The 288,358-nt window shown below is 40.7% G+C and overlaps 8 protein-coding genes across 24 annotated transcripts; 6 read left to right on the top strand and 2 right to left on the bottom strand.

Annotated features, from left to right (window-relative positions):
* Positions 1-22,358: 22,358 nt before the first annotated feature.
* Positions 22,359-32,131, top strand: PRDX4 (peroxiredoxin 4). 3 transcript variants are annotated; one of them, XM_064498331.1, is made up of 8 exons: positions 22,740-23,001; positions 25,471-25,588; positions 26,705-26,821; positions 27,311-27,433; positions 28,431-28,561; positions 30,299-30,333; positions 31,629-31,675; positions 32,008-32,131. In XM_064498331.1, exons 1-8 carry the CDS (start codon positions 22,755-22,757, stop codon positions 32,009-32,011), a joined length of 822 nt encoding a protein of 273 aa, XP_064354401.1. In that variant the 5' UTR covers positions 22,740-22,754; the 3' UTR covers positions 32,012-32,131. The 3 variants fall into 3 exon arrangements, with proteins under 3 accessions (XP_025959191.2, XP_064354401.1, XP_064354400.1); XM_026103406.2 differs by lacking the exons at positions 22,740-23,001; positions 31,629-31,675 and adding an exon at positions 22,359-22,633; XM_064498330.1 differs by lacking the exon at positions 31,629-31,675.
* Positions 32,132-40,907: 8,776 nt separating this feature from the next.
* Positions 40,908-65,163, bottom strand: ACOT9 (acyl-CoA thioesterase 9). 5 transcript variants are annotated; one of them, XM_026103392.2, is made up of 16 exons: positions 64,903-65,163; positions 62,637-62,728; positions 60,879-60,905; positions 57,837-57,882; positions 53,793-53,963; positions 53,662-53,699; positions 51,557-51,640; positions 50,885-50,988; positions 50,024-50,097; positions 47,659-47,726; positions 46,612-46,723; positions 45,418-45,508; positions 44,823-44,908; positions 43,939-44,026; positions 43,603-43,753; positions 40,908-43,328 (listed from the first exon to the last, which is right to left on the bottom strand). In XM_026103392.2, the coding sequence occupies exons 1-16, from the start codon at positions 64,914-64,916 to the stop codon at positions 43,270-43,272; spliced, it is 1,305 nt and encodes a 434-aa protein (XP_025959177.1). In that variant the 5' UTR covers positions 64,917-65,163; the 3' UTR covers positions 40,908-43,269. The 5 variants fall into 5 exon arrangements, with proteins under 5 accessions (XP_025959177.1, XP_025959178.1, XP_025959179.1 ...); XM_026103393.2 differs by lacking the exon at positions 60,879-60,905; XM_026103394.2 differs by lacking the exons at positions 62,637-62,728; positions 64,903-65,163 and adding an exon at positions 55,652-55,731.
* Positions 65,164-71,074: 5,911 nt separating this feature from the next.
* Positions 71,075-74,146, top strand: SAT1 (spermidine/spermine N1-acetyltransferase 1). Of its 2 annotated transcripts, none has more exons than XM_026103408.2 (6): positions 71,075-71,356; positions 71,676-71,727; positions 71,812-71,895; positions 73,102-73,203; positions 73,281-73,321; positions 73,676-74,146. In XM_026103408.2, exons 1-6 carry the CDS (start codon positions 71,291-71,293, stop codon positions 73,778-73,780), a joined length of 450 nt encoding a protein of 149 aa, XP_025959193.1. In that variant the 5' UTR covers positions 71,075-71,290; the 3' UTR covers positions 73,781-74,146. The 2 variants fall into 2 exon arrangements, with proteins under 2 accessions (XP_025959193.1, XP_025959192.1); XM_026103407.2 differs by having other exon boundaries at positions 73,630-74,146.
* Positions 74,147-94,596: 20,450 nt separating this feature from the next.
* Positions 94,597-169,904, bottom strand: KLHL15 (kelch like family member 15). Of its 8 annotated transcripts, XR_010385293.1 has the most exons (12): positions 165,583-165,705; positions 165,256-165,362; positions 156,573-157,284; positions 122,695-122,805; positions 120,135-120,254; positions 116,230-116,284; positions 115,064-115,159; positions 113,267-113,358; positions 108,714-108,821; positions 97,884-97,980; positions 94,995-97,520; positions 94,597-94,802 (listed from the first exon to the last, which is right to left on the bottom strand). XR_010385293.1 is itself a non-coding variant. In XM_064498245.1 (11 exons), exons 3-10 carry the CDS (start codon positions 157,275-157,277, stop codon positions 97,924-97,926), a joined length of 1,344 nt encoding a protein of 447 aa, XP_064354315.1. In that variant the 5' UTR covers positions 157,278-157,284; positions 165,256-165,362; positions 165,583-165,704; the 3' UTR covers positions 94,597-94,802; positions 97,884-97,923. The 8 variants fall into 8 exon arrangements, 7 of the variants coding, with proteins under 7 accessions (XP_064354315.1, XP_064354305.1, XP_025959175.2 ...); XM_064498245.1 differs by lacking the exon at positions 94,995-97,520 and having other exon boundaries at positions 165,583-165,704; XM_064498235.1 differs by lacking the exon at positions 94,995-97,520 and having other exon boundaries at positions 94,597-94,905; positions 165,583-165,703.
* C1HXorf58 (chromosome 1 CXorf58 homolog) lies at positions 128,102-137,784 on the top strand. Its single transcript, XM_026103389.2, has 7 exons — positions 128,102-128,248; positions 128,466-128,560; positions 130,550-130,661; positions 131,799-131,930; positions 132,738-132,967; positions 135,962-136,112; positions 136,939-137,784. The coding sequence occupies exons 1-7, from the start codon at positions 128,135-128,137 to the stop codon at positions 137,107-137,109; spliced, it is 1,005 nt and encodes a 334-aa protein (XP_025959174.1). The 5' UTR covers positions 128,102-128,134; the 3' UTR covers positions 137,110-137,784.
* Positions 169,905-170,116: 212 nt separating the features above from the next.
* On the top strand, positions 170,117-186,265 carry EIF2S3 (eukaryotic translation initiation factor 2 subunit gamma). The gene is made up of 12 exons (XM_064498269.1): positions 170,117-170,269; positions 172,345-172,408; positions 172,934-173,061; positions 173,187-173,308; positions 174,727-174,821; positions 176,998-177,156; positions 178,766-178,900; positions 179,839-179,933; positions 180,756-180,900; positions 181,065-181,234; positions 182,293-182,465; positions 185,544-186,265. Exons 1-12 carry the CDS (start codon positions 170,201-170,203, stop codon positions 185,605-185,607), a joined length of 1,419 nt encoding a protein of 472 aa, XP_064354339.1. The 5' UTR covers positions 170,117-170,200; the 3' UTR covers positions 185,608-186,265.
* Positions 186,266-205,007: 18,742 nt separating this feature from the next.
* On the top strand, positions 205,008-230,452 carry ZFX (zinc finger protein X-linked). Its single transcript, XM_064498206.1, has 8 exons — positions 205,008-205,306; positions 211,264-211,352; positions 211,748-212,314; positions 221,327-221,476; positions 221,676-221,819; positions 221,912-222,046; positions 224,555-224,695; positions 226,626-230,452. The coding sequence occupies exons 2-8, from the start codon at positions 211,292-211,294 to the stop codon at positions 227,810-227,812; spliced, it is 2,385 nt and encodes a 794-aa protein (XP_064354276.1). The 5' UTR covers positions 205,008-205,306; positions 211,264-211,291; the 3' UTR covers positions 227,813-230,452.
* A 22,291-nt stretch (positions 230,453-252,743) lies between these two features.
* On the top strand, positions 252,744-287,881 carry LOC112985054 (organic solute transporter subunit alpha-like). 3 transcript variants are annotated; one of them, XM_026103400.2, is made up of 9 exons: positions 252,747-253,388; positions 255,153-255,304; positions 255,430-255,503; positions 257,036-257,194; positions 259,878-259,989; positions 261,221-261,367; positions 262,783-262,888; positions 263,328-263,480; positions 278,466-280,825. In XM_026103400.2, the coding sequence occupies exons 1-9, from the start codon at positions 253,310-253,312 to the stop codon at positions 278,561-278,563; spliced, it is 1,080 nt and encodes a 359-aa protein (XP_025959185.2). In that variant the 5' UTR covers positions 252,747-253,309; the 3' UTR covers positions 278,564-280,825. The 3 variants fall into 3 exon arrangements, with proteins under 3 accessions (XP_064354274.1, XP_025959185.2, XP_025959184.1); XM_026103399.2 differs by lacking the exon at positions 278,466-280,825 and adding an exon at positions 281,770-287,881 and having other exon boundaries at positions 252,749-253,388; XM_064498204.1 differs by lacking the exon at positions 257,036-257,194 and having other exon boundaries at positions 252,744-253,388.
* The last annotated feature ends 477 nt before the right edge of the window (positions 287,882-288,358 follow it).

Genomic DNA, 288,358 nt, shown 5'->3' with positions numbered 1-288,358 from the left:
GGCCAGGCTTGCACAACGGAGCCCTTCACGCTCCCGTGACGTCATTGTAGGAGTCGGGGGACACACAAGCCGAAACATGAGTAAAGACAGAAATGCCGTTTGCAGAAAGCTGCCTCCCTGCCTGTGCACGTTCTTCTGGGCCACCGACTCTTTCCTCGCAGACCTTTCCTGCCTCCCCTGCACCCAAGCTTTTGCAATTCGGAAATCAATCAATGGAAATGGAATCCATGGACTTGGAACAGAAGAGCTCGTGCTTAAGACACAGGGTCAGTGCTTCTGCTGGGAAACCCAGCGGGAGGCGGCTGGGCACACTCAGCTCTGCTGCTCCACCACAGCCCACGAATCCCAAACCTACCAGAAGACAGGAAAGATGGAGGAAACTCCCTGCCCTTCCCTTCTCTTTCCTGCCCTTCCCAAAGGTGATGTTGCCCTCATCACCAGGGCCGCCAACACTCACCCCTCTCTCAGAGAGACACGTCCAGGCCAATACCTTCTTGCCAAGACTACGAGCCACCACTTGACTAAACCACGACTGTCCCAGCTCTTCAAAGCACACACTGCTATGGAAAATTACGCTCGCCAGCCACCATAACAGAGTCCGACCCTAGGTTCCCGCTGAGAAGTTTGGAGCCAAATCAAAGCAAATTCAATAAAATGTAATGATGCACGGGCAGGAATTACAGGTTGAGCTGGCTGCCTCCCAAGAGGCACCCCGAACAAAGAAATCCCTGGGCAATTATACCTTCACAATCTAAGATCCCCACACCCCATGCAAAGCTTCAGACCAATCATCCTATTTGGCTCTGGGGGCTTCCTGTTCTTCACTGGGTCCCACTGCTGTCTCTAGGCAGCCTGGTTTTCCTTATCTTTACGGTGGCGGCTTCTGCTGATGGCCTTACCTTCCTCGTAAGCTTCCTTATCTTTCCACCTTGAACCGGTCCTGGGGCCCTTTCTTACTGGACTAGCTGAAAGTTCCTCACATTATCTGAGTGTGGCCTAAGGCTTCAGCAAATTTAGCTACTCATGCTAAGCAAGGTTTGCATAAGTTGTGCTAAGTGGTTACCTCTAGATGGTTCCAGTTCAATATTCTTTAACAGTCCTCCCTTTGTTTCTATTAAGCATCCCTGCTAATACTTTAGACAGAGTTCTCAAAGGCTTTCAAGGCATGCTATCACTTTCCATAATCTTATGTATAATATGATCGTAAGTAATAGGCATAACACGGTTAAACTTAACACAACTACTACTGGGCGCAACACGTGAGTATGAATCCCTGTTGCAGTTGGTGACCATCCCAGAAGAGTTTCCCACCCATGATGTTCCCTGTCCTGCTTCACCCTTTCCAAGATGTCCTGTATCTCTTCCGTATCATGATGAGCGGTGATTAGAGCTTTTTGTCCATTGTTTCAGATGCGTTCTAGCAGTTGACGCAGCTCATCATGTTGCAGTAGTTTCTCCACCAATGTAAGATTCATTCCGATGGGGGTAGGCAGTCAGTCTTGACTCAATGTGTAATTAGACTGTAATAATGGATAAGACATACCAGGAGCTGAACAACTAGAGTCGCATCGCATAATCTTGGTAAAGTTACCAGCACAAATATTTGAGCGATTACTTGTATTTACAGCAATGTCCTCTACGAATATAAGACTACAAAGGGTTCTCATACACACACAGCCTTTCCGAATATATACAAGTACAGTTTAACTTTAACAGCAAAATTGGAACATAGTAGGACAGTATATGGCCGTTCCCATTTAGGTTTTAACTTGGATTTTCCTAAAAATACTTTAACTAAAACTTCAGCCCCAGGCTGTATACCAGGCACTTGTATTTCAGGTGGTGTGGATTGATAGCACTGAGCATATTTTTTAAGCTTTTCAAACCTTTTTTGCATACTTAGAACACACTGGCTTTGTCATTCATCTCCGTCTAACAGGCTGCTCTTAGCTGGAATCGAAGTCCCTCGTATAGCTAAAGGTCTCCCAAAGAGAATTTCGGCTGGTGGTAGTCCTACGGGTTGTTGTGGCGCATTTTGTATGTCCCACAGAGCTAAGTTTAGGGCTTCTGGCCATTTTAGGCCAGTGTGTGGGCATACCTTTGTGATTTTATCTTCTAATGTCCTGTTCATTCTTTTGACCTGTTCTTAAAGACTGTGGGTGGTAGGGAGAAGGTGGGTTTCTCTCTGTTCCTAGGGATTTATATAACTGATTGACTATGTCTGCCATAAAATGAGCGCCCTGTCTGAATGAATGGCTTCTGGAACACCATACCTGCATATGATTTCTTTCAGTAAGGCTTTTACTACCCCTCCTGTGTCAGCCTTTCTTGTTGGGAAAGCTTCTACCCAGCCTGATAACTGATCTACTATCACTAACAAGTGTTTGTACCTGTCGGTGGAGGGCATATGCACATAATCTATTGGTAGCCTTTGAAAAGGGAAGCAGGCCCACAGTCTTCCCCCTAACTCTGAGCTTGGTTTGTTGCTCGAGAACTTTTGGCAGGCTGGGCAGCTATTGGTTCTTCTTTTTGCAGCCACATAAATTCCTGCACTGGCCCATGCTTTCTGTACTTGCTTAGCTACCGCCTCTGCTCCCCCATGAGCTTTCTCGTGATACCACCTAGCTATAGGAATTACATATTTTTTGGTAGAATTGGTTTTCCTCCAATTGTCCATATTCCATCATCATTTTGTTCTGCTTCCCTCTCTTCCCATTGTTTTTTCTTCTCTTCCACAGAGCAGGCCTTTTCATACATGGTTCTGGGGTCTATTCAATTTGGCCATTCACTTTGGTTCATCATTGGAACTGCCACCATACGTCCTCTCAGAGGTTGTCGGGCTGCAGCCTTCGCAGCGGCGTCCGCTAAAGCATTTCCTTTACTGATTTCTCTAGTGTCTCTAGTATGGGCTGGGCAGTGTATTACGGCAATTTCTTTGGGCCTTTGGACTGCTTCCAGACAATAACATATTTCTTCTCCACTAGCTGTTTTCTTTCCTGATGATGTAAAAAATCCTCGTTTTTTTCCATAACATCCCAGTTGCCTGACATACCCCAAAAGGCATAGCGAGAGTTGGTGAAGATGTTAACTCACTTTCCTTTTCCTAGGAGTGCTGCACGTGTCAAGGCTACTAGTTCTGCTCCTTGCGCACTCCTTCGTGTGGGAAGCGGTTCGGCCTCTGTTCCTCATTCCTCGCTGACTACAACATGCCCAGTTTGTCATTGTCCATGCAGGTAGCAGGATGAGCTGTCTACAGATAGAACTAGGTCTGGGTTTGGCAAAGGAACATCAGTTAAATCACTTCTCAGCTTACTGGAAGTGTGCATTACCTGCTCACGTTGGTGATGTTTTTCTCCATCATCAGGCAGAGCTATTAGGGTTGCTGGATTCAAGGCATTGCATCTTCTTAGGACTACATTATCTGCCATGAGGAGGATCAGTTCGCATCTGTGTGCCCGTTGTGGCCATAATGCCTGGGTGGTATATTGTTTTAGTAGCATCTCCACTTTGTGCCGCACATAAGCTGTGACAGGGTGCCCCAGAATGAGAGGGCAGCTTCTCTCAACTATTGCTGCTGCTGCCGCCACCGATTTGATGCAGGCTGGTGCCCCTGCTGCAACCGAATCTAGCTGAGCAGAATATGCTACTGGTCTCTGGGGGGGTCCTAATTTTTGCCTCATTACTCTGCTGGCAATCCCCTTACATTCATGTACCTATAAATTGAAGGACTTTGTATAATCTGGGAGCCCGAGAGCAGGCACGGATGCCAAAGCTCCTTTCATAGTTCTAAAAGCTTGCTCTCCTTCGGGGCCCCACGCAATGGGTTCTGCTTTTTCCTTTCCAGCAGCCTCTGTCAGGGGTTTTGCTAATTCTCCCAACCCAGGAATCCATGGTCTGCAACATCCCACAGCTCCAAAAGATCCTCCTAACTGTTTCTGTGTTACTGCACGGGGCAGTTTTATGACAGCATCTACTCTCTCTGGATCTACTAGTCGTTGCCCTTCTCTGAGAATGAACCCCAAGTATTTTGCCTCTTTTTGACACGGCTGGACTTTAAACGGAGCTGCCCAGGGACCTTTTTCTGTTGAAGTAGGACACAGATATGCAGAGTCTATTCTACAGGTATCTTCATCCTTACTTGCTCTCAGTAAATCGTCTACATATTGCCTGAGAGTTGACCCACCCGGGAATTCTACATCTTTTAAATCATTCCTTAATATTTGTGAGGAAATGGTGGGAGACCCAGTGAACCCTTGTGGGAGGTGCGTCCATGTCCGTTGTTGCCCTTTCCATGGAAAGGCGAACAAGGGTTGACTACTTTCCTCAAGTGGGATCCTAAGGAAAGCGGCAGTTAGGTCAATTACAGGGAAACTTTTTGCCCAATGTGGCATTTGTGAAAGCATTGTGGAAGGATCAGGCGCTACTGGGGGAGGGGTCACCACACGTGGATTGATTGCTCGCAAATCTTGCACAAATTGGTATTCAGGATCGCCCTCAGAATCCTGCCTATGCTTTTTAACTGGCACAATCGGAGTGTTGTATGGGCATTCACAGACTCTAAGGAGACCCAGTTTTACATAGTGATCGATTTGCTTTCGGATACTCTTCTCGGCTTCTTTTGGGATAGGGTATTCTTTAACTGCGTGAGGGAATCCCCACTTTGCTTTTATCGAGACTCAACTAGCTGATTTCAACAGTCCAACATCCATTCCTCAAGAGCTCCATAACTTTCCAGGAACTGATTCTAATCAGTCTAATTTGCAGATTAGTTGACTCTGGCTCTGGTGTCTCAGCCACAGCACATGAGCCCATTATTATTAATTTTATCCCTCTCAGCTGTAAGCAGATCTGAGTATCCAAGGCTTGCAGGAGATCTCTCCCTAAAAGGCAAGAGGGTGAATCTGTGGAAATCATGAAATGTCCCCACACTCCTTTACCTCCAACAGTGAGCAATAAGGGCTTAGTTAACGCTCGTTCACCTTTTCCCATCACTCCTTGTACAATTATTTCATCTGACGATTTGCATCCTTTAGGCTCAAAATTCAAAAGGGAAAGGGTAGCTCTGGGATCCACTAGATAGGGCACTTCTAGACCTTCTATACTTGCCACTATCTGCCCCCTGAAATCCAAATCTATATCCCAGGAACTTACCCCAATTTCCACAGTATTTTCCGAGTCTCCTATCTCCTGTCATTGTGGACTGCCTGGGAATTGCCTGGTGTCATTCTCGGTACCTGACTGCCTCATGCTGTCCCCTCTACTCCTAGGCATGCGGGGCCTCACAGTGCATGCCCGCTTCCAGCGCCCTTGTCCCCCACAATAACGGCAATAACCATCAACTTCTAGTCGTACAACACGTTCGCTCTGATTCCATCCACCTCCTCTGGCTCTTCCCTGCCCCCTTCCCTTCGCTCCTTTAAACCCGTCTCTTAACACAGCCGCTAACGCACTCACTTCCTCTTCCTTTTGTCATCGCTTTTCTTTTGCCTTCTCTTCATATGGACCGTTATATGCAAATGCGGCTCAACGTACTGTTTTGTCCACAGACTTCCCTGGCCAGGAAGCAACATGTTTAGAAAAATACTTTTCAGTGTCCGGGGCTGTTTGACCCACAACTGCGGAAACCATCGGAGGCCTGTCAGCCTCGGCTTCTGGGTCTGTTCCTCCCCCAAACATTCCGACTCGCTTAAACAGTCTAGAGAGGGAAGCTGAGGGGTGTTCCTCGGGTTGTTGCTCACACTCCCTTATTTTAGATCAATGTGCAGCCTTCTGTCCGGCCAAGCGTATAGCTTCTCCCAAGCCTCGTCTGGCTAATTGCAACTGCCTCTCATCTGCCTCCACATTATAATCCCACCTGGGGTCCTCAGCCAGTCAGGCCAGTCAAGAGGCCACAACACCCCCCCGTGCTGCCCAATGACGGTTCGCATCCAGAGTTGAGTGCTTTTCATCTGGAATGAACACGGCCTCAAGGAGCATTTGTACAGCCCCCCAAGTAGGATCCTACGCCCGCACTATTTCTCTTACAATTTGTAACGCTTTCTCTGGATCTTCCCTAAGCCTGGGAGCTTTTTGACTCCCTGCAATCACATCTTGGGGCCCCCAGGGCTGCTAAACTCGCACAGGAGCTACCCGAGGTGCCCCATCCAGACTTGGTGGGGTGCTCCTAGCACAGCAACGACTTGCAAAGGGGCTTGAAAGGCGGGGCTGGAAGGCAAGGGTGGGAGAGAGAAGTTGAAGCAGAGGGTAGCGCATAGGGTGGAGCAGTTTCCACAAGCGTTTTAGCAGCTGCACTACTCACGGCATTCAGAAAAAAATTCTTCCCTTCTTTTCGAGGTGCCTCTTTTTGCCTAGCAAATGCCCAAGTGTCCCCTACATACCAATAGTCCATTTGTCTGGGGAACCTGTCCTCCACATGGCGACACAGGAAAGTTCACTCCTGAGGAGCAAAGGTTCCCTGCGGCGGCCATCCTTCCGCCGGGTTACCCGCCTTAGTCACGAACGGCCAATCCTCCTGACGTAGCTGGATCAACCTTTTTTTCCTTAGATTCTTGGCACCATCATTCTTACTCCAGTTCTGCAAAATTTCGGCTAAGGGCGACCCCTTCTCTAGGCCAAAATTATTTCCCATATTGAGTTCCTGAAAAGTGCATCTTATGGTGATCAGGTATACCTTTTGGTTTTCCCCCTCTTCTCCCCGTAATACCAGCCTGCAGCTGCTGTGATCACCCTCTCTCTCTCTCTCTCCCTGTGAACCGCACTCACACCACCCGAGGCTTTGACTGCTAGGACTGCTGTCCCGTTGCAGCGGGCAGCTTTAGCAGCCGACGGGTGCCCCCTTCGGTACCCAGGTTATACGCACTCACACACTCACAGGACTGTTCGCACTCACACCAGTCACAGCGACTCCCCATTTCCGTTTTTACAGTCTGGCGGTGCGCCTTACGCTGATCCGGCTGCGCACTCCCCGTTCCGGCTGGATCGAGACGGGACTCGAACCCGCTCAAGAAGCGGCAGTTAGGTCAATTACAGTGAAACATTTTGCCCAGTGTGGTTCATCATGTTATCTGAGTGCGGTCTAAGGCTTCAGCACATTTAGCTACTCGCACTAAGCAAGGTTCATGTAAGTTGTGCTAAGTGGTTTCCTCTAGACACTTTCAGTTCAATAGTCTCTAACTACAGCACAAAGGGGAGTGTTTCGCCTGCACTAGCATTTGACACCCCCGTGCTCGTAGCCCAAACAACTAAGGAAGAAGTCGAAGACTTGCTGACACTACTCGAGGGAAAGGCAAGCAAAGAGCTGGGGTATTAGCCACTGCCATCAGGAACAGATGAGCAAGGGATGGAGAAGAGAAGCTCTCAAGCCAGGCTAGGAGCTCCTGCTGGAGGAGTTCTCTGAAGAGGCACATGGGCGAAAACACCCAGAATGCAGCCTCTAGTAGCTGTGCTCCTGTAACACCAAAGCTCTGCAAAGCTCATGCAAGCAACACTAAACATGGACACTGGCACTTCCGCTTTATCCCTCTACTCCCACCAGCCAAAAAGGTCCTCACTCTAAACACCTAGATACACCTTGCTAAACATAACCATGCCACAAAGAAGTGCATCCCTCTGGAGCTAGAGTTGTTGTCCGAAAAGCATATTCATTGCACGGTGTGCGCAAGCCTGGGTGCTCGGTGGTTTCCCACAAATCAAGCACACACCCCCGCCTTTTCAAGTAGCAGTTATACAAACACATTGCAAGGTTTCCCTTTTACACTGATTGGGTAGTAATTTACAGACAATTATAATATTCCTTACACACCATTTTCCTACTATGCATGCTCAGGGCAGGGGTCTTCACCTGGGCGCGGGGCTTTTTGACCCGTGGACGTGGTTTTTTGTATTATATGGAGGACAGGTCAGTTAGGGATACATGAACTCTTTTGCCAAACTGGCAACACATACCTAGAAGCAAAACATTTTGATGTAATGTTTCTTTAGGGCTTTAGCAGTTCTAGGATGTCCTTGGTTAAAAAAGGCTTCTTCTCCGAAAACAGAGAGCGAGCTTCTCCTAATCTGCCTCCTTTCAACAGCAGGAACCTTCTTCCTGAGCTTCCAAGGCTGTCTTTTAACAGTTCCCCCCTTTGAGACTTATATGACCATTTTCACATTAGTCTCGCCCCTTTTAAAGTTTTTCCCTTATTAACTTTGTACAACAGCTAGAAATGCATTGAATCACTACATAAACACATGCAAAAACTAATAACACCATTCCCAAAATTGCTCAACGCTTCTAAACCCATGAGCTTATGTCAGGGAACCAGGAAGTCAATCACTTCCATGTTTCTTCAAATCCAAAAGAGGTATCATCTTTCTGAACCCCATGTAAGATTTCAGTTTGCTTCCAGATTTCATGTAGATCGGTAGAAAGTCTCCCGCTGTGATCCACATATACACAGCAACCAGTATGTATTACTCTACATACTCCTCCCTGAGATGCTAATAACATATCTAGAGCCATTCTCTTTTGGGTGGTTATTTTAGCAATTTCGGACACCTCCTCTTGTCAAGCTGTAATGGCATCAGAGGTTTTATTCCCTATTTTCTCAATAACTGCGGAAATATTTACTGTTGCTTTTTCGAAGTTCACTCACTCCCAACTGGGGAAACAGCCACCTTGCGAATGAAAGAAACCTAGGAGGTCGATCTATTAAAGGATTATTGACCCTCTCTTGTCTCCTCATGAATGTTCTTAGCCATGGTCTTTGTTCCTCAAATCTTTTGTTACAGTAATATTAGGGACTATTGCCCCTAGAGTACATGTCCCTGACCAATTAGGAGGCAGCACTTTTCGTGCCTTGTTCCCGCACAACCAGTACCATCCCTACCTTTTGGAACACGCCGCCCATTTAGTTCCTTGCTTGGCCACTTATAACCTATTTCAGGCATCCGAGAGCAATCTTCATAACTTCCTACCTTAATTGCTCCAGTACAGTTGATTGGCTGTTTTCCATAAAGCACAGTTTTCTCCCACCATTTATTACTATTATTACATCTTCGGATACGTTGATAATAATCTCCTGTCACACGCTGGACTTCCCATTCCTGTTCTGTTGTTTCACCATATTTCGTTTGATCACTGTCATTTCTTATCTGTTTTATAAATTCCGTAAGAGAAAAATTAAGAGACACACTCAACAATCATCTCTCCGGTTAACTATCTTCATAGATTTCATCATTACTTCCAAATGAAGATTTTGACCCCCAAATCCTTCCTGATTCCCTTCAATTGCTTGGCTCAGGTAACCTGCAAAAACTAACCACCACATTGCTCCCCTGTTGTTTGTTAAGGAGAACGTCATTTTCACATAGTTACCATAGCAACAATATGAACCCTATTCCTAAGAAACAAAGTAAAACAATTTTTCCCTGAATACAATCTAAATTTAAAACTGATTCACTTCTAATACCACTCATATATCTTTATATATCTTTAACTTTAAAGGTTGAACTTGTTCAGCTTTCCATGTCTCTCGAGGAACTGCTTTCACTCGGGGTGGAGTGGATCCAGAATCAATTCCCTGCAGTTTCACAGCAGTATTTGTTGTTAGTAGCACAAGATACGGTCCTCTCCATTTTTCCCTCAGTGGCTCATCCTTCCAGGTTCAAAGATACACTTGATCTCCCGGCTGCAATGAATGTACAGGTGAAGCTAAAAGTATGGGAGATCTTAACTGGATGTACCTACGGAGAGAAGTAAGAACTTTGGCCATAGGCAAGAGAGAATCGCTTACAATTTGATCGCCCTTAATGTGCATCTGAATGTCATTTCCAGTTAAATTTACAGTATAAGGTTTACCATACAGAATCTCGAATGGACTAATTTTCTCCCTAACCCTTGGGGTTATTCTGATTCTTAATAATGCCAGAGGTAAAACATCAGTCCATTTCATCTGAGTCTCCTGACACAATTTCCCTATCTGTCTCTTCATTGTTTGAGTCATGCTTTCCACTTTTCCACTGCACCGTGGCCTCCAGGGGGTATGTAAATCCCAGTTAATTTGTAGTATTTTAGAGATTTCCCATACTACTTCCATTTTTAATGTTCTCTCTGGAGCCAACGCTGCCACCAACATGGAAAATGCTACCCTTTCTGCAGCCTCATCGGCCCTTTTGTTCCCCTTAACTGTGTCAGTCTGTCCAGATTGGTGCGCTTTGCAATGCATGACTGCTATTTCTGTGGGTTTATTAACTGCTTCAAGTAGCTCCATAATCTCCTTACTCCATTTTATAGGATTCCCTTGAGAAGATAGCAATCGTCTTTCCTTCCAAATTGTGCCATGAGCATGTATAGCCCCAAAGGCATATTTTGACTCTGTAAACACGTTAGTCCCTTTTCCTTCCGATAATTCCAGAGCCCGGCTTAAAGCAATCGGTTCTGCTTTCTGGGCAGATGTATTTGCTGGTAGCCATCTTGCTTCCATTTCTTCTTCCGAAGTGACAACAGCATACCCAGCCCTTCCTTCTCCCTTCATGACAAAACTGCTTCCATCGGTAAATAATTCCCAGTCTGGATTCTGCAATGGAATATCTTTCAAATCCGGACAGCTGGAATATACTCGCTCAATAGTCTGCAGGCAGTCATGAGCCAACTTCCCCTTTTCATGACGTGGTAATAAAGATGCCGGATTAAGGGTATTAGACACTTTCGTGCTTACCTCTTCTTGCTCAAGTATTACTGCTTGGTATTGCACCATCCTACTCGGGGATAACCAGTGATGCCCTTTCTGTCCTAAAACTGCTGCAACAGCATGTGGCACATAAACAATCACCTCTTGTCCCAGCGTCCATTTTCCTGCTTCCTGTATTAACAACACAGCAGCCGCAACTGCTCTCAGGCATCCTGGCCACCCTGCACTCACTTTATCCAATCGTTTTGAAAAGTAAGCCACAGGTCTTGTCCAATTTCCTAAAGTCTGTACAAGCACTCCCAACGCCTGGTGCCCTTTCTCATGTACACAAAGCGCAAATGCCTTTGTTAGGTTTGGAAGTCCTAATGCGGGAGCACTCATGAGAGCAATCTGGATTTCATCAAATCCTTTTCTGCACTCTGGAGTCCACTCCCGCAAGTCTCCCGGCCCCTTAAGAGCTTCACAGAAAGGCTTTGTCATTAATCCAAAATTAGGTATCCACAGGCAACACCACCCGGCCATTCCTAAAAAGCCCCTAAGGTCTCTTCTTGATTTGGGGGCGGGGGGCATTTGACAAATCACTGCTTTCCTTTGGATTCCTAATTTTCTTTCCCCCTGGGATATTTCAAAGCCTAGATAGATTATGCTTTCCTTCATGATCTGCACTTTTTTCTGAGACACCCTCTATCCCGCTGTTCCCCCCAAATTTAATAAACTGATGGTTGTTTCTCTACATTTTTCAATCACGTCTGCCCCCAACAAGATATCGTCCACATACTGTAATAAGGTAGTGGTGTCTTTTTTTACCTTGCCATAATTCTAATTCTTTTGTGAGGATATTACCAAAAATTGTAGGGCTGTTCTTGAATCCTTCTGGGAGTACTGTCCAGCACAACTGCTTTTTGTGTCTCGTTGTAGGACTTTCCCACTCAAAGGCGAATAGTTGTTGACTTTGTTCCTCCAAAGGGATACAGAAGAAAGCATCTTTCAAATCCAATAGTGTAAAATAGACATTCGAATCACCTATCGTCATTAACAAAGTGTGTGGATTGAGTACCACCGGGTGTACAACAGTCACTCCCTGGTTAAGAGCTGGCAAATCCTGTACTAGACAGTATTCTTGTGAATGTGGTTTTTTAACAGGCAGGATTGGAGTATTGTACTCGGACCGACATTCTTGCAACAGTCTATACTTTAAGCAATTAGTAATGATAGGCTCCAGTCCAACACGGGCCTCTAGCTTCATGAGATGCTGTTTTCGCCTTACCGATTTAGCTCCTTGTTTTAATTCCACCTGTACCGGTTCTACATATCTGGCTCTTCCAGGTTTCTCCAGTGCCCACACAAAAGGGACTACTGCGTCTATTCGTTTGGAGGGAATGCCGCTTGGGCTGCTCTCCACCTGTTCAGAATCCAGTGCTTTCTGTAACATATATGCTTGTGCCTTCCAGACGCTATTTTGTGGAATGTGCACCTGAACCTTGTTTTCATCAAAGGTTATCTGTACCCCTAGTTCATCTAGTAAATCCTTCCCCATTAGGGATAATGGGCATTTTGGCATATATAAGAATGCCTGCGTTAACACCATTTCCTACTTTACCTTTAATTGGTTGAAAGAAAGGTTCGACCTCTCTCTTTCCCATGGCCCCAATTACTGGCATAGAGAATTTACTCATTGGTCCCTTATAGCTATCTAATACCAAATACGTTGCTCCAGTGTCTACTAAAAATTTAACTATTTCATTCCCCAGCTTTACTGAAACCAGGGGTTCGGCTGGGGAATCCAATTTCTCAACCCCCGGTCCCCATCGGTCTGAATCTTCTGTACCAATCATGAGCAAATCTGCCTCTGGAACAGATACAGACTGAGGTTTCCAATTATCTGATTGTTTCTTCGGGCACTCATTTTTCCCAGTGCCCCTTTTCCCTACAAATCGCACATCGATCTCTCCTCAGTGAAATTCTGTTTGCCTAATTCCCTCCTACTCTATGTCCTCTGCCATGTCCTCGTCCTTTCAGAAAGCCCCTCCCCCAAGAGCAAGTTTGTGCCTGGGCAAATGCAGCTGCCAAAATTGCAGCATTTTGCCTCTTACCTTTCAATTTCTCCTTTGGTTTTTCCTTTCTCTCTACTTCTTTCCTGTTATTGTACACCTTAGATGCAATTTCTATTAACTGCCATATTGACATCCCCAACATACCACCTACTTTCTGAAGCTTTCTCCTTATAGTTGGTGCCGATTGCCCTACAAATAATGTAGTAGAAGTTATCTTGTTCGCTTTGTCCTCAGGATCCAAGTCTGCCCATTTTCGGGCGGTCTCACATAACTGCTCATAAAATGCAGAGGGATCCTCATTCTTACCCTGCGTGACTGGATAGAGTTCTGCAATATTGGGGGGCCTAGGTACTCCATGCTTTACTCCATATACTATTAACTGTTGGTATGGTTTAGTCATTAACCTACCCGTTCCCGCAGTTTGATCCCAATCCACTTCTTGGGCCGGCATAAAATGCTTCGCTCCATATCTAGCATTTTCTCTTTCATTTTCCTCTCGAGCTTTGTCCAATACCATTCTCTTCTCCTCAGGGGCAAGTAAAGTGTTTAAAAGCGCCTGTAAATCCTGCCAGGCTGGGTTATGATTCGCAATTATCATTTTAAAGGATCCATACATCCTTTCGGGATTTTTCTCGGTATGACCCGGCAGACTCCTTCCAATTCATTAAATCTGGAGTTGAAAAAGGCACCTTCACATCTACAGGCAGTCCGTCTGGTCCCACTGCTTGACTCAGCGGGGCCTGAATCACAGCATTTTGTTGAGCCCGAGTAGCCCGAGTTCTGCCTGCAGCCAGGCTAAATGCCTCACTTCCCTTATCTCTGCCATCGACACTACCTTGATCTCTTTCCAGAGAGACCAATAACTGTACATCCTCTTCCTCATCACCCACTTTTAAACATCTTTTCCCAATACTACCAGCAGAGCAACACCGAGGCATTTTCTCTTTGTCTTCCACCATCATTAACACATTTCAGTCAGAGACCAACAGCTTACTTTTTTTTCTTGTTTCATGATCGCTTCTCAAAGAGAAACACAAATCTTCCTGTGGGACCTCATCCCATTTCTTCCGTCTTCTGCAAAACAACGTAAGTTGCAAGATTGTATTATAGTTTAGCATTCCCTTTTCTGGCCATTTTTTTCTCATCCTCCAGTTTATACACTGGCCACCACTGAGTACAACAGTCCTCTACTTTTCTCGTTGTTAAAGGATCCCCACCAAACTTATCCCAATGTTTCAGGATGCATCCTAAGGGAGATACCTCCGCAGATTGTCCTCTTCCCATACTATTACCCTTAAAAGAATGTTCTTACCAATTACGCTTTCGTACACTCCAGTCATCACTGTCCCAACGTGTACAAAGCTTACATTTGGTACCAATCATACCTTTTTTACCCCTATATCAGACCCTCTACGCAACGTCTCTTCATAATTACTGCATTGCACCTTTGAGTCACTTACCCGCTCCGACTGGGGAGGGTGCTCACGGAGTCCCCAAACAAAACGGTCAGTGCGCGCTGGAGTCCGAAGAGCAGTGTCTCCCTGCCAGGAACTGGCAAGACGATCTGGGCAAGGCTTCACAGCAAGGGTCTCATCTGGGTCGCCAGAAAACTGCTGTCCGAAAAGTGGATTTGTTGCCCAGTGTGCAATAAGCCGGTAATTACACACTCAGGAGAGACATTGGCTTATTTAGTTCAGAATTGCGCAAGCCTGTGTGCTTGGTGGTTTCCCACACATCAAGCACACCCCCCTGGCTTTTCAAGTAGCATTTATACAAGCAATTTTACACTGATTGGTTAGTATTTTACAGACAACTATGATATTGCTTGCACACCATTTTACTACTACGTGTTCTCAGGGGAGGGGTCTTCACCCAGGCACGGGTCTTTTTGGCCTCAAGAGAGGTAGAATTCTATGCACCCAAACCATTAGTAATTGCTGAGCAGAAAAATAGAAACCTACACTTGCAGCTCGATTGTCCATCGCAGCACGTATGGCTATTCACACCTTTGGTATCCGTTCAAATAACCCCACTTCTGTTAACTTCCTCTCAAGAGTTATCATTCCAGGTATCCGCATCTGCGCCAGTAAATATTTCACAAGGAGAACCGATACTGCGAGGAGTTTTAGTCCGTAATGCTGGAGTGCCTCAAATTCAGCAAACACCTTCGACACATTCCTTAGCTACTCTGTGGATATTAACTCCTCACAAGGAAAAACCACCTGGTACCATCCTGGCAGACGGGCCAGGAGCAGCAGTCCTAGTGCTCCCTGATGGCGATACAATACCTTTTTATCTCTCTACTAACAGGGAGATAATCCCGTCAGCATTTGTGAAGCATTGCTAGTATACTGCATCCTGTGGTCCCTAACAAATGCAATCGACTTACAGGATCATCCCGCACCACATAGAAATACAGGGATCTGGCTAGCTCAGCGCTCGGCTAACTTATCTGCCTTTTGTCTTGCGGGTGGACGGTCTATCGATGATGTACTAACCACATGTTATATAGGAATACTACCCCCCCCTTCAAATATTATACATTCTTCAGCAATTTTGATATCCAACTCGCCCCCTTGAATTTAGACAATCTGGGAAAAGCCTCTACTAAATCAACACCTTGTACGTACTCATTTCGGATTGCCAATGTGTCCAAAGCAGATTCATGTTTTCCCTTTGTCAATGCTACCATACCATGGTATGATATGACCAATACGCAATTGAAATGTAATAGTACTATGAATATAACCTGTGCCTCAGCCCATCTCAGATTGCCTCTAGGTGGTTCCTGTTATGCGGCACCACTGCTTACACCTATGTGCCAGCCAATACCACCAGTGGCCCTTGTGCCACAGGTCGTGTTACGCTAAATATCCTCCCTTTCCTAACAAAACAAAAGAGAAAACCACGGCATGTTCTGCATGCCACATGTGACCCCCACATTAGTCTGTTTTCTCATGGAGAGGCTCTAGGATTGTTACTAAGCCTAACTGGTATCCCCGAGGTGGTAACCCATAATTATAAACAATTAGAACATGTCGCTTGTGCTTCAGCCCAAGGACTAAATTAAACATCTAAAGCCACTGCCTCTTTAAACAGAGTTAAGCGCAGTACGACAAAGCACGTTGCAAAATCCATTAGCAATTAACTACCTTCTGCTCCGACATAACCATGGATGCCATGATTTCCCTAACATATGTTGCTTCAACACAACTGACAAATCAGCATCTATTGAGACTGACATCAGTCATCTGCAAGATGTTATTCAACCCATTCGCCAAAATGATGGCAAAGCACGGCTAGCCAGCTGGTTTGGTTCTCTAACCAGGTGGTTAGGCCACCTAAGCCAAGGAGGGCTTCAGCTTCTTTTTGGCCTTGTTTCATGCTATGTTATAGTATCACTGCTCTGCAAAAGCCCTTGTCCACACCCATCACACCCTCATAAAGATTGGGACAGCCTGTGACTAGCACCCCGTCGTGGGGGTGGAATGTATGGACTAATGCGGAAGAGTGTTGAGGAGATAGGTGATGGGAACTAGCCAGACTGTCCCAGGAGGGAAAAGAAACAGCGTAAACTGTCCTGCACATCTCATCCGTTACAACCCCTAGCTTGGCATGCTTTAGCGGCTATAATATCACATGACCATTTCATGATCACAACGCAATTCTGCTTATTGGGCATGTGCCTGTTGCATAAAAACCTATTAGTCCCCCTCCCTGGGTTCCTCGTCATGGACCAACGCTCGGCAGTGCCAGGGCTTCTCCCATCTTCTCATTGCCTGGATCGGGATAACACTGGGGAACCCCCACATAGACACAGAGGTAATAAACGCCTTCTAACGATCGTTGTGTGCGTTGTATTTGTGTATCCGTCCCTGCCTGGGGCTAGGGCGGCGCCCCCACCTTGCACCCACCGTTGGCATAGTTGGCAGGATACACAAATAGCAATGCCGTGGTCTAAGAAGGCGAAGGCGGAAGGCGAGAGCCAGAGGAAAGTTGCTCGCCCTCGACTACCTGGATGGCCCCAGACTGAGCAGTGGGGGCCAGTAGCCGCATTACTTGCCACGTTGGCGGTCCCAGAGGACTGGCCGGAGCTGGCAAAAGGGGAAGACGTCACCCCGAAGGCAGCTGAATCTGCTTTGCGAGCTATACCCTTTCGGGCTGCCTCAGAAGCCTCTCAGAAGTTAGCAGCACGGCTTGGCTGGGCGTTGCTAACGGGTATTAGAGCCCTAGATAATGACGTAGTATCCTTGCAGCAGCAAGTGAAAGAGTTGGAAAAGGAGGTAGGGGATTGGCAAGATGCAAAAGCGATAGCCCAAGAAGTGATTACAGCACAAGCTGAGAAAAGCCAAGATTTAGCCCATAAGATGGAGCGGCTAGCTTTGTGGATGGCTAATAAGCGCCGCGGGCGTTATGGGAAGGTACCCGCTACTGTTTCTCAGGTGCGGGCGATCATAACTCGACCTTCCAGGGATGCAGAGGAGTGGGATGGTAATATTTGGAGTACCTCATCTGACTCGGAAATTCAGTCTGATATCGAGCAAGAACCCACTAACGCTCAGGTGTGGCCGCTTGTTCAGATGTGGGGGGGAGCAACAAATCAATAGGGATACCGTAGAGCAGTCAAGGACCGATATGCCAAAGGAATTACGTGAGCTTTTGAGTACATTTCAACAACAACCGGGGAGTTATTACTAGCGTGGATGGTGTATGGGAAAGTGTGGAAGAATGTCGAGGAGAGAGACAATGGAAGCTAGCCAGACTGTTCCGTGGGAAAAGGAGCATCAACAGGGCATGTTGACCCATAGTCACGTAGTTGAGCCTGTGCCAGGGTGGCGTTGCACCTGGGCTTTGAATCGAGAATAACAATGAGCTCAACATGCTTACTGCACATGTGTATAGCACATAAAAACTTCATCTAGTGCCCCCCCGCTCCGTGTTCCTTACCCTGGACTGACGCTCAGCGGTGCCAAGGATCCCCCGCTCCATTATTGCCTCGATTGGGAAAACGCCAGGGAACCCCCGCTCAGATGCAGAGGTAATAAATGCTCCATATCGACCATCGTATGCCTTGTGTTTGTGTATCCATCCCTGCTGGGAGTCCAGGCAGTGCCCCCGCCTCACCCTTACACACGTTTTTCCAGAAACTTAGCTAGAGATTTAGATAAGAATGAGTTAGCCTACATTCAAACCTAGAAGGCAAAATCAAAGGTAAGACCCCAAAGGTAAAAGTTTATGGAGCACTATGAATGACACTGACAGCGATCTCTAAAGCTTGACCTATCTGGGGTTTTTCCTGTGTGGGTGACGGCTGCTCTTTTGCCCAGTCAGCAACACCAGATGAAGCTATCAAAGTTATTTTTGCCAGCAAGCAAATCCTAGCTGTGATGGTCTCAGGGCATGCAAGCAGCACGTCACTGAAGGTAGGTCTAGATGCCCAGCAGTCTCTCTCAGGTGCAGCACCTCCACAAAACTTTCTAGTTCACTAACTTTTAGAGCACAGCGTATGTCCAACGGGAATTGTTCAGTGCTGGCTTTCTTTGTCCTCACTGGTCAATGCAACTGGCTAAAAATCATGTTAAGGTTGAAAGAAATTTTGTGCTTGAGCACTTCTTTTAATACATACCTTTTAATGCAACAAAAATTGGAATACAGCGTAAACACAGTTGTATCCCTCAGCTGACAGCCAAAGGATAACTGACAGGACCCTGCAAAGGACTGTGTTATTTATTAGGTTAAGAAGATGGTTTTACAAGACTCATTTATATTTTTGATTTTGTAAAACTGGACTCTCAGCACTTACAGAGGCAAAAGAAAGCTTTAAATGGATGGTGCTTTCTGAATTGCATTTTTACAACTCACAATGGCTAGAAGTATCAATCACTCTTTTATGTCATGCTCAGCCAAACACATTAATAGCATGCTCAGTTCTGTTACTATCACACAAGTCCCTTGGGGTTTTGGACACTGATACAATGAGGAAACAAAACTGTCTGGGCTTCAGTTGCAAGTAGGAGAAAGGGGGAAAAAATAAATGGAACTTTTCTGCAGCAGGTGTATTTGCAGAGGAAAAACATAAATTCACCTCCAAACACGAGAGTATTCCCCAAAGATAGGTTGCAGGAATAAATACATCTATTATACCTCTACACTATCAAGTGCCAGATTTTAAGAACTTTCTGTTTATATTTAATGAGCCATATTGCTTCAGCTGGCTGACAATACTAGCAGCAGTTAGAAGTTCGGATGAACTTCCTATAAAAACAAATGACACCACAAAGCAATTCTCAGCCTGATAAATTTTTTCTTTAGGGACACTTTGCAGTCAGTACAAACACAGCACATTCCAACAGTCCAGCCTTACCAAGAGCCAAAAAGGAAAACACTTCTCTAATTGGTAATCTTAATTATGGTCATTCTAACCCAGGCCTATAACACTTTCAAAACAGATGTTTTCTACCACCCCCTCTTCAGCAAAGTTTTCTACCTAATAGATTTTCTCTCATGCATGACAAGCAATGCAATGTATTAGTTAAAAAGCCCTTGTAAGACATGAGGAGGATAAAACCAACTGCAAGTTTCACCAGCATAATATTGAACATCTGTTCTGTCTGTTCCAGGAAATGGTGATAGGCATCTTGCTACAATATACTATGCTAATTTTTCCAAAATATTTTTACATTAGGTCATTTAAATGTTAGTAAGGTGTTTTATTACTATAAGCCAGAGTAGACGGAACCTCTATAACCATTTCTAAACTACTTTAGTATCCTAAATGACCCTCTGCTTCGGTAACCGAAGTGCCGTTGTGGCAAAGACAACGATTCTTGCCAGAATCAAGCACTTTGCAAAAACTATATCAAATTTGAGGGTCTGAACATGGCATGACATAGAGTAAAATAACCTTTAATGCAACTGATGAAGGGAATGATATATGAGCTTTTACTTTGCACTTGGTAAACCCCAGTAACTTCAGAAGACCTGGGAAGATGGAACCATGATTGATTTAGCAGTTTTTCTATTATTACATATCAACGGCATAAATTAATTATGTCAATGTAAACACAAAAATCAGTCTTCAGTTCAAGCATTTCATCACTGGGTGAAGAAAGAAAGATGCCTGTGTTCTCCATTGTACACTGGAGAACGATATATATTTGGATTTCATCTTGGATTTAATTTACAAAATTTTTCATTCTTAAACACTTCCAGAAGAAAAGTCTTGATAGTACAGTAGTAGCCAGAAAGTCTTTCTCATTGCTCTTTTTAAGTATCTCTTCAATGTCTATATATCTAATCACCTAGGAAACTCAAATTAGTGCTCTTTAACTAACATTATATTCTGCAGATAAAAGCAACTTTTGCCCCTCAGCATTTTCTCCACTCACAAGACGCCTGATCCTTCTCTATTTTTGCTACATTGATTTTGTTGGTTTTCTCTCTCATTTATTGGTAATTGAGAGGAAAGTAGATCACATGCCCCAGAATTCATCTTTCAGTTGGGGGATGTTAACATTATGCAAAGTGCATACCTCTTAACCCCTCATTTTTTTTCCACTTAACTGTATGACTACTCTCCAAATCACTACTCTTTACTATGCTTCAAAACATCAGTAGAAACAGAGAAGAGGGACAACTAACATATTTTCTACTAATTCATGGAGGCCATGGCCGTCACTTTCCCACCAAGCAGTGAGATTTAGGAAACCTTTGTATTAAGTTCACTACTGCTAGGTTTGATCATATAAGACACATTTTACCGAGTTTAAATGTAAGGTGTACCTATGGGTGAAATCAGTGCGAGTACAAGTGTTTTTAAGCACTTTTTTCCACCAGGGCCAGAGTGCTTAACAATTTGCATGAGCAAATGCATAAAGTACATCTTCTTTTTATTCACATGTCCTTGGTAGAGGAGGAAAGTCAAACTTCAACAGCAGCACTGAAAAGGAGATCAGATTTTATCCAGCTTCCAACATTTTAAGAGGTATAAGAGATATATTTTCTCACTTTGAAAAAACAGAACAAGAAGGGGTGGGGGGGCTCATGAGCCATCTTCCCTTGTAGGCAGACACTTCATACATGGATTTTTTTAATTTGTTCACACACACTGATCAAGCCCCATAGCTATGGGACTATTTTGCTCCCATTTCTGTTGGAAGGCTGTTCCGGAGCCTTACCCTTCTGATCCTCGCTAACCTTCAGCCCCCTAAGGCTGGCATATACGCCTGAATAAGTTTATTACTGTGACGCTGTAGGTATGAATGACATTGTACAGAGACATTTTACAAACATTGTCCCTACCTTGTAGAACCTATAGTGTAACTTCAATGCAAACATGGCAAGAGGTGGGAACCGAAATGAACTCCCTCTGCAGTGGAGTAAGAGCATAGGCGAAAAGATAGACTAAGATCACAGTGTAGTCTTCAAGGTCTTGTTTCTCCTGGTTCTTTGAATTTATTCTTACAAAATATTGTCTTAAAAAGTGGACTCTGGTGTAGGAAAGCCAGAAAAATAACAAGATTTATCCAAGACACAGTATAGAATGATAGGTGACTTGTTAATCCTTTGTTTCTGTTATGGTGGCCTATATTCTTTGATAATGGCCCTCAGCATTTTCTTTTGGCTCTGTCCTTCGTATGCCTGTTGTGTATCATTTTGTAAAAGAGAGAAATCGTACTGTCCATTCTGGTGCAGGTACTTTACCATCCTGAAGGTACATTTATTACAAATCATCTGCAAACGGAGAGGGGATGTGACGCAGAGGCCTCTCAGCAAGAGCCTGACATAGTGAGGGTGGAATAACGTTTTTCCTGACCCACCAGCGTCCCCAGGGGACATAGTCCCCGCACGCTCCCTGGGCAGGAGGCTCGCGGCGTCCTTCTTTCCCTGCGGCACAGCTCCCTCTTTCTCACATCTTGATTTTCAACGATCCTGATTACAACTTAACTGAGACACTCGACAGTCAGCCTGAGCTGTCTCAGCCAAATGCATCTGCCTAGCATAATCCAGTTCAGCTACACACTGTACTGCTATAAAGCTTTACATGCTGCTTGCTCCAGTGTGCTGCTTTTCCTCAAAATCTTCCTCAGTGCCTCTTGGCTTGCCTGCTACTGAACACACACTGAATTACCTTCTAGCTATGTGTAAGTGCAATAAATACATAACTGCTTTGTGATATGAACCACCTCAGCACTGAGGAAAACGACCTCTCACGAGCCAACCTTGAGCCAAGACATCCGGAATAAAAAAGGCACTTTGTAGCCTCAATTCCATTTAACCACATTTTTAATGCAGCCACCAGGCACACCACGTGGAGCTCATTCACCAACGGCTGCCTCTGTGGCAGCGATGCAAGATGCCAGGCCTAAAGCAGCACGCTTTCTCTTTAATGTCTGTATTAAGCTAGACCACCATCAGGGCTCCGGTCAGCTTAGACGCTGTGCAACCCCGTATTAGGCAATATCCGCAGAACCCACACTGCCGCAGATGAGAGATACCAGATGGGAAATCTCTCGGGTCAGTGCATGGCTCCCTTCTGCAATCATGCACCAAAGCACACACACTACAGATGTGCATATATATATAATATATAGATATTTGTTTGTGTGTGCGTGTGTGCATGTGATGGCAGCCAGGCTCCTCCCCCGCTGCCGCCCGGGGCCGCGCCGCGAGGCCGCGCATTCTCTTTGCGGGCCATGGAGGCGGCGCGGCGGCTGCGGGCCGGGCGGTGGGCGCTGCTGGCGCTGCTGGCGGCGGCAGCGCTTCGCGGGGCGGCGGCAGAGCCCGAGGAGCCACGACGGGCGCGGGGCGAGGAGCAGTGCCACTACTATGCGGGAGGGCAGGTCTACCCGGGGGAGGCGGCTCGCCTGCCCGTGTCCGACCACTCGCTGCATCTCAGCCAGGCCAAGAGTATGTGCGGGGCGGGAGCGGGGCGAGCTCCTTCGGGGAGCGGGAAGGAGGCCCCGGGCTGGGAGAGCGCCGCGCCGCGGGGGGGGCGACCGGGCGCCGCGGGGGAGCGGGCGAACGCCCCATGGCGGCACGCGGGGCGTGGCGGCGGGCCGTTAACGGCCGCGGGGCCCGGGCTGGGGCCGTTAACGGCCGCGGGGGAGGGCGCGCTCCTGGGGCGGGGCGCGTGCCTGCGCGGCAGCGAGGCTCATGGGGGGAGAGCCACGTCAGGCGCCGTGCAGCGGTCAGCGGCGCGGGGAGGGGGGGCCTGGCACCGGCACCGGCGGCGGCGGGAGGATCCCGCTCGGCGGAGCCAAACCCGCCCCTGGGCGGTGAGTGCCGCGGGCGGGGGCGGCGCCGGCTGCCCGCCGCGATCCGGGAGGGCATCGCGGCGCCCAGGGAGGCAGCTGCCGCCGGGGGTGCGCGGGAAGGGGGCGGCCCTGGGTGGAGGCGGCCGGGCGGGCACCGACCCTTGCCAGCCGCCTGTGCAGGATCAGCGCCGAAAGCGAGCTGAGGTACTCGGTCTGCCCGTGGGCCTTAACGCTTTTCGAGCTTTGCGGTTTGCTCCCTGCAAAAGTGCCATCTCTTGAACGAGCCGGCGGCTTCTGAATTTCTGCCCCGTTTCCAGCTAAACTTGTGGCCATGGTAGTTTGCATGCTGCATCCATTTTGTGCTCTGGGGGAGGCCTTAGGAAGGACAGAAGGACTGCTCAAGGCCCTTTCCAGACTTACATTTTTATTGTGATAGAGTGACAGCTAATTCAACGAGGTCTGTGTTCCCAGAAGTAGGGAACAAATTAGGAGAAGCTCTGTAAACAACATGTAGAAGTAGTTGGTGCTCTCACTGCGATTAGAAGTACTAATTCTTTGCATAAAGGTCACTTGGGTTGTTCCACACCATATCACACATTTAATGCACCACATCACAAACTACAGTACAAAATGTCTGATACTTAGATGCCAGTACTGCTTTCAGTTGTTACTGGACTTAGTTTGACAGTAGTTTTTGTATCTGTACTGTCTTGTCATTTAATTACACGGCAGATCTAGGCGCAAGCATCTTTAATGGAGTTCAGTTAAATGTTCAGTGGTGCCTGTTCAAATGGTCACCTGCTCTTAGACTTTTCAGTTTTGTAGAACTGCAAATAGAAAAAAGTACAGTGGCAGTAATCTTTGCTGAGAGAATTTACAGTTTTAAATCCGTTTCCTGTACTGAGCCAAGACAGAACTTCCATTTTAAACCTTTGAAACAGATGGTATGAAAAATACTGGAAGCCAGCCAAGATACCCATGAAACCGACTTGGGGTTTTTTTTCTCTGTTTGTAATATATATTACAGCATTTCAGACAAGTTTTTTAAATGAAAAATAATACTCATTTAAAAATGGCCAGAACAGAACATATTTTACTTAATTCCTCTTCCTTCTCCCTCCTATTTTGGAGATCAGTTCAAGAGAATTTTTTCCTACAGATTTGACTAGGGGTATCAGTTTTTTCTAATGAAACAACATATTTGGAAAAACTGTGGGCAGCTCTAAATAAGTGGGACATGAGTCCTTGCCCTCACTTGAATATAGTCCCTTACCTTCAGAGATTGAGTAAAAAAGCATTAGAGGGAAGTCCAGAGCTTGAAATCTGATCATCAAGAATTTTACAAGAGACTTAAGAGGAAGAAGAGCATTTCTTCAACATATTTAAAACTAAACTGATTTTGTCAATCATATCTGCTGATTTTGTGTACTCATATTAATACATCATTTGTGGGTTGTATAAAGTGAAACCAAAGAAGACTGCATGCCCACTTTCAGACACAATGTGTCTGATGTTTTAGGGTATTTTTTGCAATCCTTGTTCTATATCTTCCCTGACTGTATTCTACAGCTATGGGTTGTCCTAAGAAAAGCTAGAAAAGACTAACAATGTAATCATCATCCAGATAATAAAGACTCCATAGATTTTTCTCAGCAGCATAATAATTTCCTGGGGCTATATGGTGATGTCCTTTACATCACAAGTGTATTCAGATGAGTTTTACCTCATATCTCCAGCATACCCTGACCATTGTCAGAGAATTCACGTTATTATGGGCTTTAATACTGAAAATAGTACTTGGCAGAATCAGTCTTTTTTTTTTTCTAATTCAAGATTGAGCCCTTAAAATAGGTATGGTAAATATTACATTTCATCCATTTCTAATTGGATTTTTTAATACAACTATATCCAAATTACAATTTGCTTAGGAGTTGTAATTCAACTAATATACAATGCATTTTTAGGCATTTGTCTCTAAACGTTACAGCATGTTTTTCTTCTGGTCTTCAATTCCAGGTAGTTTTTCTTGGCCAAAGAGTAACAATATGAATTTGAACCATCCTGTGTTGATGATTCACAGCAGTTATTCATAACAAAATAGTATGATTTTCTGAAATCTAAAACAGTTTCTTCTTCAGTCTAAATAGATGTTCTGTCATCAGCTAGTGGTGGACATGTGATGTATTAAATATGTCAGATAACATACATGCAGCCTTTATCATCAGTGAATCAGGTGGCTCATGTGTAAGCACAGCTTTGTCAAATTATATATTTTCCATGTATACTGAAATGCATATTGCTTCAGCATTCTGTAACCTGGGCCAGCTGTGAACTTTCTAAAGAAAGTTTGACTTTTTTTAATTGTGTGCAGTATGTTATTTTTCAAACATAAGTAAGAATAGTTATCCATGTACATGAGCTAGTTGGTGAAGAACTTTGAACATGTGCTTCATGTAGTCTCTTACTTTAATTTGACTCTTCATATTTCAGTCTCCAAGCCTGCACCTTACTGGGAAGGAACAGCAGTCATAAGTGGAGAATTTAAAGAGCTGAAATTAACAGATTATGAAGGAAAATACCTTATCTTCTTTTTCTATCCTCTTGACTTGTAAGTAAAACCATTGTAGACATACCAAACTGAGTGCAGCTACACTTGACTCGTAATTCACTTATTATTCTCTCTCTCTCTCTCTCTCTCTCTTTTTTTTTTTTTTTTTTTTTTTTTGTTAGGTTAGGGTTTGGTAGAAGAGAGGGGGGAGATGGGAGAAAAGGCATTCTTTGCATTTGTACTTTGATCATGCAGTGGTAAGATTATAACAAAGTATTTGTCCACATAAATTCTCCAGAAACAACAGTAACCTTCCCTCTGTAGCATCTAGTCAGGCAACCTTTACATTATGTATTATGCTGTAAATCACTGATGCAAACAGAAGATAGCATCTCATCTATTTTTTTCAGACTGTATGAAGGGACATTAAGAGATGGTGTTTTCCCACATCCTAAAAATATTTAACATTACCGTCCTTTATTTGGAATGCAGTAAGTTCACTGATTCACTGAAGACGCTCCTGCTTTCTACCAAGCAATCCCATTGTTTTCCTCAAAATGAGGAGCAGAATAAGCAGTACAGTGACAGTTTATCAGTTTAGAGACAGTTTATCTATCAGTTTAGAGATGCATAACTACCTTAATGTTATTAAGGGAATGACTTGACTCTTGGATTCTTACTTTGTCTATAATTTCAAAGACCAAGGAATTGTGATCTTTTTTACCATTATCTCTCTTCTATAGCAAAAGAAGTTCAAGTTAAAATACTTAAAATAAGTAGACATGCACTGCACCAAGAAGTTACAGTATGTTCCACTGACTTGGCATATCATGCTTAAATTTAGCCATTTCATATTTGGAAAGTCCGGGAGAAAATAATTATAAATACACTTGCATCCAGATCATAAGCTAAGTGTAGGCTTATAATCTTCTTCAGTAATAAACTGTAATTAAGCTAGAATCTGAGATTGGAAAACTTATCAATCAGCATTTTGGTGTGTATTTGAAGAGGCAATAAAAAACAAATAAAAGCTGAAATAATTTCTGATAAATCCACAAGTTATTTTCCATGTTTTACTTCAAAAAATCTAACTGCTTTGAAGAAGCTAGTTACTAATAAGTAAAACAGTGAACTTTCTGGATAGTTGAAGAAATTTTGACTTTGTCTTTTATCTAGTACGTTTGTATGTCCAACTGAGATAATCGCCTTCAGTGACAGAATTGAAGAATTCAGAGCAATAAATACCGAAGTAGTAGCATGTTCAGTGGACTCAAAGTTCACTCACTTAGCATGGTATGTATCTTGTCTTTTATGAAAAATTATTCATGGGTCCCTCTTAGCTGAAGAATGGTATCCCCAGATTTATAGCATTTGTAGGTATATCATAATGTGTAAAAGCATGATGCCATGGATAAAACTTTTAAAATATTTTTTGATGGTAAAAGTTTTAAACCCTAGTATATGAAAGTACCTTTATCTTTGAAGGTTGCTTAATATGTATTGCTTGAAATATATAATGTTCCAGTCCAAAATATTTCAAATACAAAAAAAAAATAAGGATGCAGCTATATGGATGTAAATATCTGTAAAAATGTATTACACTGTCCCAGTTTATGAGTTTACTGGTGTGCCATGGATGGCATTCTTCTACCCTGTGTGCAGAACAAAAAAAATCACCTCCAGTAAATCCTTTTGTCTGTGCTGTTCTGGTTTGTGGCATAATTTTCTGTAGAGGTTATAAAACTTATGCAAAAGAATAGCTACATCTCATTTCTTTCAAAGGATCAATACTCCTCGAAAACAAGGAGGACTTGGACCAATGAAGATTCCACTTCTTTCAGATTTGACACACCAAATTTCAAAGGACTATGGCGTATATCTGGAAGATCAAGGGCATACGCTTAGGTATTTCACTTTGTTACAGTTCATTTTGCCTTCTTGGAGTAGAACGTCTTACTATATAGTTAAAGAAGCATTTGAAATTTTTCTTTTATGCTACCCATTAAGCTATATACATTATTACCAGAGTGGCTGGTACTTTTTCATATGAGATAGAGGGCATGTCCCATGATCTTGTTTTATGGTGTATTAGCAACTCTGCAGCGTGTACCTACAAGAGATCTTTCCTTCTCATTTGCACAATTCAAAACGTTTTAACAACGTGTCATGCCAATTATTTGTTACTATTGCACAAAATAATTTGCATTAAATAACTTTCATATGAAGCCTTCCTTTAGTACTTGAAAATACATGAGGAGTCATTAGTGTGATTGGGATCACGGTACCCCCACACAGATGCAGACATACTCCTTTGTTAATGATCTAAGCAACACCAGAAGGTGGTATTTTTGTAAAGCAAGAACAGTTTTTACTTGGGCATTCATGCCCAGGGACAAGACAAATGCTGAAGAACACAAAAGAATAACTATAATGAGCCTGAACAGGGGTCTAAGTTGGCATCATGTTTGACAGCACTCAGCAGCAGATGCCTACAGCAGGGCAACACAACAGTGAGAATTCCCCAGAATTGCTGTGATTCAGGGACCTCCCAAGTCCAAGTGAAGACAAGACTGAGGGTAACGAATGGCCTATTTCTTTCATAAATTTTACCGGTTGCTTTTTGGATCTCTGTAATATCTTAGCATCTGCCACATCCCAAAATTTAGTTTTATGTTCTGCAAAGACATATCTCCTCTTCTGTTTTTAACTTGCCCTCGGCTCATTTCATTTGATACCCCCAGATAAAAAATACTAGGTAAGTAGTGTTCTAAGGTGGTGTGTATTGTATGGTGTTTGCAGAGATCAAATTCCTCCCATCCAGCAGACGTAAAATAGTGCGTGAACACAAATAGTGTAATTAGTTCTGTTTTCTAAAAAGAGAAAATTGTATGTGTTTTCACAGAGGCCTTTTCATTATTGACAATAAGAGAATCCTTCGACAGATCACAATGAACGACCTTCCTGTTGGGAGATCAGTGGATGAAACGCTTCGTTTAGTACAAGCATTTCAATACACAGACAAACATGGAGAAGGTGCTCTTTAAAATATTTTTGTATTGGAAATTGCTTTACTCAGACTGGAAGGTGTATTTGTAGCTTTTTGGAAGCAAGGTACTCAGTATCTTCAGAGAGTAGAATGATGAAGTATCTGTGAAGTGTTTTGATTGTCCTGCTTCAAGATTTTGTGGGCCTGGTTCCTCCCTGGATTGCCTCTGGCATAGTAGTTTATATTTTGCTCTACACCTGTGTAAGACTGCAGAGCATAAAGCATTTCTCAGTCTGAATTGAGGCATATATACATATATGTATATAAAATCTTTCTACAAGCATAAATCTGCACAATATATGAGGCACTGAATAATCAAGCCGAATATTTCAGTATATTTTGGCAGACTAGGATTGAGATGCACAACATGGCAGTGCTTGTCCCATGTCATTTGTTGATGATGATCTGTAACAAGCAGTTGAGAGTGCTTCATGTCAAGAAACATGTTGATACTGTGAAAGTTAGACCACTAGTTTTCTTTACAGGGTGATCTTCCCCTGACAAGGCATTTCCCACTGACTTCAGGTCATTATTTTGTCTCAAATAGGGCTGTATTCCTCCCTGCAGTTCAGCCACAGGGTGAACTTTTTACATATCTTTAAATAATGAATTTAAACAAACATATTAATTATTTAAATGTAGTTATTTAAATATTAATACAAATGTTCAGCAGCTTAACTTTCATTTCAACTCAATTTCACTTAGCATTTAAAAGTATCTTTATCTGAAGAAAGAGATACAGCTGCAGTTTACTAATGAACAGAAATGGTACAAATCATCATGCTTTGCTGTACAGAATTAGAAAAGATAAATGCTGATACTTAGGCTACAAATGTAGTAGTTTCCCAGTAAGGAAAATGAGTCTCTCTTAATTTAGTTACAAATTAATCTTGATCTATGCAATGTGTTTCCAAAGTACTAGATCTTTTTCAGTCGTACTTGCTATCTCATCAGCTTTTGCATGAATGCTGAGGCAAGCCTCCTGAGACATTTTGTTGGATTCTTTGCACAGAGCAGGAGGAAAAAGTCATTCACAATTCCTGAATCGCATTTGCAGTATTTTGTATGGCAGGGAGCTTTAAAGCAGTGTAATATGGTGTAACTCAGGGGCTAAAGCCTCACAGAGAGAGTTGTGAACGGATGTGAGCTTCACTCAGGAACATGTGACTGCACAGGTGGTCTCAGGGCTCTCTGAAGCAGCTCAGCCACACTGCATGCTGACTGCACGCTATAATCCTTGTCTTGTGAGCAAGGCTTCAAATAAAATCACTCAGTCTCTAGTGGAGTCTTTGAACTGATTTTCTTGCTTAACAGATTTTCCCTAGCATTGGTTTTGAAACAAGCTAGGTCTCTATGTTGTTCACCGGCATTTTATAATGCAAATTCAGTGTCCAACAAGAATAGGTGTTAATTCTCAGATATTATTTTGCCAATACTTTGTCTAGAAGAGCATGAGAATTAAACCAAGATACAAACATCCGTCCAGAGATTATCAGTTTTCAGTTAATGGAAGTGGTAGGTGGTATCAGTTACAAATGTGTTACTGACACTATCACACGTATAAAGAAAACTGCATATTTAATAGTTGCAGGTATTTACATATTACGTTTCTGTGCTGTTTTACTTCAGGTTCAGAGGGTAATATTAAAGATTTCCAAAAAAGCAAGTGTGTGTGAAAATATTTACTTTTACTAGCTTCTTTATCTCTTTTTTTTATTTTTCAGTTTGCCCTGCTGGTTGGAAACCTGGCAGTGAAACAGTAAGTCACTATTTATACTTAAATCCCCCTACTATTAGAAAACATCCAGTTATTATTTCCATTAAAGTGAAACACAAAATTGTTGCAACTTTCAGTGATGAGATAGCATCAAGAAGGTTGAGTGATGTTAGTTTTTATAAGGAATGTTTCAGGTATTAGTAAACTCATAGTTACAGCTTTTGGATTACTGCCTATTTCATACAGCAAAGCTCATTTTTCTCGCAAATAACTGAGGCAATAGGTCAAACTCAGAGTTTTCAAGTTCCTCTAATCAGGCATGAACAGTTCTTGATCACTAATTGATCACTGCTCAAGAGAGTTTTGGTTGTATGCATGGAAGTTGAAAGAACAGGAGAATGTCCAGAGTCTGACCTATCACCTCAGTTATTTGTCCATGCAAGTATTAAGTACCGTGGAGTCTTGACTGTGGATCCTAGGCACTACCCAAGTATAAGTGATGTTCAGAGGCTGCTGCAGGATTTTTCACAGAGGCAGTGTGACATGGTCAGATCTCTAACAGAGCGCACTGTCTTGCTGCACAGTAGCTCTTGTTACTATTCCCCTACATGTGACTACAAGCAGAAGAGGAGGCAGGGTTCAGATAAACACTCATTGACATCATTTATGCTCTGTGGGCTTGAATCGAGCCTCAGGAGAATAATGGAACTTTTACTACAGGTCCGAGCTGCCTGGTTTAGATGAGATCGCTGTCATTTATGTGGCTTTCACAGAGATGTGGCTTTCTCTGAGCCATCTGGTGATGACAAAGTATTGTTGTTTCTTTTAGAGTTGTCTTAACAAAAAAGTAGGTCCCGGCAGCCTCTTAGCAGAGTAGTATACATTTTAATTGACAGTAAAAACAGTAGAATGTTAAATTAGTTTTACTTCCTGGCTGTGAAACTTTTACAGGATGACTGGAGGCTAGGAGTCACATCCTTTGAGCTAGCAGAGGTTTGTCTCAGGGAGAAAAGTTGGATATTAAGAGTTTAAGATGAAAGAGGGCTGGCTGGCCTAATAGATATATATTTTGGCACTGGAAGTTCTGCTCTCCATAATCTAAATAATACTGTAACTTCATATTATTTACTACATTTCTCCTGAAAACCAGTCTTACAGTGCTGAGATTAACAGGCCCAATACTGTCAATTTAAAGCACCGAAGTAAATGCCTAAGTTATTCTCTTTCTTCTCTATGGAGAAAATGCAAATAATTTAAATAGAGTAGTTCAAACACACTTGCTTGAAGATACTGTAACCTCTGTAGCCATGCCTTCTAAACGTGTTTGATTTGATTAGATCAAACCAGAGGAAGCCATGAGAGTGTGGTGGCCAAGGGAAGAACTGTAAGTAAATCCTAAGGCACTTGATTATAGATGTTAATTTATTAAAATACCTTGCTTTTGGGGCAAGCAACATTGATGTATGTGCTTTCAGCTGTCCAGACTCTTCCTTTGGTAGGCTGCACTCTCTCTTCCACCAATTAAACCTTTCTGCTCTTAGGCATCTGTAAACAGTAATCTAGTATGAGGCCAACTGACAAGTAACTTTCAGATGTTGTTTGTGGGTTGGCCTTAACATCATATTGTGAAGTACTGTGTTGTTTTGGTTTTATAGTACATCATATTTGTGTGATACTGTTTTTAGACTAACATTTTCTTTTTTCTTTCTTGCACAGATAATTCCTGATCCCGCTGGGAAACTGAAGTATTTTGACAAACTAAACTGAGGCTCACTTCTTTTGAATAACATAGGTCACATTCAACTTGATTTTTGCCAATAAAATTTCATTAATTTTGTTACTTTCTTGAATTTGGCTAATACATAGCCACAGTAGACCACTATCACTCTAGTTGCTTAAATAGGAGCTTGGCTAGCCCATTAGTTATCAGAGGGTATTCTTGTGAAATACAGTTATAGTGTGTTTACCCTGCCAGGATTATTTAGATGCTTGCTTTTCCCAAAATACACTTTCCTTAGCATCTCAGGCTTAGATTCATGAGTTTCACTACTGATAATTAATTTTTGCAAAATCTTGTCTGCTTGGTCATGCTCTAGGAGCTACAACTAGCAAACAGCAACTTGGTTATGGTTCATTAGACCAAGTTCCAGAGGCAATAGTCGCCTGAAGCCAAAAATACAGTTACAGCTGCTGAATTAAGTTTCTAGTTTGTGTGAAGTTGGGAAACGTTTTCTTTAAGCTATTAACATATTCTGTGCTATATTAATCAGTACAACTGCACTGAAAAAAAATCAGCTATGTCAGCTCATGTAATTCAAGAGCTGGACCAGTAATTTTTCTCTCACACAGTTATAGTTAATATGCTGGTAAGATCGATTCTGTTTCCCATGGGCTGTATTTTCCCTGGTCTTACACTGTTACAGATATACATACTAGTTATTGTTCTGTGCTGCTCCACATATTACCATGGCTCCTAGTTTTAAGGGAGTAATTGTCTTTCCCAAGATTATTATTGATGTGTCCAATGGCCATCAGAAACTTCTGTGGCTCATGTACCTGAATTTCTTCTTTCAAGGGATAACCACTTTCTAAGACATACCTAATCCTTACCTTTACTGGAATTCCTTTTTATGAGTGCCTTTTTCTTGCCCTTCCCACCTCTCCCTCTTTTTAACATAATATTCTACAGTTTATGCAATTGAAAAAACAGTGCCTGATACCAGAAATCAGTGTCAGCCCTTCACCAGGATTGCTGTGCCCTGGTCCATGAAAAGGCCACAGAGGACACATCTTCCCTGTTCCAATCCAGTATCACTAGTTACCATACCTGGACACCGTGTTCCGGAGAACTCAGTTCCCCCTTCCCTTGCCAGTTCATATAGTACCTTCCCTGTACATAGATGCTTCAGTACAGTTCTGCAGAACCAGACCAACAGATGCATTTTTCACTGTAAAGTTACTTGTTTGTGTAAACTTCAGTGAGTAATGAGTAGCTCTTCAGATTAGTAGCTGCAGGTTGAGGGTAGAGGCTGCTGCTTGATTTTTGCTTCAACTCATGTAATTCAAGAGCTCAACTCATGTAATTCAAGAACACAAATGAGACCTCAGGGCATGCATATGGCAGGCAGAACTACTGCCAGAGCAAGCATAACTCCACCAACCCCAGATATAAGAGCCTTGATGATAATTCAGCTCCCCCTCAGAGATGTGGGAGAGCAACGCCTGATGATGGCCAGAGCACAACAGAGGCAAAACAGGTACCTGGAAGACATGAATGCCAGAGGCCGGTAATGTGTTGCTCCAACCCCTGCAAACTCAAATACCAGAAAGCAGCATGTAAGAGAGCCAGTTTCTCACGTAACTGGGCTGTAAATCAGCAGCTCAGGATTTTGTCTACAGCTTTTATCAACCCTGAAACACCAAAAAATCATCAAAAAAGAACATTCAAATAAACAACTCCAAACAACTCTAGCGAGACTGATGCAGGCCCAGCTACTCCATGGATATTCATAAGCAGCCCAGGGCACAAAACAAACCTAACGTGTGCCTCTTACAAATAGCTCTGTGCTTGTGTTTAGCAATGCAGTACAAGTACTTACTCTGCCTGCCTTTTCAGCTGGGTAACTCATTTACACGTAGTGCTCTCCTAGCAGCAAGAACATTTGTTCTACTAAGCCAGCAAATGAGACATTGTGCCACTGCAGCAGGTACAGCAACGGCATCAAACGAAAGGGGGCACTGAAAGCTGTATGAATCCCAAGCTGAGAAAGGAAAATTGGACTGAGAACACTTACTGACCAAAAACACTGACGCAGTCTGCACATCTCTGAAAATAGCAGATTTAGGTGCACAGCTGTATAGCTGTGCCCATTTTAAAGGGCTTAGCCCTCTAAATGCATACAATAAGGAATGGCTAAGGAATTATTTTTTTAAAAGCAATTCAACAGGAATAAAAAGTCTTAAGGAAACAGTCCTTAAGCGAAGACCTGAGTCTCCATGTCACTGTATGCATTCGAAAGGAAAGATTATTTCTATGGAAAGGCAGAATGGGGTTTTATAGAGATTTGGATATGCTGGTAGGGAAGTTTAGGAAGGAAAAGACTGGATGAAAAATACAAAAGTACTGGTGTTTGAGGAGAGAGATGTAAGAGCTGGGGAGTGGTGGAAACAAAGGCAGAAGCTCAGTTATACACTGCCTCCAGGAAAGAGTGGAGAACCAAAAGAGTGAAGATGAGAACCTTGAATAAAACATGAGATTGGAAACTTCAAAAAAACAAAAGGTTGAAGTCTGTGGTGTTGAGATCATCACTAGGGTCTGTGGAAGTTGGAGGGGAAAAAAAAAAAAAAGAAGCCAAGCTGAGGATCTGGCCTGCTATCACCTTCACCTTGCTAAAGCTACTGCCCTTCCCTTGCTCTAGAGCTTCCTGCGCAGACTTGGTTTCAGAGTACCCCGGGATACCATGTATCATTTAATGGTATCAGCTGACTTTTATAATACCCTCCATCATGTAGCAGCTTGATTAGCAGATCTAAACAGTACAGAGCTTCCTTGGGTTTTTGTTTCCCCCTACTCTAGGAAAAGTCGAGGAAGGAATGACAGAAAGCAGGACTAGAAACTAACTACAGTCATACTTTGGAAATACTGTGGGTTTGGTTCCAGACCACCGCAATAAAGTGAGTATCGCAATAAAGGGAGTCACACAATTTTTTTTGTTTCCCAGTACATATAAAAGTTATGCTTACACTATACTGTAGTCTATTAAGTCTGCAGAAGCACTATGTCTAAAAAAAGTGTACATACCTTAATTAAAAAAATACTTTATTGCTAAAAAATGCTAACCATCATCTGAGCCTTCAGCGAGTCCTAATCTTTTTGCTGATGGAGGGTTTTGCCTTGATGTTGATGGCTGCTGACTGATCGGGGTGGTGGTTGCTGAAGGTTGGGGTGGCTGTGGCAATTTCTTAAAATAAGGCAACAATGAAGTTTGCCACATCAATTGACTCTTCCTTCCATGAAGGATTTCTCTGTAGCATGCGATGCTGTTTGATAGCATTTTACCCACAATAGAACTTCTTTCAAAATTGGAGTCAATCCTCTCAAACCCTGCCGCTGCTTTATCAACTAAGTTTATGTACTATGCTAAATCCTTTGTTGTCATTTCAACAATGTTCACAGTGTCTTCACCAGGAGTAGATTCCATCTCAAGAAACCACTTTCTTTGCTCATCCCTAAGAAGCAACTCCTCTTCTGCTAAAGTTTTATCATGAGATTGCAGCAGTTCAGTCACATCTTCAGGCTCCACTTCTAATTCTAGTTCTCTTGCTGTTTCCACCACATCTGCAGTTACTTCCTCCACTGAAGTCTCAAACCCTTCAAAGTCATCCATGAGGGTTGGAATCAACTTCTTCCAAACTCTTGTTGATATTTTGACCGCCTCCCATGAATCACAGATGTTCTTAATGGCATCTAGAATGGTGAATCTGTTCCAGAAGGTCTTCAATTTACTTTGCCTAGATCCATCAGAGGAATCACTATCTATGGCACCTACAGCCTTAAAAAATGTATTTCTTAAATAATAAGACTGGAAAATCGAAATTACTCCTTGATCCATGGGCTGCAGAATGGATGTTGTGTTAACAGGCATGAAAACAACATTAATTTCATCGTACATCTCCATCAGAGCTCTTGGGTGACCAGGTGCATTGTCAATGAGCAGTAATACTTTGAAAGGAATCTTTTTTTCTGAGCAGTAGGTCTCAACAGTGGGCTTAAAATATTCAGCACACCATGCTGTAAACAGATGTGCTGTCATCCAGGCTTTGTTGTTCCATTTACAGAGCACAGGCAGAGTAGATTTAGCATCATTCTTAAGGGCCCTAGGATTTTCAGAAGGGCAAACAAGCAAGTCACCAGCTGCATTAGCCCCTAACAAGAGAGTCAGCCTGTCCTTTGGAGCTTTGAAGCCAGGCATTGACTTCTCCTCTCTAGCTACGAAGGTCCTAGAGGGCATCTTCTTCCAATATGAGGCTGTTTCATCTATATTGGGAATCTGTTGTTTAATGTAGCCACCTCCATCAACTATCCTAGCTAGATCTTCTGGATAACTTGCTGCAGCTTCTACATCAGCACTTGCTGCTTCACCTTGCACTTTTATGTTATGGAGATGGCTTCTTTCCTTAAACCTCATGAAGCCCCCTCTGCTAACTTCAAACTTTTCTTCTGCAGCTTCCTCACCTCTCTCAGCCTTCACAGAATTGAAGAGAGTTCGGGCCTTGCTCTGGATTAGGCTTTGGCTTAAGGGAATGTTGTGGCTGGTTTGATCTTTTATCCAGACCACTAAAACTTTCTCCCTATCAGCAATAAGGCTGTTTCGCTTTCTTATCATTCATGCGTTCACTGGAGTAGCACTTTTAATTTCCTTCAAGAACTTTTTCTTTGCATTCACAACTTGGCTAACTGTTTGGCACAAGAGGCCTGGCTTTCGGCCTCTCTCAGCTTTCAACATGCCTTCCTCACCAAGCTTAATCATTTCTGGCTTTTGATTTAAAGTGAGAGACGTGCGACTCTTCCTTTCACTTGAACACTTACAGGCCATTGTAGGGTTATTAATTGGCCTAATTTCAATATTGTTGCATCTCAGGGAATAGGGAGGCCCAAGGAGAGGGAGCGAGACGGGGGAGCAGCCAGTCAGTGGAGGAGTCAGGACACATACAACATTTATCGATTCAGGTCACAGTCTTATATGGGCACGGTTTGTGGTGCCCCGAAACAACTGCAATAGTAACATCAAAGATCAGTGACCACAGATCACCATAACAGATATAATAATAATGAAAAAGTTTGAAATATTGCAAGAATTACCAAAATGTGACACAGAGACACCAAGTGAGCACATGCTGTCAGAAAAATGGCGCCGATAGACTTGCTCGATGCAGGGTTGCCACAAACCTTCAGTTTGTAAAGACCACAATATCTGCAAAGTGCAATAAAGTGAAGCGCAATAAAATGAGATATGCCTGTATACACAAACAGAGCAAATAAAGCTCTTGAAAGTATAGAGCCCTATTCTGATCTGACTTTTGCTGGAAGGATCATATTCTCTGCCCTTCATTGACATGTATATACCCGATAAACACAATAAAATAGTAATAAATTGATAATGTAGCTTTTGTGATGACGGTGATAGCTACTTCAGAGGCTTAGATGGCAGTTTAATTATTTTACATAATCAGCACATCAGGTTTGAGATCTTCCAGCAAAACCAGCAAGAACAAATTAATTCCAAGATCAGAGTCTAACAGTAACCACAATCTTGAATAGGATCATACAGCAAGCATAGGAGTTTCAGGATTTGCTTTGCCCTTCTGTGTTTTAATTAACAGATCATTGCAATTTTCGTTCTAGTTCCTATCTCAAATTCTGCCTCTTATATTACGCCCATATAAAATATGTCTGAGCTGAAGGAGAGCCACTGGGAGACAAGATGAATACTTTAGTAACACATACTGTCCACAGTTGACAAAGACAAATACTAGTTTCAATTAACCAGCTGAAATTAATTCAGATTCGTAGTGATAATGAAACACTGAGGCACGAACAGAAACACCTCTTCTATGTGCACATTACTAGTGCTTGCCTATTGCTTGAATTGGGGGTTTCCATGGTCTCGTTAACATACCTGGATATGTTTTATGCACAGGTGTAGGATCAACATGTCCAAATAAGCACCAGCAGGACAAAAATTAAAATCCTAAAAAACTTCTAGGCAACAAGTAAAAGTGGCACTATCTCCTAAAGGAAGGAAGACCCACCAACAAACCTCACTGAAGTTTACATTGCACTGGACATCCATAGCACTGCCAGAAATATGACCCTTAAATTTTGGTGCACAGAGTTGAATCTAAGAACCTGATTTCCAACAGCTGATTCGAAAGTACTGATCCACATCACAACAACTGCGGATGAACTCAGACTGGGCAACGCCATCTGCAATGGTCACTTACAAAATGGTAACTGAACAAAAGATATAATGGTCTGTTCTTCAAGTTCTTCAGCTCTTCATCTGAGATTTGAAATAGTGGAAGAATTAAACCTCAAAACTCTTCCCAAACCCTGGGAAGTATTTACAAGCCTCTCTTGGAAGTGCATGAAACACAGATGCATGAAACTGCCATTTTGAACTTGTCTTTTCAAAAGACAAAAAAGAAAACATTTCCAGGGCTCCAACATAATAAAAGCTCTCTTCTGAGCCCACGCTACCAGGCAAAAGGCTTTTCCGTTCCATGGTGACCACTTAGATCTGACAAACTCTTCAACAAAGAGGCTCCTTAGTATGTATTGTGGAAGGCATGTTTGAGATGAACAAAGAACTCCTGGAAAGCAAATAATTACTAGCAATGAGACTGTCTGCCTTCAACTTCCACTGCCGTTTTAAGCAAACTGCTCACACTCTTGGACTGCTGTCTCAGCTGTAAAAGAAAAGCTTTATAAAGTGGTGATATCTGGAGGTGAAAAGCCACCTCTCCAAGTACAGAGGTTCTACCTTTTGGAAGAAGTGAACCCCCTCTGGGGCTGGTACTCCAGCAAAGCTATCTTACCAAAAAACACCAGCAGATGGTGCCCAAATTGCACGCTGATGCACTGAGAAACTTCTGCCTCCAGCTCCCCAGCCAGCCAGCTCTACCACAGGCTGGGGTTTGACTTTCCGGAAATGCAGAGCCCCGATGCCGATTTACTTGTGTTGCTGTAATAAGAAGCTCACTTTAAGCAGCATTTAATTCTTGAGGCAACCTGCCAGAGGCCCCTCCACCATTCCGGAGAACACAAAAAGCATATGGCCCGGGGGGCAGGGGGGTCTGGTCCCTGCTCCAGGACTACATTTTCCTACTGAACAGTTACCAGATAAAATAAAGGAACTATCATGTAAGGAGGGACCAGAACATATAACTCTGTCCTTACTGAGTGCCCCGAGCACCAGCCCCCAGAGCCCCGCTCCATTGCTCCAAGAGTCTCCCATTTCTGCTATGTAGCAGAAGATACAGAGTAAAGCACCAGCCTCTGCCCAGAAGAGCTTCCTGGTTAGGACATCCTGCTGGAATATGGGGCGCCCTGTGGTCAGAGCAAGCACTAGAATATTTTATATGCAGATATCCTCCTTATGCCCTCCTCCAACTATGCCTTCAACAACGGCAATCACCAGCCCTGTGCAGAGACCCTGTGCTCAGCCTGCCCCCACCCTGGGCCAGCTGAGACAGCAAGGACTGCCCAAGTCCTGCGTCCCCACTGGGGCTCAGGCCAGGCCATCCCTGGGCACATGCTCCTGGCTCTCTGAGCCCCCAGTGACCATCAAGGACAAAGGAACCCAAGGAGTTTTCCAACCACAACTGCAAACACTCAATTCCTACTGCAGACACTAGGAACACTTACTGGTTTCAGGCCCAAGCAACTTGCCTAAGGTTATGCACAAAGTCAGTGTCAGGGCAAGAAATAGAAGCCAAATGCACACTGTTCCCCACCAAACTTCGGTTAACTACTTACTTAAATCACAAACCACCCTTCTTCACAGTTAGAAAATATCAACATGTAAATTGGAGCAAGCTGGTGCTGGGAAAAACCTAATATATTCCTTCTACTCTGAACTAAAGCAACTATATTAACTACAATCCAAAGCTTCACAGTTCATCACATCACTAACTCTGGAGCAAAGCTTTGTGTTACTTCACTGCTAACCCCTTCATGAAATCTGAATATTTATTCTTTTCCTGTTAGCTAGTCCCTAGCCCAAGATGAAATAGTATCTCACGCACCTAGTTTAAAATCTGTTCAGAGAAGGACCAGAAATCAAAGTCTGTCACCAATAGATAGTGACAAAGAATGAAGAGAACAACATACAGTAAAACCAATGAAACATGCAGTAATTTCACAGTTTCTGAACTAAAATCCTCACTCCCTGGCCAATGCTGTCACAGCTTTAGCAACTTTCTTCCTACAGTGCTAAACATCACTACTAAGCTGCAGAAGAATCATGAAAATTTAAGGAGGGATTACGAAAAGTTATTACAGTATTTTTTATTAACTCATTCTTTACCATTTATTTTTGACACAAAAAAATAAAGACATCTAAAACAAAGCACTATGGGGGGCACTTATCTTACCTAATCTCACAGAATTCTCCTTACACATCATGTAAACTGAGGGGGTCAAGGGTGGCAATCCAGCTGCTAGAATTCCCCCTTCCTTGCTGTATTCCAAGACATGATGGGCACAGAAACATTTACTTTCCACTACAGAGCCATAGCCAGTTACGCAGATAGGTGAGCTATAAACAAAAAGATTTTCTATTAATACAGTTAGCCTTGTGTGCTAATGGTGAGTTACTTTATAGCAGTGAGGGGTTGGTCATTAAGTTGCAATATAAACCTAATAATAATTACTATGTTAAAATAGTTTAATTCTGAATGTGAGATTTAAGAAAAACTAATTTTGTCTCACCCATGAAAGCACACAGAGATGTACATAAACAATATTCCTCAAACACAGATATCCTTAGCTTATATTCAAAAAGAGGGAGACAGCTTGGAGTTACCTTCCAAGATTAAAAATACATGAGCACATATTCTGTCTTTCTTTTTATTACTATACATAGTTTACATAGGGTTTTAATATATATATATGTATATAAACACATACACACACATATTCCGTATGGCTGTACGTACATTTCTATAGTTAACTGTGATTGTTGTACATTCTTAAGATATCATGAACTTTGAAAATATATATCCTTTTAAGCATCTTCATTTGCTGGATTCATTTTCTTCACTGTGTCCAGGGAGTTTTATGTCATGCTTTCCTCCCCACTGTATTATCTCTTTTCCTCCTCGCCAACTGCTTTCCAAAGGGTAACTTTAGAAATTATGATAAATTCATATTTAAATATAACTGAAAAGGCAGAAGAAAATGAATTTGGTACTTGCTTAACTTATAAGCGTTATGCAAAAGTGACTCATGTAGGATCACTGGGCCAATGCTAAAAAGCTATATAGTCAGAAGTAATAGGTAGTTCTGAAACAGATCTCTCAAATTCCTGCTTCGCTGCTTACTTTGAGCACCCCACAGTGATGCATACAGCAAGGGAAGAAGAAGCTGGGATAGAATTTCAGTTCTTTATTTGTGTGATCGGTCAAATACTCAGCTTCCAAAGAGGAGGAAAACAGAAAAAATATACCCACAGTTTCATAACCATTAAAGAAAAGGATTATAAGATCATACAGCTGCATCAGGAACAGAGTGTGGCTGAAGAGTGAAATTCAATATAAGGAACAGGGAGCATGCTATCACTGCAATGCATCAATCCAATCTGTGTCAAGTAACATTGTTTCTCCACTGGAAAGCTACCTAACACATGCAGCAAAATCTAAGGGAAAGGCCAATGCATAACATGCCAGCTGATAGAACGCTCATTCCCCTTCCATGTATAGCCATCAGCTTTTACAAGCCATGAATTTCACACTATCATTCCAGCACCACAGGAAGCTGGTCCTAATCATGAATTTCTCAAACTTTCCTACTTTGAAATAAAATCTCATCACATTACTTTGTTTTATCAACCTGTTTCATGCATCTTTGCTGAGTCGCACCAAATCTACCTGCTTCTTCCCCATTTTGGAGTTTTTAAGCCTGCAAGGGACAGCCGAGTCTATTCTCTTGCACTGTAAGACATGATAGTTCTCCCATTTAACCTACCGCTGAGCCCTGCTACTCTTGTTTGTGTGTCTTGATCACACAGGACATCAGTCTTGATTTGAAGGTATCAGAGATCCAATTTTGTGACTGTGACTGTCCTTCACAGATAAGCTTGACAACCTTTAAAGCAGTGCAATACTCATATTCCATTACAGTCTACCCCTACACAGCAGTGGTGTAGCTATTCCCCCATAGGGGAGTAACAATTCTCTCACCATTCAGCAGCTGACCTGGGAGCTGCTCAACACAGATTCTCTGGAGCCCTGACTCCTGCATCTATCAAATACAAGTATTGCCATTTTAGCAGCATTTTCCTTTCTCTGCTCCCAACCCCAAATAAACCAAAATGTTTTGCTTCACAATGCCCTTTCCCAGTTTCAGTCAGATCTCTACTCCACAGACCATCATGAATAATTCATTCAGGAACACACTTGCAGTTATAGCAACAAACAAACAAACAAAAAGATTTTACAAGAGGCTAGCGGGACTGGCTATGCAAACAGAATGACAGAACAGCCCATCTGGCCATTTTATTTCATTACAAAAACCAGTCACCTCCCAAGGGAACAGGCAACCATCCGAAAGAGAAGCTGCAACAACCCTGTAAAATCCCAGATGATGGAAAATGCCTGCTTGCATATGCACACACTAATATTGTGTGCACACTCTATTAATTTGTGAGCTTCTGCAGCTGTCCAGATGCTTGTGTCTTTGTTTAAAAAGAAAAAAAAAAAAAAAAAAAAAAAACAAGATCCTGAACCTAATTTACGCATTAATGTAGGTCAACTGGCTTCATCTGTGTTTATCTACCTATTGCCCATATTTTTCTGATAGAACTTCTAACTCTTATCAGAGAAACAACAAAGGGGAACTATCAAGGGAAATAAGGCAGATGGTGACAAGACAGCAAAGGTGGTAACGAGATCTCTCAATGCAGACAGACAGAAGCTTTCTAAAGATTAAGATGGGGTTTTTTTCAGCCTTTTTTCCTAAAAGAATCAGTGTGTCAAAGTAGATTTCTAAAAAAATGCTAGTAGCAGAGACTAAGAAATCCACTTATAGGCAAATACATATTAGGCTAATACATAGGCTAAAAAGGAACTTTTTTTTTTTTTTTTTTTTTTTTTTTTTTTTTTAAGTACTGCAGGCACCTGTCTGGTAGTCATCTCTGGTGACAGCTCTCTTTCAAGGACAGCATGCTGCTACACTGTTGATGCAGCATTCAGTGCCTCTCAGATTTCTTTTATGGTTGCAGTGAAGTGTCGCTTCCCATCTAAATACAACATAGACTCTGAAATAATGTGAAGAAAAGAGATAATACGTTATTAGCTTAGTATCAATAATGGGCAACCACACGGAGTGGCAATATTAAAGAGCAACCCAAAATGCATTTGTTCTGTCACCAAAGTATACAATACATGTGCTTTGCCATGAAATGCTGTTAAATTATTCAAATGTCAATAGTTCATCTATTAAAATGAACAGCATTTCATTATATTCGAACAAAAAGAAAGTAAGTCTTCTTTTCCAGAGTTATAATGAAAACGCATTAATTGGATACTTGCCTCCATACGTTTTGGGGACAACCCGTGGGACCTCCTTTCCTGATATAAATGTAAAATGGAAGATATTGGTTGTCTGGTGTTCTCTGGTATCTGCATCATAAACCTCACTGTGTACTCGAACCTGGATATAGTTTTTTTCTGTATAGCAAACCTACATGGTTAAGACAGGAGGAACAATTAGTAATTCCTCATTGGCACTGGAAAACTGAAATAGGCTTTGTTTTACTACTTAATAAGAAAAGCCACACACTCTCATAATGCACTGTTCATTATCAGTGATTAACAGGGATATGAAGGGTAAGTTTTTCTGCTCTTCAAGAAGAAATCAACTCCTACCTGTGCAGAAAGCAGTAGTAAGGATCCAACCTCAACTGGCCTCTGAAACATGATATCATCAACAGATACGATAAAAGGTCTGGAACCCCTGAGCAAGAAAAAGAGAAATTTGCTCTCAAGAATAACTAGGGTGCTTGGAGAAACTGAAGCTATTTCACTGTCGGCCTTTTAATGAGGGGTTTTTTTTAGAAAATAAGTCTCAATTGAACACAGGCCACAGGAATTGCTGAAGAATTATGCCATCACCCTAGACAAAAATAACTAGAGGAAACCTCTCTTATATGCATACAAGTACACACTCCTTCAGGGCACACTACAGCAACACTGTCTTACGACTTATGCTTGCCAGGCAATCTTCATGCCATCATTGCTTAGGCCTCAGTTGTCCAAGCACTGACAAAAAACACTCATCTTTCTATCAGACTACGCACATGCTCACCATTAAAGTCATACACAGATCTCTGCTGGGTGATGACCTCAGTCACTTTTTCTAAGAAGAAGCACTTTTTAGAAGTTCAGAAACCATTACTCTTTTGTATGTAATGAGAAGATGCAGTATCTGTTACAATGCTAATTTTGTATGTTTAGAAAGAAAATGCATCTTTATAAGTCAATCTCAATAGCTTGGAAAGACAAAACAAAAACGATATATTTTCTATCTTTACACGTGATGTTTAAAAACCAAGCTCCAAGGAGCAAGATACAAATCTCTTTGTAAAAATGACAGGTGCACTATCTAAGCAAAATATTGGTGTGTCCTGCCACATTCAGTCAGACATCTAGGTCCTTTCTATTCAGACTTACATTGGTTAGCTTGATTCTCTGACCTATGAATGCATGCACCATGTTCTGGATTACATAAATGTTGCAAGTCTGCAACTCACCCACAGCTGCAAGCAGTTGCCCATCCCAGTTCAAATGCTTTCCTCATGAGAAAACCCCCAAAGATCCTATTGAAGATGTTCCGTTCCTATATACAGAAACACCATCAGCAAATTGCCATGTAACATATATTCTTCCCAAAATATTGTGTTGAATTCTGCCTAGTAATCTGCACTTTTGTTCACAGGATTTAACAGAACACCCAGCATCTGAATATATAAAGAGCGCTACTGAAAAATACATACAAAAGGCCAAACGGCTGTAGCAAGTTCACTTAATAGGAGCTCATCTGACTCATCTGACAATGTAAGATCAAAACGCAAAATTGTGCCATCAACCAAAAGCCCAATTTAAACACTTTGCAAAGGAATTTGTTTACACAAAATGAGTACTCTAATAATAAAAGAAAGCAGTGAAAAATCTTCCATTTTTCAGTGTTAATCCATACAGATAATAAAAAAATGGCAACACAAACTCAGATCTAAATAGGTAAGGAGGATGAAAAGGACCTAAACAGAATAAAAGATTTGCTAGTCTTAAAAGATAATTCTTAATTCAATAGCTGTTTTTGTAATTCATTAATATACTTCAAAATACCTGAGGGTGGCAAATCTGTAGGCTCTTCAGCTTTGCATCTTCCATCCACATTGAATTGGGTGGTAACACACGACTCCGGAAACTTACCATCCTACAGAAGAGGCAATAAACTTAATAACCCACATCAGCAGAATTCAGCAAGTCAAAAACACACAAACAGGAAATGTGGGCACTAAAAAAAAAAAAAAAAAAAGCTACCACTGAAAGGTATTCCAACAGACCTTGAAGCCTTATCTAAAGAGGTATTTGGATTTGTTACTGTAATCATATCGCCTGCGCTCCTGATCTTTCAAATACTTTTTCTAATGTTCAAGCTTAAGTGAACAGTCTCAACTTATGAAAGGTGCATGAAAGAAAAGATAAACTACATCCACAAAGCATGTGCTTACTTTTCCAGAAAAGCCTTGCACTGTTTATAAATATGAATTAGAAGAACACAATAAACTAAGAGAGTAACTCAACATCAAACAGACAGACAGTTTGAGATTTTCAAACCCAGGCAGAGCGTGAACAAAATACATTTGCTGATTCTAATGGAAGGCATGTCTAACTTTGGTAAACAGCTTTGAAATATCAACTACATAATGTTAGTAAGTTAAAGAAATTATAAATTATCCACAAATGCAACAGTATGCCAATGTCATTAGGCATTGTTCTACGACCACTGGCACTGGAAGATTTCACAGAAATTTCAACTGGAGAAGTATGTCAACACTAGTCTCCCTCAGAAAATGTTTTCAGGTGTTATATTTAAAACACATTGCAAGGTTACCTGGTCAATACATGGCCAATTCCTGCCCTCACAGGTTTTTCTAGATATCACGGCAGAAAACTCTTATATGGTTGCAAGTCACAAGGCTGCAAAAGAGTTCCATTCCCTTGTTCAGTTAAACATCATTAACCTTCTTTCTAAAGATTATTCCAAACAGCTTGCTCAGAACTTGCTGTGCTGACACTGTTACTTTCATCATCCTTGCACAGCTAACACCCTGGGATATTGGAAGATACTTTGGAGAGGCATAAATGTCACATTAAACTTTGTATCTGCGTTTCAAGCAGAGTACCCAAGAATTTAAATGTTGAAATGGGAAAACAAAATGTCTACGTATCTTCCACTCTGCTCTCCAACTCAAAAGGCACGTTACTTTTCCCTCTCACAAGACTTCAGTTCTCCTCCACCCCTCCCTTTCTTGCCTTGTGTCCAATGTATTAAGGAATATGTCATGAACAATGTTTCTTTCTTCTGCAGTGGGAGCCATTTTCAGTAAGGAAGCAGTGCTGAAATCAATCCTCTTTGTCTTGTTAACTAAACATAAAAAAAAAATCTTATCAGAATTCAAAGAGAAATCCATTTCACTTGGCTCTGAGATTTTAACCTGGAATCACCTGTCTCTTTCTTTTTACCTCAAGTTAAAAGATAAGATTCACAGTCCCACAGTGCTAGACTGGGATTCAAACAGGAATCTGGCTTTTAGAATTGATGGCATCAAAGAAAAAATAAGGCAGAAGTCCACCATTACCCCCCAATGTGATGAAGACCATATACTGTGATATCCACCCACTCCTCCGACAGAGCACTTAAATACCCCCCTCCCAAAGTACAAAAAACATACCAAACAAAAAACCCTACGGAACAAACACCTGCAAGTTTTCCAATGGTACAAGAATGCAAATTTATGATAAAACTCATTACCCTAGGCCACACTGATTGAGACTTTAAAAGATCTGTTGTTCAGTTTATACAATCTTTTATTTTTCTATTTAATTTAATTCCCTGCTTTAAAATTCCAGCTTGGAACAAAAGAAGATGGTGCTACATGCTTTTCCCCCACACCTGAGTTCCTTTCCAAGGGAAACACAGCCACCCAGATAGGGAAGGAGCTGTGATACACTCCAGCAGGCCCACCATGGGGCCGATCCATCAACCAGAACATCAGGACAGCCCATGCCCCAGTCAGGACTGAAGTGGAGCAAGCATCCTGAAAACAGAAGTCTGGAGTGCAGAGTACATCAAAAGTGCCCTTGCCTGTCAGCTCAGCCAGAGAGTTTCCAAGAATGTGCTATCGAGCTTTTAAACTCTCTTTCTTCCACCTCTAGCCATATTGACATGTGAGACACAACAAAAATCTGATTTTAAACAAATTAGGAGCATCTATTAGTAGCAGAACTTCTGAAGTCTACTTTCCAGCTACTAAGTTGAAGCTGAGTCAGATTTTCATACTGCCAGGAAATATGACATACATTCCCCTTGCTTGAAGATTTCTTCCTCCTCAGGGCTCTCAGGAATTAGTGGATTAACAAATGCTGGCCTATGGATAGGAATTTTTTTAAGTTACAAACTTTACAAGAATTTGTCCTGTAAATATTACATTATAACATTTTTACTTATATACACATTACAAGATGAAAAGAGAGACTTCAAATTATATCTTAGAAACAAATATGTTATTTCATAATGTGGCTGCTGCCAAATGAATATCATATTAATTTTAATTCTGAAGTCGGGTAAGAGATCCAACCACTATCTAGTATCATTAAGAAAGAGCAACCAATGCATCTGTGCTTCTTAAAGAGCCAAAACTGTACCTATAGATTATACTGAACATCACTCAAGCAGAAAGCTATTTAGAAACATTTGAACATTTAGAAAACAAAATTCCTTCTGGAACAGAAAGAGCACAGTGCTTTAGGTAGCAAGGGTTCTTATAATCTATACATTCCCATGACAGCCTTATCAACAGGCAAAAGCTGTTTACCACACGTAACACTTCTCAAAGAAGATGATATGAGGCTGCCTGGAGTCCCAATTCATATGCTTATATTGCTGCACAAATAAATCCACTGTAGCATAATTATATAAAATTTGATTTTTTCTGTTCACAAGGAAAGGCAACTGCTTATTTTCAAGAGCCCTTCTTCCCCATAATTTCCACGTATTATTTTTGTATCTTAACCATTTATAGGAATGCTCAGAACAAAAATGTACATATATCTCCTCAGCAGATTTGCATGTTTGTGTGTGTATATACCTACATATATATATAGGTGTAAGTGTATATACCTATATACATATGTATATGTGCATATGTATATACATACATACACAAACATGCAAATCTGCTGAGCAATTCACATCTAGCCCTGAATCTTTATTTGGGTCACTGACAAGCAGCACGCAGAGACACCGATTGCTGGGAACAGTCTGCTCTTTTTCCTGCTTTGCCAGAACTTTGGTTGAGGAATGTTTGAGACCCACTGGCTCCTGCTCCATCACACGGCTCATATTCCTTCTCCCCAGCTCAGGACATGTCAGCATCAGCTCTTCTGCCCATGCCCCAAGCTGCTGGGATGCACATTTGCTATGGCTCAAAGCCGTACACTCACATTTCCGTGGTGCTGCACGCAATCTAATTTATCTTGTACCTCTCTGCAAGGTCTTTACCTAATACAGAATACCCTTCTTATATGGACAGAAGTCTTCCAAAACACAGCTGGCTTTTGTCCATCCGGCTTGGAGAAACAGCAGTGAAGTTTGTATCTATGACATACCTCCATACAGACATGCCCTCAGCTGCCCATTTGTAAAGTAGAATAAGAACACTACCTTGGAGAGTTGCTTGGATTTATCATCATTTGTTTTGCTGCATTAGTCAGTCTGCTAGCATATACCAATTTGATATTATTTTTTGCAAAACAAGTCTGCTTCCTCAAAATATGTATAGGAAAGATACATTTCTTTTAAAGTATATTGTGCATAAATACTATGTTAACAGGACCTAAACATATCTCATAAAGCTGAAGGAAACCAAACTAATAACTACTTTTATTATTATCAGGAGTAAATAATTATGTCAAGCAAAAACATCTTCATTAAACATACCTCTCTTCATTAAATACAAACAATTATTTAAACTAGTTAGAAAATGGTTTATGACTTTTGGAAGCTATTTGCAGGAAGGTAACAAATACAGATGATTTTGAATCGTGCTTGAGTCATGCAAACCAAAACTGAAACTAAGCAGCTTGTTTGTTTGATGACTAGGCATTAAAGAAAGAGTGGAACCAGAAAAATATGGTAATTATTTCTTGTAATTCTGTGAAAATACTTACAAACCCATGCTATTTACATAGCAAGCTTCAGGCTGACAAGAGTCATTCTGAAAACACCTACTCTTTTCTATTAAGGAATTAAAGGCATTTTTCACTCAAAGATTACTGAACCATTCAGGCTTAATCTTTCCATTCCTTAAGACATTAGACCAATTAACTCTAACTAGTACTACAGAATGCAGGTGAGGTTCTAGCTAACTCATTCAATTCCATGTTCATCAGGCCAGTCATTCAAGCACAGGGATAAATCTATCAAAGGAAAGGGTCAAATCCCAAGACTTCCTTGTGTCATTTAACTGCTGAATGCAATGCTCTAAAGCCTGCCCCAGAAAAGTAACAAGAAATTAGAGGGACGTTTGGCCAAGAGAAAACATTAAGTGTGTCATTTATCTGTAACCGATGCTATATAGTTTCTATACATACATAGCAAGCTACAATGTTTGCCATTTTCACTATAGCAGGAGTCTGAAGAGTATTCCTCTGTCCTACAAATTACCGTTTGTTTTCTGGATCCCGGGCCACCATGACAAAGGTTGCATCTAACACAGGGCTGTAGTCACCATCATGTAGCTAAAAGAGACAGGAAACAATTATATTCTTAAACTCTAAAACTATATTAGTGCTTAGTAAGCTAGTTAGTGGACATCAACCATGCAATCATACTGCAAACCTGTTCACTTTCTCATTGTCACCCCTTCTGAGTTCTCTCACAATAGATCCAAGGCAAGGAAAGAACAAAACTTAAAACACTAGTTTCCAGAATTCTGCAAGGTAAATACTAACCAAAGGAATGCTAATTATTTACTAGTTTCCAGCTAGAAAAATTATCATACTCATTCTAAAATGATCCACTTATCCTTTTTTCTGAGAAATACCACAAAAAGTATTTTGTTGTTAATATCAAATTGCCACTAATGCCAGCACTGGGAGGAGTTCAGACAACAAAGATGTAACCTTATCTTCTACATTAGAGACGTCACTCAAGGCAACACACTGAATTATAAAACATTTAGCTGAGTGTTTATCTAAATTGTAGCCAGTAATACTTAAGTAATTAAGTATACTTACTTAAGTAAGTATATACTAAGTAATACAGTATAAACAATTAATTTTTATACTGTATCTGCATTACTCTAAATAAATGACAGAAAAAATAGCAACAAAGGATCTTGCTGATCCTAAACCATCAGCACTCACGTTGGTCTTGAAACGCTAGAGCTGTTTCAAGCACTTCAAGACAGTTATCCTAGAAAATTTAGTTTAGGCTGCTAAATGTCATCATTCAGAATCTTTTCTGAAGCACCTCAGAATATAAAGTGTGACCGTCATAGGACAGACAGAAGTCACAGGCACTAACCTGCAGCATGTGCATCTTCACTTCCATTGAGGTCCTCCCAACCCAGGAAACATTGCCAGTGAATTTGATGTCACAGTCCGGATATATGATCTTTTTGCACAAATCTAAAAGACAAACATTAGAGGTTACTGAAGATAGAGAATCCAGTCCTTCTGTATTAAATCTGAGTGATCTAAGGTTCTTTGTTTTCTGTAAGTGACAATACACATAAAGAGAACCCAGAAAAAGACAGTCATTGCAAGGGACCACACTTGAGAACAGGAGGAAGAAGCAGGCATACAGGTGGCCGACGGATGACAGACCCACAGAGATGCTCAGCAGAACATGTGACATAAGCAAGGCCTAACTCCATCACAAGAAACACTGTTCAATAATGAAGGTAAGAGACTCACTTGCTAATACAACACTGAACACTGAAATGCAGAAAGCATAAAAACTCATGTTTTGAAAGGAAGGGAAACCTGAAATGCTAGGAAAGCATCTACAAAGCCCTCTTCCCCCCTCACACACTTCCAAAAAAGCCAGAGTACTTATAAGTCAAAACAATATAAAGTGAACTAAACAGGAGAGGGAAGAAGAAATCCTCAATAAGAACCATGCAAGAGCTGCGGAAAGACCAGGGGGTTCGGGCCAACAGATGAAATCATTTCTACCGATCAAATTGCCACTTACTGATTTTATCCACCAGGGCTGTAACTATTGATAAGGGAGACCTTGGCTGCGCTTCCTGCTTCGTGTGAGTGTAGCAAATGAGAACTGTGGAGAGATGACAAACAGAGTCAGATTTCAGTTCTCCTGTATCTTAGCAAAACATTAGTAAAGCATTATCAAAGCCATCTCTGTGAAACAAGAGGTACCTGCAAAACACAAACTCAAACAATGTCCTGCAGGGGTACAGATGAATTCCACATTTTCATGTGTGTAATTCATGGGATTGCTATAAAGAAAACTGATTCAGCAGCTGTCTAGGCCATGTGCATACAAAAGGAAACTGAGCTTAGTACCTTACCGCAACCCATTGCTCCTCTACTCCCTAACCCATACAATTTCTTCCCTTTATCCCTGTAGCCCACTTGTCTCAGAAATTTCATTCTCTTCCTACCTCCTACCCTGATTTTATGCAGGTTGTCCAAGGATACATTTTATCTGAGGACTTATTTTCAAATACCGACCCCTTTAAAGAGGTGCAGATCAGGTAAGATGTGGCTTATAGGCATGAAAGCATTGTCAGGTATTTATCACATTTTAATTACTACTAGCCAAACCATTATTTTAATTAATTAGCTCTGCTCACAAGAGTACATCCAAGTAAACAAACTCCTTAAAGTACTTTGCTGCAAAGATACTGTCTACTATTCATGTGATTTTCACTTGATAGAGATTCCTGTAATCAAAAGTATTTGTTTGCAGAGAGGAGAGAAATCCTTCCAACAAATGTGAGATACTTTTTCCCTCCAATTGCTAAAGTCAGCATTCTAAAAATTGTTATACCTATCAACACGATTTAGTAAGAGTCGGAGTTGGATTTATCAGACTTCTAATTGCCATGGGCAACTAATTAGAAGTCAATCACATCTTGATGTAGAACGTCTGTCGAGATCACAGTTACGATTAACCCAAACTGATACATCCCCAACAGAACTGACTGAAGTCAAATATGATTAAAAACAAAAACATTCCATGCTGCATCAGGAAAATCTAAGATTTTCACAGAACTACAAGGAAGATAACCGAGGTAGAGAAAGAAAAACAGGCTCATCTCATTTACCAACAGAGGGGAGCCAATAGTTTCTCCTTTTCCAATTCAGGAGAGGAACTGAAAGGCAGTATCTTTCACATACCAGAAAGAAATGGAAATAACCTAGATATTTCATCTATCCCTGATGACACAGGTGACATGCATTCACTTGTTTCTCTGCCTTCCTCAATTTTGGCCATCCAGACTCCTAAAAGGTCTTTCTTTTCTGTCAAAGAAACCAATATGCACTTTCCATGCAGAGCTTCCCTTTAATAAGCGTTTAATTTTTTGTCAAAAACCTCCACCAAAATGTTCCCAACCAGCTACAGAACTTTGATCAAAACGGAAATCATCTTGTGACATTTTAAGATAAAAACATCCCCAGGTTATATTAACAACCTAGCACTTATTTTAGCCAGAAAACAAAAGACAAAGATCTTGAACTTTTAAACATCGTAAATAAATGGACCAGGGAGAAAAGAATCAAGAAAGCTAACTTGCAAAACAACTGAGTAGTTTCTACTTCTACCCTTAACACAAATTCCAAAACAGAACCCAAGGACCTATACCAGGTGGTTTTTACTTGATCACAGTGGATACATTCTCTCCACACTATACTCTTATTTCTCCCCCAAAGGAAATATTAAAATAAATAACCTTCCCCTCGCTATCATCTGTTTTCCTTTTTTAAGAGAAAAATCATCTGATTTAATTTGAAATAGCTCTCCATGCAATTTTCTCTGACTTAGAACTCATTACAGACTCACAGTTTAGGTGCATTTCTCAATAAACTATTCTTGTAGGTTGTCCTTTACAAAACTGGACAGAGGCAAGAAGGTGAAGCTATAAGGAGCCATTTTGCTTCTGGTTATTCTTTATCACCCTTCCTCTTCTTTCAGCACCAGTATCTTCCCCTCTCCCCTTAGGGACAGCACTTTGATGTGATCCTCTCTCTGAGGATATCATATCATCCCAAATACTATTCAAACTCACTTTGTCTGCATTATTCATGCATTCATTTCAAGAGACAGATACTGACCTCCTAAGCTGTCAAGATCTTCAAGAATTCTTCCAAACCTGCAAGATATGTTTTTTGGCAATTAAATATCTACATTGATAATACATGAAAGTTATCACTTTTCTGTACATATAACATACTTGCTTTGTTACCTGACACTGTTGTGTACGTTCAGATACTTTTCTCTTATTTCAGGTTGACTTCCTAGAGGCAGGATAACTTCCAAGTAGCTATCTTTCATTCTCTTAGGAGGCAGATCTTCCTGCCGTTTTGCCAGTAAAGTATGAAGAGCTTTTCTTTCTTGCATTGCTTGCACATGATCCCTAGTAAGAGAAGAAAAACGCCATTTGAGGTATGACAACAGAACTGAAGCCCTACCTAAAAGATGCCACAGTGAAGATTATTACAATGAAAGGAAGAAAGATATAAAAATAGCAAAACACAGCAAGTGTGCCTTGAAAAGAAAGAGAAAAGCACATAATTAGCTTTGTTATGCAAGACTACTGCAGAGAAGTTTTTAATAAAATAGTTTTATTGTATGAGTGGTAAGCACACACTTTGCACTAAAGAGATAAAATTTATCCAATCCTGAATGATAGCAAAATGTCTTCCCTTGAAAACAAAATAGTTTAAAAATTTTAATTACATACAATTTAACCTACGTATTTTTGTGCATACTCATGTCTTCTGTAGCTTCTATATCCCTATTCTTGCCAGTTTGATAGGTCTGATTTCCAGCTTACAGTCTCTCCCAAGTAAACAAAGGAGACATACAATGCCGGCTAGTACTGACCAGAGAGATATCTCATCTGCTAAGACTTGATACGACCTACAGATGACGTTTCCCTTTACAGCATCAGTTCATACAGCATACAGTTGACCAGCAAGCTAAAAGAAAGGGAAAATGAACCCACCTATTTCCCTCTCTTTCTGCCCAGTCCTCTTACTACTGTGCAGTTATGGAAAGTAACAGAAAAGGGAACTCTGCCCTTTCAGAGGGTGCTTTTCCAGCACTACTGAGTCCGGAGCAGTTGCAGCCTGAACAAAGGAAAGAGGGCCAATTTATCCTCACTTCTTTCCAACCCACCAGTTTGGTTCTCTGCATGGATATCTGTGCCATGTAACAACCCTGCCCACCATTCTCCTACCTGTTCCTTGAAACTTCCCTCCCTTAAAAGCGCAACCTGACTGAAGAAAGCAAATATTTGATAACATCCCTAGAATCAACAACAAAGCATTGATAATCTGAGAGTTAGACATGCAAGAGTTCAGGTATAAAGCAAGAGAGTACACAAGATGATTAATCAATTTCATAGAGCAAGAGAAGGCATTAAACACTAAGTAACCAAACTTCATTTTAAACTTGTAGTGGATATGAACCATTCATTCAGTGGTGCATGCTGCATTACTGTGATTTGCATGCCACTGTTTAACAGAGCCACTCAAAAAACAGTCTATAAGAAAATAACAGAAAAGAAACTTTTCACCAAAAAGGAAATTTGTCTTAAAGTTTTTATTTTGGCTGCATTCTGGATATTAGCCACATTTTAATACAAAAAATGTTTTTGGCTTGGGTTTTATTTCAGCAGAAGAGAGGTACAAAGGAGTCACACTTCCACATATTTATACTTCCTCTTTTCTGTTTAATAATTTTGAGGGGAATGTGAATAATCCATGATCAAAGAACACAGAGGTTTAGCAGAAAATTTCAAGAGTATTTTATTGTTTAAAAAATATCATCTGAGCAACATGAATTCATAAATTCAATTCAGAGAAGATGAAATGATAGCTTCCTACTGCAGAGGGATTTTTTTTGAAGGTGAGACGCTGTATAGACATGGAATATACTAGATGACTAAGGAAAAAATGCAGTCAAAGGTGATGCACCTCTACGCTTTCTTAAAGGTTTGTTTCTAAGGTCTTTCAGTGAAAGGTTTAAGAGAAATTAGTCAGAAATTAAATCAAAATTTTGGCTAAAAACATAAAAAAGAAACAATAAAAATCCAACTACGTTCTGTTTTCACCAGTCCCATCCTGGCTCCTCTGAGGTCAACAGCAGAGCTCTTCTTCACTTCAGCTTCAGAATGCACTCTTTAATATAGAGAAATATCGGGCTCAAGGCAGTTATGTTTTTCAACAGATAAATACTTTTCCACACTGCAATACCAGTCAACACTTCACCTAGGTATTCACCTACTAACTGCTCTAAGTATTTTGAGAAATGACATTATTTGTTTCTGAAATGGCCAAAACTCTTCCTGGACTATGGCGAGGTCTAGTATAAATCACCCTATGAATCTGTCATCAGACTGTACTTGCAAAAAAAATTTAGAGGTCTTCTTACGCAGACTTCTATGGGTATTATTCCCAATGATTTCAGCACAGGCCAAACTACTCCATAACCTAGATCGAACAGCTTTATTTAGAAATATCTCATATCCATAGCAAGAATCACTGTGCTATATTAGTAAAGGGGAATGGATTCATTCTTAACTATGTAAGTACAGAAAAAGAGAATGCACAAGCAAAATCGTTCTTTTTAATGCAAAATGCCACCAACCCTTATAAGAGAAATCACAAACCAAAATTTCGTTTTAGCAAACCTAATGGTCCAAGATGTTCCTCCAACCTGCATCTTTCCTACTCTCACAGTAGTCCAGATGTCTGTGCATCAGGCCTTTGCAGCCCACACCAAGTTCCCATTTCCAGACCTCTATCAAGCTGCTCTGTTGGGTCCTCTTAGTCATCCTGTGGTCTAAACTCATTAAAGCCCTAGCTGTTCTGTCCATGCATATCAGTTCTTTGTCACTCCATCCTACAAGCGGGATCTCAACATCTACATGACTGATGTCTTCCAAACTTCCCCACAGATTAAGCTTGTCATTCTCAAGCATGCCCAGCTATGGGCTCCTCAGCTTTACTTCTTCATGGTAGTTGAAGCACACAATCCTCTGCAAACAACTTCCAACACAATTATTCTGCATTTTTACAGCAAAAGCGATATACCTATCTAAGGAAAACACTGCTCTGGTAATCCTGGCTTCACTCTCCCCTCCTATCACGGTGGGAGCAGTGGGGAAAAAGAAATGGATGGAAAGACTGTATTTGACCAGAGCCTTCTATGAGTTTCCTGTCTTCAGATGGTATTTCCATTTAGTGTGGTTCCTCCCCAGCTATTCTTGGATGCAGGAAAGGCTTTTTTTTTTTTTTTTTTTTTTAAATCAGCTTTAGATTGCTTGTCAGCCGACCTGTTGAAAATTTCAAATCCCCCCTGCTTTGTTACGAGGCAAAAATCAGCTTCCCAGATTCAGGCACTTTCTTTAGCATGCCTATAGTACTGTTCAGATAGACCTAGTCAGAAGGCCAGGACACATTAGACACTCAATCCAGGCATGCAGATACCTCTCCTCATTTCTTATCGGTGCACAAAGTGTGAAATAATAGCTCAGCAAAGACACTCATAAGAATATCAACAGTCACTAAAATAGCTATGGAACCAATCAATCTGCAATACATAATTTCCCCAGACTGTTATACTGACTTACTCAGAACCCTTAACAGCCAGAGAACTACAGTCAGCTCTGGCTTATCCAACATAATGGAGGGGGAGCAAAATAATAGAAATAGGCGATAATAGACGACAGAAATTATATGTAAATTAAGCCACAACTAGGTTACTGTGAAGAAAAGAAATGCCCAAGATACTCCTGACTAGAGAACAGAGACTCAAACTCAACAATTTTACAAAGCGACATGGGTGCTGCCAGGCCATTCATAATGCAGCCTGCTTCATGCAGACCCAGTTCCATTGCCTTTGAATCCAGGGGAGGATAAATCCGCCACATGGATAATCCCCCAACAGATAAACCAAGAGATGACTGCAGTGTAACATTTTCGGTCAGACTCTATGGCTCTTAAACTTCCATCAGTTTCAAAGCTAACAAGAAAGTCTTGTAAGGATCAAGAACATACACTTTGTTCCTTTGGTGTTAAAGAAAAATCTTCTGCTAGAGAAATCTCAGAAGTCTGTGGTACAGTAAGAATTCAAAAACCTTTGGTTTGCATTACTTTTTAGCATTGGCCAGATGTTTTTTTTCCCCAGCTAGCTAGCGAACATTGTCAATCTCCACTACCACAACCCTGAGCTCCCTCTGGGTTTCACAGACAAAGTAAAATACATTTAATGTACACTGTACCTCCAGTTGGTAGATGCTCCCACTATATCCCTCAATCTGCTTCGCACTGAAACAAAAAATCAAAGCAAATCAAGCTTAGTTCTCCAAGTGATAAATGTGAGGTTGCCTGGTGCAAATAAACACAATCCTCATCCCAGAACAGGAAAATTAAGCAGTCATGCAAATAGTAGGTTGAAAACAAAAGTTTGGCCAAATTCATTGATGTTGTTAGTAGGCATATCACAGTAATGGGTTGAGTAACATGATTCTGTAGCTTATTGTGTACAGCCAAGATCAACAAAGAATGCATTTAGAGTGTTTGTTAATGCGATCAAATGCCTGCGGTGCTAATTAACAACAGAAGAAGATAGCAGATCAAGATCAGATTGAGGAATTTTGATGTGAAAATATTTCAGGCTAAACACAAACTGTGGAGATAACACAGATCATAAAGTCATAAAAGGAACATAAAAGGGAATAGCACAGCTGGGAGACAGGGAATGCTGAGAGCACTTTCTAATTAGTCCCATCCATGAAGGGCAGGTAATATCAGTAGTCTGGCTCTTGCCAGCATGGCTTCATATGCCTTCATTCAGGAAATACATTTTTAGCAGCCTCAGACGTCACAGTGTTAGGACAGATCTGTACAACTGCTTCCAGCACTGTTTTGCACTATCACAATTAATCCTAGCCCTGCACAAGGTCTTCTTAAATTTCAAGAACCTGCAGAAGCAATTATTTGACTCTTTCCTTGGATGGGGCTATTAAGTGTGCTAAGATCTAGTCAAGTCTGTCAGCCCACTCCATCACTATCAGGCAGGTGAACACATGCCGTTTGCAAACATCTGAAAACACACAGCAACAATAAACTCTTAAGTTCAAAACAGAAGAAAGCTGAGAAGGGGATACCTTGCTTACTTACAAGATTTTTATGGAGAGGGCTCAAATATTAGAGGAAAATAATTAGGCACACATCAAGGAAGGGCTGTCACAAAAATTCACAATGAAACAGAAGGGGGGCTGCTGGAGACCCATCAGCTGATCCTTTATATGTTTAGGTTATTAGATACAATCAGGCTTTGCCAACTCCAAACTTAATGCCAGGTCAGAGTATTCCCTATGGTCAGCAAGTTGTCCTGCGAGTGCTGGAGTCAACAAAGTCTGACTTCCTATGGATTAAAAACAGGTACCATCTCTCAGCCAGATCCACTCTGTCCCCCAGCACAGTCACTTCAGTTGCTGCTCCTTTCCGGCCCAAGTCCCCCACACCTCCGTGGCTGCAATACCCCTGACCTCCCCTTTACTTATTCCTTTACCCCAGCACCCTCAGCTCCTGTCCATACACTCCTAGGCTACTTCTGTTTTGTCTGCCCTCTGGTCGAGCACCAGCATGAGCTGTGGCCAGTCAAGAGCTACACAAGGCTGACTGCCAGCCAGTACACACATCTCTGTTACTTGCCAACTGCCATAAAAACAATGGTCAGTGGCTGAATGACAACACTAATTCTGGCACCCCGATGAACCTCTAATTCAGATGCCAATTTTCAAAGAGCTTGTGGAAACACAGGTCTCTGTGATTTGTGCTTATCTATTTTGGCTTAAGTCAGGCAACAAAGATTCTGGAAGAATAGGGGGATAAGAAGATAGACAGATAGACAAAGACAAAAACTGATTACTGAGGCTAAAAATATGTTTTGAAATAAGAAGAGTTCCTTTACTAATTCTAAGAACAAGAAATTATCAGTGAAAGAAACTGATTAAAAACTGAAGAGTTATTTTTTTGGAAGGGGTTCTGATTGGGTTTTTAAGCAGCAGCTAGCTTGCTTACATAATAGGTACTACTTTCCTGTTACTCATACTCCACCTGTGAAGCTGCCATAGCATGCACTTGAATAATACAGTGTTAACAGAAACACTATTACATCTTCTAGGAACACAAAACCTCAATTTTCCAATAGCGTGCAGACTGTGCTGCGATAGGGAGGATAAACAGCACTTTCAGAGTCAGTGTCTCTGTCTTGGTTTAAACTTCATCTTCCTTTTCAGCTTTAAAGAGGTAAAAAGTTCTAAAAAGCTTTGGGTCCAAACCTGCAAACATGTATATACAATGCTAATCCCATTTACTACTTCTGATTTCAATGCCAGGCATACAAGTAAACGTTTGCCAGACTGAGACTCTGTAAACTTCATTTTAACAGTAAAAGGACCAAATGTAAAAGTGTTTCTAAGATGGTGCCAAACTAAATCTAGTCCATTTTACAGACTCATAAATACATTTTTTTCTTTTTTTCCCTGGGAAAATGATACTGCTCTTTTACATCTTCATTATTTTATAGCAGAATTTTAAGTAATTAAGCTCAATATGTCATAAACTCTCTTTTCTTACGTTACAACTGGTAAATGTCTTAGATGTACAAAACATAACTACAAAAAATGGGTTTCATTCATGTTGCAATATTTTACAGAATTTCCTGGAACATTAATGTCAGAGCAACAGGACCTGCATTTATTTGATCTATTCTGTGCAATAACGGAGAACATGAATGCAGCTGGACAAGCTTACTGCATCCTTCGAGATCTATACCCCCTTGTGCTGATGACTCCTCAGGCTGTGGCCAGGTTCAGATAGACCACTAATATATATTTTACCAGCTGTTTTTGTACAGAGCTTGGTCCAGACTTCAGTGAAAGCTGCAGATACCCACTGCTTCTGAACAGCAAGTCTTTTTATTCAGATGTCTACAGTGAAGCTAAATACTGCAGGACTTTGTATGTAAGAGATTTTGTATCCCACAAGCCTCTTATAAATGTGTTATCCAGCATGCCATCAGGAATACAGTGTGCTGACTGGGATCTAGTACAACAATATCTCTACAAATAAGACCAGACCATTTGCTTGTCATGACTAACAACCTTAATGAAGACAAAGAGGCTTTAAGCAAGTTGACAGAGAAGAACAACACGTTTTCATTTTTCAGGAATGCTAAAGTAAGGCAAGAGAGTAGCAAGGTAAGTTTGGTGCTATAGCAAATATTAAAATATACACAGATTACCACAACACACCATTATTCACATGAATAGGTAAGTGTCCTGTGGAGTAGAAAGCACAGGTTAGATTAACAATACCATTGTAAAAGAAAGAAAGCAAATTACCTTTATTAAGGGGTAATCTATTAATCTGATAATTTTACTTGCTTAAATTCCATTTAAGTACATACACCTTAATTTTAGTAAGCAATTGTAAGCAACTTGTCCTTGCTTATTTCCAAGGTTAAGTCAGTGTCTTTGTGATTTCAACTGAATCAGTCCTTTCCTTCACATTTGATCGAAGCCAGCCTTACTGTTGATCCATCTAGTGGAGCTGTGTAGTATCTGCCTCCACTGTAATTCCATTTAATTTCTCAAACATTGTTGTACCCTTTACTGTCAGTAAACAATACTAATCAAAGCACATATTAATGACAACATCTCTGAATCTAGAGCTGCAAACACTTAACAGCATGAGTAATCTTAATACCTCGGACACCAATGGGAACGTCAGGATTGAGCCTGGAGGAAAGAATAATTGGGAGCATTTTTCAGGAAGTGGGATGAGAGTTATTTCAAAGGAAATTACTGAAGTCCTGCATAGTGTGCCTTTAGGAGAACCATGGAAGAAGTGAGCACATTCACAGCTGGGACCCAAAATTAGAAGGAATGATGTGAAAAGCTACTCAGTATTTGGCGTTTTGTGAAAATATATATAGTAAATGAAAGGAAGAAGAGCTTGTTTATATATCCTCAAAAGTCTGCATAGCATTTTTATTAACCTTACAATTTTGGAACAAAATTTCAAATATTTATAGTTTTTATAGCCCACAAAATACTAGTATTCTTCAGTAACAAATCAGAGTTAAGGCCAGGATGGCTTCATGACTTCAGTATTTTTACTGTTCTTCCAGGTAGTCTCATTATAAAATGTCCAAATAAAACAGCTGGGTAATATTTGCAATTGTGCGGTGTTCTCTTTACTTGTTTCTCTCCTTTAACTCCCAAATTACTATTTATTAACAATAATGAAAAAAAATCTCTAACAGCCAATAAGCCTCATTTTCTCTTTTATTGGATTACTTGGGACTTCTATTTAGAGAACAGAAGGGAAATGCTGACATCAAAAACAAGCAGAACTTCATGAAGGAATTATTTGTATCTAACTTTGGCCCTTTTCCTCCTCTCTTTTTCTCAGTGCACAGGTTAAGAATGCCAGAAAAATTTTTAACAAGCTTTTGAAACAGGAAAATTATGATTTATTATTATTAGAGCATTAAAACAGTATCTCAGCACAAAGCACTACTGACAAGCATGTTTTCACATGGCAGTGATGTTGATCTAATTAAAACAAATTTCTATATTTATGAAACAACATTGACACGTTAAAATACCACAGTTCTGTAAGACTTTATTTGCACTCAGTTCCTCCATCTCTTGGCCATAGTCTCCAGACTCCTTAGTACCTGCCTGTACTATATTGACTTTCCATCCAGAGCCTCCTTAAGAAAAAGTTCTTCCTCCAGAAAAGAGGCTTCTTCCAAGGCTAAAGACCCAGACTAGCCCCTAAATCTGTAATTTCTATAGCGCATGCATATTCATTGCCATTGATCTCAGAACACATGCAATGATTTTCTGCTTCTTCCAAAATATTTATACTATGAGCTAACAGTCAAGGCTACCGCCATTTTGCAATGTATCCAAACCATATTAACACATCAAAGGCTACCATCTGAAACAGTAAGCTCCTTAGCAACATTTCTAAATCTTCCAAAATACAGCCATTTACTTTACCTTCAGACATGTCAGGAAGTGACAGGGAGCCACTGGTCCCAGAGGTGAGTGTCCTAGCCAGGACAGAAGAAAGCTTCTTCATGGTGCACAATCTACGGACACAGTGGAAGGATTTAGTATCATCAAAGCTCCTGCCATGCAAATAAATTAGGATTTACTTTTAACAGTACAGATTGCTTCAGAACTCCCATTCTTTATTTTTAGACTGATTTTTAGAATCAGAAGCAAACCAACAGCTGAAACCAACAGAAATTCAAAATGGTATCCGTCCCTATCCTAAAACAGGAGGGAAGAATGATTCACTGGAGGTGACTGTGCTCTTCACCGACTATTCAGATGCCCTGGGACAACATCTTAGACTGAACACCAGCTTTTATACTGTAGACATAGTAGCACAGACAAGATCTGTGTACACGTAGCGAGTTATCCATGACTGTAAATGTGAACACACACACACACACCTGTCTGCCATATGTGGAGGTGGAAGGTGGTATACTCTAGGAAGGATATCACAAGGCCCCCAACACTTCCCCACTGAGCTAACCATGATATTCCTCTCCATGGTTGTGCACTGCTCCAACTCAGAACTAGCATAAAGTGCAGGACATAATCTGCTTAGTTGCTCAGCAAAAAGTAGCAACCATGAAACCCTTCAGAGAATGTAATCCACCCAACAATTCAGTGTTAAAGCAGCTAGTGGCCAATAAAGATCCTCTAGGCAAACAAAACTCTAGTAACATAACACACAGAAGGCCTGCAAGAGTAAAACCCTTCAGGACAGTTCAAAGCATTATCATAAGATGTAACATGGATTGCTTGTCCCTTAATTTTCTGTGATCAAGGCTGGAGTTTCTCCTGAAAAAAGGAAAAAAAGACACATCCCCAGGCACCAGTGGAAAAGCAGGGCCATAGACATATCTCTATCTACATCTCCCTTATGAGTACATTTACACATACTTATCATGTACATACAAGCTGCCTCTGCCTGCAGCTACATCAGGATTACTTAAGACGGTTTAAAAAAAAGAAAAAACACACACACACCTTAACCACCTTAGAAGCTAACAGAGTCTCATATGCACTAGAAATCACATTAGTGGTAATTGTGAAACCTTTCTGTTACAGATACAGCTTCTGGACCAAACACATCTCATAGCACAGCCAGCAAAAGACTTCTAGCTTAACCCAGCCTTCGCTCCCACAGGATCATAAAACTTGCTGTCACTTATGTATGATGATACACATTCCCAAAACAAGTAAACACACAAAAGTTAAAAATGCTTTCTCAAACACGTGCTGCCAACTGTGTTGTCAAAGTTGCACAGCCCACCAATTCCTAAAAAAGAGTTGTTCCCTCCCCACAAGAGCGAGGGACACAGAAGAAACACTCTATGGGCCAAAGGAGGGAAGGTGAGGGCACTGGTGCCTCCCAAGCCTTGCTTCTTCTCATACCTGCCTGGTTATCACCCTGCTCCTAACGGCTTCCCACTTACAAAACCCTTCACTCTGTTAGGCATGTCATGGCAACCACTTGAGACGTATATTTTTTAAAAATGAGAATCACTGGCTCAGAGTATATTTTAGGGAAGAGTTTTGCCTCAAGCATTACTATAGAAGGATCTAAATCACTGTCCTCAGTTGTATTCATCCAATAGGCAATGAGATTTAACCAGCCCTTTTCAGTGTCTGGAACACCTTTTCACCTTCTGAGAGCCTGAAAATGAAATTAAATGATGTGAAAGAAACCTACGATTTCAGACAGTATTTCTTGTCTTCCTCCAAACCGTGTCAAGTCAACACCCACCAACGCAAAAAAAAAAAAAAAAAAAAAAAAAAAAAAAAAGCGATAAAAAGGACGCTTCCGTACTGGCAAGCCGCTGCACCACAGGCACCTGTGGCGCCGGACCGCGAGTGACCGGCCGCCGCGGGGGCGGCCGTTGGGCCGGCCGTTGAGTCGGGGGGGAGGGGTCGGCCATTGGGCCGGGGGGGTCGCGGCGGACGCCAGACCCGCTGCCCAAAGCGACCGTTTCCTGGGGGGGACGCGCACACGCACCGCCGGGCCGACACCGCGGCCCAACCCGCCGCCCGCCTCCGCTCTGCTGCCGCTGTGTCCCGGGGCGGCAGCTCCCGTCCTTCCCCTCCGCCGCCGCTGCGCCCCGGGGTCCGGCAGCGCAGGACAGGCTGAACCGCTGCCTCCCCCTCCTGCCTCCCGGAGCGGCCGTCTCCCCCGGCCGTGCCACCGCGGGCAGGCGCTGAGCAGCCTTACCGGGCAGCCAGCATGGTGCCCCCGCGCTCCGCCACCAGCACCGCCGCTCGCCCCGCGTCTGTGGGCCACGGCCACGCCTGCCACAGGCACGGGGTCCTCCAGCACCATAGACGCGCGGCCCTCTTGGCACAGAGCGTGCACTCCGCACGGCCCGCCCGCGCTGACGCTCTATGTTCCGCACGCTCCTGCTCCCGCTCTGCGCCGCACGGGGGTTTGCGCCGCTCGGTGCAGCCCCTCCCAGGCGCGTCTGGACGCACCAAGGCTTCACGCCGCTGTCCCAACGGCCGGCGCCTGCCCCGCGGCGTGCGGGCTCCCGGCACCCCCCTCCCTTCTCGGCGTCGCCTATTTCCCCGCGCGGCCGTGAGCGCTTCGCTGCACGTCGCCGCGGGCACCAGCCTCTCCCGCTTCCTGTCCCCGCGTGGCTGCGGAGCACGCGAGTGAAAACGAGTCACCCGGTAGCACCCCCGGCGGCGGCCGTTAGCCGTTGAGCGAGCCCACGGCCGGGCGTCCCGGACACGTCCCTCCCCCGACGAGGCCCCGCAGCCCTGCCAAAGCGTGGTGGCCTGGGGTCCTTCCTGTGGCGTTTTGTTTTTGTTTTTTTAATATAAATATTGTGGGTCTTTGTCTTTTTTTAATACTAATTTGTTTTCACTTCCACTAAATTCTAAAGAGAAACAGGCTTATGAATACCTGGGCACTACTTTGTCAATACATAGAGCCTTCCTTCCCATTCCAGGAAAAACAAAAAGGGCAGGGGGGAATTTTCAGCAGATCTGGCTTGAATTACTTTCCAAAGTGCACTTCTCACGTTGACTGAGAAAATCTACAAATGGCTGTGTGACTGAATCATTAGAAAATACATTTTCCTCCCTTTACCTGTCACTTGGTGGCACTGTTACAGAATGTAATTGAGAAAATTCATATTTTCTAGGGGGAAAAAAAGGCTAAGAAGGCACTATTTTGTTAAATCCTTGCATTTTCCACACACGGAGTATCAACAAATGTAATTCAATTAGAATTATATTGTGAACTGAAAAAAAGAAGGAAGGCAAAAGTTACCCGGGAGCAGAGAGGCCCATGAGCGCCCATACCAAGGTCTCAAAACAGAGAAGCAGCTCCCTCTCCTCACAGACCATAAACATTATAAGGATGTAATTTACAGAGAACTAATCAGTAGCCATTTAAACATCTGAGGGCAACTTTCATATAGATGGACAGGTATAGCCCGTGGGCTTTTACACTGGTCATAATTTCTACTGTTCTCACTGGTAATTTAAATTTACCAGCAAAATAGTGCTTGTAGGAGATAGGAGTTGGTAAAGAAATTAAGTTATCAGTACATAGCCAAAGACTTGCAGAAGACAACACTGAGATTGTACAAGAATATGAGAAAACACATTCTAGCAAACAATGAAAGGGAGTAAACTAACCAATTTATTCATTATTTTCAACAGTAACATCTGATCAGTCTTTGTTTTTTCTCTCTTTTTGATAAATTGTTTCCAATCAGACTAAACTAGGGCACAATCATGTAACTCTTACTGACATACTAGCTCCACATGTCTGCAGAGAAAGAAGTTGAAAGAGCTATTTCAAAGCTTCTAGCTCATCTGGTTGTGGAAAAAAAAATGGAAATACAGTATGGGTACATGCTGAAGAATCAGAAACCAAGATGCCATAAAAAGAATCACCTCTGGACCGAGCAAAAGCCTGTGACAAAAGGTAAAATTGTGATTGTGATGTATAAAGAGAACACCTGTTCTTCCTTGGACTCCCCACTCGTTTGAAATGAAAATTCATATTCCTCAAGTTTCTCTTTAAAGTTTGAGATATTGAGCCCAAGAATGCTGATTTAAGTATGTCACAGGATCAGAGGCAAAGGCACTTTTACTGTATTCAAAACATAAGGATATAAAATTAAGGCCTGTTTTGATTTTTTTCCAAAATTGTTTCTATTATTTTTGCAAAATGTTGGGCCTTTTATTTCCACTATATGAAAATACATAGTTTTATTATGTGAAACTATTAATTTTGCATTTGCCCCAGATTCTGAAGTCCTACTGCAATATTTATTTACCATTTTGATAAAAATACATTTTTTTATGCACAGCTCAGTGTCGATAAAAACTGTTATTATAAGTTGCTTGAAAACAAATTCCGACAGCAACTGGGAACTCAATTATCACAGCTAGTTCTGAGTATTATACAAAAATTATTCAGTTGAAAATGTGAAGAAAATCCTGAATGCTGTCCAAAGAATAGCGGTGTCTGGAAAAATTAAGAGGTCAACATTGAATGTTAACTGAATATGCATTTTCTGTATTTTGCTCTAGAGATTTGAGAAGAGATATAATTTGGAGATATAATTTGGACTGAAATACTTGAGAGCCATTTAATACTATACTCAAAAATGATTAACTCACTGCATTTTAATGTGGAATAAGAAGTTCTTATTCTTCCCTCTTTTATTTATTATAAACAGAGAACTTTTGAGGCATGACAGAAGCATTCATATAGGAATTCAAGGAATCTTCCTAGCGAAGGAGGAAATCAAAAATTAAAATACCAGAAGTAAAGAACAGTTTGATTAGTGGAACGCTGAAGAAAGCAAGCTGGTCCCCACTTTGAGCCTTTTCCTCCATCCTCCAAAATAAGAGGAAATTCAGAAATCTAGAGGCAAATTGAAATAGTTATCATTACAAGTATCCAATGAGGCACGTAATGCTCTGAATAGATTGTTCAGCTGCATCCCTACGAAAGGATCTTGGGGAACTCGCATGACTATAGTCTGTAGCTCAAGACTGGACAGTACCTCTACCTTTGAAGGGATGTGGGAAAAACATGCCTTATTAAGATACGTATTGTTCTGTATGCTTTTATTAATCGCAGTGCCTGTTGCAACACTTTCTTTTTTAAGTGCTGCTTTCTTTTTTTTGTTGTTTTGTGTAACATTTTCTGGCTCCCCAGTTAAAAGTAAGATTTAGACAGGAGATAAAATGAGAATGAGAGGAAAATGTATACCATCTTTTCAGATAATTCTAACCATTCTACTTCTCAAACAGTGAAGTACCATCCCTTTTGGAGGAAATATAGGTTCATACTCAGCAGGTTCTGCATGGAACAAGCTGCTGGTTGTAACATGAGAAGCAAGAACTAATCCAGAGGATAGTGCATATGTCATTATAACAGTTTATTTCAACATTCGTTTACTTTAAATGCATTTACTAATGAATTTCCAGCATAATTGCATAATTTGAAAAAACTTGATCCTTGTCAGAACAGTTACGACTTCTTATTTCCTCTAGGAAAAGTGTAAATAAATAGGCTGACCACTCAAGGCTAAAATCCTAACCTGATGGAAGTCATTAGAAATTTTGTCACTAACTTCAGCTTGGTCAAGATTACATGAAAGATTCTCAAAAATCAACAGAGCTGAGACAAATAGAAGAAGCTACTTCTAAAGTACAATGCCCATCAATACAATGCATTCACAAATGGAGTTCTTTAAAACCTCTTTGTAAAATATTCTTACCATTACACCGAAAAAAAAATGTATATTTACATATAGCTAAATGATTGTAGCATAGGTTATGAGGTCTAGGTATCTTAGTTACCTAATTTTTAGTTTCCCTTTTGTTCTTTTTTCTTCTCTGTATTTCATATGAGTCCATGAAATTATTTTTGATACTTTAAGATTTTTTTAAATATTTTTTATTCTCCCTTGTGAATTTGAAAGCTAACTGGAACTGTATTCACTGGGGTAACACAGTATCAGCATATTTCTGAGCAAGTTGAAGCAGGACTCTTAAATAGCATTTGAGGTAGAAAATGTCTTTTGCTGAAACTTCAACTTCTAAAATCATATGACTTTTCTGACTTGAGAATGAAAGAAACCAGACACTTTCTGCTCCTACCCAACATTTAGTTTTCTGATAGTATGACTTCCTCATTGTCAAATGGACAAAAAAAAAGAGTTCACACAACAGAAACACTTTTAAGTCTTTCAGAAAAACAGTATTCCATGTTTGTGATCCCTGTCAGGTTATTCCTAGGAGTTAACCAAAAAACAAAGTATATTAATGAAATCCCTTGCAGTTAGGTTGGGACTCTTCTTTGGGAAGTTACTCAGATTCAGTCTCCCCACCAGAACCCCTGCCCTGAAGGATTTTCAGATCCGTAACTTCTGAAACAAATCTCAGCTTTGTCCTACTAGCCATTGGCTATCACTTCTTGTTTTGGAAATGCTGCCCTTCCTTGGGCATCTCCGGGTGTCATTTTTGCCCCAATAGAGGGTAACTGAGTTAGTTGGTGACCCCTGAGTTGGTGTCTGAATAAATCCAAAATTACTCTTCTAGGACCCTAAGCATGTTACACTGTGTGTGCCAAAGGATTTTCCTGGCTAACAGTGGCCACCAAAATACACACTTCTTTCTAGGTGCTCCTGTAATAACGCGTTCCATACTGACCCACACATCTAAATGAAGGTGAACCTTGTAAATCATTGGATACACTGGAAAACAGGGTTTGAGTGTTGTGAGAGTGTTTGGGAATCCACGTTTTAAGGACTTTTACAATAGTCAGATTAAGCTGAATGTAAAATAAAGAGCTCCTTTCAGTATCTAAGAATGGACATGATAGTTGCAAAGTTTATGGGTCATCAGAAGTGAAAAGAAAACCATCCATATACCAAATTATTATTTCTATCTTATCACCAGGGTGGCCCAGTGATCACCTAATTCAGCATCCATTTCTCATTCTGTTGCCTACATCTACATCCTGTAGGTTATGCTTAGAGAAGAAGAACAGGCTTGGGCATAATTATTCCTTTCTTTTACACTCCAAACCCATTCCAACTGAATTTCTCCATCACACTTCTATGCACAAGAACATTCGTACCTCCTTCTGAAGGAATCTGAGCTTACCTGATGGCAGACTGTCTTCTGGTGTATCTCTTGCTAGTGTCTTTCATGTATCTCTAGGTATTACTCCTTCTACCCCAGCAAGTTTAGGAAACCAGGTCGGTTATTGTGCTTGTGAACATGTTTCCCATCAGGCTGCAGCGTTCCAATTCCAAAGTGAAACTTTTCTCACATTTTGAACCGTATTTGCCTTATAAACAAATACTTGCAAATCCTACTACATACTAAGAAATGAACACAGTTAATATGTAATGTGTATACACTAGTGTCCTTCATTCAAATGTAGACATAGAAGTTAATAAAAGTGGGGCTGCAATGGATTGAGGAATTATGGCTCCCAATCCTGTCTATGAACAGTATTGTGACAGAAACATTTTAAGACATTCTTCTTACATCTTTTATGGTCAGAGCTCTTTTCCCAGGTGGGCGCTTTTTATACTAGACTTTTATTTATTTATTTATTTATTTATTTAAATTAAGGGATCTGTTTTAGCTCCTTGTGTCGGGGAGCACATACTATCTGGAGAGCTTTGTGTTCCTGTGTGACGAGCCCTGGGTTGTGTAAGAGCACGTATACTGAAGTTATGGCACAGTTCAGGGGTTGCTGCACAGTCGGTGTTTGGTTATTTGTCAGCAGTGTATAGGATTTAGGTTACTAAGATCTGGAGAGTCCCTTCTGGTGACCAAGGCACACGCTTTGATGAGGTGGAGGACCACAGCTATCTGTACGGGGGTTCATATGGATTGTTCGACATTTCAAGCAGGTACGAAGGCTTTCTTTCCCCATACAGCAGGGACAATAACTTGCGTTAAAGCCACTGCTGAACACCTAGCCACAGCCAAAGTGACACCACCGCAGCTAAGATGGCGCCGAGGCGCCCCCCCGCCCCACTAGGCAGCCCCTAGCGGCAGGCACGCTGCCGGAGTGGGGCCCCGGAGGGCTCACAGCCGGGCGCAGCTCCCAGGGCCGCTGCGACGGAGGCCCGCAGGCCGCGGAGCGGCGGCCCCTCAGTGCCGGCCGCCGCGGGGCTGTCTGCGGCGGGAGGGCCCTGCAGCGCCGCCCGGCTCCGCTAGAAGATGCCCCAGCGCGGAGCGGGCGGCGAGTCACGAGACAGCCCCGCACCAGCTGTTGCTGGCACGGTGAGGTAAGAGTCCGGCGAGGGGTGCTGTCATTGGCTGAGGGCGAGCACTACGGGAGCTCCCATTGGCTTGCGTAGGAGGAGAGGCGGGGCGAGGACATCTATAAATGAGGAGCGCCGGAGCGTTTTGCTGCATAGTTCACGTTGGGGACACTGCGGTATTCGGACGGGAGTCGCCTGCCTGCTCAGCGCCGCCGGGACATGCTCGCAGCCTGACTGACCGCAGGTGGCCGCCGCGCCCGGGACACGAATGAAGAAGCAGTTGCTCCTCCTGTTCACACATCGGGGACTCGTCAGCCGAGGGAGTCGCAGGGGGAAACGCCGCCGAAAATGGCTTCATTCCGCATCCGCGCCGCGCGACCTGAGGACTGCCCCGACCTGCTGCGACTGATAAAGGTGCGCGTTGGGGGCGGGGGGAGGGGGAAGCGGCGGTTGGGGGTGTCGTTCAAACGGCGCGCGAGACCGGCCGTTCCCTGGTGCCGTCGCCGTGCTGGGGGGTGGGGCGGGGGTCTTCTCTGGCGCCCCGCGGGGGGGGAGGGGGGCGACGGCCCGCCCAGGGGCAGCGCGGAGGGCCAGGGCGAGGGGGGGCGCCTCTGCCCTTGTGTCTGAGCAAAAACAAGCTCTTGCGCAAGTCTGCGGAGGGGGCGAGCGGCCAATAAGGAAGCGGCTGAGGAGAGCTGCGGGGACAGCCTGCTTACATGTTGTTCTCTTCCAGGAACTAGCGAAATACGAGGACATGGAGGACCAAGTGGTGTTAACTGAGAAAGGTATACAAGCGGCAGCTGCTAGCCTGGTTGATAGCCTAATGACAACACTTGTAGCTTAGGTGACAATTTGTTCTGCTTTTATAGAGCTGCTCGAGGATGGTTTTGGCGAGCATCCTTTCTACCACTGTCTTGTTGCAGAGGTGCCAAAAGAACAGTGGTCGTCTGAAGGTGAGACTTTCTGCCTCTTGTTTTTGATGCTAAATACACAAGAGATGTTTTGTACTTAGTGTTGTCGATTGTACATAAGGTTCCACCAATGAACTGGGGCAGGAGGACTAGGTTAACTTAAAAGTGGAGTAATGTGCAGTGATACTCTCTGAAGTAGTCGCTAATCCTGGAGATGTGGGAAGATCAGGTATAATATAATGTACTTTAATTCCAATTAATTAAATGGCATTTCTTGTTTGACCCTAACTTACCTTATGTAATTCTGTTGAATCACATTTTTTCTTTAATTTGTCCCCAATCTTCAGGTTACAGTCTCTAGCTTCGCCATGTACATGGCCCTTCTGTGTACATGGATGGGCGGGGAGGTAACTAAAAGATCCGTTACACAATAAAGTAGATGATCATAATATGAGGTAAGGTCTACAGGGACAAGTGTTATTCCCAAACCTTTACCAAAAAAAACACGGTAGATCAGAAATTTGTATGCACACTTCTCCTACAGTACATGCAGAGTATTATGGCAGATAGGATTTTAATTCTCAAGATTTAGAACCAAGTGTGCTGCTGTTGGAAGAGTTGGTTTCTCTTCTCTGTTGAGCCATAGAATTATACTTGAAGCAGCAGCTTTCCTTACTTAAAGTAGATAAGTTTTCTGGTGCTGGAGATAGAGAAGGGCATGATGCTATCAGTGCAAACATAAGTTAAAGTGTTGGAAATGTTGCTGTAAATGTGGTCAGCAAGCATGCCTTTCTCGCACAGTAATTACTGAGGAATATAAATTATAAGATCTGTTCTCTCTAGAGTTTGTTAGCTTGTTTTGGTTGCTAAGGAAGCACAGTTGGGGTGATCATCTAGATTCTGAACTGCCGTGTAAAATGACTTGTATTCCAGAATGGAAATACTGATAAATTGGTAGGGTATGTATTTGTAGAGAAAAGCCTTATATGTTCAGTACTTACTGTAGCATTGCTTTTGAGGATTTCAGGGTATGAAGAGGGCATTCTTCACCCTGTTAGGTTGATAAAATTTTGCCAGAGCTCACTTTCAGTTGTATGCTTATTTGCAAACTTCACTTTTAATTCTAACCTAATAGTGAACAGCTGCATGTTACAGAAAAAGGGACTCTATTTAAACCTGCATGTAAGACTTGAATTAATATTTTGCCTTTTAAATGCAGACTAGCTAAAGTTACACCCTTTGTTTCAGAACACAGCATTGTGGGCTTTGCCATGTACTATTTCACTTATGATCCATGGATTGGAAAACTGCTGTATCTTGAAGATTTCTATGTTATGGCTGAGTACAGAGGTAGGTTTTATGGCATTAGATGAGTAATTACAGGGCTTCTCTAAAACTGGAACTTACTTTTTCTTCTTTCTTTTTAGGACTTGGCATTGGGTCAGAAATTCTGAAGAACTTGAGTCAGGTATGTCTAAGTGATAAGACTAAAAGCAGAACTGAGGATACATGACAAGCAGTGCTCTTCTGCTAACAGCATGAAAGTTTCTCCTTAAACAGTACTCAGAACTAACATAGCTGAGTTACTGAAGGAGGTGACAGGACACTAGATAAAGCTTTAAACTTCTTCTAGCATGTGTTAAACAGTGACAAATGCTGAGTTGATAAATGATTTTAAAACTTTTGACATGCAGTTGGTTGCTGAGTAGTTTCACTAATTTTTACTAGGTTTAGTGAGGACTTGTTTTTAATTTGTGCTGTTGCACACTCTTGCAGCTTGCTGTCAAGTGCCGCTGCAGCAGTATGCACTTCCTCGTTGCAGAGTGGAACGAGCCTTCCATCAGGTTCTACAAGAGAAGAGGTGCCTCCGATCTGTCCACTGAGGAGGGTTGGAGGCTCTTCAAAATTGACAAAAAACATCTCTTGAAGATGGCAACAGAAGAGTGAGAGATGAATCCAGCAAATAAATTCTTTCTATGAATATATACTCTCTATGAATAAACTCCCTCTTGCTTTCTGTGTACAGTTTGTAGTGGAATAAAGTAGCATGGATGCTAATAATGTAAATGCTTTGCAAGTGTGGTTAGAGTAATTGGTACTGTGATCTTGAATTGAGGCATCTGTGAAGCTGAAAATGTGCTTGTATGCATCCTTAACCAGTGTGGGCTTGTTATCTTTGAAATGTGTATGAAAACTTCATTCTTGTAAGTGTCATTCAAATGTGTACAATGTACACACTGGTAGGGTTTGTTTTAAGTATTTCCTTTTATAAAAATAAATAGTTTTCACTTCATGGCAGTAGTTTTGACTTTAATTTTCACATAATGGTCTTCAGAAAGTTAACATTTAAGGTCATAGACTTCTATTTGTTAGTCACCCAGGCATATTTTTCAAAAGTGAAGGGCTATTTATCACAGTCCCCAAGTGATAAAAGTGCCTGCAGGTCCTGATGGTGGGGTTCTGCCCACACATTCATTGGAGTGGAGAGCATTCACTAGGGCTTAGAGATCCCTCTCAATGCTGCATTGTGCAGAGCATCCTGTGTAGTGAGGGAAATTAGTCAAGCTTGATGCTTGAACTAAATTGGGTTCTTCAGTCCGAGTCTGTACGTGGTTACTGGTCTTGGCTGCCTAGAAGGTAGCCTCAGGCAAAGAAACTACTGCTACTTTCTCAAGACTTAACTGTAAAACACGTCAGTATAGAGGCATAAGCATGAAGGGGGGATATCCTGGCCAGGGACTGATGGATATAGCTATACCTACAAGCCTAAAAGATAAAAATGGTCAAGACTGGTCAAGCATATGAGAGTACATTTTTATGATTTATGAAAATTTCCTTATAAGATCTAATTTAAATACTTCTGGAAGTCCTATATTTGTGTACATAATTTCAGCTACTCTGCAGAGCTCTGGCATGCGCTTCAGTTCTGTAAATCAGGCAGCAGTGGCAAGATGCCTAAAATTACGCGCTGCGCTAAGCGCTGTTAAGTGTAAAACTTAAGTCCTGTGCACTTAATCCTTTGTACAGCAGCAAGTAAGAGCAATGCTACTCACCAACTTTTTCATCAGCTTGAAAAGCAAGTACATTTTTCAGTTTAGCTTTACAATTTGTGTCTACTTTCTTCTTAAGCTGATGGTACCAAGTGGATGTATGCAATTTTTATATTGTTATCCTCTTAGGCAGTAGTAGCTCCCTAAGTGAAAGGCTGCTTTTAGCCAGTACTGCTTTACACTTGAAAGAAAGGGAAGAGGCTTACTTGGCTTGTAACATGCACTGCTTTAAATGAAATGGGCTTTAAACTGAATTTGATTGCTGCATAAATCATGCATCCTCCAGAAGATGTCTCCTCATCCTATAGAGTAGTGGGCACCAACTGTCTTGAGCACAGGTAACCCTAATGTAAATTTTGAGAACACGACTACCCTCTGCCTTGCTTCCAGAATAGGTTGTGCAGGAGGAAATTACAAAAAGGTATTCTCTGATTTTTTTTTATTTTTTAAACTAAGGGATAGGCAACAGTGTGGCAGCTCTGCTTATGTGTGTGTGATATGGCTGTCAGCTGTTGAGTAAGAAATCCAGTAAGAAATACAGGAAGTCCTAGAAGAAAACAGGAGGCAGCATACAGCTATACTGTTGTCTGGGCAAACACAGTCTGGATTGAACCTAAAATCTGTAGCAAAATTTACACTGATCTCACAGATCAGGTTCTGCATAAAAGTCATCTCCAGATGTGTGCCCTTGTTTGTGTACAGCTCAGCTGCCAGAGTGTTCACACTGCATGCAAGAGCCTTAGGGTCAAATCCCTCTCCCTCCTGGGGGAAGCAAAGTCAGTATTTCTCACCTGACAGCAGATTTACTGCTAGGCTATAGCCATCCCGTGGCTGCAGAGGTGTTCACTACTCTCTCTTGTTGAAGCTGCACAGCCTTGCAATTCAGTGGGCCAAAGAATGCGAGAGTAAGCCCAGCTGATGAACTGTCTAGGTTACTAAACATGGAGACTGCATGGTGAGAAAGAGCTGGTTTCCATTACCTTTCACTGAGGTTCAAGGTAATAACTTTTTCTGGTGTGCGTCTGACAGGTTAAGGATACACGAGCGGTAACTCGTGACCTACAGTAACATAATCATGCATCTAAACCACAGTGAGACTGGTTTTAAAGCTAATTTAAGCCAGTGCTTCTGGCACTGTGTATCAGTCCAGAAGGTGATTACTAGCAGAGCAGATTAAGGACGTTTTTATTTTCAAATTAACAGTTCATTAGATATCTAGGACGTAACTACTCAAGCCTCAGACTTCTGGAGCACAATCAAGCTATCGCTGCTGCATGATTGAATGGAACAAGCTAACTAATTAGGCATTATAATTAGGAAAGTAAACAACTTAGTCAAATTTTCAATCAGTTTAAAGACTTTTTCCTCTCTTGTTCATCTGCTTCCACCAATGCAGGCGCCATTGCTTTTTTTTTAATGAATTCTGCTGAAATAGAAAGTTTCTCAAGGAACCGCATAACACAAATTAAGCACTGTTCTATGAACAGACCTCCTTCAGACATCTGTGATCATTTTGGATGCTAACATTTGAAAGTTAAGACAACTGCTAACCTTTCAGACATGTAACTTTCACTGCTAACCTGTTAAGCAGAAGGGTTTTTAAAAACAGCAGAAATATTGTCACAGTTATGACAAACAAATTTTCCAATAGGGGATGTGGCAGTGACACTGCTCAAGACAAAACCAATTTGCAATTCCCTTAATAACTTTTTATTGAGAGACTTACTCAAAATCAGCTGAAATAACTGGGGTACCAAAGTGATGCTGTGACCGTGATGAAGGCTCACAGCTGAGTATTTTCTACTTGTTTAGATACAGGAGAAACATTGCACGGACTGACCGAGGAAGACTTTCTTCATGTCTCAGATCTTGACCGCACTGCCAGGCCACACTGGTAGGGTAATCCAAACCCGAACAGCACAGTTATACCCATATGAAAATGCCATTTACTGGCAGACTTCCTCCCCCTTTCTCCTTACGTGAACAAGCGATACCAGGGTTAGTGGGGCTCAGCAATACCAATATACTTGGGGTTCGTCAGCGGTGCAGTAACACCAGTGAGAACTCATCACATCTGCACCTAAGCTGCGGGTCTCAACCAATGCAGGTTTCCATCATTAAATATGTTTTGAGACAACCAGCTACGGGCTCATGCATCAGGCAGTGGCCCGTTTCGGACAAGCTCTCCTCTCTACCAACTTTTGCCCCCTCGTCCACCCCCAAATCACGCCCGCACTGCCGTGGGGCCACAGCCACCAGCGCGGTGATGGGCCGGTGACTGGTGCTGGGGAGACAAGCCGGGAGGGGGATAGTGTGAGGTGCAGGCTTGCAGGATGGAAAATACAAAATGAACACAGGGCATGCATGGGGCAGTCTTTTGTATTTATATACATGCATGTATTACAGTCTCTTGCTTTATCCTCTTTACTGGTTACAGTCTGCCTGTCTCTGTGGAAGAGGTAGAAACCGGCTGTTCTGACAGAGCTACGAACATCTCCAGGGAGGTGCAACCATCATCCCCACCCTTGCTCTCAACCTCACCACCAGGGAAAATTTCTTTACGTTGAGAGAGGCAGCAGAAGCCTTTGCAATTAAGGCATTTCCACGTTTCCATCAGTGAAACATGGCCTGAGGCAGGCTGGCAGCAGCACCAGGCTCGGCTGGCCACACGGGAAAGGACGGGCTCACCACCCCCTCCCCGCGTCGCTGCTTCCCGGCTCCCGCACAATGATCGCAGCTGCAGCCATAGCAACGGTGTAGAAGGAGCTTTTCTTTGTCTACAGAATTTAAGTTAAAACATAAAATAAGTGGGAAAAACGCCCTTCACCCCCTCCCCTCTTTTTTTAAAGAGCCTTTGCTCTTGGCATAATTCAAAGGTCAATGCAAACCTCCCCAGAAACACACGGATTCTAATGAATTCATATCCACACGGGTTTATCTTGGGAGATTTGCCCTGCTGGAGCCCAGCCAGTTAGACGCTGAGGTCTCGCTGACGCGGTCACAGGGAAAACACCAGCTACGTACGAGGCAGAAACACAGGAAGCAATTGCATAATTTACCTCCGTACAGCACTACCACCGCTGGCTCGACGCTACCTTAAAGACGTGGCTCACGCCTCGTCGTCTTTGAGGTGACAAGAAGAAAATAAATGCGATGAGGAGCTGACAAGAAGGAAATTGCAAACTTCCAGGGCAGCGTGAAATGCTGCGAAACTAAATACAGAGCGTCAGCTGAGCAGGAAGAAACAGGTCTTTGCACAGTCTTCCTCTCAAAATACACGCTGCTTGCATTTGGCCTTTAACCGCCGCGGCCACGCAGGACAAGGTTGCTAAGGCTTGGCCCCTATCAGGGCGCCGCAGGGCCATCCTTGCCCGTCCCAATCATGCTAGAGCCACCTTTTGAAAAGGCCTCTCGAAAGCTGCTCCCCCACCACACCGCAGTCGCCAAAGACACAGGCAGCCTTGTCCTGTCCCAGCGAAAGAGCTCGCCCAAATACTCATGCTCCGCTATGCCTCGCTCCTTCGTGGAGCGAGGTGTAGGAACAAGCACACACAAGGAACATGCACACACATATGCACATGCGCGCGCACACACATACACACACACATACACACACACACACAGGTGCACACCCAGGCATACACCAACTGATTTCCGCGCTGGTGAAACCTGCCGCACACTGCTGTTTGCCATGCTTTAAATAATTCACCTCATGTTACCAATGCCGCTTTGCACAGTTGTTTTGCTAGCCCGGACCAGATTTCTGAAATGCTTTTTTTTACTACTATTATTATTTGGGGGGGGGGGGGGGACAGGCTCAGGTTTCGGAGAAGCAGCTGCCGTTTCAGCAAGGGCAGTAGCTGCTACCTGAAACAAAACAGAGCGTAACCTGCATTTCAGCCACTAATGTTTAATCTCGCTGCAAACTCAAGCCAGAGTGCAGCTCCGGCACCCAGGCACGTCCCCGTCCCATCACTCTCACTACACACATTTCTCAGGAGAGCAGAACAAGTACCCATCCTTCCCCCGGAAACACAGACCACTTTTTTTTTTTTTTTTTTTTTTTTTTTTCTCGCTATTGAGCAGGTTTTTGGTCAGTGCAACCCTGCCCAAGAGCCCCAAGCAGCCCGACTGAAGGACGGCCAGGTAAGCCGGGCTGACCAAGCCTGGGGGAGCGGCGGCAGCTTCTGCCCAGCAAGGGGGACACAGTGGGAAAGGGCTTACAGCTGAGGATGGTGAATTCGGGCTGTGGGGTGGAAGCACGGCACCACAGACGCCCGCACTATGCAGGCCTCTCTCTACCTGAAGTTTTTGCAATCAGAAATGACCACCATGCCTGATAACATAAGCAAGCACAGCCACCCACCTCTGCTGAGAAGAGGGCAGGGAAAAAAAAACCCAGCTTCAAAGCAGTTTCAGTTTCATTTCACAGATTTACCAGAGGCCAAAACAAAACATGAAAGGCCACAGGAAAGGATCAGTTGGTGAGAACAAAAAGCAAACGCAGGGCTGCACGAACTCCTTTGAACTAACCACTTTTGTTTATTTGCATTTGGACCTCCGCGTATTTCCATTGTTCACAAAGCAGGTGTAAAATGATCGTGTTCAAGGAAAAAGGCATCTCCATTTTCTTTAGCTCTATTTTTTTTCTCTACAAAAACAGGTTAAAAAGAACATGCTTGAGTAAAACAAAACCAGAGGCCAATTCTCACGTAAAAGTTAGCTTCACAGCATAATGTGGCAGCTTCGCGTCTTCCAAATCCCCTCCCGGAAGCCCGCCACGCGGCAGAGGGACATGAACACCTGAAATTCCCACTAAAACCCTCCTCCACCTGTGGAAAAAAGTGGAAGAGAGACGCTAACTTTCCACATTGAAGCCCATCAGTGTTTCCAAGAACCTGAATATTGCAGCGGTGCCTTTGGCGTTTTCAAAAGACACTGGTAGAAGTACAGGGCAAGGGTTTTCAAAGTTGACTACTGTACCTCAGCATTTGGCTGCCACCTGCAAAGGTACCTTTGAACCGTCTTCCTCCAATGACTCTTCCAATGATCGAACTGCTGTCTGGTCTCGTCAAGATCTCCCTGAACTTTCCCTTTTGAACTGCTCCAATAACTCACCGAGGAACACTGCCACATAGCTTAGGTGCTATAGGAAAAACAAAAGGACCTGTAGCTTTCGCCTATAATCTTCTGCGGTCAGTTTATACTGTAGAATTTTGTACTTCTTCTCCAGCCAACTTCCTACCATAGGCTAACACAGATTTCCCACAGCCTAAACACATTTCAGCTATAGTGCAGGCACATGGATCTTATCTTGCCCCCCCACCCCGAGCTCTTATGCTTCATTATAAACATGACTGGTAGGACTGAGCCTGAATTTTAGCCAAGTTAGAGCACATATGGAAAATACATTATAAAAAGAATTAACAGTTTCCTTTAAAAAAAATGTTTAAGAAGACTTATGCAAAGGCAGAGCTCCCTCCTTGCCTGGGATATTGTATCTGCAGGAGGACATGCTCCAGGGGCCTCTCTGGACTGACACGGGACGGCATTTAGAGAAGGAAGATCCAGCCAAAGGAGGAGTCAGAGCCTGTCCAGAGCATTTCAGTCTAAAAGGCTTGACACATCTGTTTTTTATTTTTTTAATTAATTTTTATTGTTTACTGGATTGATCTTAAATCAGCACAGGCCAAGTTGCGAGGAGAGGAAAAATTTCAAGTGCAACTAGTAAAAATATCCAGCCCAAGCGAGGTCTACAGAGAGCTGTGCTGGCGGGGGAGCCCGCTGCCCCCATGCAGCTCTGGTGACTCTGGGGGGCAGCCAGTGCGGGAGGAATAGAAGGACAAAAATCTATGTATGTTCGCCGCTCCCAGAAGTAATAACCTCTGTACAGAATGGTAACTTTGCCATTGGGGTGGAAAATTTAAAGTCTCAAAGAAACAGCACTGAGTTAAGTCAGTTTTTTAACGGAGCCAGCTGGAAATTCAAGGAATAATGGTGGTGTATGTTGTTCCTGAGCCATGCAAGGAAACACACCCATTTTTATGTAACTCCCTATCTCTGAAAGCTGACAGACTGCAAATAAGGCTGATAAAACAAAGTCCACCGCATTACAAAGTACAGCCGTCCAAATGACAGTCAAGTGAGGCCAAGGCTAAAGAGTCCCAGAGGCAAAAAATCCATTTCGTAAGAAAGCAGTCAGCATTTACAGGCATCAGTCGATTACCATCTCAGCACAGAGAAGCAATAATGACCCCACCTTTCCATGCTGAGTTTGCCATCACAAAGATTTGACTGAAATTTGGTTAAAGCGGTCCTGCAGGGAGCTTTGCCCAGGCAAAACTTCACCTGCGGGAGGAAGCTGTGCAATGGCCCGAGCCCCAGAGCTCCTTTTCCTGCCATTTGGACTTGGCGTCACCGTGAGTTCCTCCTTGGCTTTGCTACTAAAAGCTGAAGCGCTTCTCACCCCCACAGTTCAACACACTCATCCACCCCTTCCCCTCTCCCAGGCAGGACCAGGTTCTTCCCGGCACATCTGTGTCCACACACCTCTTCCGCATGGTTCATGCAGCTATTGCTCTACCTATATACGCTTGTATCTGGTTAGGTGTACTTTCTGAACTAGTTTTGGGTTTTTTTTTCTTTTTGAATAAGCACAGGGCTGCAAAAGTCAAGGTCCTCTTAACGCACCAACACAACTCAGAAGCCAGAAGGGCATGGGAGGAGTAGAAGAGGATGTACCATTATTTCCCATTCTCAGACGGGGCGCTGAGCCTTTGGGATTCAAGGAGTGATGATTCTCCACTTAAAATACAAAATATCCAGTGCTCCTGATTGCAGAAGTACACAATACAAAACAAATATAAGTCTGCCTAAAGCTATATGCAGCTGGAAATAAAAGCTTTAGAAGTGCAAGTATGCCATGCAGGGTGCTGGTATGGGCACTGGCGGCCCAGCAGCAGCCCCAAGACATCCCCAGAAGGGCTCAGTGCGGAAGCAGGGGCAGTTGCAGCCAGTCCTGCTTTATGATTTCTGCTGCGCATATGAATTTAGCCATGGTAGCCTAAGTTGTGCCAAAGGACCCGCTGAACACTTCATGGGAGAGCCAGCAGACTGAGGAAATCAGATGACTGTAAACACCAATTTTTCATATCATCATACTTGGTCTTACTGTCATCAGCAAAACCTGGCAAACTTGCGTATGAGGAACCTCTTCTGTACACTGTATCTTTTGGCACGCTATACTGGCGCCCACTGTTGCCAACCAAAGCCAAAATAATCCCCCTTCCCAGTGAAGCTGACATGGCAAACAGTACTTAGGAAGAGCAGAGGTAAGTCCAAAAGAGCCAGTTTCTATGCAACTAGATTAAATTGTGGCGTTCGAGATTTAACGTTTGCCAGGATGATAAGGTGAGTCACGCACGCGGACTCCCCGTGATCGGCAGGAAGCTTTGCAGAGGAGAAACTGCAAGCGTTTGCAGCAGCCTGCTTCCCACCACTGGATTAATGGGGGCTCATGCTTCTTCTCAAAAGGCACACAGAAAATCAGACTTCAAAGTTACATGCAAAGCTGCATTTGCAGGCTATAAACACATAGTTTGTTAAGTTTCTTGCACACTGCTGCATGGCACGCTTGGTAAAACACACACCAAGTTTTATCAGTGTAAGCAATATATTACAAACACCCATCAATGAAACAAAAACTGTTTGTAAAAGTAGTTTTCTGCAACATAGCTGATATGGAAAATAAATCTTGCAGATGCAGGGTGATGTGGCAGGGGATGATGAGCCTTGCCCTTTCATGGCTCCACCTGCCATGAGCGTTCAAGCCAATAAGCCTTTTTATACCACGCCCCTTACTCATATATTACCTATATAATTTGTTATACGCATGCGTACAACCTTGCCCCTCACCTCACACTGGGAACGGCCACTGGCGACCGGCACCATCAGGGCATGTGCCCCCGCCAGGCCCACACATGCGCCCTCGGGGACGCCACTGTCACCCAGGCACGGGCTCAGGTGTTCAATAGAGAAGTCGCTTGCTAAGGTAACATGACTACATGAAAATATTTTGCGAATGGAAACTAAAAATTGTCCCCCCCTCACCCCATCTCACCTGAAAAACACATCTTACTTTCTTACTTTTCAAACACTGCTCTGAACTTTCCGCATGTCAAATAAAAGGGATCTAAGAAGAAAGAAATGACATTCAATGGGAAACGTTTTTTTTTTCCAGAATGCAGATCTAAGATGCTCAAAAACTACACTTAATAATTGATTGCTGGTTTTGATAGCTACCTGCAGTATTTCACGCAAAACAAAACCCATCTTACCCAAGCAATTGCAGCACCGCAGTCCGCATCAAGCCCCCTCTTGGGTCTCTCTCCCCTGGCTGCTGTGTTTGGGGCCTCAACGCGTGCAAATGGTGTTTGGAGGCCCCAGCGCAGCCGTAGGCTCCCTCTGACGCTTTCCTGGGCTTCAGGCTGTTGCTCCCCCACAGCGACTGACATCCTGAGGGCCGTCCCGTGTGAGGACATGCAGCAGCTGGGAGGCCCGGCAGCAGGGCAGCGTGCAGGTGTCCCACCCCCGGCCCTCCTGGCCGAGCACAGGTAGCAGACGGGGCTGGGGTCGGCGGTGACCTACAGCTCTCCTCTCAGCCTCCTCACCGCCCTCCTCAGGGTTGGACTCGATGTCCCTTCGGGACTCCAGGTCCTCTCTCCTCCAGAGCATCCTGCCTGCTCGCCTCTTCCCATGTGCGCGCTGCCTGGTCCCGCTGCCAAGAAAACCACCAAAACCCCACATTTTCTCCCCAGGTCCTGACTAAGCTCTGTTTTTAGGCCCTTGCTCCGACTCCTCCATCCTTTTGCTCCCCTGCAGAGGGACTTCCCTCCCTATCTTCTCTCCCCAGGCCCCAGCGCCATGGATAAAATTAGCCGAGCTGACCTTCTCGCACTCATCCCTAAAACACCTGCAGCCCTGACAGAGCCAGTCATTAGGCTTCATGACGTGCTGGTTGCACAGCTCCATGCAGACTAGCGCGGGGACACGTCACAGACCCCGCCAGCCCGAGGATGACTCCGTCGCCTGGAAGCACGCGCAACAACCCTCGGGATCGCCTCCCTGCGCAGCCAGCTCCCCCCGCGAAGGCACATGCTGGTAACCTAGAGCATGGCACTAAATCCATACGCGGACTCAGTAACACCGGTACGTAACATGGGTGACCACCCTGTGGAAAGCTCCCCTTTGCCACTCGCCGCATGTCCCCTCCAGCCCACAGCCACGCACGCCACCCGCCAGGCACCCACGTACGGCCCACCATGGCTTGAGCAAATGTTGCCTGCCTATCACTTGCCTCCATGTATTCCCCTCTACGCTTACCCATTTTAGGGGAAATGCTGGTGAGTCCCTGTGCGAATGGGTGGCCACCCTGGGAGGCCGGTGGTTTCGTGGGGCCAGCCCCAACCCCAGCACTGCCAACACCGCAGAAGGCATCAGGCGCCGCACTGGCCTTCCCACAGCACCCAGGGCTTCTGCCACGGGGGAAACGCAACTTCACGCACTGACATGCTGCGGCTGGGCAGCCGCTGAAGCAGCTCGCACTCCTGACACCCCCAAAGCACCTCTCACGGACATCCGGTACAATTTCCACCATTAATTACATCCCTTTTTCTTCAAAGCATCTTCTTAAAACAGAGCCTCGTAGTTATGTGTGACTCACGTAATGGACAGGTGAGCACATGCAGGTGAGCACCTCCCCTTTTGCCCCGTTAAAGCTGCATTTAAACATATAGCAATACAGTGTGAATATTACTACTACTTTCCCAGCTAATATGGTATCTGAGTGACAATGTGCATAAGTAACTTGTGTTTAACCACGATGCATTTTTGTGTTCTTCCCACTAAAAGAATAACAGTGCACTTCTCATGACTATATCCCGAGGAACAGTAGGGAAAGCATGTTAAAAAACCTAAAAGCTGCATTTATGTGCCAAGTAATTTTTCCTAAGGGTTTTATTCCTGAAGCAAGCAACTGTACTGTTAGAGCATTAAGTAAGAGGCATGAACAACTACCAGTGTAAAGCGTGTACTACACACTCCCTTTGGGAATTGCTGCTAACCACTGCAACCGAGCAACATGTTTGCGTGTCCTTCCTCCAGCACCGAGGGACATGTTCAGCACCGCTCCCAGGTGCCTGCATGGTGCCCAGGGCATCCCCTGTCCCCACCAGCGTGGCTGCCACCAGCAACCACTGGCTCATCGGGGAGCCAGCGTCTCGGCTGAGCCCGCGGCAGGAGCGACTCAAGGCAGCATCACACCGCCAAGGCCACCCAGCTTGCCCAGCGACTCTCCCTCGGACCGCAGGGGAGGGGATGGCTGGGGACACAGGAGAGGCCCCCTCTGACCCCCGGGCGTGGGAACAGGGGTCGGATCTGACGGCTCAGCCTGCCAGCACAAGCAGAAATACAGGAATTGCCACGTGGGGAGCCGAAGGGCTTGGGGGGCGCTCCCGAAATGCCTTCCTCTGGCATTTCCACGGCGCAGTGCCACCGTGCAGCCCAACATCAAGGGTGAGCGCTAGCACTTACTGCAACACCAGTTGCCTTTCAAGCAAGCCGCAAAAATACGGGTCGGGCTTTCTAAACCTGCCAGCTTCTTTTTAGTCAGAGGCTCTTCCAGATTAGGTTTTATCTGTTCTTTCCTGCCCTGCTACAACCCCTCATTTCACTGACTCAGTCTTAATGTAAATTACATGCAGACAACTCAGGGCCCAAGAGGCAATCCTTGCCTCTGCCGGGGCTGGTGCAAGGCTACGAGAAGCAGCTGTAACCTTCAAGCACGCACCATAAAGCACATCTGGTGCACCTTTGAAGCAAAGCATTTGAAAACCTTTATTATTTCAAAAATAGCACCGGCCTGGAATTATCATACAACGCACTACTTCAGGGTGTCTACTTTTGTTTTCAATATGATAATTGATGGCTTAAACTTGTTAATCTATAAACAGAATTAAGGCAGTGTGATTGCACAGGCATCTTGGAGAAGCCCAGTTAGCAGTCCCCAGTTAGCAGTCCCCTTTTCCTCTTTGCTAGTATAAGTTTGCTTATCTTTTTTCTTTTTTTTTAAGGACAAATTAAATAACTGTGATGAATAAATCAATGGATATATTTCCATTCTAAAAGAAGCAAGCAGCTCTTTTGTAGCCCTTAATACAAGTACGTTGTTCTCTATGAATTTTTTTTTAAGTCTCATATTCGTTTTCCTTTACTGAGATCAAAACATTTCAGGACCACATTTCCTAGAGCAATCAAAAGAAAATTTGGCACGACGAACACAAGTGAGCACAGCCTTTCAACTGTTACAACCTGATCTAATTCTCAAGCTCATTCTCAACATACTGCTGGAGAATTGCCATTTCCTGAAAAAAATAAATCCCACCTAAGGAGGAGAGGAGATAGTATCAGGAGATTTATTAGGGTCTGCTCCTCACACAAACTCATCCTCTGCCATGCCCTAACGCAACATAAATAGTGCAAAGATGCCTCACAGTTATAAGGGGAGAAAGGGGGTTCGTGGAGGCTCCCCAGGCCTTGCGTTGCCCACCACCGTGGTGGGAAGGCCCTGCCCCAGGAGCTCACATGCGATAGCATTGCACAAGCCAGGTCACCTGTCCTCTATATCTCCTTGTACCCAAGCAGGAAACTCGGCATTAAAAAAAAAATAAAAAAAATGCAATCCAAATCTCTTCATAAATAAATACTCACATCCTTCAAACATATCCCTTTTATGCAGGCCATACTGTAACATCTGTTTCTACACGGAAAGCACTGGAAAGTTAACTTGGGACTGCAAAACCGCCGTCCCCAGTCTTTTAGGGAGAGCCTCCAGGGACTGTGGCCCATCACATAGCAGAGGAGCGAGGTGGTTTTGCATCAAGCTGAGGGACAACCCAAATGGAGACCGGTGAAACTCCCACTGGCAATGGGGGCTGCCCCACAGCTCCACAGTCTGGGCGTCGCAGGATCACAGCTCTGAGGTGCCAGGAGCCAAGCCAGGGCTGACCATAGCCCTGTACCCGGAGGCCGTGCCCACAGGCCAAAGCCTCACTGGGTTTAAAAATGTGACTTAAAAAAGACAAAAGAGGGAGCTTATTGTTGACCAGCCTTTAGGCTTTTCTCTACAATTCTGAAAGCCTTAAAAAGAAAAAAGAAAAAAAACTCATTAAAATAAGAATTGACCAGATTTTAAGGAAACGCTGTCTCAAAGTCAGCAATAAAAGCCTGCAGCAGCCACCACCCAAGAGATGGAGCTTGAGGAATCCATCAACGAGGAAGCTGGAAAGCGGGGGAAGCTGAGGTGCCACAATTCCCCACGGAAACTACTGAGAGAAAACCGCTGGCGCGTGCGGTAGGGCTGGGGAGGCGCTCCAGGCAGCGCCAGAGAGGCCGGCCACGGCGAGGGGTCACACACCAAGCCAGGGCAGAAAGGCAAGAGAGGACAAGCCCACATACTTGAGTAGCACTGAAACACCCCCACTAAACATGGGATGAGATTTAAAACTGCTACTTCGCACCTCCCTGACTGTTATGGTTTTATTTATGATCATTTATTTATGGCTGATGGTTATCAGCTTATTCAGGGTGGTGAACCCTTAGGGCTCCTGAGACTCCAAACGCTCTCAGAAGCGCAGCATGTTCCTAGCCCAGGGGACCTGGCACATGCAGTCATCTCCGCATATTTGTTTTATGCCTCAGCTCACCTACCAGAGACTTAGACCAGCTCCTTCTTTGCTCTTGCGCTTGTGCTGCCTTTGGGTGCGACTCGCCGGCCGGCCCCAGGCCAAGGGTGTTTTTTCACCACCTCTCCTCTAACTTTTCTCCAACAACATAGTCACTGACCTACAAATCCCCTTAGCAGACTAACATAATCTACACAGGGCAAGGGGTTTAAAAAAAAGCTAAAAAGCAACAGTTAGACATCCAGCTTTGAGAAGTGCAGAGGCAGTAAAAGAGGACACACACACCCACATCGTTATCACTTTTTTCCACAAGGTAAGACTTTCTCCCCTTTGCTGTTTACTCTGGGAAAATGCTTCTTGGTCGAAACAGAGTTGCTGATTTTAGCATCTGTGTATTTTGCTCTGTTGTACAAGGATAGCTTGTCCCTGCTCTTCCTCCATCAAGGCAAAAGTACAGCCAAGAGTTGTTTGGCCCCAGGGCCACGTCCTTGTACAGTTGGATGCGGTGCAAAAGCTCCCAAATGACAGTGCGCTCGAATATTATATATGAATTGGCTCGTTCTACTTTGAACCCGTCTGGGCTTGGCAAAGACTGTCGCAAGCCGAGCAGGCAAGCATTTCCTCCTTCAAGCAGCCGGCAACAGCTGATCTTTTTTATTGTCAGACGAGACTGCAGACAAGCACCGAAGGGATAAACATGGCAGCCTTACGTCTCGCTAATCTCCCATCTAACCACAGACACAAAAATGAGCCCTCTGATGCTGGTAACAGCAGATCAAAGCTGAGTTTTCTCCAACATCTTTGTTTTGTTTATGGGGCGATGGGCTGCGCAGGGCCACAGACCTGTCCGGGCTGGCTGGGGAGGTGCCGCACCGGGGCCAGTGCGCTTGCAGCTCCTGCCGCCACCGCTTGGCTCTGGCAGGATACGGGCACTGTGGCAAGCCTGGTACACAACAGTAAACATCACATGTTGGGCCAGCTTTGGTGCTTTTCCTGGATAACATTAGTTCAGGCAGTTTGCAAATGATGTGTGTTTTTTTTTTTTTTAATCTTCTATCTTAAAAGCAAAAAAATCATGGGCACCAAGGAGAAACAACTGCCAAGTAAAAGCACAGATGTCTTCAGCCTGTTGCGCTGAATAGCGAAACTCCTTTCTTTTCGTACAAATCCAGAGGATGGGCAGGGCATTTTGACCGGAGGTTACCTGTCTGAGTCACAGCATGAATGAGCACGTAGTGGGCACATACGCCTCGTTACAAAGGGAAGTGAGTCTGAGGCTTGCTAAATTTACAGAAACTACGTCACTGAACTCGGCCTCTGATGGGGAGTGGGGGGAAGGGAAGGAGCCCTTCTCTTGCTCTATGGATTGATACAAACTCAGTATCTTTCCATACACAATTAAAAAAAAAAAAAAAAAAAAAAAAAGAGTAAGGGCCAAAAACAGGCATAAGGGCTGCCTCCACAACTTACAACCCTTCGCTGGTGTGTAGGTACAGCCACTTAGCCTCCAGCCAGGCAGCTTTGGTTTAATGCCCCATCATTCCCCCCATATCACGAGAAAAACCGCAGCACTTTTCTCCACCTCTCAGGCAACAGCCAGGAGCTGGCACGAAGGGGCTTCACGGCAGCCCCCTGCCCTGGGCTGCTGTCCGTGCCCCTCTGCCTGGCACAGAGGCTGGCGGGCTCCTCACCTCTCAATACTCCCCACAAACTTCCATGGATGGGTAATTTTCAGCTCAGTGGAGCAGATACTTCTTCACGGGCACAGCTGCTGCACCCTGGAGTCGAGTGAAGGTACTTCAGCTCCAAACCATGGATTTGGGAAGATTCATATTTGTTGTTACAGTGGGACAGAAAATACCAGGTTTAAAGAAGTCTCAGTGTGGAAAGTGGTATGTTTTCAGAGCCTTCACACAGTAGTATCTACAGAAAGAAGAAATGAGGTTCACCTTTTAAAGTTATTCTTTTATCCAGGCTCCCAATCTCACCGCTACCTTAAAACACTTGCTGAGCAAGCACCCTGACCACAAGAGACCTGCTCCCACGCAGCCCGTCAGCGTGGCTCCCCGTCCCACCAGCAAACGCTCTGCTCGCTGCTTAACTGCAGACGCACTTCAGTCAAACCTCACTCTTCAAGAGATTTGCCATGCTGTACTAAACCGGCTGGCATTAAAGTCCCTGCTCTGGGAATGGCTTTGCAGGCTTCTGCTGCTTTTACAGGGTGGTAACACTTTGCACGACACATATTTGAGTAGTACTGAAACATCCACACTAAATGTAGGATGAGATTTAAAACAAACAAACAAAGTCCTGCTGCTAGATCTTTTTTTAAACACGTGCCAAAGGCAATTTGGTAAAATAAGTTTATAACATAGGGCAGGGTATGGGTACAAACCCAGCTAGCAGGTGTTACAGGGAGGCATTCACAGGCACTACCGAATTCTCAATAATGATGCCCACAGGCTTCGCGCTTCTGAAACTGAGGCTAGCAAGCTTTGAGTCCAACTCCAACAAGTACATGAATAAAATATACCTGTTACTTTGCAAAATCAGATCAGTGTTTGAGAGAGAGAACAAGAGAAAAAATACTGAAAAAGCTTTAAATGAGTGTCTGTATTTGGGGAGCATACATAAAAAAGAAAAACTGCACCGCCCTACCATGTACGGAACAAGCAACATCCCAAACGCAGAACATAAACATGTAGCAACACACTCTCAGTTGTGTTTTTGGATGTGTTTTTGATTAAAGCCTCATTGTAGATGGGCCTACGCACACATCACATTTCAAAGCTATTCCTTCCTCAGGCAGAAGGATTGATGGATCTAAATTGCTCAAAGAGTACAGCAATAGCCATGTGGACACAGCATCTGCCCTCGCTGCCACGCAAAGCGCATAGCAAATGACGTTCTCTTGTTACTCTGTGCCACTGTCTTATGAACTTCAAATCACTGACCAAGACTGGACACTCAGACTGCATGTAAAGTACATCCTCTAGCTTTAGTCACCATCAAATGAAATTCTTGAGTCTTGTTTAGTTTCTATTTTTACATTATAAGCACAGAGACAAAATTCCTGACTGAGCTCTCCCAGGACCTGCGCTGCTGTTGTCATGGTGGGCACAGAGACCTGGCCTTTTGGACAGCATCTGCTTGCAGCTCCAGCTGCTCTGTGGCTATTCCCCAGGCACATGGCAAAAAGTCACCTTGATCTGTCTCCCTCACTCCAGGACCACTCCAAAACATCCAGCAAAGCTCTATTAGCACAGGCCTCATAGCTCAGCTTACCAGTAACAAGACCTTGCCTCAGGAAATGGGCTGGGTGATGGCCTGCCCAGGCCACCCAAGCTCACCTGACACAGCTGGATGTGTCCCATATGACGAACCAGTTCTCAATATTTGTTGGTAGTTAGATCCTTAAATGCACCAAAAATGGCCAGCAAGAGACAAGAGAGCTTGAGAAGCTGGTCTGGTGCAGGTAGCGTAGCTCTGTTTATTTCCTCCACAAAAAAATGTATTACTGGGGGAAGAAGACTGGTAGTCAGCTGTGAGACACCCTGAGCCCACCTTGATTTGTCCAACTCTGAATGCTGATGCAAAGGCTACCGGTAACACCAGCTTGAAGAAGTAGTGGTGGGGGCAGCACCCTGGAGAAATCCATGAATGTCAAGGGAACAAGATGAAAGTCCAGATCAACCCCTGGTGTTTAACCAGAGGTGACCGATAACAAACCTTATTGACATGGAACAGGAAAAGACACTGCAATTATATTACTATACCAATACTACTCCCAGAGATACCTTGAGAAAGCTGTCAGTCCCAGTCACTTCAAGAACAATACAGTCAATACCAAAATCGGGCAATGGTCCAGACTTAAGAGAAAAGGAGGGCTGTTGTGCAATTAGAAACATCTTTTTCTACTTTGTAATTAAGATATTGGTAGCAAAGGTTCCTTTGTAAACAAGAAGCTTTTTTATTTCTCAAAAACACTCCACAGTGGTGCTGACCTAGACAGGTGACAGGCCACCCAGATGTAATAGCTGATCCTACTTTGAGATGCTATGTCCAGGCAAAAAGGAAGGTCCAATGGGAATTCATGCAGGCCTCTCTGTCAAGCCTGAACAGCCCAAACATTCTCTGTTAATAGGGGCTTATTATGATAAAACTGGCTTTACAAGAAGCTAGGAATATGCCTGAGGGTGTAGAAATGACCTGAAAAAGAAGGGGGGCGGGGAGAGGAAGAGAATGAGCAGGGGGAGAGGAGAACTGGTAGGGGGGCGGGGAGGATGGAGAGAATCATGTAGTGGGGTGGGCAGTTGTATCTTTTCTGAGGCAAATGATCTTACATTGGGATTTTCTGCCAAGGCTAATAAACAGAGTTGTAGCAAGCCACTTCAGCTTCCCAGGTATTTTCTCCAGCCCTGAAATACAATTCTGTCCTGCTCACTCTTGCACCGTAGAGTTATAGCTATCTTCAAAGGTAACAGATACAATGAAGAAGGCTCCAAAATATTTTCAAAGGTAACAGATACAATGAAGAAGGCTCCAAAATATTTTGGTTACAATCTCTGCTGAGAAGTCTGTGTCAGGAGCCTTCTGCGTTTAGAGTCTAATACAAACTGTTGCAATGTCCACATGTGGCAAAATACATTTTTATTCAACACTGCAAAGTTTTGCAGTAAAAGGAGAAGCTATTCTATCCACTTTTACTCAGTTTATTGCTAACATTATCTATAAGGATTTCCATCCCAAGACAGGATGGCTGCATAGGCCAACCTAATGATCTCCAGTTCTACAGCTTTCCTATGTTGGAGAGATCAAAGATAGTGCTTTTAAGAGAGGACCTTGCAACCTGTCCCCAACATATCTGCTCACTGACACTACAAATGATGTTGAGATGAGAACACTATTTCCTCAGTTGCACAGACTCCAGTTAACCAGACTGTTGACATGAAATTTGGGTAGGGAATATGCTGTTTTTAGCATATTTTGTAATACCCACAGGCAAAATCTGGCAAAAGATAACACATGCATAAACAAAATAGCCCCAGGAATATATGAACTGTGGTCAGTTGTTCTCATGTTCTCCATTCGGAGTGTTTGTGCCAAGTGAGTTGAATATTCATGATCTTTTGCACTCATAACAGCATGAGACATTACTTTTCTGTACTCACAGAAAACTTTAGCTAGAGGACATAAGGAAAAGATTTCAGTAATGGCTATCTTGTTCACATTTTGGAATCATCCTCTCCTCATCTGCTTTTCCAGGTGCAAGGAAATAGTCATTTCCCACTAAATAAAAGCATTCCATTTTAAAGTCCATCATTTGGGGACATTTTTAAGAGCTAGCATAAATAGACAATATGAAGATATAATCAAAGGAAAAGAATATGATTCAAATGATACTTATTCAACACAAGATTTCTTTAAATACACACATATGTATATGAATCAAGATTCAAAGCTGCTGTGTTTGAATGCAGATTAGCTAATGCAGCAAACTGGACATGGCAAGTTTCATTTTGCCTCCACAGTCAGTATAAAAGAACAAAACAAGGGTCACAACTGCCTTAAAAAGGAGAATGAGGAAGCATATCTTGGTGCAGTCTGATAGTCAAAATACCTAAGAATCACCAAGTAATTATGTTCCTAAATGCCAGTGTGGCATACGCCAAATATTACTGAACAAAATGTAGGTATTTAAACCTGTATTCCTAACTGACTGGTAATAATTTCCCCCAAGATATGAGTACATATAAGTGCAGGCCTACTTTTAATTGAAGACAGAAATCTGTGCTTATATTGTAAGATCTGTGCAATGCAGCAGTTACAACATGTCCGTTCCAAGTTTCTTTTTCACTATTGACAAAAACACTACTTTGATCCTCCCAAGCCTGTTTGAACTGTGTTGGCAAATTTCAAGTAAAAAAAATTTATCATGCAAGAATTCTGCTCTCCTTGTTAAACCAGCAAGCACCCATCCATACCAGCACAAAACATTCATAAAAACATGCACAAAGCATGTTGCGAGATACTATTTTCCTGCCTGAGGCAACCACATGCCTTGTGCCTGTACTGAAGAGTTGGCCTGTTTTATAATGCCTACACAGACTGATATTTGCATTGCCAAGGTCTGTTTGTTTTTCTCTAAATATTCGTGGAATATACCCAGTAGGATTACCTACCAAGAAATAACGATGATTTTAAAACAATGTTTTTTTTAATCCAATTTACTTGGTATTTCCTGCCTGTTCTTTTTAGAAAGCTAGTACCTCACAAGCACATATTTCATTCTACCATTCCCCTCATATTCACTGATGGTTAATTTACAAGCATTAAAGACTCACCAACAGAGTTTTAAATGCTATGAGCTACTTGGATTACAGTAACTTGCAAAACACCATCCCCCAAATGAGAGCTTCATGTAAATGGCCACAAATGATGAAAGGGTTTTATTGTGCAAAGATTTCAAAATGCTGGAAATCCTTTTGTATTTCCCTTCTGCTTCACTTTTTCCCCTCCCCTAGCTGGGAATAAGGAAACAGCTAAGTCATTCTATAGCTGGTTCCCACCAACACAACATTCTGATTCTCACTGAGCTGTGCATTCGAGCAAAAACAAGAACAAACATTAACAGCTCCATTCCCATCCATCTACTAGAAAGGAACTCACAGATGCTTCATTATATACCTCCCACTGGCACTGATGAGGCAGAAGATTTGTATAAAAAGGAGGGGGAGACTCAGACAAAACACAGGATTCATTGTAAATGTTCGCATTCATAATTCTATTAGCTAATGCTAACCAAAACATCATGCTACTTTAAGCTTTTCCTCACTTGTTAAAACAGACATTGTCAACAGCATCTCAAGAACCATAGTCTACTATGTTTCATAAATTGTGCAAATGTCATATATTTTAGTTAAAGGATATAGCAGGAGGAAAACAATCAGAACTGTTTTATGTAATTGGAATTTTATTTTACATATAAATAATAAGAAGAGACTGAGGAATTTTGAGACTTCCTACTTGCAGACCTTGCAATAGGACCCACTGACTCCCATTGCAGAATTAAGGACAAGGTCTCAGGCTGACACAAAATACGCAGTGTCCTTTCAGAGATTCCATACCAGAAGATGATACAGGGTGCTGTCAGTCTTTCCTGAGGCAGAAGGCAGATTAGTTACATTCAAAGTCAAAATGGATTCAGATGTTTTCCTCTTTTTCTTGTGAAATTGTTGCTCTTATGTAAGTTTTATAGTCATCTATACCCAAAGAAAGTGGATAAAGGATAAAGGGGAAAGGGAGGGTGGGAGAGAGAAAGCAGAATTAAAATATCATAGATATTTTGTACCTGCTGTCAGAATGCAGTTTCAAATTTTTTTTCTTTGGTTTGGCAAGTTGATCAGAATCTATGAGGATGATCATTTTCAATGCCAATTTATTCCTAGTATAGAGATTTAATGCTTCATATTACTGATTGCAGCCACAGTAATAGAGCATTAATCATTATGTTTGCTCCAGAGATCTTGATTTCTGTAGTTGAGCTGTATGCAAATATAAAAATGAAAGAACACTTCCCAGAAACAAAACACCAATGGCAGTCTTGTGTAATAAATTAACTTTCGCAAATGGAATTCTTTCTAATTCCTATTAAGTGTATTTTCTCCCTGATCTTGCTTACTCTGCTGTAAATCCAGGGCAATATAACTTAAACAAATGGAAATAGTAAAATATAGAATCCAAACAGAGTGAAAATGAGATATGCTGTCTTCATGGAAAAACACAGACTCATGTAGCTTCCATGCAACTCATCAGCACAACAGCTGGATAAAATTAAACTTAGTTCTCCTGCGGTGGGATGTGGTTTGAGCTGTAGTTTGCCTATAAGCATTAACAACAAACATGCAATAAAGGAGGTGCAATGCTGCTGGGTTTTTTGGAATGAAGGAATATTTAACTGCCTGTCTCCATCCCAAAGTGATTTTGTCCTGGGCTGACTGTTTAATTCAAAGACCTATGCTGTGGCAAATCTTTATGAGGAAAATGACATTGTATTTATTTTAGTAACCAGATTCAACTAGGAATATTGCCAACAGTTTAAAATACAGTGTGACTCTTAGGACTGATCTCATTTGGTATAAACAAACACATCTTTTCAAAGATCACAGCAGTGCCCTCCAACCTTTGGGATCACCGAAATCCAACAAAACATCTGGACTTAAGTAAGCATGGTGTTGAATAACGGGATTTGAATTCAAGCAGAAGTAACAAATCACCACCCCCACAGAACAGCTGAAAATTGATACTGAATTGAACTTTCACCATCTGGCTCCTTCAGGTCAAAAATCTAGTGGTTTCGTTTATGTAGCTCCTCTAGAAACAACATGAGGCAAAGTAAGCAAATTTCAAAAGCACTCAGGTACATGAGCAGATTAACTCTTTAAAAAGACAGCCAGTAAAATGACATCTGAGACAGCAGCTGTTAATGAGGTATTCCTCAAAATTTACTATTTATGTCATTGACATTCTGAGGACAAAGGTTTTGGACGACTTTTATATAAACCTTCCTGACAAGCTTTTGTTCCTTTTCTTTAAGGGAAAACCTGCTTTAAGCAGGTGCTAACGTCTCAAAGAATAAATAAAGAGCTGACAAAAATTATATTCACAGGGTAAGAAACGTTGAAAGAAGAAGGAAAAAAAGGTGATTTAGAGATTTCTGTTTCTGATGAACTTTGACACTTGTACAGTGTCCCACATAAACAAGAGATCAATGTTCCTGGCTTTCTATCATTTAGTAGCTCCATCCTGATTCACAACATGCACAATATTTTAGTGACTTACCTTTTCCTCTTGGTTTTCCTGGGTATCTTTACTCTAAGCAAGACTGTTCTTCCTATTTTTTTGTATTTTTATTTTATGGAGCTTTTTTATAAAATATTAAGAGATCACTTTCATACTTAAAAGCTTTTTATTTATACATCTGAAGGACAAACAAATGTTCAGTAAATCAACCGCTCAACATAATTCTCCTCACAAGGGCAAAGGCAACTATAGCAATTAAAAATACATTAATGGAAACACAACACTAGAGACTAGCTTTGCTTTTAAAACTGACCAAGTAAAAGTGGAATACTTACTCAGCAGATATGTGCATTGCATCACATCTGCATAACATTTGTGACTGCTGATGATACATGGCAGGGGGTGGGAGAGGAACTTATGCAGTTTTCTAAATTCAGACTATATTTAAATAGTTGGCAGTTGAGGGTGGAGAGCGGAAGTAAATGGAATACTGCATACAAAAATAGTGAGGAGTCCCTACAAAAGTAGGTTTTCTGATGAAAAGTAATTCTTTATCATAATCCAGAAATAATGTTTGGTATAGAGGAGCAACTAGAAAAAGTGTTCAGAAAAGACATCCCATATCAACTGATAATTGTTCAAAACTGATAATAATATGTTGCACATACATCATCCGGTATTTTGTACTAAATTGCATCCAATTGCATTATCGTGAGTACTAATATGCCTCAAATACATAGCAAGTTTTGTCCTACTATCTTGAACTATCTTTACAAAGTTGGGAATGAGAGACTTGCCTGATGTTAAAAAACAACTCAGTGGCCAAGTCTGAAACAGAACTGGAGTCTCAACTCTGTTTCTGGCTCAGAGAACTGGGAAACACTGCTTCCATTTCCTCCAGCACTGGCTCCCCACAGACAAGGCATGCCTCATTAGTGAGGAGCATCAACATAAAAGGTGAAGCACAGGGTGGACTGTTGAAGGCTTTAAGATGAGGTTGTACCCCGGTGTTGCTGAAGCTCAAGAGGCACAACATATCATCAGCAGGAAAGAGGTTCTTCTCCCCTCCTCACACCTGCACAAGTGTGAGAGGAGGCAAATGACAAGGGCAAAAAAGTCTTCGGTAAAGGAGGCAGGAGTGGTAAGCTGAGAAAAAACAATGCTTTAACAAGGCCTGGCTAAAAATTTTTTGGGAACCACTGGAGAAGACTTTTAAACTTACTTGCTGCATTCTAAAGGTGAGTTTCGATTAGTTAAGTACTGTTTAGGAGAAAGCATTTTCTTGATCAATACTAATAATGAATACAATTATCACCTCTCTTCCCCAATTATTCATCAGTCTAAGGAAGGTATCTGTAAGTTAAACTTGCAAGTGTTCCATTTTTCCAGGTTATTTTGCTGCTGTAACCACATATTACTATTAGTCTTTATCTTTTACCTGTTTGATGTGCAAGTGATTTGGTGTTCTACTTCCGGGCTCACTCCTCATTTGAAACAGCATGGACTTCCAGGGGCTTGTCACCATCTGTATCACCCTTAAGGAATGAAAAATACACACAAAACCTCAATTGAGGCACTCCATGATTAATGTTTTTGCCAGAACAGAAACCCTCTTCAAAAGCTAAAACAAAAAGTTCCTGCAAAACCAAATGGTTGATGAGACTAATTCAGTAAGATACACTCAGATATGATCTTCCCCCAAAGTGTTTCTAAATTTTAGTCTTCCTGCAGTTAGCTCTGAAATTAAAGGATTTGAAAGAACAAGTAGTTCAACAGAAATCCTTTAATTGACTCATTTTTGCCTGCGCTAATAACAGAAGATGAGTTCGCACAGATTATAGTTGCCATTTTGCATTCTTTGAATTCTCTGTTGATTTATACAATAGGCCTCTTTTACCACATACCCTTTGAAAGCGTGTTCTCACACTTTCTCTGAAATAAATGATAGAAATCAAAGAACGAAGAAAGGCTTGTTAGAACATCTGGTCCATTTATTTGCCAAGTATACTACAACAAACAGTCATTTGATTATAGCTTTAAATAGATATCAATTAAAAAAAATACTTAAAGGGCTGCATACACAGCTAGGGGAATGAAACACATGACATACAAAGGCAGGCTGAGAGATCCAGATCTGTTCAGCCTGGAGAAGACAAGACAAAGGGGAAATCTAATTGCTATCTACAGCTATTTAATGAGTGCTTATGTATTTAACAGTGTCACACTCCTCTCAGAGGCACACAGCAAAAGGACAAGAGGCAAAGAACACTGTTGCAGCATGGGAAATTTCTATTACAGATAAGGAAAAAAATCATCACATGATCAAACACTGAAACAGGTTTCCCAGAGAGGCTGCTGAATCTCTGTCCTTGGAGCTGTTAAGCGCTTCACTGGACAAAGCCTGAGCGACCAGATCTAACTTCAAAGCATCTTTGAGCGGGGGTTGGAGGAAATCATGAGAAGTCCCACCCAACCTCAATTATTCGTAAATTCTAAGAACATGAAAATTAAATTGCCTTTTCTTTTTCCTTATAAAAAGGGATGTTCACCAATATGCCTTAAATAAATGTGACTGAAAATGTAATAAAATAAGCCAGAAGAGACTAGAAAAGATAAAAATTTCACAGGACAGGTACCATACATGTTCCAGTACAGATGAAACACTACGAATAAGGCTCTGCGTCTATGAGACTGTGCTGACACTGTGCTGAAGACACAGACTCAAAACAGGAAGATTCAATGATGAAGATAACTTCAAATTTCTAATTCTTCATTTCTCATACACTGATGTTTGGATGAAGCACTGATTTATTTCCCATAACTAAAGATTACTCTTCTCCCCCTCTGTAAAGTGCTGCGCAAAATTTCTTGTTATCAACTGTTAGCTTTACATAGAATTGGATGGAAAAATAAAATTCTGTTTCTTATACATTGAGAGAGAGAGCGAGAGAGAGATTTCCATGTTTTTGGGACTTGCTGGAACAAGAAAAATAAAGAAAAAAACCCAAGATTTTACTACATCACAGATACTTGTTGAAGATGGTTTGAGTTCTTTAATATTTCAGGTTCTGAAGAGGCATTCTCCAAAGAACACTTTACTTAAAAACTTTCTCACAAGGTGTAATATCACTCAATTATCTTACAAAACTTTAATGTACCTTAAGCTGCAGTCAGTCACCTCAACTTTTTATTCTTATTCCAAATATGTGTAGCAAGAGCTTTGAAAGGTAACTCTTTCCTCCAAAAAAGCCATTCTGTTTTGATCGCAATTCCAGATAGTTAACAGTTAAATGAAATCACATCTACAAACCACATCCATTTCAAAATAATGATCTACTCTATAGTTCTCCAGCACAGGAACTTGTAAATTATGACATTTTGCAACTTATCATGAACAACTTGACTCAAAACCTGATCTTAAGGGTTACTGAGTTCTTAACAAGCGAACTAAAAATAAGCTGCTCATAAACATTCTATGTTTTTCCACTTGTTTGTTTTAGTTTGTAAAAAAAAAAAAAAAAAAAAAACCCACCTAGGTAAGCTTTTTTGTTGTCCTGAAAGAAAGAAAACAAAAAACTATTAAAACATATGAGAAAATAGAGGTCTTGCTCTGTTCCTTTGTTTTTGTGAGATTAGTAGGTCTCACAGAGCTTATCTTCACTAGTGGGCTGAATTCAAGTCAGCCCACTGCTAAACTGTTATTACTCATACACAAACTCAGCTGCTGAATTAGCAATTAAGAAATTCTTGCAACTCCACTTGCTGTATGCCCGCCATGTAAATAAAGAATCTGGAGTATAACTTGGTAGAGCAGTAATATGGATAGCTAAAAAACCAGAATTCTTTGAGCTGGCACAAAAGATAACCACACCTAATTTCACAACAAAGTGTCAAGGTCCTTCAGTCACGTTCAACCCTCATCCTCAAAACAACAGAATTAAAAAACATGTTTAGATCAATGATGCAAAAGACAGACCTCTTTTGTGGCATGATGCTCTCTAACAAGAGGGCGACACATATCCAAGACAGTCTTTCCACTTTCTGACTCAACAGAACCGCTTCCTAATATAAGTGATGGCCAGAGGAGTTAATGCATCAAAGCACTATCCCACAGCAGAAGCTGCAGTATTTTGCATTCTTACATATCTGACAGTTTCAACTGAAAGGTAACAGATGAGAAACCTCCATAAACACATTCATTTGTAAAGTGTTCAATAAACTGGTATCCCTTGGGCTAAAAAAAGAAAAAAAATCATTATTTGAAATTCAAAGGAATATTGGAACCAGGGGGACTGTAAACAATGGATTCTATAAGCTTTCAGTATGCAAGTGACTAAAACATCTCTCGGCTTAGCTCACAGTATCTAACAGAGATGCCTTGAGACCTCCATTTTAAACACCAAGCTTCAGAAAATGTAATGATTTCTCTGAAAATTCTCCTTTCATCCAGAGGAAAATCCCCATATGGCTAGGTTGCCTATGTCAAAAAAGCCAAAAGAAGGTTGGCTTTTTTCCTCACATCACAGCATTAGAGCCTAATCTGAGGTCAAAGTCAATTTCTGCTGTTACCTCTACAAAGGTCTTGCAGATGCCCAGGCCCCTTTATGCTGGCACCTAACCTTAGAAATCCTAACTCCAAAATTAGATGCACGTATCTTTTATGATTATGGAAAATTCCTAAAAGGTAGAGTCTAGCCATTAGGGGGAAAAAAAACAAGGAAAAAAACACACACACCCCCAAGTTGCAAAAGAAAAACAAAGCATTTGGGCTTGCAGATTAATAATTTACTTTTGCTCTGGTCTCTTTTCTTTGCAATATATTTCTTAGAATAATCATAACATCACTGCTTTATCTTATTTGTCCTTTCCTAGTCAACCACCAACAATTATTCTCCATCTTTTATTTTTAGCTGAGTTTGAACTTAAATCTCTCAGAAACATGAAGCAGTTTTAAAATGTTACACAGTGTATTTTAGGTTGCACTAAAGAAAAACAAAAACTTTTCTTTCATACAGAGTAGATTATTTCTTTCCCACCTTTCTAACATATTTAAACTCACTGCAGCTCAAACTAAGGATCCAATCCAAAAAAGTAATTTTTCTTTAAACAAGTTTCACTCTGTTGCTGTTCTTACTGCCAAGTAACAACAGGAGAGAGTATGACAGTAGCAGTATTTTCTGTCAGCAGTAGATGTTTATCATTTAGTTGATGGAGTCAGATGACTAACTTTCACCTGTCTGTTGAGTAGCTACTGAAGACAAGTCTTACAGGGATCCACAGCAAAAAGAATTTCTCTCAGCCGCTTATGTTGTGTTTTAAAACATACTCAAAACTCAAGTGACTTCAAACTGTCCTCCTAAAACACAATTTAGGCTCACTACAGTCACAAGCTGTGATGGTCACTGTAAGGCTAACCAGTCAAAACACTGGCACTGCAACTTCCACCAGAGCCTTTGGGTGAGCAAACTCCAACTCCATTGTCTCCTCGAAGCCTGCTCTGAGCAAGCACAGGAAACAAGCACCCAAAGCAAAGCGGTTTTTGCGCTTGGAAGCAGTCTGTCACCAGCTAACACTTCATAAAATGTCCAAACAGCTATGTTTAATTAAAAAAATCCAAACACAGTATTGGTAAATCACAAATAGTTTCTATCAACAGACCAGGCTGGAACGAAAACCAAACAGTAAGCTGCAAGAGTTTCTCTTGACAACAGGCAACAAGGAAATTAGTATGCTCTAAGATCTTATTAGAGATTGGAGCAAAGTGGGAAAGAGCACAAACACGAAGAAAGGAACAAGGACTGAAAAGAAGGGTGCTTTTAAAGCTCTAGTGTTGGGTCATACTATGGTGTTCTGAGTGTGCTCTGGCTTTTCACATTTTGGCCACTTCAGTAAAAACAATAGGTGACTGATCCAGTGTCTGGTGGTAATCTGGGTAAAGGGAAGAGGGGAGAGAGAAAGAGCATTTAGAATAGCTGAAACTATGGTGAAACTCTGAGTGGCATAAAGACAATGCAAAGAGAGAACTGACTGCAGAAAATTGTTTTTGTGTGTTTCAGTACATTTCAGCTGACTGGCTGACCTGGGTTTAAATGACTTGGTGCCATAACACATGCTCTTGTCACTTGAAGATGAAACCATCCTAGTACTGGAGCTAAGTTTTGCACCTCTTCAGAAGCAGTGCTTCAGTAAATGGAACAACCTGACAGCACAGAACAGCACTACAAATGACTGAAGTATCACAACCAGTAGCGGAAGAGGAAGGGCAAAAAGCTGCCTTCCATGAAAATAAACATCAGATGAGCAGGGACACACATTGAAAAACAGGAGCTGATTCTTAAGAAACTTACAGGTGGTCTGTATTAAACTGTGGCTCTGAAACAATGATTTTCAAGCAGTCTTCCATAGGGAAACTATAATTCTTTGTACAGAAAACTACAGCCCTTGAAGTTATGATGGTGCACAAAAATCTTCCAGCAGCTATGTTTGGTCCATCCCTCTGATCTAAGAGTAGGTATTACAGCTGACAAACTCAGCCAGTACTAAACAGAGACTACATGAAAAGAAAGCTGCAATTCGCTGGCTTAAAGGTTCAACTAGTAACAAGCTTTTATAGGCACTGGAAGGCCAAGCTACAAGGAAAAAAAAAAACATTGAGAAAGGAAATATTACATGAACTATGATATAATGGGGCAGTGCAGAGGGACCACAAAGACTAGTTGAAGCCAGTGCAAGGTGTTAGCCTCCATAATTGGAAAACCCCAGTAGTGAAAGCTTGATGCCAGCTAAGGCTATTCAAAAGGATTTCAAACAGTATACATCATTATAAAAACTGTATAAAGACAGAAGATGATATGATTCTCCGCAAATTTTGCAACTAAATTTAAGATAAACAAGGTTTGAAGGACACATTTTTCACTTTATTTCCAATGTCACTTCCCTGTCTTTCACCCCCAAGATTTACAACCTGAAAATATAAACATCAACAGCAATACCACTGATTTTTGTGGAAATAATCCTTGTGAGTAAAGATTACTCAAGTAAGCAAAAGAATTTCAGAAGATAAAAATCTTAAAAATATCCCTGGCTTCTCACCAAGGTGGTTTTATTTCCTCTACCACTTTACCTATTTGGGTGAAGTAGCAAAAAATGTTGTCTATTTTATACCAAGATAGTGTATAAAGAAGCTGAACTCTGACTGTCCCTTATTAGAAAAATGTTTCGTCCTTTTGCCAATACAACACTGAACACTCGTTTTCACTTATGATTCTTACATGGTTTTACTGGACAGGCACTTTCGTCTTGACAACCACCCCCTTCAGCAAGCCAGTTTCAGAGTACGAAAATGTTATACTGTAAATAGTATACTCAAAACTACCAGACTGACTTTCTCTGGAGAGGGCCTCCAGCTATAGAGTCTCAACTGTTACAGCAGTTTATAGCAGAAGGTCCTGGAATTCATCTCTTTTGGCAGAACTTTGATTTCAGTTGATACGACCTCAGTTTGGCATAGCTTTTTGCTCCATAAAACCTTCAAAAAATTAACATACCATGTCTATTTAAATGACATACTCCTGCACAAACATCATATTATGCACAGCTGTGATACCTATGACTATCAAACACATTGTGAGCAATGAAACAAATTAACACAAGCCAAGAAGAGCCACCCATGTAATGTTTGGATCTTTGCATGAATCCTTTGTGTAGCAACAGAAAAATGAGTGAATGTCACAAAAACAAAAACACACAGTAACATCTTCTGCTCTGTCATGGTGTCCTGAAATGCGTTACATCTGCTAAAACTCATGAATAACATTTATATTTGCCTTCACTAGTTATGGAATCTAGCTGCCTATAATAAGGCATGACCATAAGGAATGAATATACAAAAAGCCCCGATTCTTTCACTGGGCTGTCAAATTAAGGCAGAAGTCCCAGAATCTATCGCAGAATACTCTGCCAGTTTTGGTACATGATAGGAGTATTTATTTTTCTTCCTTGACATTTCTCTATCAGCAAAAGCTCCATTTTTATGCAGCTTACATTACTGCCAAAACTTTTTTTGCTGGAATGGTTTATACTGATTTCATGAATCTAATCAGCAGTACAAACAAAAAACACTTTTTTGTGCTAGTATAAGCACTCAATGTTAGAGATGGACTGACAACAGTTTTTTTAAGGTAGACTTGACCCCTCATCTCATGTTACAGTCCCACCTGTGCTTTTAGGTATCAAAAAAGGCAGAGATTCTCATTATCAAGTGTGGTTGACCACATCCTGCTAGAACATCACTACACTATCTTTAAGAAACAAACTTTTCACCTGTATGCTTTATACTAGTTCACCAAGGTAGACAAAAGACTTTTTTTTCATTAAAAATATTTCTCAGCTCACATTCAAATGACTTTGAAAGCACATGACTTTTTACAATTGCTGTTCAGCTTCTCTAAAAGTCATAGAGACAACACCCTCTCTTTAACAACTTCAGAGTGAAAAAAAAGCAATGAGACTGTATACTCAAGTGTTTAGAGACCTCTGAACATCTGAAATACAGGCAATTTCATCTGAAGCGTGTAGTACTTCATTTCAGTCATGAGACTTCTGTACCTTGCCTAATTTATCAACTTAACTGGCAATAGTTAACACTACCAATATGTGATCAATTAGATTGACTTTAGGAGGAAATTGTTCAAGGGTACTTGCACTCTTGTGCAAATAACTTATTTTTTGGCAACTAAGGGGTGCAATTTGAAGATTCTGCAAGGAGGAAGAGAAAGAAGTATGTTTACTCAGTGGTCTCTGCAATTTTTTGTGTGGTTTGTTTTTCTGCTGAGGTAGCAAGTGCTTGAATAAACCTTATTAAAAGATGAAAGCTTCAAAGTTTTTGGCTTCCATTAACAACCATGTGTTTCCTTTTGAAAGGCTAGGACACATAATAAAATAAAAAGCTCAGCTAATTTTTATCGATACTGTCAGTTTGTCTTTCTGAAATATTTTAATGTTGCCTATATTTTTTGTGGTATCTTTTGACAATTTAGGTTTTAGGAAAGGTACAGTACAATTAACTAACTAACCTTTGTTTATTCAAAGAGTTATACAAGTTTTTTTTTTACTGAAGTGCCCCAGGCCCAATACAGAGTGAGTATCCACTGCTGAAAGTCTCCACCAACATTCAACTGATGACCACTTTCATAAGACTTGTGTGAGGATTTCTCCAGCCCAGCTTGTACTGGCACTAGTCCCACACCTAGACCTACCTAGGGAACTAGATCCCATACCTGCGGTCCATCAAGTGAAATTGCCTCTCTTAAACATATTCTTTTTCAGTGGCTACGTCCCTTATTTCTTAGGCCTCCATGCAGCAGATACCTTATTCCAATCAGATAGGACTTTTGGTTCCCAACGACCCAGAACACCACTGTTAAAGCCATACTGCATTGTCAGGTTAGTAGGAACTGTTACCAGCTCTTAGCTAAGGGTCAACCAGAAGATCCACAGTGAAACATTAAAACTTTCTGCTGGTTCAAAGTTATTTTCAAATCACCCATTAGTTTTGACATGCCACTTTAAAGAACTAATCTGTAAAATAAGAGAAGGGCAGCAGCCCTCTGTTAAGGCAACAGTTCTTAATCAACAGAACAACTACAACTGCTTAGAAATCAGGAATGAAAGATGCAATGAGTCTAGAAATGAATTCAAAACAACAGAAGCTTTAAAGTTACACATCTGAACTTTTATTTCTTTAAATAACCACTAAAAAATTTCCTAACAACAGTTTGACCTTACAGGCTCTCCCTCCCACACACATTTAATCAGGCATAAGCTATCTAGCTCTAACCAATTCTTTGGTCTCTTATACTCTGCTTCTCTAAGCCATCTACAAATATTTTGCAGCAGCCAATTTGTTTATCTGAGTCAGAGAGGTGCAACTACAAAGAGAGCCCACTTCTGCGGAATAATGGAAAAGTCTAGTAGGTAAACAAACCAAAACACCAAATTATACACCAATAACCAAAACAGTTAATTAAGATAATTAACTTGAGAAGTTTGAGGCAGGTTATAAATTATGGTCAAAATATTTTATAATGTAATGATTCATTAAAACAGTTTAGCATTGGCTTGTGAAGAAATGTGATCTCCAACTAATATCATTAATCAACCACATTGCACTAATTCTGAAACTGGTAGAATTTTGTAAAACGCAAAATGCATCTGAAGAAGAAAAACAGAATCTAATTTCCAATTTTGTTTTTTTTTCTTTTAGGGAGTGAATATTTATGAATATTTGCTCTAGCATAATGGTGTCACTGTATGCTACTAATTGGACACTACTATTTGGTCATAACACCTAGCATTTTAGAGAAATAAACAACCATAGCTATACACAACTGAAGTTCTACAATTCACTACTGTTAGGTATTATACTTGACCAACTCAAACTACAGGCAAAGTCTCAATTCAGTGCAAAACATTAACAAAGTCATTTTTCTACCCATTCCCCTCCCCCCCTTCTCTTTTTCTTGTAGAGTGATACCACTTTGGTCTTTGGCTTCCTGTTCATGTCTGTTATTTTTTGAGCTGTTGATTTCATTTTTACTTTAAGTCCTGAAGCCCATCACTTCAAAGACTCTTCCAAGAGTGGACTTTGTGGGTATACCTGAATCTCTCTCAAAGACAGAGGTCACTTTTTTGGTTTTTTTGCTGGGTATTCTTTGACATCCACGTGTTTAATTTTTTTTCCACAAGAATTAATTCCAAAGACTTATATTAATACATATATAAACAAAATACTTGTCTTAATATACACTGCTCCAGCACAGAGAAATATATAAACAAATATACTTAGATACTACTACAAATACTACCTCAAAACCAAGGATAAATTCATTCATGTACACTGAACGATAAGACTTAGAGTGCAACTACTCTGTTGACTATAAATCAACTATGGAAGAGCGCACTTGTTGAGATATTGAGATTTACAGCAACTAAAAGCACACATGCCCTCAAATGGAAGTGTTATATAAAAGTGGGCCTTAGGAGAGCTAGAGAAAATGCTTCAATTCTCTCAAGAAGAAATTGCACCCAAAGAAATTGTACTGCATCACTGATGTTCTGTACGGGGAACAGGGAAAGCTATTTTGTTCTGAAACTAAAAATAAGCATGCAGACATTTACTTAGCTGTACTAGCAGTGTTAATTCAGAAATTCTGTTTTTAAAGAAACCCCAACGCTTGCCAAAATCTGTAATACAAAACCACTATGTTAGCACCCTACTCTGTTATTAAATGCAGTCACTTCTAAAGAAAAAAAGCAACCTGCTTAGCATAGCACAAAACGCTAATGCCAGACAAAAAATAAAGGGTGACATGTAGAATAGAAAATAAAAATGAATGTTATTTGAACTAAGAAATTGCCTACTTGAACATTACTTTAGCCCCTCATACAACAGCCAAGTTCTTGAGAGAAACATTTAACAATTGGAAATGTAGAAAGCAGCACTTTCAGCAATGACTGCCTTCAGAACTTCACCAGGACACAGGTTCAAAGATGACTCAAAGAAATCTTTTTTTACTGGCACTTTTCTGGATGAGAACCAGTTAAATCAAGTTTTTTCTAAAATAGGGCTGTAAATATGAAACCATACAGCTTGTCATCCATGACTAAATTCCTAAGAGCTGCATATTCCTATAAAATGCAAATTCTTATGACTAAATAGTAATGTTTAATAGATCAGTACAAAATCATATCACTGCTCTACAGCAAATGTTCCTGAACACACACCCCCCAGAAAAAGAAAAAGAAAAAAAAGAGGAAAAAAAAGAAGAAAGAAAGTGAAAGGGGAACAAGATTCTATTTTACCTTTTCAAAGACAAGATACATATAATGAAAAAACAATGCCATTTGGGATTTTTAAAATGGAATCTGTCAAATTTAATCAGCATTTGTTTTAAAAAGTAGGGGTATTTTAATAATCAGAACTATAAATCTTGATCTGAAGCACAAAATACTCCTAACTTTTCTATTGAACACTTAGTAGATCACATATTAAACAACTACTAAATAAAACTTCCAAACAGTATTTCTGAAAGTTTAAAATGGGATAAGTTTTTCAGAGGTTAGAAAGACTGTATCAAATCCTTGTCTTCACAGAAAAAAGCTTAGAGTAAAAATTTATTATTTAAAATAGATATGCTTCACCTGAACATGTCACGGGTTCCTACACATTTTCTTGTAATTCAGAAATCAAGCCCCTCAGACTTCTTACCTTATCAGTTTTTTTCCCAGATTTCTTCTTTTTAGGATTATCCTTCCAGAGAGATTCTACAGCAATATATCCCTGTAGACTCCAGTCATACAGCTGCGTACCAGCAACCTGTAAAACAAAAGGTATTAGAAAGCATGAATTTAATAAACACCTGAGAAAGACTATCTTGCTTTTTGTTCAAGTGGAAGAGATTTCAAAAGCTCAGATCTTTAACAGAGATGTTTTAGGGACACACATGCTGTTCAAGCTCAGGGTGTACAGCATTAGTAAGCATCTTGAAAGAAAACAAAAATGTCACACACAGAAGTAGAAAAGTTACCTGCTTTAGCAACCTGCTAAAAAACTGTTCAAAGAATACATTAAAGTATATTTGTATAAAAATGGGTGGAAAGAGGATACTGCATGGAAATAATTTTGGATTTTATAATCTTAGTACCCTTCATTCTGTAGATATAACATATTCAAGTTTTTTTTTTCTTAACTTGACCTTACTGCCATTTTAGAAATTTTATTTTGTTACTATTTTGCAATTTTACATTTTCACTGCTTTGACAAAACAATAAGGGTACTCCTTTTTTCGCTTGCTATTTAGAAGCAAGATCTAATCTGCTGATAGGTGGCTGTAATGAATAACCAGCAGTCAACTCCTAAAACACAAGAGGGGTAGGAAAGACACGGTTTTTATTATATGACCCCAATATGTAACTTTATGACAGGAGAAATCCAGCTGCCTAATAACAGACAATATCTTCCTGTCCCCTACATGATATGGAACTGTAAAATTCATAGTATCCTTTAAAAATCCTTGTCAGGTTTTTGCAACTCCAGACTCAGGTCAGAACTCACTTTCATATCAATACTGGTTTTCTTACAAATAAGCAACAGCAAAAATGGACAATTTGCCCAACTAGACAGCCACTAAACTAAATTTAAAAATATATGAAATCAAGAAATGAGAAGGCATCACCCTATTATCCAACAACAGGCAAAAGTGAAAAAAGAAGGAAGACTGTAAGAACAGGGTAAGCATAAATGACACTTCCTCCTAAGTTTCTTCCAGTCTCCAACAACTTGCTGCTCAGAGGCTTCCTGAGCCAGAGGTGATTTCTGTGTAAAAACTGCCAAAGCATTTCTCTCATATGAACTTGTCCAGCCTCCCCTTGAACCCCTTTATTTTTTTAGCATCCACAAAATCCTGTGTGAAGGAGTTTCACAGCTGGGCATATATCCTGCGACGAACCACTTCCCTTTGTGTGCCTGAACACAAGGGACTACACTAGTTGTGCAGCAGAACTGTAATGGATGTGCTTCCGGGTAGAGAGTGCGTGACCACCTTTGTACTGCAACTAGCACAAGTGAGGTTTTGAACCAGAGACCTCCAGCCTTGTACTATTTTTTTAATGCTGCGTCAGATTTTAGGAAGAGTACAAATACAAAACTGGCCGTATCCAGACTGCAGCAGGGACAGCTATTTTGCAGCAGATTCAAGATCAGAGAGGTGACGCCCACACACAGGCCACAGTTCCTGTGCGCTGAGCAAGCCAGTGCTAGACAACCTGTAAGCTGCATGTTTCAGGCTCAACAGGAACACATGCAAGAAATTCTGTTAACTATCCACTGCATCCTCTAATGAGCACAACAGCGGAGCCACGTGTTAGAAACAGTCTTGTATTTTATACCTCCTTTTTTTTTTTTTTTCCCCAACCCTGGAGCAATTTAAGAGTATTGATGTATTGCCCCTATTCTCGGCAGTGACAGTTCCAGCCAGGCAAAGTAAAAGGAACAATAACAATACAAACAGTTCATTCAAACTGTTCAAAGTGCTCATTTGAACATTCATACAAAGAGTTCATTTGAAAAGTGGCAAGTTTTTCCATGCAGTAATTCAGAATTCTTAATTTTTGGAAGATAACAATTTCCAATTTATCTGTGTTACAGCATGCTAAACTACATCCCGTGTTCAGTGCAACACTGTAAGTTAGTCTGTATTTGAATAAACAAGTTCAAAAGTCACACCGAGTGGCTGTCAACAAGGATCCTGGAATAGCTTGAAAGTGACCCTGGACCATAAATACCCATACCAAGTACAGTCGGTAGCATCAGCAATTCCCATGGCTCAATCTGCATGTAAACAAGCCTCTATCTTTTAACTGCACACAAGACTCAGCTTGTAATATCGACTTTTCTATATGCTGTATATACAGATTATCAAGCAGAATTACAATAAGCAATTGTTTATCAACACTGCATGCTGAGAAACTAAATTGAGGATCTGCTGGCTTTTCTGCATTTATACTGTACTCTGCTTTGTTAGAGGTAGCAATTTCACAAACATTTCGTTCTCTGGCAGAGGTGGACTACATGACCCCAATTCCCTCTTTTCAACCCCCAGTTCCTGCAATTATGCCAAGCTCTCCGTTGTGCTAGTACAACTGTTTAGGCATTATGCACTGCGCCGAACTGGACAAGGAAACAAATATAGGTTAAAAATAACCACATAATTCAGTTTGTTATCAAGGAAATAAACTTATGTATTAGGAGGATTTTTCTTCCTTCCAAGAAGAAAGCAAGCATAAAACACATGCTGTTTTAGGAAATTTGAGAAGTTCCAATACAAATAAATAAAAATAAAAATATGACTGACAACTCTTCTAAAGAGATTGATTTAAGTAACTTAATAGTGGAAAGTTTTTCCAGACAGAAGCCACAGTTAATATAAAACCTTTTGAAATACATCATGATCAGCTGGAAAGCAATACAGTTTCAAAACACTAGTTAAAGTTCCACCAAAACACAATAAAAATAAATAACATTATTAAATCAAGTTGCCTTACTACATATATGGCCGGATCATCTGCTTAAAGTTATACAAATGAAATTGATGCTAGCAGTGCAGCAATAAATCCCTTACAAATTTGTGCTCTAGCAGAATGATTGCCGGGGGTGTAAAAAGCACAAAATATAAAGAAAAACTTATGTTCCAAAATATGTCCTATACTGTTCTATCAACACGGCTCACGAGCTTCGTATTGCAAGAATCTCTTTTTAGGCTTACAGAAACTTTTTGAAATGCCTATGAAACATTTCAAAATAATTACTAAAGAAGAAAATGCTTCTGATTACAGATTAAAAGCATAAAAAAAATAGTAATCTCCATATGCTTAAATTCTTGCTTTTTTAAGGAAAAAAGGGGCAAGAGAGAGAACAAAGGAACCAAAAAAAAAAAAAAAAAAACCACTCAGGACATCACTCTCCATAGAAGCTTACCAACTCTTAGATCTAGCACCCTGATCAAGTCAACAAAGCTAAACCTATCCCAATCAAGTTTCAAGCTCAGTGTCTCGTATCAAATCTTTTGTTATAGTCAAGCTAAGAACTGTGAATTAATCAAAGTGCAAGCATGCACTTCAAAGTTCTGGTAAAATAAACAGGGTATTGTGAAGCTATTAGTAGAAAATCCATAGTTAATGCTGAACTGAGTTTCTTTTAAAAAAGTAACATCACTTTGAAACCATTCAAACACTTCCTCCTTTATTGTTAAGACGACAACTAGAATTTCAATACACAATTCATCTACAGAAAAGTCTAAGCTTCTTACATGCTAGTGCTTTTTCCTGTCACTTGCATAATTTTCACTCCCTGAAGATAGTCAACATAATTATTTTTATTTACAGTATCTGGATCTTGGAAGCATTAAAAAGATCCCAGCCAAGATCAAGGCATCACCTTACAGAGTATTTCTGATACACTTAAATATGCACAGTGTGGGTGGTTAAGTGCTGGATTTGAAGAAGAATTTGGTGGACATCTGAGGAATCTGCCAGTACAACTGACTGTACAGCAAGGCATATGAACCGAGATCAGTATGGACTCTAGGCAATTGCCTGGTCTTGTAGTTCTTTCTTTCATAGGAAATGCACTTAAGCAACTGTAAGTTAATATGTTTCTTATGCATCTGTGGAACAACAAATGCATGAACAGGAAAGGTATCCAATGAGCAGCTGAACTCTTAGCCTGTTCCAGAATGTGTATACTACCTTTCTAAAAACTACATCCAACAAAAGGCAGAAAACTTCATTTAGAATGTTTACCTCAAGATGTTGGTCCTATGATTTCTCCATAGAATCTCTTTTTTGTTTTTAACCCCCCCCCAACCCTTGATTTCTAAATATGCTGTTCTCTAAATATGCTCTCAAGATATTTCAGGCTTCCTTAGTATTGTAACTGAATATGTAAACTGTACTTACTAATGATATTTATGTTAATTTATAATTATTGGAATTTAGAGACTCAGAAAGGAATTCATATTCCTCAGACTGAAGACTGCTATGGGTGTCAGAAGCAAAACAAAGTCACTAAAAGAAATGGAACATCTGACTGGCATTGTTTAGATTGCATTTCCTTTGACAAAATAACTTATCAATTTTATTTTGTTAAGTGACAAGCATGAAGACAGGACTTTTATAAAAATGGATTACCAGTTAACTTGAAGATATGAAAAAATAATTGACAAAGTAAAAGACACTTCTCCAAAGAAAAATATCACTACTGACCTTTGCAATAGCAACTGCTTGCTGTGGATAATACAGGGAGGCACCAATTCCCATGAAACCTATAGGATACACCACCTTCTTCATTTTTGAACCTGTTTCACAACAGAAAATACATAGTGGGAGTATACATTAGCTGAGACAGCTGAATGGCCCTACTCAACTTTTATTTATAATCAACACAATTTTACTAAATACAGTTCAGCATATTTTCTGTTTAGGCCTACTTATTTCTTAAGAAACATCGTTAAACTGAGCAATATTTTTTTACTCGGGAAAATATTTTTATTAGCATCTTTCCATACTGAAAACTACCTTACAACTAGATTTGCTGTGGTAGTACACAAGTTAATTCGGCACTGAATAATGAAGTCACAGTTAAGAAATATTGAAGGAAACTATATTGACTGATGCTTTCTTCTAAACTAAAAGGAAAAACTCAGGAAAAGAAAGGTTAGGCTAACATTCTTTTGAGAAATCAAGCAGAAGCAAGAGAAGTTCCACAACAAAGAGAAGACTCTGTAAGTTACTATGACTCACAAACACTGATTCTTCCACAGCTGCTCTTATTCATAAGTTTTCTTGATTCAGTGTAGCAATTTCCAAAGAATTTGAAAGTGCTTTTCAACTAGGATAAAGTACTTAAAATTATGCTGTCTGCCCATTGCTTAATATCCAAATGAATTTTGAGTTTGCTAATCAATTTCAACCAAATCTCTCTCTCAGTCCCAAGGCTGCTTTTCTTTTTTCCATAATTTTGCCACACTTAAAGGCTGGAAATGAATTTCATTCATAATCATATAACAACTCAAGAAGAAGGAACTCAAAGAGAAAGAACTTCAAATGGGAGAAGCTGGAGACCTTGACGTTCATTTAAAAATATATGCTAGAGAAAAAAAAAAAAAAAAAAAAAAAAAAAAAAAAAAAGCACAAACCTGCACTGCTTTACATCGTCTTTGGAAAATTAAATTTTGGGGGGTGGAAGGAGATGGTGTATTCACAAAATGTTTGCCATTTCTAAATAGCCAAGCACACATTTCCAGTTTGTTCAACATATATGGAGTCCATTAAGGTGTACTTTTATCCAAAGCAAGTCCTCACTAGTATTTAAACTCTACAACATTTTTTTCTTGTGCTACCTCCTTTCACTGTATTAAGGATGTCTCACTACAAACACTAAGTACATTTCTATAATTAACATTCTTTAAAACACACATTTCTGTCAAAGCATAAACATATCACTGTTTCTTCAACTAGTGTGATGAACTTAGCTGTATCACATTTCTGCATCACAAAATACATCTGTATTTATACTATACCCAGAGTTCGCAAGTATTTTTGCTGGATATTACCATCTGCAGCAGCTCTGCACCTGGACACACAATACTTTCAAGTGACTTGAATATACAACAAATCGTACATGTATCATAGTTTAGGAACCTCTGTATTTTACCATAATTTATTTCTCCAGTTATTGACAGTGACATGCGATCAAGAACTTAAGCAATTATAAAGAATTTTAGTCTAACAAAATCCTTTCCTACTTTTGTTACAATAAACTAACTGAAAAAGATCAAAGACTAGATTCTAGTAACAAATACAGATTTATAAACAATACTGAATGGATATTATGCACCTACAAGAAGTTTCTTTATAACAGGATGAGCACTGTAGAAACATACTTGTAACAGTTAAGTCAGATCTCATGTCTCACAGTTAAAAATTAGGATCCAAAAAAACCCACAGATAAGTGATTTACCCCAAATCATAACACAACTAGTTCAATGGCTCCCCATTTACCTCTAGCAAGAAACAATCCAACGATTCCAGCAAAACCAATCACACCAAGCCTTGGATAAAATCCAGGAGGGGGATTTTGGAGAAATTCACAGCCCTCTGAAAAGAAGTCAGAACACAGTGCATTAATGTAATGTGAAAGTGTTTTTGTGATAAGGAACCATCAATACATGCTGGCAATTGTCAGAAGACACAAAGAGCTATCAAAACACATTTAATTATCATGTACATCTTGGAACTGCTGGCATAAAATTCAAAGCCTTTGAGATCTTCTCTAGTGACACATGAATGAAACTGAACATCGTATTATGTTTATCAATTTTCATAGATTTGCCTTTGCTTCTGGGCCATCTGTTTTGTTTTGTTCTTTTGCATCTCATTTATATCTTTTTCAAGTTGGTGATAAAAACCTTTACAAAATGGATTCTTACGTTTACATATTAACAAGAATTAGTTGCAATGAAACACTGTACAAAAACCAAACGACAGAACAAAACAAAGACATAGCAGAAATGAAGGACGCTCTCAGATGGAGGTCCGATAAGGGAATAAAAAACTATGGAAAACCTTCCTTCCGTACAGAGGAGTTCAAAAGACAGACTGTTAAATATAGGGAAAAGATAATTAAGGCCCAGGATCTGAAATGAGCTCTAAAGAGGTAGCTGTTAGCATTCATACTCAGTCTTGAGGAGCCAAAATATGAAAGGATGCTTTCAAAACAAAAATAAGTAAAATTATTTTGAATTAACTCAAAATACTTAGGAGATCCAAGGAGGTAAACCAAAATGATAAAAGTTAAGCTTAGCAAAAATAAGACCCAAGACTGGAAGCAACAAATAAACATTGCAGGAAGGCTCACTTACACGGCTGGGTCAAGCAAATACTATTGAATTATGCTTCCTCTTGACTGGGAATAAATTGTGATACTTTTTCTTCATGTCTCTCATTCTTAACGGCATTAGATGCCTAGACCTGCATCCATAGATGCAGGTCTCAGATTTTAACTAAGTGTCATAAAGGTCCACAAAGGAAATGCCCACAGAAAAATAGCCTTGCATGCATAAAAGACTATATGTAGAATGATGCTTAATGGAATTCCCTTTTAATGTAAGATACAGTACAATCCTGCATTTTAAATTGCTTGTAAAGAAAACTGTAAACTGATTTACCTCTACCACGCTCAACAGCTTTTTCTAATTTGGGCACAGCTTTAGCATAAAGATCCTAAAGAAAATAAAAGAAAACAACAGTAAATAGATACCAATTAAGTAAAATATTAACTACAAGACTGTCACTGAGCTGATGAAGAAAAAGATTTTTAGGTCCCCACCCCCTAAATAAATCTCTGGTTAATTTACCCATAATGCATTTTTGTTTGGGTCTGTAAAACACAGGTGCAGTTCTTTTATTTGAGGTCAAACTAGGAAATAAATTTGTGCATTGTTTTATTCTAATACACAAAACCAATCAAGAAACTAAGGAAAACAGAACAATTTTGCAGTTCTAATTTTACCCAGCTCACCAAGACTACTTCCCTTTATTCCCACTTCCTCCCCTCACCCACAGGTTTAGGCTTGCTCAACATTACATTTTGCATAACATACAGCATTTTCTCAAGGTAGTCTTTGGACACAGATCAAATAGAGTACTTCAAAATGTAGAGGTCTACTTCAATATTTCACTGAGTTTCTGATCAAGTAGCTGAAATTCAGGATTCTCTGTTTTCTCAATACATATTGCAAAAACTCTTGAGTTAAGAATGCAAAGGAAGAAAATACAGAACTAATAAACTCATTTCTAGCACTTCAGAGGGACATGACTAATTTTGCAGGCTCATAAATCTCCCTTTCCAAGAGACAGTATCTCAGGCTAACACGACAGCATTTTTGAGATGATCTGGGAAAAAAAGATGCTCATACAGTGTCCAAAACAATTAATCAAAGGAACACTACAGCAATCCCAGGAATTACCTCTAGGGTTTTTTTGGACTGACAGTAAATAGGAAATATAAGGGTGGAGGGGAACAGGGGGGGAAAAAAAAAAATCACACTGCCTTCTATCAAAGCAGAAATAAATCTTAATAAGAGCAACCTTGCTAATTATGCAAAGACAGTTGATTCTTTGGGCAGACTGTACAAGACTGTCCATCAATTAGGGAACAAATTCCTAAATATATATGCCCAAAGCTAAAGAACAGAATGATCTTGATACCACTTGAGCTACATCTATGGGGAAGTGAAAGCATTTGTTCAGGCTACAGTGTAGTTCTTTAGTAGAACTTTCATTTCCTTACTGGCAACAGTGACTTAGCAAAAGTTTGTCAGGAAAAAAAAGTTAGCATGTGACAGATACAACACAACGCTAAATGGGCGTTGGCCATATGAAAAGCCAGTGCAAAGAAGAACACACTCTAAAGACCCAGAGACTAAGTAAGTCTGATCTTCTGTCAGAGCTCACACAAAACTCTTATTTCTACATCTGTGTTTTGAACTGGCTTTCTATTAGGATTAGGCAAGTAATTTTGAAAAAGTAAAAAGGGTATATGGATGTAGCCAATTCTGATTCCAATACCCTGGGTTATGCTTTTAATTTGAAAGACAACTGAGACAGACACCTTAAATGTTATTTTTAAAGTAGCTGGGGGGGGGGGGGGGGGGGAGCCATACTCTGTGACTACAGCTAAGCAAGCTAGATAAACCCGAAACCATGAAGTTTACATGCCCACTTCATAAAATGAGTCAGTGAAACCACTGTGAGGAAATGATCTGTTGTCTGAGCAGAAGAGCACATCTTACACAACTGACTACCATGTAGACAAAAATAAGGCAAACAAAGCAACAGGCCAGTGAAATGTAAAGCATTGTACAGAGCTTACCTGCAATCAGTCCAACCAGGTAACTAGTCTCTTCTCAAATTTCACTCCCAGTTACAGTTACCACAGGCAACCAAACAGAACATAGGCATTTAAAGAGGTCAGAGCTCCAGTGATACTGCAGAATATCCCCCTTCACATTCAAAACTCAAACCTATACCCTGCTGATGCACACTTTAGGAACACGTAACTAGACTGTGAGCAGCCCTGGATATTTCTTCAGGGAGGTGTTAGTACTATTAATGGTTAGCACCACAACACAGAACATTTAGGCAGGAACCACAGCTCTGAGCTCAATATCTCAGCTTTCTGTACAGAACACAAAGAGCAGTTTGCAGCCTAAGAACAGGGTTCACAACAGCCAGCACAGGAAGCAGAAAATCACGTAAAGTTGCCAAGAACAGACCAGAAGACAGGGCCACCCTTCTGCCCTTTCGGGCTTAGGAACTTATGTAGGGATTACAGGGAACGTGTATCTCCGATTCGTATTTATGACCTAGAGGACTCAAAGTTCAATGCCCACAACACTCCTTTTTAAAAAAGTACAGATCCATGTTCTTTTCAGTAAATAGGAGTAAGCACATTTTTAGAAGCTAAGACTACCTGATCAGATATTTCATGCAACACCCTCCCCAGCACAACAGAGTTAAAAAGCCTCAACATTCACTGGGTCAAAAGAGAGCAAGAAAGCAATCATACAACTCTGTAACCTAGCAACAATAGTCTAGACCTAGATTACAAAGACCTTGCCTTTCCTCTATGCTCCAGAGACTATTTCTGTATTTAATGACTGGTTATACTGGTATAAATATGCTACCTAATAAAATACATAAAAAGGTTTTGGGATGAGGCCTAGAAGCCAGGTTTGCCACTGAGTAGTGATCTTCTCTCTGCAGCAGAGTCACGTTCCTTCCCTCAACATTCTGGTTCAGCAAATACTGATTTATTTTCTACACAGTTGTGCTCTGTCACACTTGCAGTGAGGACAACTCATTACTGCTGCCCCCAAACACACCACCTGATATTTTATGGCATCCTCTTTGAGTGTGCAAAACGCAAATTTAATCATTCTCTCCTACCTTTCTCAGTCACAGGACAGTACCAAATCCAGTTCTCCCATATCTTGGGATACTATAAACCTTTCAGCTTCTGTGTAAGAGCAAGATTGGCAACTGTTCTGGGTGTGCAAAGCAGCAGAACCATGGGCAGCTAAGGAACTATACAGAACACACCTTTCAGGTGCTGGTTTTGAAGATGATACTTTTGGACTTCATCTCAGCCCAAATCCTATTTCAGTATTAACTGTGGGCCTGAGCACTAGTTCTTTACAAGTTCTTTTATTAGCCAGTCTTAAAGCCTAGCTTTAAGGCTTTGTTTTGTTTTGTTTTGTTTAAACAAAAGGGTTACCTTGACTTCAAGTGATTAATGTTTGTATATTTGAACCTTTTTTTTTTTTAAATCAAAAAGCTGAAAATCTTCAACATTTAGTTTGATTGCTGAATGCATTTCAAATAACTTTTAACCCATTCTGCACAGAAATTCTACTTTAGAGGTAACGTTACCCTAAAAAAGCACTGAACAAACACCACTAGCTAGCTAACCTGAAGCAAGACCCAAAACAAATTTAATAAGCTTTCCCTATTGTGAAAAAAAAATAAAATAAAAAACTTAATATTTGTTCATACAGACAAAAGTGCTTTGAGCAACTGCAGTTGATTCTTAGTTTATAAAGTTCACCATCAACCTCTCAAGCAATCTACTTTCCCATTTCCCTTCCCTGATAACTACTTCCCTGCAACTACCTTACAAAGGATAACAGTTTAAGGATTATTACAGATGGCAATTCTGAGCTCTAGTTAGTTAATACTTTTGAATTCTTTCAGAGGCATACAAAAATGTGAAAAAGCAGAGTTTTAGTTGAGCAAAACAGTGGAAAGAAACACTAGTTTTTATATGAAGATGGGGTAAATATGATCTGAATCATGCAAAGTTTTGGAAAAATACTTTTAAAGCTAATTAATTTTTCTAAGAATATTTTGCTGCTATCTAAAGATTCTTATAAATTCAAATCCTTTCATGACTATTTTTAAAGCAATTCTTTCTTTTCCATTCAGAAATGTTTTAATTCTGTATCTAGAAACAAAATCCTGGCTCAACCCTTATCACCAAATCACTACCACATTTAACACAAAACCGTTATACCTGACACCAGGCTGTGTATGGCTCCATAACATGCCGCAAATGTGAAACCCCTTCTTCCAATTGGGTTTGTGGATTTTCCACATATTTAGTCTCACGAGCTGGAGAGGAGTAGAGTGATAGCTGTGAATATTAGCAAACAAGAGGTTAAAAACAAAGGTATAATAATGCAAGTAGGTCTTCAGCGCACTAAGTCTCTAACCAGAGAACATGGTGCTTACTATGTAAACAATGCATAATGAAAATTCAAGTACAGCTGTGAGACAACTATTAGGAGCGAAGTTTAATTACACATTATGATGAAGATGACTTCTAATTGCTATGCAATTCATCCAAAGTAGCTGCTATATGATCCAAGTCACAGGTTATAAATTAAACTAGTTTCATAAGAACTCAAAACATAATTGCAAGAAATGTTTCTAGTCTTAATCAGCACTTCTGGTTCCCAGTTAACATACTACATACATAACATACATAAATGCACTAGAACTTTAAAATCACAATCAATCATTTCTTATATTTGCACAAGCCATTATTAGAGAGTCTAAGCAGTTACCTAACCAAGGTAACAGCCAACACAAATGTGGCTGTTTGTTAGTGAACTACATTCCAGCTTTTTTGTTTGTTTAATTGTACTATCTCCCAGTGTTGCAGCCATTAACCACAGTAGCGACTGACAGCATTAACAGCACCAAAAGGATGATATGAGCAAACAGGAACTATAACATCCACCTAAAGTGCAATGAGCATCTTCACATAATAAATACTAAAACACTGTATTTGGGGCTTAACACACAATGTACTTGTTGCAATTACCTGAGCACATTTAAGATTGTAGTATTCCCTTTAAAAAAAAAAGTTTATATTATTGAAGTGGAACAGCGAAATTTAGATAAAAATAGAAAGACTGTTTGTTAAAATTCTTAGTATTTTTTACTAAACTAATGTATAGTATAAAAGTTTATACTACATTTTGTAGTTCAGTGTAAACTAATGTTTATACTGAAGCAACATATTGTTGCCTCAAAGTGCAGTTAGCACTCTTTTCAAGGTAAGTTGGAAACAATTACCTATCACAGCAACAAAAGTTGTTAATCTTAATCAGAGATACAGTGACATGTACATAAAATTAATTTGACAATTTCCACAGTTGGATTCCCCATAATATTTTATAAGAAAATCATTTCAAATCTCATTTCCCTAGGAAGTCTGGTTATCTCTGGCAATCATAATCACAATCAGTTGTGCCCCAACAACTTTTGATCCTGTTAGATAACCTCACAGCCGAGTTTGACATATGGATACAAGTCTCAGAGATAATTAAATTCCCATACATTTGATGAAACTAGACAACTGACAGAGAGTAGAGATCCAAATTAGCGTACATACTGGGAATGCTAAGAAAGGTGGCCAGAACTCCACCGTCGCCCATGCTGCTTTACTGAAGCTGATGAGCAAGCCGACCACTCAGCACATGCGTAACTCCAGACTGTTGCCTCACTACTGACTCATGCCAATGGAGGTGCAGGGCACACAAAGACCCAAGCTAAAGTTCTTCCTTTGAGGTGAAGTTAGGAGACTGCTTCAGCTATTCATCTTCTTATACTATGCAAGTGAATTGCTGATGCAGACATATCCAAAAGACCTGAGTCTACAGAAAAATAAGCTTTATATAATTCCACTACTCATGAAACAACTCTTTAGTTTGGGTTAAAAACGTTTAACTTTATTTTTAAAATAAATAAATAAATTCTCACAGATATAAGGCTCTATTTAGTTATGAGCTACAAAATATGTCTCTTTAATGTTTGAGACTGTTAAAAGCATATGCAACAATACTGGTAAGTAACTACACTACAGTTTGAGATAGGACAGGATGTTCTAGAGTTGTGACTGTGATATAAGCAAGACATCTGAAACATCTTAAGGAAACAGTTGAGTGACAAGTTTAAATTATCATTACTTTCCATATTTGTTGCTACTTAGGTCCTACTGCTGCAAAGCAAGGAAAATTGACATAATTCTGTGTGAAGGCAGTGTAGCCTGTAGGCTACAATACTTAAAGCGTTACCAGGCAAGAAATTTTGTTTCTAAAACAGAGAATAAATTACTGCACTTTTAGAAGTACAAGCTTCTGGTTTTGCTGTTTCACTTGAAAACATAAAAGAAATTTTAACAGAATTTGACAACAGTGTTTGTCATAAAAATACATGGCATTATCTGGATAAAAAGCAAAGAAAATATTCCTGTGGATTTGAAACATGACTCCAGGTAAACCTACAAAGGTGAAAAGACAATTTCTGAATGAAGAACAGAAAGCTTTAACATATGAAAAAGATCCTGCACATAAGCAAGTCTGACACTGTCAAGCAGAGGTCATCAAACGCAACACGATACTGACTTCTCTGGTACTGAAAATAGAGAATTGAGTTTAAAGGCAAGGATACAAAAGATAAGGAGATGCACCCAAACGCATTTGCTCTTCAAAATATATTTGGTCTTTCAGAACTCTGCAAATATTTCTCCATAGGTAGAAGAGCACTAGGGTTCTAACCATACTTACCTCATCAATTTTCAGCAGCTCCTTTTTGGAAGTTTTCTTCTCTGAAGAGGAAGCATAAACCTGGATAGAGAGCAAGCCCAGGCTAACAGGGGTGACCCCCAGTTGAATTACCTAGAAACATCATGAGAAGAACATGTAAGTTGTAAGTCCAAACAAGATGGCAACATGTTTGAACACATCCCATACAGACAAAATTTATGCTCCAGTATATGGTAGTAGGTGATAAATTAAGATGATTGGAAATCGGGAGAAAGGGAGGTCAGCAGTACTCAACCTAACACTCTTGGGTGCTCAAATGATAACGCACAAATTGTTCAGAAGATATTTAGAAAAACTTAAGGCTAAAGGAGACAGCAGCTATAAATGTTAATCTCAGTTTCTACGTCACAAAAAGATCTTCTGTTTTCTCTCACTTTAAATACAATTACAACCAACTTTGCCAGTATGGATACTAAGAACATTATATTATTTAATTCATATTTTAAACAATTTTATGAAAGTCCATAAAGCATCTATTTTCTTCAACTAATACCAAAAAATTCAGCATCTTATTTCTAGTTATTGTCTACATCTAGATTTAGGGGAGGGAGAGAGAAAAAAAAAAAAGACTTACAGGTGAAAGTATCAGCACATAATCAGTGATTTCTAAGAATTTTAGGACTGTCTCCTACTTTTATGTGAGACATGAATTATAGCACTGCTAGCATCATGACAGACACTTGACTGTTTTTGAATGCCTCAGATTCAATCACACAACACAATCACCATATAGAAGGTGAATATAATTTTTCCCATATTCAGGATCTATGTTAAATTCTATTTCTTAACAGAAGAGAATGCTTTAACCAAAAAAAAAAAAAAAGAAAAAAGGTGCAACTAATCAAGAACACACAAAAAAATTACCAACAAATACTTATCCTCATTAACAGCAAATGCTTAACCCAAGAAGGCAGCTAAAATAGAAGACCTTTCAATATCTCATCTTTGTGTTACTAAACTGACAAACATATCTTAGTGTGCAGAGTTACAACAGCCTGTGTTTTTTTGCACCATGTTACAGCATGAGGGAATTTAATGGCTTGCAGCTGCCAAGCTGGAGATGCTTGTGGCATCCATTCCACACAGGAAGCCCTGCTGCTCCCCTTGCCCTACCTTTGGTGGCCACAGAGTTTCACTGCGAGGCAACTCACCTCACTAATTTGGCAAAGATTAATCCTGCAGAAGAAGTGGAGAGCTTTTTGTGGGGTTCGCAAATTGAACCTAATCATGAAACAGTCTACTGAGCACCAAAATAACGTGTGGTCAGGGAAGAGGGGATGAAGAAGTCGTCAGCAAGACCTCTTCCTTTTCAAGGATTGTAAGGATATTATAGTGACCTAACAGCTTGTGAAACGGAAGCCCATGTTAAATCAGTGCATCTTTCATGCTGTTATGATAACTGGCCTAGCAACAGGATTAGTCTGAAACTTTGTCTCTGCCCATTGCAGAACTGTTAGAAAGTAGCTTCAAAATTATCCAGACTGTTTATTGTATACAAATTAGTATTTGCAACTCAAATTTCATCCATTGCTTTGCAGATTGAATATTTATTAAACATTAAACGAAACCGAGAGACTCTTCGAACTCGAAAGTAGAAAATACAGTTGTCAAAGTTCCTGAAAATGTTTGCTCATGTGCAAGGAAACAGCACATAAGAACTAAGCCATGTGGTTGTTTTGCAGAAAGGGGGATCTAATGGACCAAAAGGGGTGGAAAAACTTGCTTAAAATGGAAGTTTGTCCTTACTTGTATTTATGGACTCGTTATTACAGCAATATAATGAAACACAACAATGACCAGACCAGCTCTGTTTCAGTCAAGGAAAGACATGAACAATCTTTGATAATGTTTGCTTAAACAAAGACTTTTCACATACTTTGATTAGCCAAGACAAAAACATGAATGCCACTAACCATTATTAACTGTAGGATCTATTTCCTCATTCTCTATTTCACTGCAAAACTGTTCTTTCACTGAAAAGGCAAAAATCTGAAATGCATTTTCATTCTGAAAATGTTTTCAGTAAAATATTACCTGCTGTGAATTTTCTAATGTTAAAAATAAAACACACATCTAGAAAATGCATGAAGATGCTCATTTGCTCCATTTGCCTTCCTCAAAGCAGCATCAAATTTATTTAAACTACACCTACATTATCTGAACTGCCATGTTGAGTTCAAATATTTCAAGTGAGCCTAAATTTCAAATAACTCTAATAAACTAAGAATAGCCATGCTACAATAACTATTGCATCAATGGCATATACTACACTCAAAAGATGTTAGCAATGGGGAAGGCTTTTGAAATAAGCCTCTCACAACTTCAGAGAGTCACTCAGAGACAATATCTGAATATGGCAAACATTTGTCTTATGTACATACACAGTTTTTACATCTTCAATTTAATGTGTTTACAAGTGTCCTTCGTATAAAAGAAACCTACAAAAACCAACAGCAATAACATCTTTTGTAAAATGACACTTTAATTAAAGTATAATCCATTATTGATCACTTCCATTTAGGAAAAATAAATTGAGTCTACTGTGTTAATAGCAGGTGTGTTTTTTGCTTCTGTTTACATCATTTTCCAATAGCATAAATGGTATTAAATGTCACCAACAAAAGTAGTAAATCTAAATGCCTTAAATATTTGAGTGTTTTAGGTAAATATGCACATAATTCTCAAGCACGCCAACAGTGGAGCATAAGAATGGCATCACCTTGGTTTCCCAAACAGTTGTCAGTGATCACAGGACTACTCAAACAGAAAACTTTAACTGTTCATACTATCACAATACTGAAGTGCAGACATTTTCCAAGGGTTCTGTATTTACATTTTAAAGAACAAAATGGAATTAACAACTAAAAGTGCAAGATGAATCTCTCCTTACGCACGCTGTTCAAGTGAAATCTATACTGCAGTTTACAGGACAGATAATAATCAGTCCTAAAGTGCTATATACACACAATAAAACATTTATTCTGTAGTACAAAAGATTAACTGTTCTATTTTCCATTTCCAAACTTCGCTTTAAAATCTCACTTCTTAATTCCATATTAAGAGTATTACTAAACCAATTGTTTTAGTAAAGCATTTTGATGGAGCTGTGTCTTCAATTTTCTTCAGTCTTACATCTATTCAACTGGTAACAAAAAAGGACCATAGACATTCTCTCTAGGCAATGCTCTGTATTTTCATTAACTAAAAAAAAAAAAAAAAAAAATTCTTTTTCTAACTCTTCAGTTAGAAACTTCATCTGTAAGCACCAGATCACTTACAGGCAACCAATACCAAAAAGCAGTGGGGAAAAAGCTTATCATATTTTATCTTTCGTTCTTTTGCTTCGCTGTCTCCTTCTCAAAGTTTTTAACTCCTAATTAAAAAAATCTATGGGAAAAATAAATCCTCTATTAGTTCTCAATACGAACAGGGAAAAAAAAAGAGAGAAAGATTAAGTAGAACTTTGGGGTTTTTTTTTTTTCATGTCTGTTTTCTTAGTTTACTTGTTACTGTGACTGTCACTGTCAAAACTGGGGGAGAGGAAGACTAAAAGGAAGGAAATCCTTAATTATACTTTTGTGAAGGGTGATATCTGCCCAAACATAAGAAGCAGCTGCATTTTCTCTTCCCTTCTTCCTCCTGTCTCCCAAACCTAACAAACAAAAAAGAAAAAAAAAACATTCTTGGGCACTCCTTTTACCTGAAGCACAACTATCAAGAATGAAAAGCCACCTTCCCTATTCTTAGCAGCAGAAATCAGGCTGGCCTTAAGCACTAGAGTTTGCCTAACGCAATGGTTGTATAAAAGTAGTAATATTATGACAGTACACAAAATCCTACAACAGATTTCAGATATATACCCAAGCTTAATGCAAACTGACAAGTAACGCACCTTAAAAAAAAAAAAAAAAAGAAAAGAAAAAGCAACCTGTGAGCTCAATTTCTAGTTACTGGACTGTAATATAGTTTGAAGTTACAAAATCTGGAATCAGAAAAAGAACAAACTTTTGTTTCTATGCTTTTCAATGTTCTTTAAAATAAAGTTTTTTCTTACAATGTACTACCTTTCCATTGAATAATATGAATAATGTCTAACAGGTCTGACATGCCTACTAAAATTTGGTATTGCAAGTTCATCACCAGGACACACATAATCCCTTTAATGTAGAATTCAGTATCACTTATGGAACTCTCAATAACTCTGAGAGCAAATCCTTACATAAGGATCCTTACATAACTTGCTACTAGCTTGAAGCAGTCTGGGCCTCTTACTATCTGAGGCAAAGACCTCTGAGGCAACCTATCTGCTGTGTGTTTTAAGCCCAGATCGTGGAAGTTCAGTCCTTTTCACAGACTTTGCTGACAACCTACATAAAAATTAAAAAAAAAATTAACATAGGGAATTTCACCGCTATATGAATCCAAACCCTGTAAGAAAGTAACACTAAATCACAATTCCATGCTGCTGTGTCTAATAAAGACTTAATTTTAAATAATGGAAGGGGGTCCCCATATTTTTCTTTTTGTGAAACAAGAGGACTGGGCCTCACTATAAAACATCAGTGAGAAATTAGGCAAGTAGAACAGATGCAAAACTGGTAGCTTGCCACAGTTATAGATAATGCTCCCCAAAATATTCTGGGCATAGCTGTCAGAGGATAATCCAGATTTTTACAAACCCTTAGCTGTAAATAGAAAAATCTTAGCTGGAAACAACGTGAGAGCATTTAGCACCGACTCTATGCACTTTACTTTAACGGAGAAAGCGAAGGGCACACAGAAAAGCCGCTGCAGGGGCGGCAGCCCAGCGCGGCACCCCGCCGCCGCGGACACGGCTCCGCGCAGGCCCGGCCGGGCCGCACCGCTGCCGGGGGCGCTCCGGGCGCGCCTCCTGCCGGCCGCGCCGCCGCCCCCCCTGCCGCAGGGCCCCCCGCAGGGCCTCGCCGCCGCCGCCGCCAGGCGCCGCTGCCCCCCCCAGGGCGGCGGGCCGAGGGCTCCGCCGCCGCGCCGCCTCCGCGAGCCCGGCCGCCCCCCTGACCCCCCCCGTGCGGGGATGGGGCGGCGCGGGCCTGCCGGCGGGGCGGGGCTGGGCTGGGGGCGCTGCGGGGGGGGGGGCGAGTAACGGCCACGGGTGGGTAACAGCGGCGCGGGCGGGGGGCAGGTGCTCCTCACCTTGAACATCGCGGTAGCGGCGCGGGCTGGCGGTGGCGCCGGCCGCGTCGCTGCGCTGGTGACGTCAGCGAGCTCGCGCGCCGCTACGGAAGCCGGCGGGGAGCGGAGGGCCAAGCCGCCGAGCTAGGCGGGTCCTCGCGCGCCTCGGGCTCGGCGCCTCACCTGGCCCCCGCGCGCGCCGCGCGTCTCGGTATCTCGGCAACGCGGCGGGGCGGGGCCCGGCTCCGCCATGTCGGCGGGCCACAGGCCGGCGGCGGCGGCGGCGACGACCATCCAGCGCGGCTGGCGACGCTACGTGCAGATGCGGCTCTTCAGGCTGCTGGCGCGGGCGGTGCGCGCCGCGGTACGCGCCGGCCGTTAGCGTCCGCCCTCGCCGCCGCTGCGCGCGGGAGGGGAAGGCAGTCGTGTGCGGGGACGGGCAGAAGCACCTTGTACTAGCTTGTAAAAAATGGGGATAGAGTAGTTTAGAGAGCGTCCACGGTTGCTCTGTAAAGTACAGGTGTGGGACGTATAGCTGTCAGAGCGAAAAGAGCTCACGTTTGTGTTTCTGTCTGTTTCAGGAACATTGCATTACGCATGAAATTCTGCGAAGGGTGAGCCCAACAGAAGCTGAGCTGATAAAAGATCCTAGCATGAACTGTAAAGTCAGATTCAGGTAAAGTAGGCACAATTAGGTATATGTTCCAATACAGCATGCAGTGTGATTGTAACTTAACAAAGCAGTACTCTGCCTGCTTTTAGTATGCATACAGTCAGGCAAAACTACAGTTTGAACAATACTTCATTTTATATCTTTATTTATGACAACAGATATTTTTGCAGAATGTATCTTTTGGATTAAAATTTCCCATGTAAGCTTCCAGCAGTTCTGAACATTTTTAGAAAATATGGTAAGGCTTTATGAGGACATTTTAAAGTTACTACAGCAAAGAATGGAGAAACTGACTTCTTTCTCTCTTTACCAGGTTATTTTAGGAATTTTTGCTTTAGAAATTTAGGAATGCTTTAGGAATAATTATGTAGTCAGGGCTTATGATTTCTATATGTTGTAATATTAAAAATGAAAGAAATAGATATTTACGTAAAAGAGGAACACATCAGAAACAGTTTGAATTTTTAAATTTGGATTTACTTTGGACTTGGATCTGATTTTGAATTATTTCTCACCATATACTGGAATAATTCTGGTAATAGAAAATATTTTAAATTTCAGTATGTACAATGTAGAAACATCTCTTTAGAACTTATTTATTCATTAAAAATATTGAAGTCTCAGACTTATATACACACTATTCTTTAGACCTTCTGATCTGGCACTCTGAGCATGACTTGTGCAAAAAAATGAGAATCACATGCTCCTGAATGAAGAACAAGCTAAATCAAATGCAGCTAGGCTGCTCATAAGGGTTCATGACTTTTTCTCAGCTAATGGAATTTTACAGGCTATTGTGATCAGTTACTGGCCCCAGATTAAGGTGACGTGGGCTGCTTTGCTGCAGTTCCCATAACCTCTCACTGGACTTTAACTGAAACATTTACTTGTAGAAGTCAGTTGTGCTCAGTATCTGAATCTTGCATTTCTTCATCAATGTACAATTGTAAGAATAAATCTTTTTGCCTGAACACCATCCTTTAAATCATTACATCACATTAAGGTAGCCATACTTTACATAAAAAAGTATTCTAGGGTTCTGGGTTTTGAAAATATATACCATTCCATTCTGAAGACTTAAATTTCAGCCTTTCAGTTTAACAGTCTATGGGTAGACTGATCATATGCTTTGTATGGCAGGATTGCACATTTTTAGTAATTCTGTGACTTCCTTCAAATGAAAGGTTTTCAAGCTATCATTCCAGTCCTGTTCCGAAAATCGGAGTGAACCTTGTCGTTCCTTTGAATTTGAGTGGACTTTCAGATACAGGGCTCTATTACTTTAGATAACTGACATTTGCTATTTGGAAAGTTCTGAGGTCTTAAGAACTCCCAGGATCAGTGAGATATGAAAATGTGGTTTTAGTAACCATTTTTAAACCATTTTTAGTTCAAGTCACAAAATATTACCCTTCATTTTACTGCATTCTTTTACCCAGATCAACTAATTGTGTGTATGGTTTTTTATTTTTTTATGTACTGATTCCTCATTAATTTGGGAGTGATTTTAAAAGTATTTTCAACTACTCGTACTACTAAAACTACCTCCCACAAGAACTGTTTCTGGCTTGTAGGCTTATGTTTAGAGTGCCTTTCATAAAGTAAGCAGGGTTCAATGTGTTATCTTGCAGCCTTCATAAAAGATACCAGGATATGCAGATATGTTTCAATGCCATTAGAATTTAGATGGGGGTAGTGTATAGAGATAAAAAGATGGGTTTCCCCACCTTTCCATTTTCAAAATATTAATTAAAAAATAAAACTACCCCTTTCTGCGTATTTTAGCACTCCTTGGTTTCTGCAACCCAGGAATTGGGATCTTCAGTTCATTTGGAGGAAGTTAGACTGGAGCAAGTTCTTTGCAGCTTGTATCAGAAATAATGAGTACTAAACTCCCTTCAGATAAGACAAGACAACAGTCTTTTCTGATTTAAGTCATCAGAAATCTGTTCTCATATTGCAGTTAATTAACTGTGTTCTTTGTTTCTTCAGATTTGCTGGCCAAGAGTTTCCACCTTTCATTGTGTTTAAGATTTTTCGCCACACTCAAGGCAAAGGCAGCAAATACATTAGCGGAAAACGAATAATAAGTCCATCAAATGAGGTGACTTACTTTGTCCTCATGTGTGGTCATTTTCTGATCAGTTAGTGGTATCTTGGTGCTTGCTATTTTTGACATTCTGTAAGATGTTTATCCTCTTACTCAATCTTGGTCACATAGCAATACATTTCAAATACAAACAAGTAACTTGCTTCTACTGAATGCTGTTAATTTTCAGTTAGCAAAGAAAAATTGTCTTTAAGCTTAAAGTTTACACAAAGCTTTACACAAAGATCTGTGAAAGCATTTATCTGTATTCTTTGTGTAGATTGTTATGTATGGAAAAAGTATGTTCCATAGGCTGCGTCATACAGCTGCCCTTACAGTTTTGTTGTGAGGCAGTTCTGTCATAACTACGCTAGAAGGGGTTATTCAGTCTTCCTAACTTTTGCCACCTAATATAGCTGCCTGGTACTTCAGGAACCTTTGTTGCCTATGTATTGCTTGAACGTAGACTCCACCAGAGGGTGTTGAGAGCGCTTGAATTAGGTTTCTGTTTTGAAATGCACTCATCTAGTCCTTTCTCCTATGACTTCAAGAGGAGCCATGGTTCCTAATTTAGCCACATAATTAAGTACATCAAGAAAATAATGTCCAGGTCCAAAAACTATAGTAATTTAAAATAGTTAATAGTCCTTTTAGAATATGCATCCTCATAAATCTAGAAAATTTTATCAAAAAGTTTTTTATATAAAACTAAAGCATATTGAAGAAGACGTTAATTTGAACTTAACAGATACTTCATCTGTTAGGGTGTCATGGAGAGTCAGAGGAGGCACACACCCTCTTATGTCATCTTAAATGTTATTTGTAATGACTAAGTTTTATTGTGCCATCTTTAAGAAAATTATTATGTTTCTTTTTTAGAGTCTCTTTGTAGACTCTACTTGATGGAACCAGGTATAGCATGAAAAAATATTTCTAGACCAATGGGAATGCTTCACCATCACATTGTAGAATTGGACAATGCTTTTCTAGTTTCTCAACGAGTTCTCTGTAAATTAGCAAAAGGTCCTTTTTATTTGCTGGTAGATTGGAGGATTGTCAGGAACAATTTGAGGTAAAGTAAGAAGACTTCAGGCTTGTGCCTGTCTTTTACTTTTTAAAGTTTTATTATATTTTTTCTGCTGTACTTTACAGGCAGCAGCTGATGCTTGCAAGTTAATGGGATATCGGAAATATTATGAACAAATAGTACAAGATGAGCTTCAGTACCAAAAGCAAAGGATAACAGATGAAACAGATGTTGCTACAATGAAAGACTACATGCATGTAGGAAATGTTTCCAGCTATTTTATTTCAGGTTTTTGTTATGAAGATTCCTTCTTTAGCAAGGAAGTTATGATTTTATCTAAAATGTAGATAAGTGACTTACAGGTAAAGAATGATAATGGGTCTCTTTCACCATAGTACTATACTTTGTGCAGTCATTTATATCTGTGGAAAATAAGCAGTAAGAGTGTGGCAAACGTTTGCGGAAAAGTGATTTCATACTATTTTACAGCAACTTTGTGAAGTGACTGAGCCATTTGCAAGGCAGTCACATTTTTGATGTATTTTATTTACCCTCAAGGTGTTAGAGGCAGAAAATTTTCAAAGATAAAAATGACTTGGGAGTCAAAAAGAAGAGTGATGCCATTGAGGTAAACTAATGAGACCTGTTCTGGTTAGCTCTTAACCAAAGCTAAATCCCAGGCTGTGGATGGGACTGACTATGTTTCCCAGTTGAATACAGGAGACAGATTTTTAACTGTTTTCTCTATTTAAGTTTGTTAGAAAAATAGTAAAGTCTAACTGTTACCGCACATAAAGCGTTATAAATGTTAAATATACCTATTTTTGTAATCTTTTAAAATTCAATGTTTACACAGCAATTATTCATACACTTACATAAATATCTACAGAACAGATACTGTTTTTTTAATTAAAAAAAATCTAACACAGACTATTTTATGAGCTCCACCATCTTAAATGCATTTTTTTCTTTAATATGCCAGATTAAAAAGAACAGGAAAATCTTTATAGTAAAGACCAATACAAATATATTAGTTTTCATGTAGGTGTATTGTTCTTTGACAGTATACCAGTAATCTGGATGAAACCCCTGCATACTTTGGTGGCAGGAATAATTGCTGGAGAAGGTTGTCTCTGAAAAATTTCCCTAGGACAATGATAGTGTATGACATAATGGATTATGCACAGTCCAGAACATTGTCAGACAGACTTAAAAAGGAGCTGAAGTTTCTGCTGCTGAGGCCACAGAATAAAGAGCTTTGGCATAATCAACTCATGACTGTTTCTAATATTAGGTAAGAACCTGTACCAAGTTTCATTTTATTTTGCATGCCAGTATTTCTCACTTTACTTGGTAATTAGCATTTCTAAATACTTGTGAAAGAAGTATTGCCTTTAGAAAAATGCAGTGCAGAGAAATTTGAAAATGTTGCTACATAAATGAAGTCAGTCTAGGCAAAAATACAATTTAAGAAACTTTATTCCTAATTCTTTAACTTAGCTGTTACACTCTAATCTTTCATAATGTTGTATTAGATTGCTTTTTTACAGTTTAATTTTTTATCAAGAAAAAAATAGTCCTTTACTAGACAGTTATTTGCCACACCTGTGGAAAAAAAGATTTGTTGCATACTCCTGTTTAAATTTGAGTTTGTCACATCTACCCATTAAATATCAGTGTAGTTACCTACTGGTACTGATCACTGGAAAACTTTCTGAAATAATTCTGAAAGACTAGTTTATCTTGATGTTCTCTTTGATGATATATCTTTTTTTTTCCAGAACATGTTTTTTCATGCACCTTTTCTTCATTGAAAAGGAATATATAATACTATGACATACCACTATTTTTTGTCAGCCTGTTTAGAACTCATTTTTAAAATCTTTATAAAGTAAACTGCTTTTCTGCTTCTTACTGCTTTTGTGTGTGTCTTAAGTTAAAGGAATGCTGTTTGGCAATTTTTTTTCCAAGTTATTTTGAAAACATGCACTTAACAGAAAATATATGGCTATAAGGGCTCCAATAAACTGAACTTTCAGCTTCAAGCAGCTTCACCTAACATTGTGAACCTGGCTTCCTAAATATTTTCCACAAAGCACAGTAGGATGTGACATGTCAGATATACAGCTTTTATAGGTAGGTCTTCAAAGCACACGATCCATTTCTTACATCACTGTCACTTTTAGCATGTATTTGTTAAACAGCTAATTGGACTGTCTTTTATAGGGGTGTATGATGGCAGATTTTATCCAGTGCCTTTATGAAGGGAGTGTAGTTAGTATTTTCATAAAAATCCTATTTCATTCTATTTTATTCATTCTCTCAGTTGGAAAAAATGGGTTAAGCAGATTTTTGTATTTAATCATAGTTTTGTTTGGAGTGAAGCTTACCTCATGCTTCTGCTTTTCAACTTACCATGTATATTTTTAAAGTATTTTTCTTTTAATGCTTGTCAGAGGTGCTGTTTTGGCAGCTACAAGGTCTGAAGTCATATATTCAACAAGCAAATCATATGTTAAGAATAGGCAGATGCCACTGCAGATTTCTTTGTGCTTTCCCACTGACTTACCTTTAATTACATCAAAGGGATTACTGCATTCATCTCTTAGGTGATTCAATACTTGAATTTCTGTATGCTGTTATCAGCTTTGTCACATTCTGACAGCATCCAAAATATACTCAGTGCTTTCTAAATAAAGATTCTATATTCTAAGACAGGTGACAGGTAGAAGAGAGAAACCTATTGTGCAAAAGGCAGTTTAATCTAACTGAATACAGTTTCTGTTCTGATATTACCATAGTTAAGCAACCTAATTTTCCTTCCATAATTCGAGTTGCTGACTTAATGTAGTAATCAGTAGCTTTAGTTCCAGCATTTTTGAATTACCCCCTTCTAGGTTCTTGCTTCAGCATAAATGAATAGCTCTTCTATTAACAAGTTGCTGATGCTACCAACAGAGATGACAGTTAATGCAAGGTATAGCAATCATCTTGCAGTGCACAGGTTGTATACTACTAAAAGCAGTGAGAATGTATAAACTAACAAACATCTTTCTGATGCTCTTAAGCACCAGTCACGATTCCAACTGCTTTCAAAGTTTAAACACATCTCAGATTTCAGCTGAGCTCAATAAATTTTGGACATTAACTGAGGCTGAAAGGTGAAAAGTCTTGTATCTGTTGCCAGACTTTTTAAATATTTAACACATCTTTTTAACTTCATAAATAAATCACTTTCACAGTAATCTTTAATTTCTTAGCAAGGGGATGTGGATATCTTCATCTCATTTGCATACAAATATATTGACATCAGTATCTATATAAGCTTGTATATTAAATGTATTGTTTTATTTACCTGGATGATGGCTTCTGGGCTACCTAATTTTCATAAAAGGCATGCTTTCTTTTCTTTATTTTGCCACCTCTTTAATAATTAACAAAGTGAGCTAAGTATGTTGCTATTACTTATAACTCTTTTTTTTTACTGTGATCAGTTTTGAAGGGTTTTATTTACTTTTAACTCTTCTTTTTTTACTGTGATCAGTTTTGAAGGGTTTTTTTCCCCCCACCAAGACACATGCATGCAGAGATACCCCATGAATGAAAAGTAGTATGTATTATGATTACTATATACTATTTTACAATTAGTACATTATATTACTAAACATGTTTTAAGTGCCTTGTGCCCCCTTAATTTTTCCTATAAGGGAATTGCATTTTAATGTTTCTAAAAGAATCCACACACACTGAGAGGAGTTACAGTGAAGTCCATGGGACTTCCCATTTATGCACACGGAGAAACCTTCTGGAGAACATAACATGTATCACTATATGCTCTGCTGTGTCTTTCACGATACAAGCTAGCTGTTCCTTGAGAAATAGGGAAGGATTTGCATACCTGAACAGTGAAGTCTGTACTTACATTATTAGCGAAGCCTTGGTTTGAGTCCTGACTTGCTTCCCTGCTAAGCTTCTACTCTGGGACTTGAAACCTTAGAGGATCCTAGAGATCAGAAGAGAAGCAGACCACTCTGCAGAGGTTTGTTGGGCAGCTCAAGTAAGGAGGGAGTCAGAACTGAGTAGCATGTTAAGAACAGTCCAAATTTCTTCCCTGCTAACGTCACTACTACCATCATTTGATGTAACAGGAAAAGACGATGAGGGAAATATTTTATTATTCTCTCCCTTTCTATAAGATAAAATTTGGTTTTATGGCTTTCTAGTCTAGAGCAACATCCTTTCTGAGAGAAGCTACTGAGTTGTTTTTTTAAATACTCTTCTTTTCTAGGTCTTCATTTCCATGTAATTCATCAGTCACCTCTTCGTTTTGCTCTTACCAACCCACTACAGTGTCCATGCAATCAACACGTTGCTCTTCTCAAGCTCGACAGAAGACAGCAAAAATGAAGAGGGCCTATTTGTGTGAGAAACAAAGAGAGGTATGATGCAAAATTAGATGCATGCTGGGTTTTTCAGGACAGAATCCAGTATTTCTGTGGAGAGTACTCTTTAGCCAGGAAGTCCCACTATATTTCCTTACACTTCAGTAGCATGACAAGTGGCATTTGTTCAGGCTATTTTTGCACCTCTCCATTGATTTTCGAGTGGGGTGGGTTTTGCCCCCCCCCCCCATTCATCAAAACCCACCACATGTGGTACTTTCAGAATACTGTGTCCATTCTGGGTGCATTTGCCCACCTAAGACTAACACCTGACCTTACATATGTTTAATCTTGAAGTGCATTTATGGAACTCTAAAACAGACTTTGCAAGGCTCTTTTACAACCACTTATGAAAAATGCCATCTAGAAATTTTCCCTTGACTTTTTCTCTAGACTGTTCATTGGCACCCTTTTATCTTCAGCATGTTATCACCAACTACTTATTGTAATGTGAAATCGTTTATATGTTTTCTTCCCACCACGCCCTGCAGAGGAAGGCTAAGGCCAGTTTAGTTGTAGATACTATGGGGGCATATGGTAATTGTGTACAAACTGATGCTATATGTACTTCTAACTGTTTCTCTCTAGTACAATATGTAAAACTATCTTTTCAGCTAGTCAACTGCACAAGCCTTCTACAAGCCAGTCCTGGCACAGCTAAAAGAACTGTGTTTTAGTTTGCTTTGGCACTTGTACAGATGAGAAGAATGGCACATTTTAAGTGCAGTTTTATTTGGTTTGTCTCCATTTATGAAGTTGTATCACATGATTTTTAATAAGCCCTTATTCCTGTACTTTTGTAACTATGCATGCTATTATACAGGCACAGAAACTGGATATTAAAAGCAGGAATGACTTCGCTGAACATCAAGAAGCTACAGTTTCACAAGCTGAAAAGCCTGAGGATCAATCTGTTGCAGATGAAGAATGGGAACATGAAGCAGCTAAATTGTATACTTGGTCCCAGGCATTATCTCTTGAGGATGTTGGATAATTTTCATCCATAGCTAATGTATAAATCTTCACAAGTTATGGCCCTGGAAAATGACTAAACTTTTTAGTCATTTGAATGTTTTTGGTCCTGCTTTGAACAGACTGCAAATATAAAAGCATGGCTTCCTACACGTATTTAACCAACAAGTTTAGCAAAATATATAGTCATTGTAATTGTTTTTCACTGTGGAAAACTAAAATAAAAACAGCTCTGCACTGCAAAGCTAGGACAAAACTAAAACTGAGCATGTTTGATAATCTGTTAAGGTTCAGAACTTCTGTGATGTAGGGCTAGTTTATTATTTGGGCATTAGAAAGCTTGTACTATTTCTTTGGTTACAGTGTTTAGTTTGTTTAACTTAGAGCTCAGCCTTACTCCCCTTGCTTTCAGAGCATGGTACTGAGCCAAAATCCAGCTCTTTCAGAAGTCAGCTAAAAATTTCCACTAAGGTTGTTGATAATTTGATCAGCTCCGAATATTAAGATGGTTTTTTTTTTTTTTTTTTAAATTAAAAGCTGTAGTTCAGTTAATTATCAGCACCTGATTTTTCTAATGGCGTATTTCTTTTCAGTGTTCTGGATAATCTGTCAGAAGAAACAGTGAAGGAAAAAACATTACTTGATAGTAAGAAACACTTCCAGATTGAAATAAATGAACTCTAAGAATCACGAAAAAGGTTTTGTACTCTAAAAGGTCTTTTGAAACTTGACAAATTTTTAACATTCTGGGTTTCATTTTAATACTAGAAACTGCCATCAGAAGTTAAAATAAGTTCTTGGTATCAAATTGCCACCAAAGTTAGGAAAAAAAAAAATCTGAGAACAACCTCTAAGAGCCAGAGGAAGGACTGAGAACAGCTGTTAAATGAGACAAATCCTATCGAACATCCACAGCCAACCAAGGATTACAAGTTATTAGGACTCCATCCTAGAAATAAATTAGCCAACAGAACTTTGAGTGGTGCAAGAAAATAGCAAAACAGCTTTCCAGGAGTGAAAATGAAGGCTATCGCTACACCAATATAGCAGTAAGCACTTATGCTGTGTATTATAATGGCACCAGGGTCGCTGTCATGGACACAATTCCATACATTTTGTACAGCTTCTGAAATCTGGAAAGGGAAGCGGAGAAGAGGGATATACTGACCACCTTTATTTTTTTCCCCTGAAATTAAGGAAGTTAAAGAAAAAAAGCAGCACAGGGGGAAAATATTTGGTTTCAATTAGCATTATTCAATTCTTTTGACAAAGAAGAGAGAGTAAAGTCTGACAGTCTCCTCAAATATATAAAACAGACCCATAACACACAACTGAATGCGTTATCTCCAAGCATAAAAGGCTACACAAGGGACTTTTTACAGTCTCTGTATCTCTGTATGCCAATACTAGGACCTAAGGTAAGGAACCACAGGAGATAAAGATTCTTGCACAGAATTATATGGTTGGCTTAACTCCAATTTGTGAGATGAACCATATAACCAAAAAAAAAAAAAAAAAAAGTAAATGAAATAATGCTTAGAACATGCCTGAGGATGTACTGAAAATGGGTGTGGGGAAGGGAGCTGCCAGTAAGACAACATTATCTGGTAAAATTGAATAATGTAATAAGAGTATATTAAATATAAAATTGAATAATGTAATAACTTATAGAACCGTGTATCTCATTAGAAAAATAATTTATTCAGCAACATTAATCCATAAAATGTATGAGAATTGCTACAAAGGGTGACTTCATCATGAGACATATTTGACAGACATATATATGGCAAAACAATACTTTCTTAGTTTCTAAAATGCTATATAGGATTAATCTAGAAGGCTGGGCACTTAACATGAGATGTTTAATGCTAGCATTCATTTCAGTGGATAGAAGACTAAAGAGATGCTAGATACTTAAACACAGATCGTGATGTCATATATTTTTAACTGTAAGCATGCCTAAAGCATCTGTCAGTATAACTAACACATCAAATGTAAAAGTGGAAAGTGCTACACTAAGAGGTTAAGGCTATCTTCACACATATTCCCTACCCTCTCCCTTGAGAAGGGGAAAATTTTACACATGCCAAAAAAGTTACACTGGACAAAAAACTGCTGTGATTAAAAGATAATGTTGAAAAAAATGAGTAAGACTTAACAGGCCACAGTGGGGGAGGAACATCTGTCAACAAGTACATTACAAACTCAGAATGCACCCAATTAATAAAGAATCTGAAATACTGAAAGCAAGAGTTTTCTGCTCCATGTTATAGAGTTGATGGAATAGAAAAAAAAAAAACTGTAACAAAAGAGGAACATCTGTTAAAATTAAGATTTCAAATCAGCGAAGGTGGATAACATATCAAAGAATCTGGAAAGAATTAGCTGAAAAAACCCTTTGCCAGATTAACATTAATTTAGCATCACACATACACACCAAGCGATTACAAATAACTGAACTGCTGCCAAAAATAAGGGCAGATATTCCAAAAAAGAGAAAAATATGATACAAGCAACTATGAACCGGTTAATCTGAGAGCTCTCCTTAGTGAAATAACGGAACCATTATTTGGGATTCCCAATCAACTGTGAAGGTGCTAAGAAATAAGTAATGTCAGCCAGCATAACGTCATGGAAGAAGGGTATTGTCAAAAGTACGACCTGTCTCACAGAGAAGGGAAACTAAAAAGGTGAATAAAAATAATGGCCAATAACAAATTTACAATGTGAAAAGATTGCTGTCATCTTCTCTTCCACCTTATCAGAGTCTAATACGTTTGGTCTCCCTTTGAACTGAAAATGGGGACACATCACAATCAAAGAGGGTCTTTCTCCAGTGATGTATTCCACTGGGATCCATACAAATGCATCTGCAGTATCTTTCATTAAATGGAGATATATAGATATATATAGATATATATAGATATATATAGTAGAATGAAGTCAAGTTACCAAAGACGGAGGGGAAAAAAAAGTAGTGACTTCATACAAATATATTTTTAAGTCATTTTCAATATTAAAATAAAAATCAATAGCTATTTTAGAACCCAAGATTAAAAAAAGGATGAAACAATCACAGTTCTTTTCAAACATTCCTGATAGCAGGTCTTTACACCAGAGATTTTGATTTGACAGTGAGAGGTTGCTGAAAAACAGATAAACAGATAGTGGCAGACAAAAGGAAAAATGTAAGAAGAGACTGACGAGGAAGGTTTTCATCAGACTGCTTAAGAAAATAAGTAAAGATCACAACCTCCTGTTCTATGTTTTTTTCCTCTTCTTGTCCTAATCGGAGATAGTATAACAGCATACTGATTCTTGCTACAAAAAAGTTAAAGCAGTATGGCTTAGATGTCTGACACATTGAGGTCCAAGTGTGTAATAAGCATTTGTTGTCTCAGAGCCCCCAATTCAATGACGTTTGGTAGCTATGAATGGACTCTTATGAACTCTGACTAGCAAAGGCTGGCATCAGTTTTTAGTTTTATCATGTAAATTTATATCTTGATGCTGATTTACAAATTTAACTATGAAGTCAACTCAAAACATGATTTCCAGCTTGAAATACAGAGTAGACACATGAATGTACCATAGCAAATAAAACAAGGAAGATTATAAAATACAGCTAAAGATAAAAGCTTGATGCTATACAAGGACTTCCAACATTTCCTGTTGGGATAACTTTAACATTAATACTGCATTATGTGGTAATGATAGACATACCATTAACAGAGCATTATGAATTATACTTAACATTTTTGATTATTTTCTAAACCAGCTGAACTTTTAAGTCCTGCAGAAAGTTATCCAGGTAAACTGCACTTAAGTATTACACAGCTTACACAAGAATGTTTAAAGATTAAAAATATTTTATTTACACTTCTCTTTATACACACTTTATACATTTTTTTCAGTTTAAAAACAGAACAGAGCACATATGCAAGTCTGAACATACTGTATCCATAGCAAGGGAAAATTACCTTCTGCCAAAAAACAACAAGAAAAAAATGCTTTTAAAAACAATTAAAAAGAGGCAATTCTTAAATTATTAGAAGAATTTTATAGCAGCCCTGGGGTAGTCATTAGAGTGTTAATCCAAAATGTACATATGAGGTCATATATATATATATATTTCTAATTTTAAATAGGAAAAGTCTTTCCAATTGCTAGACACAAACACAACAGAGTTTGAAAACAACTTTTCCTGTTAACTTATCAAATACATTCTTTTCAGCACAATCTGATATCGTACACTGGAAAGCAGTGGGAGTGGAATTGCATTCTTCGGCATACAATAATATATTTTTAAAAGATCTACAAAAATAACAGTATCTGGGGGAAAGTATTTAAAATAAAAACAGAACTCGCTCTTCCCTCCACCTGTTCCGATAACTGACATGAAAGATATATGGGTTTCTCCAAGGTAATAAAAGCCCCCTACGTATAGCTAACTTTGCAGTCCTATGTAACACTATTTTCTAGAATTACACAGCAATGTTTTCTACCAGAGCCATAAATAAAAACTATCACCTGCAACTAGAAAGTGGTTTTCCCCTAGGTACCAGTTTAATATTAATCCAAAGGTATTTGAAATTGATTCTTAAAAGTTATTTTAAAAGACTATATAAGCACAAATTGAAATTTGGGAAGTGAAAAACTTAGTAAATGGAAATGCAGGAAAGCTATGCTCAGAAGTCAGTTTTCCTGCCACCTGCACATGAAGATTACCCACAAAAATGGAAATTTTAAGTTACTTGCCAACTCTAAGAATACAGATGCAAAAGTAGTCATTAGTATTTATTTTAAGCAGCTTTATATTGTTTTACAAACATTAAAACCTCAAAATGTTAGCTACAGGACACTGGCAAGCTCTGTTTTAAATGAATTACACATGCTTTCCAGTTATGTTCTTCCCCACACTCTGTCAATGAGCACTGCCACATGTAATGGAACATATTTATTCAAGTAATTTCAATGTTTTATTAAATGAAGGAGAGTGGAACTGATGTTTTCTTTGATGCCCCAGCCCTGTAAACACTTAAGCACAGGTTTGATAACATTTGTGGTCTTTTTTTTTTTCTAAGTACCTTATAGTTTTCTGTTTCCTTTACAGTCCTTTATTGGACTGTTCACGTATGTGAAGTACATACTTCAAGTGCTATGAGAATCAGGGGCCCAGTTCATTACTTCCACTTTGTAAGGAAAAAATATTTCATTAAAAGGCAAAATATCTCCACAAATGTGGTTATTTCCACCTGTAAAAAGACTCTGTCATTTATAAAACAGACACCGGTTTAAAGTTTTTTTATTTTTAAAAAGAGCCATTAGCATCTCCCTATAATGCTTAGCCACATTTTGCAAAAGAAAGGACATAATGAGTTAAATAATGTGTTTCTTTTTTCTTTTTAAACCTACTTTAATTTGTACATGCTGAATTTCATTCTTTGCTTCCTGAGTGTCAGGTGAAGCTTCATCCCTGATGCAAATATATATTATAATATCAGCAGGAAAAAGGCAGCATTTGTATTTTTAAGGCAGGAAATCCTTAAGAAAAAATAGCTGCAAATCTCAGAGGCCAGAGAAATGTTAAACTCCCCAAACCTTCGAACTAGTTAGAACAGGACTGCTATCACACTGCAGAAAGTAGGGCATCCAGATTTTTCAAAAGATGACAGCAGGTTGCCAGCTCCCTGATATGCTGCCACTAGCCCCTCTTGCTAGCAATGCTTTCTGAAATGGTAGATCCTTTGCAAAATCAAGTACCACCTTCCTTCAGCTAAATCGATTGGGACCAGATTTTCTTTGCCACCTAATACCTCCCACTATGAAATGACTGCCAAGACTGTAGGGGAAAAAAAGGGCTATTTTTTCTTTATGTAGAACTTTTTAAAAAAAATGATCTGGCCCATGAAAACAGAAACAGTAGCATGCTGAACGGGAACTAGCAGTGTTTGAGCTCTTTACAGAAGCACTATACTTTTTGTCCATTATGATTCATAGGAAAACAGATTTCCCTCCTGGAACTAGCTGCAAGAATTAGACATGAACCTCATAAATTTTACTATAAATGTGGAAAAAAACAGAGCTCAAGCTGTAACTCACTATGTCCATCCTTTTAAGGAAAGGCAAGTACTACTGTTTAAAAGCAGGTCACATGTTAAGTTTTAAATAAGTATGTAAGATCAGACTTTCTGATACCACATAAAGGATGGGTGGGAACAAAAGAAGAAAACAAAAAATCCCTCACATTTATTAATCACAGATTATGACTTACCTATTTCCTGATGAATGAGATACATTTGGATGTTTTTAAAACTCACCCAATTTTAATTTAATCACCATGTTTAAAATTTGATAGCAATAGGGAGTTCTTATCTGCCAACCTTATTTTGTTTTTATTTAAACACTAAATTGTTTGGAGCTAGCCACTAAAAGCAAATGCAAACAGAACCTTTCAATGAAAAAGCAAATATCCCTCTGAGATACGATGTAACAAAAGTAAGTGTCTCAAAAGTTCCACCGCAATGGAAAAGAGAATGTAAGCTAATTTCATGTCTAACGATTGAAATAATAAGAGCATGGTAGAAACGTAAATTAACAAAGCATTCTCACATATCCCCGCACGTTCTAAACCCAAGCAAATTCCAATCATTCCTAACGCTCAGAAGGTTACAGCCAGCTTTTCAACAGAGACACAACCTCAGGGAAGCTGAAACCAACAATTCAAGTTAGAATTTCACAGAATAATTACCATTACAATCCAGAATAAGATCTTACAGAACTGGGTGCATGAAGTTAAACATGAGCTTAAAAGCAGAGCACTTAAAAATGACCTGCGTTCTTCATTTTCCAAGTGTCAATACTCACCAATGACTCAACTGGCAGGTGCTTAAATAGAGCCAGAAACATAACTTAGACCCCCCTGTCCCTACCATTATTTTTAATAAAGTATTGGTCATCTCTCTTTACACCTGAATCATCGAAGACCAGATTTCCAGAACCATATCCCAGACTGGCACTAGATGAAAATGGTGAAGTACTCCCTCCTATTCATAATGGGCCCATGAAAGCCTACTTAGGTAGGATTAGTCTTTGCTGCCCCATAAGCTTATTAAGAAATAGATTAGTCACAAAAGGGATAAGAACAGTAAAAATAGTTTTTTTTTCCTTGTGCCCCAATTTTCATGAGATATGTACAGTAAGAATCTCTTCACCTGCACATAGCCAGCACCAACTGAAGCCAGTTAATCTCTGCACCTATGCAGGTTAACATATACACAAGCCTCATAGTGAAATTGAGGTTTTAGTGTAAGCCAAGAAGACTGTAGGTTAAGTTATTCAAAAAGTAAATTAAATTTCTTATTCAGTAAACTGTTGATAAACAAAGACTTAAATTTAACTGCAAGGCTTAGTCTGCATCAGAGGGCTGAATATCAATATTTGGTCCAGTCACTACTGGCATAGATAACTTATCACTACAGCTAAAACTTTCAGAGAGAAAATATCAATCAATCTTTACTACTGAAAAAAGAATTCTGCTCATCTGCCATATCCTCAGGTCTCAATCTGAAACATAATTACTGCAAAGATACCATTAAATACAAGTATCAGGAGTTTAACACATTGTTTTAACTTCTATTGATTATTTCAAATTTAGTTTAGGCAAGTAGATAATTTTAATATAGCAAATTTGGGATGATTTTGGGTATAAGTGCATTCTTTTGAACTCCCTGAGTACTATACAATCCTTTCCTACAGTGACTTTTGACTAGAAGATGCTGAATAAAATGGATCTGCATTGCTGCATATAAAGTCTATTGATTAAACACAGTAGCATAAGATTTTACAAAATATGCAGGTGCCTATTTCAGCATTTTGCCCCTACACATCTAAATTACCTGTGAACCTTCAGCTCCCCCACATCTCTCCTTTACATTCTAGAAGTGGCTAATTTCACATCATTAAAGAAAATTAGAATGTGAATAGTTACTTTTATCATTATTTGTATCTTGGCAGATTTCTTACCAATCTACTGTCAAGAAAATCTGCAAGTTAGCACAATGCAGTTAATTAAAGCCCTTTTGGATGACACATCTCAATTCAGGGACTCTGAGATCAGTAGCTATAGTAGGTTTTTTAATAGTGTAGGGGTTTTTTTGTAAAAGAAACATAAATGGTACTAACTATCCAACCATTTAACTCCACATTTTCAAAACACATTAGTTCACAGCAGTTGGTAATTTAAAAAAATAGATTACACCAGTTCAATACAAGTACAAGCAAAGTCTCTGCTGAGAATAAATTATAGTATATCCAGTCCTAAAAATAACTGTGGGTCAAAGCAGTGCTCAGCATTTGCTTATTGACATTATCCATTTTCATAAAAATAAAAAAAGAAAGGGCAACACATTCAAAAGTAAAAGAAACTCAGGTAAGATGCATTTACTTTTTAAAAATAATATATAAAATAACAAATTATTAACAGTTCATTATGTAGCATCAATATAGAGTTCAAAGTTACTGAATCAATCAGTATATGCTAAAGATGAGATACTTCGATACCAAACGAGGCCTCCAGTTACTTAAGAAATTTTTTAATTATTTAGCTCATTAAAGGATAATACTATACCTAATATTCAACAGATATGGCTGAATCTGTGCACTAGTTAAAATATAATATCCTAACTGCACATAAAAAGATGCATTTATATATAGATTTTACAGTGTATGCATGTGTGTGCATATATTTTACCACCAACAAACACAATGCAGACAATAGAAGGCAGCATAGAAATAGTGTTTTGAATATAAAATTGTTTCATTTTCAATTTAGTAGAAAATGTATAATTTGCATTTTGGCAGACTTACTGGTACTACTATACAAAACCAGGAAAAAAGTCATGCAAAGGGGTTAAGATTATTCTTAAATGTATTTAAGGGAAAACAAAAATGCCTAGCAGAATTAAGAATATTTAGCAATTAATGGGAAAAGTATCCAAACACAACATAAAATACAGTTTAGTTTTGTTCTTTTAAGTCTGGTTGTACCCTAATACAGCTGATGAGTTCTATTTTCTTTTTTTTTTTAATTGAGCATCAAAATAAAGTCCTTCTCTTCCTTCACAGATATTTTGTTAAACTCAATTGATTTCACAAGCATAGTGGTGTAAAGGCCAGTTAAAAAAAAAAGGTACTATGGACATAAAATGCTACCAAAAAATAAGCACACTGAAAAATATATTTTTCTTTCCCCTACTTACAATTATGTTTGTTAAAAAAAAAAAAAAAAAAACAAAAAACAACAACAGTTTTTCCAATACCAGACCAACTACTGGCTTTTGTGATAGACTTGGTAAGTACTTTCCCTGTACATCCTGTTTCTCTAAGCATTTAGCAGTTGTTCTTATACACAAGTTAATGTGTCTGAAGAAATTCAACTGGTTTGGATTTTCTGACAAGTTAGGGATAGCTTTTTACATTTCACTGGGTTGCTCATTCTGTTTTAGCTGCAACGTCTAACATGCTCCAATACGTATTCAGGAAAGTGCAAGCTGCACACTTGTAAGCCATCCAGCTTGCAGGGCATCCTTGGGTATTCATCTTCTTTCCATTTGTTTTCTTCTGGATCAAAAGTGAGGATTGAATCACTGTAGTGACCGTTGTAACAAAGGCCTCCAAGAACCATTATCTGTTTGTCCAGAACAGCTACGCCATGACCACTCCTACCAATTGGCATAGAAGCCAATATAGTCCACTGATCAGTATCTGGGTCATAAACCTCTGTAGAAGGACATCCTTGAGACTCAAAGGAGGCCCTCAAGATCACACAGACACCACCAAAGACATAAAGCTTACCATTGTAAGAAATCATTTTGTGAAAGCATCTTGCATAATTCATTTTGCATTTGTTCTCCCAACAGTTAGTGACCACTTGAGTTCTCCTTGTGCGCTGCTCTACTGTCCCTTCTTTACTGGGATCAAATACACACACTTGCTTAGAAGTTGAGGATGATGTAATTCCACCAGTGATATACAACTTGTTACCAAGCACGGTCCCTTCATGTCCGTATTTATTGACTGGATAAGGATCCACAAATTCCCACTTATCTTCAGTAATATCATACCGTTCAGTTGAGTAAAATGTTTCATCCCTGGTTCTCCCAGCCACTGCATAAACATACCTCCCAATAACTCCAACAGCAAACTCGGATCGTGGAACAGACATGTCTGCCATTCGTAACCACGAGTTCTGTCTTGGGTCATATCTAAACACTTTGGATGAAGCATGAAACTCACCATCTGGCCCCAGTTCTTCCCCGCCTAATAGGAATACAAAGTTATTCACAATGGCAAGACAGTCTGGTCGTAAAGGTACTTGAGGACCCTCTAGTTCCCACCAGACACTCGGTTTGTGCAAGAGAAGAATTTTACTGTTTACCATACTGTGTCCTATCATTCCTCTAAATACTGCAGTCTGGGGTTTGGCAGAACGAATTTTGTTCGATTTCATTTCCATCAAAGGCTGTTGGTGAACGCTATGAAAGTAATTCATGGCTTGGTCAACCTCATGTCGCAGCTGCCGGGAGTATCGATAAAACTCTGATGTTTTTACCTATGAATACATTTAAAAGGTATTAAAACGCTGACCAAGAGAAACAATCCAGAACAACCTAAATGAGTATGTGTCATGAAAGGATTATTATACTTAGTTTCATTCAGGCAAGCTTCAAGAACAATTTCATTTGTGCACGGACAGTCAAGCTAATATATAATTATCCAAAATCCAGAAGGCAATCCAGTGACTGACAGCAGCGGCTAACATTTTCAGCTGAATACTCACATGCAGAATTTAAGCAGGAGTTAGGCACAACTGAAATTCCCAAGTGCAAAAATCATTATTCCTTCTCCCCCCAAAAGACACTGCTCATCATCTGCTTAATCCACAAAGCACTTAAATTAAAAATGCACTATTGTCCAGGTTTTAAAAAACATCTAGATACCTATTCTGTGTTTACCAAGGTCTATTCTGGTCTATTGAATTCTCACAACAGAGACCAAGTAGGAATTCCCAAACTCGAGGCTGTGCTCACGGCGCTGTTTCCCTGGGGAGGGGTGGGAAGGGAAGGTGCCCAAGCCCCTTCCTTCAGAACAGGAGATTTCACTAACCGCTAGACATGATGGTTCTTACCTTCTATCCCCCCCTCTTTGAGCCTCCACTGCTTAAGGCACATCTTTAACAAAAGAGGAAAACATCTCCACCTAAGCTCCCTTGGTTGCACATTTTATTGGTATATTGCAGAGGTAGGTTTGAAACCCCAATTCCCAGGCGAGAGTTACAACCTTTGAACTACCTTGTAATAGGGGAGCACTCCTTCTTGCTCCCATCTCTCAATTTGAAGAGAGTTATCCCTGCTTAGTTTTTTGAAAGAATGACTGTAAGAATTTACCTTTCGGGGACCCTTCCTACTCTCCCAGCTAATTCAAGTTCCTGAAACTGGTCCTGAGATGATTCAAACAGAGACTCCTGTCTTGAACAGTTTCATTTAGCTATCTCCAAGCAACCCCCAGGTCAGAGGGTGATTCACTCTCCCCATACAGAAATGATAGATGTCTAACATAGCATTCTGAATTACACTTCCAGAACAAAACAAAAAAACCCCCAACAAACTCTAGCTATTGCAAAACTCCCAAATCCTTTATCAGATTTGATACCTAGTCTCATCATTTTTCACATGAAACTGGATTGCTTTCAAACAGTCCAAACACCTCTAGGTCCCACCAGCTTCAAAGACAGGTGCAATGCTCGGAAAAAACACACCAGGCCACTCCTAAATTTCAGAGAGACCACTAGACTATGAGACAACATCAGAAGCTACTATATTTCAATTTCCGTCCCCTCCCACCCACCCCCCGCTCCTATGCCCTTTCCCAAAGGACAAAAGCCTGTATCACCACTTATGTAAGAGCGTTGGTATAAGTGATGGTTTGCACACACATGAAACGCAATCTGGAGACAAATGTTCTTTATACTTTGTGAATAAAGTAGTTACTTGTTCCATAAACAAAGCAAGTAGTATTCAAGTTTTGCTCGCCTTCTATTAATCATCTCTCTTCCTTGTATAGTAATTAAGACAGTCTACTGCCAAACAACCTTTTTAAAAATTCTTTGGACTTCGTTGTTATTGGATACGACTTGCTAGTAGCACACACTTCTAGTTTGTTTTACACAACAGATTTTCAGATAAAAAGAATACTAAACTACATTTGCAAAGCACTTGATAGTACAAAAGTTACAGTGATCGAGTGTTTTTATTAAAAAAATAGCACATTTATAAATGAAAAAAAACCCCAAATATCTTATGTAAGGATTAACTTTTGATCTGTGGCTTTTACAATCCTTAAAAAAAAAAAAAAGGAAAAAAAAAAGAGACAGACTCACACAAGCCTTTATATCAAATACACCCTCCATACTATTCATGCATTATGATAAAGTCTTTAATCACTTGTTCTCTTTATTTTCAGAAATTCAACTTATCTTTGCTTGGAAAAAGAGGATGGTCACACACAGACTTCATGAATTATTCTCAGGACAATATTCAACTGCTTTATATACCCTGTTGACCAGGGGCAATTATGGAGCAAAAACATTTACCTAGGTACAGTGCTTATAACACACCTACAGCAAGCCCAAATCTTCCAGAGAGGAAAAGATTTATGTTGTCATCACAAATGAGGAAAAGAGCACAGCAGATCTCCTTATATGGCAGAAGAGCCACAGCATGCATCTTCTGGTGTTAGAATAAACCATATACCTTGCTGGCTGAAAAGACTGAACATTAACGCCAGAAAATATGGAGGGAAAAAACACTGCTTATAAAAATTGCAAAAAAGAGAAAGTCTTAAAGATTACCAAAAAAAAAAAAAAAAAAAAAAACAAGTTAAAATGACATGAAGTGCCCTAGGTGGGTTACTTTGTCCTCAAAATTAACTTTCAAATTCTACAACAGCACCACTATTTCATGCATTTGTGCCCAAAGTGGAGCTATCTTTTTTGGAATTAAACAAAAAGTTAAAGGAGTTTTGTTCCACATACATACATTTGAAGTTTTCTCGCAAGACTACGGATGACAATAGGATCAACATGCTCTTGACAAGAAGCAGCATGTGAGCAAAACCTGGCCAACAGAGAAAGTGCCTCCCCACCACAACATTTACAACTCCGTTTTCAGATCTAGAAATTGAAATGCCAGCCCAGACCACCTGCCACCGCTCTACTCCTTCTCTTATGCAACCTAAACGTCACCCATGAGAATGCGCAACAAGAAATAAGGTATGTTTTATAATTCCACGGACAAGAATCTCAAGACCATGGAGCCAATCTATTAGTAGTTTACTACTATTTATCTTGATGAAGGCAACGACATCAAAGCAAAGCCTCAATCTCTTGCCTTAAACCAGAAAGATATCAAGAAACAAATGCAACTGCTAATTATAAACTCACGCACACATACAAATATGTGGGGAAGTTAGCTACAAGCAGTTTTGAAGAGATGAATATAAAAATATATCAGCACAAGAAATTTTTACAATATTCAGAAAAAACAGGATGGCACACTGTTTATCTATATTTTGATAAAGAAAGGTAGTTGGAGGCATCCAAGACTGTTACTGACTGTTCATGCTTGCCTGATAAGGATGAAGACAAAGCAAATGTAAGAGGGTTTGCCCACTTTCACATTCACGTTGTCTGTATGTGATCTTCCAGAAGTATTTGAAAATCCTATTCAGAAAGGAAAAGCCTTGCCCCACCTAACCTTTTGAATAATTTTACAGCACTTTTAATTACTCGTGTGTATAATCAAAAAGGGAAGGAGGTTTTAAATTTAGGTATCAAAGCACAACCTTAACTAAGTTATACAAAATACTTCAGTTTTGATAGATTAAAGAACACGGCCCATAGCAAACCTTTTGTGGGAACAACTGTCTGTCTGATACCCAAAATATGCTGAAGAAAGTCTCTCAGCATCTAAAGGTAGGCTTCTGCCATTACCAATAAGTGGCAACAAGCAGTAGTAGACTAACAAACATTTAAGTGCTTACTAAGAGACCAAATTTTACTGCTAAATTAAAATGAAGGCGTTCTAGAAGAAACATTCTCCTAATTACCAAGATGGCTGAGAATGCTCACAAGTTTGTGGAAAACACTTCAAAGGCGGAAACGTACAATAACCATGATGAATCCTAAAGTAAAACAAATATACACTGTTGAAGAGTACATCATCAACTCTGAACTGATAAAAAAAATACTAATGTTTCATAACATTTTCCAAGTTTAAACAGAGATTTTTCTGTTCTCTTGCTGAAGGGTCTCAGAGAAAGTGTAAGTTGGATGTCCTTACCAACCCTGGCCTTATTCTAAAAAAGGATATTAATTCTAGTGATCAAGCCTCCTTCACTGATATTTGTGCATACTTTCCCATACTACTCTTCAGTTTTCTAGCTAAAACCTTCTTACAGAGGGTCTGCTGGGACAGAGCATTAATGCAAGAACTCCACAGAGAAACACTAGTTAAATATCACTGTAATAGAAATTGCACATCTCATTGAATAATCTGCCAACTTCAGTGGTTCACAATGACACTTTTAGTTACACATGCAGGGATCAGCATAAACAAAATGAAGAAGCATGTCATTCCATAAAAAAGAAGATAAAGAAAATAATTTAAAACTCTCTATCCATCTCCCAGGCAGTCAATACCGGAAAGATTGGTATTGACTTGGTGATACTGCCAAAATCATCATCATCCCTCCAGCCACAGTAAACTGGAGATTGACTCCATTTCCTCCTCTTCATTTTGAATCAGTGAAAAATTCAGTAAAAATCTGACTTCCCAAATTAAAGTGATTATCATTGCCTATTTTCCTGCTGCATTGCAATGGATGGTTTTCCAGTCACAGCAACTAGACAAGTTTAAGATTTTTTCATCTATAGCCTAAGAAAAAATAAAGCCAAAAATGCAAGCCTTTATATTTCTAAATTGAAAAGTGATCCCCATATGTACCCCGTATTTTCTTCATGATCTCTTTAAAACAGTTACACAAATTCAGTAGGAGGAAGAGCATGAAATGCGAGGAAGTTTTCTGTAACAGACGTTTGTCTTCAGTGTGTAGCTAAGTTTTTCTCTAACCATTTGCAGCTACTGCTTTATCTGTACTTTTGTTTCTTCCTCTTTCAGGAAAAAGCTTTCAAAACCATACAGCAAAGGCTACTTCTGAAGTGCCTAACTATTATTTGTAAACCTGTAACTAAATCTTAACATGTTATAATTTAGGGTAGATATATGAGCCTGGCTCCTACTGTGGAACTGATAAAAACCACAGAAAACTCTCTATGCCCGAAGGTGACTCTACTGTCTCTAGCCACATAAGCAGAAAACTATTTCAAAGGTTAGAAAATTGTGCTTAAAGTTCTCTAAAGCAGCTAATTCTGAATGTATGAGTGATCCAATTTAAATTCAACTAACAGGAATACGGAAGCTATGACATGTCTTTTAAATGAATAAAGACAGTTTGTATCAGAGTTGTAGAGAGCTAATTCTTCCTTTTACTTGAAAAAAATTTTTTAGATTTTACTAGAGATTAATCAGAATCAAAATTCAAGATCCACCAGTCCTGCTAACAAGGATCCATATTATTTTCACAGCTACTTATCTCTAGCCATACTCCAAGCACAATTATAAGCCTGACAGCAAATATTATGATAATTTTAAATACACTTATTCCACATCAAAATTCAGTTAAATAACTAAAGTTTCATATATGCCTCTGAAATAACAGCAACCAAAGTTACCTTGTAACCAAGCATCAGTATACATGGTATTGGACAAGCTACTGTACCTAACTTTCCCTTTTTATAAAATAGATCTTTACTCACTTATTTCCCATGGCCAGGATGAAAATTAGTCAGTACCTGTATAGGGCTTTGAATATTTTGCAAGTCTTACAAATCACTTATGTTTTCCAGCTTAATTACAAAAAGAGAAGATAAAGAAGACGTAGACTCTCTGCAGCAAGGACAATACCCTCAAACTGAGTGTTTTGACATAGTTTCTAAAAAGGAATAGCAAGAGAAATTATCACAATCAAGCTGTAGTCTAACTGCAAAGAGCTCTCAAATCAGAGTGAAAGCAACAACCTGTATGCCAGAATTGAGACATTCAACACATACAAATACTCCTAGCAAATCTACTGACGGTCAGACAGAAGAATGTCAAATGCAGCACCTATATTTAAGGTAAGGAAGAACCCACTAACCTCATACACTAGACATTCCTTGGTCAGAGCTTCAGGATATAAAAGTTTTAGAAAAATACTATGTATGTGTGAATTATTAGACATTGAAATTACACAAAAAAATTGAGAGAAGAACATAACACTTAAAGATATAAACATGATGACAAAATTACTATGCCATCTTCTCAAAAGTGAATTTCTAGACATAGAAAAGAATATGATGCAGAATATGATAGACTGACTAACTAGCATGATGTCTGTCCTATCTCTAGAGTCCAAGCTCATGCACTTAGTCATATCAACGTTTCTGATTTAAGCTGGGAACTTAGCAGTGAACATGGACTAGTCATAACAAACCCTGCAGACTGGACATTAGAAAAAGCTTCCCAATTTTAAGGACAGAGGTTCCAAAACAACATTTCAACTAGAGTAGTAGAAAAAAATAAATGGATCTTGATCAGTATAGAAAGCAGATCATGACATGGTCGTCTGCAATAGCACAGATCTGAACTCAATGATCTGGGAAAATTCCCCTTTAATTTTGCTCGCGACTTACAGAGCTATGAACATGTTCCAAATACAGGAGGGTGTAACACGTATAGTAGAAGCTGTGCTTCTCCTTGTGCCCTTTTCCTTTATTTTTCAGCATTCCCCAAATGCTTACTTCATCTATCCTTCCATTTTCCCCCAAACATCTATTTTAATGGCGGAATGATAACAGAAGCAAGGCAGATCAGAGTAGGCAAACAGGTTACATTTGCTCTTGTGCATCCCAAAGCATGTCAGTCTTGAGGTATCAACCCAGAGTCACTCATCAATTCCTTTTTAAAGGGAAGACCAGCCCACTCAGGTTGTAAATCTGTTTAAGAAAGAAAATGATGAAGGAAGAAAAAGAAGGGCTTAAAAGGCAAAAAGAATCCTTACAGTGACTTGCAAAATTAAGTTATATAAGTTATTTATATACTACAACAGGCATCTCAGAAATGTGTATCAGAAAGATTACATAAGAGTACAGATGACAAGTCAGTGTACAGCTAATACTGAGCTCCCTGAACTGTAAGAGTCAACCTCAGAATGTTTTTGGTACATGCAGGAGTTTACCCTTTGCTGGCTGCAAGAAAAGGGTGGGTCTTTGTCTGTTCCAGGATCTCCAGGAAAGCACAGTTATGGATATCTTCCCCTATCTGCACACAGGAGTGAGTTTTTCCTCAAGCTACTGCCAGTTAATAGAAGTGCTCCGTTACTAAACGGTAACAGGCCATTATTCTTACGTTAGCTTCAACCTTTGTCACCTGTCATGCTGGATTGCTCAGTGCTTTCTACCTGCCTCCAAAAATGAATACGTTTCTAGCTGCAGTGATGAATGACACTTATTCAGCAGTGCTTCCCTGTGCTGAGCCTACCTACCACTGTCCCACTCCAGAAACTACACCAGCTTCTCCGTGTTGCCACATACAATTAATGGATAGGTTGTTCACGGATAAAGCTTGTAAATGTGGGTACATAATGTGGGATGCTAAAAATGTACTCCTTACATTGTACCTATCTGGTCATTTGGTAGGTGCCAAGTTCAAAAGTGAGAAGCAAAATATGCACGACACATACCACTGATGACAAAATCAACTCCAAAAGTTATGCCTAAAATAATCCTGAAGATCCACACACACTTTTCACTCACAGAGATTTCAGTGAAGATGACTTGATATTTGAACATGTACCCCAAAAACTCAAGAGTTGAAGCAGACCCTTTCACATGGATCTTACCGTATTAGACTGCCTTTAAGAACACTTCGTGAATCCTATCAGTTTACCTACTGAAGGCCTTAAATTACATAATAAGGCAAAAACTTTATTAAAAAGATGACATTACACAATATGTTGCAGAGCTGGGTTCTTACTAGTTGGAAATGTTTAAACTGAATATAAATATTACATTACTGTTTTAAAACATACTTAGGTGATTATATTTATCTACAGGCTAATATAGGAAAATATATTTTATGTATTATGACTTCCTGTATTCAATTCAGACAAAAAAAGTGTAAAATTTCATTCATCTCTGAAATAATTAATAACTTTTATGATTTAAAATACAAATAAACACAAACTAGTAGACCTTAAGACCACTAAGAACAATACCATCTTATCTGTATATTTACTAGATACCAAAGAAAAAATATGTATGGGAAATTAATTAAAGAAGCCTGAGAAAAACATAGATACTTAAATCCTATTAATTCAATGACAGATCAAAAAATGCACAAGTTAAAGTTATATCTCATTACATAAAATCAGTATCATTGTTAAAACAAACAGCACAAATGAAGGAATTGCTAACTTGAATACCCTTACTGTTACTAGCCTGTGAGAGAGCTGCTTATGTAATCTGCAGTTCTCTACTGTTGACAAATACTCTGAGATTCTCAGGAGCTAGAAAACATCATGCTTTTTCCATTCTTCAACAGAACAGTAGAAAAAGCAAGTTCTCCTTTAACCTCTTAATACATACACATATCAGCTGAATTTTAAAACACCTGTTACAAAGATTTCTTTGATACTTAAAGAAAATCATTACACTTCGCCCTGTTAATTTTGATTGCATTACATGCCATGTGTAAAATCACGTGTGTGTGTAACTGCAAGATCAGGGCTTACTTCCAACTACTGTGTAACAGCACAAGTGCTGAAGATGCAACAACAAAAAATTCCAACCTGCTGATTTAGCACATGCTAGTTTTCATTTGTAAATAAAAAAAAGAAACGTATTTAAAACATGTAAAATCTACAGTCACTATGTTTGTTTTGATTATATTGCTAGCAATTATAATAACATATACCCTACATAATGTACGCGGGCCAGAAATCTCTGGAAAATCAAGAAGCAACTTGTGGAAAACGGTCAGAATGACTGAAATGGAACTTTATACAAGTGACCTTACTTTAAAATGTCCTTTCTATAAGGAGTCACTTAAAAGCATGTATTATAAACCTACCTGCTCTCCAGTCACTGTACATACTATTTTCTAACATTTAGATGACATTACTTTCAGATGTTTGTCTTCTACAGATAAACGAGAAAAATAAATGCTGTCTTTTTGTTCCTCCTAACAGGTTTGGGAATCTTACCTATTTAACGGCATGCTGCCCTAGCTAAATGATGAATCCTGTCTATTGGTTTTCAAATGCACCAACCTTCTCAAAAACACTGGATGGTGTCATCAAACAAAACCTGATGTTCTGAATGATGGTGTCCGTATGCCTCCAGCGTCTTCTATCATGGCGCAGCCACGCCTGAACAGCTTCATACAGCTCTATCTCTGGAAACCTGCTCAGATGATCGTTATCCAAGTAAGACATGAGCTTTTCAAAGCTCAGATAGGAAAGAAAGTCAGGTCTGGACATGAGTGGCACAAAATTCTCTAGCAGAAAGGAGTCCAGTTTTTCCCTGACTCCTTCGATGTTTACACCAAAATCATCCAAAAGTCTCATAATTTCTGCACAGTTTTCTAAGCAGATTTTAGCTAAGAGAAAAGAGCAGCAAAATTTCACCACCTCTATCAGCTGGACATACATGGCAGCCTGAAGGATTTCATGAACAGTGTTCATACTCAGTTCAATAGTTCCATAGTACATGAATTGGAGGACATGACTGAAGCCTGTAGCTGTCAGACCTTTCAAATGGATTTTGTCCTGATCTCGTTCTCGCATGTCAGCTGTGAACATAATCCTGAAGTAATCACTCTGGGTGGCAAGCAGTGCTTTATGGGCCTGAAATTGGTGGTCTTCAATGACAAGTGTGACATCAAGAAGCAATCCCTCCTCATACAGTGCTCTGAATCCAGCAGAGACACTGGTGTCATGGATGGAGGAGCTAAACCCTTCCACGTCCCCTGCCATGAATCACCTGGGGGAAAATAAAATAAAAATAAAAATAAATTGTTATTTCTAATAATGAATACAATACAAGTCCTTCCTGACCAGACAAATCCTAACTGAGATTACTTTCACTGACGCTTAAGAATCTTCACCTTCTTTTTTGATTTCTGCCTTGAAAAATCAACTTAAGAAACAACTTAAAACACAAACTGCAAATATTTCTCCCAAAAATGTTCTGGTTTTAAAGAAAAGGGTAATGAACAAGAGTAATAACGAGAAAACAAACTGATTCAGCACTTCAAACTACCTATTGGTCAGATAACAAATATTCAACTAAAAGCTGGTCATAGTTCTCCCCCCACACCCTTCCCAAATCCTTCTGAAGAATTATATCAGGAGAACAATGAAACACCCACTTTGAAATATTAGAGGCATCAGAAAGGAAGCAGGACCTCCTTAACTTCAGAAACAAGCTTCAGGGGGTCTTTACAAGGTAAAACCTAAAATAATTTTTACCTTGATAAAGTATGTTAATTTATTTGAAAATTATTTCTAGGAAAGTGAACATTTTGCACTTCAGAAATGTTAATTTCTCATGTCTCAGTTTTCTATAACAACGGCATAGTCTGATTTTTTCCTGCCCATTTCTTACTGTGGAAATTAATTAGGCACAGAGATTTATAAAGCACAAAATATTGAGTCCATAGGAAGCGCTGAAAAGATTAGATCACAATTAATATTCTCTTCTGTACACTGGGCTTAGTGAAGCTTAACTGCATATTAAGCATTTGAACATTTTTCAGATGCATAGTGCTACTATAGCACAAACTATAGTTTAATTGTAAACAAGCAAAAAACCAACCAAACAAAAAGTAAACTCAGAATCCTACCCTGATAAAGTTAAGGAAGATAAGTATTCAATAGAAGACGACTACTCAGAAACTGCTTAAGGGCAGGACATCACATGCATGAGCAGAGGCAAGGAAGGACAGCAAGATCTGTACCTTTTGGCAGTAACCAGCTATTAGAATTGGCTCAATCATTCTTGTTTAAGCGTAAGTTACACTGCAACACTCACCCAGGTAGTTATTTGTGTACTTAAATATTTTTAACTCTGAATTTCCTATAACGAATAGCAATTCAAGAGAATAATGTAATGATACTGGCAACTTCTATAAATAGGTCAAATAATACCAACATTTACACACTTAAGAAACTTTCAACCTTCAAAATTACGGAACTTTAAGACAGTGAGTGTACGGGCATAGGAATGGCTCCAGGTTTGCTCTCCAGGTTTCACAACATCAGCGAGCGGTTACCACATTGCTCCCCCTTCCTCAAACATTGCATCCTGACTGCTGCCCTTTGAACTGGGCTGTATCTGATGAGACTCCATAAACAGATAATCATCTCCATTTCTTAACCTATCCGTGCACATCATGGAAAACAAAAACAGAGCTACCTTTTCGCCTATGCAAAATTAAAATGGCGAGTGGGTGTTTGCAGCCACACCTCGCAGAATCAGCACCACTCCCACACTTTTGAAGCCTACTGTCAGTTTTTGCGTACAATAGAGTTAATGCCAGGAACACATGCTTTCAAAAATTAACGCTTTATAAGAAAATTCAAATTCCTGAAAGTAGGAGGAGCAGCAAGAGAACAAAACTAGCAATCCAATCGCTTTCTCGCCAGTATCCAAAATGGCACACTCCCCTCAATGTCACCGAGGACAGGCAGAAAGGGCAAACCTCCCTGGAGCTTTGTACTGCATGGCCCTTGTTCCTGGACACAGCACATCCCTACCAGGAAGAAAAAGCCGTCGAACAGTCTTCTCTTTGCTATTGCTAATGATTGTGTAAAAGCAGACAAGGAAAGAGTCAGTTTTCTAACTCTTACCACCTCAAAGAGAAGCAATGAAGCTGAAGTGGAAGCAACAAAGCCTGATTTTTCAGGATTTTGCTTTCTAATAGGATTGCTGGGTATCAAGTAAAAGGTAAGTACTAACATCAGCTTTTCTTGCTTTAGAGCACTTTTAACACATCCCTCCACCCCCCAGCTCTCTGATGTCTAATAATAGTTGAGCTCATACTTCAGCATTTCCTCTTTAGGAGATTTAACAGTCACTTGCCTCGGCCTAGGCCAACCATTTTCATAGAATACACTGTAACTTGACATAATTTGAGACAGCTCTCTTCCATTTTCGCTTGAAATCAGCCAAGAGGTTCCAAGGTCACTCGGGACTCTCTGGCAGTCCAATTGCAGAAGCTAGGAAACCAGTGAAGAAGTTCGCTTCGGCTTCAATTCAAGATAACCGAAAAGAAGGCACAGAAGGAGAGGGGGTATATGCAAACGTGAGATGTGAACATGTTGAAAATGCAACAACAGATAAATAAATATGAAAAGGACGTCACAAATGAAGCAACATTCCCCAGGTGACTGAAGCAGCATATGTTATTATCTGGAAATAATGGCCCCGTCATCGGGCTCATGCAGGTGACAGTATGTCAAGGAAGGAGTTTCTTCAACACAGCATCTACATAAAGGAACAGTACCAGTAAGCTTCAAAGACATGCTGGGGTCTTTGACTAAGAAAGACTTTGCAGGGGGTCACTGACTTAAGAAAAAGATAAGTACTCTGCAAATAAGAGGAGAGTAATTAACTTTTATATAGTATGGCTTTAAAAGGCCTCAAAGAAAAAATGACTGAAAAGCAGGCAAGTGAAGATGAGCAGAGACAAATGGTACAAGGTAAGTGCACCAAATAAACAAGAGCATTTCTGGTGTTCCTCTTAAGGAAAAAAAACCCACACTATCTACCCATCTATAGATATTTTTATTTTTATATATATTTATATATACATACACACACACACAATCTCTCTATATTATTATATATGTATATAAATACACAAAACCAAAAATCAGCATCAAGTTCTTTTTACATAGAGACTGCATTGATTATTTTGCAATCATCCGTTTAACTCTGACTAAATACTAATAAGACAAAAGAAATTCAGAAATAAGAAAGATTTAAAATTTTAAATCTATCTAGACAAAAAGGTGGGAGGCATCCCATCAGGATTCCAGTTTTCACATCTTCCTAAAACTGACTGTGATGCAAAAATACATAAAAACCAGAAGTCAGCCACAAAACTCTACAATGTCAACATAAAAGTGGCCAACACTCCAAAACTACAATTTCAGAATGTTAAAAAAGTGGGAGTGTAGGTCACTTAACCCTTCTTTTCATCTCTCTCCTTATATTATTTCTAGTAAGCCTTCAGTTTCCAATCACAAAATATTTTTCCTTGCAAATATCAGAGAGTATTTAATTAATTTCTTAAGTAGAGGGAAAAAAAATGATGAGACTTCTCCATAACACTACGTAAAGAAGCTTCAGAAACCTGTGAGTGAGGAAGGAGAAGCTACTTGTCTTCCCCATTAAATAAAAGCGGTAAATATCCCTTTCTGGCCTAAAGCCATATACTACATCAGAAGATATATTTTTCTTTGTATCACAAAAATATATGGCCAGTGTATATACAGGAAGGGGTTAAAATAGCACAGTGACTGGGAACTAGACCGTTAAAAGCATATTATGATCAATTGCTGAAAATCTTCACATCTATAGCTGATGTCCTCAGTCAAAAGCAAATAGCAATAAGGTAGTTTAAATATTATAAAGAAATAAAAAATACTCTCAAATTAAGTCATTTTTTCTAAAGCTCAGCTATCCCATTCCTCCCACGCATGCACTTGCAATCTTAGATCTCATTCTATGCACTATTCTAATGTTACAGCCGATTTCCCAAAAGACAATAACAAAATGATTTTTTTCATACTTTCAATAAAAATGCAAAACTCAGAGTTATATTTTCTTCATCCATGCAAATCATAACAGTGTATTTGATTCTAAGGGAAGATATGTAGTCTATGCTAGTCTGCAAGAAAATTAGAACAAAAAATTTCCAGTGTATAAACAATAAAGGGGGGATAAAAAAATCTAAGTTAATGTTCCCCACTGTTCTGCTCATACTATAGCTGATCAGTGTAATGCAGCACAGGAAGTAAAATCCTCTGCTAAAAAACCTAAAGAGAGATACACTTAACCTTATTAGCTTTTCCTGACATTTATTCCCTTTTAGCACATAATGCATTAGGCAGTCTACTCTGCTGTGACTGGAAAAGCATTTTCTTGGAACACTGATTTCTCATCTTTATTCTGCAGATGTAATAAAAGTCTGAAAAGCCTGTTCCAGACTGCTTTTTCCTGCTACACAAGGAGAACCTTTTTTCCTCAGGGTGTCTGAGACTCTTAGTCATAAGTGGAAGAAACAAAGTCTAAATGCACAGGCTGCTCAGAATGAAGTTATGAAATATCTGCATTTGGCTCATGTCCTGTTTGCTTTAAAAATCTACCCAAAAGCAGTACTTCCTGAAAGTGTGTCCTGTAAGGAAGCATCTGTATCTTATATGTAAGTTTCTATGCACTTTCTAAGGATAGAAACATATTGTTCTAGGAAGTGTTGGCAGTACCAACTCTAGCACTTCAGCTGAAAGGCAGATTTCTGCTTTCCTTTACTGCTATTTCTTAATAACTCATTTGAGATGCTGAGACAGAACTAGAAACCTTCCATGTTTATAAATTATGAAGTATTTATTCATTCTACCTTCCTTGAAGTAATTCTGAGAAAGCATCCATGTGAACATAGCTGAACAAATTTTCACCTAATAAAACACTGTATCTGCAAGTTATTTTACCAGACATACAGAACCATACTTTCATAACACAAAGTAAAAAAACAAATTTTAAAATCCAGTAATCTGTTCCATCTATTCCCTCTATCCACCAAATGCACATATTTAAATGCAAATTCTAAAGTCACTATAAATATGATTTAGCAAGGCATAGTGAAAAGTGCTTTCGGCAGAATTCTGTGACCCTAATTTTGTTAAAACAAGCACTTGCTTGCACAAATAGGATGTTTTCCCACAGATAGATATTATACATATGTATGAAAGTTTGATACACCCAGGCATTTGCACATACAAGCAAAACACAAATGCACACATTCGTCACTGAAAACAGTGCCTTTGAATGCAGGTAGGTAACAATGATTGAAGTATAAACAACTTATCTCTAAATGAAACCTTTATTTACGTGGTTTGACACTAAAACCATTAAACCTTGTCCAAACCATTTTTCATCATATTCCTCACTAATAGCAACAGAGAGAGTGATGTAAAAGTGAGAAAGATCAGTGACCACTGAATATCAAAACTCTCCATTCTTTCCAACTGTAGCAGATGTAAAGAAACACATCAAGTTTCCGCATATATAAAATCTTTTTTAATTAATATGCTAGGTTTCAGAAAAAAAATACCTGAAACACCCCAGTATTATCTAACAGGTTGGGAGAAGTCCTCAGTGTGAACCCTAGGTAAGAATTCCAAAGACATTCAATTACTTCAGAAGCAAAGATTTTAGAGCTTAACACCCACTGGCAGTCAAAGGAATTAGGCTGCTAAATGTCAAAAACTTTTGATATTAATACTTGGGTACTTCTGAAAATTGCACCTGCCTCTTCTAGAAACTTCTCTTAGTTGCACACATCTGACACTGATGGCTCCTCTTACAAACTCTACCCACATTGCTACCTCCAAGCCATCTGAATCAGTTCGCAACAACAGTGGCATTTTTATAAAAGTCAATTGTCTGTGAGGTCATCACGGTTATGCTGGAAGCATTGTCAGAAACAGTTACAACCAAACCTACTAAAACTGAAAATGGATGTTGTCTCAGCTCAGTATGGTTATACATCACACTATAAGTACGCTAGAACCCTGCTGACTGCTCTTTAGCAATCTTCACAGAGCATGGCACTAAGCGTTCTCTTTTTTTTTGAGAAACCTTTAACTCAAGGCAGATTGTTGTTACTTTCCATACGCATATATATTTACAATGGATAATGTTTTCAACTTGTATTGCTCTGTGTTCCTAAAAATTGATATTATAATCCAGTTTAGTCTTTCTGCACAAGAGTACCAAAATACGTTATAATCACAAAAAAGATCAGAACCATTTTATTTTAAAATACTGTTTAACAGTGTAGTTTTAACATGTCAAATTTAGATAAATACACATGAATTATGTCAAAAAATTCCCACTTTACAACACTAGCCATCAGAGAATAAAACATGCTCCCCAGATGGGCCCTTAAATCAAGCTTTAAGATGATTATCAGAAGGGTTCTGAAGAAAGTATACACTTGACAAATATTTTAAGACTACCAGACAAACGTATCAGCTGCAGTTACATGACCAATACCTAACTGCACCTAACTGCATCTAAACTCAGCTTCTGTCTCATGATTTAACATTACTGAAAGATATACACTAGTTTCCCATATTAGGTCCATTACATAGATGATATAACTGCATTTCTCAGACATCTGACATAGTTTTAGTTGGCTAAAACTTCACTGCAGGTACACTCGTACAAAAAACAACAACAACAACATATGCTCCAGTACCTAGAGTAAGCTGAGCCCAATGTTGTTCCAATATATTTTCTGTCACTACACTAGACAGCTAGTCTTTAATACTTTGAACAGATCCATAAGGATAAGAAACATCTTCAACTGGAGAAACTTTTATCATTAATACCTAACAAGTAAACTATGGCAGTGATGAAAACTACAGATTTGCCACTGCTCTCAAAGAGGACAGGTCCACCCTGTCTTGGATGTTAATAATCTTAATTATACATACCAGTGGCTTATGTAACAATTAATGTTACCAAATTTAAGTGCACTTTATCATTAAAGTGTTTTTCAATATAAAGATATTAATTGAGAAAATCATACTTTCTACTGATAAATAGCAAGTATTTCATAGCCAGTAGATAAAATCGAAACCTGCTTGTTTATACTGAAGTGTTGGGCATGTTAGCACTGCTAAAATTTTAGCATTGTAATAAAAAGTCAATGAGCTGTAAGTGATATTTAAACTCTTCCAGTAAAATAATTTTATATAGTTGAACTACCCCTTATAACTCATTGATTTTTTATCGTTAGCTGTTAATTCCTGTCAACTTAGTCAATACTTTTGAGCAGTCTTCTGAGAAAGTGAGATTAATAAGATTGTGCCTTTTGTTCAAGACATACAGCTTTTCACCCCATTGCCAACTGTCAACCTCATTTCTCAGAAGGGTAGAAAACTCAAACATACTAAATTTCTACCAATTTCCTGAAAATTGGCAGCTAGAATAAACAAAAAAGACTCGGTATCTCCAGTGCGAGCTCAACAGTTATCAATTCTGCTTTGCCTGCTGAAAGGCAAATCAGCACATGTGTAGGTCCAAACCAGCCATAGGATATAATTTAGGAAAGTGAAAGGAGATGAGTGACAGTGGAAAAGTTTACGGGACACACGGTAGGAATTAAACACAGGGGCTAGGTGTTGCAAGGAAAAGACAGAAAGGATGTTGACGCACGGTGGTTTGCTGAGGGGATCCGAGTGCAAACTGGGACCACGGTGGTGAAAGAGCCGGGCTAGTATCTTAGGGATGGGTAGAGGAGTCAGTAAGCAAGTCCCCAGGAACTTCGGTACTTCTGCCTTTTTTATCCAGTAACAGCTTCATACTTCCCCTATGCTTCTTCTAAAGAAAAAAATAACTTAATTGCTCAAGCAACACCTAAGTGTTTACCAGAACAGGTCAGAGCTCCAGCACCCATCCCGAGCTGCAGCCTACGAGCTCCACAGACAGCTACTGTTTTCCCAACATCGCTGCTCGCCAACAGTCATTTTTGCGGCACCGGCCGCGGCGACCTACTTGAGCGCACCGGCGCGCGGCCTCCGCGCTGCCCGCCGCAGCCCCAAGGCCGCGGCGAGGGGGCCTGGGCAGCCCACTCAACCCCCCCCACCCGCGGGGCCCCCACCGGCCCCGCTCTGCCGTTACAGCCCCCCCCCCCCCGCCGGCCGGGGCGGCGGCACTTACCTCGGGGCAGCAGCGGCGCTGGAAACGCGGCTCCTCCCGCTGGACCCGCAGAGACGGGGGCCTCCGTGTAACATAAAGCCAGCGGCGGCGGAGGGACGCGCCAGGGGCTGAGGAGAGGGGCAATGGCTGAGGCAGAGCCGGGAGGAGGAGGAGGAGGAGGAGGAAGAAGGGGGGATCCTGGGCTCCCTCCTCCTCCCCGCGGTGGGTGCTCGGGGGGAGGGGGGGAGGTGGGGAGCCGCCCCCCGCCCGGCGCTCTGGGCCGCGGCCTGACCTCGCCGCCCGCCGCCGCGGGGGCCCCGCCGCCCCCCGCCGCTCACACTTGTTTACCTTCTGCGCTGCCTAGCGCGGCCGCAGGCGCCATCTTCCCCCGCGACAGGCGCCCCGCGACAGGCGCCCCGCGCCCGCCGTCACTTCCGCCGCCACCTGCGGGCCCGCCGCGGCGGGAGGGTGGGGGTGGGGGTCGCCGCTGACTTCCGGGCCGGCCCTGCCTCCTGCGCTTACCGCCGCCAGCACCTGCCCCCGGGACCCCTCCGGGCCGGCCGGCCGGCCGCCCCCCGCCCCATCTGCTGACTTACGCTGGCAGCCGCGGGGCAGACCCGCCCACCCCCGCGGAAGAAAAGCCCTTTGCGAGAGGGCAGCAGAGGCCGCACACGGCTGGGGACCGGGGAAGCGGCAGCACGAAGCATCATTATGTTTGGCCTGTCACTACGCTCTTCCACAAGTATCTGCTCTTGGTCCCTCTGAGGTTTGACGTTTTGTTTCACCCTTTAGTTTCCAAGCCCGGTCCCAGTTTTGCAGAGGTCTCCTTTATCATCGGTTTTTCTGTTCTCCATTTTCTTGGGCAGCAGCACAGCCTTCACGTTGTACAGAAACCGCCCCCCCCCCCCCCCCCGAGCAACGGCAGCCCCGTCCAGGAGCTTGCTGAACCCCTCCCCTGCCACCTGGCCACCTGCAGGGGCTGCAGGCTGACCCTCGCTGTCATCTTGCCACAGGCCACCTTGGCAGCCACTGTGAGAATCAGGTCACTGGAGCCAAACAGGTCAGTGCCACCCACCCCACTTGCTAGCACAGCTGCCCTCAAGCAGCAAACTGCGTGTAGCTCACAGGGAACTGCAGCCCAGCAACGGACAAGCAGGTTTCTCCCCAAGCCCAGACTTCACCTCCTTGCTTCCCACTGCTTGCCCTTGCCCAGCAAACAGTGACTTTAGTGCAAGAAGGAAAAAAAGCCAACCCCTCCCACCCACATAGTGACAGCACACTAAACCATGTGGACCTTTGGTCTGCCACTGACACCCCCAAACCATTCACTACCTGCTATTGTACCTTCCCCATCACCTTCTATGTCACTCACTGCTTTAAGTAACAGGCCACACATTGCCATCCTCTGTTTACTGCTGTTCCCATCCCCTTCACTGTCTATTTTCAGTCTCTCATTACCACCCCCATCCCAGTCTCGATTTATGAAACAAGAGCATAACTGCTCTATAACTGCCACCCCCAATCTGAATGTCTTTCCCACCTTTCATAGCTCCACACAACGAACCAGCTATTCCTCGCACTGCTTGACAAAAGACTTCCCACTGCTATTCCCACTCTGTTAACTGACCTCCTACTGCTCCCTCATGGCCTACTTATTCTGCACTACAATCAACCTGCTCTCATTCACTCCATCACACCAGTGACCTGACCTCTCTCTAGTCGGCAAACTTCATACCGTTCAACCTCATGCACCAACTCATGCAGTAAATTTGCCCCATTTCCCCAGTCACTGTTTCAAAACCTGTTACTAATGCAGTTATGGTTAAACAACCAACATTTATCTATTGACTGTCTCCAAGACAGCCACTGTTGCTGCCCTCTAAGTCTCACACAGAAAAAACATCCTTGCCCTCACTCACAGGATATATACGTCCTCTGCTGTGCCAACCACATACCCACTCACAGCACACTCTCATGCTTCAGCAAAGACAAACTGGAGTAGAAAATATTTCTTGTACAGAAATGATACAACATGAACTCCATGCAATTTTGTGCTCTCTTCAGACTTTTCACCTTCGTAAGTCAGTAAGGGTGGAAAGAGCTAGCATGACTGTTTTGGTTTTAGCCGTCAATTCGCTGTTTGCAGTCTGTGGCAAGCTGATGTATAAGATGATCTTCAGGCCTCCCCCATACTGCCACAGAAGACAACCTCAGACCAAGCCAAACTGCCTCCCGACAGCTTTGGCATACTCATTCTCAGCATTAAAAAGCACAACAAAACAAACCTCCTTCTCTTTCACATTGGACAATTTGCCTCTAACGAAAAAATCAAAATAATTTTAATCTCCTAACTAAAAATGTTAGATTGTCAACTTTGAGCCACAGCCAATGACCACTGGTGTCAATAATACCTTAATTAGCATTAATGCAAATAGAGATTTGGATGGAAACCTCTCATTTAGGCATCTGTACAATCTTGGTTGCTAAGTAGTTCCCACTCACATAAATGAGACTATTACCATAAAATTATGGACTTAAGTGTTTGAGCTATATTAGCACACTATTTGCAATTTCATTTGTGTATTTTTAAATCTCATTTACTTTACATGTATAGGTGTATGAGTAATATACTTGACAATGCCTAAAAATGTGAAGTTTTATCCTGTTTTATTAGACATTTGCAGTCTTTAAACTTTTCTGTTTTTTCTTCATACTAGGAGTACTCAAAATACAGTGAATCAAACTAAGACTATCTCAGAATATGGAAAATGTATAATTTCATTTTTAAAGTAGGAAAAAGGGTTTGTATATTTTTTCAGATGCCTGACAGAGCTCTTGGCAAGGATTAAATCATTTACAAAGGCTGTTGTAAATGTGACAAAAACTGTTTCTATAATTTTATAATGCACTGTGTTACTGTATAATTTACATAGCTAAATAAATACAGTCTACTATTTTCAGGTCATTTTCATAAAACAGTGATTATACACGCCTAGAAGTCCAGGCAACTATAACCAAGTATTGCATCATGCTGCCATCATACTTTGTGTACCTCAGTCATAACCATCTTTCCTAGAAGTGAGATAATTTATCAAAAATTGTAATACATCATGTAGCCTGAAGAAGGACTAGATATGAAAATTATTTTTACATTTGAGATATCATTTATAGCTATATTTATATTATTTAATATGTTTTAGATTTATATAATTTTAGGTTTATATTCATTTTTGGTCAATTTGTGCAGAACTGTTGTGTTGCAGGACAAAACACAGTTTGTCACTGGCAACACCATTACATGCACTGTAAGGTTTCTTGCCACATTCTCATATTAATTTCTTCAAAACAAGAATGCTGGCAATGTACTTGTTCTAGGTTTTTAGAGAAGAACTCATGTCTGAATCTAGTTTCAGGAAAGAAATGGGAATAGTAATATTTGTGAAAGTGGGAGGTTACAAGCATTGTTAAACCACGCATATCAGTTTTGTACAGATTTCCATCATCACACTTCAATCACGTCATTGTGTATTCCAAACCTAATTTTTTTCACCCAAGCAGTTAGCCAGGCAAAATCTGAGAACCTTCACATTTTTTAGTAAGCAAAGACTCTGTTAACGAATGTGGATGTATCTGACACAATGGTTACTTACACTGGAAGAAATCCTATTAGTAGCAATAGTCTCTGCCTGTAAGAAGAGGTTTCCATGAAAGAGAGAGTTTGATTTCCCAGGTGTAAGAGCTAGGAATTTGGCCTTTATCTCATAGTCTCTGTTAAAGCTCCAAGCTGGCTGTCATCACTGTACCAGAGATTTTATTTGATTTTTAAAGCATTTATGTTGTGCCTGAATCTGAAAACAGCATGCATTTGGTGGGGGGTTTAGCTGTTTGGTAGGAAAGATTGAAGCTGTTCATTCTTGGGCAGGGTCTTATGTCCGTATGCTCTCTATACCACTAAGCACTCAGCCTACAAAAGACAGCAACAAGAAAAAGGTTGAAATTCAAAAATCTTGTTAGGCAAATGGCCAGCAAAGATTACCAACACGTATAGTGACATTTTACTGTAAAAAAACACAAACTGATCTGACATCAAATTAGGTGTGCTCTTTTCTAGTTCAGTGCAAACACATCTGGTTATAATTTTTACCCATATTTTCCTTTCTGTTTCATGCCTACTTACTGTGCTAAATAAACCTGCATTTCCTTGCTGTTAGATATGCATCGACAAAAGCTGATCTTTACTACCATAACCACAGAAAGAAACTCATTCTGTACAGCTTTCAACAAAACCAGCCCCCATCTTGATTGCAGCATCGAAGCGATTACATTTTATATATTATATGCAGTGATAATATAAAATAACAGAGGGCCCAGTCAGCCTGTAGTTGTAAAGACAAGACGCAATCCCTTTTCAGCAGAAATACTCAAACACACTAATTCCTCAGGCATTTGTTGCTGCAACAGCAACACAAGACTGCGCACGAGACCAAGCACAAACCGTCCCTAACGGGGCGTTTTAATTAGCTCACCTTTCGCCATCCCCCCTCCCTCTCTTCAGCGCCTCCGCCCGCGCAACGGCCCCGTCGCCCAGGGCTCACGACCGTTGACCGTTGGGAGCCGCCCCGCGCACGCGCGCCGCCGCCGCCCCGCCCCCCCTGCATGCGCGCACGCGCACGCGCGCGGCCCTCGCGTGGCGCCGGCGCACGCGGAGCGTTCCCTGCCGCAGGCCCGGTTGCATCACCCGGCGCGAGGGAGACGCGGGGTCCTTCGCGGGACTGCCCCGCTGCGCGCCTGAGCCGCTCCCGCCCCCGCGGCGGCGCCGGCGGCGGCCCCGCGCCGCTCAGCGCGCCTCAGCGCGGCGGCGCCCCGAGCCGGGCGCCTCGGTGTCGCCTGGTGGGCGGCGGCGGCGCCGCGCCCCGCTGGGGGTCAGGCGGCCGCGGCGACCTCCCCACTTCCTCTTCGGGCAAAGATGGCGGGGGATGAGGCGGGAGTGACTCTGGGGCAGCCGCACCTCTCCCGGCAGGACCTCGCCACCTTGGTGAGGGGCGCGCGGGGGCGCGTGGCCGCGGGCGTAGGGGCGCGGGGGGGGGGGCGGCGGCGGGGCCGCCGGACGGGCGGGCCGTTGGGGCGGCGGCAGGCGGAGGCTGAAGGCGGCCGGGCCTCCCCCCACCCCGCCGGGCCGCGGCCGTTGGGGGCGCGGGGCCGGGCGGCGCCGCGGGAGCCCGTGGGGCGGGAGGGGGAGCCGCGAGGGGGGAAGCGGGCTGGCGTGCTGGCCCCCGCGGCGGGAGAGGCCGTCGGGCGGCAGTGGTGGCGACGGGCCGCGCGGGCCTCCCGGGGGCTGCCCTGCTTAGTGGTGGTGGCGATGGGAAAGGCGCTTCCCTGCCCGAGGGAGAGCTGTAATGGGATCGTCTGCTCTCCGAGGGGGCTAGGCAGCGCGCCCCGTCTGCGTTGGGCTTTGTGTGCTCTGCAAAGACCGCCGCGAAAACCAGGCTTGGTGTCTCTCGCCGCGGTAGGCTCGCCTGTTAAAAGCCCAGCCGGGGCTGCCTCACTTTCTCCGTGCACGCAAGAAGCGCCAATCAGAAGTCCCCCTGGTTGCTGTCTCCCTGTATTTCAGCAAATTAAGAGTTATTTTTGTCTTTATAGTATTAACTATTTGATAGTCTTGGGGACCTGAGCACAGGAGTTCCCTTCATACTATATTTAAACTTATTGATATTCAGGAGCAAAGCATGTTAATCGTTTCAAAACGTTCCTTTACTTACTTACTTTTCTGGTTGGCCTTGGTATTTGCCAGCTGGAGAAAGAAAAGTAAGCTTGATTGGGAGGTCAGTAGGAACTACACTTAAGCCTTATTCTGTATTTGTTTCGTTTGGCTGTTGAATGCTCACATTTTGCTGGAGCTTTTAGCTGGGCTTGACTTTGTACCAGTGTTGAGGAAAAAAATACATATATGCGTAATTGTGTGCACTGGGAACAGCTCTGTTGATGACAGGTTTTGCATCACGCGTATGTGCATGTCATCCTGCTGTATAGTGCCATCTGCAGGTCACGTCCTCGTTTTTGACTTAAGTAGAGCTAATGTTAGGCGTACGAGAAGTATATATTTTAGCACCTCTGTTAAATGCACAAAACCTGTTTTCTATTGTACCTGAACATTTAGTTCATGTAATTCATGAAAATATACTGTGTAAAATAAAATATGATGAATAAAATTCATGAAAACATAATGTGTAAAATAAGGTTACTCATTATACACCTCAACTACATAAAATCGTATTTTATCACTGTGCACAGAACCTGTATGTATGACAATGTAGACAATATATGATTCTATGCTGATTAATATGTGTGCATGTACATTATAGGTATCTTTGCAAAGTATTTGTATGGTGTCCTGCCCTGAGAACTGTTCTGGCATTGTGAATCTTTGCTTGAACTCAGCAGCGCACCCATGTGGACTCAGTGCAGGCTCAGGCCTTCAGGCCTTGAAATTATCTGTGAACGGTCTGAAAAATAGTACAGAAGAACATTTCAGTGGATTTCAATGTTTGTCCAGTATTTGGACAAATAGCCTTTTTAAAAAAAAAAAAAAAAAAAAGCTGCTTTAGAGTTGTGTGGTTCCTTCTCTTCCCCCCCCCCCCCCCAATACTGAATGTATTTGTAAGTGTTCTGATTTGTCAGGTATTACCAGTAAGTTGTAATTACATGTTGATTGTGTTGGAACTTTACTTTTGTGATACACATTTAAACATTAACATTAAACATTTAAAAATATAGGTACAGTTGGACATTTAGCCCATGGAAAATTAATATGATTTTGTCTGTTATGTGTAATAAGTTTTGGGGGAGTTCTTTTTGTTTTTATTTTTTTGTTTTGTTATTTTACTTCCATCCTTCTTTAATGCCTTGTAACCTATATTGATGGTAGAGTTTTGTTCCCTTGTGTCCTATTTCATGTCTTTAGAACAATAGAATGCATATCTAGGATTATTTTAATTAGCTTGGTTGAATTTTGCTTAGTAGAATTAATAAATAATTTTTAAGAAGATGCACATAGTACTCTGAAAGCATTTAGATACAAGGTCAGTAAGTTGTAAAGTCTCCTTCATACAGGATGTTACCAAGCTGACGCCTCTCTCACCAGAAGTCATCAGCAGACAAGCCACAATTAATATAGGTAAAAAAAGAAAAAAAAAATTCTAAAAAGGAGGGGGGCATTAACATGACTCTGGTGCTCACGTATTAGTATATGATACTTATATGACAGAAATTTTTTAAAATTCGTATTGAAGCAGACAGTAACAAAGATATAAACATAGTTCCTAGACATAGTGTTTGTATTTTAGGTGTTGTCAAGAAACAGAAAGAGACTTGTCAAACTCTTTTAACTTGAAAATCACTGTGATTTTATTGCAAGAATATTATATTGAAGGAAGGGTGGGGAGTAGTTGCTAAAGCAAAATTTATTATGTTTTAAAATTAGACAGGGAATGAGTTTCATGACGGTGCAAAGATCTGTCTCTTGAAAACTCATCGTAGGATTTTGTATGTTAAAAATGATTAAGAAATCCATATGTGCTTCTGATGGGAGCTCTGAACCTACTGGCTCCAGAGGGTTTGGGGTAATAATATATTGATTGTAACAGAACATTACACAAGTTAAACAACTGTTTATTGACAAACATTTACTTTTAAAACATAGGTACAATTGGCCATGTAGCCCATGGAAAGTCGACAGTAGTCAAAGCTATATCTGGAGTTCATACTGTCAGATTTAAAAATGAACTGGAAAGAAATATCACAATCAAGCTGGGTTATGCTAACGCAAAGGTGAGTCATTACAATCAATCTAGCAAATGTGTTTAATTTGACTTACTAATATATTTGAGGTTGGACATAGGCTTGTAACTGACTTTTGATGCATTAAACTTCTAATTTTTAAAAAATACTTACAGATTTACAAGCTGGATGACCCAAGCTGTTCCCGACCAGAGTGCTACCGATCTTGTGGAAGTAGCACCCCAGATGAGTTCCCTACAGATATTCCTGGCACCAAAGGGAATTTTAAACTAGTCAGGTAATTGCTGTAAAACGAAGGATACAAACTGTATTTTGTTTGTTTGTTCTTCCCCTTTTGTAACTGAAAATAGACAGGATTGAGCTGCAACCTGAATGAATGGTTCTGGCAGACCACACGTTCTTACAGGCTGTAGGTTGGTATCCCTGACCTACAGTATCATTTAAACTGCTTTTTTGTTAGTGATGGTGTGCAATCCAGAGAAGAACATAGCAGTATTTTCTGTCCTTGGTTATTTTTAAGACTGTTGAGTAAATTTTTTCTGCTCTTAATATAAGTACATTTTAAAGCCACCGAAGTAAGAACTAATGTGGACCCTACAAATCCATTTTTGAAATTCCTTTTGGAGTGTAATCTTGGTTAAACTCCTTAAAGGCGGAAAAGTATTCAGAGTTCTTAAAATGGATCTGTGACAGCTTGATGCTTACCATGAGATCAGGCCTGTAACTAGGAGTCAGGCATCCTTTATTTACTTCATTTCTAATAAAGCGTACCTGTAAGCTGCAAGCATAGTGACCACAACAGTTGTGTTGGTCTTTGCAGTGGCTGACTGTTCAAATGGGAATAGTCACAAAGGCAGTTGTACAACAAGATTCATAGTTCATGCTTATGTGTAAAATGCTGTTACTGCTGTAATCACGTATTTCCTTCCTTTCCTCGGATTCCCAGTAGGACATTTGTTCTAACAATAGTTTTTGGTGGAGTATGATAGTTATGCTGCCACTGTTAAACTGTCACTTAAAAGCTTTGGATTCTTTCACTTACTGCTTATTTGCTTATTTTAGATTTTTAAACTTGTCAGCTAGCAGCAAGTCAGTTCCTTGCTTTTCGGTGGCTTGCTACCAAGAAACAAGGATTCTTGGTGAACGTAGTTTATACAAGAATGTAGTGCATCAATTATTATAGGCTGCACAGTGGGACTGTGAGGTTGGAACTAACAGCTGTAATGTCAGTCTGGATAAATCTTAGAAGTGAAGTGCAATTGTAACTATGTAATTAATATACATATTTTCTAAAATTGGAGAATGGTGGACATCTTTTAAAACACATAAGAGAAAGTAGAATACTATATCTTCTGTGTGTGTGTGTGTGTGTTTAATCTGGTGCATTTAAGTGTAGTCTAATTTTCTGTAAATCTGAAATATTAAAGCAATACCTAGTATGAAGATACAATGTTGAATCTTAACATTCAGAAAAATTATTCAGTAGCTGATTCAGTAGTCTTTATGTTTTTATGAAAATACTTCCCATTAGTTAGTATCTTGGAAATGTTCATTTCTTTTGGTTTTGCTATGTGTGGTTTTTTTTTCCCTAGGATGTTTTTAACCTTTATGTCTGCTTAGCATTCATGTAAGTCAGTCATAGAAATTGTTGATAATTGTCTTTTGGATTTCTTTCTGCCTTCCTTGTACCTACAGGCATGTCTCTTTTGTGGATTGCCCTGGCCATGATATTTTGATGGCTACTATGTTGAATGGTGCAGCAGTAATGGACGCAGCTCTGCTGTTGATAGGTAATGATTGGTACACAAATAGAGCTCTATTTTTTAATATCATGAAATTACTTATATAGGTTTTAAAATTTAGGGAGCAGTGTGGGAGTTGGGGAAAATTGGTTAAAAAATGTGAGTGTTATTGAGATGCATTAAAAAAAGTTGGTGTGAACCAATATTGCCCCTCTTTCCCTCCACCTTTTCCCCCCCTCCTCTCCCCCTTTTCCCCCCTCCTCTCCCCCTTTTCCCCCCCTCTCCCCCTTTCCCCCTCTCTCCCCCTCCCCCCTCCTCCCCCCTTTTCCCCCTCCTCTCCCCCTTTTCCCCCCTCCTCTCCCCTTTTCCCCCCTCCTCTCCCCCTTTTCCCCCCTCCTCTCCCCTTTCCCCCCCTCTCCCCCCTTCCCCCCCTCTCCCCCCTTTTCCCCCCTCCTCTCCCCCTTTTCCCCCCTCCTCTCCCCCTTTTCCCCCCTCCTCTCCCCCTTTTCCCCCCTCCTCTCCCCCTTTTCCCCCCTCCTCTCCCCCTTTTCCCCCCTCCTCTCCCCCTTTTCCCCCCTCCTCTCCCCCTTTTCCCCCCTCCTCTCCCCCTTTTCCCCCCTCCTCTCCCCCTTTTCCCCCCTCCTCTCCCCCTTTTCCCCCCTCCTCTCCCCCTTTTCCCCCCTCCTCTCCCCTTTTCCCCCCTCCTCTCCCCCTTTTCCCCCCTCCTCTCCCCCTTTTCCCCCCTCCTCTCCCCCTTTTCCCCCCTCCTCTCCCCCTTTTCCCCCCTCCTCTCCCCCTTTTCCCCCCTCCTCTCCCCCTTTTCCCCCCTCCTCTCCCCCTTTTCCCCCCTCCTCTCCCCCTTTTCCCCCCTCCTCTCCCCCTTTTCCCCCCTCCTCTCCCCCTTTTCCCCCCTCCTCTCCCCCTTTTCCCCCCTCCTCTCCCCCTTTTCCCCCCTCCTCTCCCCCTTTTCCCCCCTCCTCTCCCCCTTTTCCCCCCTCCTCTCCCCCTTTTCCCCCCTCCTCTCCCCCTTTTCCCCCCTCCTCTCCCCCTTTTCCCCCCTCCTCTCCCCCTTTTCCCCCCTCCTCTCCCCCTTTTCCCCCCTCCTCTCCCCCTTTTCCCCCCTCCTCTCCCCCTTTTCCCCCCTCCTCTCCCTTTCATACAGCTAAAACATACTCATTGGTCTGGTAGTTGGCCAGGTTGATAGATAGATTGGTAGGTTAAGGTGAAATCTTGTAGTGGTATAGTACGGTGAAGTTTATATTATTTCATGGAAATACGTTTGGTTACAGGTAAATTTTCCATTTCTCTGAAGCTTCAGTTTGCTTTAAATATGTAGCCTTAGCTGTGCAGGAGAGTCAAAAAACATCAGTACAAATGGTAAAAACAGATGAATATGGACAGAACAAGGTACACAAGATATATACTGATTTAGAAAATTCTTGTTCTGATTTTCAGACAATGGGGAGTGAGTAAAATTCATTTTCATACGTGTGTAGAACAGTATAGTGGTCTGCAGGGATAAAGAGTGATTGTGTTATCTGGACATGGTGTGCCAACAAATGAGAACATAATCTTCAGATATAGTAGTTTAGTCAGAGGTAGCTGATAAGCTGTCGTTCTTCCTGCCTGTTCAGAGCTCGAATGTGTGATGGACCAAACTTCAAGTGAGCTCAGACATATTAATGACACATCAGGCCAAAGAAGGCTTCTCGGGTAACTGGTAATCCAAACCATGCTGATAATTGCCCTCTTCACATTCTTCATGTATTTATTGTCTGTCATACAGTTTGGGGGTCTCAGCATTTTTATCACTTTGGTGATAAGAAAGCACTAAAGAATTTTAAGATTTTTTGAAAGGTCAGTTATGTTCTGGTCAGTTCTTAGCTGTCTAGAGACCTAAAGGATGGAATGATTCAAGTAGACACAAGTTAACCTGTCCAGTAGCTTTCGGAAATTTTAAATGTATGTTTCTCTTGGGAGCAAGCAGAATGGGGACTCTAGTCTCCGCTCTGGTACCATCTCATCTGTCATGTGTTGTGTGTATGCTAAAGCCAAGAGTCTTTAGAAAGAAGCAGATGATTGCAAACTTGGGTGTTTTGTATATAGGTTAACGAGAGATGATTGTAGTATTTTTATAAAGACACAGTGGAAAGTTTCGGGGTCCTCATCAGGGGATTTGTGTATCTTTATAGTTTCTGCATTGCAGTCACTTTTCTTCTTTCAGCTGGTAATGAGTCATGCCCTCAGCCCCAGACCTCAGAACATCTAGCTGCTATAGAAATCATGAAACTGAAGCACATTTTGATTCTACAAAATAAGATTGATTTGGTAAAGGAGAGCCAGGCTAAAGAACAGTATGAACAGATTCTTGCATTTGTACAAGGTAAGTTTTCAACAGCAGAAATTCAGTCAGTGATGGAAGTTCTTCAGTGTTGGGGCATAGTGTTTTTTAACATGTCTGCAGAAAACTTTCTCTTACTTGGATTATACTGGTGTATGTCCTCTAGTAATCTGAAAAATAGACTCTTGGAATCGTGATTCTTTGCTATTCCAGACTGCTTAAATACAGTAATGTTATTGATGTAAAGCCCATGGCAATAGCTAATTGTCTAGTAGATTTCACAGAATTTGTGGTTTCTTCTTTGTAGCCCTGTTTGTTTCTTTGCTAGAGACTGCACTGTGATTTTGTTGCAGTGTAGGGGAGAATGAAGCAGCGATTTTAGGACAACCTGGTAGGTATAAGTGTGGGGTTTTTTATCTACTCACAAAAACTTGATCTTTCATCTCTTGCTGTAAGTCCAGTTCAAGCAATGTTATCCTACTTATTCAAGCAATGTTACCCTACTCTAGCCATAGATTTCTCTTCAACTTTGTTCTGTTCCCTTGAGTTTCATCTTTTGCAGGAGCTTCCACTGTTTTCTCTGCTTATTTGATTTAGAAGGAGCAGGTAAAAAGCTATAGGGCTAGGTTATCACCATCAAAAGTAGCCAATGGTCTCCTTTCCTAGTTTAGAATTGTTGCCTTGCATAAGAAACTGCTCATAACAGCTATGTTGGGGTGGCTCGGTGCATAAATTTGAAGTTCTTTTGTGACACCTGGAGTTATGAGATCTAAATATTATTATTTTTATTTATCAAGTCTTGATAATTAAATGCATGCTTCTATAAAATTAAGATTTCTCTAAAATATGTATGTATATCGCAACCTTAGAAACTTAGAACGTAGAAAAGGTCATCATTAAAGTGAGATAGCAATTCTGGTTCTTCAAAATTAATTTCACGGTCGGATTTCATGCATCAAATACTTAGGTACCTGATTTCTCTTAGCAGATGTAACTTATGGCTCAACCGTGTGCCTTGAAGCAAGCAGTGAGGATCATTTCTCATTTTTAAATGGTTACCCAAAAATATATTTCTGTTTACACCTTCGGAAAGTGACAGAATTTGTGCTGGAAGGCAATGTACTTAAATTATAAAGTGCTGGCCAGCATAGGGTTAAACATTCAAATTAGAGGCTTCCCTTTCATGATACACTTTACTACTTTGATTTTATCAAGTGTGCACGTGTTTACAGCTCTTCCTGTGCAGAGGTCCCTAATGCATCCATTGTTTCTTTGAGACTTGAGAATTAAATGGCTCAAGTAATCCTCTGAAATTCCTTCATACTATTCCTGATCACCAAGTAAGAAGTGAATTCTCTCTTAGAACAGAAGGTTGTTATTCATAACTTTTTAGAGAGCAGCTATGTAACTTCAGCATGCAATCACCAGGAGGGCAATATGACGAGGGTTGTTTCAGATTGCCTTGAAGAGTGGGTCTGGATGGCTTTTGAGCTAAAATGGTGAAGGGTAGTGTTCTGATACTTCTTGTTTTGGGAAATAGGTATAAATTGTGCTTTAAACTTCATTAGTGCTTTAAACAATGATGGAACACTTGGTTGTGTTTCTGCAAATATTATATTAAAGCTTGATGCCGAGCTTAATTTTGTTTTAGGTACAGTTGCAGAAGGAGCTCCAATTATTCCAATCTCTGCACAGTTGAAATACAATATTGAGGTAGTTTGTGAGTATATAGTGAAGAAAATTCCAGTCCCTTTGCGAGACTTCACATCCGAACCAAGGCTTATTGGTAAGTAAATGCTGATGTCTTACTTCTGTGACTCATGTTTTGTTATGTGTATATAAGCCTGACGTAGCATGTTGCTGAGTGCTGTAAAAAGAGCGCGAGGTTAGGAGGAGTGTTCAGTGCAGCCTCTGTTTAAAACTTGCCTATTTCCTCAGAGCTTCGGTATTGTTCAGGCTTAAATTAACAGATATAGTTAAATTCATTTGGGGTACTTACTATTTTGTGTGTATGTTCTATGTGCACAACAGCAGTAAAGTGCAATAAAGATGAGAAACGTGTCTTATATCAAATGTAAAGTCATGGCAACTAAAGGAACATTTTTAACAAAGTACTGACAAACAGTTGTATATGCAAATTAAATTGTTTCAATAGATCACATAGGTAGGCTAACCTGTTTAAGTTTACTGTATTAAGAAGTCATGTCTCCTGGGCACGATTGTCAAAGTCCTGACTCTTGTCCAGCATATCTTAAAAATCAGTTCCACCACAATTAATCAAAATAAAAAAAAAATCTTTTACACAAAACATGGGAGAACTAAAGCTCATGTATTCATAATACATACCAATTCAGTATGTTAGAACAAGGTTACAAAGAAATTGAAATTATGATTGAAGTTTTTTTTTAATATAGTTGATTGTGGCTTTCTTATTTAGTTACTGATATTTGACTTCATTTCTGTTATGCAGAAACAATTTTTGGAAAGCAGTTTATATGTGCAGTTTAAATAGATTTGATGAAAAAAATGAGCCAATCTTTAAAAATTCTGAATGAAACATTTACCATATTTCAGCATTCTATCTGAATTTTATATTTATAATACTTATAAATATTTCTTTACCTTCATAAGAACAGGGAAGTATTCTAAGTTTCTGAAGAAAGATACTAATTCTTTAAAAAACTCATCTTAAACATAAACTTGATTACGGTTTATTCTTTTCAGTAATTAGGTCTTTTGATGTGAACAAGCCTGGCTGTGAAGTTGATGACCTGAAGGGGGGTGTAGCTGGTGGCAGTATTCTAAAGGGTGTTTTAAAGGTAACTTTTTTTCCCCTCCTCTTGGGAAATACTGCAATGATAGCACTGAGTAGAGTTTGTGTGTACCTGGTACAAAATGAATCTATAAAATTGAAATTTGTTGCTGTTGTTCTTTTTAGACTAGAATACAGTTAGGCGGCACCTATCCTTTGTGTCTATAACTTGCTACTTTCCTGTTTTAAAATACAGGAACAAGAAACACTGATCTTTATTTCTATATTTTTTTGCTATATTTTTGTTTCAATAGTCTTAACTTCTGCTACTAAGAATACCCTTTTTCATTGCTTACAAAAACTGAGGGAGATAATCTTTCTTTTTACCACTTTCCTTGATAAATTACTTTGAAAAAATAAAAAATTAAAGAATTTTAAAGATGCTTCTGTTATACTGGAAAGCAAACTACATTTTTGAATGCCTATACAACTCCTATTTTCCTCGTATTGCAGTTTATTGGTGCTGGTCAGTTACAGTGATCAAGTTAGCTCCTTTTTTCTCAGTGCTGTAACATTTCTGAGTGAAATGTCAGTCATTAAAAAAATAAATTTAAGCTAGAATTTAGGTGTTGGAATGATCACTGATAAAGATCCTTTATTAAGGCAGCTATTTGGAAGAAAAGTAATTGTGTTTCATTGGCTATAAGTTAGAGCTTTTCAGTATTTTTCAATTTTCAGTGCAACAAAAGTCCTAGTTCTACATCAGCCCAGAACCAAGGACTTGTATAAATAGTAGGTATTGGAAAAGCTAGGTCTCGTCTGTGATAAGTACTTAGCTTTATGTTCCTGTGGAACAACCAGTTAACTACTTCTTCACCTTTGTAATTAGGTGGGTCAGGAAATTGAGGTCCGGCCTGGTATTGTGTCAAAGGACAGTGAAGGAAAACTCATGTGCAAGCCGATCTTTTCCAAAATTGTATCACTTTTTGCAGAACACAATGATCTCCAATATGCTGCTCCAGGAGGCCTTATAGGTAAGAATATTCTCTTATGAAAAGATATTCTGGAAGTGCTGTCCAGGTAATAGGGAATTCTCAGCATATTCTCAATTTGTTGTTTTTAGATCTCCTTCAGATATATTCATACTCAAACGTGGCAGCCAGCTTTCAATTATTCTTTGTGACTTGTTATGTTTTAGGTGTCGGAACTAAGATTGATCCAACTTTGTGTCGGGCTGACCGAATGGTAGGGCAAGTTCTTGGTGCAGTTGGAGCACTGCCTGAAATATTTACAGAGCTAGAAATTTCCTATTTCTTGCTAAGGCGATTATTAGGTGTGCGCACTGAAGGAGACAAGAAAGCTGCAAAGGTCTGTACCCCTTTTCAGAAAGACAATACTATGGTATTTTTTTCTAATTTGTCTCATTTCTTAACTCTTTGTGCTAAGTTTTGTTAGCATGTACATTTTGCTGGTTCGTATAGTAATTTTGTCTCCCTGTTAACATATGCTTATGTCACTGAAGTAACTGTCCTCTGTTTATTTAACATAATAGAAAAATGCTTTTAAGAGGAATAGGAATTCATATCAGGCTCATTTAAAATACTGTAAAGTATTTATATGTCATAAAGTTAGGTATTCTGACTGTGTTTGTAGTTGTTTATCTTTGCTATCAGCCTATTTGTGCAATAGCTAGTTTTACAAGCATATTGGTCATCTCCCTACTTACTTGCTTCTTGTAGATTCTCTCAAGAATTCTTTAAATATTTCTGAAATGCTGCAGTTCAAAAGAAACTGAACTTCATGCACAGCAATCTCTTGTTTCATGGTCCATTTTACACAGAAGATCAAATGAAAACATCATAGTGTTTACTGTTAGCATTAAAATCTAAAAACTGCTTCATGCAATGGTAAATTGTTTACACCATCTTTTTCTCCTCTATGAAGTGTTCTGCTTTGAGAAATTGTATTGATTTATGTAGACTTAATCCTGATGTTCTCATTTCCCTTATGTAGAAGAATAGTATAACCTTTCAGTTTGTAGCAATATCTGAGCCAATGTTTTCACTATTCATATAGTATGTGCAGTTTTGTATGTTTTATAGAAAATGGCACAATATACTTTCTGGGGGTTTCTCTGCAATAAGAACTGCAATGCTAAATGGACAACATATTTGTATATTTGTCCTTTCAGAAGAGTGAAAATATAACCGTTCTCCACTAGCACTGTTTTTCGTTGTTTGTGCGGTGGATAATTACAGTTTTTGAATCCTTCAGCTGTGATATCTTTTTTTGTGGTGGTTAGGTAACGAGAGATAATATTGTCTTTGGTATTTTTCTTTATTAGAGGCATTTTGTTGCTAAATATGGCTGACAATGTGAGCAGTTTTTAAAGCTTAGGTTTCAGAATTTTGTATGTCTTATTTCAGGTGCAAAAATTATCAAAGAATGAAGTTTTAATGGTAAACATAGGATCTTTATCTACTGGAGGGAGAGTCAGTGCAGTAAAGGCTGATTTGGGAAAGATTGTGCTAACTAACCCTGTATGCACGGAAGTGGGAGAAAAAATTGCTCTGAGTCGAAGAGTTGAGAAACACTGGCGGTAAGTTGGCATTAAATTGGTAGAAGACCTGATTATTATGATGTCACCCAAAGAAATGTGTGAATCTGATTTTGCTCTAGAATATGTAAATGTGTGTCTGTTCTTAAAATTCCTGTAGGTTCTCCTAACGTGTTGATGCTTTTTTTGTGTGATGCTTCATGCTATTTCTATCATCTTTTGAAAGAAGCATTATAATGGAGTTGGCTTTCTATTATGTAACACACAAGAAACCCCCCAATGTTCATGGTTTTGTTGCCAAAACAGCCACACTGTAATTGAAATAACAGTAGGCAATCTTGACAGGTTTGAAAGTTCAGGTAACAATAAGCCAAAACCTGTCCTCATACACCTAAGTTGGTGGTATTCAGCCTGTGGGGCTCTGTGACTTTTAGTGCAACGTAAAGTAATAGCAGGGGAATGGAGGAAGGACATTCTAAGATTCAAGTATTTTATGTACTGTGAGCAGAGGAAAGAAACAAGTATCAGCTGTATTGATCCATGTAAATTTTAAGTATAGAATGGCTGACTGTGCGTGAGCATCTGGTAGCTGAAGATGTTGAGCAGATTTGATTGATGATTCATTTTTACACTTAGTGCTGTACTTCTTTTTTGGATGACTACATATACTGTACTTGTTCTGTGTTCTGTAAGACTACATGTATAGCAAAAGAACACAAGTGTCATTTAGTTTCCTTGCTCCTACGCAGCTCTCAGTGTGTGAGGGAAAGCATAAGGGAATATAGCCATCTCAGAAGTCAAAGAATAGTTGGGGTTGGAAGGCACCTATGGAGATCATCTGGTCCAACCCCCCTGCTCAAGCAGGGTCACCTAGAGCAGATTGCCTAGGACCATGTCCAGTTGGATTTTGAGCATCTCCAAGGTTGGAGACTCCACAGCCTCTCTGGGCAGCATGTTCCAGTGTTGGACACTCACAGTGAAGAATTGTCGTCTTACGTTCAAGTGGAATTAGCTAGGTTTCAGTTTGTGCTCATTGCTTCTTGTCTTGTCACTGGGCACTGCTGATAAGAATCTGGCCCCATCCTCTTGACACCCTCCCATGAGGTATTTATAAATATTGTTAATCTCCCTGATGCTTCTCCTGACTGAGCTGTCCCAGTTCTCTCAGCCTCTCCTCATATGAGAGATGCTCCAGCCCTTTAATCATCTTCGTGGCCCTTCACTAACCTGTCTGTCTTGTAACTGGGAGGCCCAGCACTCCAGGTGTGGCCTCACCAGGGCTGAGTAGAGAGGAAGGATCCCCTTCCTCGATCTGCTGGCAATGCTCTGCCTAATGCACCTCAGGATGTCATTGGCCTTCTGCCATGAGGGCACATTGTTGTCTCGTGGTCAACTTGTCCACCAGGACCTCCAGGTCCTTCTCTGCAGAGCTGTTCTCCAGCAGGTCAGCTTGCAGCCTGTGCTGGTGCATGAGGTTGTTTCTCCCCAGGTGCAGGACTCTGCACTTCCCTTTGTTGAACTTCATGAGGTTCCTCTCTGCCCATCTCTCCAGCCTATCACAGTCCTTAATGTGTGAAAAAGAAGAAAGTTTTAAATATCTTATCCATGGATGGGTGTTTCTTTTTCAGATCAACAGGAAAGCATACCTGAGAATTTCACACCTCTATCTCAGAGCTAGCTGACATATTAAGGAAGAGGCTATTCCCTGAAAAAAACAAGGAAAAAGATAATCTTTTTATTGCTTGTTCAAGATGTGTTAGGACACAAATCAGGGAAACCAGAAGGAAGAGGATAAACTATTTGTGTTGGGAACTGGGTTTTTTTTTCCAACCATAGACTGACAGCCTATGCAGTTTTTAGTGTGAGTTTTGTTGCAAAAACCTTTTGTTGCATCTTTATTTCCCTCTCTCAAACCCTAACCTAATTTTGCCCAAAAGCCCACCTGTCTCTGGATTAGATATTGGGCAAGTAATGTCAACCTGATATAAAGATCCTGGTGTATTAAAAAGTTGCCACCTGTGCTGTATTAGAAGGGTAACATTAAGAAACAAAGCTGAGAGAAGGGAAGGGAAGCAGACTGAGAAGAGGTTAATAAAGTCCGGTTGGAATAAAGATCACATACAGCTGGTGTTGTGGAAGGGAACTTGTAATCTCAGGGAATGGATTGCTGAAATGAGGAAAAATGTGAGAAAGCAAGCAAAAAAACAGGAGGAATAAAATAGAAAATCAATGTATAGAAGCACAGAGGTTAAACAGCAAATGGCCAAACAAACAAGATTACAGTAGGAATTCCAAGGAACGGTGAATTCAGGGTGACAAGTTATAAGCTATGGATGTTATCCTCAAAAAGTGGGAAATACTGGGCTACTATACTTCAGTTCCTTTTTTTTTTTTTAATTTATTTATTATTTGATATACTGATCTCCAGAGACAGCCTCTATTGCTTAGCAAATTAAACTTAGACACACACTTGGTTGCTGTGCATCTCCTTGCTGGAAATTGAAAGGGTTTTTTTAGAGACAATTGTATTAATAATATGGACTGTCTGTTGATTGTGGAAACAAACATAATCTTAATTTTGAAAAATAGTCTATTTTTGGGGGGCTTATGGTCTATAAAAGGAGAGGAGGGCCTTGATATTACTGAATATAAATAGTAGAGCTTATCTGAGAGTTGAGTTAACTTCATGGATAGGTTACACATTCATTGAGTTGTATTTCAGTTTATAATCTCACTGTCATCTTGTTTGTATTTTCACATTTTCATTTCTCTTTGAAAGTAATGCAGCACTTTATATATATGTGGAAAGAAATCAAGCTATGAATGTGTTTATAGTTTGCTATTACAACATAAGTTACAAAATTTTCAGGTTTTTAGTTCACTGTTCAAAAGTATTATGTTGGTTGATTACAAACATACACATGTTCTTTCCCTTGTCTTTTATTCTGTGTTTCCAGTAGCCACTCTTAGATCTTGCAGGATGCTTCAGGAAGGGAGGGAGTGGAGAAAATTTTAAATGTTGTGAGAACAGAAGGCATAAGTGCGACAGAAGGATGTTGAGTTATTTGGGATATTTGTAAGTGCTATGAAAAGTAATATACACTATTTTTCATTTTGCAGTTTAATTGGTTGGGGTCAGATCAGAAGAGGAGTGACAATCAAGCCAACTGTTGATGACGACTGAAGAACAAAAATGAGTGCTTCATTTTTAAAGATGAAGTGCCTATTTCTATTTTGGGGGGTATATTTTCACAGTGGAATTGGAAGCTGTGCAAACATTATCTTCAAGTTGTATGGCTGTCCTTGTACATTTTATTGAATTTTACCCTCTTACTAAAATACTAGTCACTATCTCCATTAAAAGTGTAAAAGAATTGGCGTAGAAGTGGGTTTAATTATCCTCATTTTAGTAGAAATAAATTGTACATGTCTCATGGCATGTCTAATTTATGTTGTGTTTGAGACATATCTGTTTAATATCAGTCAAGCCAGCCCCAGTGTAACACACAAACCATAAATCCAGTATTGAAATAAAATATTGCTTATTTTTCATTAATTCATACAATTTTTTGAGTAACAAAAGCCTGCAGTGATTGTTCAACCAGCACAAAAATTAAAAACAGACAAAAACCAAACTCTTTGAAGACTAGTACCCTTCTTGCACAAAATCTTGTTTTGTTTAGATGTGTATGGTTCTGACTTTGGGATTGTGGCTGTATTACCCTTTGTAACTACGATGGCAATATTCACTGACTTCTTAAAGTTATCACTTACAATGTTAACAAGGGCTTTGGATAAAACCACAAAGAAGAAATACAAGTAAACTGGATCTGAACTGGCAATACTGTTTTTGATCTTATTTTAGAACGAATTTACAAAAAGGACGTTTCATTTGAAAGGTAGGTGCTTGTCATTGTGGAACTGTGTGGGTGACCTGACATCTTTATACAGGAGTAAACTGCTTATTTTAAACTTCTGTTAAGCCAGTGAGCAAATGTAAGCTATGATCTTGAATTTAAAATATCTGGAAAAGGTTGTTGAAGGGAAGGACTTTGGAAAATCAAAAAGATCAGAATGAGATAAGGGGTAAAAACAGTTTAAAACCACTTTTGTTTAGTTAGCCTGGATCACACTCCTGAGGAGAAAACACATAATGTAATAAAGTTGTAAGGTTCTAATACTTTCAACCATTTAGGTTTAACTTTTTCATTTGAACTATTGCACATAGTTCTAGGTATTTTATATAATAGACTATTTAGCAAGTCATACTACTTTTCATATTTTTATAGAGGAAAATACTGTGTTCATCTTCAAAGTCTGGTTTGAGTTATTGTGTTCAATATTGTCAAGGGGATAGTAAGGGTAAATACTGTTTCACTAGTTAAAATGATGAATGACTACTTTGAAGCAGTTTGGGGTTTGTTCCTGATTTTTTCATTGTATTTTCTGTTGCCTTATTACAAGTATTCTGCATTCTTGTACTCACTTTCTCCATCTGTAAAATATTTCTACCTCACATGGTATTGAGACTAAATACATTCATTTTTGTATAGTGCTTCTCGTTTTTAAAAGAGTTGGAGCCAGTTCTTCCTGATTCTCCTGGTGCTTGACCAATATACAATCCCAAATATGTCTGCTTTAGAGATTGCATCTTTCATGCTTTGAAAGCTTGTTTCTGTATCTCTGAGGTCTAGGAACTTAGATGAACTAAACTCTTACCTAGTTTGGGGACATGAGGGCAAATGCATTATAGAAAGTAAGCCACCGCAGATTGCTAGGATTGCACCGCCACGAAGTTGGAATCTAGTCCGAAGAGTTCTTTCCAAAAGCATTGAATATATGGTTATAATGATACAGAAATGCCAAAGCACTTCTGACAAATTCTGGTAAGTACCTGTAGGCATTTTTAAGCACGTATTTTGGAGATTAGGCCTTAATGTCTTGATCTGCAATTTAAAAATGAAAAGTGCCATATTCCTTGTAAAACAATTAATGTACACTTTCACTTATATAAAAAATGCAAAATACTAGTGTGTTCCTAATGCTAGGATTAGTAGTTGGTTTTACATCCTTTAGCTAAATAGCCGTAGGTCATTATTACAGATGAATTGTTACTTAATTTACATCTAAAACATGATTTGATACTGCCATAGTTGATCTGAGATTATTAATTAGATATGTTATCAGTAATATTAAGAGATGCTGTATCCAGTTTTGTCTTGTTCTCTCTGAAATATTAAGATCTGTTTGTCTGATGGTGTGCACAGGAACTGGTAGAAACTGGAGGAAGAATAGAGTCAGTGGAGAGCTAGGATATAAATTCTGCTTCTGGCCCATTCTTGCATCAGTCTCCTTTCACAATGGCTCCTCCAGACTGGGCCAGAGCTTTTAGCAGCTGCCGCGCTCTGGCAAGGCAGTCACTTTCATCCTAAACTGTTTGCAACCTCCTTCTCATGGTGGACTTACGTTCATTATGTGTGCATATGTGCTGTGTCATACAGGAAGGATTGGCTAAGAGTGGACAGTTGTTACAGAACAGGCTGGCCCAAAGTCTTCCCGATCCTCTCCAAGAAAAGCAGGGAGGCTAGGAGCATGTATAGGTGGTCTGAGGTCTGAACTGTAATTTGCCCATGACACAAACTGTATGCCATATATCCCATTACATTGCACTTGAACCCCTCTGCCACAACATTTTTTTGCCACCAAAATGCAACAGTTCCTCTAACTGGAAACCTGGGTGCTGCTATTGTGAGTGAAGAATGAATAAAGTAGAATGAATAAAGCAGTAAAGAATAATGGGAGCATTTAGAGACTTGGATGTACATATGAAGTACACCACTTTGCAGCATAAGAGAGCCAAGACATGTATGAACAGTGTAAGTGTAAATATATCATGTACTGATATGTGTATGTACACCCACTGTGCATTCACTGACTATATAGATGAAATTGTGATCCTGCTGAGATTTAGATGAACAAGCGCAGAGGAAGAGATGAGCAAAACTAAGGAAGCTGAAAATGACTTAGATTTTCTTGGCGAGGATGAAAGTAGGAGCAGGTGACTTGCATAATCTGTCACCCTACCAAGGATGCTTTTCATAGGGTGTGTGCGTGTTTGTTTGCTTTTAACCTTTTGTAGGTCAGATTTTTTACTTGAACGTAGGTGCATAGTCCCATTTCAAAGCAGTTGGGTAGTCAAGATGCATGTATGGAATTGGCAGCTATCACACTTGCTGGGTTCTGGAGCAGCAGCTGGAAGCCAGGTAGGATATAATAGAGCATGTCAGATGGCACCAGGTACCTATATTTAGGTAACTGAACCACTTCCAATAATTTGTCTGAAATGCTTTGGTAATTGGTTTTAGTAGGGTACTAGAACAGTTGTATGTTTTCACTATGGGGAAAAAAGTATCAATAGGACATTACTTCCTACAACATTTGTAAAAGATTCTTTTGGTATTCAAGAAATCTACTAAACTGCCTGTTTTTGTCAACCTGGAACTGGTTCTATATTAAAACTGCTAAGAGGCTTTGGTTGTCTGTCATTCTGAGGACTTAGGACCACTGTTTTTACTATATAGCTCAAATTAAACAGGCGACTTAAGAAACTGAGTGCCGTGTTATGTTTATCCGTATCACAAATAGTATGCTACCCTGCAAACCACTCTTAGCTAAAATTCAGGTTGACTAAGTGGTTTTATTTTAAGAAAGCAGATTTTAAGCAAGCAAAGGTGGACAAAATTTAAAGCTGTTTCTCTGCTTGCTTTAGCTTTCCATGAATTCGAAAGGGATGACTTCTTGTTTCACTTAGTTCTATGCATCGAAATGAGGTTATTCTTAATAAAAATGGATGCTGGTTTCCCATCGTTTCTCATGGAACTGAAGCCAAGTTTAACACCAAATAGAAACTATGGGAGGAAAGAGTGATTGCTCTCCAGAGTCTCCATACAACCACTAGCCTAGAGAGGCTCTCCAGCACTATGCTGTATACCCTAACCTTCGTAGCTAGAGATTGGCCATGGTCAGTTTTTCCATTGACTAAGGTCCTCTAGGATTTTCTTTTTTAATATTTCTAATCATCTTGATGAGTATGAAAAACTTATTAATGAAGCAAAATATTTTTAAGGGCAGAACAGGAACACCCCTATTCCAGAGACTGAGTCACTTTCGGGTCACACCAAGGACTTACGCCTCTGTTGTACATCTGTGCAGAAAGCTGAAGTCATCACTGTTCAAGATACAGTGTATTTTAGCCATTTGTATGAACACTCTTCATATCATGGGATTTACAATTATTAGGAGACTCTCCAGGGATTTGGAAGACCAATGTTCATACCTGTGATTCTAATTAACTCAAAGTGGAATAAAGTCCCACAGGAGAGGCTGTGTTTATTCCTCTTTCTTTTCTCTCTACTCTTTCTCCCACCAGCTTTCTCCTTCATGGAAATGAAAGGTGAAAGAGATCCCTCTGTTGCCCACCCCTGTTTTTACAGATGGTCTCGTTACCTTATAGACAAAGATGTAGTTACTAATAGTGACAGAAGATGCAGAAATATAAAATTAGTGGTAGTAACTATGGTCATGTAGCTGCTTTAACTCAGCAGAAGTCTGGATTGCTGTTAAAGTTTGGTCCTCTCCTGTTCCTGGATGTTTGTTCCACATGGATCTGTATCAGCTCTAGTGCTTGTACAGATGTGCAGTGAAGCAGGTGAGGTAATGAGTCTGGAAGAAAGCTAATTTTGTTTTGATAGGCTAATAGCTGATCTGTTCTCTAATGCAATTTCCTATGTGACCACATGAAGCTTAGCCATGGCACTAGGAAGTGATAGAAATGAAAGGAGAAGGGCATATGAAGGAAAGGACAGTCTCATTTGTTGGCAGCCTGGATTTAAAATGTGTTTTCATGGCCAAATTATCTGTCCTAAGGTTGTAGGTGACAGGGAATGTGGGATACTATATATTTTTGTTTCCTTAGCTAGGAAAATAACCTCCTTGTCTCCTTTGTTATCTAACATAACTTATGACCTTATATATATGGTTTTGCACTCCATCTCCATTAAACCAAAAATACATCCCAGTCTAAGTGCACATATCAATGCTATAGATCTATAATCCACGTGGATCATGCAGTTAAAGCCAGTATATTATAACTGTATTATTATAATTCCAAGTAGTAAAAATGTAAGTGAATTCTGACTGTTCCCCCCCCACACACACACACACACAGAGATGATTATTATTAGGAATCACTCTGATGAGCTTACTGAAGAATGGAGGCACACTTAAGAATATCCATGGAAGATGTTATTGTGAATGTATTTTCATTTCCTAGAATATGTGCTTAGTTGTGTAACATTGAGGATTATATGAAGAGAGCATTTCTCAGGGTTGCAGTTGTGGTGTTGCTGTTAATAGCTTAAGCTGACTTTCAAAGCACTGGTTTCGCAAAAATATGGGCAGAAAGAGTCATTATCTTATTTTCAGCTTTAAGTTTTTGCAAGGCTTTAGTACATATAAACTTATATGTTATTACATATAAGTAACAGTAGCTGACTAGAAAAAAAGATCAGTGAATGGGTGCGCAGAAGCTAAATAGAGCAATTCTATGATGTAGAAGAGGGATAAAAGCGAGCTAAAAGCTTATATTTGTGCACAATGCTTATGGAAATTTATTCCTTGAAGAAACAGCTATAAAACATTGAGAAACATTATGTCAGGTCTTAAAAGAATGTGTAGGCTTAAAGAAAAGAGCCAGCAAGAATTTAGGATAGTGTTTTATTTTGTTGCATTATGTACCCTGAAAAGAAGAGGTTTTAGGAAAAGTTGACTTGTAATCACACCTAGGAAGGCAATAAGAAATTGCTTCTTTAGCCATATTGGCTAAAGGACTGGTTTCTAAAAATGAAAGTTTAAGCTCTACATAATCATCCAAAAGCTGTAGTTGTACACTGATGTGTAAAGTTTGTTGTTGTAGGAGGTAGATATATGTAATGGTGAAGCTGGTAGCTACTTGGGTAAGAAGAAAATTTCTTAGTTCTTTTTTCAGAGATGAATGCTACCAGTGTCTTGTGGGAAATTCTTTTAAACTAGACAAAATAAAATACAGTAGGGAAAAAAATGTGTGTGATTAACAGTTCTGATAGTTTAACCCATCATTACATTAGTTTCTTCCTGACTCCGTTTTCCTGGTTGAGGACACTGAATGTTTTCAGATAGTTTTGTATTGGCTCAAGTTAAACTAAGGCATTGTTAATGGATACAATGCTGAGAGGAGACGCTGTTGTGTCAGGCTGCATTCCTTCGAGATTATTTAACACAGCACCATGATGTAACAGAGCCCTTCTTTAATACAAATAAGCAGATATCTTGTGCAATGGTACAAAGTTAAGGGGTTGTGTCAGTCGGTAATTTTCCCCTAAACTTCAGTATGTACATGGGAAATGACATTTCTAACCAAATCGCAGATTATGTCCTAAAGGGGTCAAGCATGAATTCTGCAATTTACATCTTTGCTAATTTTCTTCTACTATAGACAAAATCTAAAAGCTTTCTTAAGTTATGTTTTTATTGCACTAGTTCTGTAAGTTCCTTCTACTACACTGCTGGAAACAGAGTTTCTACTTTTTTTCTGCGCTGATTCATCTTGACAATATCTTCGGTACTGACTACATGAAAATGTCAACTTCTGCCCTGTTACTATTCACATGCTGGTTTCCCATCAGTACTTCCACCTGTCCAATGCCCAAACTATGCACACTCCTGCAGTTCTGGGTTGCTTCTTGCTGCAAGGCCAGGGCTAAACATTTACAAGGTTTCAAATAGCTGCCCTCCCTTTATAATAATACTTCAACGCTGCACAAACTGCTGGTTTCCAGACCCTGTCTTCTCCTTGCCATAAGATGGCGCATGTGCATGCATGATTATATTCAGTTGCCTTTTTCCTGTAATAACCAGCCTCAATTAATACGACTTGTCTTGCCTCAATTCTTCCATTACCATAATTATGCTGGCGCAGCTGGCTTTAACAGCTGATGTTCGCGCACCCTAATGCTGGCATTAGGAATGTGCTCTGGCTTCATCTTGCTCCTCTCGTTGCTGTAAAGCAATCCGCATGTGTATGTGCACATCTTATTTTATGTGAGTCTCCAGGTCCGTCTCACAGGCAGAGTAGAAGTGCTTGTTTCCTGTCTTTCCAGACTAAACCCAGATATGATCAACATTTGTAGAGATTTTTTGGGCACAGTGAATAATATTTTAGTCAATAACTGTATGTGTAAGTGATATAAATCTGTAAGCAGAGTCTCCTCCTTCCTTAAAGGATTTTTTAAAAATCTCCTAACATGGGCAGTGTGCCACAAAGGAGGAGTCACCAGAAGAAATGTTGTGCCAAGCAATAAGAATCTTTTAGAGGAATTAGTTAAACACTTAAATAACATCTATTCTTCAATCTGTATTAGACAATACAGAGAAAATAGTCTCATGTTCCACAATCTTACAAATATCCAGGAAAAAAAAAGGTATGGGATAAGCAAGAGGATAGCTGCCACTGCTGGAATCTGTCATTTCAGTCCTCAGATTCGCAGCAGGAACCATGCCCACAAGGCAAGGTTACATGACTTTCACACCCCCCCCCCCCCCAACTAATCCAGGGGCTGCTTATGTAAAACTTCTCGAGCTTTTGAAATACTCAAATTAATCGGAGCAACCAGCTATCCTTTGTTGCCTCTTTTGTCAACATCTGTAAAGAAATCTAACAGATTTTTGTTGTTTAGGAAGACATTCTCAGCCTCTTCCCCCTGCCAAACACTAGACAATTCTGTGTTTAATTATTGCTTCAGTTTGTTTAGTTTATGGGAGCTGAAAAGCACTTTCTTCTGCAAATCTGCCTTAAGGTTCTGTGATTTATTTTTCTTCCTGTTTTTTTTAATCATCTGTTATTTAATATTAAATAGATATTTAATAATCTGTTAGGGACCTCAAATATTTCATTTGCAACATAGTCCTCAGTAACACACACATTAAATTACAGCCTCAGCTTTTGTGGGTTTTCATTCCAGCAGCTCTCTTTACTTTTGAGGCTAAGATTGGATGTGTGAAAGTAGAATGTTTTTTCCTTCATACATTTTTTTCTGGCTACAGCAAAGATGTTATTGATAATATAAAGTTTAGCAAAAAGTATTTTTTGTGGTTTAAGTGTTCCTTATTTATTCCTTTGGCAGTAATTGTATACAACCTGATCCATTATAAATCTAAAATGGAGTCATACTTTTGAGGGCATAATTATTCCTTCCCTAACAATTGCAAGCATTCACAAATTCTTGATATGGTTTTGGCTTCTTGCCTCTTGCCTGGTTGTATGATAATACATGTGTGTTAGACATGCTGAGCCAGCAAATGCTGGTACAGCCCTGCAAACCTTCACTGTGTACACTTTAGGCACATAAATAGTCCTGTTAATACCAGTGGGACTATTATGTGCTTAAAGGTAAGCTTGTGCTTTAAGTGTTTTGGAAACTCTGATCTGAAATTACTTCCATTTTCCTGAAGGCTTAATTCTTTATTTACATTGCTTTCTACTTCATGCTATTACTTTTCTGCCGATTTATATGTTCGTGGTGGGAATTTAATTTTGCAGTTAGAACTTCATGTTTGTTTTCTAAAGGATTTTTTTTAACTTTGTGTGAAGGTGTCTTGACACTTCTTACCATGGAAAAGTGGACTCTCAGTGCTTACCAGTGCGACTTGGCAGCTTTTGGACTCCTGAAAAGCTTCTACATATACTAAGCAAATCACAAACTCCTATATCAATTTAACTAGACTACAGACTCCTTAAACCCAGGTTAGGTGGGGCCAGGGAGAAATGAGGGGCTTCTTCAGAGAGCCCTTTACTTCTAGGAGTTTAAGACTAATTTGGGTTTTGCTCCTTGGCTTTTGCTTTCTTCTTAATTTGAGCCCCATTGGTCCAATCGTGTCTGACAGTCTCATGTCATAACATGTATTTTTATGTAAAGAATAGAGAAGAAATTGCGCGTATCTGTGCTAAAGGAACTCACTTTTCATTTTTATATGGTATCTATCTTTTATCTGAAGGTTTCAAAGTACCATTGTGGCTCACACAGAGTATTGTTAGCGTCGCTGCGGAAGAGCTTTGCTGGAAAGACAACAAATAACACCGAGCTTTGAACTAAGGCCGTATAATCCTAAAAATCAGTTTTGTCTTTAATGCTATTCTAGCCAAAATTTTGTTCCTATTGAAGCCTCACTGCAAACAGGATTCATGCCTTAATGTAATGGCTTGTTTTGTAATGCCCTGCTGTCTTGCTAAACTATTTATTAGAAAAACAGGGAGGGGCTGGCACAGTCCTATTTCAAAATACAATGCTTATGTAGTCACTGAAGCAGATAGCCCTCAGGGCCATTTACAACTTTTCCAGCCAGGAAGAGAAAACAGAGATACCTTTTAGCTGTTCGAATCTTCTCTAGCCTTTCTTTCTCAACATCTGTCTGTGCTGGCTTCCAGCAATGCATTGGGCTGAATACATACTAGTACTTTCACCTTCATTACATGCACTCACCAACAACCCTGGAAACGGTATGTTTAAATCACGGAAAAATAAGGCAAATCAAAGGTGACCTTACAGAACAATTAAGTAAATCTTGGCCTTTTATTTTTCTTCCTTTTATTCCCACCTTTTTACTTATTTTTCCTAAGAGATCGAAAGATGGTATTTGAAATAGTATACTAAAATGATGTGTTCACCTCCCTACCAATTAAAAATTTCTTTAAGCTTGCACAGCACTTTGTAAGGAAATGCTAGAATTAAAATTGCATGTGCAAACCTACCTTTAACAACGAAATATTAAAAAGTCTGCTGAATATGTGTAAACCATGCTATTTCAAAGCTTTTAATGCAGCCAAATAACTGTCAGTTTTCTAGAGGACGTCGGTGATCCCTACTGAACACAAGGACCTCCCTGTTGTTTAAATGTGAGATCTTTTTTCAAAACTTGTTTTCTTTTGATAACTTTTCAATTAAAAAAATCTTTTTTAACAAGGAAAAAAAATCTGTAGTTTTGAGCTCAGGCAGCTGAAAAAACTGTGGCTGGAATCTTCCCAAAAAACTGTTTGAAGCCAACACCCCTTATGGAAAATTTCAGACATGTGAAAGCTGGCAGAGTTTTATGAGCAACTAAAAACCTGCATAGTGCAAAATGTCAGATATAGGTGACGCTACCCTGCCTACTTAAAATATTCTTAAAAAGACAGCTTCTCTGAGATGCACATCCGTAGAGATTTCATATCAGCTTTATAGCATTTTCACCTATTTAAACCTATTACATTAGCTCAAATGTATTGACTTCATATATCAACACTGTAAGAATGTCTATAAATATTTTGATCCTCTTCTGATCTTTCTCTACAATTATCTTGTACAGCATAGCTCAGGGAGGCTCCACATCAGCTCTTTGAATTTCTTGTTTGGTTCTAAACCCAGGTTGCACTTCAGTTAGTTGGAGGTTCTTTACTTTGGACACCGTTCTTTAAGATGCATGGTAATATTTGCATAAAATGTGTTAGTCATGACAGTGGTTAATTTGAACACTTTTTTATTACCCTTTTATAGTATGAACCATCAGAAGCTCTGTCCAAATCTGAGGCCATTTTTCAAATCCCACACTACACTGACAAATATATGATATTCTCAGATCACATTTCATTGTTTTTCTATTTCCTGCTCCTTTACTGTCCACTGTCAATATCCCAAGATTATCATGAACTTCAACTGAAAAAGCTGTCATGCTTCTTTCATAGATTTTCCTCGTTGCCTTCATTTCCAGCATTACACAATTCCCAGCAATGTTTACCCCAGCAGCACTAGGAAAAATGATGTTTTATAATGCCACGAAGACCTTCTTTGAGAGACTGTTGGTCATGTGATAAGCGTTCTTTGTGGCATTTTCTTCAAAAGAATTCTGTGTACTAACATACAGCTGTTCAGGTCTATCTTTTTTCATTACTTCATTCACTGCAAGTAGTTTTCTGATCATGAGGAAGTATTTCTCTTATTTCTCTCTTACAGCCCCATCTATCTTCATGTGTACTCAAGCCTCTAACTCTCCTGCATTTCAGCTGCCTGTATGCACAAGCAGTTCAGTGAACATCCTAAAGTTGGTTGTCTAAATTTCTTCTAAATTTGGAGATTGATACACTCGGTCAAATTCAACCACACTGTTGAAAAAACATAAGTGCATATCTGGCATTAGAGGCAATTAGTTGCTGTACCATGGGGTGGCTTGGTATCCTGGAGTGCATTTGGCGCTTTTGTCCCCAAGCTCCATGAGTCGATATGAGTTGGTGGCTTCTTTATGCTGTGAATGTTGGGATGCCTGGCAATAAGTGTCTCTCTCTGTGGCTTGGTCATCTATTTTGACAAACATCAGTCCAGACGCTACCTGGAACCCAGGCGTCAAGGCAGCCTGGGTGCTTTTTCAGGCGATGTTGTGCCTCCCAAACTTTTGTTTCCTAGAAGCTATGGGAAGCTTCCCACCAACACTGAACCTGTTTTTTCTCCATGCCGAGAGCATGCCGAAGACCAGTGGTGACTGTGAATGTGCGGATGGACAGACCAAAGCCATTTTGCAGCCTCCCAGGGAGGGTGACGGGCAGCAGACTGAGTCAGTGTCCCCCAGTGCTCCAGCCCTGTGGCGAGCAAGCACGCTGACATCATGGGAGTGGGTCATGCTGCAAACCCAGAAGGATTGCTAGTTGCTGAAGGTAGAGGATATGGCAGGTGACTGTCCCAGAGTTCTGCACTGATTTTATCCTGTCTTTAATGAGGCAGATAACTAACAGAGACCCTGGAGAACAGAGAAACCTCTGCTTCTGAGCAGTCTCTGATCAACTGAGTGCCAAAAAAAGTCAACAGTTTGAACCATGCCTCAGGAGAGGTATGCAAGGTTACAAAGCACTTGCCCTGTGGACCACATATGCATAGGGGGACCTGGACAGCTTTGTAGGCTTGTGATTCCTTACCTGCAAAGAAGATTGATCATATTCACCTCCCATTTCTTTGTCCAGCAGGAGTGCCAAGCCCCGGCTCCTCATCATGTGACTTCTCCATCCCCTGGAGTATTCTGCGTCCTTTTTGTCTCACTGCTGTGATTTCCCTGAATTTGTTCATGCTAGTTCCTTGGACATAACATGATTCAACAATTCATACTGTGGATAAAATATTCTGACAATTCCAGATGACTTAAGCTATCTTTGCTTTTCTGTAGGCAGAATCAAGGGACTTTGCTTCATGCATGTTGCAGATTTTTACATGGCCATGTGCCTCCGTCATATAGCACAGCAGTCACCATTGCTGTTTGGGGCTATTCCACCAACTGCTTTCTTGGCAGGATCTTTGCCCAAAGAGAATGTAGGTACAGAACCTTCTCTTGAGACTTATTTTTGGCACAGTGGCTGGGATCAAATTTTCTCTGACACATTTCCTCCTGTGGGTCATAACTCATTTCTCACTGGATGTTATCAGGTTTTACATGGAAACCCTTGAGACCTTCTAGTCTGGGACCTTTTTGGTGAAGGACCAAGCAGTTGCCAGGAGATAATGAAGGGCTGATGGTGGCAACCTTCTCCTGTGGTGGCCACAGAAAGACCCTTTCCTGAACCAGTCAGCAAAGTAGAACAGGAACAGGGGCTCAGTCTGCTAGTAAAAGGATTGGCAGTATCAAGGCATATCGATCCTGGAGCATGAGATACTGGAAAGAGGGAGGAAACAAGTACAACTGGCTGAATGCAAGCACCAGTGGATGGACACCAGAGGACTTTACTCAGAATTAAGTGTCTTCATAGGCTGTTATTAGACAATTACATTAGTTTAACTCATAAATGCAAATAAATGCCTGGACAATCCTTTAGATACTTTGCTCAGCCCTATGCAGACTGTAGAAAGCTGCAAGAAGCTTTTATTGACTACTAAACAGCAGCTAGCCCTGGACATGTCTTGACAGAGCAAAAGGAGTGATTTGAAGCTATTCTTAAATAGACAAAATCAGAATACTAAAAAATACTACTCCAAGAAATGATATTCTTCTAGACACCTTTCTTCTACTTCTGAAATGGCAGGGGAATTGTCACAGATTGCCTCATGTGAATTTTTATGTGGTGTAAGACATTAAATTTCACTCATCTCTTTGTGAACCAAAGGACTTTAACTCAGAGAAAAATCCCAGAAAGTCATCCAATCTTGAGCTGAAGATATCACGGGGAAGAGAACTGATTTTGTTCCTTGTGGTTTGCTAGTGTTTAATCACCTTTTACTGTTTAGAAAGTCAAGCCTGATTTTTAAATTGAATCCATCTTGTTCAAGCTTCCAGCCACCAATTTTAGTTATCTCTTTCACTGGAATAAAATGACTTCCAGATATCAGGAGAGCAATATATAGTTCATGTATCTCTTGTTTTCTGGTTTTATTGTTTTTAAATTAAACAGCTAGAGACTTTTAAGCCTCTGAATCCTTTTATGATTTTTGTGCCCTCTTCAGTTTTCATCCTATTAAAAAATGTGGACACTAAAGCAGATACTGAGATACACTCACCTTATTTCTACTAGCTGCTCCACCATCAGCACCCTAAATAGCACTAGCTCCTGTGTACCAGAGCCTCTTTTTGAGGAGTCTTACGATTGTGTCCCTTTAACCTTTTCTAAGGTCTCTGCTTTTCATGATTTAGTGATCTCTTCTAAATTTTTTGCATTCATTAATCACAGATACATAATCTTGCATTTAGACATATTAAGACAACTTGAATGGTTCAGTTTACAGAGCAACCCAGCCTGTGTGACTGTTCCGCATTACTGTCTTTTTCCTCATTGTTATTACTTTCTTACTCCAGCAATCTTTGTGACAGCTACAAATATAATCATCAGCAATACTATAATTACCTCTACATCATGGAGGAAAGTGTCAGGCTAGATACTGTAACTAAGGCTCCTCCTCTAAGAACAGTCTATTTGGTTATTTTTGTAATGATGCTTATTTCTTCGGATCTGTCAGTTCATCAGTTTTTAAGGCCATTTAACCCATTATATTGATACTATGTGAGTCTACTACATCTACACAATTAATTTTGTGCTCAAGTCTCTCATTTACTCAAGTAATAAAACTATGTGTGTTTGCCAGGATCTCTGCTCCTTAAACCACACTTACTGGTGTTAGTTATATTCCTGTCCTTTCATTCTGTATTAAATAAATTCCATGTCTTCTTTTTCATTATTTTGGTCAGGACCAACGTCAAGATGATGAGCTTACTGGTCCCTGGCCCATCCTGCTCAGCTGTTCAGAAACTGGCTTTGATATTAGTCTTTCTGGAATTGCTAAGGCCTTTTGAGATGTACATTTATCAATGTAAAGGGACTAGCCACTTTCTCTGCTGACAAAGGAAGCTGGGAGGATATTTTGAGGAAGGTATCACTCTGCATTTGCCCAATATTTGCACTTCTCACTATGCACCTTCGACTGGTTACTGTCAGAAATAGCTTATGAGGCATAACAGATTTTTGGTCTGACAGCTACCTCTTTTATGTTCACTTTTAAGACTCTAGGCATATCTGGACCTGCTGATTAAATAATATGAATACAATGATTGTTTATCCCTCATACTTCCCGCACTTTAGGATATATACATACCAGAATGCCTTTGTCAGTATAACTATCCCAAATAAACTATGCACAAAAAATGCTCTTAGTACAATTGTAGTTTATGTGGCAAAACAGCACTCTGGTTGGCATTACTTACTCCATCCTTCTTTTTCCCTGGGTAAAGCACATTAATTCTAATAAAGGAACTGACCCAGCTGGCCAACCTGTCCCAACAGAGGTTCATAACGTAAACCTAGCACAGTCGCTTGTAGACTGAAATCTGCTGTATCTAATCTTCATGAGCTACAAGCACATTTTGCTATTTTCCCCACAAGGAAAACAGAAGCACTTATTCTTCTATCCCTTTTTCATATAGTGATGGAGCCTTTGCAGAAACCTGTTGTTCCTAACAACGAACTAAAAAAACTCTTTGTCCTCCACTCTCCTGGTCAGGCAGTTTAGTGGTGATACATGCAGTAGGAAAATGCAAAGCATGGATACTAAATACTTGGGGGGTTGGGGTTTTTTGAAATCCCCATTTGTTTAAAATGTATGTAGTCCGTGATGTGTATCATGGGTTGCTTGGGTGAAATTAGTTCCTTTACTCCTTTTTCCTGGATATCACAACTAATGACTTACCAAGTCACATTACAAGCACTCCAGTTTTTAGCCTCAAAATCATATGTGATTTTTTGTATTTAACTATACTGCTGTTTCCTATGTAGTTAGTTTCAAAGGAGAACTAAAGCCAGCTACAAACAAAAAGATGGTTTTCCCAACTTTTCCTTTCACCTGACCTTTGAGGTCAGCAGCTACTACAATTATGAAGTAAATCTTTTTAGTGCTGTTAAGAGCAATTTTGTTAATCCTCCTTAGCCACTCCTTTTTAATCAGATAATTGCAGGTAAGCATCGGAGCATGTGCTCCAATATTAATATTAATGTGCCCCTCTTAGTAACTAAAATCAAAAAAGTTATGGAAAGCTTTAGGTCCTTGGATAAGAATAAAGTATCTCGTTTTTATTAAAAGTTTCAAATAGAAACTGGAAGACCAAAAAAGTATTTGTAGAAATTCTATAAAAACCTATTACCAAAAAACAATTCTGGGAGAAATGAGAACAAAACCACCCCCTCCTTGCCTACTTGGCCTCCCATTTCCCTCCCTCCCTGTGACTGCACAGAAAAAAAGCTTGAACATATCACTTCAATGGGCTCAGAATGCTCTTACTGTAAAATGAAGTAACCTTGATTTAACCCTAAATGACCACTCATCAGTGCTTGATGGGTTTGTCCAGGAGGAAAAACTGATAGTGTAAAAGGAAACATGATAAACTGGTTAATAAATAATTTGATTTTGTTGTAGATCAGGAACCAAATAAGTTTTCATGTAAAGGACTACAAACCAGTCAACAAAATGCTGATGACCCTCAGCTTGGCATCTCATTTCTATAACCTAGGGCTGTTAGCAATGGAGGAGATAGGGCTTGAGAAAGTTGGCAATGTTACTCAGCACAGTTGTGCTGTCTAAGCATCTTATAGATAAGAGAAAGGGATCTAAATAGGAGACAAGATAAACAGGAAGGAACTGTGACCAAAAATGACTCTTTACTAATTAACAATTCGTTCACATGTAAATTACCAGTGAGACAGAGGAGAACATTATCAGCCATACTGACTTACAGCCATACCAATCTCTTCATGACCTGAAGGACACGCTGAACTGATATTACACAGACTTACTCTTTTAAGAAAACTGACATAACCTGATCATATCGTAATAACCAAGTCACCAAGTAAGAAATTACCAGTGCATTCCTTCAGAACTAATCAGTGACTGCCAAGTACAAGTAGAATTTAAGAGGACATCTGAACAAAAGCCACGAGTTTTCATTTGCTTTTGTGGGGGCAGAGTAAATCAGACATATCACTGTATCTACTGCTGAATGAGAGACATGAAAATAAGCTCTAGTAAAAAAAATCCTAAAGAAGAACGGGATGACAGGTAAGATTAGAGTCAGAAGGTAAAAGTTCTGTTTTGGGGATTAGGATTTGGGAAACTTGGTGAACCATCAATACCAGCTATATACTGGCTCTGCATATTGCATCTGACGCAACCTAATCTCATTAAGGTCAGAATTCCCATTGCTTACAATGTATTTTTACCCTTGCCTACTTAATTTCAGAAAGTGCAAGTTACAAAAACATTTGTGCAAGTAAACCTACATTTTTACAAACTGAGGTAAGCCTACTTATTGCATCTATAGTTTTCAAGCACGTTCTGCTCTTGGACTCCTCCATGAACTGTGAGAGCAGAAATAGCTGTGAACATCAACTGTAAACATGGCTTCCCTTCTGACAGCCCAACAGACAGGAGCTACCACCTTCCTCATCATACCAGGATGTTTGTGGCTTATTGGTTGCCATCAGAAGGCCTAGTGGCTAGGCATAACATTTGGGCGACAGCTGTATCAGGATGAAATCTCTCTCTTCAACCACTCGAAAGCTGCTGGTATCTGGCTCCACAGTAGTGAGGAACAAGGGGATAAAGGTGAAATAGTTACATGCAGACAGGGTGAATGACCAACCAGATTGGAATATATATCTATATTTTCACAGAAAGTCTAGCCGCAAGCTTTTCCATGGTACCATAGCTTTGCTGATGTCTCTCCCTGCAATGACCTGAACATTTGCATATGCTGAATCTTTGATGGCAATATGCTCTGCATACTGGCCATTCCTTATGTGAATGACAGATCAATTAAATGTTCATTGAACCAAAGACCTTACACTTGAAACAGCAGAAAAGGAAGATAACCCTACTCTTCATTAGCATTTTCCGTGTGCTTTAAGTTTGTTGGCAAAAATGGCTTAAAAATCATTAATTGTTGAGGCTGGAAACCTCTCTCTCTGGAGACCATCTAGTCCACCCCCCTGCTGAAAGCAGGGTCACCTAGAGCAGGTTGCTCAGGGCTGTGGCCAGTTGGGTTTTGAATATCACCAAGGATGGAGACTCCACAACCTCTCCAGGCAGCCAGTTCTGTTTGACCACCCTCACAGTAAACATTCTTTCTTAGGTTTTAATGGCACTTCCCGTATTTCAGTTTGTGTCCATTGCCTCCTGTCCTTGTCACTGGGCACCACTGAGAAGAGTCTCACTCCATCCTCTTTGCTCCCTTCCTCATCAGGTATTTATACACAGTTATAAGATCCCCTCTGACTTTTTTCCTTCTCCAGGCTGAACAATCCCAGCTTCCTCAGCTTCTCCTCGCGTGACAGACACTCCAATCCCTCAACTACTTTAGTAGCCTACCTTCTATGAAAGTATTTTATAATAAAGTCTATTAGAGACGTGTTCCAACATAGCAAGGATGTTACTGATAGTTAACTAAAAACAGAACAAATAGTTCCAGCACTTTTTACTTTTCTCTGTCAGATCTACCTTGTTGTTGATGATGAATCTATGAACATCTTTCTCTGGTCCTATTACTTTGGCCTCTTCCGTCCTAACAAGAGTATTTACTTAAGAATACTTTGCATTAACATCATATGTATGGTCAAGCTGAGCGTTTCTTTTTAAGGTAAATGTTTTAGGAAGCTCTCCTGCAAAACAAGACACAGGACTCATTCTACAAAAGTAGAATTATAGCCTTCATAGAATTAATTTAAAGGAATTAAGATTAACTGTTATGCTTCCACTTCCGGTCTCAGTATCATGATTAAAATTTGCACAGCTTAGAGTACACGTTTACCATACGCTACACTGAAATAAAGTACTTCACAAGCATTACTTGAGTTATTTTGTAAGCCTGTGTGTTAAGATGAGAAAGACTAGTCCATAAAATTAAAGCTGAGTCAAAGCCGAACCCAAAGGCTCATTCCCAACATAAACACTATCTGTATGCTGTTCATGGCAAGCCAGATAAGTAACACTTGCATCATTCGATAAGTGCAACAGCCAATTTCCCACCAGCTTAATTAACTGGTAAGAATAGTACACAAAGTAGTGTCCTCAAGCCTTGACCCCACAACTGCATAGCAACCCCAACTGACTTGCATGTACCTACTCCTCTCCATGAAGTTACGCAGGTATGTAACTTTTCTGACGCCTCAAACACTTAAGCTGATCTTTCATGGGTCAACAGCGATTTATTTTTCTAAAAAATAAAAAGCAAACAAACAAGGAAGCACCGAACAAATTTCTGATGAACTTTTAGGACGAACATCAGCAAGCAAGGCTAGCCTGGACTTTGCTTTCGACAACACGTCCCCTCGAAGCGCCGCAGGGCCCGCGAAGGCCGCTTCCCCCCTCCTCGTCCCTCACGTCCGCGCCCCCGGCCGCAGGGCGCCATGGCCGCCGCTTACATAAGGACCGCGGCCCTCGGGGAAGCGCCGCGCGTCACGTGTGCCGCAGCCGCCTCCCGCACCCCAAACCGAGACTCCGGCTTCGCCCGCTGCTGCTTTACTACTAATAATAATTACAATTTTCAACCGCGGCCCGTGTCGGGCCCGGGGTGACCCAAGGCCGCACCTCCCCCCCCCCCCAACACACGCCCGGGGCCGCGCCAACGCTTAACCTCCGCATCGCCCACACCCGCCCCAGACATACACGCAGAAATAAAAGTGAAAAATAAACGCAAAGGGGCAGCGCGGACCCGCCGGGCGGCCCCCGCCACCCCTCCCGCCGCCGGGCCCGGGCCGCGGCGCAGGCCGCGCCGCGGGATGGCGGGCGCAGGGCGTGAGAGGCCTGCCCGGGCGGCGGTAGCACGAAGGGGGCGGGCGGAGGGGGACCCCCGGGGCCGCCGCTGCGTTTCGGGGGCGCCCGCCGAGCCCCCAGCGGCGCTTGGCGGCGGAAGCGGCGGCAGGAGGAGCCGCAAGGACCCAAGCGCCGCCGCCGCGCCTCCCCCCCCGCCGCCCCTACCCGCGCCGCCGCGGCTGGCCCGGCAGCCGCCCCCGGCCCTGCGGCGGCCCCAGCCGCGGCGGGCGGTTGGCCCGAGGCGGCGGACGGCGGCGGCGGCGCGCTCCCTTCCGCATTTTCCTGGGTCTCTCTCGGGCAGTGACGTGACGTGCTGACGGCGGGCCCGGCCCGGGGAGCTTGGCCGCTTCCACTCAGCTCCGAGCTCGGCCCCTCCCTCCCCTCCCGCCCGCCCGCCCCGCCGCAGCCGCCGCCGCCGCCGCCGCGCTCGGCCCAGTCGCGCAGAGAGAGGCCGCGCCGCGCCGAGCGCCGCCACCCGCCACCCGCACGGTAAGCAGCCCGGGGCCCGGCCCCGCCGCCCGGCGCGGCCCGGGCCTTCCCCTGCCCGCACCAGGCCGCGGCGCAGGCCGCGAGGAGGCCGCAGCTAGGCCGCGCCAGGGCTCTGGTGAGAGAGTGGGCCGCAGGGCCGGGGCCGGCGTGCTGCGCGCCCCCAGCGCGGCCCTGGGCACCGGGGGCGGCGGAGGGGGGGGAGCGGAAGCGCGGCGGGGGGGTTGCGGGCCCGGGGAGAGGCGGGCGAGGTCGGTGCCAGGCCCCGGGCCCGGCCGAGGGGGGTTCGGAGAGAGTCTGGAGGAGGAGACAAAATGGCGGCGCGCGGGGGGGGGGAGGCGGAGGGCGCCGGGCGCCATCTTGAATTAATCGCTCGGCGTAGGCAGTGCCGCGGCGCAGGCCGGGCCGGGCCGGAGGGGGGAGCCCCTGGTCCCGCTCGTCGCAGCGCAGGGCCGCGGGCTCCGGAGAGGGAGAGCCCGTAGCCTCCCCACCCCCCTCCACCGCCTCTCCCTCCTCCCCTGCGCGGCGCCTGCCAGCCAGCGAGTCGCAGGGGATCTCGGCGCTTTCCGGCCCGCGGCGGCTTCCTGTGCTGCAGCGCCAGGGCTGCCAGCGGTGCCCCCTCCTCCTGCGGCCCCGGCCCCGCCGCACGGCCGCTCGCCTCTGCCGCCGGGCCGCGCTGTTTCTCGGCGGTACCTGACCCGCTCCGCCGCCCGCTGCCCTGTGGGAGGCGCGGTGCCCTGCTGGGGGCAGCCCGTGGGGCCGGGCTCCCCTCCGAACCGAGCCTCGCCTCTCCTGCAGAGACCCCCAGCAGCGGAGCTGGTAGCTTTCAAAGGGGCACTTGGGGCCTGGTTCTTTCCCCAGTTCAGGTGCTGTTAAAAATGAGCTTAGGTGTCCCCTGATGCACAACATTTCTCTGAAATCTTGTGGAAACCACTTTTTTTTTTTTTAACCTGTATCTGCAAATGCCTACACCACTGACCTACCACAAAAGAGGGAAAAAAAAAGACTAGATTTTTACTAAATCACAGCAAAAACAGCAGTACTGATTCTTCTGCCAAAACAGAGGGAGATGCATAATGAAATAAACAGCTAAATGATTACACTGTCATATTTGTAACATTGTTTTTATTCTTCCATTTATTCATCTGATAATCTTGGGGGCTATTTCCAAGATAAGCGTTAAATGTTACAGGAGTGTAATTTTTAACCTTTCATGTGTGTGTGACTGAGAGTGTGTGTGTACCTCACATTCTGCCTAAGTGGGTCATGTAGGGAGAGTTACTACACTGCAGCAATAGTATACACTGAACCCATGGTTGTCTCATAACCACAATGAAGCTTTGGGTAGCTTGGGGCTTTAACCCAATTGGGACATACAAGGCGTGCTGCAGTTTTTAATTTGATGCAGCAAGGCATGATGGGAACTTGGTTGCAGTTGTGCATTAGGTCTTCTCAGTGTAGGTAGGGGCTGGGGCTTGGACATGGGGAATCTCGCTATTTATGCCTTGCTTTTTCTGGGGTTGGGCAGAGTTTTGCTGTGCAGTTACTTGCTTTATGCCTCTGTCCGCAAATGAACAGATGTACTGTTCTTTCCTTAGCAGTAGACAAAGGAATTTCCTATGGATTTCTTTTTCATTAGGATGGCTTTTCTGAGGTTTCTCCTTTTATCTTTTCCTATATTCCCTTTTTTTTTTTGAGAGGGAGCAGAGAAACTGACCATTTCTGTGGCATAGTAAAGCTTTTTCTTTTAAGTAACTCCATTTTTAAAGTTGCCCCCTCTTTAAAACATGACAGCTCATCCATTTCTTCTTATTTCACCTTGATTACCATGGTAGGCCTGTTAAGTCAAGTACTTGTAATGTGATAAGGTATTGAAATGTCTGCACTGCTTTTTTTGACTGACTGACAAGATGAGATTTATGGAAAATCCACCATTTTATTTTATAAAGTTACTTTACTGTATTACTAATAGCTTAATACCATTTTTTAATACCGCTTAATACCATGTCTGCGCACATATATTTTTCTATGTGCCCTACCACTTGAAAACGTTGCCTTGACTTTAACAAAAGCAAAACCAACCAGAAACTCTCAAGGCATGTACCTTGAATAAGCAGTTAAAATAGTTAATTTGTAAGAACTACTTTTACAGACTGAATTAGATATATTTCAGGCTCATATTAATTCTAAATCTGTGTGAAGCTGACATAGGCCCAGAGCCAAGTAAAAGATGTAGGTGCTTAATCATCCTTTAGGAGATAGAAAACCTGGCATTAAGGACCTGGGCTTTTTCTGTTGTACCCAGTGGCAGTTAGGAGAGCAGCTCCCAAAGTACCTAGATTTGAACCATTTGGCTGTTGAGAAGGACTAAGTGTAGGGACATGGCTGGGCACCTGCTTTTCTTCAAGAGTTTAGGTTCTCAAACAAGAACTGAAAATTGCATCTGTCTGCTTTGGTGCCAGCACCTTCTCCTGAGGTAAGTGTCTATCAGAATTACTTAGAGGAGTTCCTGCCCTTCTTGAAACCTTGCCAGAAAATGAACTGCTGAAGTTGCCTCTTTGCATTATAATAACACAGAGTTTAAGATATTTCCCAAAGAATTTGAAGACCTGGGCTTGGTGTGGTGCTCACAGTGAGAATCTTTGATATTTCTCACATCAGAGAACAGCGTCTTCATCACAGAGCTGCAGGTTGATATGGAACTGTTGGGAATGCTGTCCTTTGCATTGCTGAACCTGGACCACTGCGCTGATTTGCTGATCAGAACAAGCAGGAAGAAACATGATATTTTCTCATCTACTGGTTAGAATGTTCAAATCCTGAAATACTTTCAGGAAATTTTTAGGGATTTTTTTTTCCATCTGTGGACAAATGCCCTGATGCCTTTTCGGATTGCAGATTTGGATTTGGGCACCTTTATCATTTGAGACAGTTTAGCTAAATCCTAATTTAAATGCCTACTTCCTCTTTCGGCGCTCTTTCTGTAGCAAATTTCTCTGTGGGGGGGTTTCTGTGCCTAAGAGGAGGACTATTACAGTCTTTATTGTCCTGCACAGCTATAGGGATTTGTATACATGAATCTGTTGGCAGGATCAGGGCACAAAAGTGCATTACGGGAAATCTTACTGAAGAAGATACTCGTTCAGTGATGAGGTTGGGATTTTTTTTCTTCTGAATGAGTACCAAAGCATAAGTCTGTGGAGTTTTTAAGACTAGGTCTTGAAAACCTACTTGCCTGAGAAACTTCCTCAGTCAGTTTGTGCATGACATGAGGCTTCATTTTGCAAAATATTTTGTCTCTATAGTTGAAAAGAGCACGCTAATACAGAGGAGGCAATGCTGATGTGCTGCATGTGTGGTTGAAGGTCTGTGTTGTCACTCTTGGTGCTGGAGTGTTAATGAAGTTGGACTGTCATGAATGCTACAGAGAGCTGTCGATTTTAGCAACTGTTGCTTGCATTCTGGGCAGCAGTGAAAGCAGCAGCAATGGGATGGGATCAGCAGGCTTGCTCTGGAAGCCGAGAAGTAATGGAGGTGGTTTCTGAGCCTCACAGGTGAAGAGGATGCAGAAATGGAGGATGAAGGAGAGCCTCCATAGTAGAGAGAGCAAGGAGTCTGAGGAAAGGACAGGATAGTAAAAATATATGCATGAATCATAAGAGGTAGGACTTTGTGGTGGCAGGTGGGTGATGAAAGCAGGAAATAGAGAAAACGAGTGCCGCTTCCTCCAGGAGCTCGTGGTGAACTGATACTTCAAGCTGGTTGGGTTCCAGCTCATCTGAGGCTAATATGTATGACTATAACCCTCACAAGCACAGTCAGAAGCAGCATCTTGACTTTCTCCAGAAACCTGGAGAGTGAGTGCTAGCTTCTTATGTGGGTGTTGCCTGAGGAGAGAGATTTTATTTCCACCAATTTTTAATCTCCTCTGCCCCCTCCAAGAAAAAAATCTGGATTGTTGGTACAATCTTTGCTACAAAGTGACTTCTCAATTTATGAGCAGCATAGTTTTGTGTGAATTATGGGAGTGCACTGTAGTTGTAAGATGGGGGAAAGAGTAAATGAGTGGGTATTGAACATAATGCAGATAAAGATATAAGAGGTTGGAGAAAAGCAACAGGAAAGAAGAAACTAAACACTGAAAGCAACACAGAACAGATGACACTTTGAACAGGAAAGAAATTCGTAGTTGACTAGATGTGTACTTAAGAGGTGAAAATGAACAAATTTGGGCCTGATCAATTTTTACTTAAATAGCTGCGTAAAATCTTGTTCTTGCTTGTCTGGCATGGCGGAAGTTGATGTGCCATCAGTGAGGCTATAATCTCGTATCTGAGACTAGGGAACACTTTTCTTCTGCTCTTGATCTTGAGAAAACATCTGCATCAATGGATGTTCATGTTAATAGTGGATGGTAACATGGATTAACAGTGGATTTTGACAGAAAAGCTTGGCATTCAGAATAACTATGAAACAATCTGTGTCCAGTTGGACGCCACAATGATTTATTAGCACAGCTGTCTTTAAAATCTAGAGTCTTCCCAACCAAACATCACACAAGCAGTAGGGAATCCCTTGGGAAAATACTACACAGCAGCTGTTTTTCCTTTAGTTTAATTTCTGGTTATATTTTATCCTCAACTTTTAAAAATACATTTTTCTGATTTATAAATTAAGTGGTTAGCTGTGAAGAGCTGAGAAATTTGAGCTAGAAAGAAGGTCTAGAAAATACTTGCTACAGATTATGGTTATAGCTTTGTGTTTTGGAGTAGTTGATAATTTTTTCTTCTTCATGGAAATTATCCCTCTAAAGACTTAATGTAAATGTTAGTTGACATAATTTTTAAAAAGGTATGATTTATGGAAACATTGAACAGAATCTTAATGCTTCCTCTGGCCCTGTTGTGGTAGTATCACGGAAGTGGGGAGGTTTCTGCTGTGAAAAATGTTTGGAGGAAGGAGAATCGCTGAAGTCCATACCTTCCACTTGTACAATTCTTCCTATGAGCAGAAGCACTTGGCAATATTCTGTTGCCTCTTGCTGGTTCAGCACTTGGGAAACCAGTTGGACTAATTTCAAGGGACTAGTACTAGTTTATGTTAGATCACATTTCAGCCAAATAACCTGATGCTTATTATAATGCATATATGTAAGCAGCAAAACTTAGATGGGAGTGTAGCTTTTAGCAAGTATTTCAACTTTTTGGTTTTGTTTTGTTCTTTTATTAAGAAGAGTAAAAGTCTTTAGTTGCTGTTACGCATTGAAGAAGCATTGACATTCTGTTAAATAATAGAAATCTGTTAGAATTTGGCATTTGGTACTTTCTGAGAATCGGTGATGTTTTTACTATAAAAGCAAATTGATGGTTTGTCTTGGGGCAGGCGGCTTTTAAATATTCATACATCTGAGATTGGAAAATCCATGCTACAATGTTCTGGACCTGGCTAACATTGATTATTTCAATCTCTGAAGTGATATAAGAGAAATAGTAATTTCCTCCTAACTGTTCGAGTTTATGAATGTAGGGGACATCAAGAGTGATAAGCATGACTGTCTGTTAGTCATCTACCTTTAGCTTAAACTTCTTTTTGATTTGAGAATGCTGTATCCCCACCAACCAAAAAGACTTTGGTGTGAACATACCCAGGCATTTTCTTAAAAACATTTTTCTTCATAAGAATATAAGGAAATCACGTTTCCTTATTTTTTGTATCCCTTTCTTCATCTCGCACTCCTGTTGTTCACGCCCTGGATGTCTGGTGCTACAGGGTAGTATTTCTGGAATGCCAGGCAGAATTACTCTGAAATCTGGGCCATCTTACAGCCAAGAGGTGTTTTTTGTTGACTACCATATGCCCAGAATTTCATTTTTTCATATGACAGCTATTGTACAGGCAGAGATAATCTTCTTAGTATGATAGTTACTAGTTAAATAACCTTTCTTCTTTACCTTCTACAGACATTGTGACTGATGAGAGTTAAAGGCCATGGATGAAGATGGGCTTGAATTGCAGCCACATGAGCCAAATGCGTTTTTCGATCCAACAGGTCTGTCAGGAGATAACACATAGATAAGAGTGTTCATATTAAATATTGTTGACTGCTTGTAGTTTACTTAAAGTCTTTACTTAAAGGTGTCAGTGATTTTGTATAGAGTGGTCACTTTCAATTTTTTGTTGTTTTTGTTACTCAGAGCAATATGAATGAGCTGATTCTGTGAAGTCTTAGTTGTTTGGATATTGGAGAAACTGCAGAATCACTTGTATTCTAGTGCTTTATCAGCTACCCTGTATGTTTGCCTATCTTAATTACTTATATGCTATTATGGTGGTTTTGCTAAATGGCTACATAGCGTAAAAGTTGGAGTCAAATAGAAGCAATTTCAGTATTAAACACTTGAGTTAGTTTTATAATTTAAATGCTATTTTAATTATATTTTTCAGGAGCTGATGCAGCCCATATGGATGGAGATCAGATTGTTGTGGAAGTACAGGAAACAGTATTTGTTTCAGATGTAGTGGACTCAGATATAACTGTGCATAATTTTGTTCCTGATGATCCAGATTCTGTAGTAATCCAGGATGTCATCGAGGATGTTGTTATCGAGGATGTTCAGTGCCCAGATATCATGGAGGAGCCAGATGTATCTGAAACTGTCATTATTCCTGAACAAGTGCTGGACACAGATGTAGCTGAAGAGGTTTCTTTGGCTCATTGCACTGTTCCAGATGATGTTTTAGCTTCTGACCTAACAGCAGAAGCAATGTCAATACCAGAACATGTACTGACAAGTGAGTCAATGCATGTACCTGAAGTTGGACATGTAGAACATGTAGTTCATGACAGTGTTGAAGAAGCAGATATTGTCACCGACACTCTGGGAACGGATGTTGTTTCAGAAGAAGTCTTGGTGGCAGACTGTGCATCAGAAGCAGTGATTGATGCCAACGGAATCCCTGTGGAACATCAAGATGATAAGGGCAACTGTGAAGATTACCTTATGATTTCCTGTAAGTGTCTGGGCAAAGCCATAAAAATTCTCAGGATGTCGGTCTGGGTGGTGGTTGAAATATTTGAGGGAGGACTTATAACATTGCCAAAAATAGATGTTCTGTATTATTTAAGGAAACAAAAGTCTCACAAATGTGTTCACAATTTTTTTTTTTAGGAATGTGTAACAGCTAAAAGTTCTTGTGACACTAATGGAGAGGAATACTAACAAATGCATGTCTGATTATAAATTATTTCTGTGGCATTTTATAGAATATGAACAAAAGAGTAAGAATTCCAGTAAGCTAAAAGCTATATACTTAGAAGGAACTGAAAGAAAATAAATATGGCATTGTTCGAACATACATATATGTGCAGATTAGTAAGATTACTGCCAAGCTATTAACAAAGCAGCAAAATTCTTTCATGGAAAAGGGAGTCAAAAGACTTTTTTGGAAGTCCGAATGATATTTTGTTATCCTTGTCTTGTTTTTTCTATACTTCCCCCACCCTCCCTTCCCGTTTATAGTTAGATACCAGCAGTAATGTTTTTCTTTGCTATTAGGATGTGTTGTCTTCTTCTTGATTAAGCAAAGGATATGAAGGTATGTTGCTAACAAGAAGAATAGGTATTGCTGCTCATAGCTGAGAAGCAACTTGAAATATCCTAATCTACCTTCTCTTAGAAACAGTGGCACAATCCATCTGAATCATGGTATTTTCAGAGACTTCAGGTGGGGAGTGGGGAAAGAACATAGCAAATCATCAGGCCTTTTTCTGTTAGAGATATCCATTTGTGCAAACTAGAACTTACTCTTAGCATATTGTTTGTTATAATGCTTACTCGATGCAGCACCTAGGAACATCAGAGTGTCGCTACTGGATGTTTGTTTGTCATAGAAATAGAAAAACTTTTTTAGGCTGGTTAGCTTGTTTAATTGCCATTTCAGATTACTTCGAGGTTGTCCAGCATTAAATGATGCCACTGATATGGCATACTTGATGCTCTCCATCATTTAATTCCACTGTTACTTTTTTTTTCTTTTTGTTTTGGATGCTTCTTTTTAAATGTATTATAACTTGTTTTAATTTTATATTCTGTGCTTATGGATTTTAATGTTGCTTCTCCTTACCTAGGATCACTGCATTTCTTAATTTATCATCTCTTGAGTTCCTTGGGTAACCTTGTGCAGCCATGTTTTGAGTTTATATGAGGTACAGTTAATTCTCTATTATCTGGGAAAACAATGAATGGGATAATGCAAAATACAAATAACACAAAATATTGTAAAATTAAGCTGCAAGAACATGCAGAGGTGAAATGGAGAGATCAGGGATGCTGCTGAGTGTGGAGCACAAACATGCCTGAAATAATAGTTATCCAAACCAGTACCTGCACTCCGTGCAGTACAATACAGTGAAAATGTAATTTTCTAATTCGGGACCCTAAGTAGTTCATATGAAAGCAGCTCAAATGCTACTGCACTTGCAGCATAGTTAAGCAACAAAGTGGATAATCCACCCGTGGATAATTGAGACCTGACTGCGTAGGGGATCTGCCAATGATCCTTCACTGATCCTTATCCTTGACAGTAGCACTTTAAGATGCTGTTGCTCCTGCCCGTCTGCTCACTCTTCCCCTGCAGGTTATCATCCTAAAGTGTGGACAACAGAGGGAGGCTTCTGGGGTTGCTGGTGTGCAAACATTTAACAAACTGGTGTCTGCATAAATTCAAGTAACAGGCAGCATAGATGTGTTAGATGTCCCATTCAGCCATTGCCAGTGTAGCCTCTGATAGTGGGACAGACGTGGATGAGGACAGAGTGTGTTGGCAGATGCCAAGTTGCATGATCATGAAAATACACGACAGTGAGGAAGACTTTGATGTATCTGTTGTCAGTAGGTGGTAACTGACAGAGAACATAGGAATTTAATGGTTCAGTTGTATTAGGATATTCTGCATTTTCAGTCCCATATTTCTGCAGACATGTGAATTCCATACTTTATTTAATATTAAATGCCTCTTGATAGTCTTGCAAAGTACTTTCTTTAGCTTCAGAACCTTCAATAAGTCAGCACTTAAAACAATCATTTTGTTACAGAAAATGTCGTCTTTATTTCTGTTTAGAATGTTAAGTATGTGCTACAGTTCATTTTAAAGGGAAGTTCCCTATTACCACCTACTGTGTTTAAAGCCTGCCTAACAAGTTCTTCTGGTTTTGAAGTCAGAGGCTAGTACTTTCCCCGTCAAGTAAAGACTGTCTTTCCAAATAGTCTCTCCATTGTAAGGAAAACATTATTCAAATTCATTTCCATTTCTTTGCCTTGGCAGTGTGTGTGTTTCTTGATCTTCTCTGTTGACTCTGCCTGTTCTTTAGTTCTGCTTAGTAGTAGGTGGTTTTTAAAGGATAGTAACATCAGCTCAATTTTTGATTTTTCTTCTTAACTTGTAAGTTCATGCTTGATTCTGGCAGACCTCCTTGAATTGCTAGGGCAAATGTTGGAATAGAATTTTGTCTGCTGTTATAGTAGCCAAATGTTGCTGCCTCCCAGATCTGGGAATTTGACTGCTTTTGCCCATCTTCTTTTATCTTGTCACTTGAAAAGCAGGGATTGACACCATTTTCCTTTTGTGGTGTTAGGTTTCTCAGCCTATATTTTGCAGCGAAGGTCATAGGCAAAATCCTTTGCTATCTTCTTCCTATCTTTTGGCTCTCTTTAAGTGTTTGTGTTTTCATTCCTAATGAATTGTGTCTACTTAGCTTTTTTAAAAGAAGATCATTGTCCTATTTTATCCTGTAAATACCTTTTTGAAATTATTAAAAATATGTATATGTACTCCTGTTACGTTATATTTCTGCTTTCTTTCACAGTTTCAGACTTTCGTCTCTTCAAAGAGTACAATCCCCATGTGTTTCATTTCGTGACTTTCCTTCAAGAAACTCACTATTTTAATACTTCTTTTCCCATTTACATTTAATTTAGCCTCCATACTGCTATGTCTTTGTGTTTTCATTTACAGGATAATGCTTCTTGACACAACTTATGTCATCACTTATCTTTTGAAGTGCTCACTTACCTCTTTTCTGGATACTTTGCCTTTGCCCTCCAGCTGGCTTTTTGGTCTGTGGTATATTTGGGACACTTATGCCAGAACTGAGTCAGGTATTTGTTCAGTCAACAGAGGACACAAACTGCTACTAATCAGTTGCTTGAAAGGATTCCAGGAGGTTTGATAAATCAGGTTTTCTTTTTCATAAGCCATAACAAATCAGTTCATGAGAATTCTCCATGAAGTTTGGTCAGAAAAGAATGAATTTTGTTCTGGCACACACCAGTCCAAATTAGTTGGTAGTAAATCTTAAGGCTTGAAAAATCATTTCCCCCTAAGTGAAACATCAATGGCAAGATTAGTTAATTTTTAGGGGAAAAAAACCCCAAAATGTCATGGACTAATCAAGCAGAATAGTACCTTATAGCTAGTCATATGGTGGAAACTAAGATTTTTGCTTGTCTGATTTTATTTAGCTTGGCAAAGTAAGACATGTCCTTTCTCATGAAGTAAGACAAAATTCACCAGGTTGCACTCTGGTGTACACATATTTAATTGCAGTAAAACTGGTAAGGCATGAAGGAGATTTGATAAGGGGAGTCTGGAGACATGGAGGTGTAGCCTCACAAAGTTTACGTTTCCTTTCTAACTTGCAGATTTAGGAAGTTATGTGATGTTTACAAATATAGGGGCTGTGTTATGTCCGTATCTTTGCTTTGAGTTAGAAATGTCTTTGTTGTATCTGAATTAACGCTTTTCATTGCAGGAGTCAGAACCTGGCATACTCAAAGAGATAAAATAATGATTACATCATTTCTTAGGTGTAGATGAAACGTACCTTTCTTCATCCTTGGATAATAAGTTCAAGTTGAAAGCAATGGAGCTAATCAACAAAACCATAATGCTCATGCCTTCATTACTGCTGTGCAGTAGACTTTTATGCAAGAAAACAAAAATGGTTTTATTTGCTTTTTTTAAGCTTAAACTTAAGTATGCATCTCTCTTCCGTGGAAATTCCTAAAGATGCAGCAAATCACATTTTTCCTTCTGTGAGGTAGAACTTGCTGTCATGCTTTCTTTCTGACTGTTAGAGAAATCCTGAGTAAGAGTGGTTGCCACTACGGAAGCTCAGAGGTCACTATGTCAGGTGAAGGGGGCCAAGAGTTCCCTTGGTCTGAATAATGCCTCAGAGCTTTGTCTGTTTTGCTTGCTGGGGAAGGCAGAACAACACAGCTGAGTGTTAGATACCAGCTCAGAGCTAAGGAAATTCTGCCCTGTGGGGAGCTTCAGAGGCATGGTGGTATACAGTTGCTCATGTGTGATGGCAGTGGTATTAAAATTGAAATAGAACAAATTTCTTTTCTCCCACAGGTTGGGAAACTTGCTTTGCCATTAACAAAATAAAGGGGCAGTAAAACTAGCTTTTTCAGTGGACTAGGAGTTCTCTGCTATCAGGTGAACTACAAGTAAAATGTATATATCACAGATATCTGAACGAAGTCTGCTTGGGGGAATGCAGCATGCTTTTAATCTATTTTAGAGAAAATGTGATAATAAGTAGTGGTATTTTTCATTAAGGATTGTTAAACAGGGCTGTTTCTTTTGTGAGCAAACAGGTATGTCATGATACGTGTTTTGTTAGTGATGGAGAGAATCATTTGGGAACGTAAAGGATGAAAAAATAGATGTTTTTTGTCTACTTGTTCCATATATAGATTTTGAGGTGTTAAACCGGTGTCAAAACAGAATTTTTCTTAAATATCTCTAGAAGAATTGTCTTAGTGTGATATTTACTAATGAGCTGAGGTGCCTTAGTGCTAAAGTAAATTTTATCTTTTTTGTTCCTTTAATTTTCCTTGCTCAATCCCATATAAAGGAGAAACTGTAGGGGAAAAAAAGCTTATGAAAATCAATAAAGATAAAGACAATTACAGATCTTTGCAGTTTTCTAGTTAGGGGTAAGAGGCTGCAAGGCTACAAGATCTATATATGCTGATCCATTAAATATTGGATATAAAAAGCTAAAGCCTGCTCTTGAGGAAAACTTCTGTGTCCTGGTTGAACAAATGACATACCATTTAAGCAGATGCACTATGCAGGATCTTGGAGTACTGTTTATTCTCTGGTACAGGGAAACTGGCCTGAGCTGGATTTTAAATGTTGCTTTTATTATTATCAATGCATGGGGGCTTGTTTCTGTCCCAAGAATGCAGTTGGATGTATTTTCATAGGAGGGGAAAGATGCAGGAGATAGTTATATTGCTTGGACATTAAAGATTATGTAAGTTGATTACTTTAGGTATAACATTTTCTGGAAAACAAATGCCATTGTAATAGAATAAATATTAAACAAATGATCAGTTGTTAATAGCTTGTTTTTCTTTGCTTGACCCTTTATTCCTTCTTTTCTTATCTCTTGGTCTGTTTTTGTTGTTTTCTCCGTATTGTAAATGATGGCTAGATAGGCTTTAAATAGGGATTGTGCCACGTCTTTCACATTGTGGGAACCATTCTCATCTGTTTGTGCTTTTAATAAAAAAATCAAGCATTACCTTTATATGGAAGTCATTATTATAATATTGGAAATACATACTTTTTTTTTAGTTGTTTCTTACAGCTTGCAATATATAAAGAGCAGACTCATCAATCAGTGAAATCTATGAAGAGTATTAGCAAACTAGCTGTAGACTGCATTCTTGGAATTTATTTTACACAAAATGATGTAATTTCTAATCATTTTTTCTCTTTTTTTTTTTTAGAGAGAATTAGTCTGAAGCTACCTTTCTACTCAAGTAAAGCCACCAGCTAGTACAGAAAACATAATAATGTCATACATTTAGTTTCAGTTAATATCTAATTTATATACCTGCACAATGTACGACAGCATTGGAAAAATGCCATTCTGAATTTTTTTTCTCATATGTGGCTTGTGATTAGTTTAACAACTGCCCAGTATCTATACTAGAAAGGAAGTGGTCTCTTATAAACTTAACTAATACTTAAAGTAACTTTTTTTCCCTAATTTCAAAGAGGAAGAATGTTTAAAAAAAAAAAAAAAGCAGCCATCCATGGATGAGATAGGTATGCGCAGGATCCCTTGATGGGCTATGAATTTGAATGAAAAATTCAAACGCCATCAGAGTTTCAATTTCAACATTGATCAGTCATGTATTTGAGTATCATTCTCTCTGATTATGAGACTGTGATACGTGGAAAATGCAGAAACATAAGGGAAGTGTTAAACAGAAATCACATTTCATAAATGCTACCAGAGCATCAATGAATCTGATGGATAAATGCTTTTTTAGTCATAAGACAAAATATCATGGAAATGGGGCTTTGCTTGAGAGACATTCTCTTTTGCCTTGTTAGTCTCTCCTTTTGATTTTTGTCTTCTTGTATTCCTTTTTCTTTCCACCCTACTTTTCTCCCTGCTGTTACCTATTTGCTACTGTACTGCTGATCGTCCTACTTTGTCAAGCCCTTCAAGGACTTCAGTGTTTCGAGCATTACCATCTGTCAGCAAATTTTTTTTCTTTCATCTGGGGAAAGTTGGACTATTCCTGCATATCTATTTCACTACGCTTCAGTAGAACTGTTAAAAAATATTTAAACTAAATAGCTGTTGCATTTTTAAAATATTGTTGAATGGAGAGGGAAGCTAGGGATAAACAAACAATAAATTGTATAATAAAATTTTAAAGTCATGTTGTTTAAAAGATGACTTTGAACCTTGGAGAACTTCTCTCTGTTGGTTTTAAACAATGAATGGAGCATATTTTTAAAATCTCTCCTGTTTTACAAATATGATCAAGAGATACTTCCATAGCTAGATAATTTATCTGTTTTTGTTAGAAGAAACAAGCCTGTCTCATATGGTGCACGTAGGTTTGGGGGGGGGGGTTAATTACTTCAGCTGTAATTTTTCTTCCTTGAGTCTGTTCCAGCAGCAGTTGAACTTGGTGGCAGAGTTTCCCTTTGGCTTCAGTGGTATAAAATCAGTCTACGCTGATTTGAAAGCCTTCCAAGTATACATGTGTGACACTGGAAACAGCCAAGTTAAAGGAGAACCACTGCATAAGTCTAATGTAGGGACCAAAGCGAGTTTCATTTTTTATCAGAGTTCTAGTGACATTTGGCGTTTCATGCATATGCCTAGAAATTTATAAAAGTCAGTTCAATAACTGAATAGGCATACTGTGAAGCTCCATTGTTAACATGATCCAAATAACATCTTAAGATCTTTACTGTTGAAATCCTCTGGGGTTCAGAAACAGCATGTTTTGTTGTGCCTTGACACAAAATCTTTTTTTTAAACCCCATACTACTTGAAACTTGAAGCATTCTGTACGGTGGCCATTGATCATGAACTTGGAAAAATAGCATTTAATGCTTTTCTGCTGCTATTTTTGTGCTGAGAGTGATAGATTAAATTATTTCAGTGCTTCATAATTTAATATGCTACTCCATATTTCTTTTTGACTAATGATATGTGATTGAGAAATTGTACTTGCTTACAATTCTTTGTGTTGATACATGAAACAGAAGATGTGGAAGTTTGTCTGATATAAATGCTTTATCTAGTCACGATGGCAAGAAAATAATAGTAATACTTAAAGCTTTTTTAATTTGTTTTTCAGTAGATCCTAAAGTAAAGAGTAGGTTTGCACAGTTATTAAGTAGCAGAACTGTGATTAGTTATGGGGGTAGTTTCATGAGTGCCAGTAAAGTGAGCATACTACATTAAGTATTTTGTATATGGTAGGCATGGTAGTTTAAAAAAAATCTACAATATTTATTGTACAGTTCTTACACTTCTTTTAGTAGAAATTTTATGTCTGGTTATCACGAATGAAAGTTATTTGTGGCTCTGAGGGAGACATATCAGCCTCCAAAAGTAACTTAATGAACCAGAAAGTCAAAAATTTCAAGTATGTCATCACATTAAGAGTTCTTAAGTTAAATAAATTCAAGGCTATGAGAAACTCCTGGGCTGTTGAAATTGGGAGATTCGCTGAAGGTCTTGAGATACTGGATTTGATTTTGCCAATACATATTTAATAATTTGTCTTGAAAGCCTATGTTTGGTAAAGTAAGTGATTGTGTGTGTGCATGCGTGCATAGTGTACTTCTTAAAAATCAGAAACGTGATGTTCCTTTTAAAGTTGTCATTAGCCATGTTTCTGTGGGAGGCCAAGGCAAGTTGCAGCAATTCAAATTGAAGTTTGGTGTCAATGTACTTCTGAAAGGAAGAGAACAAAATTTCAGCTGATAGTGAGGAGAGTATGTAGGGCCATAGTATAAAATCCAGTGTAAGTCTCTTTCTGTAAGGGCACTATGAAAAACGAGTTGAATAGGTTCACCGGTGTGGTAGTGTCAGGGCAGGGCTTTGGATCTATGTTCCTTCCATCCCTTGGCTGTTGGGTGGATGAGAAAAGGCAGATGTTTCTCTTCCTGTAGTTTGCATTTCTAGTCAGCTGAAAAAGCAGTTATAACACCGCTTGGCAAGGAACCAAGTCTTACTCTGTTTGGTGGAAATAGTACCTCTCGCATTAGAGACAGGGTTGAACAACAGGTAATGCTTCTGGAAAAATCAGTTAATAGATTGTTAGATGGGGAGGAGAAAGCAGTTAAAATTGAGAATAGGTGAATTATACCGTAGAGTAAGTACTAACATGCTATTTTCTTTCCACCATCTTGCTGCAGATCACTGTTTCCCCACTAGCTTTGTGTGGTGTGGTGCTCATGCTTCTAGTTGTATGACTGCAGCGCTCTTGCTGCAATCCCTCTGAACTATGGCTTGAATTTATTTCTGTGTTTATTGTTGTTGTTTTCAAGGATATGAAAAAATATTTCTGGGTAGCTTCTTTATCACAATGTAATTTCAAACTGCTTTCAAATTTGAGTAATAAAGTAAATTGTCTTTCCTGTCTGTTTGTTTATATATGATTGGATAATTATAAGGACTTGTTTTTGTAGTGGATGATGCTGGTAAGATAGAACATGAAGGTTCTGCTGAAATTACCATGGAAGCAGAGTCAGAAAGTGGCTCTTGTAAAGTGGATGGCATTTGTCCAGAAGTCATCAAGGTCTATATATTCAAAGCAGATCCTGGAGAAGATGATTTAGGTAAAGTATGCTCATTTTAGAATACTCCAACCTGACTTTTGAAATTTTGCATAATTAGAGACTGTGTATTCTCTCAAAAGTCAGTTGTAAAGAACTATGGGTCTAAATGTTAAAAAATTATAAACTTTTGGTTTTCTGCAGGTTAGAATAGAATTTAGTCAAAGTACCTTAAAAATATTTTGTAATTCTTCCTAATTAGGAGGCACAGTAGACATTGTGGAGAGTGAGCCAGAGAATGATCACGCAGTCGGATTACTTGATCAAAATAGCAGTATTCGTATTCCAAGGGAGAAAATGGTTTACATGACTGTAAATGATTCTCAGCATGAAGATGAAGATTTAAGTAAGTAGGTGGCTTTCATTTGGGGACAGGGATCTTCACTTTTGACAGTGCAGTGTTCTTACTAATTTTTTCTTGATTTCTTTTTCTCTTAGATGTTGCAGAAATAGCTGATGAGGTTTATATGGAAGTGATTGTAGGAGAGGAGGATGCAGCAGTGGCCCATGAACAGCAAATTGATGACACTGAAATTAAAAGTTTTATGCCCATAGCTTGGGCGGCAGCTTATGGTAGGTAATATTCAGACAGGTGACACTGGCTATAGCAAAATGTCTGGCATTGCTTTTTTTTGGAGGATAGTGAAGTATTTGCACTTTGTGTGTGTGTGTGTGGTTTGTTTTTTTAAGTTTTACAGTAAGAATGGTTTCTTGGCATAATGAACCTTAAAATCCAAAAGGGAAAAAGAGATAAGCTGTAAAGCATTCTTCTTTTTGTTTCTGTTTTAACAGGTTATTTCCTTCATATTTTCATGATGTTAGAAGGGGAAATACACAGGCTTTCAGCTGAAAAATTGTATCTCAAGTACATCTGTCCTTCACAATTTTAGGACACAATAAGAGCTGGCTTGGGAATAAAACTGAATATTTATATTTTTGAAAATGGCAAATGGGAATGTTTAAGATTCAGCTAAACAGTGAAACAGTGAAAGACTGACCCCTGCTTCATTTAAATGTGTTCTAGAAGGAATATATAAATGTGTGTTTTCACATATGGAAATAATTAACAAAAATAAACTGAATGGAGATGTCCTAAAATTATAGCAGGACCTTTCAGAATATTTCCCGCATTCAGAACTGTTTCCCTGAATATTAGTACCTGGGTGCCAACTGGTGCACAGACTGATTTCCATGACTTATGTGAGCTGATAGAGCAAAATCTAGTTCTTAGAAATGTTTCTGTATTGTCCCTTCCTTCTAAACCTACTTTGGCTGAATGAAGCAGCAGAAATATTTGAGTAAAGGACAATACTTAGATATGTGTATGCATGACATGGATTGTGTCAAATGTCAGGGATGTGCTGAGAATGCAACAGGGGGCTGGAATCATGGAAGTAAGTCAAGGGAGAACAAGATTTCAGGAAGCAGAATGTGTTAAAAGTTGCTTAGGAGAAAAGTGAGAATGCACCTACAGCGTTATCTTTGGCCAAATGCTGGTGAGCACAGTCTTAGTTGAGAGGAGCAGGCAGAAGGCAGGTTGAGTGGGAATTCAAAATGAAATTAAGTGAACTCAAGACAACAGTTGTAGACAGCACACTGAGTGACTTCGAAGAAGAATGAGAAAATTGAGCACATAGTATTAAAAAAAGAGAGATGGAATTTAAAGTGGAATTTAAGAATACGGGAAACAGTAGAGTGATCGTATTGTCAGCAGTAAAGCAGCTAACGTGTGAGGTGAGAGATTAGGAAGGAAGAGAAGAAATAATGAAGCATGAAGGCATGAAATGACTGAGGTTTGTCATCTGCACTTCTCAGAATTCTCCTCCACTTAAAGAGGGTCTAAGAGCTGATACCAGTGGGATCTTAAAACATTAAACTTGTGTGGCTGCTGTATTGTAGCAAAGCCCAGTTCCGCTGTGCTTTACATTGCAGCAAGTTTATTCTCAGGTTAGAAAATGTTTTAGTGCTGTTTTGTGTTACATTCCAGAAGGACTCTTCACACACCTGTTGCAAATTATGCTTTCTGCGTGTGAGATGTGAAAGGGGTTTTGGACATTTATGTCACTTGGCATATTTGCTGTTCAGCACTTTTGCTAGCATATGGATAGGACCTTCAGGCTCTGCATGTGGCTGTTCATGGCTATGATTCTTGTCACATTCAGTCATGAATATTTATTCTCTGCACTCTACAAAGGGAGCAGCTACTGGGCATCTTGCATTTTTTTCCACTTTTGTCTTCATGTTTTATTTGCGTGCTCATCTTTCACTAGGAGCTGTTGCCTTCTCCTGATTCAAGTAAATACTTCTCCACAAAATTTGTTCTTAAAATTTACTTACGTGCTCAGATCACCAAAAGTTAAACAAATAGCCAGTAAATATGTATACAGTTATTTACTTTTATATATTTACTTTTAATTCTTGTGTTTGTTTTACATTGCATGATACCATTTGTGTGTGAGGCAAAGATGGTATAATACAATACTGTACATGCTCATTGTTTCCAATAGAAATAACTTGTAAATGCTAAAATACCAGTGCACAAACAATATGTTGTGTGCATCATATGCAAATTTGTGGCTGTTCAGAATGACTCTTTGATCACAGTTTCAGTTCTGAAACTCAGTGTGTGAGGAACTTCAGGTGAATTCAGATGTCCGGAAGTGAATGGGAGCTCACACATTAATGTATGTGTCAGGACTGAGTAGAAAATCAGGCACGATGAGTACTGTGACATGCTTGTGTTTACTGACATGAAACGTTTTGGGCATAGTTAGTAGCCAAAGAAATAGGAAAAAAATCCTGCATTCAAAGGAGAACTTTTTGGGAAATGGAATTCTATGTACCCCTGTAAATTGTGTAGGGCATTAATTTAACAAAGCCAACACTTCCAGGTTCGTAATGCCAGCAATTCATAAATTACATACAGAGCAGTTTTGCAGCTCATCCTATATGTTATTACGGTTTGATTAAATGTCAAGCTCATACTTTATCTTGCCATTTTTTTAATTACTGTTGTAGAGTTGAGGTTCAAATAATACGTAGAGTAATGACAGTAGGTAACTTTTTAACTTATCTTGTTAGGTAATAATAATGATGGGATTGAAAGTCGGAATGGCACTGCAAGTGCTCTTTTGCACATAGATGAGTCAGCTGGACTTGGGAGACTGGCTAAGCAAAAACCAAAGAAAAAAAGGAGACCTGAGTCTAGACAGTATCAAACAGGTGAGTATTTAGTAGCTGTCTACTCTGGTTCATGTAGGTACTTATCCATAAGCAATCGTACTTTGACGATAGGGTGTGCAATGTCTTATAAAAAAACAATCATTATTTTGTTTGATTATTAATTTATTCCTCACACACAAGAGGAATTATTTTGTTGGCAATGCTTTTACCTCATAGACAAGTGCATATTTTATTTTAAATCTTTTAAAGACATAGTTGGTTTGGATTTTGGTGTTTTTTTTTTTTAAGGGAAATTTGGCCTCAGAGCTTCCAGTAGAGGGGAAGCTCTCTCTGCCATAGAAAGAACAGTATCACAGCAAAAGGTTAAAAGCCTATAAACTTAATTTCCTACACTAATTTTAATATAACTTTTTAAAAGATGATGTTAGACAACTAAACAGTGTTGAATAATAGTACTTTTAAAAAACCTTTTTGTCTTTATTGAGAATATAGAAAACAAACTTAATATATTGCATTATATCAACTCAATAAGTAATGGAAAATCTGAACTTTGTATGTTATGTTAGGTAGTGTAAATCCTATGCCCTTTCTTGCTTTACTTGTGAAATAAATTATCTTCAGGTTCATTCCAACGTTCTTACTTGACTCTGTAAGAAGAGATAGGCTATTCTGGAATTATTTGATTTCTACTGCTACTGCATTATTGTCTGAATGATTTATTTGGTCTGATTAAGTTGAAAAAGCACATCACTGTTTGTTTTAGTAGCCTTGACTTAAGTTATACTAAAAGTTCCTTTCCCAAATTGTGACTTGACTGTAAGAATTCTGTTTTCTCTAACTCTCAATTAGTAAACCAGGCAAAGTTTGCTTTGAAGTTTGCTTTTTGTATTTCCAGCTACCTACTAAGTTCTCTTTCTAAAACATTTTTGGAAAAGAGTGTGTTTGAGCATGCCTAGACAAATTCAGGATAAACAAATTCAGGCTGATAGATCAATGCAAAAGAACAACTTCCAAAGCTTTTTGAGGTGTCCTCATGTGAAACTCATTCTCATTGACTCCTTGAATCTCTCTTCTGATTGTAATGGTGACAGATGGCACAAGAAGGAGGTGTTAGTTTGGGGGCATGTGAATTGTAGTGAGTGGTAGGTGATTAAACTGCCAGATTAAACTTCGTCTACAAATTCACAGAAAGTAGGTGAAGATTATGGGATATGCTTACTATATTATACTCAGTTTAACAAGTTGGGTGCTATTCTTTGCACCAGCATCAGTTTCTGCATGTATTTAATGTGTGAACTCAGTCAGAATGCATTAAAATAGAAATATTGGAGGGGAAGAACATCTGCATGATACTTTGGTTTTCTGCATCTAAAACAGATAGTTTCTTTTTCTCTCTTTATAATAATAATTAATGAAAATAGTAATTCTGTCCATTTCTTACACCTAACCCCGTAATGAGCTTGATTATTCCATAGTAAAGTATGTGTCTGTGCCTTTATATGATGAGTAGAACCAATTCATTTTCTTAATGTTGAATTAAAATTCTGTTATGGTAGCTTGCTGTTTCAGGTTGTTACATTCACAGATTGTGTCATATCATTTCCTTCTCTGATTAAAATGACAGTTTCTAATTAAAAGACAATATTTAAAGACTCTTAGAAGTTTAATAACAGTTAAGCAGAATTTTTACTAATTCCTTTAATATAATTCATGAGACATTAATTTTTTTATTTGGAGAGGCACACATCCTGCTGAATGTTTCTCGCTTCACAGTACTGCCAAATGCAGAAGTTCTGAAACTGCAGCTGTTAACACTGGAAAACTGGCTAGTGATTCTGTTTAATACATACAGGAAAGCTGCATTTAATAATACATACAAACTTGATCTTATTTAGCAGTTCAGCTTATTGTTAAGGTTAAAATATGAAGTATTGAAGTGTAATATTGATCAAGTTTTGTTACTTTTCAGCAATAATTATTGGTCCCGATGGTCATCCATTGACGGTCTACCCCTGCATGATTTGTGGAAAGAAATTTAAATCTAGAGGTTTCTTGAAAAGGCATATGAAAAACCACCCAGAGCACCTTCTTACTAAGAAGAAATACAGATGCACAGACTGTGATTACACTACGAATAAAAAAATAAGTTTACATAACCACTTGGAGAGTCATAAGCTGACCAACAAAACAGAAAAGCTTATTGAGTGTGATGAGTTTGGGAAAAGCTTCTCTCATGCAGGAGCTTTATTTACTCACAAGATGGTGCACAGGGACAAAGGAGTTAATAAAATGCACAAGTGCAAGTTCTGCGATTATGAGACAGCAGAACAAGGATTACTGAGTCGTCACCTTTTTGCTGTCCACAGCAAGAACTTTCCTCATATTTGTGTAGAGTGTGGCAAGGGATTTCGTCATCCGTCAGAGCTCAAGAAGCACATGCGAATCCACACTGGTGAAAAACCATACCAGTGCCAATATTGTGAATACCGATCTGCCGACTCTTCTAACTTGAAAACTCACGTAAAGACTAAACATAGTAAGGAAATGCCATTCAAGTGTGATATTTGTTTCCAGACTTTTTCAGATACCAAAGAGCTACAGCAGCATACGCTTATGCATCAAGAAAGTAAAACGCATCAGTGTTTGCATTGTGACCATAAGAGCTCAAACTCAAGCGATCTGAAACGACACATAATTTCAGTCCATACAAAAGACTATCCTCATAAGTGCGATATGTGTGATAAAGGCTTTCATAGGCCTTCGGAACTGAAAAAACATGTGGCGGCTCACAAGGGTAAAAAATTGCACCAATGCAGACATTGTGACTTTAAGATTGCAGATCCGTTTATTCTGAGTCGCCACATACTCTCAGTTCACACAAAGGATCTTCCATTCAGGTGCAAGAGATGTAGAAAGGGCTTTAGGCAACAAAATGAGCTGAAAAAACACATGAAAACACACAGCGGCAGAAAAGTTTATCAATGTGAGTACTGTGAGTATAGCACTACAGATGCCTCAGGCTTCAAACGGCATGTTATTTCCATTCATACGAAAGACTATCCTCACCGTTGTGAGTATTGCAAGAAAGGTTTCCGAAGGCCTTCAGAGAAGAATCAGCACATAATGCGGCATCATAAAGATGTTGGGCTGCCTTAAAGTCTCTTTCACAGACTTACGGCTGGAGTTATAAAGGAATTTTGCCTTTCAGGCAGTTAGCTTATTTTAAAGCCAATCACCTGCGATCACACACACAAAAACAACAAAAAAACATACTGTGCATTTGATTTGTTGCTGTATAAAAATAGGATTATTGCTTCTAGTTGACTTTTATACCTTTTGTTCAATAGCGTGTTCGGAATTCTATTCAGTTTGTTTAATAAATGAAGAAAAGATGGCAACAATAAAGTTGCATTTAATAAAGTAAACCCTGTCTCATACTGAATTTTTCAACCGTAATAGTTTATTTAAGTATATTTATCTTACTGGCCTCATTGATACTCGCAGTGTCCATGTTAATGCAGTTTTGTCATGAATTAAAAAATACGAAATTTCTCTTGATAAAATTGTCAGAGGTGTGTATAAAATGGGGAATTGTGATGTTGAAGATAAAGTCACTAGGGCCCACCTAATTGTCTTGTTTGACTATACAGACTTTGTGGCAAGTTAACTATTTTACATTTGAGGAGTTACACATCTAACATTGAGAAAAGCTATTCTGCATTTTAATTCAGATTTCAAAGGTAAAAATTAAAAAGAAATGGTTTGGGGCATTTGTTATCTTTCTTTTGGAGAATTTAAAAATATGCTCAGATACTATGTTTATTATTCTGTGCTTCTTTGTCTTTGAAAGGTTGTGTGTTACAAATTAGTTGCTTTTTTTCAATTTACTGCTGATTTAATGTTGGAAACATAAAATATTGTTCCATTTGCAGAGTTGGTAGATTACAACTGTTAGTACATGCAGGTAAATGTACTTCAAATTTAGTGGTTTTATGTATATTAATATTTCTTTGAAAGAGCAGTAGGTGGGTCAAGTCACATTTTTATTGTGAATTGATATAAAATAAAATTTAAGACCAAGAGGTGCCTCGATTTTGGAAATCAGATATTTACAGTGAGAGCTTCAGGTGGGAATGGAATGGAGCAGATATGTTCATAAGGAATAGAGATGTTTTTATGTAGATATCCTTAATAAGAAAAATAACTTGTAATAGTAACAGAACTGTTTCTAAATTGAATGTTTTTCCTGAGGCATTAGCAGCTGTGTTAAGCTGCTGTTTATTAATTAGTACAGTATCCAGAATTAACCCAGTTCTTTTCATCTGCTTATAAACAGCTGTGAGAACATTACAATTATTATGTGCAATTTTGCCACCTGAAGATTATTATAAAAGTGTATTATGTCATTTGCTAATTGCCCTATAAACGCACGAAGCATGAAGTCATGCATCTTGACAACAAATGTCGAACAAAAAGCCCTCATGAGTTAGTGACCTGGTGGCGTTCAGGGCCCAGTCCTGCTGCCCTTCCTCAAATCCCCCTGATGCTGCTGGCTGCCTTGGGTTTGCAGCATTTGGACCCGACTGTAACTACCAGATTTGGACAGAGTGAACCGATAATGCCATCAGCCAGGGGGAGATGCCTTACGTGTGGTGGTATGGTTCACTGATGGGACAGATGCAGAGCCTGACCCAGTGTTCGCTCTAGTTTCTAGGCAGGTAAACTTCCTGCTGAAATGCAACAGGAGTTTAAGCAATGATTTCAGGTTTGGGGTCATAAAGGGAGAAAGGTTTCCTTCCAGCTGTTCATGTTCTAAACATTTTGTATTTTGTTATTATTGAGACCTATTGCTCCGTCCTTACTTGTGTTTAATTTGAATTCTTCAATTCAGGCGAGTCTAATGCCATGTCATTATCTCTCCGTTGTGTAATGTTTTTCTCCTCTCGATGCCTGTTTGACAATGCTGCCAGACTTGTCTATGTGTGCTCTCGTGTAACAGTAGTGGTACTGGGCCATAAGCCTTGACTGCATAGCGTCTATGCCTTCCTTGAAAGCCCCAGCCAAGTCAGTGGATTTTCTGCATGGCCATAGCTGTCTGCCCATTGCCTACTGATTGCCAAATTAGACGCATTAAAAACACAGGAGATATTTTCCATTCAAATCTTGCAAAATATATCTTTATGTCCCTCTTACCTTCAAGCTTTTTGTAACTGGAAACCTAAAAATATACAAAATTTGCATAGATTCCCATAACATTGCTGAGGATGTTAGCCATTCTGAACTTTATTTTTTTAAATAAGCTGAAAGACAAAGAACACAGTTTTACACATTTTCTTCCTCTTGCGTAGCCTGGAATCATATACAACGTCTTTTTTTTTTTTTTTTTAAGCACAATGTTGAAACTTTTTTTAATGATTAAGGGTTTGGTCAAGTGGATTTTGTAAAATGTATTTGTCTGTATAAAGAGAAAATGAAATTATAGATATTGTTAATGTACTGACATTAGTTACAGTTAGTTTTAATTCTTAAATAATTTGATTAGCACATGTTATAAAATGGATGTTTCAGTTTAATGTTTTAAAAAAGGTACAGATTTTTACAAGGACATAATATAAATTATTGTTCTGTAGAAAATACCCTATGAAATATTGTATACGTCCTGCCCTCTGTACACTTTGTAAAAAAGACAAAAGAAAAAACAAAATACATAGAATCATATAGGGATGTGTGACATTATTGTAATTGTGTACTTGATAATAACGTGAAAAAATAAAAATCAAAATATTTTCCTGTTAATGAACGTTCAGTCTGTTTGATGCCAGTATTGAGATTAAGTGTTGTTCTTAGGGGTACATTCATCTTTAATGCACTTTAGCTCATTTTTCTACTTGTCCTTTTTCAGCTCATTTTGTACAGTACTAGGATACAAGTGATTAAATCCTTTGTTTGGTGAAACATACATTTACTGATAAGTCAGCAAAAGTGAAAGATGGGATTTACTTCGGCATAGATGACAGCTCTTCGAAATCCAGTTAAATGTCTGCTTTTATATTAAAGGATGAACGTCTGTTAAACTTCTTATAATGCCTTAATCTTTTCCAGCAAGATGATTACCTACTAAGTGCTACTACATTGTATAAAAAACCCAACAACAACAACAAAAAATCCTGAGTCAAATAAGGTGTCATTGAAATGAATCAAATAAAGCGCGCGCGTCTCACAGCCCACTTGGTGGGAGCCCTGGGGCCAGCCACTCGCAGATGCTCGCCCCAGTTGGGACGTGGGGCGCCTTGCGTGGGGACCACGCAGGTCCCTTGTGGCACTCTGGAGAGGGTTATGGACAGTGAACCGGCTTCTCCTGCTGCTCTAGTAAGGCTGAAGCTACTACTTGTAACTAGGTAGTTACACAGCGCCGGTGGGAACTTGGCTGGCAGTGGTGCATCCAGTGCAAGTCACCCCGCTTTAGCAGTACCGAACGTCAACCCGTTCCCCCATTAACCCTGTTGCAGAGCTGCTGTTGAGTGTCGCTGCCCCGCTGACGTCTGAGAAACGAGGAGGTGAGATGTGGAGGTGCTGTGTCTGCTGTCCCAGATATCTTCAGGATCCTTAGGCCACATGGTTTGTGCCAGTGTGACACCTTTAGGTAATGCTCACTCATTCACCCCAATCTCGGTTTACAATGCAGTGAGACGTGCGCTGGGCAGCTATTCATAGCAAGAAGCTGTCGCTGCAAGCTGCCAGGGAGCTGCTTTTCCGCGTTTTGTTTTCTTGTTTTCTCCATCTACCTGGTGGTCCTCAGCCGGTTGTCTCAAAATTGCATGTTGATTTGGAGTTACTCTGGGCACTGCAGAATAAGTAGATCTATTTCTGGCTGCTGTTAGAAGACAGGAACAGGGATCAGCCACTCTCGCTCACGTCGACTACTGAATTCTCCCCTCCCATTGGATTTATTCAGCTGTGAAAATCTTGCTGCTTCTCTGCCACTACTGAAGTATTTCCAAGTCGCTTAGGTGCCTGCAGCTCCGCTCGGGGGACGTCTCCCTGGCTAATCGGCGGTAGCAAAGGCAGGCGCTGCATGTGACGAGGCAGCAAAGCGTGGATGCCAATTTGAAAGTTCTTTGAAAGCCTTATTTGTGAGCCAAAATGCTGTCCCACTAATTAGGAAAATAAGAAGCCGGCTAACAGCTCGCCATGGTTCACTGGCTTATTGAAGGTAGTTATTAAAATTAAATAATACATAATTAATAGGAAACAGCCAAGTAGCAATTAATATGTTAGCAGTTAGGTAGAAAACTGATCAAGGAGTGATCGGAAGCTGATAAATGAGTCAATACAATGGTCAGGAGCAAAGAATTAGCTGTTCTTAATTACATAAAAAGCAGACAGGCTATAAACTTATGACCAGGTGGAGGAATCTGGGGGGAGTTGGTTTTTTTAAGTGATGACTCAGAAAAGACAAAAGTTTTGATATTCTTTTTTTCTTTTCTAAAAGGAGCAGAAGCGTTTCCTATCAAATGAAGTTGGAGATGTTTTTTCCAGACCAGAGATAATCAAGAATGCAATTAATTTCTGCAAGTGATAAGCATTTTAAAAGCTGCAAGCACAGAGAGCTTGTACACGAAAGGGTTGGGAGGCTACATAGCGTATAGGTATTTGTAATATTTGTTGGAATCCCAAAGAAACTCCATGAATTTGGAAAAGCGCTGCCATTGTACCGAAGGCAACGCTTGGGGCACCATCTTGCCACGAGTCCAGGTAAAATAAGGGAAGCAAGAGTAATTGAATCAAGAATTACCGGCCTCAAGAATAAATAAACAACCCAAAGAGCAGAGAAAAAGAGGTAATTGCAAAGAATCACATCCTATGTTATAAATGCAAGTGAAGTGCCTCCCTTGGTAGCACAGCACCTGCTGGCCGGACCGTCCTGGCACTGAAGCCATGAGCCCTCAGCACCCAGCGGCCACCTTTGCCCGTGCTGGCGCCTCCTCCGGCGGCGGCCTGCACCGGGGGCGGTCTGTGCCAAGCCCCCTGCCCGCTCTGTGCCTGGCAATGGCTGCCCCGTGTGGAAAGGGTGCCTTTTTGGGCAAGCCTCCTGCCGCGGTGGCCTCTCCCCTTGCCTGGGGTATGGCTTCTCTGCCTCTTGGGCAGTACCCAAAGCTGTCACCTCCCTGGAAAGCTGAACAGGAGCAAAGTAAAGGGGGGAAAAAAAAATCGTGTTGCCATACAACAGGTCTTTCCATGGTACCACACGTACCTTGCAAGCGTGCTCAAGAGCAACCCTTTTACTCCTGGTTTTAGCACAGTTTGTGGGCTTGGGGCTACACAAGCGCCTGCGCTCCCGCAGCTTGGCAGTGGGGTTTCTCTGCTACCCTGAGGCGAAAACCCAAACCAGCTGGGGCTTGCCCGAAAACGCCAGCCCAAACCTGCCCCTAAGGTGGCTGTGAAACCCTGAGGGCTGGCGGTGGGGTCCCTGGCAGGAGTGCAAAAAGCGAAAACCTTGACCAGCGGCTCCTTTCTTTCGCTAGATATTTCTCCTTGCAGCGGGCAGCTCCTGAAACGGGCTGCGGATAGGCTAAATGCAACAGTGTTACCTGCTCGGCTGCTGGCAAGGGAAGCTACGGAAAGGCCTGGCAAGGAGGAGATTTCCTTCCTGGCGCAGGGACACAAGGGGATGGTGGTGGGGAACGGGAAATCAGCAATTAAGCGCCAGGCACACTGCATTTCCCCATGCAGAAGACACAGTCCCAGGGAGAAGAAAACCCCTGTAGCTGAAGAAACGCCCAGCACCCCAGCAAGGGGAACGACTTGGTCTGCCACCACCATTTAAATGAATTCAAATGGGAGAGGGTGAGGGCCCTTGAAACACACACACTGCTGTGAAATCCATCAGTCTTTGAGAGGTTAAAAAAATTGGGGCATACGATGTCTGTTTAGCATGTCACATGGTTAATTTGAAGGAAAGCTATATGAACTCGATCTTGACCCTAAAACTTGCAATTTGGGATTTGATAGGTGCCCCTTAGAAATGAGTTTCAGGTACGTAAAAGCAGCTTTTTTTCCTTTTTTTTTTCCTTTTTTTTTTTTGGAAGAACAAGCACTGCGCTGCTGTGCTAACGGCTGGTGAGGTATCACCACCCCTCGTAAGGCTGTGCCTAGACCAACAAGCAGCGCGGCTCACCAGAAGAGGACCTGTAGAGCAGACGGGTCGGTGCTGGGCACGCGGGGACGTATGCTCGTGTAAGTGTTTTTCAGCGCCCCTCCGCAGAGCAGGGGCACAGCGGGGTGCCTCTCGAAAGGCTCCCCACCAGCCGGCAGGACGTGCGGGACCATCCCCGTCAGGCAGGAGAGCGCCTGGGGACAGCTGCGTGGCTTTAGCCCCACATTCCTCAGCAGCCAGGGTAGCTCCTACCGGGACACCAGCGTTAACCCTGTCGGCATTGCAGCCCTCAGCCCACCCGCGGCGTGGGGCCGTCGCTGCGGTCCTTGCCGACCCTGACAAAGGGGCCGGTGCGAGGCAAGGCGCCGGTGCAAGGCTGCTGCCTGCCAGCAAGTACGGTGCCTCCGGCAGGCGGGATTTTCTTCGCCGTCGCAGGATTAAGTAAATTTTTGTATCTGGACCCTCATCAGACCTGACCATGCTTAGCTTGTTAGCGCTAAGAGGCTTGCGAGCCTTAAACAGGTGATCCTTTTAACGGGACCGGCAGCAGCAAATGTGAAGTGGCTCTGCCTGGGAGACACTGCTGCCTGTAGGAAACGTGCAGTTTGGTGTGGAGCAAATCCTCAAGCCCTGGTCTCAGGTAAGCCACCCCTTGGAAACAGCTCCTTCGAAAGAGCTGAATGAGCTTGCTTTGAATGAAATCACTTCGGCCAGCCCAAGCTGCCTTGGTTTCAAAAGGCCACCGTCCCTGCAGTGAGGCCCCGTGAAGCAGCGTCGATCAGCGTGAGGTGGGAGACGCTGCCTCTGTGCGGTGGCATTCCTGTGGGTTGGGTCGCGTCAGGACGACAAGCAAAGATCCTCCTGCGTGGTTTCCTGCGTTTGTCTGTCCCCACCGCTTTGCCCCGTGGTGGTACACCTGAGAGAAGGCCCTGTCCCTGCCACCTTGTGCTGTAGCCTTGGAAAGGTAGCCATGGAGGTACTGGGGCAGCAAAACAGCCCTAACTTCTCCTAAGCCCCTCACCTCTGGGCCTGCAGTGGCTCACAAGTGGACCAAAACCGATTAGAAATCAGTGTGATTCAGAAGCTGCAGAAGGTGCTGCCCTCTTCTGCACTACTGTGGTACGTGGGGAAGCGCCAGTCAGGCAGAAGACATGCTAGTGTAACGGCTCTGGAAAAAGGTGCCTAGCATGCACTGCTCTTATGCTAAGAGCAAGCATTGCAGAAAACTCGTGGCAAAATAGCAAATACATACAGTGGAAGTCCCAAAGAGCCCGTGTGGCCCCAGTCACCTGCGTATGCCAACATCACCGGCTTCAGCGCTCACAAGCCAAGGCCCCGCTGCCAGCTCTCACAACACACAGCCGGTTACAGGTACAAACCCTTCTGCCTGCAAACTCCTGTGTGTGTGCAGCCCCCGGCCAGGGCTTTCCATGCCTCCAGGGCTCCCTGCACACGTGCCCCCTGCACTTGGATCCAGGGCTGGGCAGCCCCAACGGCAAGCAGACCTGCAAGCCCAGACTGCAAGCAGACCCGCTGCCCATGCGCAGGTGGGCTGTTGCACCAGGTTGCGGTGGGTGTCCGTGTGCCTGCCCAGAAACAAGGCCGGCCTCAGTGTGGAGATTTGCTGCTGCAGCTCTGGGGTCGCTCTGTGCAGATGGGCCTTTCTTGGTCTGAGGTTTTCCCAGCCCTGCTTTCCTGTACCCCAGCACCTGTGCACACTTTCGTCTCTGACCAAGGACCGGGACTTGCCCCCTGAATCAAGCCCTCTTGCAACACCACCTGGAGGCCATCACCTTCATCTCCCTCGCCCACTAACACTGTTGCCCACGGCCGCAAGCTGCATCAGCTGCTTATTTTACAGCTGGCAACATTGGCATGGAGAGACTTTTGCTACGGCTGCCTCTGGCACAGCATTAAGCTGTGCCACCACTTAATGTGAGGTTAGTGGAGGGATGCAAAAGAGGGGGGATGCTGCACGGCACGAGGCCAAAAGAACCCGGGCACCTCGGAGTGGCATGAGGCGCCTCGGGGAGACGTTCCCCATCCCTGTCCCCATCCCCATCCCGCAACGGCTCACCCAGCTCCCGCGGCCCGGCGGGGACCCTGCTGCGGCCTGCCCCAGAGCCGGGCCCTGATCGCTAGGTGGCAATGCCGGATAAGGCCAGGCACCATGGCGGGTCCCTCGTCCCCAGTGTGGAGGCACCCGGTGCGCCAGGGACGAAGGGCCAAACCTGCTCCGCGGCGAGTAGCTTCACCGGGAGCAGTGGGGTTGCCGGCACGAAGCGGCTGGGCTGGGGCTGATTGCTTGGAAAGGGCCACGCCATGTGTCAGCAACGGAAATATGTTATTGTCACAGATAATATGTCAACAGCCACGGAGGTGAGGGTTTCCCTGAGGAGGCAATCGCCCCTCGATTCCCAGGAATTGGATGCATGCCCCCATGCCGGTGGCAAGGGTGGACACACCTCACCCCAAACCCCTTGCTCGGGCTCTTGGCGAGCGGTGCCATGGAAATGTCACTGGTGGCTGGGGCACAAATCAGCATAAATCAGTGGTGCCACTTCGCCAGCGAGGGATGTTGGTTGATGTGCAAAGCGCGGGTGCAATTATGCGCCATCTCCATGGCACAGGCAAATACGCTCCTCGCAGCTAATGCTGCTGTAGCAAGTACTGAAGGAATTAATGATTCACAGCTTAATTGCCTCTTCCCCTACTCCCTCCGCTTTGCTTCTGCTTTAATAAACGGGTCTGGAGCCAACTGCAACATCAGGTTAGTAACGACTTTAAGCACCATTTATGCTGCTACCGTGGCAATTTAAATTGTCACTTTCTATTAAAAGATCTAACTCCAAATGGTTTTAGCTGAAAGCATCGGCACTGACAGTGCAATTAAATAAAGAAACTCTTTTCTTGGGATGTCAGTGCAAACTCATGTTAAATAAGGGTTCAGGAGTATCTTGCTAATTTAAACTACAGTATAGCTTTCTACTGAAAAATAATACCTGATTCAGGGATTTTTTCCATGCTGTGACAGGTTTCATTATCATTGCAAGAGACTTAAAGCAGTGATGTGCCAAAGGAGTCCAGCAGTCTCTGAAAACCTCTTATCTTCACTATAAACATGAATAAGGAAAATATTGCATGAGAAATAGCCATTATTTCTCAGCGCATACCCCTGAAAAGATATTCATCCTGTGCCTGAAGGACTCTAATTTATGGTCTTGTTTGCCTCAAGACAGCTTGTAAGAAAAATTTGTTTTATTGGGTGTACATCTGACTGTAGCTTTATCAGACACCTTTTAGAAAGGTAACAGGTATGGCAAGCTTCACACGGCTCACATTCCTTTTATCTGAGGCTCTGAAGTCCTTTATAAAGCGTATTATCCTGGAGGAAAAGAGACTCCACTTGTGTTACAGATCACCAGTCAAAATCACACCGAATTCCTCAACTGACTGTAAAAAAAGGCGCCTTCCACAAGCTCCGCACAGCAGCTGTGGTGCTGCATCTGGCTGGCTGGGCAGCTTCGTCCCTGCCTGCTCAGCCTCCAAACCACTGTCCCTCTGCCTCTGGCCCTTTCCTGTGCTCCTTCAGCAAACACCCCAGGCTTCCTGACGGCTGGTCTTCAACTCTACCGTGCATGCTACACCACTTATCTTTTAGAATAAAATAAGAACCTTTTGCTCTATGAGGGAAGAATTTACTGCTATTTTATGTGCAAAAAGTATTTGACATCCTAAAGGAACTACCAAATGTTAATATTATAAATTACAACGCAAAAATAATATGTTTGCTCAGCTTTGTTATTTCCATTATTCTTGTACCGCAGGCGGCCTGACAACATGGCCTTTTAAGTCTTTTTTTAAACAGTTACTAGACATCAGACTGCAATCTTTGGTGTCTGCGTCTGAGATGAGAAGTTGAAGAATATCTGAACAGCTTTAATGGTTTGTATTTTATTTTAATGGCCATAAAGCTTCTTCATTGCATCGGTGTCCCTTACGTTATGTCCAGTATGGTTTCTCTGAATTGTATTAGATGTGCTAGAAGTAAATGAGTCATAACATTTAAGCTCCGTCTGTCCCATTCTCAGTTGCTAGTTAGTGCTCTGAAGGGCCCAGAGATAGTCATCTTAAGATAAGTATCTATATGAGGGTTATGAATACGACTTTTATGTCTAGACAATTACATATCTATCTCCAAAGCACTCCACATTTTACCACTTCACTGCAAAGAAAAAATGCAGCAATGGAGATGATTGATTTATGGTTGACCCTTACAAAAATAATATGCAAAGGAGAATGTTGGAAAGTAATTTTCTTTACAGAATTATTAATATTTTTCTGTTTTTTTTTTTTTTTAAGAAAGGGAGAGCAAGCAGACAAATTCACTGGTATTCTGAGGATAAACTAAAGGAAGATACTGCACAGCTATGGAGCAAGGGAGTCTGGGGTACATCTGGTTAGGATCTTTTGTTTAAAATTTTTGTCATCACAGAAGTGGTAAATCTATTTAATCAAAACTTTTTGTAAGAACACCCCAGTTTTCCAGTTTCAGTGGAGCTCTCTCTGTGCAAAGCCGGCATGCTCCCTCTCCCCAACATTTGTCTTCTAGCTAATTTTTCTGTCTCCAAGCAACTTTCAAAGACCTTTATTTTCCAATGCTTGAGAAAACTTTTTTCCCTGCAGTACTAAAAGATTTTTATGAGACAGAAGAAAGCATTTCCTGTGCTGGTCTAATTTTGTGTTAGAAAACAAACTGATCCTGGAAACGAGATTAGGCAGAGGCAATCATCACGGACACACAGCGCATGCAGTATGGCTATGGCTGTGTGCAATGACAACATGCTCAAATAGCAGTCAGAGCAGGTGAGGGAAAATGAGAGATATGCAAAAATTAAGTTACCATCTTCCCTCTGCAAACATCCACACAGGATTGTAAACTGGTTGTACAGTATGATAATAAATGGTGTCAATAAGAGAGCACTACCTTTGATAGCACCTCAAGAACATAAGACATTTTACTGCTGAACAGAGCTTCATCAAAGCCCTGTGCAAGCTGGAGGGTCCTTCAGTTTTTATGGAGAAGGTAGTAAACAAGAAAACTGGGCCCAAGTTCCCCAAGGAGATCTTCTATGTGGAAGCAACCTGTTAGCGACAAGTTTTGTGCATCTTTTTGGGGCTTTGCTGTGGTTTGATGGAGTAGGGCCTCCTCTCTCTACATTGCTGTTCCATGGAAGAGCCCCTGGGGTTCTCCATCAGCAAAAAATGCATGAGGCCCTGTTCCTGCACTCTGCTCATGCCCCTGCAGCCATGGCCTGGCCTGACAGGCTTCACTTTTGGCCTTGGAAGTGTTTCAGGGAGATAGTCCGAGCAGCCGGGCTCAATCTCCCAACCGCACTTGCACAAGCAGGTGCCAAGGCTACTGCTCCCCGTCTCAGGAGCTGCTGAGTGAGCCCTGGGAGTCAGATGTTTTGCAGGCTAGAAGAGGAAGCAGGGGAGGAGAAAGGACTTCCTGGCAGAGTGTGTGTGTGTGAGTGTGTGCGTGTGTGTGTGTGAACAAGCCAGGAACGGCAAGATGCCAAATTCCCCAGCTCTATCCTATCCCGCTCCAGTCCCACTGATGGCCGATGATGATCCCCATTGCGATGATGGATCACTGCGATGGATGATGATCACGATGACCAGGATGATGGTCATCATGAGGGAAGCCCTTTGTGGACGGCCTTGCCTTCATGGATTTGGTGACCGCCATGGTGTAGTGCCTGGGCATGGAGGCTTCTTTGCGCTGCCTCTGCTACAAGTCAGCAGCCCTGTACCCCTGCCCCTCTGGGGCAGAAATGTACCCATCACACTGCCTTGACCTGCTGGCATATTTCCTTCAGCTGAGGGACCATGGCAGGTCCACTCTGCCGTGCCAGTGTGGCCCTCAGAGTCCTACAGTCTGGACATACACTTAAGCATGTAAGTAACTCCATCTCTACTCAGCCAGGTACATCTGGACAGACTTCCCCTTAGCCAAGGTGTAATTCCCACTGGGGCAGGCACAGATTCAGGTGTAATTGGCCAATAGCTTGCTTTGGTTTTGATCCTTTCTGCTCAAAAACAGAGTGCCTTTCATTCTGAAACTTCACCCAGGTTACGCAAATGTTAGGTAATATTTGTTCATGTGTTCTTACTGCAACAAAGTAATACTCCCAATGAAGCAGATAGTCTGGATTGTACAGTTAATGGCTTTATGATGATTTTGTCCAAACAATTCCAATTGCAGGGAGTGGTTCTATCCTGTAACACCTAAGGAGCCTGTCAAAGTTAAACCAAGTTAATAGCTGGGGATGTGCAATCTAAAGGTGCCTCTTTTGCTCATCTAGCCCTTCTGTCAGGACTTGACTGGGGAGGGGAAAAAGGGCCATATTTAAACCTGGTCACTCAGCTCCGATCCTCCACTGCTCATCCTCCAACACATGAGAAAATTACACTTAACTCAGTGAGTTCATTTTCCCAGCTCATTCTCAAACACGAATCAGTTGCCTTAACAAACATTATTTTTACTGAAGGTAGGAAAGAAAACATTTGCAAGGTGGACGTGGAGGATAACATACAGTCCCTCATTCCTAAGCTCATCTATAGCTATTTTACCCTCTTCTTCCCTCTGGTGGGGCAACCATCACTGCACCCGCCACAGTAACGCTAGCCCGTGCATTTGGGACCATTAGGTCTCATGGCTTGGGCTGCTGCTGGGGCTGTGTGCAGGGTCCTTCCCTCTGCACTTGTGCCTTTAGCCACACTTTGCTCTCGCTCACCCCAACAGACAGGAAACCCCGCAGCTCCTCCTGTTTTTCAGATCACCAGAAACAGCTTAAGCAGCTGTTTTCCCACAGCTGGCAGGGGCACCCATGGCTTCCCCAGCTCTTCCTCCTTGGGCTAGGTGGTGACCGCTGTGCCCCAGTCTTGGGTCTATCATCCCCTTCTCCATTTACTGCCAGACACACAGACGGGTCAGCTCACCCAGACTGCTAGCATCGGCTGCAAGTAGGCGCTCTGCTTCACTTTAAGGTATCACTCTTAACAGAAACGTTTCTCAGCCCAAATGAAACATGGTCAGCACTAACATGCCTCAGGCCTGCTCACTTGTCCTTTCTTCCCGTCTTGCTTCCTTTCCATGAGATACCTATAGAGCCCCCTTCTTTTAGGTTTCCCTTCCCCTCTGAAATCCTGGCAGGGAATGGGGTGGGGGCAAGGGGTCACTTCTACTTTACACTTTCGCCACTTCAGTGGATTATATCAAATATGTGAAAGACAATGTGAGTCATTTTCCATGACTTCTTTCAAACATATGGGAAGATGCTGCTCGTGCAGTTTATTTCTTGTTGATCAGTATATATCTGATGTAGATGTACATGTAAAAATATGACTGCATTTTAAAAATATTTTGTGTACAAATCATACACAGGTATGTTCATAAATCAGGGAAGGATTGAAGAAGTATCCATGTTCTATAAATAAGCATCTCTAAATCAGAATATCCCAGGGATGCAGCTGCGCATGTAAAAATTATTGGTGGGTGTACATTATAACACATGTAGGAGGAGAGGCTGAGAGCTGGGACAGTTCAGCCTGGAGGAGGGAAGGCTCAGGGGGGGATCTGATCAATGTGTATAAATACCTGAGGAGGGGAGTAAAGAAGACAGAGCCAGACTCTTCTCAGTGGTGCCCAGGGACAGGAAAAGACACAGTGGGCACAAAATGAAACATAGGAAATTCCATTTAAACATAAGAAAATGCTTTTTTCACTGTGAGCGTGGTTGAACACTGGAGCAGGTTGCCCACAGAGGCTGTGGAGGCTCCACTTCTGGAGATACTCAGAACTTGACTGGACACAGCCCTGCGCAGCCTGCTCTGGCTGACCCTGCTCTGAGCAGGGGTTTGGACTGGACGATCTCCGGAGGTGCCTTTCAACCCCAAATACTCTGTGACTGTGTGTGATACAGCGTGATAGCATGCTGTTTCTCTAGGACATCACTTGCTGCTTTACGGATGTCCTATGCAGGGGTGACAGGAGTGGATGGACAAGAACCAGCATTGGAACACAACTGTATTAGATGCTATCCACCGACACACAAACCCAGTGAGTTGCTTAAGCACTGGCATATTTTTAAGCTCCTGGACTGAGTATTGACTTTGCTGCATGACAGCTTAACAGAGACCCTCTCAGCAGGCTCCACACATTTTTATACATGTCAATAACTTTCCAGTGGGATAGAAATGGCTTCCACAAAGGCTGCTGTAGGCAATGGGAACTGCAGGCAGAAAGCAAACAATGGTGGGGAAACACCCCTGTTTCAACTCCTCTTCTCAGGATTTCAAGTGAAACAGAGGCACGTTAACGCATTCGCCAAAGCTACTAAGCATATAGCAACACTGCGCATTAGATCTAGCTAATTTTAAACACCAGATGCATTATACCCGACTTTTGGAAAGGGAACGGGTTTGTCAAGTGTTGCAAAAATATCTCAAGAATGATTAAAACCCAGGAATTCGGTATGACTACATTTTTGTCAGTATTCTAGCTTATTGGATTAAGAGGTTGCAAGCTTGGTTCACCGAATTGTGAGATTTAGATAAATACATACCTTCTATGGTTTTCTATTAAAAAAAATCTTTAGTATATAGTTCACATTTCGGTACTTTTTTTCTGCTAAAAAAGTCTAAAGAAATGGAATTCTATTTTAAGCAAAAGCTGAAATTCTTGCAGAAAATGAGACTTCAAGAAAAATACCAAGTATTATGAAGTTTCCATGCTATCTTGAGAGATAAAAATGTGGCTTTTTGCAAGCATTTCACTGAATGAGTTTTATTGATATGAAGGTTTTCAGCCATAGAAAATTCAAAGCAAATACTGCCCAGTGTTTGCATGAATTACTTTCAGGACATGCAAGTGTGTTTGCACTGCAGAAATCTGACCCTAAGTATTACCTGTCAGGCAGATAAGCTAACAATTTCCTACTGTGAGATTTGAACACTACCCCAAATACACAGCTCAGCGTTCAAGGGGAACTTATTCAGCTTCTTGCTTCCACCTACAAAAATCAGAATGAATTGCTGGAGAGTAAATATCAAAGGAACTGTAAACTGCATATGTAAAATTGGGGGACAGAGGGAAAAGAAGCAAAGGCATCCAACAATTTATTCTCTGCAAATTATTATGTGGGAATGACACTTCTGAAAAGAGGTGGATACCACATTATCCAGCTGTCAGCAAGGGCTTAAAGATGCTGGGGGAGCTGTGATAGTTGCTATATGAAGCTGCTAGATAACTTGTCAAAGGAAGGAAAGAGGCAATTGGTGGCAAGAGGAGATAATATAAGAGGCAAGTGGAGGTAAATCAGAAAGAAGATGTTACAGTAAGTGGGAGCTAACAGATGCTGCCATGGGAACTGGCAAACAAGAGAAGAAAACTTACTTGGGTCTCAGATGCACCACACACCCTGCAACTTAAAACATTAACAGAAACAAGTTATCTCCTGGAACAGAAAGCTATTCCAATAAAATAAAAAAGGATTAGGGGAAGAGAGAAGGAGGCTACTAGGAATGTAAGCAATATGTGAAAATATTTTGTGAATTCATCAAACTCAAGAGAAAGATGTACAGAAAAGATCTCTCTAGTGGCTGGCTCATAGCATGTTAAAATTGCTTCTGCCTTTTTGAGCCTAGCTGCTGTTAAAAAGCTGTCTACAGTTGCTGTATTTGAGCCATGAATTTTCTTGGGAAAACAAATGTATCTATTAAATTGTCACTGACACATGAATGTCTCAGATCTGAAGGTCTTCCACATCTGAAAGCTTGTCTGTTTTTTTCTAGCTTCCTCAGTTGGGCAAATGAATTCTCTCTCTACAAACTTTGCCTCACTAGCATGCAGAACATCTGCTTTTCTTTCTCTTTCCCTCTTTGGATTTTTTTTTTATTTTATTTTAATGGTCTTTGTACAATGATCTTTTTTCCCTCAGACCTCTGGTAGCAACACAGGAAGATGTATTTGCTACATGTCCTGAGAGCAGATGATGAAATGTAAGGGGAATATGTAACAGATATTTTGAGAATGGTTCAAGAAATAAAAGTGGCCAGCAGTAAAGTTTCTAGTTGCTCTAAAGCATCTTTTTCCTTCCTGAAACAGATGAAACTCACTTTGATAGGGTGCATCTGTGACACGCTGCTGTGACTATCCTCAGTCATGCAGGAATGCCACGGAAAGCAACTTGCTAACTTCAGAGCAGCCTGAAAGCGGGAGAAGTTTGGAGAGATGTGGATGGCCTTCTGCTAAATCTCAGCCACTGGCTGCTGGCCGAGTGAGGAAAGTCCTGTGCCCCCAGCCATGGGGTGAAACACAGGGCAGCGCCAGCTCCCCGCTGCCTGGGTGCCAGCCCTCGCCGGCAGCCTCACAGGCACGCACTTCTCAGCCTGGCGTGGAGGTGACCTCCTCCTCCTCCCAGGTAACAAGGCTGCCTCTGGCCAGCTCCTGCAGCTTTGCTGCCATGGCTGGCTGCAAATTTGTCCCACCGGCAGAGCAGGGCCAGGTGGGGCTGCCAGGGTACAGCTGGGGCATGTGAGCATGCCTTTGGAAGGTGCAATTTGCAACACGTGTCCTATCCAGAGCCAGGTTGCCTCAACGTGTCCTTGTCCCGAGATCCCACCAGATCAAATGTGGAGGCTGTGGAAATGCAGGTGTACCAAAACCCTGATATTTGGAGCAAGAGTTTCTATCATAGCCAGAAAGACGTGACTGGGAACTCCTGAGCTGTCTGTTGGCAGATACTACTCCTGTTTCCTTATGGAAAGACAGGGTCCGAGTTTCACCTAATTGAACAAGTGCTGATGATTTGTTCAAGGTTTCTTGACCCCTTCTGCCTTAGGCCAGATGTGACATCTTGCAAGTCCTGCTTAGCTCTGGCCCTGCAAATCAGAGCCCTAATTCACGATCCCTCCAGAGCCTGTGTCTCAGTTCAGGGTGACTACGGTGTGGGCCTATGTCCTATGTGTGTATTTACTCAGAATGAAAGAGGATGACAAATTAACATTTTGAACTAACTTGGCTAAATGCGTCTGAGAAGTGGAAGAAAGATGCATTCAGATAAAATGCAGGTACATAGATACTCAAGTAGAGGACAATACTCATTCCACCTATTCCTCTTCAAATTGCTTTTCATTTCTGGCAGATATTCTCTAATTTGCTTAATGCATAATTTTCTATATCAACAGATAATGAAAGTTAATTTTGTCAGGAGCATGTCAGTGTTGCTTAGGCAGAGCTGCATTAGAGGGTAGCATTTTTGTGGCATATTTATTTAAAGCACGAGAAATAAAATCATGGCTATTAAATTCCATTTATAGGTTTGAGAGGTTTGAGAGGGCAGAAGCACATAGAAAATGAAACTGCTAACTATGAATATATGCTCACTGCAGTGATGCTATTTATTTCCCTCTTAAGGCTGGTAGGAGCCTATTCTTTCAATTATTTGGTGATGAATTTCTGTGTTACTTCAGACTCCATTTTGCCCTTTGGACAATCACAGCTTTCTAGCTGTATCCCCTGACAGCTGATAAGATATATAGTCATTTGTGGTTCACTAGGTGCAGGAAATAAGCTGATGTGAATCCATCCTTTGGCTAATAAAAACATCATATAATGTAATCATGCAGTGTCTCTCTCTGTAAATAAAGTCTTGAACCCTATACTTTGGAATAAATTACAACAGCTCTGCCCAGCAAATCTAAACATATTTGAGTTCAGTGACTACTTTTTAAAGAACCCTTGAAAGATTATAAGTTTACAGATATGAACAGTAATGAAATAATTCACCTATCTACTTTTATGGTGATCAAGAAACATTTCAGTGTTTCTTGTCCTTTTGGAAACCATTGCAAACACTTACAAAGGAAACCTTCCTCTGCTCTGCTCTGCTCTGCTCTTAGGTGAGTACAGTTATTGCTACAGCACAGAAGGAAAAACTGAGGCTCAGACTGGTTGTGTGACTTGTGCAATAGGATGGAAGAAATCCTTGCCGAAACGGGAAAGACACCACAGCTACTGTGAGTCGTCTCTGTTGTATTCACAAGACCAGTATTTCTGTCCCAGTGCTTGCAGATACAATGGAAACAAAGCATTTAAGCTTATTTCCTACCTGCAAAGATATACATTAACTATCTAACCCTTTGCTCTTAAAGGCAAATTACTTATAGAGCTCCATGTGCTGGAAGCGCTAATGTTTTTTCCCTAGGCAGATCTCAACTGAAATTTTTTTGTAGACTTCGGGGGGGAGGAGGGAGGAGGAGGGTAATATAAGCCCATACAATGTGAAAGATGTTTAGAGAACGATATCATAAAAAAGCAGAACAGTATAGGTTATTCATTATCAAGGCAATACTAACAAGATGCGACTATTTAGCTGTGACACAGTGGAAAGCAGAAGAAATGGCCAGCCCCTTGAGAAGGACCTTGCAGCTCTCTGCTACGCATCCCTTTCCACCGGGCTGCCACTGCTTGTCTCTGCGAGCTTGGGGACAGCCAGCGAAACCCCGAGAAGGGAGACCGTGCAGGCACACCCAAGCACGCCAGCTCTGTAAGGTGAAACCCTTCACATGTTGCAATAAGTTGTCAAATATTCTAAAAGCTTCCGGGTTGCCTCAGAGAGCTACAAGGTCTTTTATAATCGAATGGCTATTTTTTTTCTTCTCTGCAGAACCACAAAGATTTTAGCAAAGTTTATGAAGTCCTAGTGGGCATGGACCCACCCCAGCCTCCAAAGAACTGCCTCTGGCTTGACAGTTTTCTTCGGAGAGCATGCTTGTCCAACACACATGGGTCAGAGGTGCGGACAACATTTGCACAGAGAAGGGGAGTTGTGCCCCAACAGTCTCTCACTCTCTGCTTGCTAAGTTTCATAGGTTTTATATATTTTTCTGTGAACTGTATAACATTTCATACCATCGCAGACCATTCAGTTATTCCTATCCTGTTTTGGTATTCAACTAAATTGTAACTTCCAGCTTTGGTCTGGAAACAACAAATCTTTCAACTATTACAAATGTATGTTTAATGTTTTATTTTAATAGTTTAGGTTTTCCCTTCCAGCCTTGCAGACAGTCTTGCTTTTCTCCCACAAACCCCTCCACTATTCCTGTTGGCTCAGCTTGTGTACGAACTGCAAGCCCTAACTTTACATTGGAATGCCATTTGTGCTGAAGAACGTTTGTGCTTTTCTTTCACCTTCACAGTTCAGTGCAAATTCAGACATTGCCTATGGGTTTTCAATATGTTTTTACAAGCATGAATTTCCCATGCATGTAGGGACAGCTGTAAGATTGAGGTAGCCTTCAAATAACATCAAGTTGAAAACAACAATTTTTTTCTCATGGTTACTTTTAAAATCTAATTTCTATTAATTTCTCACAGGAAAAAACTTGAGGAGCTCATCTCCGGTATTACTTTGAAAGCCAAGATTAAGGTTCATATTGGAGGAAGACGGAACAAATAATATATACAAACAATTTAAGTTCCCCAGTCTTTATTTGTAAAGTACTTGCAAACTGGAATCCCAGAGTTTCAGAATATCACAGGTTGTGTTTATACAAAGGTAATAACTACTGCTTCAGGATGTAGCACTGATTTTGTACATGCACAGTTCAGGCTTTTGCTTGTGCCTGGTCTCACTGCTCCAGTGACTAAACCCCAGGCTGACAAGGTTGTGCATGCACACAGGTATGTTCTTTTCTCCTTGTTTGCTAGTGTGTGGTCTGGTTGCTACAGAAAACAACATACCTCTAGCTTTGGAGGGTGTTCTGTTCTGCTTTTATGGTGTTACAGTTTCACTGTTGCGTGTGCATAGTTTGGGGTGTTTCTTTTTTCTTCCCCGTAATAGCAATATAGAAGGAGAAAAAAGCATTTCCTTCATGTTACAACCTGTGCGAAGAAACACATGACCTATCTTGCCCAGCACCTGACTGCTGTGGAAAAAGCAGGCCAGTCTTTAACTGCAGTGTGCCTGAGATGACAACTTCCTGACAGAATAATATTAGTAATCTCTGAAGAGACCCCTACTCTCCTCTCCAGGAAACAGCATAGCTGTGTTGACTCTAGATAACCTATCCCATAAAGAGGTCCTTAGTTTTAGTGAAGGTCTTCTGTCCTGAATTAAGAAGAAAAGCAGAAACATTTATAAACAAAAAACAAATAAATCAGTTGTAATGTGCAGTTTCCTCATTTTGAAACACTGCATTTTGATTTCCACCATTCTTTTTTTTATTGTAATCAATTTAATTAATTTATTTTTATTTCAAAATGTTTCAGATGTCAAAATTTCTTTTTGAACAGCAGATGCTGACTTGTTCATGTAGGAAGTGTCAAACAGAAATGTTTCCACACAAAGCAAAGTTAAAAAATAGTTTCAGGTTAAGAAATCTGTTAAAAGTTGCTCTCTTATCAGAAACTTCAGTTCAGATGAACTGACTTTTTGACAATAAAAATTCTCAAAATTCCTGTCAGCCCTTATCTAGAAGTTGCAGATTATAAATCAAGGCTGGGAAGGAAAAATCTACAGAAATTTACTGCTAGGAAAGAACATCTTACCCCTAATATATTCATTTTGATGCTGAAGATCTGTGAAGTTTATCTTTGCCCATCAGTGCCCTTGGACACATACGAGATGCTCACAAAGTGGCACTTACATGGTCCTTAAGACATATTTGTCTTACTGCTCATCACCACTCCTTTGCAGAAAAACTCCCATTGCTGAAAAGCTCTGCAATCAAATATATGTACTTTACCACAGCAATGGCAGAGAAAATGCACTACCTGCCTCTATTCCACCTCAGGTTGCTGATTGTTGGCTACCCCTCTTAACGCCAATTTTGGGACCTAATTTTATAAGGTTCTTTCAGCTCTTTGTTCTACTGTGAAGTACTGTGAATTTCCTTAGTGTTGTTCCAGTCCTGCATCCAGTCACTCATGAGTTACTTTGGAAAGGTAAGACAAGGCAGATAATTACTCATATCTAGATGAAAGTGTAACAAAGTATTGCAAAAAAAGATATTTAGTTTGATTCTGCTTCTTTATATTTCTCCCCTATATTGACATCAGAAACTGATTTGCTATTCTGGAAGTGAGATAAAATCAAACTTGCATTCATCTTCAATTTGATGAAAACCTGTCTTTTCACTTTTATTACTTCTGTATTGAAGTAGACCAAGAGTCATTATCTAAATTTTCCTCTTAAAAGCAAAGATGTAAAGCTTCTGGCAAACCCAATATTCTTTTTTTTATGTAGAAATTTGCCCATCTCAATAGACATGAAAATTACAATTCAGCTTTGTTACACTAATTTATTTCATTGTAGTCATTGTATTTCTTGATTTTTACAGTTGCTATCAGGATCCAAATAACAAGCAAATTCCATTATTAATTTATCAGTGATATAGGTGTTCCTTATTTTATATTAATGAGTCACCTTTTCTGAAAATAGCCATTTATTATTGGCAGTAAGTGAAAAGTCAACAGCTTTACAGTGGAAAACAGCCAAGTTACACGTAAGTTCAACTGTATAGTATGATACAGGTGAGAAGCAGGGTTTAATTGCATTATTAAACCTGCACGTGCTTGTGGAAGTTGGACAATTTCAGCCAACTTTCCTTGGCTGGTTGGGCATTCAAATTTATGAAAACTCTGATATACAGTCCTATGACATCATTGAAAAATGTTGATTTGTTTTCCTAATATAAACTTTCCTTGTTAGCTTGAACTCAGCTGAACATAATTTTTCCTCCGTGAAACAATTTTGACTGTTTTCCACCTGCAGTGATGACAATGGCAGTCTGCTAGATTTCCCTATAACCAATATGCTTTAGCCTATTCTGTATTTCCTGTACTATGGAGCTTAAAGCTTGCCTTGTGATAGTCTGCAGCATCTTTTGCTGTTTGGTTTATGGGCCAGGACTGACATCATGACTTCTGTGTATAGGCTTGGCCTGTATGTGACACAGGGGCTGTGTCACCTGAGAGCCAGTATGCCTCCTTCGGGGAGGCACCCCGGCGACATTATCTCCCACTGACTGCACTCTGGGAGGGGAACGATCACAACAGGCACCGTGTTCAGTGGAGCTAAGAGAATGCAGTTATTCCAGTGAGGCAGGTTAGTGAAAGCCATCGTAAGAGGGGGAAAGAGGTAAAGAAAGACGATTGTGTTGATCTTTAAAAGAAGAGCGCACTGGCAATAAAAAGGGGGCACGTTCCTTGAGAAGAAAAAATTCTGAGCAGCACAGCATTTGGAAGGAGGCTGAACCACAAAGTGCTCTAAAGCCCCCAGTGAACAAAGGCAGGGAATTGTATTCACAGGCATTTTTTATTCTGAGTAACCGTGTATATCTCTTGACCTGTCTAATCTGACAGGTGATTGATTCACAAGTACTTTTCTACTGCTGAAGTTGTTTTTCGTGTCAAATATCATGCATTAAACTAACATGTTAAATTCAAAACTGGAATAGTGAAACGGGGAGGAGGGTGTACTTAAGCAAACAGGGATTTGAAGGGCTTCGCATTGATCTAGGGGCCTGGCATTTGGCTTAGAGGCTAATGCCCAGAGGGCACTGCTGAAAAGCCTGTGCTAGGTAGGTGTGTGCGGAGCAGCAGACCTCAAACTCTGGTCATTGATGGGTCATGGTATGTTCTTCAGTGTGATTTATTTATCATTTCCTTCTGGCTACACTGATCTGCAAGGAAGTTTAAGGACGGTCAGTTAGACCAGCCCTTCCTGGTCCCAGAATTCAAGAAGTATTAGCCCAGAATGTGAGTAGAAGATGATGCCATGCTCCATATTTAAGGCAACTTATTAAGAAAGTGGATCTAATGTGTGACCCAAAGATGACAAAATGATATTGCTAACAAGGAGAAATTGCAGTACATTTGTGGTATTTTGTTTTTAGACTCTATTATGTGCAAGGAACTCCAGCAGAAGAGAGAGTAGCATGGATTTCTACAACAGCCGTTGGGAATTAATCCTTAACCTTTAAACTTCAGCCAGTTAAACTTGTACAAGTTCATGAGACAGGAAATTCTCTAATGCTGTGTTCAGTGTATACTGCAATATTTCTTCCTAGTATTGCTGAATGACTAAAATATCACAGTCAAATCCAGAATCGCTACTATGTGGATTATTCTAGGAACTGTTACATCAAAGCAGACTGGCTTTTTTTTAAATATGATAAAATAGCCATCAGTTCCATCACTCCCATACTTACTGCATGAATTTCTGTAGCAAAAGCATTGATAAACCTGTTTCATTCAAAAATGGGACTCACAGGAAAGGAATTTTTATTTCTACCTTTCAGGGAATGCAAGAAGCTGGCAACCAAAATAGCAGCAGGTAGGAATCCTGTTGCTTCTACTCAGGAAGAACCCTCAAAGGCCTTAGGCCATCCTTCCATCTCAGCAAATCCTGATTTGAGCTTTCAGTCACATTTCAGAATAGGTGGTCATCTTCAAATATTTTGATTAAAAAAATCATGTAAAGTTGGGGGAAAAGCATGGTGTATTAAGGCTATCAATGGCTACTTCCCCCACAGCTAGCAGCTCATCTTCGGGATGAGTAAAGAGACTTCCAAACAGAAAACGAGCTGGAATTATGTTTCAAGAATTTTGCCCGGGTCTTTTCTGTAACTGGGGGGCAGAAGATATTCTTGATTTGGATGCTCTAGGAGGCCTGTGAAGTCTGCCCAGGCACCACATTCTAACAGTCAGTTACTGCTACGAGCCTCTCAGCGAAACTATAAAGCTCTCCTCTTTATGTTTCAGTGTAGTGAAAATGATGAGAGGAATGCTAGGGAGGAATCAAAATAAATGGCTTTGGTTTACAGCCTCATATACAACTGTCCTGATGGTAACAGAACAGTAGCCTCTTCTGTCTCAGTCCCAAATCCTGCCATACTGGAAGGAATCTGCCTCTTCTTAAATAAGTACTTGCTGATGTTTAGCCACTGAGCAGCTCAGTTAGGCACATCTCTGTGTTCCTGTTGGCAGCATTTCGGTTCCAACCTGTCCTTCCTCTGAAACCACTGGGAATCCTGTGAAAACTCCAAGATGACAGGTTTTACTGCAAAAGGCCTGTGGTGCCTATGAAAATCCCACATTCCCTAGATTTCCTCCATTTTATTCAAGATCCTGGAATACCTTGATGCAGGGAGGCCTTCATACGTATTTAAGGTGTTTTGTGTGTTTAGTTCCTTACCGACAGTCCTTTGCACGTTTCTGCCATGCTGATTCTTGAGCTGTCATTTCTGAAGACTTCAAGACCTTTTTGGTCTCCATGGTGGCTCCAAGATCTTTTCCCAGAGTGGTAATACTTAATTGCTGTGTAGGTAGTTAGGGGTGTCCTCCTTCCCCTGTACACTACTTTGCATTTAATGATACAGAATTTCACCTGCTGTTTTGTCACCCAGTGCCCTAACAACCCTGTTTCTCCTTGGTGCCAGGTTTGGTCTGACTATCCAGAACAACTTGGTAGTTGGTGCCAAGGTGTTACCAAACTCCATCACTTCATTATTCATCATTCCATTTTCCAGGAAACAGCCCGAATATGTTGCACAGCACAGGCCCCGGAAAATATCTCACAGGCGTCCTATCAGCAGATGAAACAAACGTGGGGAAGTGGAGAAACACTTCGCGTATTCCTACCCTCTGTTTCCTCTCCTTCAGCCAGCTATTAGCTCGTGAGAGGGTGCTGCTTTTCACCTCACTGCAGCCAAGATCCCTGAAAAGTCGTTGGTGAGGTCTAATGGAAAGTCTGCTATACTGACCAAGTAGCTGACTGCCTCCACACGCTCCTGCAGAGTGCAGCGCTGAGGGCTGCTCTGACACGGCTGGGGTGAAGCTGGACACAGTACAGGGGAATCCAGCCTGCTCCTGGGCTGATTTCCCTTTCCTCCTCAGCTCTCAGACCGTGACCCCGGACGAAACTTGATCCCACGCACGTGCGCACAGGTTTTTTTATTCACCTTTTTTTCTGCGGCTGTATCTCGGCTTGTGAAGAAGGGGTGCAGGGGGATCCAGTGGCTTCGCAAGCAGCCACTCCATGAAAGCTGAGCAAAAACTCCTTCAAAACTCCTCTGCAGCTTCCTCGCACACGAAGTCGCGGTCGAGATGCTGCCGGCAGGTGCCCGACGGGAGCGGCTCCTCCCCCGGCGCTCGGCACCAGCCAGCCCGTGGGTGCCCGGGGCCGTTTGGCGCCAGGCAACAGCCCGGGGGCCGGGCTGTGTGCGCCGCCGGCCCGGCCCTGGCTCCCCGCGGCTCCCCGGGCTAATGATTAACCGCCCCTCGGCCAGCGCCGAGCCGCCCGTGTGCGCGCACCGCGGCCCCGCGGCTCCCGAGGCGCCGGCCGGCAGGGACCGGCTCCACTGCTGCCTCCCCGTCTCCGCTACCCCTCGGCGCTGCCGGAGCAGGGCGCGGGGCGCCGGCCATGGAGGGCGAGGCGAACGGGACCCTCCACCCGTCCTGCGGTGCCAGCGAGCCGCCCTACTCGCGAGAGCTCCTGCACAGTAAGTGCCGCCGCGCACACGGCCGGAGCGACGGCCGAAGCCCTCGGCGGGATGAGCGGGCTCGCGGCCGCCCTCCCCTCCCCACCCCCCACGGCGGGGGAGCCGTTAACGGCTGCCAGCGCCGCGGGCCGCGCTCAACCGCCACTGGCGGCGGTTGGCCCGCCGCGCCCTGCCCCCCGCCCCAGCGGGGGAAAGCCCGAGGGGAGGGTCCCCCCGCCGCCGCCGCCGCGTCGCCCGGCGGAGGGCCCCGGGCAGCGGGTGTGGTGGGGCTGCGCGGGGCGGGGGGAGCGGCGCCGCGGGCACCGCCGCGGCGGGAGGCGGCCGCCGCCGGGGGTTACGGCTGCGCTCGCCCCGTCTGTGTGCGCCGCGGTCTCCTCCCTGAAGCGGGGCGAGCGCGGCTTTTAGCAGGGCGCGGCGTCCGCCGCAGTGCCAGCCCTCCTGCGCCGCCCTATACCGGGGTCGCTCGGACTCCTCCAAAGATGCTCCGGACCTCCCCGGGGAGACGGCTCGGGGCCCCGTCCCAAACACGCAGTGCTCCCACTCAAAAGTGCGGGAGATGTGTTTGCGCTTCCCGGACAGGCCGACCGGCAGCAAACGTACAGGGACCCTTCGCTCTGCACGGGGACAGAGGCAGAGGAAGGCGGCCAAACGCAGCCGCCTTTGCTGTCCTCGCCGAAGGCCTGGCTGGGGACCAAGGTCTTGGTGAAATGGGTTGCCATGGCGCTGCCTTTGCTGCCTTTGGCTTCGGAGAAGAGAGACAGGACAGCAGAGTTACTCAGTCCAGAGCTGTGAGGGTGGTTAGAAGACAGTGTGGATGGGGGGGAGGCACTTGGGGGAGGGAACCGGGGCTTCCTGGTAAACACCACACTGAGCCCTAAACCCACAGCCTGCTCTCAGCCCCACTGGTGAGATTTAAGGTCTGTTCAGTGACATCTGGACTGCAACAAAGTCTAGAAGTGTTTTTTTTTGTTTTTTTTTTGGTTTTTTTTTTGAAGCATCTTAGATTAAAAGGCTGGGAAGATCCTTGCTTACCTGTGCAGGCACTATTTGGTATGTCTTAGATATGCTCCTGCCAAGCTGGGCCCAGGTTAGTGCAGGCTTCATTGCAGTGCTTGCTTCTATCTCTGGAAGCACCTTTCTTGGCAGAAAACCCACCTCAACTGTCAGCCATGGGTAAATGTTCATATCAATACCCAGCGTTAAGGGGAAAGAAAAAAAAATTTGTTGGTGGCAAGTTTTATCCCAGGATAAATACACCAGGACCATATACTTTCATTGCTCCTGTACCCCATAAACTTCCACTGAGCCTCTAAAGAGTTTGCATACCCAAGGAAGACATGTGCAAACATGCATTTGAACATATAAGGGAAGCAAAAAACTAATACTGAGTACATAAAATTTTGCTTGTAGTCTGCCTGGTAAAGTTCCCAGAATAGCTTCTGTTGTTTATTTACACTCATCTAAGAACATTTGTCCTAGAACTCCACCTTTCTGATGGAGACTTCTGCATAATGCCATGCAAACATGGATGCTTATTCTTCTTGCATGCTGTCTGTGGATCCCCAAAAGATTTATTTATTAACTTAAATTTAAGTACTTCAGTCATCCTGTTGAGTAAATGATCCATGTCTGTAGTAAAGGATGAGTGCAAGTCTTCGTAGGAATAGGACTAAGTTGTCCCTCCGAGATGCAGTCTTTACGTTAAATGTTTGGAACGCTTATGGAATGAAACGCACCGTTTTGTTTTCCTTTCTTGTTCTGCAGGCCTTGACCTGGCAGGTATATTTCTCTTTGCAATCCTGACTCTGATGACGCTGATTGCTAATCTGGTGTTTGTGGAGGAAGTGGTCTATATCTATAGAAAAATCCCTTCTTCCAAAAGATCAATCTTAATTTGGATAAACGCCGCAGCTCCGGTAAGTGACGTGGAAAAGAGATAAAATTGAGCGTTGAAAATGCCATTTCCCTGGAAAATCTATATTTATTTCAGGAACCTGCTTTACCACTGCCCTTACTACAACCCTCCTCCCTTTCTGTATAGGTGATTGCTACTGCGTCATGCATTGGGATGTGGATTCCTCGCTCGACAATGTTTACAGATTTCACAGCAGCAGTGTGAGTATTCTACTTGTTTCTAGACATTGCACTGAACCCTGAATTTCTTTCCTTTAAACATCTGCTACTCTTGGTAAACACAGTCATTTTGTAAATTTAACAATTTAGTAATTTTTAGTTTGAGTTGAAATCTCTTGGCAGCTCTTTTATGGGAGGTGGGAAATGCTGAAGTAGTTCCCAGTGCTGCAGCTCCCTAGTGTGGGACTGCTAGTATGAAAGAACTGTGACTTAAATGTAATTGAATCCTTTGACTGACAGCAGCTTTAAAGTAGTACTCTTTCTTTTCTCCCTGTGAATGTCATGTAGAATGAGATTCTGACCTGTGACTTCTTCACTGTGCTTTTATTAATGATGAGCTGTAGAGGTCTATTTTTAATGGTGGCAAGTGAACCTCCAACAAGTATATCCATGTAAAAAAGTTCTGCAGTTGTCCTGATAAAAGCACTTTCTGTACGAGCATGACAGCTCTGATATGAACAGGGAATAACAGAGAAATGTGGTTCCTGGTTCCTGGAGGTGATGGTGTAGCCCTCATAGGCAAAGCCTAGCAGGGGGATGCTGTGTGGCAGTATGCACTCCTGGAGTGCCAGGATGATTTTGGAACCCACTGCAGGACAGTATCGCAAACTCTTGCGGTTAGCCTTACCCCATAACACGATGCATTTACGAAAAGAGCAGAGTAAAAACGAGGGAAAATGCAGTAGCAAGGAGTACTGTTAACACACAGTAATTTGTGCAGCGAATTGCAGATTGCCAGAGACTTCCAAGGATCTATGGTACTTTAAGCCTATCTTAATCCCCCCTCCTCCCTTGCCTTAGATGCAGGTTCCTGTCCCCTTCCTTGCACCACCACTCACACTTCTCCAGCTGCACAGTGAGCTTGTTCAAGGAGCCAGTGCAATTGAAGAGGAGTTCTCTATTTTGTGGATTTCTGTTTGTTGGATTTTAGTGGATCAGTTCCCTAAATCAGTATTGGGGCAAGAAGGAAAGGATGGTTGCACAATCTGTAGTTCCTGGGAAGAGCTAAGAATGTGCAACTGGTGAAGGAGGGAGAGGTGGAGTTGTAGCAGTCAGTGCCAGGATCTGCTTTGGCTGCAGAAGAACCACACCCTGACTGGGACAGCACATACGATATTAGCTAAATATATATATGGATGTAGCCATGTATTTTTTTAAAGTAGAAATAGGACTTGTTCTGAGAAGTTTGGACTGATCAGGACTAGCTAACTGATAGAAAAACATGGCCCTAATGACCTGGGCCAGAAATTCATGTGCTTAAATACTGACTCTGCCACCAAGCACCAGTGTGGCCTTGGGCAATTCCACAACTGCTTTGTATCTCAGTTTATTCCTCTTTCAATGGAGCTATGGTGGTTCTGGCCCTCCAAGGTGATGGGAAGCTGATGAGTTTTTACAGCTAGTGCTACAATTTCTGCTGATTGCAAAGCTTTAAAAACCCTCAACAGCGGAAGGTACTGGCATATGAGAGACATGCAGGAGAAGTTCAAGCTGGCATTTTCTTCCTCTCCTAGATTTTTTGCCATAGTTATCCACAAGTTCCTGCTGATGATGATTAAAGAGTGCGGCGGTCAAAAGCTGTTCCTCAGGCGGTTTGAAAATGGTCACTTCAAGATCAGTACAGGCCCCTGCTGTTGCTGCTGCCTTTGCCTCCCTGGTGTGCGCATCACTAGGTGAGTTGCCCTTTAAGATTTTCCAGCTGGAAAACTGCTGCTGGAATCCAGCCGACTTGGCAAAGCCACATTTACAGCAAAGGGCCTCCCTGCTTCCTGAAAAACACGCTCTTGGCTCTTGTGATTGAGGTCTCCTCCGTCAGTCTCAAGCTGTCTCTTTTAAACACTGCCATCACTTTAGGGCTCTGCAACACGGCTAATTTATTTCATTTTTATTAATGCAGAATTTTGCTTAAAAGTAGAGAGCATGAGATAACTCATTTTTAACCCAGTGCAGTGTTCCCACTTGTAGTCATGTTGAACAATGTGTTATCCCCCCAACTAGTCCCGTTCTTTTCCAAGAAACCGTTTGTGTACTAAGCAGTAGTGTGTGGGAGGGGGAATTTCCATTCTAGAAACAATAATAACTGAGATTTCAGTTTCTTTTCATACCAGAAGGGAACAATTGACTCCAAATTGGATACTTTCCACAAACAGAATTTTCAATTTGAGGTTGACTTGAAAGAAAATTTCTCTTACTTCGATAAAATTGAAATGCTTCATTCTGATTTTAACTTTGAAAGTACTTCAGATTAAAATACTTTTCAGAACAAAAAAGGTGTAATTCCTGGAAAGCTTTGATCTCCATGAAATGGCATTGTCTAGGGAGACATAATGAGATATTTTCTTCTGCTAAACTAACAAGACACTTTGGAGAAGAGTAGTAAGGATGAGGAGCTGCACCTACAGATAGGAGCCAATATACTCTACCATAAACCCTGCCTCCTTTCAGTATTGCCTGATAGGGCCCTTCCTCCAGCTAGTATTGTGCTGTCATTTACATGCTTCTCAACGATATTTGCAGCCTGAAAGCCTCAGAGGTTTCCCAGGGCTTTTCTACTGGCACAGAGTATGAGAGTGTTTCTCACATTAAGAGCAAAAAGCTCAAGGATTGAATGTGCAAGATACAAGAGAAGTTTCTACGAGGGCCTGGACATTAATGCCAGAGGGACCTCAGGGACTTTATGGTCTAGTTAAGTGAAAACAGCAAGGAGAATGCAGCCTACATTGCTGTCAGTCCAGTGAGAGCTTATCCAGGAATATGAGAGGGCTGGTGATACTAGCTTGTAGCTGGCTGTTTAAAAAAAATAAAAGCTTTTTTGCTCTGCAGAAGAGCTTAGGGCTCCTTCTCCTGAGTTTGCAGTGCTCGGAAACTTATCTGCTGTCTATGCTTCTGACTTCCAGCCTTTTCCCATTACAGATAACAATGTTTTTGAAAAATGGTAAGGTATACCAGAGAAAGATCAGTCTTGGATTCCTTCCACAGATATCTTCTGGGGAAGCAGGGAGCTACTCCAAGGGAGGAACTCATTCTTTAAAAATATGGTATACTATCAAGCAGTCTGGGGAAGGTAACAAGGTACAGTGGACAGATGAGGCAGGGTAACAAGCCATACAATGGAGAGATGTGGCAGGAGAAGTCTGAGGGTAAGGAATGGTAGACCTGTGTCGACAAGGAAAAAAAACACCTGGTGTTGCAGTGACAGCGCTGTTTGTCATGTTATCCTTTAAAGCCCTTTGGAATAATGAACCTTTGAAAAGGCATATACACTAAATGGCTGGCCTGTTGTAGGCCATTCCACAAGTGTTTGTGCTGTTCACAGTCCCATAGTTATTAGCTATCTTAATTGAGCAATTCAAGTAATTCCTGCTTCATGGCTATATGCTGTAACATATATTAAACGGCAGCCTGTTGTCTGCTAAGGCACTTGTGATGGGAGTCTCAAGGGATCAGGAAGCTGCAGTGAAGACAATAATGTAAAAGAGTATGGGAAATACACAGTAATGGACTAAGACCTGAGCCAGCTGTAGCACCCAAAGCTTGTCCTGTGAAGATGAAAGATGAGTTGAAGTCAGTCAGCTTTCATGTCCATTGTTTGCATGTGCATCTGCCCCTTTTCTGGTGATGTTTAATACTGGATGGCCAGGTTATTGTATATGGGCTGTGTTCTGGATAAAGATTATACTGACAGATAGGAGAAAGGAAATCCTGAGCTGTCCTGCTGGCCATGTGCAGTTTACCAAGGGAAAGATAGCTCCTTTGTCCTGTTAGGGTACAGAGAAGCAAAACTAGATGTTGATGCGGTAGTATTCATGATGCATTGAAAAACTACCAGTCCTTTCACCTAAGTCTGTGTAATTCCTTTTCTTGATTTACCAGAGGACTAAGAATTGGCTGAATGGGAAGGCAGTGTCAGATGGAAGCAATGCACATGACAGGGATTGAAGCTATGTAGTAGTTTGCCATTCAGCCGTGATGGTTGAATTGCTCAGTTTCATCCGAGGAGAGAAATAGTAAGGCAACATGACAGAGCGAGTGGCATTATCATTCAGAGACCCGTTATGCTGCTACAAGCTCCCTCATTAGCTCCAGAGCAGAGAAAGACATCACATTTTGCCCAGCTTTGGTTAGTAGGTAATTGGTGCAGAATAAGAATGCTCTTTTTGTAGAGGCTCTACTAAACAAGCATCTGGGTAATTCTTGGAAAGATCTTTGAATCTTGACGCTGTTCCTCCCCAGATATTAGCCATGTGCTGTAGGACTGTAGAAATGGAGAAATTTTGCTGTTTGACAGTATCCGAAAAATGTTATTAGGGTTGTTTATTGGCCTGTGTGACTTTTTTTATCTTTTGAATTTGACAGGCAAACCCTCCTTTGGCTGAAGTTGGGTACCTTTCAGTTTGCTTTCTTTCGACCTGTGCTCATGTTTCTATCAATAGTGCTTTGGACCAATGGCAATTACAGCCCTTATAATGTAAGTAAATATTGTAATGAGCAGCAGCCCACAAAACCCATAGTTTTGGGGTTGATGTTAGTATCTTGGCCAACACCTAAACTGTGGGATCTGGGAACACTTCCAGGTATGTGCTGGCTTTGTTCTGTTAAGAAGAGACCCTGAAGTGTATCATTTCTCCCTTCCCCCAGACCGTTGATTTGCTGGCTTCTTTTGGAAAGAAACTGAGTGTTGGGGTGGTTTGGGCATCAGGTTATGCTCCAGTCATGGCCCGGTCTATATGGTCTGGGGATCAGGCCTGCAAGATGGCCTGTGAGATGTACCTGTCCTGTTTTGTAAGATGCAGCCATAAGAAACATGTACTGTGCATAAACAGGAAACCTAATTCAATAATTTTCTGCAAATTGTGGAGGTTTTTATATCCTTGCAAGTTAGAAAAGATAGTAGAGGTAGTACTGTACTTCCACTTTTTACTGTGTAAGCTGCAAGATGATGGAGAAGTAGGCTCTCACTGGGTTGCAACAAGTGCTTTGAGCCAATATTTAGGATCCTTGCTACAGCTGAATAAGCTATAACATTTCCCTTGATGTCAGTCTTCTCAGTAACAGTGTCTTAAAAATAGACATTTCAAACCTTTATTGTGGTGTGGCTCATGCAGACACTTTCTGACTAAAGAGTCAGTGAGTCCAGAGGGGAATGCTGTACAAACAGGACTGTCCCACAGCATTAAGAATTCCTTGCAAACTTTAAAACAAGGCCTGTGGAGCACATGAGAAAGCTATGTTACCTTTGTACCTTACTGTGGTTGAAAGGCTTCATGTACACCACAGCTGAAGAAAGTCTGTAACTGCTAAGAATTTTGCACCTCTTGGGTAACTCAGACTAAAAGCAGTATTTTTTGTGTTTTTTCATGGTACTAAAATAAATGACCCCTTTGAGATGTCATGCTGTGAATGCTCTCACAAGCTGCTGAGCATTCTCAGGTGCTGCTGGGGTCAGGCTGAGGGATCATGTCACTTCCTTCCCAAGACTGAACAGATTCGCCCAGAGGGTGGGAGTGCCATGACACCACTCCAGTTAGTACTATGCAGTTTCCAGTGCAAACCTGAGCAACCCCTGCTAGCTTCAGCTTTTGTAGAGATAGAAACAAGCATTTTAATGTCTGCATCCTCCAGTTCATAATGTCTACCCCGAAATAGTAACATTTACATTGTCAGGTTTTGTAAGTATGTTTGTTTGATTTGCTTCTCAGTTATCTCTTGAAGGAGCTGCAATATGGATTAGCTGCTTCATTGGTATCCTTACCATTATTGCTCTGTGGCCAGTTGTAATCATGTTTCAACAAGTTAGGGCTGTCCTTAACTGTAAGAAGATCATCCCTAAGTTTGCTCTTTATCAGGTGAGAAATTTAACATTTCTGGTAAGCATTTCTATTACTGTTGATATAACACTGTCTCTCTGGTTCTTAGTCCTTTGTTTAAAGGTTATGGTATTTTTTTCCATAAAACACACTGTACATAGGCATATTTTTACCTGATTAAAGCGGTCCTGCATCTATTTGAAGCATTCGCCTTGGCTGCTTGAACATGTTTAGCATGAGCTGAGTTACTTCTAGTCTCTCAGAAGTGCTAGAGATTTGAGCTGTTCATTCATCTTTAGGCTGTGGTTATCAAAACACCACCTTCTGCAAGGCTTGAAGGAAGCTTTGGACATGCAGTATCCTGAAACACAATGTTAAAATGCTAGTGTGTGTTTGAAAACTAGGGGAGGATGTGGAGCATTGAGTGGGTGGCTTTTGTTTGAACTGTTTTAGCAGGCCACAATGTTCCATTTTGGAAGTATTTTTCTTGGCCATTCTGCATTTCAGAGTTCAATAATAATGAAAATTCTGTCTGGGAATGATTAAACAATAAAGAACAGAACCAGATAAGTTAGGCTGAATAATTCCAGGGATAGGACCACCCTCTCCCACATAACCCTGAAGAAAGAGAAAGAATAAAGTAGAATCTTTGTATATGCATCCTGCTTGTAGAGGACACTTAGAAAGACTGTGCATCAAGGTGTCTGTTAAGAAAATTATTAAACGCTTATAAATGCAGTAGACAGGATGGTAAGCCGTCGTCACACTGGCAGAACTGCATTAGTGTGAATCCGAGTTTAAGATGGCAAACTCCCTTCATGCGAGGGTTTATACCCAGGCAGTAATACCAGCAGCTAAAGAGACACTCTTGATATCTCCAAAGCAGAGAAGGACCCGCACAGTGAACAGCGGGTAATATGATGCATAAGTGATTACTGTTGAACCTGAGCTGCAGAGCCCTCCATCCTTTTTTCCTTCTGGCAAGGAAGCCACTTCCGTATAACTTGGGGAGCACCACATCTCCCTGCTGTGGCAAACAGATGAGCCAATAAAAGAAGCATTCCTTGAATACTTCCTCCCACTAAGGGAGAGCACAAGCTCATAGTTAGATTATCAGGAAGCATTTTAAACCTTTTTATCTAATATTCAGAGCTCAATATTGGTAAAACTCCCAGCTGGGAGCTCTGTATATATTGCACTTCCAGAATAAAGTGCTGAGATGAATCACTTTTAGAACAGAGAGGTTTAATTTAATAATTATATGCATGGCAATATCATCCTGACCAAAGGATGTGTTCTTCAGAATGGCAGGCAGCCTGCTGGCAGATGGGAGGTGAGGAGGGCAAGAAAGGAAGAATGAGGTGAAACAGGGTCTATTATGAAAGCAGAACGGGTGTGTGAACTACAGTCCTTCTGCTGGTAGCTAAAGCATCTGTTTTCTCTTCCTGGTGCAGTTTATCCTCATTCTGAGCCAGCTGCAGGCAGCTGTTATCAACATCTTGGCTATGCAAAGAATTATTCCCTGTGTTCCACCACTCTCCTCTTCAGCAAGAGGAGCATGTAAGTTCTTTTGGAAGGGGGTGTTTTTCATTTACTTGCAGAGGTGTCAGTTCACTGTTGCTAACTACAGTATCTGGCGTTTTCCTGAAATACTAATTTCCTGGGATCGTGTAGCCTTTTGAGAATCTCAGCTTTTATTTAAGAACAATAACAAAACTTTTCTAGCTGTCATAGTTGCAGTAAGAAGAGTTAGAAATCAGAGGACAAGAAACCAGCAAGTATAATTATTGTTAAATCTCATCTTACTGCATGCTTATAGACGGGCAATACTTTAATTCTATAACTGATATTGTTGCTGAGTGTGAGATATGCTCCATTATGGGAGTAAGGTAGTAGTTTGTGCCTTTTGCACAGACAGAAATGAATAAGCTATTTATTCCTTGCCTGATCCTTGTGTTCCTGGGGTTTTTTTTGCTTTTTTTTACCGTCTTTTTGGCAGATATGATCCAACAGCTTCTCATCATGGAGATGTTTCTGATAACCCTAATCTCAAGGGTGGTATATCGGAGAAGATACGATGATCTAGAACCTCCAGAGTGTACCCCTGAAGAAGGCGGGGACAACAAGCAGACTCCTAAGATAATCCTAAATGGTACAGTTTGTCAAGGTGGATCGCTGGGGGTTTAGAAGGTCCCTGTGCTCCTGCTCTGCAGGAGCTGGAAGCTCAGCTTTAGGAGCTTTAATATCCTTGCAACACAAATAACCACTGCCCATGTCAGAACAGCTTCTGACATAAATACCTGTGAGCTGTACTGAAAGGACCAATGAGTAGAAGGATAACCCCCTTTATTCTCCTGTGATATATACATGGTGTGAGCGTTTTCATACCATGTAATTTAGTAAGATTTCATACCTTGTAATTTTGTCCTGTTGTCGAACACCTGATGGCGGCCAAACAGTCTCACAATGTGATTCTTTTTTTTTTAGCTATTTGAATGGCTATGATTTAGAGTTAATCCAGAGTCATTCTCTTTTCATCTTTTTTGATTTTTGTTTTAAGCCTATTTTGGGTAGGATGGATCGCTCTCACAGGTCTAACACAGCATTTTCCCATCTGTCCTGCATTAGAATTTATCATCTCTCACTCTGTGTCACAAGCTCACTATAGCTAATTTGGGTCAGTTATATATTTGCACATGTTCGTTCTGAAATCCCCAAACCTGTCCGTGCTCTCCACCTACATAAATGATGATCTCCTCAGGGCAAGACTTTCGCATTCTCTGGCAATTCACATCCTAACTCGGTAAATACACAGTTGCTGTTTGTAAATGTATGATCGACATTGACAGATGTTCTTCCTAGGGAAGGCAGATTCTCAGTCACTGATGTGGAAAAAGAAAATAAGGGTTATGGTCCAAGGTGTGTTCTGTCACTGCTGTATGATGTTATGTGGTTCTTCAGTTCTGTACTTGGAAAATGGGAATAAGGATACATGGGATCCTTGTGCAAAAGGTGTCTACGAAGATAACTATTATCAAAAGGAAGTTTTTCCAGAAAATTCTTGTCTCCCAAGCTTATCCACCCCACCTCTGGTCTGCGCAGGCATCTAGTAGAACTTCAAGCATTATTAGACCTTTTGACTTCACATCCGTTCGTCTGTTTTGCTTAAATCAACTTCTGCTTTTTGCAAATGGTCCTGATGTTCTTGGATGACCCTAATTGCTTTGATTTAGTTCACTATAATTTGTAATATGAGACCGTGTTTACTCTGTTTAATAAGCATGCGGATATTGTGTTTGCTGGGAAAGAAGTTGCAGTACCATATGCTAGCATTTGTCTGTCTCCACATCTAGTCTGACTCCTAGAAGTAAATGTCTAATCTGTGCAGCATGGATGCTTATTCTATATGTAGACTGGGGAAATGTTTCAGGTTAGAAAATGTGTTATTACTATCTTTTATCTATATTATGTCAAATACAATTTGCCATCAAAGCAGAGCTAGGCAAATAGTGGGGCTATTTTTGGTTTACAAGGAATTCTAAAAATGCTTTCAGTTTGGGAGCTGGGGTTGGAAAATGAAATATTCTGTAAACCTCAGCAAGTTGGGAGGTTGGATTAAACAAAATGTTTTCTTTCCTTTAGATTGAGGTCAGAAATAATATTTTCATTAACAGTAGAATAATACCATTTTACTTGTTCTTGTTTTGAAAAGGTTGAAAAACTTTAATACTTAATTTCTTTCTAAGCAGGTAGTCTGGGAAACTAACACAGATTCTTGAACTGCATTAATGTGATAGAATCTGCATTTTTCTTCAAAAAACAATTTGGGTGAAAATTTTCACCCTGGAGCATGTCCGTGGATTTAACTAGGGATCAGCTTATATATTCTTAATACAACAAATTTTGTTAAAGTATTTTAACATTATAGCTATTAGCATATTTCTAATGTTGCGTTATATCTGGGTACACAAGGCCACAGATACATTAATAATGTTGCTCTTCTGGACTTGCAGAGTGATTCTTAATTTCATAATGGCATAGGGAATGGTTGGCTGTGGTTTCAAGAAGCTTCGAAATCGGAAAATATTTGGAGCCAGTAAAGTATCTCTGAATTCCTGTGGAAAACAGTTTAATTGTTAGAATGAATGGGACAAAAGAGTGTTACTGGAAGAGGCTTTCTATAGTGGTTCTGTAAGTGGTGTGCCTTGGTAAGCAGGATCTGTGGCGTGGCACAGTGGACCCACACCGCCGCATGGACACTGCATTTGGAAACAGATGGAGCGTGGGGAGAAACTGAGCTGGGGGTGGTCTCCGTACACCCAGCGAAGGTGGCTGCCAGGGCACAGAAGGGTCTTCACCTTCACACATGTTGCCTTTGAAGCACCTGTTCAGAGAACAAGATCTCTGTCACTGTTGGCCTGGTATTTGTCATGTCTCTAAAATGCCCATTAAAATATATCTTTTAAACAGCAATGTGAGCCTAATTTAGCCACAAGGATCACTAGCTCTTGTGCTTTTGAGCAGATAGTAAATGTTTGTCCTGCTATTTATCTAACATATTTGAGCAATAAAATGTACTGTCAGGTGATGACTGTCAAGCAGAGTTGGCAGCAAAGACATTTCTTTTTACTATGTACAGTCATGGAGGTCTAATTCCAGAAAGCACTTGCTTACGTAGAACCCTTTTCAGAGCAAAATTGGAGATACTAAGTCTTAAATATGTGCCTAAGAGCTTTCTTGAATCACAGCTTACGTGAATGCAGTAGAATGTATGGATTTTACTACAACTTTCTTATTTTTGAGCTTTTGAGGAAGAATTCATCTCTCATCTCTGGCTCAAACCTATAGCTTTAACTTGCATAATCTAGGTGTCCCTCCATAACTGGGTAGGAGTCTGGGACTGGCAACCAGGGGCAGCAGGTGGCCTGCATTGCAGTACATTCATTTAGGTGCTCTTGAAATTAAAACGCTGGAAATCCCAACATCCAAGTTGTACCTTAGGCTATCTGAGCATGGAAGAAATGAAACAGAACACAGGAAATTCCTCTAATCTCAATTGTGATAAGGATCCCTTTCTCACCAGCAAGAAAAATTGCTTTGAATTATGTGATGATGGTGATGAAAGCATTTGAAAACATTTAACAAAAGCTAGAAGATAACAAGTTTCACAACTCCTATTTTACACAGCTGCTATAAAGTAATAAGTCTTAAGGTGAGCCTATAACTTTTAAGCTACGTTTGCTTTAGATTATAATGTGAGGAAGGATAAAGGTATTTTATTGGTGGCTTTTGTGATGATAAAAGGCACCAACACCATTAAACAGAAAGATAGGAATAGATGCGCAGAGATATGTGATCAAAGGTTCAAATGGCATTTGGAGAGATTGATGAGAACATAGAGAAAAAAATTAGCTATGTGTTTTGGGTGGTGTAGCAGTAAAAATGAGAGAATGAAAGCAAACACTGACAATGAAGTGTTCCAGAGTATAACATACAGTTATGTGGTAAGAACAGCATATACAGGAGAGGGCAGAATTAATGCTCAGTGCATTTCTTTTGCATCTGTCATTCAAGTGGGGGTGGTTTTGTTCAACAAAACTAAGTGAATCTCTCCCGCTCCAGAAGGCTGTGAACTCCCCCATGAACCCTGAACTCTCTCCCACAGCCCTCCTCCCAGGGGCAAGCTGTCATTCCCTAGGTATGGCTAGCTAACAGGGCAATTAAGCGTGTATTTAAGTGCATCCCTTTGTGTTTCATGTGTTTTGTCAGCAGCAAAGGAATTATAACTGGCTACCCAAGGGATCTGTTCCTGGTGATAAAAGGGTGCTCTGATGATTGTAGACCTTTCTATCCCTGTATCCCCCCTCCAGCTGTCCCCTCTGTTGCTGGACCCTCATACTTGTCCCTGCCTCATTCTCCATGCTCAAGAGAAAAACTGGAGTGCTCCCCAGGCTGGCCTCTGTATTGTTGTCTTGCAAGAGAAAATAGACAAAATGTTCTTAGGCCATTTTTTTGTCTGCTAAGCCACACCTTAATACAGCTCCCAACAGGTCACAGTCCAGCCTCATTAGTAGATACACTGGATCCTTCCACAAACTCTTCACATTCTTCACTTCTCAAAATCCCAGTTCCTATTAAAGTGTCTCTAACTAAATATAACAAAAGCAGCAGATTTAAAGAGATGAGAACTCTTTATTTCTGCAGAAGATTCTCTTTGCTGTTTCTCAGTTCTTTACATTCAGAAAAGCTTATTAGGCCTACACTGATGCCACTTAACTGCCAAATAATAAGGCAGTTGTTGTGTTGTCTTCCAGCAATGGAAGACACATGTGCTTAAAGACAGGTCTAGGGTGGCTTGAACTCACTAGAAATTCTTTATTTGGCTCTTTAAACAAGAAAAAAAATACTGCAGAAAGTTAATTGAAAAACAGCATGAAGCTTTTATTGAAGAATTTTTACATGCATTTATGGGAGAAATCAGACTTAAGATTTTGGGCATTTTTGCTCAGCTCTAGAGAGAGAAAAAACACTGTCTGAGGGCAATTTCCCTTTCATTTGTGGGCGTCCCTTCCTTTGACAACTACACAGAGGCCACCGTCTTTAAGACCTGACTGCCCAACATCCATTAGGCAGATAACGGTCACTGCTTATGTACAAAGCTAATGGCAGGGGAACAATTACTTGCATTTCCTTTAATGCAGTTTAGCAGCTGGAAAGTGTAACCTTCCCTCCTAAGAGGTTTGGCTTTCTGAGATCTAAAGCACAGTTTTAATAGAGGCTGAACTTGGTTCAGACTTCTGAGAAAATTGCTAAGTTGTGAGAAAGTGTTGTAAGACAGTTTGCAGAGCAGGACCATGCAAGATAAGAAAGGCAAAATTGCCAGCAAACATGTGAGTGTTGACACAGGGATAATTAGCAGCTCAAGGGTTCACAAGGAGAAAAAAAACCATGAAAAAGTACAAGACCCTACAGAAAAAAAAAACAAGTAGTCTGAGGATGATGGTTTAGCAGCTTTGATGACCACCCTGCTCCAAGCATCAGCAGCCTGAGAGCTGCCTGGTTAACTATGACTCCTTGGGTCAGGAGTGCTAAGCCAAGTATCTTGTTAGTTCACCTACCTATGTGTATATTGACCAATTAATAACTTTAATAAGCTTTACTCTTTCCAGCTGTGAATATCCTGCTTGCAGAGGCTCTCAGTCCATAGCAAAAGGCATCCAAACCAACTGATCCAGATAGGAGGGTTGCAAAGTAATGGAGAGCTATATGGTGTGGGCAGGCACCTCCTCCTCTATTGCGATTTAAGAATCACTGCTCTAAGGCCTAGAGGCACAAACATGAGTGCTGAATTTACATTCATCCTTCAGTGCAAATCACTGAAAAAGGTGAGTTTCTGTGTCTCCTTGTAGCCTTGCCATACCCAGCCAGCAAAGGGTGTGAGCTAATTGTTAAATTCAGTTCAACAAGTTCCTCATTAGGGGGAAATTACCTGAGTTTGAAATCTGCTAATTTTCCAATCAGGGTGAGTGTTTGCACTTGTGATTTGGAAATAATTAACACATGGTATAACATCAAAACCTATGTAAAGGCTAATGGTAGAAGGACTAATTTCCTTGACATGAAAATGGTGTACTTAGTTTTTCTAGGGCTCTATTACTATCCTTTCAATATAGATGTCTAGTATGTAGGCTGTTCTATTATTTATGTAATTTGATCATCTCTAATGTTGTACTTTTTGTATTAATCTTGAAAAAAATCAAACTTATTTTTCAAGGCTTGGGGTTATTTTTGGTTTTATTTTGAAAAGAGTTATTTATATTTCTCTATCTTTTGTCATTACAAGATTTTCCAGAATTCCTAGCTTCCATTATCTCTAAAAACAGATCAGTGGGGATAAACCATCATCTCAGACTAGGGCTTTAGTCTGAGTTCTGCAAACTTTAAGATAAGCATTCCCAGGAGAGCTGTATTCAAGTTCTTAAAAGCCTTCCTGGAATATGAATACACTGTAATATTTAGAGAAGAAAGGACGCCAAGGTTAGGACTGGTGATTAGGAAGCCAGATTTGTAGATAGGAGTTAGAAACTAATTTTCTATTTTAAAGTTCCAGCTGCTGAAATAACCCTGATCATCACTACTTATATATATTATCAGATAATATTAGCTGGTCTAAAAAGATAATACCTCTGGTAAATGCTGCCACCCTTAGAGCATTACATACAACTTGGTGCATTTGTTACCTCTCTCCATGAAGCTTGCAAGGGAGAGTAGTGATTTAACCTCCAGTAGCTGGGTCAGCTCCACCCAAGGGTTTCATTAATTCTGCTAGCATAAATATATTGCAGTGTATTGACAAGAAGGGTGTGACCTGACAGCCAGAGACAAGGCGAAGAGCCAATTCCCTATGAGCAGGCAGCTCATGGCAGGTATATTGTCTAGACTAATGTCTATTTTAGAACTAGTCCGGTTCTTGCTATGAGCCCAGCAACCCAGAGCATACTATGTAAGCTCTGCTTGCTCGCCCACAGCACATGGTGCTTTTCACCTCCTTTAGTCACTGTGTCACCTTTAAAACAAACCCTTAGAACCTCCAAGCAAAGCTTCATGCAAAAAAACAAGCCAACAAGAGAGCTGTGTAGGATGCTTTTAAATGGCACCAGATCTACCAAGGCTTCGTGGTGCCAAGCAGTGCCCTCAGGTTGGAGAGGTCACCCCAGGAAACCCATAGGAGGGGAAAGTGGCCAGAGAGCAGCTCCTTCTGCCCACTCCCATCTTCTTCCACATCCACTGATGTCTGTGGTGACTGTTTGCCCTGAGATACGTGTTGTGTTTCAGGTATATGTGATTCAGCACAGGGGAATTTTGCTGCTGGATTAACAACATCTCTAACTTAGATAACCTGTTTTGAACACTTCCAGTATCTTACTGGTTTGCGGCTTGTTCTTTTCAATGCATATCTGGATGAACATAAACAGAGCCTGAACTACTTCTTTCACAGAGGAAGCATTTGTGATCTGTGTGCATGCCTGTTGAGTACCATTCATGCTACCAGAAACGCTACGCACAAGTGGTACATATTTGCATTTTCATGCAAGCTGACAATGACTTCATTTCTCAGTCAGTTTTGCTTTTTTTTATAGCTCTTTGCTTATGAATTACTGTTTCTTCTCAAATTCGGGATTACAGTTCTCATATTCATTTGTCTATTGCTCTATTTCTCTGCATCTGCCTGCTTTTGTCAATGACATCAGCTGCTGCTACCTCTGTGCTTCAGTAGAAATTGTTCACATCTAAATTGGTTGCTTTGGTTATAGGCAGTAATTCATATGTCATATCCCCAGGAGCTGTAAATGAGGGCATCTTCTTTTCTCTCTCCTAAGGAACATCCCTCCTCAGTGATCATATATAATGGGAAAAAGAGAGCATGAGCAAGCAAGCCTAAGGGGCTGATACTTTAAAATTCTCATTTCTGATTGGAGATACTTATTTTTCTGAGGCTGTTTGTTTTCCTTGTGTGCATCATCTTTTACTTCAAAAAAGGATCAAGTTTCAAACTGTGGTGAAGTAGCCCTTATTTCCTAAGAAATACATTGGCCATTTCACTCTCGTTCTTACTGAGCAGTATTTGTGTTACAAAACCCACAGCTGGCAACTTGGGTATAAATTTTTCCTCAGTACCAGCTGCCTTGTGAGTTGATGGAGAATCTACACTGCATGGGCAAGGAAGAGCAAAGTTCTGTCAGAGTCCTGGCTGGTGTTGGCCTTTGGACAATGTTAAGAGTATAAAGCTAAACCGACTGCCTGTTCTATTTTCTTCCTCCCCTTGTATCTTTGTGGTTATATGTTGCTTTTTACTGGGAAACCCCTTCTTTCATGCTTTTTCCTCCACCTTCTCTCTTTTGAATTCTCTCCTTTGAAGCCTACAAATCTTTAATATCCTTCATACTTCAGTCTTATGCTTAGGTGACTGACTGTGAGGTTATGACTGGTCTTTGTTGTCAATATAATTAAGTACCATAAGATCAACCAGCTCCTGGAAGCTAGTGTCAATCTCTTAAAAATAGTAAAAATGTGGTAATGACTTAAATGCTAGTTGGTCTCTTACCAGCAAATTGTAAATGTCAGATAGTAAATTACTTTGCTACATAACAATACTAAAAAACATTAAAAACTGATTAACTTTTGATGCTTTTCCTAATGCACATGCACTCACAAATCCCTTCTATAATTTCTCTATTTTTAACCACTTGCACAAGTTTAACCGAGTTGCATGGGAAACTAGTGTGAGTGCCATAGGAAATAAAGCTACTTGACCATAATTTTCACAACAATATTTCCAAATTGCCATCTGGGCTATCAAGCCAATTTCTATTTTTAATGTAAATTGACCTGTAGGTTCCTATTTGTTAAATGCGTCCATAGCATACAAAATCTCTTTGAACTGAAGAAGCAGGCAGGCATATGCTTTCTTCACATCCTTCACCTCTAAAGCATGCAACGCAGCCTATCGTGTTCACCCTACAAGGCAGCAAGCACCAGCAGCCATGTGGTGTATGACAGCAGCTCCCAAGTTCGCGTTACTTCTTCAATGTGATGCCCTCAACTACAGCTTCTTGAGTAAAATTGTGTTAGCAAATCCCTGCAAAGGAATTAATTACAATTTTTCTTGTAATTATTTTAATGGGATTTTGAATTGCTTTTGTAACTTTAAACAGAAGACTGTGCTAGTTTCTTACCGCCAGCCTCCAATGCTTGGCCTGTCTCTCTCTCAAGGAAAAGAATGCTGATAAATGGAGAGAGATAAAAAGGATTTAATTTGGATTTATGTTTCTTAATATTCTAGACTCAAACCCACCCTTTGAATGGCTTTTTCTTTTTGAGGAAGCGATCTGAATACTTTCATTAGTATAATGGGATTTAGTTAAGATTACTGACCTTATCCCATCCGCAAGCCGATTTCCACTGACAGTCTAAACAGATTTCACTGACACTAAGCAAAATCCTCTGCGCGAACAGCTGCAGCCATCTGAGACAAGACTTGCTATGGGAGCTTTCTCTCCAAGCTAATATGCAATCTCCATTGAAGCCTTATTATAAGGAGAGGTGAGAAAAGTGTGACTAAGTGAAAGTTGTTTGCTCAGGCTTTTTTTTCTTTAAAATAATTTTATTAATAACTTAATTTTTCTTATCTTTCTTTTGTCTGTATTATTCTGCCACCTGAAGCTGGGTGAAGAACCCATGTAATTGTGTCTCACTGCAAAATCTGCAGGGAAAGACAACTAGTAAAGTTTGATTTACCATCTTTTTCGCCTGCTATAAAAATTCCTGTATTCTGAGAAAGTTACACGCTAACTATCCAGAAACATGCAACAGCCATCCCCATCCCTAAGACACTTGAGGTTTTTTCTTCTCTTTTCCAACTATTGAGGAAAGTTGCAAATGGCAAGCATGTGCAATGTAGTGTTTCCTCTGCCTCCTGCATCTCTCTCTGTTTGTCCTTTACTGCAGGAAGAACAGTCGTTTTTGAATTCTATACTGTCCTGTCTCCCAAATATTTGTAAACATGGAACTGATTTTTTTCCCTGCTTTTTGCTTCTTGCTTTTCTAATAAACGTAAAGGACACATTATACCATATGATAAAACTTTAAATTTTGAAAATAGTTCTCTAAAAAGTAAAATATATCTCATGGGAAAAAAAAAGTTAAGCATCCCCCATGAAGCCTTCAATGAGAAAAATACCTCAGTTTGTTCCTGATGTGGAACATTTGAGCTAGCCCCACTCTGTATGTCCCTGTGCAAAGACTGTTTGGTCTTGTCTTTAGTGGTTCTGTATGTCACTAAGAACTAAATTAACTTGATCAGTTTTACAGTTAACATGATTAGCTTTTAAACTTGCATGCGCAGAAGTGCCTAACAGAGCAAGCGAAGGGGAAACTACCAGTGACTTGGCCATGAGGGAGGGCCTGTCACCAAGGCTAAGGGCTGTATCGCCAAAGCAGCCACAGTGCAGAGGTCCCAGCGCGCCGCGACCGGGATAATAAAAGAGGCTGAAGTTTATATCCATGCCATGATGACAAAGGTATTTCACCCCCATTTAATTTATTACATTCTGCAGTCTCTCTAGTGGCCTTTGTACTATGCCTATGGAGAGCAAACTTCAACCATTTTTGGTCATTCCACTTCTGAAGTCAAAATCGCAATATTTGAGATAATTCATCAGTCTGGTGAGAAAGGAAAGAAAATAACAGAATATGATAGAATGATTCCCCCACCCACCCACCCACTTTCACAGTTCTTCACAGATCAGGAAACGAGTACAGTGTCCACAGGGTAACCTGGTTATTTTACGGACTCATAAAATGTTTCCTTCTCTACACAGCAACAATAACTTCTGACTGCTCAGTGACTCCGCCTCAGAATAAATCACCTACAGAGACAGAATCTACTCAGTCTGACTTTCTCTCATACCAGATTACCAGTAACAGTGACAATTCCACCAGTTTGAAGCACCCAGTTTAACTTCTGCTGCATCATGGGATACAGATGTTCCGAAAAACAAAAATGCCAGGAAATCCTATACATAGGCTTCTTCATAAGTCATGATTTGTCCATAGGTAGCACTCAGTAAAACATATGCCAGTCACTAGATGGCACACTTAAACAACTCACTGTGATTTCTTACCTTGCTTTACAGGTGTGCATGGGGACTAGCTGAGAGCTCTTCCCATGAGGAACAGGAGAGTCTTTGATGCACAGTCTTGTTCTCTATATGCCATACGATTGTATTTGTATTTCAGTTTCCTGCCTTAAATTGTCAGGCTTAGAGTTTATTATCAGCACACAAAGCTCAATTTCTTTGCCTTCAGTTATATTTAATTTAGTCTTGTTGGCTTAAATTTTGGAGAACAGCTTATTTCAGCTGCTCTGAGGAATGTCTGAAAAAAGTGATATGGCTTATCACTCCAGCTGCTGTCACACAGCTGTAAGATTAAGGTGATTTGTGATTAATTCCAGAGGAAATAATGAGTGGTGCAACTGTCCCTGGATACTGATACTATTTTGAAAGAACAATTTTTATAGGGTATTTGTATTCCCTCCATCATTTTACTTGCATTCTCAAAAATATTTAACAGAAGTCACTGCTGTTATCCCTGCCACAAGTACTGTAAGCAGTAGGAATCAAAACTTGTTTATCTTCTAACCATCCAATCTTCTTGCAGTTATTGAGGAGAAAAAATGTGAATCATACCACATGGTGGATGGCAGTTTCAGTTGTTCTTGCTCAGATCCTATTGTATTAGCCCTATAAAAACTAAATTTTTACACTCTCGCATTGCAAAACCAACAAATTCAGTGAAGGTACTAGAATTGCAACTTCAGCTCTGACTTCCAGCCTTGTCAGTATGAGACTGTGGGACATGTAGATAGATATACTGATGGTTGTTCATGCTCTGCACCCTGCCCTCCAAGTGGTGGCACTGGTGCATGAACCTTGCATGGGTTTTCTGCCTTGTGCTGAAGTCCACCCCTGGCCTGGAGAAAGGAAAAAGCTCCGGGGATGTGTTTTTACTGCTTGTCAGACTGGACGTGCCTACATTCACATTTTAAGTTGGATTAGCACTTGTGAAGCAAGTCTCCCGATTGATTCCCGCACTGCTTTGGGTTGTGCTGTGGATGGAGCTTGGAGCACTGCAGCAGGATGCCTTTGGGGGAAGCTCAAGGGGCAGGCGAACTCCAGGTGCGCCCCCAACGCTCCTCTGCTGCTGTAAGGTCAGGCCATGGGGCTGGCGAAGAGCTCAGGCAAAGTCAGCTCCCTCAAATGTGCGTAAGGCAGATATTGAGCCCTCCAAACAAACCACTGCACTTTATACATTCACTCCCATTGTCGCACACTGCTTGCCAAATGTACCTGGAGTCGCTGTTCCTGAAGCTTAATGTAAAATTTCCCCCACTCTTCATTTTTTTTCCAGTAGCAGCCCTTACATCTCTCTCTCACTGATCCACACACGGTATGTTCTTTCCTTCAAATTGAAGCTTTCAAATGAATTTTGCCACTGATTAGTGAGAACATGCCCACTGCGTGATATTTTTCTTTCCTCCCTTTCCCTTGCCCCTATAAGTAGTGTCAGTCATGACTGTCGCAGTAGTATCAGTCATGACTGTCAGTCGTGACTGTCCCAACTGAAATGTTGCTGGACATAGTAGCAGAAGTGCAAAAAATTCTATTTCATTGCTTACAGAGAAGAAACATAACTCATACTACCCCATAGTCTGCAGTGCCTGGAAGCTGGAGCATTTTCAAGCCACACTGTAATTTGCCATCTAACAGGATTCAGTCATACAGGGAAGCTGTTTCCAACCTTGCTATTTTTCAACCTATCATTCTCTTTTGGAATAGGATGTATAAAATCCAAGCTGATATGCTCCTTAGTGAGAGCATGTTTCTTCCTTCCCCTCATGGTTAAAGAAGCACTGTCAGATTTTTATAATGTCCTAGTCTCTTCTTTCTTATGGATAGCTGGACAGAGCCTGCTGATACCACTTACTAGCGGAAAAAAAATGCTTCACCGTTTCACAGCAACCCCTTCTGTTATTCTATAAATAGCATTAATATGATCTAGTGGTGCAGTCATTTTATCTATCTTCAGTTTAGTTGGTGGTATCTGATGATTTCAGGCCTTAACTTGATGCTGTGTAGCTGGAAGAAAACAGTGGGATGGGGGGAGGGAGAGGTGAAAGAGAAGCAGGCCTGTAGCATTCGTACATGCTCTTGGGCACTCCAGAAAGAAATCAGGACTGGGGGGAAAAAAGCCCAGGCCTGGGAATGGAGAAGTGTCTTCCATTCCTGGCTCCACCATCACTTTCCCACTCCATTTTCCAGCTTTCCATCAGTAAAAATGCACTGCTTGGTTAGGTTTGCAGAATGCAGAAAGTGCGGCTGAAGATCATTCCTAAAGACAGGAATTTTGAAACACTCAACTTTTTAAAAATGTGCATGCCCCACCTCAAATGCATTCAGTTTCTTTAATGGCTGCTACAGGAATTTCAGCAGATGTGCATGGAATGAAGTTCTACAGTTTTTCTTCAGTGTGGTTGGTGTCTCATCCATTTCTACTAATGCTTGTGTAGAGAATAATATAGTGAAGGACAATGCCTTACCAGCAGTGTGAGAGGTGTTGGGTACTACCAGTAAGGAAGGAAAGAGCAAATGAGGTGTCATGGCCTTTTCTCACTGGGTCATTTTTGCTTGGGCATCTTGTACTGTGCCAGAAGACTCCGCATGGTTTAAAACATGCAACAACTACTTGTTGGCTAAAGCACACATAGGTAGGTAGGACTGACGTGCTACTAGACTACTTATTAACTATGCTCATCATGCTGCTGGGACACCTTAGGCATGTTTGCTGGGCGAGCAGTGGTCAGTGTGGAAGAGAAGGTTTGTTTTGCCTCGCTCTTTGAAGCAGGTGCTGATCCCCATCTGGCTGAGCTGCTGGCTTCCCATTCTCTGCCTTTTCTCTTGGGGTTTTGCAGCTTTTCTTTTCATATTTTACGTCTTGAACCCCTGAGCTGCCTGCTATTACTGTCCCCACAATTTCACATCTGTCTGCATACTTACTTTCACATGGCTTTGGCTCATGATCTTTCTTGCAGCTTGACAACAGCTTTCTAAGTAAAACTGAGCCTGGGTTTAGCAGCTGTGCTGCACTGACAGCAGCCTGCGCTCGCAGGCAGCTGAACATCTGGGCTGCAGTTTGGTGTGTGAAGTCAGCTGCATATTCCCATCAGAAGATAAATGCATGACAATTCTCTTGGTTGTGACACTTAGACTGCTGTTGCACTGATCATTAAGATTGTTCTTTAATTATGATTAGGGCAGGTTAGACTACTAGCTTTTAAGATATTTTGGTACTGTAATGAAGAAATTCAGGCTAGACAGCTCATCATAACACCAGCAATAGAGTCCCTGAGCTAATCATTCATTACATTACAGAAAGTCTTCTAGATAAATATACTGATTTTGATTTTTTAAAAAAACTTCCCGCTGGCTTAGGTAGCTTGTCCTAGCAGTTGCTTCAACACCTTAAGAAGGACCAACCGCACCAGAAAGTTCTCAGTGAGAAGTGTTGATTTTGAAGTAAGCTGTAAAAGACCTGAACCAATTTTGCAGGGGATTCTTTTGCAGGTGACAAAGAGAATATTTGAACCCACCTTTCGGAAGTTCAGATATACAGAAGGAGACTAAGCTTCCTGGGACAGCAAAGCAGCAAAGCTGCTAGGTACCCCATAACTAAAACTTACTTACCAGAAGCCCCACCCACAGAGAATTAAGAATGTGATCTTGATAGGGGCGCTGGAAATACCCTCTTTGATTTGCCAGTTAATCAGAATGTACCTCAGAGAAATCAATACAAAGATAATCTCATTTGCTATATTTTTCTGGCTCGTATTTTCACCGGTTTTGAAATGTGCATTTCATCAGTCATCTACTCTAGAGAGGAATGCGATGAATTTCAATATTCCTGCTATTTTTGCCTGCAAAATATTCAACACGGTTTCTACAGAAGCTACAGGAAGCAGTGGGGGACATTTATTTTAAGAGATTTGGAACAATGGATCACTAGTGATTAAAATAAGAATGGAAATTACTCATTTATCTCTTGCATCCAGAATGTATCATTTACAATATTTTAGCATTTTCCGTGCATGAACTATCACTAACTGAGTAGTTACATTTTAGAAATTTTGAAACACGACTGTCTTTTGAAGCCTATAAAAAATTGCAGATTCAAGCTCCTGATTTTATGCTAATAGAAATATAGGAGTAGAATATCAGTTTCTTCAGACAGGGAAATTTGTGTGGGAATGGAGAGCTTTGGACTTCTTCCTCCTGAAAAGTCAGCTTTCAAAATAGAAAGTAGGATTTAAATCTTACACTATGATTTTTCTCTTTTCATATACCCAAATCTTAGGTTACTTGTGGTACATTAACAGCCTTTGAGCCTGTACCCAATGCAGCTACAGCTTCTGTAATTTTAATTAATAGTCATAATCTACAAATCTAATAACCTACAAATCTAATAACCAGCCCCATTTTCTCTCCTCTTCCCTAATTGTTCTCTTGGATTTCTGTTTCAGTTTCTGAGACTGATGGCTTTGGAAATACTTACAAAGTAAGAGGTTTTTTGGGAGACAGCCTAGACTCCCTCCTTCCTCTTGCCAATGCCTTCTTTTAGAGGCTGGTGAGGCCCGTGTTGCCAGAGGTTTGTGCTTGATGCTGATGGACTCCTTACAAACAAGCCAATCTGGCAGCAGTATGTTGCTGAGTTAGCTCGATTGCAATGACACAGGAGAATTAGTGCCTACTGAAGGGAAAGGACTTGTGAAGATAGTGTACTGTGTTTTCAGGAACATTTCCAGCACAGGCAGCTCTTCAGAGCTGCATATGCACCTGTCTAAACACACACAGATCAAACAACACATCCGCATACTGTAACACATGAAACCCTGCAGCTGGGTCTATGATGCTTTTATGCCTACGTGAGATAAAATCTCAGGAATCTCCATGTTGAATGCAACTCTACAATGAAAGGACATTTTTGCCTTCCAGTTTCATCGCCTCTCTTTTCCCTACCCCCAGCTCCTGTGAATTAATGATGGCAATCTGACCTGCATTTAAAACACCTGTTTGCATTTGTGCCATAGTGTGCGTGTTTGCTTTTCTTCAGTGCATTTTATTTGCATTTGATTAATGATTAAAACAAAACAAAACCATTGTGGCTGTTTTTAAGTGCCTCCTTTAACAGCGAGGATAGAACTGGCAGTAAGCCTGTGTTGGTGGCATGGCTCTTTCTGCCTCTGGAGTACTGGATCTGAGCCAGGCTGAAATATAAAGTTGAACTGTAGAGCTGAGTGCCATAAATATAATCTGTGCCCCACTCAGGCTGCTTTTGTCTGCAAATACAGTCACATTATTTTGGAGACAAGATGGTTTTTGACAATAGCATGGAGCTTTTTCAATTTTAGTCCTCATCTTTGTTTGGGGTAATTATGGCAGACTCCACTCTTTTGGTGAAGTAAAACTATTTGGAGCTTCGCAGCGACCAGATGTTCCAACTTTGATATCACAGAGTAGTAACTAAGCCCCACTTAGGCTGCACTGCCAGTTAGAAAGGTGGCAGGAGGTGCAGTTAGATTATGTGGCTTTAAAGGTTGTAAAGCTCTTCTTTCTCCTGGCAATGCCAATATTTGCCTTTCTGACTAAATGACTGCTTTTCTGATGTGATAGCTACTTTGCTCCTAAGGGGAAATGTAAGTCACTCGATAAAATGAGTGTTTACAGGCAGAAGATTACAAAGGTTGTTTGTTTTTGTTTGTTTTCTAAATGGATGAGATGTGTACTTGTCTTGATTGCCTTACTGGGCAATAAAAATTCTCTAATCAGCTCAGCGAAAATCTTGATTGGTAGAGGACCAGCGCTGTCACTTCCTTGAAATGAGAGCTAGCGTCTCCCAAACGGATTTATGGCAAGAGATCTGCAGTCCTCTCATGGGAAGGCAATTTAGGGGGTAATGGGTGGGAGAGAGCATGGCACGTTTCCATTCTGCGTGACCTAACCTTCCCCCAAAGGTAGTAACTGGTGTCATGTTCCTAAATCTGCTTCACTTTTTGCTTGATTTAAATGAATTTCCACCTGCTGTCTGAATCAGAGAATCAGAAAGATGCTCTTATAGTTACAGTCAGGCTGTGCCTGAATATGAGCAATGGGTGCCAGCGCAGCCCGGGGCAGCCCCGGGTGTAGGCTGCCCTCTCACTGGTTATGCTGAGAGCATCAAGCCTAGACAGGGTGGCAAAGTTCAGCCGCTCATGGACTGCACTCCCTGATGACTGCACGCCAGCTTATCTAGTGAGAGCTGCTAAGCACTGAACGCCCTCTGCTTCTTCAGCCTGAGCATTAGCCAGCTGCCTGAGTGGCTTTCAGCTTGGCCCAGGCCATAGAGTCTTCTTACCTTCCTTGAAATTGTCTGCCAAGAGATGTCTGAGGTCATTTTTCCATATCATGAATATTGCCTTTCGATTTGCCCAGTGTGGTAAAGCAGAACATTGAGCCATGTTTTACTGAGCTGATTACTTTCAGTGCACTTTTCTCCCCTGTCCTGCAAGCACATGTGCTCATACAGATGTGCTTCACATTGTCTCTAAATAAGCCTGCAACAGATCTGGCAGATCAAGTAGAATGTCCATATTTTATCAAATAAGCTTCTCTGGTATTAGTATATATGGCCAGGAGACTTTCTGTCAAAACGTTTCAATAAAAGTATGTGTCAAACAACAAGATGTTGAAAGCAAGATCTTTAGTTGCTATTGATTCAGTTGTTTTAAACAAATTTCTGGCGGGGAAAAGAGGTTGAAACAATAAATATGTGTGGGAACTTTTCATAATTCTTGTTCTAAATATTACTGCTGAGTAGCAATAAATATGAAAATCAATTTCATAACTCCTGTTTATTCCATAATCATGGAATTGAATTATTTCATTTGTTTTCACAAAGAAAATTATTTAGAAGTTTGGCATTAAATAATTTTCTAGAAGAAAAAGATTTTATATGTAGGTTTTCTGATAACTTAGCACAAACCTGCCAGCTCATAATTACCAACTATGATAGTCATGAATAGGTAAGATATGATTTGGAAGGGAGACTTAGCTTGAGTGAAAAAGCATAGGAAAAATATCTTAGAAATGATGCATTACCTAATGTCTCCACAGTCAGAACAAAAGCACCCTAGTGACCATCACTACAGCATTGCTAAACTATTTAACACACACAGTAGTCTTGTAATCGGTTTGTGTCACTTGTAACATGTCTGTGAGAAAGAAAAGGGCTCAGTTTCACTTGTGTAATAAAGCTTTTATTTGAGGGGAACAACACTCAAAACTCTTATGATATTATTTTAATTTTTCAGATGTAACTAAATAGCAATTCATACATTTTTCATGTAAAAAATACAAAGTACCATAAAATAATCAAAGTCTTATTTTAATAGGTGGAAAATGATACAATAGGTGCAAGTTTAACAAGATGGTAAATACCGTTAGAAACAGTGAGTCAGGAGACAAAACGGAAACAACTGAAAAATGCAGCCTTATACCTACTATTGGCATCCCTTCAGTGACTGAGACCAGCTCAAAAAGATTATGTCTCATGCTAGCAGAACTGGAACCCCACTTTTTGCTTACATACATTAAAAAAGGATAGTCGCCCTCCGAATGATATGAGTGTATGAGGTGAAGGACAATTTCTTGAACAGGGTAACAGCTGTAGTATAAATAAGGCATGGACCCTGTGAGCTACAAGTTATAGATGGCTAGGCTTGTTTATGCAGTAGCTTTACTGTTGCAAGTGCACCTGATGAACCATTTTCTCTCTTTCCTCTCACTTAGGAATGGTCTGCAGTATTGGTATCTTATTCATTATGCACGCATAATACTGATCAAATGGTGAAGGACTGCCAAATTTCTGCTGAACAGACCTGAAAATGGCTTCTAAAGGCAAGTGTTCAGCAACCTTAGTAACAGAAAATGGCCCATGCTCTTCATTCTGCTTTTCAGTGTGCCCATCACACACTGCTTCCAGGTTCATTAGAGAAACATTAAAACTACATGCATGTGGAAATGCTGTTAAGCATTCGAGTGAGCCTCTTGTTTAGTATTTGGTTGCTTAATGAACTGTAAAGATGAACTTGGGCCATCAGTAAGTCTGTTCTTATCCATATCCACACTTAATCTTTCAAAGCTAATCTATCTCACAACACACCTGTCGACCTGAGTGATCGTGCACGTGGAGGCAGTAAGACATGTTGTTGGGTCTTTGCACAGGATCCATTTTTGTCCTGAAGCACAGGATTTTATTACTTCTGTTATCTCAAAGCAAACATTTACATGCAAACACTGAACCAAAAGTTTTCTCCCACCAAAGAAGCTCTCAGGCTACGCTTTCCTACTGATCATCAGAATACTTTGCAAAATGAGATGAATAATATGCTTAGTAGGTGGAATATTTAAAGAAATAATTTGTCTGTTGCTCTTGTTAAATTATAGTATTTCCCAGCCATCTTCTTCTAGAAAGCTCTGTGCAGACACCCATGCAATTTTGCCAAATGATTCTCCTAGAAAAGCCGTCAGCCACTAACAGCAGGCCTTCAGGCCAAAATTGAAGCCTACTGCATTTACTAAGATCGAATGCATGGATATACCAAACGAACATAATGTATTTTCTTTCTCCTTGGACTAGATATATAAAGAATAGAAATGTTGTGGGATTCTTATCTGGCATTGATCTTGAGTCCCATCATAGGCATAGCCCTCAGCAACTACATTTACATTTTGATGTGATTCCCTGCTGTTAAAAGGAATTGGAAACTAGGATTATGATGTGAGAAAAGCTGTACAATACAGACGAGAAAAGCTTATCTAAAAATTAGTTCTATTATAAGTCCAACAAGGCTTTCTAATCTAGACTAGTCTACAAGATACAGTTTGCAAGCTATACAGAAAATCAAACAAAGTATGTCTCGCTGTTTACTCTACACTGAAGGGAAATGCCAGAGTCCAGTGAAAAGCAGTATCAGCAAAAGGTGCAAAAGTATATTTGAAGTTCAAAATGTCACAAACAGGTTAAGGATCATATTTAACTTGTGTTACGTAACCCAGTTCAGTTTCTCTAGTGTGCACTTGCAAATCTGCAAGACAGAACAAATACATGAAAACAGGAAAAATAAATGCTTATTAGTCAAATAAACACAGCAAAGTGTTTTCAATAAAGGAACTGGGGAAACTACAATTGTTACTTTAAACTCTCCATGGGTTCAAGTTAAGAGGAAGAAACAAGCAATCTCTGTGAGAATACATAGAGCAGAAAAGTCTGATGAGCAATAAGAGCTATGGGTTAATAAAACATATCAGGTTGGATAAACCTGATAGCCCAAAACACTGTAATTAGATGTCTGTTATACAAAGGTATTCTAGTGGATGTAATGTTTATTGATTTCAGAATAGCACCTGATACAATACTGAATTATGAAACTTTTAACATTCAGTGGATAATACAGGGGACATATCATAATGGGCTGAAAAGGAGACTGACTGATGAAAAGGAGCAAAGCTTTGTACCACTGCATCCTCAGTGGGCACAGCTGCTGCTGGAACAGTGACTCTCCTCATCCCACTTTCTAGTGCCAAGATCTGGGAGAGGAGGTAATCAGAAAACATACATGCCTAAAAGTTTTTTCTTTGAGACGAAAATGGCTGATAATTCATTAAAAAATGTGCATTCGGACTCAGAATCTTTTTTTCTTTTTCACAGTCTCTTGGCACAGAAGTACCCCTGGTAAGTACAGGTCAGGAACAGGAATAATTCTCTCAAAGATTTTTAACATTCAGACAGTTCCACAAGGACAAGCACAACAGCTCCTCTTCCCAGTCATTTGTGGAGCTGCAATTGCATACTTCTTCGTTTAAAGAATCCCATGAAATGGGCAGATTCTCAAACAATAATGTTTCCGTGTTTCTAGAAAAACAGTGATGGTTACTGGCATTTTCAGTTCCTCACTTCAGGGTCTGCACAGAAACCAGCAACCCCCAAAGCCCCAGGTTCACAACAGCCCGCATGGCAGAGCTGTGGAGGCTGAGGCACGAAAACCTTGGGAAATACACTTCTCTGGTCCTCCAGCAGCCTATTCCATAAGATGTCAAGCAGTGGGAGTGCCAGCACAGATGGGAACAACTTCCTGTATGGCAGGAGAGTATGGCAATTTTCAGGTGACCCTGATATCTTTCTGAAGAACTGATTGCGCGGAAAACATATGTCCTATACAAAATGCATGAAAAGTGCCTATCTCTCCAGCTGAGAACTTTCAGAGCCAAGACAGCTCAAACCTACTCTCCTAAATTCCAGATTTTACTAAGTGTATCTGGGGGAAAACTACAAGAACTTCTCCTGCTGCTGAACATGGTAAATTCCATGTAGCAAGACCTGGCCCCATTTCATTTTTTCCCCTTGCAAGGTTCCCAGAGGCTTCAATTGCTGCAAAAAAATTAAAAGGTGCTAGAACGATTTTCCCCAAAGATAAAGGTATCCCAGAGTGTGGTAACATAATAAAATTTTGAATTTTTCCCTAGGAGGTTCCCTAGCCAGGTGGTATGGTTGAGTGACTGCAAGGGAAGAAAAGAAAAAAAAAAGAGAGAAATGGAATTTCTTTTAGGGGCCTTCCCCTCCTACTAATGACAAATCAGTGCTGTCCTCATGGAATTAGGTTGATAATCCCATTTTAATGGATCTAGGATCATAGTTCAAACCCCAAAGGTGTATTTCTCACATATATCCAGCTACTTCTTCCTCAGCTGGGGTACTTGCAAGCTGTTCTTGTTTCCAGAAGAGAAGATTAAATGAAAATCCTTGGCATGAGGATTTCCTGGATGCTGGTTAGATTCAGTTTTGCACATGTTTTAAAGGCAAGTTAGCATCTGGCTGTGTTGCTTTTGTTTGTGTATTTGAATGGTAAAAGTAGTAGCAAGAAAGAGTGTTATTTTTGTGTGTGTGTGTGTGGGGGGGGGGTTCCATGTAGTTCTTTGTCATATGATCATAGGTCTAGTTTATTTGTTCCAGTTTTCACTCTTATAGCACAGCTGGAACAAAGTATCATGGTAATAAGGATACTTATCCTGGACACTTTCCAGGTTAAAGCACTGTTCCTTTCTGACAACTGCAACTTTGTTTTATCTTATCTTTTTTCTACTTAACTTCAGTTAAAACAGGACTCTTTATCTAAGTGGCACTTTTATGTGCCTACTGGAAGAAAAAAACACCTGTGACATGACTGTACCCCAAGTGGGGTACAGAACTCTGTTTATACCTTTGTGGACCTGACAGGGCATTCAGACAAACCCGGAGGCTGGCTTCTGCTAGATTCCTTGTCCTCCTGCCCCGCAAAACGCATTTGAGAAAGAAGCAGACAAGAAAGTCTTTGATGGGTAAAGAAATAAAGAAAAACTCACATGAAGGAAAAGGGAAAAGTGAGGCTAATGGTGTAGTGTTAAATAAGAGTGAGTAGACTCATACCCTTAAAGTGAGCTTTTCTCACTAGACTGAAAGAAGTGGGTAAACTCTTTTTCTGTGCATTTACTTACGTTGCAAGGATTTTTATCTCCTGCATCCCCTAAGTAATTTCAAAATAAAATCACCTATTCTCTTGTCTCCAGAGACGGAACTTCTATGGCGTATTAAAGAGTAATGTAGCTCTGTCCATTAACATTGCCAAGTGAAGGACACAGATGGTGTCACCTGGCAGAGAGCTTTGACGTCACCATCCTGGTGGCAGCCAGCCCTACTTACTCTAATGCAAATTACTAAGAGTAGCTACGTAATTAATGGAGTAATGGAGTTCATATTCTAAAAGACGCTAATAACTCTGAGCCAGCTAATTATAACTGCTTTCACAAGCCATGGTCTTTTTATTACAAAGAGAATAAAAACTTTCTTTAGTTTCCTAATTCTTAGATTTGTTGAATATAATTTTTGGTAGTCCCTGATTGCTGAACTTTACCCGTGGATTAGATAGGATGAGGAACTGAATGCAATGACTACTGGCTTTTGCTAGTAAAGAAAGTTGGTAAAGAAACATTGTTTTCTCAGGTGGTAGACATGAACAGCTGCAAATGTAGACTATGAAAGTAATAGAATCTAATACTACATGTGCCTTTCCAAATGTAACTGCAATATTTACTTTAAACTCATGCCTTTGAGTGCTGTCAATCTTCTGATCATTATGGATAAGCCTTACCAAACTTGCCCATCTGAGTACATAAACACTAGGAAAAGACAAATTACTAAAAAATAAAAACAAGTCTTTTTCGGAAGTTTAGGAAAGCTTCATTAAGAACCCTTATCCCTGTCTATATTCCCAGTGTGCCTTTACACGATCCACTACCTTAATCTAGCCTTCAAAGCTTATAATGGCAAGTGGGAAAGTACAGCAGGATTATTGAGAAAAATTAGCACTATGAACAGAAGTAATTTGTATGAAACATCATACTATACTATCCCAGTTTTTCTGTTCTGTGCTGTTTTTTTCTGTCATTTTGTAAAATGTACTTTGGGACTGTAATTCTCTGTGTGAATTTCCCCAAAATAACTGTTATTGGTTACTGTTATTGTTAGCTTTTCAACTGTATTATACCCACTCTCAATGAGTGCTTCTGAACTTTAAGATACAGGGGTTACAAGAACTTCAATACAGCTTTTTTCAGTTAAAAAGTACTATGAATTCCGCAAAGTCAGTGTGTCTGGAATACACTAATAACCATGTTTTCTTGGTTTATAGTTTAACATTCCTTTTCTCTCCTCTGACATCCCTACAATGAAGTTTATTATGCCGAATGCCCTGCTGCTTGTTTATAGAACTACGAAGTGTTCTGCACTGAAGAAAAACAAGCTTTGTTAAGGAGATTACGGCTCTGGAGTTTTAACAATCTGAAATGTTCACTGAGAATAAATCTTAATTGGACAAAACATTCATTGCAAAAACTTTGATCCTTGAAAGCTGAAGTACACGTAATATAAAGGTCCTGAAAGAACCAGATTTGCAAATGTAACAAACACATGACTACCAAACTACCCAGATGAAGTTTTGCCACCAGTTTCCACAAGAATAGGATGAATGAAAATGCTAAAATAGCTAAAGAAGCCATTAAAGTTTCTCCAATGGTTAGAGTTACCTTTGAAACAAATAGTACCTTGAAAATTATTCTCAGCCAAACATGATTTACCATAAGATCCTACCCATCTGCATGAACTTTGGTGTTGACCTCAGCGATCATTCAGGAAACAAAAGCTCCAAAGAAGACATTTTAAAGAATTTATTTGGACAAACAATATGAATGTTCTAACTAATAACTATGGTGAAATTTAAACTGAAATGTCCTCCTCTTAAAGTTGAGCTTCTTATGTTCGCTCAAAATATACTCTCTAGAGCTTGCATTACTTTCTTGGTTTTCTAAATTTCAGGTATGGGTGAAAGCCAGTGGTAAAACTGAACCAGTTTGTTATCAGTTCTATGAATTTTCCTCTAGTTTCTCCACTACTTTCCATCAAGTGTGTTAGTTGTTAAGTCAAAGCTTAATTTCTAGTCATTATGTTACATCATTACTTTATGTTCTAGAAAGGATATCTCAATTTCAACAGAGATATTGGTGACACTGGGAGGCAAAATAACAATCCAGTTGCTATGCCAGCACTCTTTTCTTCCCTTCCAATTCACTATAGTGTCTTGCATGGTTATTCACTTCTCATTCATTTTGTTGCGTGTGCAAGTTCTCTTGAAGAGACAAAATCATGAGCTTGTATTTTAAGCCTATTGATCCCAGTGATGTTTTCTATTTAACATGGTTTATGCCACTAATGTCTCTTTCTTCAGGCTGATTGTTTAAGAACTGGGTTTATATGTATGCTTGTTGCTGTCTTTCATTGGTAAAACAATCATAGATTCTGCTACGTGCATTTTATGCTGTGACGAGTGAGTTTTGCAGTCTTCATCTGCATGGGGTTAGGCCGTTGTTGGGTCAGTTCGTCATTTCTGAGTAAGAGTGTGTATGAGCGGTTTGCAGATTACTCAGTCTGTTTCTCCAGTATAGACTAGCTATTGACAGTCCCTTTGATGAGAAACAGCAGACCTCCGTTCTCCAATGACTTTGCCCAAATCTTCATTATGAAGATGGTTTTTGGTCTATATTAGCATAGACCAAAGCAATTCCAATTTTTACATGGGCTGTTTAATATGGGTTTAAAGAAATCCTAACAAAGTGATGGGTATGACACTGTTTATATTGCAAAAATGTTTTGCATTGAGAAAGATGACTGAATAGTTAACTGTTGCCTTGTTATTTTCGAGGCAGAAGTGAAATCACACTAGCATTAATTGAAAATGTGAAAGGTATAATATAATCAAGTGGCTTACAATTTGACAATGTATCACTC

This window comes from Dromaius novaehollandiae, chromosome 1, assembly GCF_036370855.1.
Source record: "Dromaius novaehollandiae isolate bDroNov1 chromosome 1, bDroNov1.hap1, whole genome shotgun sequence".
Taxonomy (NCBI): Eukaryota; Metazoa; Chordata; class Aves; order Casuariiformes; family Dromaiidae; genus Dromaius; species Dromaius novaehollandiae.
Note: the sequence above shows the minus strand (reverse complement) of the source record. Positions and strands in the feature narration are given on the sequence as shown.

Bases quoted from the DNA above. Each gene is read 5' to 3' on its own strand.
- ACOT9 (XM_026103392.2), bottom strand. The intron at 51,641-53,661 runs GTCAGTATCTGT...ATCTCTCCACAG, and splicing joins AGATCTTGACAGCTTAGGAG to TTCTCATTTGCTACACTCAC. The intron at 47,727-50,023 runs GTAATTTGTAGG...TCCTATCCATAG, and splicing joins CGGGATCCAGAAAACAAACG to GCCAGCATTTGTTAATCCAC.
- ZFX (XM_064498206.1), top strand. From the start codon at position 211,292: ATGGATGAAGATGGGCTTGAATTGCAGCCACATGAGCCAAATGCGTTT. The intron at 211,353-211,747 runs GTCTGTCAGGAG...TATATTTTTCAG, and splicing joins TGCGTTTTTCGATCCAACAG to GAGCTGATGCAGCCCATATG. The intron at 224,696-226,625 runs GTGAGTATTTAG...GTTACTTTTCAG, and splicing joins GTCTAGACAGTATCAAACAG to CAATAATTATTGGTCCCGAT.
- SAT1 (XM_026103407.2), top strand. From the start codon at position 71,291: ATGGCTTCATTCCGCATCCGCGCCGCGCGACCTGAGGACTGCCCCGAC. The intron at 71,357-71,675 runs GTGCGCGTTGGG...GTTCTCTTCCAG, and splicing joins ACCTGCTGCGACTGATAAAG to GAACTAGCGAAATACGAGGA. The intron at 73,322-73,629 runs GTATGTCTAAGT...ACACTCTTGCAG, and splicing joins TTCTGAAGAACTTGAGTCAG to CTTGCTGTCAAGTGCCGCTG.
- PRDX4 (XM_064498330.1), top strand. From the start codon at position 22,755: ATGGCGGCACGCGGGGCGTGGCGGCGGGCCGTTAACGGCCGCGGGGCC. The intron at 25,589-26,704 runs GTAAGTAAAACC...TCTTTTATCTAG, and splicing joins TTTTTCTATCCTCTTGACTT to TACGTTTGTATGTCCAACTG. The intron at 27,434-28,430 runs GTATTTCACTTT...GTGTTTTCACAG, and splicing joins GATCAAGGGCATACGCTTAG to AGGCCTTTTCATTATTGACA.
- EIF2S3 (XM_064498269.1), top strand. From the start codon at position 170,201: ATGGCGGGGGATGAGGCGGGAGTGACTCTGGGGCAGCCGCACCTCTCC. The intron at 179,934-180,755 runs GTAACTTTTTTT...CTTTGTAATTAG, and splicing joins TTCTAAAGGGTGTTTTAAAG to GTGGGTCAGGAAATTGAGGT. The intron at 182,466-185,543 runs GTAAGTTGGCAT...TTCATTTTGCAG, and splicing joins AGAGTTGAGAAACACTGGCG to TTTAATTGGTTGGGGTCAGA.
- LOC112985054 (XM_026103400.2), top strand. From the start codon at position 253,310: ATGGAGGGCGAGGCGAACGGGACCCTCCACCCGTCCTGCGGTGCCAGC. The intron at 259,990-261,220 runs GTAAGTAAATAT...TTTGCTTCTCAG, and splicing joins GCAATTACAGCCCTTATAAT to TTATCTCTTGAAGGAGCTGC. The intron at 261,368-262,782 runs GTGAGAAATTTA...TTCCTGGTGCAG, and splicing joins CTAAGTTTGCTCTTTATCAG to TTTATCCTCATTCTGAGCCA.
- C1HXorf58 (XM_026103389.2), top strand. From the start codon at position 128,135: ATGTCGGCGGGCCACAGGCCGGCGGCGGCGGCGGCGACGACCATCCAG. The intron at 128,561-130,549 runs GTAAAGTAGGCA...TTGTTTCTTCAG, and splicing joins AACTGTAAAGTCAGATTCAG to ATTTGCTGGCCAAGAGTTTC. The intron at 132,968-135,961 runs GTAAGAACCTGT...CTTCTTTTCTAG, and splicing joins ATGACTGTTTCTAATATTAG to GTCTTCATTTCCATGTAATT.
- KLHL15 (XM_064498221.1), bottom strand. From the start codon at position 157,277: ATGGCAGGGGACGTGGAAGGGTTTAGCTCCTCCATCCATGACACCAGT. The intron at 147,700-156,572 runs GTTGGTGCATTT...ATGTATTCATAG, and splicing joins CATCCAGTGTTTTTGAGAAG to GTAAAAACATCAGAGTTTTA.